The sequence below is a fragment of the Perna viridis genome, chromosome 2, assembly GCF_037379345.1.
Source record: "Perna viridis isolate PV_CMFRI_1.1 ecotype Kerala chromosome 2, ASM3737934v1, whole genome shotgun sequence".
In the NCBI taxonomy this organism is placed as follows: domain Eukaryota; kingdom Metazoa; phylum Mollusca; class Bivalvia; order Mytilida; family Mytilidae; genus Perna; species Perna viridis.
In genome coordinates this window covers 20,724,336-20,947,550 of record NC_142446.1, presented here as the reverse complement: position 1 = coordinate 20,947,550, position 223,215 = coordinate 20,724,336, and the positions used below count along the sequence as shown (strand labels likewise).

General features: G+C 32.6%; 8 protein-coding genes and 3 long non-coding RNA genes across 18 annotated transcripts; 4 read left to right on the top strand and 7 right to left on the bottom strand.

Annotated features, from left to right (window-relative positions):
• Positions 1 to 8,826: 8,826 nt before the first annotated feature.
• LOC148624020 (uncharacterized) lies at positions 8,827 to 11,361 on the bottom strand. The gene is made up of 3 exons (XR_015920165.1): positions 11,257 to 11,361; positions 10,298 to 10,515; positions 8,827 to 9,133 (listed from the first exon to the last, which is right to left on the bottom strand). It is a non-coding gene; the product is annotated as an uncharacterized LOC148624020 (long non-coding RNA).
• A 9,562-nt stretch (positions 11,362 to 20,923) lies between these two features.
• LOC148624019 (uncharacterized) lies at positions 20,924 to 33,857 on the bottom strand. Its single transcript, XM_088566430.1, has 13 exons — positions 33,618 to 33,857; positions 31,184 to 31,550; positions 30,376 to 30,548; positions 27,965 to 28,072; positions 27,531 to 27,624; positions 26,594 to 26,643; positions 26,236 to 26,317; positions 24,819 to 24,904; positions 24,271 to 24,465; positions 23,248 to 23,343; positions 22,344 to 22,619; positions 21,956 to 22,041; positions 20,924 to 21,239 (listed from the first exon to the last, which is right to left on the bottom strand). Exons 1-13 carry the CDS (start codon positions 33,648 to 33,650, stop codon positions 21,197 to 21,199), a joined length of 1,689 nt encoding a protein of 562 aa, XP_088422556.1. The 5' UTR covers positions 33,651 to 33,857; the 3' UTR covers positions 20,924 to 21,196.
• Positions 33,858 to 41,877: 8,020 nt separating this feature from the next.
• Positions 41,878 to 51,448, top strand: LOC148624018 (uncharacterized). Its single transcript, XM_088566429.1, has 3 exons — positions 41,878 to 42,129; positions 44,144 to 44,251; positions 47,741 to 51,448. Exons 1-3 carry the CDS (start codon positions 41,947 to 41,949, stop codon positions 48,242 to 48,244), a joined length of 795 nt encoding a protein of 264 aa, XP_088422555.1. The 5' UTR covers positions 41,878 to 41,946; the 3' UTR covers positions 48,245 to 51,448.
• Positions 51,449 to 52,165: 717 nt separating this feature from the next.
• LOC148624017 (disheveled-associated activator of morphogenesis 2-like) lies at positions 52,166 to 95,587 on the bottom strand. Of its 5 annotated transcripts, none has more exons than XM_088566424.1 (27): positions 95,441 to 95,587; positions 89,855 to 90,021; positions 83,599 to 83,688; positions 82,998 to 83,048; positions 82,029 to 82,117; positions 79,920 to 80,055; positions 78,882 to 79,079; positions 78,321 to 78,431; positions 77,128 to 77,231; positions 76,373 to 76,439; positions 75,998 to 76,115; positions 71,913 to 72,048; positions 69,639 to 69,765; positions 67,600 to 67,710; positions 67,234 to 67,405; positions 66,595 to 66,710; positions 66,083 to 66,127; positions 64,512 to 64,757; positions 63,553 to 63,659; positions 63,146 to 63,234; positions 62,577 to 62,791; positions 62,302 to 62,363; positions 60,884 to 60,944; positions 59,593 to 59,724; positions 58,156 to 58,326; positions 56,852 to 56,921; positions 52,166 to 56,194 (listed from the first exon to the last, which is right to left on the bottom strand). In XM_088566424.1, the coding sequence occupies exons 2-27, from the start codon at positions 90,002 to 90,004 to the stop codon at positions 56,028 to 56,030; spliced, it is 3,141 nt and encodes a 1,046-aa protein (XP_088422550.1). In that variant the 5' UTR covers positions 90,005 to 90,021; positions 95,441 to 95,587; the 3' UTR covers positions 52,166 to 56,027. The 5 variants fall into 5 exon arrangements, with proteins under 5 accessions (XP_088422550.1, XP_088422553.1, XP_088422551.1 ...); XM_088566427.1 differs by having other exon boundaries at positions 95,414 to 95,577; XM_088566425.1 differs by lacking the exon at positions 95,441 to 95,587 and adding an exon at positions 95,160 to 95,407.
• Positions 95,588 to 101,082: 5,495 nt separating this feature from the next.
• LOC148624016 (kinesin-like protein KIF6) lies at positions 101,083 to 126,443 on the top strand. Its single transcript, XM_088566423.1, has 21 exons — positions 101,083 to 101,277; positions 105,464 to 105,573; positions 106,378 to 106,452; positions 107,458 to 107,500; positions 108,651 to 108,755; positions 110,036 to 110,145; positions 110,828 to 110,957; positions 111,302 to 111,420; positions 113,315 to 113,402; positions 114,951 to 115,094; positions 115,815 to 116,005; positions 116,516 to 116,621; positions 116,856 to 117,003; positions 117,410 to 117,628; positions 120,167 to 120,325; positions 121,158 to 121,208; positions 123,274 to 123,352; positions 123,694 to 123,829; positions 124,194 to 124,432; positions 125,495 to 125,589; positions 126,105 to 126,443. Exons 1-21 carry the CDS (start codon positions 101,218 to 101,220, stop codon positions 126,119 to 126,121), a joined length of 2,424 nt encoding a protein of 807 aa, XP_088422549.1. The 5' UTR covers positions 101,083 to 101,217; the 3' UTR covers positions 126,122 to 126,443.
• Positions 126,444 to 129,551: 3,108 nt separating this feature from the next.
• LOC148624014 (GTP-binding protein 2-like) lies at positions 129,552 to 159,201 on the top strand. Its single transcript, XM_088566415.1, has 12 exons — positions 129,552 to 129,775; positions 137,535 to 137,561; positions 138,232 to 138,416; positions 140,162 to 140,273; positions 141,542 to 141,739; positions 143,188 to 143,362; positions 145,906 to 146,122; positions 147,302 to 147,437; positions 149,169 to 149,227; positions 150,024 to 150,195; positions 151,468 to 151,632; positions 154,242 to 159,201. The coding sequence occupies exons 1-12, from the start codon at positions 129,704 to 129,706 to the stop codon at positions 154,452 to 154,454; spliced, it is 1,731 nt and encodes a 576-aa protein (XP_088422541.1). The 5' UTR covers positions 129,552 to 129,703; the 3' UTR covers positions 154,455 to 159,201.
• Positions 129,972 to 132,225, bottom strand: LOC148624015 (uncharacterized). The gene has a single exon (XM_088566406.1). It carries the CDS (start codon positions 132,080 to 132,082, stop codon positions 130,787 to 130,789), a length of 1,296 nt encoding a protein of 431 aa, XP_088422532.1. The 5' UTR covers positions 132,083 to 132,225; the 3' UTR covers positions 129,972 to 130,786.
• A 4,957-nt stretch (positions 159,202 to 164,158) lies between the features above and the next one.
• On the bottom strand, positions 164,159 to 177,867 carry LOC148624013 (uncharacterized). The gene is made up of 3 exons (XR_015919596.1): positions 177,753 to 177,867; positions 175,002 to 175,095; positions 164,159 to 165,122 (listed from the first exon to the last, which is right to left on the bottom strand). It is a non-coding gene; the product is annotated as an uncharacterized LOC148624013 (long non-coding RNA).
• On the top strand, positions 167,163 to 197,778 carry LOC148624012 (serine/threonine-protein phosphatase PP1-beta catalytic subunit). Its single transcript, XM_088566421.1, has 8 exons — positions 167,163 to 167,233; positions 179,005 to 179,136; positions 183,971 to 184,201; positions 188,244 to 188,348; positions 193,050 to 193,121; positions 193,923 to 194,074; positions 194,785 to 194,919; positions 195,581 to 197,778. The coding sequence occupies exons 1-8, from the start codon at positions 167,182 to 167,184 to the stop codon at positions 195,683 to 195,685; spliced, it is 984 nt and encodes a 327-aa protein (XP_088422547.1). The 5' UTR covers positions 167,163 to 167,181; the 3' UTR covers positions 195,686 to 197,778.
• A 3,395-nt stretch (positions 197,779 to 201,173) lies between these two features.
• On the bottom strand, positions 201,174 to 211,987 carry LOC148624011 (galectin-4-like). 4 transcript variants are annotated; one of them, XM_088566419.1, is made up of 13 exons: positions 211,765 to 211,987; positions 208,548 to 208,636; positions 207,963 to 208,290; positions 206,938 to 207,023; positions 206,513 to 206,714; positions 205,320 to 205,439; positions 204,924 to 205,012; positions 204,238 to 204,442; positions 203,774 to 203,893; positions 203,360 to 203,448; positions 202,613 to 202,817; positions 202,314 to 202,426; positions 201,174 to 201,425 (listed from the first exon to the last, which is right to left on the bottom strand). In XM_088566419.1, coding segments are annotated over exons 1-13 (1,671 nt in total). In that variant the 5' UTR covers positions 211,789 to 211,987; the 3' UTR covers positions 201,174 to 201,424. The 4 variants fall into 4 exon arrangements, with proteins under 4 accessions (XP_088422545.1, XP_088422543.1, XP_088422546.1 ...); XM_088566417.1 differs by lacking the exon at positions 211,765 to 211,987 and adding an exon at positions 211,570 to 211,662; XM_088566420.1 differs by lacking the exon at positions 201,174 to 201,425 and having other exon boundaries at positions 202,313 to 202,426; positions 211,765 to 211,925.
• Positions 211,988 to 214,491: 2,504 nt separating this feature from the next.
• Positions 214,492 to 217,990, bottom strand: LOC148624010 (uncharacterized). The gene is made up of 2 exons (XR_015919598.1): positions 217,398 to 217,990; positions 214,492 to 216,055 (listed from the first exon to the last, which is right to left on the bottom strand). It is a non-coding gene; the product is annotated as an uncharacterized LOC148624010 (long non-coding RNA).
• Positions 217,991 to 223,215: the final 5,225 nt, after the last annotated feature.

Genomic DNA, 223,215 nt, shown 5'->3' with positions numbered 1-223,215 from the left:
GACTCTACTTATACACAATACTATAGACTTAAGGTCAAAAACAGGTATGTTTACAGAATATCTTGATATTTTTCGGCAGATCTCAGGATGGTTTTCGTTTTTAGTCGCATTATATGGGAATTGAATAAGTAAATGTTGTGGCACAAACATAACTGAAAAGATTTCTTCAACATTTCGTCAGCAGGAATAAGATTTTACAAATCTTGGAAAAATTAAAAATAAGATTCTCCCACCTGCTCCATTTTTTTTAGTTGCTGGTGGATGAGAATCTACAAATTAATTTGATGTGACCTTAGCCTTTTTCCTGATAAAACAATAGTCAGGCTGGATATCTGGTAGTGGGAGTAAGCCCCTGTGATCTAAAAAAAATTGTTTGTAATTTGGATCTCTACACACGTAGTGTATAACAGTTGTATGTTATGTAAGTCTCTGCACTACAGTACTGGTCAGAGTCTAAGTAGACCTCGCCATTTACAAGACAGAAACAATTCTCGCCAATCTGCTCACCAAAACTTTATTCCACAATAATAATTGTCGTATTATAGCTCATTTTATTAACGGAAAATATCAGCAATCTGTAAGACATTTTGTCTTAAAATTTGGGAATAAACTTGTTGCACCTTAGAGGACGAAATATCGGTTGACGAAAATATACTTGTCGGCGATAACTGCTTTTTTATACACTATCTCATAAAAGGATACTAAAAATTCTTCTCTCCATGGGTTCTAACATATACAAAGATGTTATTAGAGTATATTGTAGGTACCAAAATGAGAAGAAATCTCGTATTTTTTTCAAACTATCCAACATTTTGATCAATGTGTTCGGTATTGCTCTGTTGACAAATCGTATGACATTTCCGGTCTGAATAAAGGAATGATTTCTTTACGCACGTCTCCGTCGATGCTTAATGATAACAAGTATCAGCTTTTCAAAAAAGCTACTCGTCTCTTAGCGTTAAAATAGAATACGTGAATGTCCTTAAATGTTATATTTTTCTCATTGAAAAATTATAGAAGATATAAATTTTTAAATATATACGGTAAATAATTTTCGATAAAAAAATCAAACTTTTAAGGGCTGTAATGTTTCAAAACATTTTGGATTTTGATGTAATTTTGCAGATGGGTAGACTTTTCAATGTTCTACATTATGGCTCCTTATATTGATTATCTATCTTAGTTTAAGAGCTGCAGCTCTATCAAACTTTATGAATTTTGATGAAATTTTACAGGAAGGTAGAGCTTAGGATGTTCTACATTAATGCTTCTTACATTGATTATCTATCTTGATGCTGACAGACTCCCAAAGATATATTCCCACAACTCATTACATCATCCTATGGTACATAGTTTCTTAGAAATTGACTGACATAAAACGTAACCAAAGTCAATCATGCATGATCAAACTTTCTTCTATGTTTACGACAAAATCATTCATGCACGAAAAGCCCGCGAAAATAAACGGGAATACACGATAGATAATGTAGTGAATATCAAATAACATTGATAGTATCAAAACTTTCTTTAAATTATTGTTACATATCAATACCATATTGAATGTATATCGTAACTCTTTTTTTTTAATTTGGTCGTTGCCACTATTTATGCATTTTACCGATTCTTCTGATTTAAGACTGGTTTAGCTACAATAATGATAACATACCGTAAGCGCATACGGTTCTACGTATTGATTTAAGAGTGTGTTATGTTGTCAGCCAATCACAAATAATCGGCGCTTCACTTCTGCGTTATTTGAGATTTTTATCCAATGAGATGATGGTTTTCAATTTCTTCGTGCATGTTATCTGCTTCCAATTCTTTATAATCGTCTCCACGGAGACGATTAATAACATAAACAATTAGAATTATTACGAAATCGCTGAATTTTTATCTTGTGAAAGGCTAAGGGTGCACTATACAGTTACATTCAGGCGCACTGTTTCGCACACCAAGTTACCCCGGTCAAATTTTGTAAAACTTAAAATTAAAAGTTAAAATTTGGTGGATATATTGTTTAAATGTAGTTAAGCATTTATACATAGACAGATGTAATATATGTAATGGTAAACAGGTGTAATTTAAATGAAGAATGGTATCCGGAACGTTTCAGTCCCCTACCGTATTAGCTTCTCTCCTCAGCATCAGATGGCTGATTTTCAAAATACCTTATTTCGCACGAACTTTTGGAACTAAAATTGTGAGAGAATGAATCGAAAAGGGTCTTATTATTTTTACCCTCTTTCCACCTACTCCATGCATACTTTCATCCTGTGGTAGTGTCTAAGTGCCTGATATTTTATAAAACATAGTAATTGGCTGTTAGTTTTGGAAAGGCACCCCTGAGTTGTACTAAAACTTAGTAATATTTTTTTTCAGTATGTCACCATGGCTACTGGATTTTATAACAATAATCACTACATTACTTATAAATGACTTGAACCTCCACACACCAAGGATTTCAAAAATATGCACTTTTTTATGACAAAACACTAGAAATTTCTGTGCGGACTGCCTCAAAACAGCTTTATTTCAACAAAATGAGACCAAATTTTCAGAAATGACCTAACTGTATTGTACTACCTAAACATTTTAAAAGTCCGAACCGGTGTCGTATAATTCTTGGTACGCTATAGTCCGGTTGATTTAGGTCCACTATGACATGAATGGACATTAATAACAAATTAAGGTACACACCGAAATGTGTAACCCGTACCCGTAGCCGTACCAACTTTTCTCCGTACCCAAATTTTATCCTTATCACACGGAAAGGGGGGGGTCATTTTTGTTAAACTTGGTACGAGGGCGCAGCTGGCGCTGAAAAAACACTCTAATCATATGTTTGCAAGAAAATCAGTTCCATTCATGTATTTTTGATTCTACTACTGTGTATCTTCTTTTTGAATTTAGAGAACATAAATAAAAACAAAGGTCTCCACCAGGTCAGTTGCAGTCGGCACATAATTGCTTAGTAATAAATTATACATATAAATTGTAAATGATGATTGGGATTTTTTAACGACATTGAATACCGATGACGGTCTCTCACGGTCGATGTTTACAAGTGATTAGTATTATAATAATTGGTGGGTCCCGGAGCGTATCCCCCACTCTAACTATTTGAAAGTACGTCAACGTGTAGAGTGATTTAAATTGTAGAAATTATGACCCATTGATACATAACTCAGAAATGATAGCCTATTGACATAGAAAAGTGGAATATTTATGACCCAATTACAAATTTCAACTCTAAAATAAAACAGACCCATTCCAGCGGCACGTCTGTATATACTGGTATATAGGAAGTGTCCCCTCTTGTGCTTTATCATAGACCTGTAATTAAATTTAATCACAGGTATGTGTCCTTATATCTAATTCATATATTTATTTATTCCTACAAACTAGTTTCATACTAAACTCAAGTAGACTCAACTATATTGTTCTGCTACAATTTCATTTCTTTTATTGAACAAAACAACTTTTGTCTATAAATTCACATCTACTTTTTATTTGATATCAAAACCTCACATAAAAGAGAATTATATCTCTTTTTTTCAAGGTTAGTCTTAATTGCCTTGTTGGTTACACGTACATATATATAAACCATCATTTGAAAGAAAATTGAATTAATAGTAATGGATAATCAGTTTTATCACATCCTTACAATTCATTGAAATGAAACATATAACACATGTGAAGATCAGTTTCGCAGTATCATAAATTAAATTGGTGATCCTATGGTCATATATATATATATAACTCTACGATCCTTAGAATCTTTTTTAGGGACTGAATTAAGTAGAGAAATTACCATGTTAGAAACAAAGGGATTTTATTTAAAAGGACCTAAAATACTACCATACTAACACTCCTTCTTGAGATAATTGATCATTTGATCAGGAAAATTTATAGCGCCTGAGTGATTATAATTTGTAGCGCCTGAGTGATTACAATTTGAAATGTACTCAGAATTAAAACCCTCACAACTCAATGGGAATCCATATTCCAAAAATTCTGAAACATCCCAATCCTGATAATGTACGTACATACGTCTGAAAAAAAAAATTAAGTTTTGAATAAACCGGTATTTACACCCCAAAACATTGGATAATTTAGAATTGAAAACTTTGTTATGAATGTTGATTAAAGTTTCGAGACCGTAATCTCCAAATATGTCAAGTAATACTTGTGAATTATCACAAAGATGACAACTATGTGTACAGTCAGTGAAAATAGAATTCAATTTATCTTTACCTAGTCGTAATTCATAATTAGGACAACCTGGATCAGACTCTGGGTGAGCTAACTGTTTATCATCCTTTAATAAACAAGATGCACAAAAGTGCTGTACCTGCCTGCTCACACCTTTAATATTTTTTGTATGCGACCCTGAAAAAGAACATCTTTTCTTTTGAAACTCAGAACAAAACCAAACTATTGGTTTCCCACTTACACCAGTTTTCCCTTTTTGAATTTTGGATCTAACTGAACTTGCTAATAAAGGTGTTTCTATAACAGACGGATCATCCCCCAAGTCATTCTGACCCGATTCAATGCGCCTTATCCAAGCTGCGTATGATTGTAAAAGAGCTTTCCAATCATACAGTTCATAATAATAAGACAATTTTTTAAGTAACTTTAAACGACCATCTTTCTCTAAAACATTTCTACATGAGGTAATTATCTCGAGTTAACCTGCTACAAATTGATTATGCTTTAAATCTTCAAATTTAATTGATTTGTTTGCATATTCTAACTGTAGTTTTGACTGTGGACATTCCTGGGGATATTTTGTCTTCTGTTTTGATGACAGCGACGATCCCGATTTGTTCTTCGACCTTCTCTCACCTTTATATATTTGTTTTTTGTGTTCATGTTTATAATCAACATCAATAGAATCATCTGAATCAGTCGTTACCGAACTAATATCACTGCCACCCGAATCGTCCGACTCATCTGAACAAGAATCGTTAAAATAAATTCAAAGACTTCAATTGTTTTTTTACTGACCCGCGTAATTTAGCACTTTTGCGAAAGACTTTTATAGTAACCTTATCTAAATGATTCGTACCTAATTTTTCTCTTCATTTCAGCCCTATCATCAACTGATCGTCTCTTAGACCTGAACTTATCTTTTCTGGTCTTTCCACCAACTGCACCTTTCTGCTCAACTATGCCTGATAAAGAGTCACGCTTATGCTCCTTTAACTGAAGCAATTCCGCCTTCTCTTTCTCGATAGTCGACAACAGCTTCCTTTTACGAATCTCCTTCTGTAGCGCCAAATTTTCGTTTCGCACACGAACTAATTCCGCCTCCAAATCCTCCGAACCACTACTTGCTTTCCACGCCTGCTCCTTATCAACAACATATTCAGTGTTAACTACCGACATCCTGCTATTTTTTGTCGGAGAAAAAGGTCCCAAGCTGGACACAAAAAGATCGTTCTCCTGGGGTATTTCGACACGCCCGTCTAAATCGCTGGCGACTTTCAAGCCTGTCTCATTGAATAATTTGTAATTAACCGGTACTAAAGCTCGTTAAGAATGGCGTTGTCCCAAAGACATCAAACTGACCTGCACATCTGCAATATTCGCCAAAATGACTGTGCTTACGCACGGACGTAACCGCTGCTGACGAATATCTAAAGTGTGCTCTATGAATAGCACAAACGCACAAACCAAGGTAATACTGCTCAAAGCAACCATTTAGACCATTAAATTTAGATGTGTCTAATCGTGCGATATCAACCGAAAGTGAATGAAAGTTCTGTAATTTTACCAAGAAAAAAAATAATCACGTGTGATCAATCAGAAACATATATACTAGGGATCTAATAACAAACTTCAAAGAGAGGTCGTAAAAATTCTAGAATTAAGAATTTTTAAATTATCAAAAATTTACCAATCCGGGAAATTTATGGAACAGTTGGTTTACTGAAACCCAAGGGACACTATCCCTATTAAATAAGTACTGAACCCCTTCGTAACTTTTATAAACTCAGTAGACACTAATTTTAGTGAAAGAAAAACAACCCAAGAAGGAAATCTAGTATACAAGCAAACGAGCAGTTGAGTGCTTCGTATACACTATCAGTTGATCCTCAATATCAGAAACTGTCTGTTAGTTTTTCTCCGTGATACTCCGTCTAACACAAAAATATGAGAAATTTTCCCAATAGGTTCCACCCATATCAGCGACATATGGATATCCTGCACACTCGTACCTGGGTGTAATACCTGAATTCCTAATAGTAATAAATCAAATCATTACATAAGACCCTGATAAAACACATGCACTTCGTGAGCAGCAGGCAACGACAAGGGCGACTGATAATAAGCAATGAAAAAGGAACAAATATCAGGGTCGGAAAAAAGAGAGTTGCCAGCCGGGGTTCCTCAGAAAAAAGGGCGTGCTAAGACATTAATTACAATTTTTACATATGAAAATGAAAAATTTCCAATAAAAAGGGGATGCCAACCCCTTGCACCCTCTCTGGATCCACCTCTGGATATGGTGAAAGGCAACAAATGCACCATCGTATAACCTTTATAAAAATAGTAAATACTTACAGAGATTACCAAAATGTCTTCAATCAGTATAAAAAACACCTTTAAGCAAGCTCTGAAAGTCCCCGACAACAAAAGTAATTAAATCCATGATAACAGAGTAAGGTCTGAAATGTGTAACCCGTACCCGTTGCAACTTTTACCCGTACCCAAATAATAACGTTTTGCTAAAATAGTCATTATTGTGGTATGTTGAGAACTGAAAATTGCATAAGAAGTGCAGAAGTCCGTATCAATTCATTTGTAGGTAGGGAAATGATATATATTTTTCTAATGTTTCTTGCTTGGTCGGTTTTCTAATTTCAAATGGTCTAAATGTGTAACTGGAAGTTACCGTACCAAAATAATAATAATTGACTATTTTACACTTTCCTGTCCGAATTTTACGTTTTTCTGAAAACATTGGGAGGTTAGGGAGTAATCAAAGGAACCAAGAATCTAGCGGAAATCAAAAGAATGCAATCCAGGCACAAAGACAAGACATGAAAAACAGACAAAAACAAGAAAGAACACACAGGAATTAAAACAATACACACAAAGGGACAAAAGTAAATGAGCAACTCGGACTGCACTAAAAAAACTGGGAGCATGGACCAGATGCACCGGTAGGGTAAGCGTCCTTTGCTTTTCAAGAAACACCCGCCGAGTTGCTCATGAAAAGTCAAGTCCGGGGTAGACGAAAGAGGAAAGGAAAACTATGGTCGACACGTTGAACAAATCAGTTTTCGTGGTTTAAATTTTAAACCTTCACTTGAGACTTTGGATAAGGAATTGAAAGATTTGATATTAATTTAATAAAGAAGTGATTGTGTTTGAATTCCGTACCGTACCTAGCGTCAATCCCCGTACCAGCAAAGAGTAGAGACGATCTTATACAGGATGAAAAGGAAACTTTTAAGTCTCATAAACAAAGCCTTCTGCGATTTTATTTATCGTCAATAACTATTTTGACAACATTATGATGTTCTAATGTCAAACATGCATTAACATTGTACAGGTACCAACAATACCGGACTTTGATTTTGGGAACGGGAATTTCGGGTTACAAATTTTAGTCCTTTTTAAAGCAGAAAACCGAATAAAAACATATCTGAAAAATGATTAATTCTTGCCTAGCCATCATGTCATTTTGTACATATGTACCAACTTCCAGCTGGAAATATCAAGTAATAATAAAGAAATTTGAAAAATAATATTTGGGTACGGGGAAAAGTTGGTACGGGTACGGGTTACACACTTTAGACCCTACTTGGAAACAGAACGATGACACTACTTCAAAGTAAACTAAAAAGTCAAACACATTAATGATCAACATCTGACTCTGGACAGGCGCATGTCTGCGGTGAGGTTAAACTAGACTTATAAGTCCTTAACCATCCCCTTAAATGTAAGGTCAAGGAAGACCTCGAAGTAATAAAAAAATATTCATGTAACCAAATTGTATAATAAATAAACCGATCAAAACTTAGTCCTGTTAAAGAATAACCACTTGTTTTAACGCAGTGTATATTTATACAGTCCGTTTATCAAGATATATTTTTGGATCTTCTTTTTTTCCTTTGTATTATTGCTTTTGGTATTCCTGGCTGTACACGTACGTTGATGTCCTAAAATTTCCTAACACTTGAATCACCATTTCTTACAAAATATGAATTCCACTGAGAATCATCCATATTCGATGAATTTTCAACGAAAGAATGGATCCACACCTTGAAATTTCGGTTTGGAGATGCATGTAGTAGAGAAGAGTCCTGTAGACTGGAGGAAGTTGAACAAAGACCTAATCTCAAGGAAGAAATGGGCAAAAAACTTTTCCTTGTTTGTGCTCACTTTGATGTAGAATTTTTTTGTAATAAATTTAAACCAAAATTTGTCCTTGTCATTGTTGTCTATATTACAATATGAGTTTAACTCCTCGAAATTGTGTACGTATTTACAGTAAATGATTACCTTCCTCTAGGAATTTTTCAAGGATAAAAACTTTTGTTGTAAAAATCACTATGCAGTTTAAAGATCATTTAACTAAAAACAACTTTGTAGCTCATAGATTTGAGCAATTTAAGAATGCAATTAAGTTGGGAAGTCAATGGTACAGAGATGTGGTGAATACAGAGAATATGACGCACTTTGAGTATAAATCCATTTTTTTCTCTCCAAAACAAAAAAAAGTTACTAGTGAACCCATACCCTATGATTACCACTTTTTTTTATGATGAATCACTATTGCTGAGTGTTTTATACCTGTCTGCCTTCAATAATGTATGTGGATTCCTTTCACCTTTTCTGCATGATTGTTTCACAAATATGTATAAGATTAAAATACAAGTAACTCTTATGTTTTGCAAATATATAAGTGCTAAAAAATCAGGCTTCATGTTTTTATATTTTCATTATTAAGAGATGTTGACGTGTACATTTACAGCTGCTTCATGCTACACATACATGTACCAGCAATTGAGAATCATGAACTTTGTTTCATGCTTAAACAGTGTCCCAGCATAGAAATGGTATGTTTTACTTTTGCTTTCTTCTCACTTTATCTAGTGAAACTTGTAAGTGATAACCACTGAAAAGAAATCAAGGAAAAAATCCTAACAGTGTCTGATATATGCAAAATGTTACAATGTAAATTCATGAAAATATACACGTATTTTAACCATATTATATGGAGAAACCTCCTCTTGTTGGGAAATATTGTTATATGTACATATAATTTCGTGCAAATCAGGCAAAAATAAGGGTTGGGTGGTTATAACAGTCCCAGGTTTTTACTGGTTTTTAAACCACCTGATCAATATTCACACAGTGATCAATACTGGTCGACTGAAAATTTGCAAACAATATTTCTGTCATTATTCATAGTTTTTGTCCTACTTAAAAAAAAAACAACGTTAATATAGTATATATCTACTATATTTCAGTGTTCTTAGATTTTATTCTTTTAATATCTCTATCAGCTGTATTAATTCAGAAAAAATAAACATTTCTTTCTATAAAATAATTCAAATTTATCTGAAATAACATAACAAACTTTACAAAAATGTACAGTGTATTTCATGAGCACATCTTTGTTTCAATAACTATTAATAACAAGTAACATACATGTAAGTAAGAGTAGAACAGGTTACTTTTCACCTGTCATTGTTAAAACAACATCCCCTCATAACCAGATAGATCATAAAGTGTGGTTTGAAGTGATGAGTTTAAAACAATAAATTAAAGTAATTTCATTTACCAGACAAAAAAACTTCTAAATACAGAAAATGGAAAGCTTGCTATGGATATTGCTTTAGGGCTTCTTTCATGTATGATTTTAACTACCTGCTGATTTTTAATGATGTTTGTACCACCCATTTCAAAATCTCTGGACCAATCCCTGATTGCTGATTTATCTATGAGAAATTAATGTCACATTGTTAAGTAGAAAACAAATTAGATACACGTATTACTATATTACAAATGTCATGATTTCATGTATGAAATCTTTGATACTGTACTGCATATGCCAGTAACCATAGTTAGAGTACATGCACATGTATTTTTGTGGTTTTCAGTGTAAATTTCTTGTTCACAGACATACAAATGTAAACTGCAAATATTGCTAAGAAATATGACTACTCTGTTCTACACTAGCAATAATAACAGTATACCTACCACCAGTTTTGAAGATATTAAATAACTGTGTACATACAAAGTATAGGAATAAATAATGTATACCTTTAACACTTACCTAGTACGTTGTACCTGTAAGAATGTCCATGAAAATCAGCTCTTAGAAAAGGTCTACTTTTGGTACACTAGTCTTGATAATTCCAACACATTTTCAATGCACTTTCATGGACACAGAATTTGTAACATAACTGTGTCTTTCTTGTGTCATGAAAATCCTGTTTCTTACTTGATGATCTGCATTCTAAAAAAATGTGTCTGGTATATCTTGACAATGTACTGAAAAAGAACCATATTGATAATCAGTTATGACTTACATGGATATAATACACATGTACATTGTGTTATTATTTCTTTAAATTCCATACTGAATAGTACATGCCAAAATCTGTATCACATGCAGTATCAACTGGAGACTCATATATCAACTCAAAGGCAACTGGCCCGCGGGGTGATATAGGTCGAGGGTTGATACTGCATATCAAACAGATTTTCATATCATGTTTATTCTTTCTTGTATTTTATCTATACAAAATGTACGTCAATTGTGTTCTGTGCAAGGTGTGATTATATGATATGCAATATATGTCTAGGGGTGTGATATAGGGTATGCCATATAGGTCTATGGGTGTGATTTAGAAATGCGTTATAGGTCCATGGGTGTGATATACAGTATGTAATATAGGTCTAGGCGTGTGATATAAGGTATGCAATATGTGTCTGTGGTGTGATATATAGGATACTTGAAATGGGGTTAGGGGTGTGATATACGGTATGCAATATACCGGTAGGTCTATGGGTGTGCGATATAAGTCTAGGGTGTGATATACAGAAGACAATAAACGTCTAGGGAGGTGATATAGAATGCAATATAGGTCTAGGGGTGTGATATACGGTATGTAATATAGGTCTAGGGGTGTGATACAGTATGAGATATATGTATGTCTATTTATCCTGCAATGAGGTTATTTGTTAAACGAATAAAGGTATACGGTTATTTTTTTTTTGCTGTATCCGTACATTAGCAGGTTATCGACTTTCTGACTCCTTCCACTCACGTGATCGGCGGAACTACTTTTTTCTGGTATGCGTAAATTAATCATGGCCGCCACCATAGATACGATATAAACAAATTACGACTACGTATCCGGTTAATCTTTTTTTTTTGCTGTTTTGTTTCGTTTTCACCTGAATGAAATAAAAGATTTTATGTAAACCAAATGATGATTTTTTTTTGTATTTTTTTTTCACCGTCATATATATGGCAAATCCAAAATCTCGTTCAGATTTGATTCATTATCAGTTTGCAGACGACTTCCCCTGTCATTTCAGTCATGTCGGACTCGGAGCCAGAGTGTTCGTCATAATTTAACATAAACTGGTCCCCACTTAAAGAAATCGAAACATTACAATGTGATAAAACTCTTGAAGAGACAAATGACCAGGAAACTGTTATGGTCTTGGATTTATTATTGCCTAAACCCCAAGATAATGAATCAGAGGAAAACTACATTATAGATCTGCCCACACAACTGACTCCTCTTCTTCAAAAATCTCAAACAAATATTTCAAATCCAAAAGAAACTAGTGCACAAATTTCACCCCTGAACTCTACTGCCATATACCAAACAGAAACAAGTCAGCTTCTGGAACAGGGTTATGTTGCTACAAGATTGAAGTCATCATTACAGAAGTTTTATGGTCGTTATCATGAACTCGTGGATCGTTATGGTGTATCCATCAGCACCATGAAAACTGATTTATTCAACGGGTCATAGTTTTCCTTCCCTCGTTTGTCTACCCCGGACTTGACTTTTTATGAGCAACTCGGCGGGTGTTTCTAGAAAAGCAGAGGACGCTTACCCTACCGGTGCACCTGGTCCATGCTCCCAGTTTTTAGTGGAGTCCGAGTTGCTCATTTACATTTGTTACTTTGTATGTATGATTTTAGTTACTTTATGTTCTTTGTTGTGTATGTCTGTTTTCCATGTCTGGTCTTTGTCCCTGGATTACATTCTTTTGATTACCGCTATAACCTTGGTTCCCTTGATTACTCTTCCACCTTCCTCGCGAAATTCAAAACTTTAATGTTCTTAAAATCGACTTAACAACATTCAAAATATTTGTATTTATTGTTCATTTTACTTATTTGTCTCTTGGAATTAAATAAATTTTGATATATTGCTTATTTTCTTCAAACAGCTTTGACGGATTATATGGTGCGGATTGAATTTCAATGTTTACTGAGTCATGCGCCACGCGTATTAATTTTGTTCTTCGAGTTTAAAGATCGGGGCTCCTCAGGGGATATGCATTTTAAAATTTTATTTTAAAAATGTACACACGCACAAAACTATTAATATAACAGGATAAAAACAATATAGGTACATTGTCGAAAATTATTGAAGATATGTGTATTCGGTTTGGAACGGGGGAAATAGCTCGGCGGAGCCTCGCATTTCCTACCCGTTCTGTCGCCTCATCACATATCTTCAATAATTTTCGACAATGTACCTATATTGTTTATGGGTGTGATATACAGTATGTGATACAGGTCTCGGGGTATGATATAAGTCTGTGGGCATGATATAGGATATGGGATAAAGGTCTATGGTCGGTGTGGAAGTTTCGATTTTAGGAACATATACAAGTGTACGTGTAATGTCATAGCTCATGTATCCACTCGCGTCCCAAGGACTTTACTTTATTTTACTGGCTACCTCTCCTTTTTGATGGTTCAAGATTATCTACTGAATGTAATGAATATGCCACATGACCTTCTTTCACCCTTACTGTTGAAAATCCGTCATTAGATGCTCCCGACATCTTCATTAAAAGGGTCAGATCGAGAGAAAAAAATGGCAAATCTCGATTGAGCTTTCCTCCCTGCGAGTGCGAATGTTCGGGTCAATTTGACAAAATAGTCCAGCTCTCTGTGCCAAAATTTAAATAGTTAATATCATATAAATTAATTTGAGATAAATACTGTAATCTGATCGGTTAAAATAATTTTGTTATTTCTCAATGGATACAAAACATATTGACACGCCCCTATTCAGTTAAATTCAGAGCTACTTTTCTCAGGATTAAATATAAAAATATGTTTTAAAATTAATTTATAAGAATTGGCTATGAATAAAATTTTGTCTCTTGAAAAATAATATAAATTTTCCATGTGTATATTTTGTTTATTGCACTTCCCGCAATAAACAATATGCACATGGAAAATTTATGTTATTTTTCAATAAACAAAATTTTTATCATAGCCAATTCTTAAATAATCATTGAAATCTTGCAGTTCTACACATATTAAATAGGCTTAATATCGTCATACGACCATATCCTACGTAAAGTAAACATCACATATTTGACATGGAGTAAGATCGGCGGCGGAGCGATATCTCAATGCAAACTTTGCAAGGAGAATAACCCGCGGAGTGTTATTTTAGTAGTTATATGTTGAAATGTCTACCCTGGTTACATAATTTGGATGCCGACGATCTCTAAGTCCAGTCCAGTCTATAAATAGACGTCCTTGACAAAAATGAACTAAAGCAACAACAACTCACTCAGTAATATATCCAATTCTCGTTCATGGAATGCCTCAATATACAACATGTAGTCAAAATGAGATATCCGATTAAAGTATTGGACAATACCATCAAAATTACCAGCGCGACTACAATTCCAGTGGACTGGATTTATAGTAGTAAGTCAAGTAATGAATAGGTATGAATACTACAGAAGAGTCTCTTGAAGAGCTTGAATCGCTCACCTGAAAAAGGAGCATATATTTATGAATGCCGTAAGTTCAACAGAATACCTAAGGCAATGTAAAATGTCTGAAATGTATTAAAAGTATTTTTAGAACCTAGCTCTGGAAGAATTTGGGCAGGTGTTCCTCTATGCCCTTTTACTCCACCATGTCTGAGGGGACATTAATGAGGTATACATTTGCTGAAAAAGAACATAAAACGAAGTTAAATCATGACTATACAACATTTTCATCACCACCATTCAACACAGGAGACCATGTTTACTATTTAAACCAAATATCGTTGAAATCAAAGCAAGTAAAAAAATTAGTGGAAAAACAGTGGCAGCCATTTTGAAAATGGCCACCCAGAACAAACCTTTCAATAACCATACCATTCAACTTGGAATATCATGTTTCCTCACGAAACCAGAAATCATTAAAATCCGAGCAACTGGTGAAAATGTAACAAAATGGAAGCCATTTTAAAAATCAATACTGCCAGTAAACCCAGAATATCATGTTTATAACTCCTTTACTTAAAAAATTAATTTATTATGATAATTATATGTAAACCTTTATTTTCATATAAAATTAATATTATAATCGTCTAGTCATAAAAGCTAATTACTGAATACATATTAAAAAAAACTCCATAGATAGTTATTAAAAATTAAGAGTATTATTTGCATTTTAGGGAACCAAGGAGTTAAATATAGAATAAATAGATATTGAGGGAACCATATGAATTTTTCAATTATCTTAAAAAATGAAAGAGTTATGATGATTTAATGTTGATGCCCCAATTGGATTTTTTTGCCACCCAAAAGCAAATCACAGATAAGTGATGACATCATGAAGAAATCTGTAGTTGAGGAAAAAGTAGCAAAAAAGGTACTTTGACCCATATGTTCTTTTATTGATAAGGGGACGACCATTAAATTCTTAGGGGGTGACAGATTTGGAAAATGAATAATCTGTCTCTGATTATTAAGGAAATAAATAATCTGGCCTCATCATACCAGAAAATAAAAAGTCTGACTTAGCAAATTGCTAGAAAATAAATATTCTGACCTTGGCTAGTGAATTGAAAAAAAAAATTCTGATCTTGGCTATGGTAAATTGAAAATATATATTCTGATCTCCACAAAACCTTTAATAAATTTGGCTCTCTACGCTCGCCATAGTTTCATAAATTAGAAAAGTATACATGTTTTAATACTCGACAAGTTTTATACAAAACCCTAATAGTTTACAATGGCAATATTAAATACATGTACATGTGCATAAATTACTTTACTGGTGTAGGATAACGTGTAGTAGTCCATGAGCTAAGAAAGTCCACTATGCACCCCCACTCATCAACTTCATTGTGATTTTTAAGTACCTTTATACCTTCCATTACCGAATCAATTTGTCGCCAAAGAATATTCTCGGATTCTTTTTCATTATAAGCCTATATTTGTACCCCACTAGGTCAAAAAGCCAAGATATTTGTGACTCAATTATTTGAGCGTCTAAGTCTTCCTGGGACAGCATGTATCATCATGTAGTCCAATGTCTCAACTTTACAATGGTACCAAGAAAGTTGCGGTAACACTTAGGGTTTTGAGGTTAAATAAAAAAATGTACCCCTACCACAGGGGAAAATCGCTCAAATTGACATATTTTTCCATGTCAAAACGCATAGAATATTTACGCTTCAGTAAAAAATGGCTAAGTTAGGTATGCTTCAGTTTATTTTTTTGGCGACAAAAAGATTCATTAATGAGAGACATAATGGTACCTGAAAATCATATTTAGGTTAATGAGTGGGGTGGCATGGGAGGTTATCTAAGCCCACTTACTACAGTTGAGTATTGCAATTGTAGATTTCATTCGTATACATAGATATGCGAATTTATCCCCTAAAAAGTCCCTCGCAACATTTCCCACTAAATTTGGGGCATATTTCAGGTCAAGGAATGCCACCTGTCGAACATAGTAGAGACTATACCTTGTATTATAGAGAATGAACTTCATTTAAGAATGTCTTTAATAATAAACATAGAAAGTAACACATGTTTTGATATAGAACCCAAACCACATACTTTGGAAACCCGGATATGCACATTTAAATTGTCATAGAAAAAAATAGGCTATTTTATGAGTAGGGAAAATAAATAATCTAGTCAAGATTATGACGAAAATAAATAACCTGATTTTCACCAGACTGGAAATAAAATTTTGACCTGAAAAAGTTTGCCAGCCCCACCCCCTAAGAATTGAATGGTCGTCCCTTAACGGCGCATGCTTTTCGACCGATGAAAAAAAAAATAAAGAGTAATCAAGGGAAACAAGATTCTAGCCGAAGTCAAAAGAATGTAATCCAGGGACAAAGCCAGACATGGAAAACAGACAGACACAACAAAGAACCTAAAGTAACTAAAATAATACGTATAAAGTAACAAAAGTAAATGAGCAACTCGGACTGCACTAAAAACTGGGAGCATGGACCAAGTGCACCAGTAGGATAAGCGTCCTCTACTTTTCTAGAAACACCCGCCGAGTTGCTACAATCACTTTGTGCAGGATACCCTATAAAAATAATTATGTCAACTTTCATTAAATGTTCGCATGGTTTCAGTGAAGATTTTCAAAGTTGTACAGGTGAAAAACGCAAAAAAAATGTTGCAGGGGTCATAACTCTTACATAGGGCGACGAATCTTTTTTGAAAATTTCGGCATAGGTCCATCTTTTGTTGGTGAACAATATTACAAATAATCAGAATTTTGCTAAATTAAGCGTTTTTTGTTGTTTGCAAAAAAGTACTTCGACTTTGACCCCACCGAAAAATCGTTTATATTGACAAATTTTTCCATGTCAAAACCCTACAGTATCCATGCTTCAATAAAGAATGGCTTATTTGGTATTTTCTGTTTAGTATTATCACAATTATTATTTCTGGGGTTCTTTTGATGAACTTTGGCGATTTGTGTAGTCAGAATTTACCCCAAAAAAATGCAAAAAATGGGATTTTTTATTTTTCCGTAAAAAGTCACACAAGTTCGACTTCTACAAGTTATTGATCAACTAAAACCGTCAAATTTGTTGTCTTTGGACAGATAATTTAGTTTTCTACATAAAAAACATGCGAATAGGAAAGTTGACATAATTGTTTTTATAGGGTATCCTGCACAAAGTCATTGTAGCAACTCAGCGGGTGTTTCTAGAAAAGAGGACGCTTAACCTACCGGTGCACCTGGTCCATGCTGCCAGTTTTTTAGTTCAGTCCGAGTTGCTCATTTACTTTTGTTACTTTGTATGTATTATTTTAGTTACTTTACGTTCTTTGTTGTGTTTGTCTGTTTTTCATTTCTGGTCTTTGCCCCTGGATTACATTCTTTTGATTACCGCTAGAACCTTGGTTCCCTTGACTATTCACTGACTCTAGCACACTCTTCACTGCGCAATGAAACCATTTCATTGTTGTAAGTTTTCACGCTTAAAAGAAGTTTCAGTAATTTTCACGAGTAAGCTGGTGTCACTTACATCAAAAATACTTGTTATTATGTTCCCCAAACGAGGTGAAGGACTATACTGTTTTGTTCGTTTCTATTCTTTTATTTTTTTTCTTCTTTCTCCCAAAATTTTCTTCGAGAGTCTTCTCAGAAGTGGCTAAATGGAATGGAACAAATTTTGCACACACTGACACCAGTTGAAGTTGTGCAATGTCATACTATGAAATCCAATATGGCCGCAATTTCAAAATTACCACCGCTTAAAGACGAAAAACAAAGTCATAATAAATAGGGGAAAATCATACAGACTTGATTTTGGGTTAACGAAATCGGTCACCACAAGAGATTTTGGTCGGCAATACTGCAATTTAAAAAATGGCCGCAGGTCGAAATTTTTGAAATTTAAAAAAAAATCGAAAAAAAGGGGAGTTGTTTTAAATGAAGACCTGAGACCAATGGAAATTTTCTGGGAATATATTCGTAAAACACATCCAGTACTAGTCTAATTAAATGTTGTTTTATTGGTGAAGTATTTTGGGACAATTAGTCAGCAACATCACCATCTTCAGGTTCAGTGATATCTTTATCAAAAGTGTTGATATTGTGAATTCAACATTTTGACATGAATATAAGACAGAGCAAGTCATCCCTTGCTCTTTGCTGACACATGTGCTTAAACACGCATTTTGCCCTTGCATTAACAAATAAGATCTCGAAGAAAGTCAGAAGCCATCCGACCTTCAAAGACTACAAGCATAAGAACTTACACCGTCTGGTAGGAAGGACTGATAAATCTTCATGATTGTAGCCATGTGAAGTCTTTTTCTCTCTGATTAAATATTGTTCTAAAATTTTGGTAAGGTTTTCAAATGCAAATTCATGTACCGAAGGTTCTGCTGACGCCTTTACCGTCAAATAGGCGTTAGACAAGCAGAATGATAATCAACATTACCAAGAGTAATCAAGGGAACCAAGGGTTATAGCGGTAATCAAAAGAATGTAATACAGGAACAAAGACCAGACATGGAAAACAGACATAAACGACAGAGAACATAAAGTAACTAAAATCATACATACTAAGTAACAAATGCAAATGAGCAACTCGGACTCTGGGAGCATGGACCAGGTGCACCGGTAGGCGTCGTATTATTAGAAATCCTGAACAGCATTTACTTATCATTTAACCTTAAAGTAGCCTCCTCAAGACCATTATGTCTCTCATCAGAAATCAGTTTGTTTAATGTTTTAGTTTTCCTCTTACATATGAAGCAATGATTATTACTAAGAGGAACAAAACTGCTCTCTAATGAATTGGCTAAAGATTCGAAAGAACTGGGGTTTCCACCGAAAGCAAGCTTTTGTTCGTTTATATTATTTGCATGGTGCCTTAATTCTCCAGTATTTGCTTAATGATGTATCCTTTGAAACGTGAGTGGTGGTACTGCACTATGTATGGCTCTGAAGACACATCGGACTCCTTAAAATCTACAAGAGCATACTACAAGGAATCTTTGCGTAAAGCAGATGAACGAAACAAACTATTACATCCAGGTTTTGATGCTTTTAAAAGTTTCTCATCAGGTTCGTCTTTACAAATAACATATTTGTCAAAATCAAACACAAAACGCTATTATTTCGCATCGGAAGGTGCGAATTTCAAAGAGGTATCAAAACGGCCCATCAATATTTATGTACTAATCAAACGCGCCCAATATATAAACACACCGGACAACAACAATAATAATCGCCGAATTACAACTAAAACAACCCGAAAAACAATACGTAACTATGAAAACAAATCAAGCGAATGAAAAATGTAAACACGTAGCGATTCTTCAACCAACTGACTTCTAACAGCAATGACAAAATCGCAAAATTTGACCTTGTAATAAAAATAAAATCGGATTCGGGAAAAGTATATATTTGGAATCGCATTATGACAAATCGCACCACTTTTATAAAATAATTTCACTTCATGAATTATTAAAAAACTCATTGTTTTATTTTAAACCACGCATTGTTGCTTTGCTTTCATCGAAAAAAATTTTTTTTAATTAATTGAAGCGAAGCGAAAAGGATTTAAAACAAATTCTGCACGTGTTACTTTCACAAATTCACGAGACGACAGTCCGATGTGTTTATTGACAGGTTTTGAATAATAATAAAAAAAGAACGATTACAAAATATAGACTTTTCATAAAGTCTTTGTCGAATCATGCGCGGGGGCGTTAGCTCATAGAGGGTGTTACACACGTATTTAAAATCCTAAAGGAACCACTTTTGAGACTTTACATTATAACATGATAGTTGAATAATCAATTGACTATCTAAAACAATACAATTCCATGTGACTTTGTGTAGGTAATTTAAATTTTTTAATTAGACGACTCTTTAAATCTCCGCCGCTCGGCTAAAAGTAAACGAGTGTAAATTAAATGAAGAAAGGTAACCGGAACGTTTCACTCCCCTGTCGTATTAGGTTCTCTCTTCAGCTTTTCAAAATAACTCGTTTCGCACGAACTTCAGGAACTAAAATTCATATAAGAAAAGAAAGAGTTATGAAATTTTTATAATGTCGATAGGGCATTACTACACGGTAATATCCCCTTCAGATTCTTTCATGAAATAAACACAATGGTTATTGTAAACAGTATTTTATTGTTGAGAAGTATAACGTTAACAAATAAATACAACTGGATGTAAAACAATGTTGGGTTTGGAAACCAAGTATTGCACACTTTTATAAGTTTTTCTCCCAAATGTTTGCTTCTGTAGAGGTACTTTAAAAAGTTGACAGCCCATAGAAAGTGATATCGCTTCAACATTGATAATTATGCCCTGGCCTGCGGCTCCAGACAAGAAATATCAATGTCCCTTCGGAGTCAATTTAGAATTATAATGCCGTCTTCATAAGCAACTATTGCATAAATATAAGAGGGCCAACATATTTTAGTGCATAGGTTTATAGTTTTCTTTTAGTTGTTGTCAAAGTTTTGTATATTCAATTCAATATCAGTTGGGGAACTAAGAAAGGCATGCAGGGCGTACGCCCTCCGTAAAAATTAGGAAATTTTTTTGAGTTTTTTTTGCATATTTTTTTTCTCTAATTCCACACAAAGAGTTCTTACTTCGTTTTGCTGGGTCATTAATTCTATTCATGCCCCCATCTAAATTCTCGGATCCACCCCTGAATATAAGGATCAAACAGAACGAAAGGATATTGTCCAACTATTTTGTCACATTGTAAGTGCTTTGTAAATAAAATTCTCTGTAAGGACCCCATGATTACATGATTAGGTTAAATAAAATTTTGCCTGCTAATGTATTCTCTATATACACACTTGTGACAAGAACTGTTATCTTTTACATCTTTAAACAAACGTAGTCTCCAAAGTTTAAGTAAAGTGGTGGCATATATTAACAAACAACAAATGATAAGAATGAACACTTTATACTATTTCAGATTAAAAAAATAACAAAATGTAAAACAAGCACTTCCTTGTGGACGGAATAAGACACTGAGGTGTGACAACAAACAAATGCATATGGTTAAATGCTCTATTTTGGCCCAGGTTTACTGAAACGTTTGGCATTACTAAGTTAGAATAAGTCATGTACTTAAGCAAGTTTATGTCCCACACTTAAAAATGTGAACTTTATTGAAAGTCATTAAGCTTTGTAAAATGACTTGAAAAGTTTTGAGATTTAGCTTTCAGGTTGTTGATTTTCTTGTTGCTTCAAGAAATCTCTGAAAGTAAAAAAAACATAACATTACTAAGTAAAAACATAACATTACTAAAAACCTTGCAAGAGAGCAAATAAGTGTTTCAAGTACATTGTCTGTCTCCTGTTTTAAATATAACCATATTTATCTACAATAAAACTTCACATCAAAGGAAAAGTTCGTAAGTCCAAATAAACATAAAGAATTAATGACTGACAAGTATTAAAATTTAAAAAAAAAGCCTTTAGTGATAGAATTAACCAATCAACATTCGTATTAGCCAGTAAGAGTATAGTTTATAACAGACAAAAAGAATTGCCAGGACCAGTGCCAAGGTTTGTAATTAAGTCCACTATTGATTACAATGATGACCCACCACAGTGTAACATATCCACATTGGCGAAGACATTAAATTCGGGTGTAATTTGTGCATCTCTTTCCCCACATTAATGCAAAAACGAGTACAGAATTATTAAATAAGCCGTCGTGTGCAATATTTAAATCATAATAACAATTTACCATTATAAAATCTGTATCCCTAAAAACAAGTATTGGTTAAATCCACTTGGTTAAATCGTTTTTGTTTCTCTTTGCTTTTATCATTTTAATAAATATTCTGATAAAAATTTGCCTGTATGAGTTTTCTTATCTTACCAACCACATTAAATAAAATAATAAAGTCAAATAATAGAAACGAAAGCAGTGTCATAAATTTCACATAGGCTTCTTATAAAACTTACCCAAAATATATTCTTCCGGACTGGTCATCAGCCAGCTTGTACACAGCTTCTTGAACTTTTGGTTTATCATATGGGACGGCAAGCTCCTTTAGAATGATAAATAGAGCATGTTTTTTTTCAGTCTGAATAAATCAGTAAAAGTCGGTAACACGTTTCACCGGAATTATAAAATATTAAGCCCTTGTCGAATGAGCACTGAGATGATATTATGCAACGTACCCGGTAAATATAATTTCATATTTGTAGTTTGGTATAACTACTTGTTGCAGAAATAAATATATGAAATAAAACATGGAATGATTAATACTAAAAAAAATACGAGTGTGTTTGGTCCTTAACATTTAGAGATATACAAAAATTACTGAAATTTGATAGTTTCCGTTTGTACCTCGATAGCGGCCATAAAATCCTCCGGGGAAACCATGAGGGTCTGTTCTGTGTCGTATCTCTTAAGAATATCTAGGAGGCGCATATCATTCACAACAATATGTTCTTGTAACACTAATATTGGCGCTGGTTTCTTCTTAGGATCAATGCCCATTTTCCCAATATCGTCTGCTGTGTTTCCAGTTCGTAAAACGGGTCCAAATGACACTTTAAAGTTAGGTTTTTTTAGTTTGATATCTTCACATATTCTTAAAAACTCATATTCAACAGGAACATCCTAAAAATGTTTTAAGATTTTTGAAAGCACAATTTGTAATTAAAATTGAATACAGTATGTATGCTGTATTCAAAGTTTACTGTTCTAAGACATGAATTATGTTATAATTCATTAAAAATGTAGTCTGGATATAATTGGTTGTAAAATTTGTAATGTTTTACAACTATCTAGTACAAAAAGTGCACAATATTTTGTTAACACATGAAGTATAAGAAGAGAAATTCTGATTAAGATTGACTGTCTGTAAAATCTCTTCTTTTTTTCAAATAGAATAATGTTGGCTTACATCAATTCTTCTTGGTAAATAATGAAGTAAAGGACTGCAAGTCTTATAAGATAACAGGCGCGTAGCTGAGGCCAAATTGAAGTGTAGGCAAAATTACGGCAGGGGGTCTGGGGCCCCCAGCAGGTCCAGGGGGCGAAGCCCCCCACGAAACTCCGCGGAGATAGCGTTTTAGAGCATCATTTATGCCTCTCCTGGATGTATTTTATCTCCAAAAAAAATATGGCAAAGTTAAGTGCAGGCAAAAGCTTTTTTGGGTAACAACAGCTTCGCGCCTGGATAATTTGACATTTTTTAAAGATGTATTACAGGTGGACTTTACAATGTTTCACTCTATAATCATACCGTCAAGTCAAGTTCTTCCATTTCACTGCTTTCTGATTCATTAACGACTTTAGCTAATGCTATAGCACCTGCTGTAGTTATAAGGTTATTTCCCATCTAAAACAAAAGAATGTAACATTGTTGTAGTTAATTGATGTGTGTCAGTCGTCTCCAAAAACCTACGAGTTATGGAAAATCATATTATTTTTTCCGAACACCCGGGCATTCTGCGATCTAGGAGGTGAAGGAAGCTGACGCTTCGTATATGCCATTGGGTAACTTACGTAGAACCTCGGAAGGCTAATTCAAAATCTGTTGCAATTTTTTCCTTTGTTTTGTTTTGTTTTTTGGGGGGGACAGCAAGAACAAACATAATTAGCAATTGTATAATACCAGGACGGTGTCGCCATTTTCGGTCAATAACTTGAGTATCTACAAGTGATTGGAACTGTAATAAATGTGCCAGAAAAATCAATACCACAAAAAGAGGATTAGGATTAAAATTAGGGGTTACGACCTAATACCAAGTCAGAAACCTACTTAATCACAATATAAATGTATTGTCATTGTTGTCCTAATTGAGCCGAGGTCGTATAGCAAGCGAGATGCCGTTGATCATTTTACTAATCATGGAATGCACCTTCTGCTGTTTATTAAGACTGTACTACATTCTCTTACAAAACCATTCCCATTATTAAATTATCTTCATTTATTATCGCCTCCTGGCATGCAGGGCCTTTTAAAATGTTGAGAAATAAGGAATGTCTTTTATGGAACAGTTAATCAATTATTTCATTAATGACAGGAAGCAACGAGTTGGACCTTAATCATTAAAAACCTTATCATAAAAGCAGAGTACTTTGTACTGATTAACCAATAATTCCATCTAACTAGAATCCATTCACCATTATGCTTTCTTCAACTTAAAAGCGCAAATTAAGCATCAGATTACTATATGCTTCAGTAACGTTAATTGCGATACCTGAAGATGGAATTGGATATGTAGATAAAAGAAAGCCTAACAGAGCAGAGAAAAATGAATACCCTCAATATGCGTAAGTTGTCATTGGAGAAAATAGATTTTGCTATCTTGACAGCGGCATCGGCATTGAGTCTGTTCCCACTTATATCAATCTCCATAACAGAGTTATTGGTTGCAAGTGCGTCCGCAATTGCCGCTCCACCCTCTGGACCAAATCCATTCCAACTCAGGTTTATTCTCTTCAATCCAACATTTTCCTGTTTAAATTACATTTCGTAATTCGAATTAGTCATAATATTAGTAAACAACGAGTTCACAGTAATCTGATTGTTTAATTAGGTACAATGTTCTAAATGCAACTATCTGGTCAAAATCTCCACTAAAACCCACTCGAACTATCTGGTCAAAAAGACCATTATAAAACGTATTAGTGTATAACATGATACTAAGTAAATGTATTTTAACGCAATTTTGAGATGCTTTTATTTAAATGTAAATCCATGTTCAAATTTAACTATCTAGATGATAATATGTAAATCAATGAAGTAACAGACAATTTTAATTTGGGATCCATCAATCAAAGAATTCATCAAAAGTTGGTATATTTTACCTTGATTCCATTCGCTACTGCTATGGCCCCTTTCTGTCGAAGATGGTTCCAGCTTAAATCGATCACGTCTAGGATATCATTTGCACCTATAAACAAATATCAGACAATCCTTTGCGGTGCTTTACATTTGTGGACTTTCCCACAACATTAGCCCACTATTGCATTATAAAGCGATCTTTTCCCCTTCATTTCATATGGACCCGTTCAGAGTTGTGCGTAGAGCGTTGAGTAATGTATTTAAAACAAACCATACATTAAAAACAAAACAATATGTAGATAAAGATTTAAAAAATAAAATCACGATGAAACATACTGCGGGTGTCTTAAAAATATGTCCGCTTGTTTAAACCGTTTTTTTTTGCAACTGCACTAGGAATTTGCTTCTGATGATCCGGGATTATCCTGTTTTTATCTTTTTGTCATAACTTATATCTAAGTGTTTTATATGATAGTTTGTTTTTACATTGCCGATGCAATTCACTTTACAAAGTGCGATTTTTTTCATGAAACATAGTTTACGCAATTGTAACGAATGAAGTAGGATGTAATTTCTTAAAATTACTGAAAGTGCGCAAATAGACTGCAATCATCTCGTAGTTTTAGATTGTATTCCAATTGCATACCCCCCCCCCCGTTTCTGTAGCATCATGGCTGATTACATTTATAGCATGTCAATAAAAATCATAAAAAAAGAAAAAAACTAGTAATAATCATTCGTTCGCATTGAGAAATTTTGACGAAACAAATTGTGATCCATGACATCATGGGTCCATGTGTATATGATTATGAAGGATGTATATGAACGCGTTTCACTTACTGGAATCTTTATATGAAAGAATAATCAAAGGAACCAAGGTTATAGCGGTAATCAAAATAATGTAATCTAGGGACAAAGACCAAACATGGAAAACAGACATACAGAAAAAAGAACATGATTGAAGTAACTAAAATCATACATACAAAGCAACAAAAGCAAATGAGCAACTCGGACTCAACTAAAACTGGGAACATGGACCAGGTGCACCGGCAGGGTAAGCATCCTCTGTTTTTCTGGAAAGACCGTCGAGTTGATGAACGCGTTTCACTTATTAGAATCTTCAAAGAGCCTTTTTTAGAAGTTTCGACCCTCACGCCAGCATAACACATTGTGAAATGTTTTGACGTAAAACGATTTTGCAAAAAAAAGCAGGAACAGCTCACCATTCCGTAGCACCTGAATTCAACCTTAAGTTTTCGTTGGGTTCATGCTTTTCGTTTTTCTGTGTTTACTTTTTAGTTCTTCGTGTTTGGTGTTACCGATGCTGCCGTCTCCGAAAATTTCCCCTCGTTAACTTATACAATAACCACAGACAATCGCACCTGTCGTGTCCGAGAATTTCCCCTCTTTAACTAAAACAATAACCACGGAAAATCTCACCTATAGCAGCCCCAAGAACTTCACCACCTTCCTCTCCAAAGAGGTTATGACTCAGATTAAGGTCCTTTAAATATTTGTTGCTCTACAAAATCGTATTTTAATAGTGTCATAAATGTTAAAACAGTATGGGTCAGGGAGGTTGAAACTTGTAAGAGAGACCATTAAAAATGTAAAAAAGAAATGTCTGGACAATGCTTGTCAAATATTTGTATGTCAATATAGGGATTAACTACTATTGGACACTTTAGGAATTTGTATATGTATATTAATTAAAACCATAAGTTTAAACAAAGACTTCTTTCAGAGACTAAATGATACTATCATACAATTGGAGAACGTCTCTTTAAAAAAAGCTTACATCTAGTGTACTTGCAAAGAAGGACGCATCCCCATCTACAAAACCATTCCCTGAAATGAAGAACAGACTATACCCTGTATTTCTATCATTACACGAAAATAAAGTAAGAGTCTTTTCGATACTGTACTGGCAGGTCTAGATATTTTGAAATGGAAGGTTCCTGAAAAAGGGGGGTTCTATGCTTTTATTATGTTGGCCCAAATTTTGCACGAAATAAAAAAATCAACTCTCGGAACCCCAGTGGACATGAAACTACCGCGAAACATAATTCATACACTAAACTGCATCAGCTACATAGAAAAAAATAAATAAAACCGAGCGCCACATTAATTGTGAGCGAGTAGTATGTTAATTTTGTCACACGACTTTTTGAGCGGTCCGTGCACAGGAGCGAGTTCCCACAATCGAATATGATATGTTTACTAGTATTAATCTGGTCAGGTTGCATATTTGATAGCGGAAGCAAGTCCCTGTTGTCGTACACTGGAAAGAGCTTCGCGGAATCTTAATGAGTAGATTCTAAGCAGCTACTAATGACACGATTTATAGGACTGCAGAGTAGATATAGCACGATAAGCATGCGTCGTAAATTAGAATGCGACTATAAATATGACTACTTATTAAATTATTGAATATTTAAAAAAAAAAGTATAAGCAAATTCATACCACGGATGATAAATTAAAACTTATGTATAATTAATTTTTACTGCGTACCACTGTTTATTGTGCGCATTTGTAATAGTACGTACTAACTGTTAATTGTATGCTAAACATGATATATCTAAATAAGTCGTTTACAATCTTTTTTCATGTGTCTAACTTGTCAAGCAATATGTAAATGTGATCGTGCTAATGTTTAATGTCTGTGATGAACAGTATATAAAAAAGTGACCAAGTATATAACTCAAAAAAACAAAAAAAAACCATTGAAACCTACCTGATAAATTTATTTTTCGAAGCCCTGCATTGATGTTCAGCATTCGACATATACTCTGTGCACCAACGGATCCGAGTTTATTATCAGCTAGACTCTATTGTAAGAAAGTATAATGTCATCAAATAATGTATATGGAGAAATGGGAATAAAATAAGTCATATACCTGTAATCAAAATTCAAGTTTCAAACATTCCAGAAACAGGAAGTTGATTTGTTTGAGGCAGAAATCAAATCCTATGACCCGATATACCAAACTGCAGCTTCTGTCAATATATCAAGTAGGGGTGATAAGTAGTTGCAGAGAAAACTGTAATGAAAAGGGGCGGATGGACGGACACCATCATCACTATGTACCATCCGCTTACAAAGCGGGGATATAGTGACTAACTATATCTTCACAAGGGGTATAAATGCCTTCATAGAATAGTTTTTACCAGTTCCGTGATGTACTCGTTTTCTTCGAGCATCCTCGCCATAGCTTCGCCACCTTCGCCTTCTATCCAGTTTCCATCTAGGTTTAGTTTTTCCAAAGAAATGTTGTCCTGAAACGAAAAATAAATATGTTTATATTTAAGAGACTATTATGTTATTTTTTTTTATTTTTTAAGAATTCATTATAGACTTGAAAATTATGGCGTACAAAACTCCTCTGCCAAGACAGTTTTATTTCTTTCTGACACACGGACCAGCGCCACAAAAGTAAACGAGTAATTTCTTTATATCAAAGACTAAAGTCTTCGAAGTCGCTAATCGTCAATTATTCACGGTCACTGATTTTGGCCCATGCTCCCAGTTTTTAGTGGAATCCGAGTTTCTCATTTGCTTTTGTTACGTTGTATGTATGCTTTTAGTTACTTATGTTCTCTGTTGTGTATGTCTGTTTTCCATGTCTGGTCTTTGTCCCTGGATTACATTCTTTTGATTACTGCTGTAACCTTGGTTCCATTGATTACTCAAGGTACAAATGCTATATGCTCTAAAATCGGGAGACTTTCGCTAAAATCTCGGTTCTTTTGATATTATTACTTACTCTGTCGTAACCGTTATAGATATCGGTGTCCTGATAATGTATATGACTTTTATATAATCAATTGTAACGAACGCCTGTGTTTGAATCGGAAACTGTGTAATATTACATAAATTCGATGCTAACCGATCTTTTTATCTTTTAATGTAAAATTCCCGTTCTAACACAAGCAAAAAACACGCACAGACATGTACGTGTATGATATGTTTTAAAAAAAGGTACATTGTAGCGATCTTTGGGTCGCTTATAATATGACAGGGAACCAGTTTATGAACCAGATTAAGCACCTGGCAATTACAATGAATGTTCATAAATGTCGAGGCGTGCTAATGTGTATGACCTACATAGTTTTGTAGCTAGCCACAGTGCCTGAATCGGAAACTGGGTAAGGTTCAACGCTAACTGATCATTTCATGTAAACTTCCCGTCCTCATACAAGCAAGAAACACACGAAGAACACACGTGTATGATATTCAAGAGGAACATTTTTATCTCGTTTGAAGCTAGAACAATGACGCTGTGGCGGTGAACACGGCGAAGATCTGCTGGATTATGTGGCGTATAACTACAAATTAATGCAAATCATATGCGAATATTAAATACAGAAATTTCGAGTTCAAGAAGTCGCCAACACTATTAGCGACTTAAAAAGATAGCCGACGCACTAAAATTTTGTTCCTTTTACTTAATACTTTTCTACATTTCATTCAAGAAAATAACACATGGCACGCAATTTCGATATAGTTTTTTTTTCGAACGCCACTAAGTTATCTGTATTTGGCCAATCGGTAAACATAATTGCGATCAGGTGACTTGCGTTTCCATAGAAGAGAGTCTTTAAAGTCAAAGGTTAAAAAGCGAAACTATACCGACTGCGTCGGAAAAATATTTAAGCCTGATAATATTTTTAATTGCTATAGTAACAAAAGCTATGAAATTTATGATGTCACAAACTGACTTGAGTACTTTTTTCAAGTTGCATGGCGCTGGGACAGGAGAGCATTTGATGTGTTTATCTCTGGATCCATGAAAATGTGCTTTAACCTTTTTGATTGTGAACTAGCTATTTATAACTTAATGTGTGTTTATGTGTGTTGTAGGCTTGTTATTTCTATCTGATTTCGTTCCAATTCTTCTTTATTCTTTGTTAGTCTTCTGGTTATCTACATATACTTGATTTTCTTTCCTACAGATTATTATTTTAGTTTGATGTTTGTACATTTAATATATGTTGCAAACTACAAGGGTATTAAGGTATGTAGAGTCAGTTGCTCCAGTAATTTCACTTCACTTTTTTCACTTATCGTATATTTAATTTGAAGTTCTACTGACACTATAAATTATGAGACCATGCAAAAGGTGAGTACCAGATAAAATATTTTTAGTACCAACTATTGCCATATATTCACCACGAATTCTGTCCACAAAGGGCTTTATCAGATACTTCAAGTTGATAACAACAAGTAGTTTGCTTTACATATAACACTATTATGTATCCTGTACAAACAAGGAGTAGGTCTATAAAGCCATACAATCATACTTATCATTCCAGTTTATTTTGACTACAAAATTTAAAGGCAAATGGTTGACGAGACAAATAAAAATGTTTTACAACAATGTCAAGTGAATGCAAACATCAACCAACTGGAAAAGGTCACTATTTCCGTATTTAAATCACAGTCGAAATGGCCTACTTTTTATGTGCTCACTATTATACCTCTTTCTGCGTCACTAACTTCTATAGGCTAATTCAATCAAATAAGGGAAATATTTATTTTTTAACATTATTATTACTTTAGAATAATAAAGTATACATACTCTTAAAACAAGAGCTATGGCTTTAGCTGCCGTTGGATTAAGGCCATGATACCTCATTGTAATCTCATTGTCGACAATATGTCGAACAAAATAAGATATTGGAACAATTCCGTACTGTTGACAGATCTTAAGGTAATTGCTTTTCCCGGTTGTGTCATGGTAAAATGTTTCTTCTGTGCAAAAAGAAAAACAATTAAAATGAAGTGAAAGAATGTCTTCAAGTTACATTTAGGCGTTGTTTGAAGTAAATCCAATAAGCAAACATGAAATATTCATGAACAATTGTCGGGACTTTTAAACCTTAAGATGACAAGTTCGATATACCTAACTTTGATATTACTAAAAACAATGTAACTGGGAATGTTCAAATTTTCGAAAGAAAACTAATTACACTGTTATCTGATACAATGGTAGTAATACATGTCTTCAGACTGAAAAGTCATTATGTTCAAACGATTAGTTAAGCTAACTGGTGCTTACTACATTTTTGCGTTAAACAGTTTAAGCTCTTCAGAACCGAACAAAGCTTAATTAGATCAATATTTGAATAAATAATTTCGCCGATGATGGATCAAGTAAATAACTGCTACAGTCGGTATATTTGAGACCAAATGTTTGAACACAAAGACAGGCGGATCTAATTAAAGGGGGCGCTCCATTTATGCTCAAAATATAAAAACTCACTGAAGCGGACCCACTCATATGCTAGTAAGCGCCACCTTTTTGGCATTGACTTGTTACTTTCTAATTTAGGACTAAAATCTAAATTTTCTGGACATATTTTCCAATACAAATCAAACAGACTCACCATCTATTTCTAAATCCGTATCATAGTCCTCTTCGGTATATTGTGGTTTATTTGTTTCATGGAGAACAATATCTACTTCATCATCACTTTCAACGTCACTTGCTTCTTCGCTTTCCTTTAACTCAGTAATTAGAATATCTTTTGAATCCTCCTGATAATCAGTTTCTTGAGGAAACTCGAGAGGCGTTTCTGGTTTATCTAATTCACGTGCGGGTGTTCTTAGTAAGACGGCACGTGACAAGTTTTGTGAAGGAACGCGTCCATTCGTAGTTGGAGTAAATGTATCTCTAGGACTTATATTGTTGTTATTGTGGTCATCCTCTATCTCTTCGACTTCTTCTGCCACAGATTCCAATGGAACATAAAGCTGTTATGTAAAAAATAGAGACAAGCGTTAAATGTTTGTATTTAACGCTTATAGTGCAAATAACTTAAACTTTTTTGGAGTCGGTGCTGGATGTGTCCAAATTTTGCACACACATTCTCGAAAAGACTAAACCTACAAAAGCAGGCTTACGGTATCACATTAAATTCAATTTTGTCGAATTTGGTGTAAGGTGTTGGGCGCCGAATGGGAATTGATCTTTTTGTAATCAAAATCAATTTTGTGTACACAAAATTGAATTTCGTCACAACAAAATCATTTTTGTCGTACAAAACTATGTTACACAGACTTGTTTATGATCACTTCAATTTTGTAATGACGAAATTCATTTTTTGAGACAATTCAATTTTGTGAGACAAAATTCAATTCTGTGTCACAAAAGTCATTTCTGAGTCACACTATTCAATTCTGTGTGATAAAATTCAATATTGTGTCACGAAAGTCAATTTTGTATGCAAATTGCTTTACAGAATCTTTTGGATATGTAAATGAATTCAAAATGTGCAGCATCATGTACACATGTATTACAAACTTATAGCATTCACTGCAATACAGTGGACAAGGTACGAATGTGCACGGTTATACTAAAACACGTAAGTGAAAGAAATATCGGATATCGTAGTCGTATAACCCACTGTATCACTTAATCTTGAATCTAAAGATAGATTATTTGAGCGTTTGTAAACGAAAGTAAGACACGTACTATGTCGGTTTTTCATCTCGCCCGACCTGTTCCACTCAACCGAATTTCTTGTGACGTACATCAATAGAATCGGAATGAAATAAGGAATCTATCAGAATCAGGCAAAAAAAATCGTGAGAGATAGTGGAACAAAATAATCTTTCGCCGACTTTGACGGATTAACAAATTTAACCGCACAACACATTTCTAATGTGATTTTCTTGGCTAATCTGACGATTCATTTCTTTTTCCAGCAAAATTTGGGACAAATACATTAATACAAATTATCTTGTCAAATTTTAACGAATTTGGTTGCGATTAAAGGGTCGGGCAAAAGTATTTTATAGTTGCGTTAAAAGATGTCCGGAAATGATCAAGTGATTCACCAGGAGCAATCCCAATAAATCGAAAGTAGAAAAATCGAGTATTTTAAAAACTGTTTATCAAACAAATCTCATTGAAAACGTATAATAGCAATTTTAGTCATTTCAAAACAGTTTTACTGTAGAATGCAACTTAAAAGATTTGTTTTTAATTTCACTTAAAGCGCCCTTCACCTCCTGAGTTGCTCGAACTAATCGGAAACCAGCGGTTGCTATATCCAATGAAAACCTTCTCACAAAGTCGTGATGAGACTCAATTTATTTGCATATTCAAAGAATTCTGTAAACTAATTTGCATACAAAATTTACTTCTGTGACAAAATTGACTTTTGTCTCGCAAAATTGAGAATTTGTAGTATGTTACAAATTTTGGCAATTTGAATTCATTTTTTGTGGAACAAAATTGAATTTTGAGTACAAAACCACAAGAGTCCCATTCGGCGCCCCGTAGTATGATATTCATATAACTATATGTATAATGGGAATTAAATGGATGGAAATGTGTTCTGAAGACTCACTGACCAACATGGACACACACAAAAACAAAAAAAAACCAAATAAAATAAAAATCGGAAGAAAAATTCGTGTGACGGCAGGATCGAAAGTTTTATTGTAATGTCTGGCTTAATCTACCCTAGAATATAATTTAATCTTCTAAACAAATAAATGTGGATTGCTTTCAAGATACACAAAAAGGGACTGGAAACATTTAGGTCACGATCAGATTATACAATGTTGTTTCCTATAGATTTGATAATCAGGAATGCGATTTAGTCTGGAAAATGAAAGGAGTCCTAACCCCGGTCCTAACACACACTTAATCAGAAGATTATTATGAATTAAATACTCATCGGTGAAATATTCTAATTAACTATTCTTAATTAAATTAATTAAGCAGTTAATCAAGTGTTCATATGACCCTACAGACGAGACCGTCTAATGACCCGTTACTAAGCATAACTATCGAACAACTATATAGCTTACCTGTTGAGGTGTTTCCGCAGTCTCTGTTTCCATGTCAGTCCCCCCTTTTTATAATTCTATGTATTATTCCATCTTAAACAAACACATGTATCTAAAATCATTTTCTATACCCCGTTCTAATGGTAGACCGTCAACTGCCAGCTGTTAGCGTAAACAAACTTTCATCGGTATGTTTTGCATATGATCGATTCATTCAATTAAATGGCAATGGTTGACAGCGACAGGTTTGATCAAGTTTGATAACGTGCCTCTATACATTTAAATTACTAACGGTATAATCCTTTCAAAATCTATAATTATGATAGATCTCGTCATACAATAATTCAAAAGGTTGTTATAAGTTTGTGTATTTAAAAAGTTTTGTGTCTGGGCAGTTGAACTGCATTAAAAGTCCAGGAGGGGACGATTATTGGATTTAAGAATCGTCGACACACAAAAACAAGAGGCTCCCAGGAGCCTGAATCGTCCACCTGGTTGAATTTTGCCTTTAAAAGGCAATAAATTTCACAAGAAGTTGTCCAACAATTTTGGCTCAAGAAGTCTTTGGTAGGGCTTATCATAAGGATCATTTCAACAATTGAAAGTTTCTTCAAATCTATCAGTTTTCAAGATATTGACTGAAAACTTTTAAAAAAAGTCACTTTTCTCCTTTCAAGGGCAATAACTCTTACAAGGACTCAACTGACAACGTTTATCTCTGAAGATTTTTGTAGTCCTAAGAATAAGGACCATTTCAGCTAGTGAACGAATTTGGCTAAACCTTACGGTTTTGGAGATATTGGCTAAAAACTACTGTCTGACCTCCACACTGTATGTTCTATTTTTAGTAACGGCTGCCATGTTTTTTGACGGATCAAAAATCCCCACATCAGTTCTATGCAGGATACACCAAGGAACATTCGTACCAAGTTTGGTTCCAATTGATCAAATAATGTCAGAGGAAATTTTGAAAGAATTAACATTTTTAACGGTTTTGGAGATACATGCAAAAATCTGCTGTCTGACCCCTATGTTCTATTTTTAGTAACGGTGGCCATGTTTTCGACAAATCAAAAATCCCCACATCAGTTCTAACACGAAAATTTGACCACAGATAGATCTTGTCATGCTGAACACTTTTACCTAGTAAGAGTTTGGCTAAACCTTACGGTTTATTTTAGATATAAGTGAACAACTTCTGACCGACCTCTATGTTCTACTTTTAGTAACGGCGGCCACGTGTTTCGATGGATCATGAACACCCACATCAGTTCTATGCAGAATTATACCATAAGAAACATTCATATCAGGTTTGGTTCTAATTGGTTTAGTGGTTTCAGTGGAGAAAAGTTCTGAAAAAATACTAACGACGACAGACGCCAACTGATGGCAATGCCTCACATGGCCCTTTAATTGGACCAGGTGAGCTAAAAAGTCAATTAAATCATAGTACACAACAGGTCAAAAGTAAAAAATTCTTATCTGCAAAGTTTTGTGTTCTGCAATCTCTCATGACTAGAGATCACACACACCAAAAAAAAGAAAAAAAAAGTAGTATCTTTAAAAAAAAAAAGACAGCACACGCAGTAAAATTTTGCTCTTTTTACTTACAATTTTCTACATTTCATTCAGGAAACAGCACATGGCGCGCAATTTCAATTTTCGATATAGTTTTTTTGAATGCTACTAAGTTAATAGTATTTGGCCAATCGTGAAACAGAATTGCGTTCTGGTGACTTGTGCTTCCATGGAAGAACGTTTTTAAGGTCAAAAGGCAAAAAACGAAACTATACCGAATGCGTCGAAAAAATACTCAAAAACATACTTTTAAAACAAAACTTTTTGATCCCGTTTGTATTGTCATCCTATAATACTATATGGACACCCTTTATATCTTGTGCTTGTTTATACTTTCATTCATAACACACCTTGACACATGGTACGTACAGTTTTACGGTCTGTGTTTATTTGAGTTGTTATTTTCAAATACTGTATCACTTCAGGTTGTTTTCTTCTACATCCTGTTTTTTTCTCTATGTTGTAGAGCTTCAGTTTCGTGAAACTCTGTTTTAGTACTTTATTTGAAATTAATATGTTTTTCGTGATACGGGCAAGACAAAATATATATATGGAAATGAAAACAACGCCATAAAAATCATGGAATAAAGAAACCAAACACGTCAGCACACGAGAATGCTGGTTTAAGGAAACGAAGAAAGGTTAAAGAAGGGACAAGGATGTCTCACAAAGGTATTGCATGGTAACTCCCATGGTGTCATCAAATCGGTAGATTCCTTAACATCATCACATGTTAACAGGATCACAGAGATCTTCCAAAAATTTGGCCGCGCCGGAAATGAAACTAAACGTAAGCAATGCCAGAAATAGAATAAGAAAGTACCGCGGCATTCGTTAAAAATGCATAAAGAAATCTAGTTTATCAGTTTATTGTGATACAAGGTGCTTTACCTCATCCTCACATTTTATGTTGTAACCATCAAGATTGAATGTTGTATTTCTCCTCTTCTAAAGAGGAAATGACATTTTCTAAAGATTCACCGAATTTGGATAGGGTATTATCATCGGCATAGTTGTAGGGGTAACATTTTTGACAAAGAGAAAAGTATCTTATTGAAGATATTGAACAGACCTCAAAGGCCATGGACACATAACAAAAGCAATGTCAGAAACATAATAAGAAAGTACCGCGGCATTCATCGCCACTCAACAAAGCCTTTACCATGATCAATGAGCGAATGCTCCCCAAACGCAACAATACCAGAACAAATAGTAAGAACAAACGCCACGGACGGAGAGGAATCGACATCTTGAGGAGCCATATACTATGCCCACGAGATCGACTGTGTACTTAATATCAGACATTGCTGGCGACGGAAAGAGCCACATTGAATTTGAATTCGTATAGTCTATAGGTATTGAACTTATTCTAAGCATCAGAAAATGGTCCATATTAACCACCGTCAATGAAAGAAAGTGTTTACTCCAATGACTTTACAAAAAACATTGATAAGATTTCATGTAACTGTGATGATTTTATGAAACTTGGCGATTTAAATTATGATATGTTAAACATAGAAAAGAGTACACCCTTAAGCGACTTACCAGATACATTTGATCTAACTATCCATATCAAAGAACCTACATGTTTTTGTAAAGGTGCAACCTCAAGTTTAGTAGGTACATGTAGCTATTACAAGTAGACCTTTGGCAATACATGTAAGTGATGTCCATAATCTTATAGCCTTCCAGTTTAAAATTGAACTCTCACCTAAAGTTAGAACAAGTTAATTTAAAAAAAGTTACAAACAATTTGATATTGATTAATTTTAAAGGACTTTGAGCAGTCAGATATAGAAAAAATAGACTATACAAATGTTAACAAAGCTTATGATGAGTTTAACAACAACTTTAAGGATGTATACAATAAGCATGTTCCATTAAAAAGGAGAAATATTGTAGGAGCAACATCTCCATTTATGAATCGAAAATTCGATTTTTTAAGAAGTACATGATACATAATGTGTCTAAATATAAAGAGACTCTAAGTCATGGAAAAGTTATAAAGTATAGAGAAATTAAGTAAACAAAACCAAAAGAGAGCCTGTAAAAGACATCTTATAGAAAGATGCGTATGTGGTCCCAAAAGTAAAGATTTTTGGAAACAAACCAGGAAGATATCAGTGGTGAGTTTTATTGAATTCATTATTAATGTATTCAAAGGCATCGGTAATGGAGAAATTCAACTAGACGAAAACCATCCAAGCATTACTAAAATCAAAGAAACAACAATCAAGAGGCTTTAACACAGAATAAATGTGAAAAGGGCTACTGGATATGATGAAATTTCACCTAAAATCTTGAAAATAGCTGCACCAATAGTAAAACAGTTTATCATAAACCTGATAAACAAGAGCTTTGAAACATGTTTTCCTTACAAATTAAAAATAGCGCAAGTAGTTCCAAAACAAAAGAAAAACAGCATCCTAGATAAATGAAACTAGACCAGTTAATGTATTACTGACCATCTCAAAACTTTTTGAAAGAGCTTTTGAATCTCAAATATGTGATTTAACCAGATTCAACATTTTTTGTCTGCTTTTAGACCTGGCTATATGTGTTAAGATATTGAAGACTGTCGTAAATCCTTAGATAAAAATAAGTTCACGGCTAATATATTGATGGATCCGCAAAAGGCTTTTGACTTCTTACCATATGACCTGCTCCTGTTGAAATAGGAAAGCTATGCTTTGTCCGAAAATGTCTCTCTTTATTAAACAGTTATCTCAAATATAGGATGTGGGAGTATTGGTTCATTTTGCAGTCCTTTTTGGATATTTATAAAGGGGTTCCCCAGGGTTCAGTTTTGGGACCTATTCTTTTTAATATCTTGGTTAATGATATTTTAGACTTTGTTTCAAAAAGTGAATTATATAACTATACCTATGATAATACACTATCATATAGCAGTAGTGACCTACAAAATGTTGTAAACGCTTTAGAGCAGGAGAGCAGTATTTTGATCAAGTGGTTCTCTAATAATCATATCAAGACAAATTTCAAGCTGTTGCAATTGGCAGTAAGACTCAGAAATAAAACATTTCTTTTAATTTAGATGGCAACGACATCCTCTGCAAGGACGATGTTAAATTTTAATTGGTGTAACTATTGATTTTAAGTTAAATTTGAATAGCAATATCTCAAATATATGTAAAAACTAGAAGACCTGTTTATCACAGGGGCCCCGACTCATTTGTTAGTAGTGATTTTTTTAGTAAATTAAAAGGGTCTGTCAGACACTAATGATGCCCCCGCTCACTAGATTAGCCAAATTAAGAACATATTTATTTTTGTATGAAGACATGGTTTGCAGATTCAGAAATCCTTCCAAAAAATTGTGATACTCATGGTCTGTTCGTTCAGCTCAATTCTTCCAAGACTTGCAATGACAAACTGTTCCAGTACCGTAACTCGAAAAATTTGGGGATCAATTTGGGGATCAGAAATTCCTAAATATATGCATATCTACATATTGTATCCTGGCCACGTAGTGTCATGAAATTCTGTTTGGTAGTGTCAAGACTAGTTGCGATGAGAAAAAGAGGACCGATGGACGGACTAACGGACACATAAAAAATGTTAATACCCCCATTACAAATCCCTAACTGTTGCTGGGGATATATTTCTGACAAAAGTTACTAAATCTAAATATCACCCAGTTCCGTAATATTCCGAAGTCCAATTTTCACCCAGTTCCATAATATTTCATGAAAATCAAGATCATATGACCTTGCAAACCATCATTATGTGTAGAAACATCCTGCAAAAATATTTTAGATGAGGAGATAGCCGGCCAAGCCATAGAGCCCTATTTCTGAGTAAAATGAGTGTGTAACTATCACCAATTTCTGTAACATTTCACGAAAATCAAAATCCTTCGGCCCTGCACACCTTCATCATGTGTAAAAATATCCTGTAAACTATTTTAGATGTAGTTCAAAAACTGTACGAGGAGATAGCCGGACAAGCCATGATCCATACATTTCTGAGTAAAATGACTAAGTGTAACTATCACCAATTTCCTTAATATTTCACGAAAATCAAAATCATTTGCCCTGCACACCTTCATCATGTGTAGAAATACCCTGTAAAATATTTTAGATTAGTTCAAAAACTGTACGAGGAAATAGCCGGACAAGCAATAATTATATGTAATCCGGTAGGACGGACAGGGGTAAATTAATATGCCCTCCCCCCGACAGTTTGTCGCGGGGGCATAAAAAGAATCACAACAGTTAAATGTTTTTTTTAAATAAAGATAATTGGACATAATCTCATGAAATTTGATTAGTTAACAATTTATTATTCTTTCATACTTGCAATTTTTTTTATAACTGTCATTTAGTCTGTCATTTTTCCAATGAGAGTAGCAAAAAAAAAAAAAAAAGAGAAAAAAAGTCAAGAAAGGACTTAGCGGTTTATTTTATAAGGATGACAGCAGTTCAAATGAGGAACTATTGATTAAGTCTAAGATGCCATCTTTAAAGTTAGACCGTTTTTAGATGTTTATGTATATAAAATCATTGACACACTTACTCCTTTATACCTACATGACATGATTACCATTTGAGAAAGTTCTTACTCTTTTAGATATAAAAAAAAGGTAAATGTACCAAGAATAAACACAACCAGGTATTGCCTGCACTTTGTCAGATATGGGCAACTGTGGAACCAACTTCCAAATGAATTAGGAAGGGAAATGAAACTAAATCAGCTTAAAAGTCTAATAAATAAGTGAGAGGGGATGTCCATGTACCTGACTTATCCGGCTGACAGATGCAGGATGTTTCTTCTATTTTTTGTTGTTGCCATGTTTCTCTTAGCTGCCTCATCCTGAGTTTTGATTAACTTTTAGTTGAGTGCTTTTTATTCATGTTTGCATTACTTTTAGTTCAGAGCTTATACCAGCTTTAGACCGGATACCAGTTAAGCATTTTTTTGTTATATTCAAGAAACTGTTTGTAATTTTTTAACCCAAAAGCTTTGACCAGCTGATGTTATGATATAATGTCTTAATAGCGAGATTGTAGAGACTCCACTCGGTGTGTCCGCCAGACCTGAGATGGCGACTTATAGAGGGAGGTCTGGTTTACATTTATAGTCGCTGCAAAAACCATTCATTCGCCTCACGGTTGAAAGGTTGTTATCGATATAGAAGAATGTATATATTGTTTTCAGTTTTGCCAAAAGTTACGTGTTCAAAAGATAGTAAATTCCTTCCAGTGCAGTAGCTGTATATGTGTACAGGTCTAACAATTTTATCTGTACATGGTTGACATTGGCCCGTCACATTTTGTTTAGATTTAGATGAAATCTCTGCTCTTACCAGGGTATCTCTTAATTAGACTCCCTAAGTCTATGGAATGCAAAACAAACAAAAAACAAAAAAAAAAAAAAAACAGGTGTCTCGGGAAAGACTTTGCCAGAGATTTCAATGGTTTCCTAGTTCGAATGAAGTAGCTGGAAGAGGTTCATATTAAAAACCATTGTGTAGAAACGCTCTGAAGTGAAATAAAGCCGACGAATTCGAGATCAAAATGTACCAGGTCGAGATGTACCAGATCGAGATTGATGAACTTTCGAATTATTGTGCGACAGAAACTATTTCAATGTTATAGTCAATATTAAAGTTAAGTGTTATCACTAACGTTCTTCACAAGTTGACCCTTGCGAATTCATATGTAATTCCATTTGAAAAATATCGAAGTGCAGTAAGGGAGCGACCAATTGATTTTGATGTGGGGGGTAAAACTTGAAATGAAAAGGTAGGACGATGATGTATGGGTAAATTAACTGGATAAAATAAAAAGGTAGGATACAAGTGGTAGAAAAAAAAACTCAGGAATGATCTGGTTTGTTTAAAAATCCTGGACAGCCTTTAGAGTGGAAAATTTTTTAAAAATACGGCAAGAAATTCCACTGAAAAAAATCCAGAGCACAAAATTTGATCCTAGCTCTCCCAGAAATAAAATAATTACTCCCTAATCAAGCCGGGTTTTAGTTTTCGTTTCGAGCAAAGCGAAGCTAGAAGAGACGGAAAAGAACGATAAATCAAGAGACAAAACTAATCTTTATCAGCTAAATAAGGAGTGATCAGGAACATAAATACATGTACCACAGCACAGGGGCTTGCTCCCACTATCAAAAATATGCAGTCCGACTAATTTATAACACGAAAAGGCTGCTCCCAGATTTAGGGGTGCCTCGCTTCAACTCGCTGTTTTTTTTTCAAATGAAATCGAACATATTACATATAAGGATTACGGTAATTCTTTAGCCGAATTGGTTTTGTTGCATTATTTCGTTTTATTTTAAATTGAAATTTTTGGAGAAACTAAATTTTGCAGCTCACTCCAGTGATAATTGTAGGACACAATTAAAAAGTCCCATTTTAAAAGTATTTTTTGTAGGTTTAATATATAAATACTTAATGCACACTTCTTAGAGACATTTCATCAATTCTTGTCGCTATTGGTTTTTCTTTTGTCGTTTTCTTATGGCTTCCTGATGTTTCTTATCCCTTCTTGACGTTTCTTGTCTCTAATTGGCGAGACCTCATGCACTCCGCTTTCCACTTTTATGTACTTATGAAAAAAATGACTTCTAAAGAGTTAATTTGTATATTTCTATGGAATAATTTAACATTGGACCAGGGGCATACAATACAGTTCGTATTGTTTATAGTCATACTCACTTTTGGCACGCTGTAACGTTAGCGCTCAAAGCAGGGAGAATTCTTAGAACCCCCTCGTAATTTGTCCTTTATTCAAATATGAGCGTCACGGGCAGCAACCCTGTGATAGAACTGTGCGATGAACCTTTAGACTTGTCTAGCCGACAGCATCGAAGGAACATTAAGCAATCACTAAAAACTCTCATTGAGACACGAAGGCTTGCAGAAGGCAAGGATTTGATAAGCGTATCATTCGACAGACAAGAATCCATTAGCCATCAGGTGGGTCCCGGAACGGACACGAAATGTGTCGGCCGGATTTCGTTTAATGGTTTGGAAGTATATATTAAACTAGAATATTAGATCAAGGAGTGTAATATAAAGCTAGATAGAAGTTGTTGCCTCGATTATCTGTTTAACCTGGATCGATTCGCGATTAAAACAATAAAGATTTAGTACATTCTGGTACGAGAGTCTTTTTATATACTGTCTTACAGATGTGTAATTCAGTAGTATTTTAATGAAAATAAATCAATATTTTTTGTACAATGTTAAGTATGTATTTTTTATGAAACATGAATGTATGATTTATTTCAATAATATGTTTAAAAGTAATTCAAAAGATGGTTTCATTTTTACTGCTGAGTGGCTCAAAAAAGAATTGCATAACTTCCTACCGATTTGTCTGAACCCTTGGAGGTCAAAGTTGAAATGTTTCTCAGCTTGTTATGATACAATATACATTTGTATTTAAACCAACAAGATATTTGTCAATCAGTTTCAAATTTATAATACCGGTCAATTAGGTAATTTAATTGATTAAAGAGTAATCAAAGGACCAAGATTCTAGCGGAAATCCAAAAGAATGTAATCCAGGTACAAAGACCAGGCATGGAAAGCAGACAAACACGACAAAGAACATAAAGTAACTAAAATGATACATACAAAGTAACAAAAGTAAATGAGCAACTCAGACTCCACTGAAAACTGGGAGCATGGACTAGGTGCACCGGTTGGGTAAGCTTCCTCTGTTTTTCTAGGAACGTAAAAAGTCAAGTACAGGTAGAGGAAAGAAGAAAAGAAAACTATGATACTTTAACAAATCAGTTTTCATGGTTTAGATGGATACACCGTAACAATCCACAAGTTCATGATGACGACCATAAAACTTCTGTAGTGATGACTTCAATCTTGTAGCAACATAACCCTGTTCCAAAAGCCTAATTGTAAGAAGTCTAGTGCGATACAAAAATTCTATGTAGTTACGACAAGCTCTAGCATAACATATAAGTTGTGATTTGAAAACTCCATACGCAGATGCTGAAGGGATGTTGCCACAGATGAAAGAAAAGTTGACAGTCATCACATTTGTCGTAAAGTTTGGTAAATAGTTTTCTTTTACCATGGATCTCTAAATGTAGGTTAAGATATTAGGCTGACTTCAGTGTCTGTAGTATCCTTTGTCTCAAGTTCTTTGGGGTAGATGTGATGCATCAAATCCCCGAAACTAGGATTGTTTAATGATAATACATCATTTATATAGCAGAAACTGAGATTAAAAGATCTAGCTAAAGGATGTTCTTTCTTTCTGATCAGATGGGCTATAAAGTCAGCCTCATAAGAGTGAAGGAATAGGTCAGCAAGTACAGGAGCACAATTTGTTCCCATTGGAATGCCGACCATTTGTTGAAAAACACCTCCACCACACTATTGTTAACCAGTGTCAAACTCGATTCAGTCTAATCAGGGCAAAACATTCTCCCAAGTCAAGGTTTTGAGTCCACTTACTCCCTTAAATGTTTGAGGGAGTGAAGATGGACGTAATTCCCTGACTAATGAAATAGACATCATGATGGTGATGGAGAAAAATATAATAAGCCTGAATAGTCGACTCACTCCATATAAATGAGTCCTTATATCCTAAAGATATCAAGCAGGGAGTTAGTAATAGAATTAAATACATGTTTTAAGAGAAATAGTAAAATATTTTTATTTTCCTGTCAAGGGCCCTCACAGGTTGCAGTTTAAAACAATTATTGCAATTTTATCATTTACATGAAAACAATTGGACAAATTTTCAAGCATATGACATTTAACCAATGGCCGGTGACCTATGGCTACATTCAGCAATGGTGTTCTAATTGATTTGAAATAGGCTATTTGAGGCCCAGGGCTACTCAGTTTCCTAAGAGCTTTTTTTTGTGTTTATATCTGATGTGAAGATACATTTATGTACCTATAATCTTGCATAATTTCATTTTAAATGTTAAGATTTTATAAGAAAAAAATTTTGCAGCTCACTCCAGAGGAACTGCAGCGACAAAATGATAGGAAAGAGCAGAACAGGAAGGCAGCTCACAGATGTCGTCAGAAAAAAAAACATAGACTGCAGTTTTATTTTATGGTAATCTACATTTTGTATATTATACTAGGTGTCTGTACTGGTAAAAAGGCTGTGCTTCCTTAAGACAGTGCCTATTTCAAAAGTTCTTATTGAATGCCCAGATTTATTACTTCCATGAGAGTGAGAAATATCTTCCTTTTTTTTTACCCACTGCTTTGAAAAGCAGTAACTAAGATATATAGTAATCATGCCATCCATCACTCTGTAAGTCTGTCCATCCCCAGTATCATCTGCAACTCATCACAAACTGCTTAATGAAATTCAATGAAACATCAATAATTCTCTATCACATGATATATACAGTTGTATGCCCCCTATTTTGCATTTCCATATAAAGGGAATATAAGGGGCCAAAGTGGACCAGGCTCCAAAAATAAACTTTCTATATGCTGCAAAAAAATTGCAATTGTATAATGTCAGTGATCTTCAGAAATTACGATCTTTTTTCCAACCGAAATCGTCCCTTTCATTTTTCAAACACCATACATTCAAGGTGTTAAACTAGGGGCAGGTAGACTGCTAAGCCTTACAACTTTACAACTGAAGCCAATCAAAGGTAAATTTGACATTGATTGCCAGTAGCCTATGGATATACAGTTAATCCATTTAATACTAATTTAGACACCCAACAAATCAATTACACTGGGAGGTGTCAATCAGATGTAAATATCTATTGAGCCAATCAAAATTGACTATGGACAATGGAAACTCTACCCTGCTATGTGCACATAACTGAAATACAAAGTTGAAGACATGACAGTTTGCTAAAATCGTAGCTGAATAACCTGATAAAAGAATGTTTCCTATTCACAAAACAATGTTTATTTCCATTAGGTAGTGTCTAAAACACTTTGAAGTGCTATAATTGACAAAAGAAAATGGCTGGCTTTTGTTTCCACTTATCTAATTGTCATGTGACTTTTTGAACAGGAAAATTGTAAATATATAGAAAGGAAAATCCCCCTAGTTTAAAAATTGCACACCAGGTAATGAAATGTATTTGATGATAGAGAAAAATGTAATGAGCTTGAATAGTTGACTCACTCAATATCAATGAGTCCTGATATCCTGATATTTCAAGCAGGGAGTTAAAAATATAAGATACATGTATTAACAGAAATAGTGAAATATATTTATTTTCCTGTCTAGGACCCTCATAGGTTGCAGTTTTCAACAATTATTGCTGTTTTATAATTTATATGAAAACAGTTGGACCAAATGATTCATGTAGATTGCTAAAAAATTAATCTGGCTTTTAATCAATGGGTTGAAGAGAATGCAGATTTAAAATTAATATTGAAAATTTATACATGTAAATTAAAAATCAAATTTTTGTTCAGCAAAAGTAAATAGGATCACTAAGTACACAGTAGGTCAATGTGTATAAATGTGTTTCTCATCTGAAGCAGTACTGTTATTATAGGGGTTAAATTTTGGCAAAAAGGGTAATGTAAAAGTGACTCCGGGCTAAAACCATGTAATGGTATGGCACTGTTTTCAGTGTTGTTGTCATTTTATGTAGACACTTGGTTTTCGTGCAGTAACATGAATTATAAGTCGTCCGTTCATCCAGATTACACATGATTTTGGCTTGTCCGGCTATCTCCTCGTACAGTTTTTGAACTACATCTAAAATATTTTACAGGATATTTCTACACATGATGAAGGTGTGCAGGGCCAAAGGATTTTGATTTTTGTGAAATATTATGGAAATTGGTGATAGTTACACTTAGTCATTTTACTCAGAAATATATGGATCATGGTTTGTCCAGCTATCTCCTTGTACAGTTTTTGAACTACATCTACAGTATATTTCTACACATGATGAAGGTGTACAGGGTCAAAGGATTTTGATTTTCATGAAATATTATGGAACTGGGTGATAGTTATACTTAGTCATTTTCATCAGAAATAGGGCTATATGGCTTGTCCGACTATCTTCTCCTGTAGTTTTTGAACTACATCTAAAATATTTTTTTGCAAGCTGTTTCTACACATAATGATGGTGTGCAAAGTCATAGGATCTTGATTTTTGTGGTATATTACGCAACTGGGTTCTAGTTGGACTTAGTAATTTTTGTCAGAAAGATAACCCAAGCAACGAAGTCAGGGATTTGTTATTGGGGGTATTACCATTTTTTGTGTGTCTGTCAGTCCTTCCATCAGTCCTCTTTTTCTCATCACAAGTATTTTTGCATTGCTTAGCCTAACATACCAAATATCTACTGCATCAACCAACAGAACGTAACCTTTCTGAATCTGCAAACCATATCATCATACAAAAATAAACATGTTCTTAATTTGGCAAATCTAGCGAGCAGGGGCATCACTAGTGTCTTACTGACACATTTGATTTACTGAAAAAAAAATCACTACTAACAAATGATGTGGGGGGCTCCTGTGACAAACAGGGCTTCTAGTTTTGATCTCTAGTAAATACAATAAAAAACATGAGTAAAACTGAATAAATCTCAGATAAATTATACTACAAGGTACCATACCACAAAAGGAAGACTGGGATTGATTTTTGGGATTGTGATTTGTGCCAAGTAAGAAATGGGGACTACTCAGGGGCCTGAGACAAGAATTTAGTCTGATTTCTGAATTATAACTTTCAGGAGTAAAATGACTTGCTTTACCCTCTAAAGAAGGTTGGAGGTTTTGACCCATTGCATGTACACTGTGAAGGCTATTGAAGCCAAATAAGGTTCATTATAATCACAAGTGGAAGGTCAGGGCTCCCCTGAATGGTCAATTCAGTGAAAAAAAAAAAGGATTCCCCCATTTTTGGCCATAGTTTGGCCTAAAACTGGACGTAGTTAATACTTAGTAATAGTGGTGAGAGACATCACTCTCATGTAGATTCCAGGCTAAGTAAAGCACTATAGATAATTTCTGCTGTATGAAGGGGCCAAGAAATTAGCACTACCCCTAAATAAAATCTCTCTTTTTTTGGCCACTGTTAACTCATGACCTCTTTTTCAACTCTCAAGTCATTATTTTTTAACAAACTTTATATAAGTTAGTCTCATTTCAAAGCACATTCACTCTGCTTGCAGATGGAAACAAACTGTGCTCTTCAATATTAAAAATAAGACGGACAGAACCCATTAAACAGAAACAAAGTGAACAGAGTTGAACATGCCATGGTAGTATCATGCCTTGCGGGATGAATCTTATTATTCTAGTTTATGAGTGGAAAGCAGGAATTGAGTGAAAATATGTTGAATGGCTGAGTAGAAGAAAAACAGAATTTTAAAGGAGTGAATTTCAAGACTATGTCTGCAATGTTCCATATTGCAAACCAACTACAAATATGAAACCATTGAAAGAGTCAAAAGCTGTTTTTAAATTTTCTCACAACAAAAGTTATTGAATTCACAGTAAATTTATCTTGTGTACTTTTCCTAAATACATTTATGTGCATTATCTGTCGGTTCGGGAAGTCTTAATTATATGATAACTAAATTACATTTGATATGCTTGTAGGAAAAAGAAAGGTTGAAAATTAGGCAGCATGAACTGCAAGAGACATTACAAAAACTTGAAGAAGAAAAGGCAGAACTTCTACAAACTTTACGGACTGGAGGAACAGTTAGTAATGAACTGACTGCATTTGATAAGAATGAAGAGAAATGTCTTTGTCATCAACAGAACAATGAGGTTGTTGATGATGGTGAAAATGAAGACTATATTAGTAATCAAAACACCTCAAATTATGTGCCTGGTTGTCCTTTACATGATGTGCTTACTAGTAATTCATCTGATTTAAAAAATGATGAGCATGTTAAAATTCTGAACTATTACACAGAAACAAGTGCCAGTAACGATAGCTGCTCCAACTCTGACATGTTTGTGATAGGTAAAAATAGAAATTCCAATAATATCTTAGAAGATAGCAGCAGTGATACTTCTGATTCTGAGGACTATTTATTTATCTATGAAAGTGAAACTGATTCAAGTGACATATTTAGTAATAGTCAATCATCCTAGCATATGTTTTGAGTTTTATTTCAAATGGTGGAGTAAGGTTTTAGATTGTGTCCACCTTTAATATACTGGTAATGACATATAGTATTATAAAATATAAACTGTGTAAAAAATTCAAACTATTTTGTATTGTTTAAATTGTGTCCCAGTTTAAACAATAATGCGAGCTTTATGAAGTGCATGAAGCCTAATTATTTTAAGTTATTTCTCAGGAAATATAGTATTATTCTGAAATAGGGCATGTCTTTAGATACACATTACTTTTTTCATTTAGAAAAGGGAATTAAATTCCATGATTTTTTACTCTTTGTGTGACTGCAAAAAATTTGCCGTTGTATAATGGTATTGCACTGTCGTTATCTGTAGACACTTATTTTTCGTGCGATATTTTGAATATAAGTTGGTCTATCTTCATAGAATTTTATAACAAGGTTTTAAACCACAAAAGAAAGGTTGGTTGTCATGACCCAAAAAGGGGCCAAAATAAGCATTACTGGTAGATAGAATGTAACTATGTAATTTCAAATGAAGCTTAGGAATGTCTGTGATATTGTTCCAACATATTCTATACCACAATGGTCAAACATTTTAATTTTTGGGGTTTTGACTTGAACATGTGGGAAATTAGGGACAAAACATTGGGCCTGAAACATGCATTTTCCTGATGTCAAGTCAAAAACTTGACTATTAGTTTATAGATCTCTTTGAAATTGTGTTACAAGGTGTCATACCACCAAAGGAAGAGGGGGTTAAGACTTTAAACTTTTTGGAATTAGATTCCTTATGTCTAGACAATAACGACTGGGATTGATTACTGGGGATGTGAGTTGAGCCAAATAAGAATGAAGGGCCAGAAACAAGTATTTATTTCTGATTTCTGGATAATAACTTTGAGTGAAAGGGAATGGGTTGCTTTGAAATTTTTACCACAAAGTGTCATACTGCCAGAGGAAGTTGTAATTCATTTATGAGGTCTTGACTGGAACCATTTAAGAATAATGCCAAAAAATGACCATTTTGACTCTATTAAATTCTAATCCTATGTCAAATATCTAATCATAATCAAAATTCAAAGCTGTATCAAGCCATACATTTTAGGGTTTAGGCTCTGTGGTCGTATCAAGCCACATGAGGCATTTTATTTTAAAATGTTTTGCTGTCTTGAGAGGCTGAAAGGTGTATTTTTATTTTGATGTATACTGACTTTGTATCGCTATCTTCATTGTTTGATACGTTTTATGTAGAGGTTGCATGGAAGATGCTTCATTTTTGTTTGTAAGCTGAAGATTTCATGTAACATATTTTATTGTTGTTTTTTTTATTGTGAAGTATGCCTATATATTTATGTATGTCTGTTAAAGTTGTGACCAGAGAAATTTTAAGATTTGTAGAATGGACACTATATACCATAGTAGTTTAGAAGTAATTAAATCTACCTGAAATCCATTTGATTAGAAGTGTGTGTTCAAACAAAGTTCCATATGAACTAATGCCATTACTTTGCATCTGTCATTGTTCATAAAAATTTCACAAAAATATTTTCACTAAAACCATTACCCTAATGTTGCTCTTTTTTTGTCATGATCGTCTTTGGATTAAGTATTTTTAAACTTATATTTGGTAGATATAAATCTGTAGATATAAATAGAACACGTGAACCAATGCCCTATTTCAGTTTGAATCTCTAGATAAGAGAACTAGAGAAAAACGGGAACCATTTTTCAGATACACCATCTTAAATTTTTAAAAAGATAAAAAGTTGTAGGGCAACTATTTTTTTATCAATTGTCATTTTCTGTCAAAATTATTTACTTCCTTACTTTTGGGCATGACTCTTGACATTAAGAGTAAGACTACAATTTTGGGAGGGGGTTTTCTTTTCTTTTTTTTTTTACTAACTTTCAATCACAAATACTGAATTTAGTAGTGCATTAAACATATATTTACCAGTTTAAGTCATTCACTGCTCACCATACCAATCAAAATTTAAGCATTTGCTATTCAAGTTCCTCTGGTTAGCATTAAATGAAGACCTGAAGGATGACTTTAATTGTAGACAATTTAACTGAAACTTACTTTCTGAAATTTTTAAATTGGTTAACTATCTTCCAGTCTTCCACTACAGTGTACATGTTTGACCCACCAGGGCTTGAGTTTGATCCATGAAATCGTCAATAAATCTACTAAAATTTTGTTTTTAACTATTTTTTTATATTTTACTATCTGTTATACTAAAAATCACTCAAACTTGGTGATATTCACACTTTTTTGTTTTTAACTCAGAATGATGCATGGAATGCAATAAACGTAGAACTGTTCAACTTTAGACCATACTAATGCCATGTTTGGGAATGTCTCTGTCCAATAAAATAATGTTCACAAGTGATCAACCTCTGTATGGATTTGTGCATATCATCAAAAGTTTTTGTTTCTTCTGGTCTAAGATAGAATTAATAATAATGTAGCTTATTGGAAACTGTTCTGTTTATTGTTTTTCTTTGTGAAAAATGTGCATCACAAATTAACCAAGCTTTTCTGTAGATTGTATTGTTGAATCAGATATTCCATTTTAATTTGGTTCTTAGATTGTAGGAAACTACAATGAGCTTTGTCTCATGCATTTGACCCACTTTGTCCACTAAAGTAGCAATTGTTAATTGACACAAACTACAAACTATATATATATATATATACTTTATTCCAGAAAAAGTGTAACTCATACATCCACTGTGCCATTTATAAATGCTCACAACACAGGCAGCCACATTTAGCTTGCTTCCAGATAGATACTGCCTCAGATGTGCTTTGTGGAAGTCCTTTATGTTACATTTGTATTTTGTTCCACTTACCATATTCGTAAATTTCCCTCCATTGAAATTAATAGTAATATGTATGCTTTGCCAATCAAACTACTTGAGAAATACATGTGTGTGTGTGTGTGTGTGTGTGTGTGTATATATATATATACATATATTATTATTATTATTCTGAATGATGTTGCTATTTTTTAATTAACAGATCAAGTTAAAAAAAATGCAGTTTAATTATAGAATACTGGTAGTTTATTTTTTTTTCTGTGATACAAGTTTATATATTTCTAATGCATTCAAGAAAAAGTTGGAATTTAAAAAGTGGCAACTGGGATAAATTCATCAGTGGAATTATGCAGTTCATGCATTGTGTTACAATAAAGACATTCTTATTGACCATGTGCCTTCACTTTGTATCTATCTGCCATTAACTTTTATTAACAGTTTGCTATTAATACATGAAAACTCCTGGACTGATTTAATCCAAATTTGTCTGGAATGATGGATTGGAGAGCCTCTACAAAAAGTCTGATTGACCATTTAAAGATTAACTCCTCTAAAAACACAGGTGCCAATGCTATGAAACTTGATAGGGTTGTTGCCCTGAACGTCTCTACAAACCAACTTCTTCTTCTGTGGAACATGTGGAGGCTGTGGCCATTCCACTCTATGGGAAACGTATTTTGGCAACTTTGTTAACTTATCAAGGTTTAGAAAACTTGGTAAGAAAAATGCAAGGCGAGGCCTTTATAAATGATTTACTTTGTTTTTATTGATCAGCATGACCAACTAATTTCAAATATTTTCATATGATTGATACTTGAATTCTTACTTAACATTTTGCTCTGATTAGCTACAGAAAATTTGCAGATAACATTATGGGTACCTCTGAATTTCAATATAGCATCTTGCATTTAGAAATTATAACATCACATTTGTATTGGACCCTTTGGGAAGTTCTTTTTGGATAGCATCCTAGTAAAAAATATAGCATCAGGGCAATGTGATGCTATACGGCCCTGGGGAGACAGCTGTACAATGCTTAATACTGTTCATGTAGACCTTACTCTTTTGATTTTTAATTCCATGAGTATTACACACATAAGTAGGAAAACACGAGATTACAAAATTTATTGTTACAAAATTAACAAAAGAAAACTTTAACACAAATATGTAAATATATAAATTATATAAAATAAATGCTGTATAAATAGTACAAAATAACAAAAACTGTACCACAGACACACAAATTCAGATTGCAAAAGGTTTGGTTCCATTGCCAACATAACTCATTGCACTATCACTAATATCAAAGTGGTAAATAATAATTTTTTTAACTGTTTTTCAGAGAAAAAAAATGACATTGCAACTAGTCACAATTATTTTTGAAGTTTTAATATTGTAATAATAAAAGGACAGGAGATATTGCAAAAAATTATTTAAACATTCAACTCAAATGTAAATTAAAAAAGGCATGCAACAATTCTGAACTTTCAGTCCCCAGAGTAGGAAATACAGGGTATGTAAGTCTCATCATGCAACTCCATGATTTCATGAGAATGGGTCCTAGTCTACTAATTCAAAAGCATGGAGATTTGTCATCAAGAGAGCCCTGAATTTAGTGTAAGGGCAAAACATTTTTTGTGTAAAAAATACCAATAAAAAATGACAAACATCAATTTCTACATGATATAAGTGTTAAGAAAAAACATTAAATAGAAGATTTTGCATTGTTATACAATGTTTTTGAGATCCTGTAAGTAAACAATAAAATGCAGATCGTTCTTTGGTTTTCTGTATGTTCTGCACTGGTAATTCCAGTAAAGAAAATGAAACTACAACTAGACTTACATACCCTATTGCATGTAGAGTTGAAAATGTTTCTGTAATGGCTAGCAATACAATGAATATTAGTCGCTGATCATTCTACTCAAGGACAATTGAACTACATTAAAACATGAAGTTCTATAGTGCTAGATATACCCCTCTCATAATATAAGATCCCAATCAATGGTTGTTATTGTTTTCCCCTCTGCTGGAGTTTTTGTCTCTATGTAACCTTCTCAGTTTCTATTATCAATTCATTTAAGTGAAGTGGCAAACAAAATTACAAATCATTCCTGTCAGGCAGAGCCAATATTTATGGCTCAGATATCATACCTCTCTGACAGCAATTAATATTGCATACAACAAATCACTCTGTAAAGTGAAGCTGCAAACAAATTTAAAATCTCTGGTCAGCCAGCAAAGATTTTTTGGAAGAACATTTTCACTATCATTAACATGCACTGAAAAGTTAAAGTAATAATTAACAGAAAGTTGATATCAGACAGACACCAAAATTGCTTTAAACAGGTCCCAACTTTATGAATCTACAAACCAAATTTGAAATATATTCAGTAAGCTGAGATATTGAGACAGAATGACAAATGAAATGATTCTTATTTACCATTCACCATTGAGTGGGGATATACAAATGAATTTTTTCAAGTTTGTTCACAGTTCACACATTGGTTATAACAATAAAGAACATGGGTTATTTGGTGGCAAGAATAATTGAACACGTGGAGAAATAGATAACAGAACATAGAAGTAATATAATACAAAACTACCAATCTGCATTAAGCAAGCTCATTAAAAAACGATTTTTTTTTTAGTTCCCCTTACTACAGTAATAGACAAATTTATTAACAATTCTTAATAACTGTTGAATGATAATGTACTATTAAGTAAATAATTGTGTCCTTAAATGTGAACTCCAGAGTTCACACCACTGGTAACTGAGTTTAAAGATTACACTAGAGGATTTTTTCCCTAACTATTGTGAAAATGTATATTGAATTATTATGAGACCATTGTTGCATTGAAGCAGGGAGTAGCTGAGAATCAGTGATCACACTCAGCAGTGATTGTCAAATAATGAAAAAAAATTACTTAAAAGGTATAACAAAGTAGCTATATATTGCAGTGTATTGGAAATCAAGAGCCCAAAAGAAAAGAAAAATGAATTTAGATGTGCTATGAAAAGTCAACTTTCATTGATTGGAGTCAATGGACATAATACTAGACTACTCAGTAAAGGAGGAGGATTTCTGTGGTTAGAGGTATTAGAATGGATACTCAAAACTACACATTCTACAATAACCTGTATAAATACTATACAAATAAAACAACTGTATTATGATCAATAAATAAATATTGATGTACACATGATGAAGGTTTGTATTCTGTCATTGTGTAAACTGATATATTTTTCTTCCATTGCTCTTCATGAACCAGTTGAAGTTTAAATGTATAATCAACATGCATATAAATATATTCAGCAGGAAATGCACTTCCTTGATTTGTATAAGAATGGAAAGAATTCGGTCAATTTTCAAATAAATTGAGGAAAAAAGTATACAGGTACACACACATTACTGCTAAATTGTAGATTAACATATAATTAGAAATGAGGAAGTTTACAAACAGAATACCCTAACTCCATGATAAATCTGCATATTGGATTATCCCCCTTTACAGTTATTGGACTTCATGACCACCTATATATGTCTCCTATAAAATTTCATTAAAATACCCTGAACATCTATTTATCAATTAAGTTGCACTTAATAGGTTTTAACATGTAAAACCCTTGAGTATATCTCTTTCAAGGCACTGAAACATTTCAAAGAAATTTTATGAAAATCTGTTGATCAATTTAGGAGGAGTTGTGCTTACAATTGTGTACAGACAAAGCAGGGTGATTCAAATACACTCCCCAAACTCTGTAGGGGTACAAAAACAATGATCTTGTATATGACGTTTTGTTAGTCATTACTTTAAAAATATGGTACAGACTTGATAAAAAAATGTGAAGCGAAATTTAAAAAAAAGTTGTGACAGGTACGATAGTTTCACATATACCCTTAGATGCAAATTATGTGGAAGATATAAAATTAATTGAAACAGTAAACAAATAATATTGCTATTGGAAAAAAAGGTGCATAAATAAAAATAATATCACTAGCAAATACAACAACCTATGAACAATATTGGTGCATAATAAATAAATAATACTGTGTATTTTCTGTCATGGCTCCTCCAGTGAATTACAGAATGTAAAGGATTTAACTTCTAATAAAATGGCTATAATCACAACACTTGGCACTGGATAAACACAACATTATTTTGCAGGTGTCTTGAATATAAAAATAGAGGGAAAAATCCATTCAAATCATAAAAAAAGCTTTTAATTTGTGAATATGAAAAGTTCTGTTATCATGTAACTGACATGCATAATCAGTCTCATAAGAATGATGCCATTTAAAAAAAATATTTAATGACACCAAACACATGCAATCAAAAGCAACTCACTCTTGAGATAAAGTTCCAAAAAAATCTTCAACTACAAAAGATTAAATTACTTAGTAACAAGCAGATTGTAGAACACAGTAGCATTAAGATAATTAATTTCCAAGTAAAAAAATAATCAGAATCCATTTTGAAAATAATTCAAAATTAATATTTATATGTTACATGGAAATACCACTTTGAATATATAAATTGGCCTATCTTTATACTTATACCATGATAAAAAAAACATAATAATGATATAACGATCTATATACTTCTCTCAAACTTTGTTTGTGAGGGTACAACTACAATGTACAAAAAATGTATAATTGTAAGTATTTTTTTTTGTTTAAATATACCTTACATAGAGTTTTAATTAATTCTTGGTGAACTAAAATAATTTCAAAGGATGTCAAAAAAAGCACCTTTTGTTTGTTCTAACCAGTTTTACATTGCAACAAAATTGAAACCCTAAGGGATAAGATTAAGGTGGGAATGTTAAAATGACATAATATAATCATTTAGGAAAATGAACAATTAATTGATACTGTATCTATTATGTCTATTGTAAACAATAGAAACAACTTCAAAGTTCATAATTATAGCACTATTCATTAAAATATAATTATAATATGACAATATTATTCAGTTAAAATGGCCCTGGCAGTTTTTAAAACTCCTGATTCCCTCTCCCTGGAGTGTTCTCTCTGTGGGGTTACAGCCCTCTTCCTATTTCTCCTCATTCGAGACAAATCTTCACCAAATACATCACCTGTTCTCAATGCTGATATTAATTCATCAAATTCTCCTACAAAAAATAAAATCGTTTCTATTAATAAAGAACTAAAAGATAGTGAGCTCAAATAGCTTACATGCTTAAAACCTGTGATTATCTCCCTTTCAATGCATCTAGCAACAACTATTTGACTATACAATATCATATGAAGTTTCAATAACTTCATCTTAACAGTACAGAAGGACTTGTACTTTTGAAGTAGATTGATGGGTGGACTTCATGATTCAAACATACCCTAAAACTTCTGAGTGTAACATAATTTCTATTGAAATATAATGTTTCTAGGAAATAACATGATCATGCTGAACTTATATAAAGGAAGAAGTATTAAGTTTCTTCTAATTAAGAATATTTTTTTTTATATATATGGAGTTGCCAATAAAGTTGATAAATGCCAGTTAAGTCTACATTAGACTCAATTTTGTGTTTCTGGTTTCCTGACCCTACTTACATTTCCAATGCTGGCCCTAAATATAAAATTGCAGATTAAAACAGATCTTTTGGTTGTTCCAAGTTACTATTTCTCCAATTGTTGCATGACCATTTGGAAAGAAACAAAAAAAATTAAATATTTTTGTGAAATAATTTTTTTACCTATCTACCCTACCTGTTTTTTTTTGGAGGGGGAGGAGTAATAGGAAACACACAAATAATTCATTTTGGCCTTACCTTTGGCAGAGGATTTGCCACTGACACTTTCTCCTTTCTTTAACCTGGACTTTTCTCTTTCCTTTTTCATCTACAGTATTTGTACATAAATTTTAGACTACCGGTAAATTATAACTGACTGTACTGTAAATTCAGTAGATATCACAATTTTGTCAATTTAGACACAAATTCTAATTAAATTGCAGTTTTGAAAGCAAGTGTCCGGAATTTGACAGCCCATGTTGGTCATTTTATCAAACTTTAGCAGACATTTGTCTTTTACATGCTCAGATAAAGAATAACAAAAAAACAACTTTTTTGTAGTAATTTAAAGATAAATATTGGAATTAGCCTTATTTCATCACATACTCTGTCTCTTACAAAATATCTGAATAATGAATGAGTTCGGTTTCGACCACATGTGGACGTTCTAACATGTAAACAAAACATAGTATCTCTCAGATGTTTTCAACACATCGGCAAACAGCCAAAAACTTCTGAGAGATGAAAAAAAAACTGTTGATTATTTATAAAAGAAAATTGCGAATACATTTTGTATATTGATTTGTTTGTTGATGTCTGTGTTCAAAAGATTCAAGCGATAAATTAATAATTATAGACTGATTTGTAGTTTCAGCACCATGTGCTTTCATTACCACAGAAAGATCGGTGGGAAAATCATTGAATTGTCTTTTTCCTTATTATATCAAGTAATAAATGTATGAAAATTCTCGGAGTCACTTCAATTAATTCGTATAGACAATGGGCTGCACGTGTACTGTTAATTTAATTTTGCAATCAACTAATCAGTTACAGGTAAATCACAGTCACAGGTGGCTGCACATCAGCTTATATTGACACACACCTGTCAATTAATTTCCAATTAACAATTAGGAGACAGGTAGAAAGGATGTTTATACACTAATAAATCAATGCAGACCATAATTTTTAAGGGTTGACAAATTTTGATGTCTGATATTGAAAGATGGTCGTCTGTCATTCACAAAGTTTGTTGGTCAATGACTAGCATTTTTGACCATTTCCGAACCCATGATCGAAAGACTTCACTGTCACTTCAGGCTTCTAGAAGCTAAAGGTAAGTGATAAAATCAAACATACAGCATCAATGAAAATTTCTTAACAACGAAGATAACTAGAAAAATTTATAAATTCAGGATCGAAGCTCTACTTTTAAATATTTTATCAGTGCAAATTAGTGCAAATTGTATTATAACAACGAAGTAAAATTTTGAAAAGTTTTCAGTGTAAAATTCATTGAAATAAATTGAAGTCATGTTTTATTAGCTTTTAGAACTAAATAATACCTGTTCCTCAAGCTTAGCACGTCTTTCTTCTTCCTCCTTCTGTTGCCTTATTCTTTCATTTTCTACTTTTGCTTCATTCAATGAATTGATAAACGTGTCTATGATACCGAAGAATTCATCAGGTTTTGAATCATCAGGTTTGTCTCCGAAACATTTCACTGCTTCTTTGAACTGTAATTATTAGAAATGGTCCCCAATGATTCAATTATAAGTGACAGCTCAAGATTGCAACAAAGAAGAAGAGACGTACATATAAGCTTATGTCTTCTAATTATCAGAAACGAAATATTGCAGTATTTGTTATACATTTACCGTAACCTGTATAACTACCATAGAGTGTTAAGTTTTGTTCTAAATTTAAATTTTGAAGTGTAGTTTAAAGCAATGAACCCAAAAGACTGACTTGCATTTAATTTTTTACTTCTAGTAACTAAAATGTATAGTTATTAGAATAATATAACAGGGCTAGACAATAACGCTTGTCTGATTATCTGATTGCCCGATACCAGAGTAAAAAAATGGTAGGACAGGTAAAATTCAAAATAGTTTCCCCGACGGGACAAGTAAAATTATTTTGTATAAAAATATCAAATTCATCTTTTATGATATGTAAACAAAGACAAGCTAACTAATAAGCAAACAAGAAGAACAGAATTGAAAGAATCAATAAATATATCATTTATAACTTGTAACCAATAATTCAAAACTGGTTCTTAGTCAAATAAAACAATGTACATAGAACACATCAATAATTGTAAACCAGTCTCATCCATCTAAATCAGCGGTGTGCTTGATAGACAGGGATTTAATTGTTAAAAATAAAATGATAACATGATTGAGACAGAAAATAAACAATGGCAGACACATGTAACAAAGGTCAACAATGATTTAACAAATTTAGACAGAGATGTCAGAAAAATAAAATTTGGTTCTAATTTATTATTAAATCTATTTAATCAAAGTTGATTTTTTTTGGAGGGGGGGGGGCATGTTCCATTTTCATTTGGACAAGTAAGTTTTGGTATGTACTTGTCCTATGGGACAAGTTAAAAAAAGTTATTGTCAAGGCCTATATTTTTGGTTGTAGAAGTATAACTAAACTTGTTATTGTGAAGAGATATTTAAAAATATCTAAGTTTGATGCACAAAAGGTTTTTGTTGATAAGGTTGTTGTCTTTTACACTTTATACAACTACCTTCTTAACTTTTGAATCAGAGTTATTAATTCAAAAGGACACATGAGAAGATTTACAGTAGTTTTTAAATATCAAATATTAAATAATTAGAAAAATATTCAGTATACAAAACTCAGATCTCTAAAGGTATGAAAATTCATTTTTAAAATACCTAAGATACAATACACTAAGAAGTTCAGATGGGAATTCCTTCAATGTATTCTGCCAAAATGTAATGGGTTTCTAGATGTAAGAAATATACCTTGCTGATCATTTCAATATAGGCTTCCTCTATCTCAGAAAAATTGTAGGAAGCTACAGCTACAAAGTCTGTCATCACACTAACAAACTTCATACTCCTGCCAAGAGACTGCTTCTCAAAGACAACAATTTCCTGAAAAATGGAAATTTTTTATTTAATTTAATAGGGACTGAGTGTCTGTGACATCCTACATACATAGATTCTCTGTCAATACATGAATGGCTCAAATCCTTCTGTGAGAAGCGACATATGCATTTAGAATGTGCTTGTTTTAACTTTTAACACAGATACACATCAAGTGTTATAGGAAGTCTTGCATAATCCTGTTGGTCAAGATATCAGCTATACATGTATAACAATATCACTGTGAATTTTCAGTTAAGTTAAATGTTAAATGTTATTTGAGTACAAATAGCTCCCTCCCTCATAGGCAAAGCCTAAAATCATATTATTTGAAATTCATGATCAAACATATTTTGACTTTTGGTACTTATTTCAATAGAGCTGTTGCATGAATATTGGGTAATATTGTCTTGAAGTAAAATATGCAAGCTAATATGTCATTCTGATGAAAATACAGAACAGGAGTGGAATCATTTGAAAAAGAATGTGATAAAGTGAATATAATTATATTCAGCAGTTACAGAATAGTTGTGGATGGGAAGATTGCCCCCTTGGTTGACAAAATATTACATCAGGAACACCTAAAAGACATCATGTGATAAAGAATTCGTGTAAGTTTTATTGAATTCCATTATTTCATTCAGTGGTTTCAGAGGAGTTGTGGATGGAAACTGAGAACAGACCAACAGATAGACACTATAATCACTATATACCTCCTGCATTGTGGGGTTTAAAAATATAGAAAACAATTCATTGTTGACACTTCACAGTTATCATAATGATACCAAACACATTTTGCCGAAAAAGCATATCTATTTGAACATAATCTGACTAACAACAGGTAGAATATGACACTGCTATAGTATTCCGACAATTTGCTTCAAGTTTTTATAAAACTTATCTCTGTCATTATTATTGTTGACTTTAAGAAAAATAGCTAGTTTATTTTCATCAATATGTTGTGTTTATCACCACAAATAATGAACAAAAATAACATCTATTTTCATCATTACTTTATAAAAGATCATGGCATCTGAACAGTTGATGGTAAGTGCATTTATTTCATATCTCAAAATCTCCTATGTTTCTGCATCAATATGCACAATTTACCCACTTTTCATTCTCTGGAGAGGCATAATGTAACAAGCATAAAATCATATTTACTTACCTTCTCAATCTCGGACAGACCTGACTTCAGCACACTCATGTCTTTGTCTAATTCTACCAAACTGAATAAAAGATAATAAAACCAACCTTCGATAAACCCTGTCACATGTTACTTCTGTATTAATCAGATGTGATGAAACATTTTTACGTAATTTACTTTAAGAAGTAACACTTTTTGTTTGGATAAAAAAAATAATGATTGAATTGTTAATCTTTGATGCTACATTTAATTATAAGGAGAAACTGTTATATGTTTTCAGTCTTTTGAAATAACCCCAATGCCTGTGGTGCAGGTTATTTGATGTTATTTTTTCATTGACAGAAAAAGTATAACAGTCATTCCTTAAATGCATGATATGACTTGAAAAGTCTTACATCTTATTTCTCTGATTGTTTCCGGAAGATTATACCTCGTACAAGGTGATGATTAATGTTCTTTTTTTTTTTTTTTTTAATTTTAGAAAACAATTTTCAACAATTATGCTATTAAAAAAATTAGAGATTAAACAAGCATGGTTTTACTATGAAGGATCTGTTGTTCAAGTTTTAAACATGGAGCCTCTTTAAATTCCTGTATACTAGAAAAACGACGAACAAAGCTCGCTTGATGATACCCCCACTTCCTGCTAGATACCATACAGGATACCTCATAAGTGATTTAAGCAGTCAGATACAAAGTTAGAGGAGTACAATGGAAACAAAGAATAAAAGAATCTGTGAAAGTTACATCAACTTCCGATCAGCAGTTTCAGAGGAGTTGCCGATTAGAACAGGATGAACAAACAAACTCACAAACACCATAGTCACTATATACCTCCCGCTTTTCAAGTGAAGTGGTATAAAAACTAGAGCCTGAATTGCTCACCTGTCTCGATAAGCAATATTCTATTACTATAAAAGTAGTTCTAATAGGTCTAGTAGTGTGAGAGGAGAAGGTTTTTGAAAGAAATAACATTAAATTTAGCCAAAATAAGGACAACAACTACAACAATGTTTAACAGATTTAATCAATTAGACTACTTATAGATCTCACCATTCCAATAACACTTTTACCCGTGGGAGAATTTGGCTGAACCTAACAATGTGAAAAAACTTCTGTCTGACCCCTATGTTCTATTTTTAGTAATGGCAGCCATGTTTTTCGTAGTGTATCAAAAATCCCCACATCAGTTCTATACAGAACACCCTAAGAAACACTCATACCAAGTTTGGATCTACGTGTAATTGGTCTGGTAGTGTTAGAGGAGAAGTTTTTTGAAAAATTGTTAATAATGACGCTGGAAGATGACAACTGATGCCAAGTGATGGCAATAGCTCACATGGTCTTTTAGGCCAGGCGAGCTAACAACATTTCAAGAAAAAGACCTAGCAGATAACATTTTGTTAGGTTATAATGACAATCAATAAAAGGATACTCACTTGACTTTAGAAGCCAATTTGACATCTGGAAGCTCACTCTCCAATGGCATTATTTTGGGAAACTGAAAGCAAATCGAAATCCATTTAATACCATACAAATTCATAACAAATCTGATATTAAGTTGATTTCATGTTACAATATTACAACTGGATAATGCATTATCTTACTGAAATAGCAATACAGTTTATTAGGAAAAATGTTCTATGTCTTAATCAAACATGAAATTATTGCAGACAAACATTAGACACAAAGAAATCTGGACTAATTATGATACCTTCTTCTCCAATGTGTCAACAAGGTAGTGAAGGAGTGTGACATTTCTATCCACACTAGATTTGGTATCAATCATGTTGTTTACACTGATAAGTTTGAAACCAGTAGCATTTCCTCGTTGTCCTCGGTTCATGAAGTTACCGAGGGCCAAAATGATCTCTAAAAGCTGCTTAAATTTAGAACTCTTCATCATGGAGGAGGAAGAGTCTATCACAGCTGTAAAAAGGAAAGCAAGAACCACCTAACACAAATATCTAAGAATCAAATAAATAAAAAAATGAATATGAATAGCATTGTCTAATACTCTTACAATATAAACATATCTATACTAAACACTGTATAAAATAATTAACAGTATAAATATCAAACAAGTGTTTTCAGAATAGCAAAAAAATATTAAATATAAACACTGTTACAAAACAAACAAAGCAACTTTTAACCTCATGCTTAAGTCATAATAGAGTATGAACCTGATGGTGCTATATACACATTGTTATATCTTAAGTCTGTTAATTATGAAATAAGAACTACAATAACTTGAAAATAACTTGTAGACAATAATTTACATACCATTTACTTTTGGCCTTATATCAGCAAGTCTCTCTGGATATTTTTTCTTGAAATAAAGAGCTTTCAGTATGGATTCATAATGGAAAACACTGAAAATTATACACACATATATTTAAATACATGGATACAAAATCACCATGCATATGTAAGTCAATGACAATGTCCTTGTCTGATTCAGAATAATCCAGAACAGGGTTTAGGGAAATTTTAAGAAACTAAAGTGTGATGGCTGAAGAGATAGACAATTGACAATTCAATCATTATACATCTTGCTTTATTAAAGGGGCCAAATATATTAATTCATTACTTGAAAAACTAATGCAATTTCATAATGGTAACATTAACCAAAGGTTTATTTAAAATGAGTGTCTCAGTTCATCAAGCCAAGCATTAAATCATAAACTTACCGACTTGCTTCAAACAAAAACCTGTCCGCCCTTGCCATATTATCTATCTCTTGAGAATGCTCATTCAATATTTGGATTTCTTCTGAAGTTGGCACAAATTTTAAAAGCTATAATATATCAAAAATAGTATTGTTTACAAAAGACTGCTTAAATAACTGCAGATTATAACCAAAGCACAAAGAAACTAGCATTCATATTAATTATAGCAAGAGCACAAAGAAATGATGATACCATAAAAATCGTATTATAAATGCTTTAATAAGAAATTACAGTATACAGACTTAGGATTGATTAACTAGTCACCAAAAGTGAACACATTCTTTCTATAAAAGAAGCATTTATGATTCTGACAACAATAACAACTTACATACTGTAGTACATTAATGATCACCATGAATTTCATCATATCTATTACTTAAGATTGTACAAGTTATAAATTTTAATATGTAACTTACTTCTCCTTAAAAAGTACCAGTCCTTTTATTTATATTGAAAGAGTTCTTTCCCCTTAGAGTGTACCTGATCTATCACCATAGATTGTAAGTGTTCTATCACGATAGATTATACCGGTCCTTTCATCTTTGATTGTACCTTTTCTATCACCTTAGATTGAAGTAGTTCTATCCCCTTAGATTGAGAGTTCTGTCACCTTAGATTGTACCAGTCCTTTCACCATAGATTGTACCTGTTATATCACCACATATGGTACCTTTCTATCATCTATAGAGTACCTGTTCTATCACAATAGATTGTACAAATTATACCACCTATATCGTACCTGTTCTATCATCATAACTTGTACCAATCATCACCTGTACTGTACCTGTTCTATCACCTTAGTTTGTACCAATCATCATCTATACTGTACCTGTTCTATCACCATAGTTTGTACCAATCATTACCTATATAGTACCTGGTCTATTACCATAGTTGTACCAATCATATCACCTATATTGTACCTGTTCTAGCATGTCTTTAGGTAGATCCTCTCTACTGTCCATTGTAGTCACTGCCTTTATTACTTCCTCATTTGTTAATTTCAATTTAGACAACAATATAGTACAATTTTGAGCACGTCTTCCATCTATCACAGTTAGTTCTTTTTGTTTACTGGTTTTGTTTGTTTGCTCCTCACCATCAATAATCTGCTTTTGATAAGCAGAAAATGTCTTTTCAAAATTCACTAAGTCCAGTTTTGAGTAAACCTGAAAAAAAAAATGAATGCAAAAAAATTGGCATTTTAAAACCAATTTTATATATTTTTAAAAATTCACATTTATGTAAAAACTAACAATTATGAAGACCAGTCCCAAAATTGTAAATGACTCTTAAAAATTCAATGCTTTGCAAGAAGACAGCTCGATACTACTGTGGATCCAGGCTTTAGCCAGGAATTTTAAAACTTAAATTAATTCACTTGTGCACTAACCAAAATTGTACTTGTCAACACTGTTATAAATGAATTCCTGGGAATATCTGCCAGGGTGTCTGGAGAATGCTGAAGGTCCCCAAAGAGTCAAGGGAAAAGCTTTTGCTAGAGAAGGAAAAAGCATCCGTGCTGAAAACCATTTTAGAGTTTAAAAATGTTACTTATTTTGAATTAATTAATTCAATTCTATAGTTGGGGGTCCCAGACGATGCATATATGCTTCTATCACAACAAGCAACTGATTTAAACAGATTAAGATATCAATTCATTTTTAGATAATTAAATTTCAGTAGTAAAATATGCTACCAAACTGAATTAAAAAAAATTGTCTTTTAACTCATGGACAAATTTTTTTATGATCTTATTTTCCTCAAGTTGATAGAGAATTCAAATAAGGAATATCTGCCTTGTTGTTTTCTATTTGAAATAACCCTAATGCCAGCGGTCCACACTTGAAATTTACCTGCTTGAAATTGACTAAAATAGAAGTAGCCTCCTTTCGGCCCATAATTCCTAATGGCTTCCAGTCACAACCCCCCAAAATCAAACTCAAACTTCCTTTAAGGAAATGGCATCTTGTCTTATAATTTCATTGAGATCCATTCAATAATAGTCAAATTATTATCTGGACATCTGGAAAATTCTTTATTTATGTCCCTCATTCTGAAATGGTTCAAGTCTTAACACCCAAATTAATCCAAAACTACTATCATACAAGTTATAGCATACAAATCAAATGTCTACAGACAATGATGACACAGATGACTACAGCACCATACCATTAAACGACTGCAAATTACTTGTGGTCATATAAAAATCAAGGCAAACCATCCTAAAGTGGTAGGAAAGTTTGCAATAAAAATTTAAACAGATCCATCATATTACACTTAAGTACCGGTAATGGCATTAAAACAAGTGTCTCAAGAAAACACGGACATACCGTCATATACAATTCCAAACTGCAGTGTTTGTGTTTGTGTCAGAACCCTACCTAATTCTTATATCTTTGTGTTTGTATCAGAACCCTACCTAATTCTTATATCTTTGTGTTTGTATCAGAACCCTACCTAATTCTTATATCTTTATATAAACATAACATACCTTTTCAGGTTGAAGACGTTTCCAAATTGTACCAGTCAAAGCCATCTATAAATAAGAACAAAACAACTACTATTGTGAACTAACTCAAGGATATCTAATTGAAATACCTAATCATAGTAGTGGATCCAAAAAGAGGGTGGAGGGGAAGTACCCCCCCCCCTCCCAAAAAAAAAGGGTTTTTTGCCTTTCTTTGTTCCGAGTTTAGTTCTATTTAAGCCCCAAACTTGAAATTCTTGATCCCTGATATCACATTGTACTGTCCTTTTTGCAAGTGGAATTTCAAAACAAAAACAAACATGATCATTACTCAGTGATGAAAACTGGTCAGTTTGGCTTATGTGGGTTTACACTAGAAGTCATGTAATGTTTAGTTAACACTGCCTTATTTAAGTAGTGTATGCGACCTGTTTTAATTATCTCTCTTTGAAATGGCAACCTTCATTCTGACTGGTTTACCAGTACATTGCCTCAATGAATTAAAAATAAAGTATAAAAAAATGACAATAACTTACATCTGGAATTTTATCCCAGTTAAGTGATTTCATTGGTTTCTTTGGTTTAGGATTGTTACTGGTTACTGTGCTACCTAACATCATCCCTGGAGCTGGCGGAGGAGGAGGAGGTGCACCTACCATTATAAATATATTCAATCATTTATACAGCTTACCTCATAATAAAAAGGTTATATTGACAACTTCCTACCTACAAACTAGAGTAAGTGGCATATCATTGTGTGCTGCAAAATATGGAATGCAAATATACTTGTCATTTAAGGAGTAAAGCCCGGAACACCTAAATAGACCTCGATAAAAAGAAATTTTAAAATGTAGATCTTTTATATTCTTCTTTGAACTACTTTAAAATATGACTTCTGTAGATCAATATATAACATTTTGACAATTCTGTTAGTTTGGTTTAATGACAGGGAAATAAAAACTTATCAAAAACTAATTTTTACTAAAAAACTGTTTTTGATACTGTTATTCTACTAAAACTCCTCACCCATTACTTCCTTAAGACTTGAAAGTGACAAACATTGGTCACTTTATATATTAAAAGTAAAAAGGTAAACTGACTAAAAATCTTAAGTGCTGATTATTTATCGGAGCATAGAAACAACTTTATACTGTGGTGTGAAATGTGTATTTTACCTGGTGCAGGTGGAGGGGGAGGTGCCATTGGTGGGGGTGGTGGGGCTGGAGCAGATGATTTATAATAGGTATCAGCTGATGAAGTAGATATCCCTACTTTAGCATCATCAGGAATACTACAGGAATTAATCACCAGATCTGAAATCCCACTGCCCTGTGGTTTGGCTGCTAACTACAAAGTAGTATATTAAAATTGTTTTGTATTCTGTAGAAAAAAAAAACATTATATTAATTAATTTTAGCAAAACAATCTCATGTTTTTTTTTTGTTTGTTTAAATGCAAAATGTCTTTCAGAAAGATTAACAAATACAGAAGTGCAAAAGTCTGTATTTTTTTCATAATAAAAGGTGTTAAGATGGTCATACCTGAGCCTTCAAAGTTTCGATTTCCAAGTTAAGTTTATCTATCACTTGTTTTAGATCTGACTGGCTGTCTAGTTTGGCTCTCATTCTAGTGACAGTAGCGGCTAACTCATCCTATAAAATAAAAGACTTATCAATTTTTAGATGAAGAATTTATTGTTTAAATTGTAACTTGAATAAGTAGCAAAATTAATCAAGTGAAAATAGTAGCATACACTGTCATTGTCAAAGATCATATGTGAAATAAAACTGTAACCATAAATTTGCATTTCCCACAAGGTTTATAAATAGTTTTTTCTTTAATGTTTTAACTGAATGATAATCTTTAATACTGGTTTAAGAAATATGACCTGTAGATCAAAAGTTTAACAATATCCAACATCTCGCACATTTACAAATATTGTTTCATTTCACTTTTTTTCATAAATGTTTAAACCTGCCATAAAATTAAGTTGCAATAACATTTAGTAACTATATTAACATTATCATTAGTATTTATCCTACATTGTAATTATACTCAAATAAAACCCTTTCAGCATAGGAAAATAACTTTCCAAAAAAGACACTGTTTACCAATTTGAATTTTCCCAACAACTTTAATAGGTAAAAATTACTGCCTTTCACTTCCATTAAATTAATCAAAAATATTAATGAAATGAAAAATTTGACTAATAAGAATATTAAATGGAACATGCTCAACACATTTAATGTACTTGACACATTTTGCAACACTAAATTTCATAAATGCAAAGTTCCTATTTAACATCTTTCAAGGTAAAAAAAAAGAAGAAAACTTAATCGTTAGTATATTTGAGGTAAAAATAGAACATAGTAAAGCTGAATAATTGCCTGAAACATTTAATTGATTTTGAAAGAGATTCTGATTAATATAAAATAAATTATTTTATGTTATGTAGTGGTCAGAATTTGTAGGGAAGTTCCCCAGTGACATGAATTATGTTAGTCCTGAAGGATCAAAACCTGACAAGACAAGAAATGTCTCCATAGGACAATGAAGCCCCTGCAAATACTAAAATCCATTTCAACACTGAAACTGAATGAAGCATTATAAAGGACAAATATCTCATAGGCACATAACAATCAATCAAACTAAGTCTTTGTCTGAATTTATTTGCTTTTTCACAAATTCAAATCATTCCCATGCTCAAATTTAAGCCATGAAGTATTACAAAACCCTAAAAGCCATCCCAATCGTTCAGGCAAATAAGAGTTGAAAAGTTTACACATGGTATAATCCATCAAGATGCAACCCCAAATCAAACCCAAATCATTCAGTGATGGGATGCTGAAATTTTCACTAACAAAAATACAGTTCACTACAAAAGCAACAAAACTTTTCCCCGCAAACAGGAAGATTACACACACCCATCAAGGTGAAGCTGAACAGGAAGATTACACACACCCATCTAGGTGAAGCTACACAGAAAGATTACACACACCCATCAAGGTGAAGCTGAACAGGAAGATTACACACACCAACTAAGGTGAAGCTGCACAGGAAGATTACACACACCCATCAAACTGAAGCTGAACAGAAAGATTACACACACCCATCAAGGTGAAGCTGCACACCAAATTTTAAATTGTTCCTTTAAAGTGTTGCTGCAATATTTGCAAAGAAAAATTTACAAAACCCAAAACAAAAAGCTGTAAACTTGTTCTGGCAAACAGGAAGTTGATGTGCAACCCCAAAAAAACATCCACATAGTAATATCCATCAACTTGAGGCTGCATACCAAATTCTAAATAGTACCTATGCTGAGATTTTTGTGACAAAAAAAATGTTAAAAACTTAAAAACAAAGCAACAAAACCACTGCACGATTTTAATGCACAAGAAAGAAGAAAAGCTTACGCAATGTAGAAATAAAAAATACCAAGCTGCACACTGAACTCTAAATTTTTCCAAATAAAGGTTGTTGAGATTTTTCTATGAAAATTAATGGAATAGATATGCACATGTGTGAACTACAGTAAAACAACTGATATTATCAATTAGTTACAAAAAGAGTTTTAAATCACCTTTTCTTCATTTTTGATATCACATTCATGTTCTTTCTTTGCCAGTTTACCTTCCATCTCTTCATTCTGTTTTGACAGATCTTTTAATTTTTGCTGTAGACTTTGTATATCTGTCTCACTAGTCATTCTTTAAAAGATGTATAAAAAAGCATAAAAAACATATCCCTGAAATCAAATGGAGCATTTTTTCTATAACCAATGTAAAGGAAATTTTTGTCAAAATATTGTCAATTACTGTGAAAGTCTTTTAAATCATGGATACCAATTTTTGTGGATTAGGGAAGAAACACAAGTTTGTGAATTATTGAATTTGTGGTTTTGAAGTCTTCAGAATACACACCAATGGAAATCTCCTTTTCGTTGGCCACCAAATTTTGTGGTATGGCCTACCCATGAAAACCACAAAAATTAGCACCCTACAAACAATATTACGTTCACAGTAGAACAAAATTATCATGAACTGCACATACAACATAGCATTACACAGTCCTAAACTATTGCAAAATAAAAGTAACTAAAAACAAGAGGCTCCCAGGAGCCTGAATTCCTCACCTGGTTAAATTTTGTCTTTCAATGGCAATAAATTTAACAAGAAGTTGTCAAACAATTTTAACTCAAAAAGATTTTGGTAGGACTTATCATCAGGACCATTACATGGCTTAACAAATTACATGAAAATATGACCACAAATAGATCTCATCATGCTGAACACTTTTACCCTATGTCAGAATTTGGCCAAACCTAATGGTTTTGGAGATATATGCGAAAAACTACATCCTGACCCCTATGTTCTATTTTTAGTAATGGCGGCCATTTTTTTTTGACAAATCAAAAAAAAAATTTAAACACAATTTTGTGCAAGATATCCCAAGGAACATTCATACAAAATTTGGTTCTAATTTGTCAAGTAGTGTCAGAGGAGAAGATTTGAGGAGAACATTTTTATTCCATCAGAATTTGGCTAAACCCAAAGGTTTTGGAGATATATGTGAAAAACTACTGTCTGAGCCCTATGATCTATTTTTAGTAACAGTGGCCGTATTTTTTGACAGATCAAAAATCTAAACACACCTTTTGTGAAAGATAGCCTATGAAACATGTGTGCAAAGTTTCATATAAATCTGCTCAGCAGTTTCAGAGGAAAAGATTTTTGAAAAATTGTGAATGGATGCATGGATCCGGAAATGGTAAAAAATGCCAGTCATCGACCGACAAATTTTGCAAATGACCGATGACAATTTTCCAATATTGGACATAAAAAAATTTTCAACCCTTATAAAATACAGTCTGCATGGTTTTATTAGTGTATAAACATCCTGTCTATCAGTCTCCTAATTGTTTATTGGAAATTAATTGACAGGTATGTGTCAATTTTAGCCGATGTGCAGCCACCCGTGACTGTGATTAACCTGTAACTGATTAGTTGATTGCATAATTGAACTAACGGTACACGTGCAGCCCCATTGCCTATATAAATTAATTGAAGTACCTAGGAGAATCTTCATACATTTATTAATTAATAAAAAAGATTGACAAGTCCACCATTTTCCTGCCGATCTTTCAAAGGTAACTAAAGCACATGGAACTGAAACTTCGAATCAGTCGTAGATGTAGTTTGTAATTATTAATTCATCGATTGAATCATTTTAACACAGAAGTTAACAGACCTTTTAAATAAATAGGCAAAATGTGTTCACATGGCCCTTGGCCAGGCGAGCTAAAAATAACAGGCAGTAGGAAAGTTCGAATGCCTATCTAAAGGAAACTTGCAAACTTAGTGTCAGCTTGATATCTACTAGCATTAAAGGAAAAAAAATAAATTTGTATGAAATTTATGACGCTAAAAGCCAATTAAATTTTGTTTGTTATCATTGGTTTAGATATCATTGAAATGGAACCAAACTTCCATTTGTAATCTATCCCTACTCATTCACATAACATAAAAGAAATCATCAATATGATTTCTTAACAACAATCTCAAATATTTTTGAAAAGAGACAGCAAATGTTTTATATACATTATAAAAAAAAATGACTATTGGACATTTGCTCAATTTTTCAATTTCTCAGTCAATGACCAGTATTTTTTACTATTATTGAAGCTTTAATTATTTGACTTTTAAGTTAAAAGCATTCAATCTCCTTTACAATAAGGTCAACATATTAAAAGATAAATGATATTTTCTCATAAATTTCAATTGTAATTCAAAATGTAATTCTTTATCGAGGGGCCAACATGGGTTCTAATGACTAACTTTCCTTTAATGCTACTTACTGCCTGACCAAGTTTTTAACATTCATTTCTACTGGTCCTACATCTGGATCCTTGCCATTTTTCTGTTGTAGCACCACCTGTTGTACAATCTGGTCTATCACCTTCCACAGTCCAACAATATTTACATCATTACCGACTAAAAATTGAAATATATATATTAACATGAAGTTGCCATGTATCCCCTCACTCATACAACAACCCAAAGAAACACATACTTGATATTTGACAGCAATCAAAGTCTATTACAACATATGCCCCATCTTTATAAAGCCACATTTGATATCAATCTGTCCAGTGGTAACTGAGGTTTTTTTAAGAAAATTTTCTCTACTGAAAAAAGCAAAAAAGCTAACAGCAGGGGTGAATCCAGGATTTGAGTTTGGGGGAGGTGGGGGGGCATTAATTGAATTAAATGCCATGCAAAGCAAAGTAAAAAATATTGTGGGGTGAAACTTGTGAATTTTTCTTCTTACCAATTTAGGGCCCGCCAGTCCTTGAATCCATGCCTGAACAGAAAGTTGATACTGTACAGCAACTAAAATCATGACATGCTCATCTATATAAAGCCACATACCTTATTAGAAACAAATCCACTGGGAGTCAAAATAAATCCGACAAGATTCAGATGGACAGACAGACATTTCGTGGATTCCAATATACCAACCACTCATTGAATGGGGATGTAATGAAGAGGAAACTTCACCGTGTAATTAAACTTAGGTCTCACTAACCACATCTAAAGTTTCCATTACTTTCCATGTTAAACAAGAGGCTCCCAGGAGCCTGAATCGCTCACCTGGTTGAATTTTCCCTTTCAAGGACAATAAATTAAACAAGAAGTTGTCCAACAATTTGGACTCAAGAAAACTTTGATAGGACTTATCATAAGGATCATGTCAGTAAATGAAAGTCTAAATCTATCATAGTATTCAAGACATTGGCTGAAAACTGTAAAAAAAAATTTTCCCCTGTCAAGGGCAATAACTCTTATAAGAAGGCGTCTGACAAATTTTATGCCTGAAGACTTGTGCAGTCCTAAAAATAAGGATCATTTCTGCAATTGAAAGGATTTGGCTAAGCCTAATGGTTTTGGAGATATATAACTACTGTCTGACCACTATGTTCTATTTTTAGTAACAGTGGCCATGTTTTTCGATGGATCAAAAAAACCCACTTCAATTCTATGCAGGATACTCCAAGGAACACTTATACCGAGTTTTGTTTCAACTGGTAAAATAGTGTCAGAGGAAAAATAGCAAAAAACTTTGAAAAAGGGCAATAACTCCAACATGGCTTAGGTCTCACTAACCACTTCCAGGTCAAATGGCCACCCCCTAAGTAGTACCAAAAAGACACTGAAGCTTGACATTTGCATTGAAAGTGCATTATTTGGGTGTATTATGATTAAAAGTAGTCAAAATAAAGCTGAGAATGTGTACTTTAAAATCATATATGTAATTAACTACAAAAGTGTATGAATATTGTTTACATGTGTGAGTAATTTGCCTCCATGCTGTCAGTTAGCAGAAAAGGTAAAAATGTGGATTTTCAGTATTATTTATTGAAGTAAATTTTGTGAAGAATTTCCACAATTATCGTACCATTAGCATAATGATTTTGGAAGCCTTATTTTCCAAGCTTCGCAACGGTATGCAACTTTAAGATGTCATTTGTCCAGGGAATTCACAATGAAACTTTGAAAATTACTTTTTTAACATGTAAAGTAATGGAAACGTTAGATGTGGTTAGTGAGATCTTAATAAATTAAAATTAAAATTTGAACGCAGATAGATCTCATCATGCTGAACACTTTTACCCCGTCAGAATTTAACTAGGCCTAACCGTTTTGGCAACATATGCGAAAAACTATTGTCTGACTCTATGTTCTATTTTTTAGAAATGGCAGCCATGTTTTTTTGACAAATGAAAAATCCCATAATCGGTTCTATGCAAGATACCCCAACGAGCATTCTTACCAAGTTGGTTCCAATTGGTCGATTAGTTTAAGAGGAGAAGAGTTTTGAATAATTGCTAACGATGACAACGACAATGGACGACGACGGACGCCAAATGATGGCAATAGCTCACATGGCCTTCAGCAAGGTGAGCTCAAAAGGAATTTTCATAATTTCACTGTGAATTCCAAGGACAGATTACATCTTAAAGTTACATACCATTGAGACTTGGAAAATAAGGCTTTCAAAATCATTATGCTAATGGTACGAAAATCTTAGAAATTCTTCAAAAAATTTACATGAAAATCCTCATTTTTACCTTTCCTGCTAACTGACAGCATAGAGGCAAATTACTTACACATGTAAACAATATTCATTTACTTTTGTAGTAAATTACAAATGTAATTCTAAAGTACATATTCTCCGCTTTATTTTGACTACTTTTGATAAGAATACACACAAATTATGCACTTACAATGCATCAATCGAAGTTCAGTGTGTTTTTGGTACAACATAGAGGGTGGCCATTTGACCCAGAATTGGTGAGACATTACATTGAGTTGTTGTTCATGTTGCTACAGTTTACAGTAGCATACTGTGAAATTTATTATAGATACATTTAGTAATATGTATTCAAGTTTATGAGCAAAAAATATCTACACCTGAACCTGTTCTACATGCTCATTAATAATAGAATTTCCTTACTGTGAAAGTACTTTAATTTGTGGGTGTCAATTTTCGTGGTTTGGAGGGAAATGACTAGTTCTTATACATGTATTCTTGATTTCATAGATTTGAGAACTACATTATACAAACAAATGGGACATTTCCTTTCTGTTGGGAACACAATTTCACGGTTTACAAAACCACAAAAACAAATTGCTTAGAGCCGTTTAACCTACAATTTACAAAGAAATAATTTTTTATGCTATTAAGCCATTAACTAGAAATTCTTAGACCTCAAGAATAGATAACCCCTTCCCCTGAATTCACTTACTTGACCCTCCCCTTTCAGAGATGGCTAATTATTTTCAAACCATTCTTATATTTTACATGAACATCTACATATAATGCCTAACTTTCCTCTGAAATTTCATTGAAATTTAATCAGCAGTTTGGGGTAGTGGTGTTAAAATTTATAAAATCCTCAAATTGAATTATCTCCCTTAGCAGACAATCAAATATAATTATCTTTCTTCAAGCAAATTTACAAATATGAAACCTAACTTTACTTAAAAGTTAATCAAAATCCATTTATCAGTTTTGAAAGGTGTGATTACAAGATAATAAGATGTGGATTATCTCCCTTCACTGGCATCCCATGATAGAACTTTAACCTTCTTTCATGTACATAAAAAAAATGACAAACCTTCCTCTAAAATCATTAAAATCAACCAAGCCGTGTAAGAGAAATCACAATTACATGATGCTAACAAAATATCATATTGTCTAAGCACCGTAGAATGAATTTACCATGACCGTAACTAAACAAGAGGCTCTAAAGAACAACATTCTATTTTTGTAAAAATCACCGTAATTTTTCTTGGATAAAAATTTCTCATACCTAAGGAACAACCATATTAGAGGAGAAGATTTTTGAAAGAAATAACATTAAAAAGAGCAAGAAAAACATCGAAAAAGGGCAATAACTCAAACATTGCTTAACAGATTTACACAAAAATCACCGAAAGATTTCATCATCATGTTAAACACTTTTACCTTGTCAGGACTTGGCTAAACCTGACAATTTTGGAGATATATGCTAAATACTTCTGTCTGACATTTATGTTTTTCTTTTTAGTAATGAAGGCCATGTTTTTTTGACAGATCACAAATACCCACATCAGTCCTATGCAGAACACCCTAAGGAGAACATTTATACCAAGTTTGGTTCAAATTGGTACAGTAGTGTCACAGGAGAAGAGTTTTGAAAATTTCTTAAAGACGACAACAAAGGACACAGAAGACAACGGATGCCAAGTGATGGCAATAGCTCACATGGCCCTTTTGGCCAGGTGTGCTAAAAAGATTAATAAATTACTAAATATTTCAATTTTTTTTTAAGTAGATAGGCTATGATAGATAAGAAAATCAGCCCTGATTACAAACCACATATCTATTCTTACTTACAGGGAAGTAAAATCAAATGCTGCATGATGGACATAAAGTTTGGGTAAGCAGTACTCATTGTCAGCTTTTTTCTCAATACATCGAACATACTGTAAGCACTCTTAGTGTCTACATGGGTCTGAAAGTAATAGGATATAAAACCATTTCATTTCTGTAGATTCATTGAAAAAATGTGAACCTGTTCTCATAACATTTTATAAAGCAAAATCAGAAATTTCTTTAAAGATCACCATGTGTTAAACCCTTTCAGGAATCTTCTAAAATCAATATAAATTTAATGAAATTCTTGACACATTTTTAGAGAGTAACCACTAAAGAAACAAAGTCTATTGATATTTTTGTTGTATGAATACCTAGCCGAATTGCAATACATACATTTTCAAACCTTGAAGCTAACTGTTTCTCATCTGCACTTCTAGTCATTTCAAAGAAATCTAAATGTCTGAAAAAGAGATGAACCAAATTGATAGTAAGAGTAAGCAATAAGCAATCTAATACTATGGTTAAGTATTAAATTCAAGTATTCAATGTAAGGCCATACAAAAAAATGCCTAGGTTCTCAGGCCACTTTTAAAAAAAATTGATATGGAGGGGAGACTTTTCATTCTTTTTTATCAGAAGCAAGTTTTCTTTTTTTTTTTTGAGAAATTTCATCGCATAGAACACTTCTGTAAACGTACAGGATGTTGAGAAGTTAAATAAAACACTCCATGGCATTAAAACTTTACTGAATTATGAGATGTGGCAAGAAATAAAAGCCATCTCTCTGCCATGAGACAAAGATTCATTTTTACTGATCAATGTTAAATAACAGCCTCATTCACATCATACTTTTTACATTTCTGTCAAGCATGCAAATGATTCCATAACAAATCAAAAGTCGATTCTGGACTGGATATGAAAATTTCCGGAACAGATTCAAAATTTCCGGATTTTACAGTAATAAAAGGCGCAGATGTGGGAGGGTTTTTAAGGAAGCAGCGTTGCCTGAGAACCTAGCATATTTTTTTTTAGCCTAAAAGAATAATATAAACGTGTCTTATTTATATTGTGTAACTCTATCATATAACTTTTAAAAACTGAGCAATTTTAAGAAACCAGACTATGATCTGAAAAGTAGCAGTATTTACCTATCTAATGTAGCATTTCCATGTCCCCTCATTTTCTCTATCACTGGCTGGATACCAAGCATAAGAAATTCATATCGAAGATGAAGTCGAAATTCTAAACTTTCCTATAATATGGATATTTATTGGTTAAAAGCAATATCATCTACAATTTGTTTAATTATGAAAACAACAGAACAATTATTGTTTCTTCTAACTCCTATGATAAGAATATAATTCAGAGGATCTAGAAGTGATATCTTCATTCAATTTGTCATTTCATTTTCCAAATTAAACAGTGAATAGTGTACTATAAAGAGTTGTGTATAGTCCATATATATGTACTATCTATATCCCCAGTTTAACCTTGAGATTGAAGGGAATAGTTTAAACATTTGACATCTTTTATTGAAGAATAATCAACTCATCAGTTGTAATTAGCCATGTGATACTGCATGTATACAACATTTTAACACATTCATTTTCATATCTTTGTAAGATGCAAGTTATAAAAAGGAACATTTGCATATGAAACAATTTCCCATTCAATTATTTTTTTTTATCACACTTTAATTTGCAAGAATTTCCATATCAAAAGTCAAAGTATGGTTTTGAAAAATGTGATACAAAGTTAATGTTTTCTTAAGAAGACAAAGATAGTAGGTTATGTTGGCAGTGGACATGAAAAAAATGTAATATTCTTGAATTTTTGATTGGGTAAATGATATAAATGAAAGGACAACAGCATGGGGATTTAATAGGTGCCTTTCAATGTCAGCTTTATCAAAATTAACGTCTAGTAAGATTTTGATTAAAAATTTATGGTATTTTTTTCACTTTTTACAAAATTACATGCATGTTTGTGTATAATCAACATCCCTATCTCCCATTACTCATTGCCAGGCCAAAAAAGTGTGGCCTATACTCAGTTTTTTTAGGGTATTCAGATCTCCCTCAAAACTACCACTTTATGTCTTATTACATGTAAGTATAACTTAACATAGTTTTAACTAATAACTTCAAATCATTCACTCTTATCAGCATGTTTTCTTACGACATTTATGTGTACCATATTATCACTCACATCAAACCTCGCTAGACATCGTTATTTTGAGAAAAAAAAAAAGAAAAGTAGAAGGTAATCAATGAGATTGTTTGCTTTTGTCTCGGCTCATGACTTTCTACAACCAACAAAGCAGGTATAATCTATACTGTACCTGTCCTGGACCATATCTTAGAGCAGCATTGATGAAGGACATTATTGCTGTTTTTAGATTCACTTCCTCTCTGTACTTCCCTGTACTTCTTTCAAGGTCAAATATCAAACTCTATAAATATAGCACAGAACATTTAAAAATCAACAATGGAAATCAAAATATGATCTGTAAAGAATTACTAACACAACTTTTTACAGAATTAAATAAGAGATTGATAATAGTGAAAACAAACTAAGGTCTGTTTCAGCTGACTTCTCAAATCTTTTTATTCTGGATTTTATTGTTATTATTTGTGACCATGTCACAGAAATCAAAATAAGGATTAATGTTCACAATTCTCCTACACAGAGGAATATTCACCAGGATAGCAGACCAGTGACTCATGATAAAACTGTAAGAGGTGGTGTTGCGTTAACAATGATTTTTGGAATGTCTAGTGTGTTAGATCAGCAAAGGAAATAGTGACTTTCAATGCATTAGATCTACAGAAAAGATTTGTACATTGAGGGCATCAGATCTGCTAAGGAAATTAGGATGCTCAAGATCAATAGTGATTCAGACCTGAAATCTGGTTCTTTCAGCAGCATATTTCTGGTAATGTAACATAGCCTCTAAAACTTTCTTATGTCCACCAGGAACTAGACACATGGCACCAAGGATTTCAAATACAGCAGTCTTCGTCCTGACATTTTCTGTTGATAAACTCTGTGCTATTATGTTCACACTGTCAGGGTAGGCAAACACATGAGCTCTCCCTTGCTACAATTAAATGCATAAAGTCACCAAGTAAGTACAAATACAACAAATTACAGTCAAACCTTGTTAAGTCGGAGGGACCAGGCAAAAATGTTCAAGTTACTCAAGGTTTGAGTCATCCAAGGTCAAGTATAATCCAGAAATGTATTGTTCAGTGATTGTTTCTGCTTTTTTAATGATTTAAACATATTGTATTGCTTGATCATACATGTATACATTTTCTTCATTTTATCTGTGTACTTCATGGTGTCTTCTTTATCGTTTTGGGAGATGATTTTTATGTGTTGCGTATTCAGATTTACATAGTCATAAAAATACATCGGTTAATATCATCTATTTTGCATGTAATTAAATGATGAGATCGAAGAAAGTTTACCACCACTTTTTTTTATCATTATCAAAATATCAAATTTTGAAATGTGATTTTTCAAATTCGTTATTATTACTACACATGCCTTTTTGTATTAAATCAGGCCATAAAGGTTTCAACAAGTATTTACATAAGCCATGCTAAAGCAAACTTCAGTCATCATTTGTAATAAAGCAATCAGTTTTCCTACCAATTAATTCAGATATCAAAGTAAACCTTGAAGACCTATGGAGGGGACTGACTGACAAACTTGAGTTATCCAAGATTTTGATTCATCAAAGTTCGAGCCATCAGAGGTAAAATTGTATTGAAATAAGAGAAATTTTGAATTTTTGCTGGGACTGTCAAATTAGTTCGAGTTATCAGAGTTTTTCGACTCATCAAAGTTTGACTGAACATCAGATTTTTTCATTTTAATATCCAAATAGCAATAAAAGTACACTTTATTAAACTGTGATGAAAATGGGACTTACTGAATTGTTCATTAGAGCTTTGATACATCCTATAACAGAAGTATGTATACTGCTCTCCATTGTTGTATAATCCATACTCTTTAGAAAGTTGAGTAAACATTCTAAACCCTCTTTTTCCAGGAATCTTGTTACAAAACTGAAAATATAGAAATAAAAAGCTCTGAAACTGTTTAGTGTGATGGAAAAGAGAGGATCTAGGTATTCATATTTCTATTACCTTGATGGAAATAATAAAATAGCTGTAATAAGATACATATGAGCAGCTGAAAACTAGCAATTTTAAATAAAGAGCTGTGCCATGAGCGCATGATACACCAGTCGGATGAGCACAAGAACAGAAAAACCACCAAGCCTTTTTATGAACAAGAGGCTCCCAGGAGCCTGAATCACTCAACTTGTTGAATTTTGCCTTTCAAAAGACATTAAATATTACAAGAAGTTGTCCAACAATTTTGACTCAAGAAGTCTTTGGTTGGACATATTATAAGGATCATTTCAACCATTGAACGTTTCTTTTAATCTATCCATAGTTTTCAAGATATTGACTGTAAACTTATAAAAAAAAAAGTTGTCATTTTTCCCCTTTCAAGGTCAATAACTCTTACAAGGAGTTGCCTGACAACTTTTATCCCTGAAGACTTATGTAGTCCTAATAATAAGGTTCTTATCAGCTATTGAAAGAATTTGGCTAAAACTAATGGTTTTGGAGATTTATGCGAAAAACTACTGTCTGACCCCTATGTTCTATTTTTAGTAACAGCGGCCATTGTTTTCAACAGATAAAAAATTCCCACATCAGTTCTATGCACGAAACCCCAAGAAACATTCATACCAAGTTTGGTTCCTATTGGTCAAGTAGTGTCAGAGTAAAAGATTTTTGAAAGAAATAACATTAAAAATAGCAAAAAATGTTGAAAAGGGCAATAACTCCAACATGGCTTAACGGATTAGAACGAAAATTTGACCAAGGAACATTCGTAGTTTTGTATTATTGTTAACAATGACGATGATGGATGCCAAGTGATAGCAATAGCTCACATGGCCTATGACCAGGAGAGCTAAAAAGTGACAAAAATCACACAATGAAAAAGAAATTTTATAGTAAATGTAAGGGAACCTGTGAACAGAATACAAAGATTATCTCAAAGTTTCCTGGCATTTCTTGAAGGCGTTTATTAGTAAGGGCATGAAAGCAGAAAAACCACCAAGCCTTTTTATGACAAAGTGACAAAAATCACAACATGAAGAACAAATTTTATAGAAAATGAAAAGGAACCTGTGACCATAGATATAAAAATTATCCTGGTATTTTCTGAAAGTGCTTTTCAGTAAGAGCACACAAACAGAAAAACCACCAAGACTTTTAATGAAAAAGTGCCAAAAATCAAAGTGAAATCAAAATTTTACAGAAAGCCAAAAGGAAGCCTGTGATTATAAATACAAAAAATATCCTTAAGTTGTGTGGCATTAACTGAAAGTGTTTTTTCAGTAAGAGGGCAAAAACAGAAAACCACCCCCTTTTTTTTAATGCAAAAAGTCCAATCACTAAAAAACTAAATGTTCAAAATTAATATAAAATTAAAGGGAGCTTTCTTCTATCAATATAAAAAATTGACCAAATTTAATTTAGATTTAAATGGCTTAAAGCATTTTGGAGTCATTATATGAAATGTTGATAGTCAGACGGACAGATGGATGGACAGTGGTATACAATAATACGTCCTGTCACAATTGACAGGCCTATAAAAATTTATCCAGAAACATTATAGGACTAATGTACACCTAGTTTTAAACAACAATTTTGTCATATAAGGAAAAGAAAGTGATATACATGTACAAGTCTGTATTCATAAAATGCTTTTTTTTAAATTCTGTAATAGATCCTTTTTTCAACAAACTATTAAAGACAAATTTTCCGAGCGTTTTATTTTCGCTAATTTCTTGAGTAAGAAAAAAACATGAAAATTAGTCACTGCAAAAATGTCCTCTAACTATGAAATTCACATTGTACAGAATGTTACTTTCAGAAATAAATAGTAATGATATTGAATTGATATCATGAAATGTTAAAATAAGTTGGTTAACAGTAGTCTACAGAGTTCAACAAACCTCATGGGCTGTGTCCGTAAGGCTGTTTTAAGACTCTCTACAATCTGAAGTCCTTGGTCTTCCTGGAAGTTATCAAAACTTACTCGTGTCTACAATAACACAAGAAAGCAAAGTCATATATATTTACAAACTAGGTAAGATTGCAAAATTGGGAGTTTACATCAAAAACTTACATTTGAATTTGAATTTTTTACTTCTATAAATTCACATTTAAAAAATTGCTTACTTGTAAAATTTTGACTATAATTTGTGATGTTATAGAACTACAATAATACATGTTATGTGTCAATAAGTCGACAAAAAATATTAAGTATATACAATGTAGGAATTCATAGTCTCTCCTTCATCAACCTAACCCACATTACAAAATAAAACCATCTATCAATCCTGATTAAAACAAGAATAAGGGATAACACTGCACCAGCACCCCAACCCATGATGTTTAACTTCTCTGACATCATATTAACAATTATAAGAATAAGCTTTGGAATAACATTATAAAGATTTCTAAATTATTTCACAAGAACATCTTGTTATAAAATAATCACTGACGTGTTATCATTTTATTTGGCAACTGCACAATCAATAAAAAGAGAAGAACAATTGTAACAAAAATTTGACATGAAACTGGAATCAGCAGTCTAAAAAAAGATAAATAAAATCACTGTTCATAGTATGAAATACTGCTTAAATTAGATACTTGAGATTCTACAAATAATCATCTAACCCCTTCTTTCTCTGTCATCTTATTAACTTAAGTGTTAAAAACAGAGCCTGTTTAAAAGAGTATGTCAAGAGCAGAACAATAAAAAAAGTTAAAATTCAAAATTACTGTGACTCACTAAATACTATATTGTATTACTTTTTCATCAGGGACCATTCTATTGATGTCTGTCAAAATACTGAAATATTTTGTGATTGTTTGGGCTGATGAATCTGAGAATAAAGTACTTTTTTTCAAATACTTACATCAGAAAGATTCTTGATTTTGTCAATATAGGAATCTGGCAATTCTCTGTCCTAAAATTAAAAAAAAAATCATTTTTCTTACCAGTATCATAACTGTGACACTGTTTTGTTTCTCCTTAAAAATAAATATCACACAGTGACTTTATTTCATTCACTAACGTATTTTCTAAGGTGATCAAATATTGCACTCAGACACGGATATCTATAAAGTGAACCCATTGAAAATTTACTTAAACAGAAGAATACTTTTTTTCAAATTACCACAAAATCACAATTGAATGAAATTGGTCTCAATAAAAAATTACTGTAAACGTATTAAGTTTTGCTGTTGCTGATTTTTTTCTAAAATTCTGTCAAGTGAACATATTTGCAGGCATCAATTTTTGCAGTTTCAAAAAAAATAATTATCATTGTATAATGTTAAAAATCAATTTCATGTGTATTAATTTTCACAGTTTTCTGTCCATTGCGACAATAGATAAAAAAGTACACGTTGAAAATTAACACGTTTACAGTATTTGTAAAAAACAAAATTAAAGACATTAAAGCCATCACTTAGCTTATTATTAAAAAATGATAAATACCATGTTTGACATATTACCTGAATCTTACTACAGTACAGCTGCCATTTCTTATCTGGTGGTAAATTAAATAGAGCATCTCTGTGGGCTTCATCAACATCCAACTCGGCCTATAATACATTATAAATCAGATCGGTACTCTCTTTGGCATGATTTTCTAAATAAGCTCTGATGTTTCTGAGAATAAGACTATATATTTCACAAATACAAGCCAATCTAATACAAATATGATGGAATACCCACAATCATGTCTGTGTTAAGACTTCAGCACTTATAATTTTGCTCAAGGAGAAAAAAATCAAAGATAAAAAGTAATACTAAATGCCCTTCAAGCAATAGACAATATTTGAGATGATGTATTTTTTTTCTGGCCATGGACAAAAGCAAATTTCTGATAGGCTAGAAAAGTTTAGGCAAGACAAATCAAAATATATAGGTGCACCCTATAATACGAAAAAAAAGCCTAGCTGAAGCAAGTGATACAACTGTTTCCTTTTTTACATAGCCCAGTAACTCAGAAATGAAAAAAATCAAACCAATAAATAACAAAGAAGCTTTCTCCTGTCAAGAACATCCTTCTACTACTGTTGTTATACCTCAAAGCTAGGGATATCAACCTCCAGACATGACTATATGAGTATACTGAAGATGTCAATTTGTACTTGTATTTTTCCAGCATTTTTAGTCATACCATTGTGGAAGTGCTTTTGTGCATACAATTTTATGGAAAGACATAAACTAGTGCCTCTAAAGAGCCTGAATGGCTCACCTGAAAAATTTCAAACATGTGGTCATATCATTTGATCGTCCTGTGAAAAAAAAAAGTAAATCATTTAAAGAGATCCCTGTATTTACATCATTCTTTCTACTTACAAAGCCTTCTGAGGAGCACAAAAAGTGAATCTTTTGTTGAGGGCATTGAGTGCAACAACAGTAATATGTTTCAAAACATTGGGAATTATGTATTGTGAAAGTATTTTAATTCGTGGATGCCAATTTTCGTTGGATTTGGACAGAAAAACAAATTCTTTGATTCCTGAATTAATGGTTTTGAGGATTTCAGTATACACATCAATGGAAACCTCCTTTTTGTTGGGAACCAAATTTCATCGTTTGGCCAACCCATGAAAACCATGAAAATTGGTATCCCACCAATAATAGTACTTTCACAGCAAATTAAGGAAGTTGATCTTTGAAAATAAGCTAATCAGAAGCTTATAGATAGCCTCTTGCAGTTATCTTGTTTATTCAAACAGAACCAAAATAAATCACAAATAGATGTCTTCTCTTTCATTATTTTTCTAAGTTTGAATACCACTACCACTGGCTCAGAATTAATCATCAGAATTTAAAGCCAAAAAGTATTTTCCCAAAGTGTTTCAACCTGATTGAGGTAATCATTCCACAAAAAATCTTCAATTTATACTAACTGATGAACAAGCCATATCACGATGTACTATAACAGATCTATACTAGAAAAACTGCACAAGCCTAGGTTGGAAACCAAAATTTTCTGTGGTAACAATTTTGCTAATTGGCATTGTTTGATTATTCATAGAACATTTTTGGATTTCACAAGTGGTCTGTATTATTTCACTGCACATATCAACAAAGGAAAGAAAAGGTTTGTTCCTGTGAGAAATGCCCTGTTTTTTCTGGTATATGTAATATTTTATATCAGTTGTAAGAAACAGATGCTAGGCAATTCATTTGATAATAACCTGCAAAGTTGTAATCAATGAAAGTAAATGGCAGCAGAGGAGAAATGCTAGTGCTTCTTTTCCCAGCTAATTATTCCTTCAACTTAATAATTACAAACATGCAAAATCGCAAAAATAGAAGAAATGAAATTGAATTCCCACACACTAATTAATGACAGAATTCTCATGGGTATGACAGAATTCTCAGCTGTCAGTTCAGCAAATAAATTCTTTAAATTGTTAAGTAACAGTTCCAGATAAAACAGATGGAAATCTTATAAACTTTCAAAAGGATTTCAATAATAAACTGGTATTTTATTTTTTATAAAACTTGTTCTACCAACCTTCACTCGTTCATTAATAACTACTGAATATTTAATTTAGATAAATATTTCTCTAATGTTTCTAAGGAATTATAGCTCTAGGTACAACCAAACCAAGTAGTGATATCTTCAGATAAACTTCAATGAAATATTGTAAGAACATACAATAATAATAAATCAATATTAATGTTTTTACAATAATCATTTGTGTATCAAAAATTTGACCTTGTTACCTACTAAACAAAAGACATAGTAGTTGGTGATCTAACAGCCTGTGGTTACATTGGTACATGGATTATTACACCAGATTAACCCCTAATAACAAATGTCATCATGTACTATGAACAGACCTTGTGTCAAATATATTCATAAAAAAATGTGTCATATGGTCATAAAAGTTTGACCTTGTCTCTGATACATAGAAGGACTCTTGAAAATACATGTGATCAATCACAACAACATCACAGCTTTTACCTCATTTTAAATTTGCTAACAGATTTTTAGATCAGGGTGGATCACAACAAACTTTTCACATACTAGGGTATTTGTAAACAAAAAATTTAAACTATTTTACAAGTAAAGAAAAGTTTACCTGAGATACCTATCTCAAATCACTCAGGTCAGGTATGATATGTACCATGTGTCCACATCAATCTAACATCAATTATTAGCTGGGTGGTAGAATTTCACCATAAAACAAAAATCATTTATACATAGATACATAGAAGTTTTGAATATGAAAAAAAAAATCGTAGGCAACTAAAAATAATGGAATGTTTTCCATGATTTTATCACTTAAAAGAGCTCTGGGATCAAAGTGTGAAAAAACCATACACTGCAATGTCATAAAAGAAGCCTGAAAGAACACAATTATAGTGTATCTCTTGCTTTTGCAATCTTCAATATTCTATGATATTTAGCATCAGAAGTTCAGAAAAGAGTTGTCCATTAAAACAGAACAACCGAAATCTGGCACTGACCTTAAATGGTCCAATATATCAGAAAGATTTTTTTATACCTCACCAGGTGTCTGAGAATTCTGACAAAATTAACCACAAAAAAGAAGCATCATATTAGGAAGCTGTAAAGAGTCTTAATTTCATCCTTCAAAACCACCTTACTTAGACATGAGTATCTTATTTCCTTCTCTACATTACTTTGAATAAGTAGACTTCCTACACATTAAGTAGATGTAGTTTCCGACACAATGACTCTTGTAGGAGCTTATTGGAAGACATGGTTTATCTTTCATTCATTAAATCTTAAAAAAGAATTAAACTAAATGAAATACATACAAAACAATAGAATTACATGTACTGAAAAAACTAAGATTACCTCCACACTTACGACATTTATGTTTGAATGTACATCCTAGAATTTCATTTTATCCTAAACTTTTAAGATACCAAAATAAATCAAATCAGGTGTTCATAATAAAATGGACAAAAGCAGTTTAATCCTAAAGTTCACCAAATCTAATTGAGTCAACAACAATGACTGAGTAAGACTAAAGGAAACCTAAAATTCATTCAGATCAAAGATTAAAAGAACAGGTGCACAATTACTTTATAATTATTACCTTAAGTGAAAGTTTTATAAAATATTATCATCAAGCTGCTTAGGAGGGGTTGTGGATATGAAATGGAAACATCTACCATCTATTTGAGATTATATCCAACTCCATGTTATGCTAATGGAAACCCCAAATTAATTGGGAATAAGAAAATTAAAATATTAGGTACACAATAGCATTACCTTCTAAATTTCATAGAATACATATCCATGGGTTTACAGTACCTGAACCGATCCATACAACAAAAATTGCAATCAGTTTCCAGTCAGTCATTGATCCGTCGAACTGATCCATTAAACTGGTGATCACATCACATGACCATAGAGCGGTCAATGTATTTTACGGTTTTTGTTGTTTTCTTTGTCAAGTTTACACATATTTACATAATGTAATAGATTTAAACATTAATTTATGCGTTTATTTCACATTTTTTAAAATTTTATACAGACTTAATGTCATTTTACACAACAAAACTGTAATCAGATGGGTCACCGGTCATCGGTCATCAATCCATCAGCGATCAATCTGTCAACAGTCAATGATCCATCAAATTGTTGCCCGGATCGGTTCAAGGACTGTAGGTACCAGTATCGTATTGCATATCCATGAGCAGGTGTACGTCAAAACATGGATGCTATAAAAATATAGTGCATTTTCTTTCTGCCTCTCTACAAACTAATATTTTGTCAAAAGATATGAACAATGACTTATAAAATAGAGCAAACATCACACTGTAAGATGAAGAACTTTTTTAAAAGAAAATCTAACATAATATCATAAAAATGTTCCACTAAAAAGGTTGGTTTGGTGAGTGCAAAACGAAAGTGAAAGTAGGGAAAATGGCTATTTATAGTTCGAGACTACTTTTCTGTCCGATCTTCGTGGACTCACCCTATTTTCTTTGCGGGAAATTATTTTTTCACATGTCCTTAGAAATGCTACATAAGTGAAAGTTTTATTGAATCAATTTACATATTTTTTAAAAAATCCTAAAAATATGCACTTCACTATAGAAGTCTATGGGAAAATTAATACGATACTGAGACCTGTAATGAGGAGTCATCAATACTAAATTGTCTCCCCTACCCCCATCTGAGTAAATAACAAAGTACAATGTTATGCCTAAAGAAACACCAAAGTCATTCATATAAAATCAAAATAGATCAATAGCATTACTTCATGATAAATCATTATGTCTATCAAATCTAAAAAATCTATCAAGGAGTTAAAGAAGAGAAAACTACCAGTAGTGCTATTCTAGAAATTTCATTTACCAGGTAATATTGCTGAAAATAAAGGTTTGTTCTCACTAAAACAAAGCAAATTGGAATATCTGTTCCTGAACAAGCATACCTTTTCAATCTTTGATTTATAGACTCGAGAAGTTAAGTGCATTCTAAAAAAACTGCAAAAAATGACAAACACTTATAAATTACTAAAGAAGAAAGTACAGGCCCCATTGCCACAAAATTTGAAAAATGACTTAAATCTGAAAACATTTCTGAACTGTTAGTGATGTCATCAATTTCAAAGACTTTGATTGGAAATTAAGGATATTCTCAAACTAAGGTATTTGGGGGAAGGCAAAAAAGGAAAAATAGGAACACCTTTCCTTCATTAATTTCTTACAACATCAAATAAAAAAAAAATTCCCATAATGAATCAGTTGTCGCTAATACTATTTCCTTGACAAACAATTTATCTCATGTTCAAATAATAATTTATGAAGTATTTTCATGTATCTTTTTCTTTTTTTTCAGGTAAGATACCATTCAAAGTGAAATGTTTCTGTCAAAGTTGTCAACCTTCCTTTCATAAAAATGTCAAACATAGAATCAGTGTATACTTAAGTCACTGTGTAAACATTTCTCTTCAAATATTTTAGACCTAAAGAAATGAAAGATTATGAAATAAACACTTTCCTTTCATTATGAGGCATTGTTAAGATTCAGATTTTATTGTACACTCAGACAGTACAGGACTGTAACAAGAGGCAGTCAACTATAACATACAATACAACATGTATGGTGAACATGACAGAAGTGTAACAAACATATATACAAGTAACATTCTAACACAATGGATAAAAAGTACTGCCTGCAATATATGTGTAAGGTATAATCGATGTGCACAGGGGAGAACTGAGTTCCGTAATGTCGATTCAAGAAAAAAGTTTGCCAATGTTGTCCATAAATAAGGCAATGTTTTTTAGAACGGTATCATTACATAACAACAACATGCCTTGCATCTTCGACAGAGGCGGATTCTAGGTTGGTATAAGTTTCACATGCAGTTAAGGGTTACATTACGGCTTAATAACATTAAGAGATTTAAGACAGCATCTCTCAATACTTTTTTATGATCATTCTTGAAGATCAATAAAATGTTCTATCCTGTTGATCTATCCATGATGATGTCAATAAAGAAAATATACACCCATATTATAAATTAAAAGTTCAAAATCCTCCTAGCTATCTTTTTTTTACAACAGATAGAAAGATTATCTGATTTTCATAACAATATGATTATCTTCCAAGATAAGAATCATTACCTATGTACTGGTATACAAACCTCCAATAGAACATCTGTATCAAAACAGCTAAACAGCTGGTGTGATGAAATAAAAATCACAGCACATTTTCCATTTCAGATAAGCAGAAAAATTAAAGCAAAATATTACCACTATCTCAGAAAACTTTGAATCTATTTCATTTTCATCATCCGGCATGGGAATATCTATCTGTATTGGTTGGGCTACATCCTCAAGTCTTGTGATTTCTGGTGGTCTCCCACTTAAACAACAACACCAACTGCTCTGTTTAGAACTCATCTGTTGTTATCTGGATCCTGAAAAACCAAAACTTTTTAATAAAGCATTCCACAAACAAGTGCATAAAGTTTAGTCTTTTATAAGATACATGTATATAAAACAGAACAAAACACAAAAAACTCTTGATCAACCAATGAAAACAAATATTAAACACATTTCTTTTAAGATACATTGTAATTTTATTGACAATTAAAACATACAGAAGTAAGACATCTGTGTTTGCCATGATTTTTTTTAAATTACCATGTGATAAAGGTTATCAATGATACATCCAAAGTTGAAAGAAATCCAACAAAAAATGAATGTGCTATTAAGGCCACAATGTATTAAACTCTTCACATAATGGTTTTGTGAGGTTTTTAAAATAATACAGGTCTTTTCAATAATCAAGAGACCCTCCCTTTAGTGTTAACTGCTGGGTAGCATATCTGAAACTTAAAATACTTCCACTTTGGCGAGAATGAAACAAATTTTCCTCATGGAGGTGTACCAGTATATTAAGCATAGCTATTGACTACCTCACAGTTAACATGAAATGTAGTAGCAGTCGTAATATCAAATACAAATCTAACAAATTAATACATGTTTAGTTTTCTGTTTTGTGGGAACTTTATTTAGTGCAAACATCAACATAAACAAAAGCATTGAAGTTTTATAAATATTCTAACAGAACGTTTTGATCAATCTTACCTGTCTATGAAATAACTTCATGAAATATACAAAAATATCTGGCATGAAAAGAGTTAACCAAGGCAACTATGAATATAAAGCACAGAACATTTGTTTTAAGTGGTCTGTAACAGCTAGATTTACTTCAAAGGTTATAAATATAACAAGAACATATTCTGTGCACTTGAGATTAGCAGGGGGTTCTTATCCTGCAATAACCTGCACACCTGATAAGTAATCATACACTGACCATTATATACTTCTCAGCCATAACTTACAGGTTTTATGGCATGGCATAAAACATAAAATAAATTTACCCCTCAACATTGTTGGAAGTAAAAATTTACCAAAGTTATAAACAATGAATACACTTTATCCCTACTCCATAAAATATTCAAATTAAAATGGTAACTAATCAAGATACCTGATCTTCAAACTTAGTGGCATCAAACCATACTTTTATCTATTTTTAGTATATATATAATCCAGTCATGCAATCCATTCCAAACCATTTTTCAAAAATGTCATACTTTACATGATATTCACAGCATCACCATGTAACCTACCAGATATGTAGGAACACAGAGCTGACTAAAAGGTGAGATTAATACAGAATTTATTGCAGTATTTGCACACAAAAAAAATAGATAACAAAATATAAAGTTACAGTAGGAGTAGCAGTAGGTATGTAACAGGATACAGGTACTCTGATGACTTGTATATACATGTAAATTCCTGAAAGGGAGGATCTTAAACTGAGGAGAAAAGACATATTTGTTCTTCAATCCAAATTCTATAAAGTAAGTTATTTTTTGCTCTGTGTCTACTCTACATGTTTCACAGTGAATACTTCAAACAATTTATTAGACTAAATAATTAAAATATGTCTTTTTCATTTGAATGTTCAGTAACTCTTACTGCGAAAAAAAAATAAAATTATACAAACAAAAACAAAAAAATAAGTTAAAAAGATACTCTGGACACTTTTAATTGCTCACTTAAAATACCAGAATTCTTTTTGTTGCAGATTCAGGCAATTTGATCTGTAAAAGAAACATTGAAATCATTCAGATTGGAGACACATGTTATTGAAAAATTAAAAAAAAAAATACCAGTATTCATACATAGAGACCTGCAGCAAGTCTATTAACATACTAATAAGTCTGTATCAAACTTATAAGTTTCATATCTTTAATCAATTGTACATGTACATGTACTATTATACATCATGGGAAGCCATTAGTGAAATAGAAAAGATAAAGTCTAATCCAACAGAGACTTAAAAGGCAGACTATCACTCAAGATAATTTCAGTTATTAACCATCATCTTTTGGTCTTTCAAGGAGTTATTGTAGAACTTCGACCCATCTAAGACTTTTATCACAAGGACTATTTTATCAATTAAAGTTTATATCCATTACGGTTTTAAAGACTGAAGACATAACTAAATGCTTTGCAAGGAGCTGATTGACATGACTACAGAGGTCAAATCCTGAAAATTTGGGACAAGCAAGGACACACCATTCAAGCTTAATATAGCTCTGGATTTGGATTGCAATTTTAACTTTTAACACAAAATATGAATATAACCAGAAGCAAAGAGACCTTTTTAGGCACCTAATGCTTCAAGTCAAAGATTCAAGACTTCCTTTGGGCGTATGTCACCTTGTGGTACAATTTCAGAGATCGATAGACTTTTAATCCAGACATCATGAATATGCTGATTTCTAGTGTTTTTGGTCTCTAATTCCTAAATAGTTCATATCACCAGTCCATCCATTAAAATCAATACTAGCCTTCCTTTTGTGATATAGCACCTTGTGTTACAATTACAAAAAGATCAATTCACTTATACTCATAATAGACTAGAAATCAAGTAAATGCTTGGTCCAGGCACCTCATCCCTAAATGGTTTGTCATAAAGCTAAAAAATCAGCCCCAGCCCTTCTTCAATGGCATGGCACCTAGTGGTAAAATTTCAAAATGATCCATCACTTTTATTCTAATTATTGTGTGGACATCAGGGAATTGCTTGCTTCTGGTCCTTAATTCCTAAACCAATCAATCATTTCCAGCTTTCCATTTTTTGTAGGACATCTTGTAGTACAATTTCATAGAGAATTATAGACTTACACTCATGTTTTTTGTTTAAACACCAAATGTCTTCAGATACAAGTCATCTTTTGTGGTCCAATAAAGCAACAGCAAAACCCTTTCCCAAGTTTTCATTTAAGGATTACTAGTGAAGCTGATCTTCAACTTGCCAATAGTCTTAAAAAAAATAAACCGGATGAAGTTATCTTCTAATCTAATTAATCAAACAATTCAAGACATTTATCTTGTCATTATTATTGATAAATGAATTATCAGTGTAGACCTTAATGAGTAGTAATTCCTCTTCAATACATCACCTTTGCAAGACCCTTAGTAGTTTCCTCATATTTGACTAAGGGTAACAGGTGGTTGATATAATTTATATCATGCTACATAACTAATTACTAAGGATTCCAGAACCATAACATTTAGAATTATAATCAATGGAAGATAGTTTCTATATATACTCTGTAATCAGTGGGAAACACTAAATAATATTTGAGCAAAACCCTAGGTTCGTGTAAAGAGCAAGCAAAGTTCAAAGATAACATTTTTTTTCTCAAATTGAGTGTCTGTGAAATTTAACATACTGTTGGTATTTATAACAGTCATATCTCCATCCTGATGTCATTTTGATCGAAAGAGTTATTTTTAAAAGGCAAAATATGGCATATCGATAAGAAAAGATCTTTTTAGAGAGTAAAATAAACTAGAACTCACAAAAAAAATATATGTACCCCCACTAAAAATGGCATCAAATGCTTAAGTCCTTCAGTTGGATATTTCCTTTGGAGTCCTCAAACAATAATACATGTATGCGTATTTGTACATAAAAAGCAAAACTATCATATGAAATCTTGTATACCAGTAAATCCTTTGTGGTTTTGGAACATGTAAAATCCCTTGGATAATCTCCTTTGGACTAATTGGACAAGAATAGTATTTGTTCATGCACATCTATACTTGAAGCCCAACATATTTACATGTATGAAATTTCATTGAAATATTTTGAAAGGTTTAGGAAGAATTGTGGGCAGAGTGATCACTTTATATTACATGTACCTAAAATTTGTTGGGAGGGAATATAAATGACTCCAATGATTTCATTTGATCTATTGTGAAAATTTTAAACAGTTTGGTATGATTTTTATGCAAGTCCTTCCAAAATGGCAAATAAAAAGATGATTTAAATATACAATTTTACCAAGTTTTTCTTTTGCTCTCACCTCCATACTTGAAGAGGTGAGAGGTCAAGTCTATTTTTTTTTATTCCTTTTGACAAACAGTGGCATCCCAGATCTTCAGTAAGAACTTATTTATTTAAGAGTTTTTAGTCAATAGCCAGTTTGATCATTATTTTTAAACATTGAGAAGTTTGCAATCAAGGCAATTTTGTTAGCTAATTGTGAAGTCAATGATGCCCTTCGGTTTTTAATCTGGCAAAGATTTGGACTGGGATAATAAACATTTTAGAATAGATTCTTGCTCTTTCCTTCATTTCAATAATTGTCTATTGTCATAAAGTCATCATGATGAACATTTTTTCTTGCACATTTGGGGTTTTTTTTTCAACAAAAAATCGAGTTCAAAAGCAAATAATACAACAGAGCCATGCAATCTAATTTACAAGTCTTGTTAGCCTTTCTTGTGATTGTTTTAAAAGTCTGTACTGAAACACAATTATAATTTTAGATTGGTCATACATGTACATTGTAGATTCTGGCTTTAAGATACAATGTACACATGTACTTGAATTCACTCCTTATTCTCCAAGCCTTTGTAATAATCATTTGCATAAATAGGTCAGTTGAAAAATAGTTCAATTTATATCTACATTGTTAGTAAAAATAAAGTAGGCAAACATCCTTAATGTTTCAGTTATCAGGTCCCTTTAAAACAAGACAAACCTTAAGTTATCAAACACTAATTTAGAAGATAATATCAGCAATATAAACTCAACATACATGTACATGTAAAATGAAACTTAAATTGTGATGACTTCTTGGAATATTTTACAACTACATTGTATAATAGCCACATACACATGTACCCAGGACCTTGTTGTGTAAAATAAGAATGATAAATAATTTCTTACCCTAAACTATAATATTTTTTTAAAAATATGCCATGAAAAAACCTTGTAAAATTCAATAAGTCCATGATAGTTTGCACTATGACACATATTTACATTATGACAATTCATATACAGGAGTTGAGTGATGTTATTTAAAGCATGGGGTGGCCTAATGATCCTTCATAAAGATAAAAGAGTTAAAACTCTAATGTTCACAATTATTTTATTTTGTGCAGACCAAAATAATCAGTTATCATTGTAGAGGAACCAGAGAAACGTGCTTCATATTGATGAAAAGAGTAAGTGTTACTGACAAACCTTCTACAGAATTTTCACCAAAAATCCACAAAAAGAATTTGACTTCCAAAATAATTAGGCCTATAGTGTATCCACAATGACTTAGGCCTTAGTCGGTTTAACGGAATTGGTAGAAAAATCGGTTTATTCTAAATAATCCTCTGTCTAACAAATTCCGTTGTCTCATTAATGCTAACATATGATTAGCATTAATATGAATGTGAATGTCAACAATGCCAAAATCGATCACCAACTGCTATGCTCCATTTCATTACCTTTACAAACAGAAAAAGCAAATTTACCGTCAAAAGGTTCTGATAAACTTCATTCGATAACGAACAGGATGCGAGATAAGCATCTTACAACGAGATTAAGTGCATGTGGTAGTGGTAGTTGTGGCCATCTGTCAAACTTGTTAGTATCTTACGTATGAAAAATCTAGAGATGTACTGAATGGTATTCCGAATTAATTTCCCGCGAAAGCTGTATATTTGACTAATAGTTGAAAGTTTGAAAATGTGTACCATGGACGCCTCTACATTAAGCTGAAAAATTACCCCCTCTAGTCTTTCTAAAAAAATTCAACCCTACAGTGTTGTACCCAGAAGGTCACAGCAATACTTGAAATACTTTTAATTTTCCACACACACACAAAAAAAGTGCCCGGGCCCTCTTCATTTTCTACATAAATATGACCCCTTTAATAGCCAAATAATGAAATGATCCCCCCTAAGAAACGAAGAGCCCCCCCCCCCACCTCCCCCACCGGTAAACAAATGATAAGTCCCTTCTGCTTTTGTGAAAAATTGGGACAAAATGAGAAAATGTGAGGACTTCCTCTTAATTCATTTAAGGGTGGGAACCCCTTTTTATCGGGATTTGCCACTACAATCTCAAATATCATGGGGGTTAAGACAGGCGGTATATCATATGTACTGGTAAACCGACAAACGAAACGCGATGAGGGTGCACTATACAGTTACATTAAGGCGCACTGTTTCGCACACCAAGTTACCCCCGACAAATTTTGTAAAACTTAAAACTAAAAGTTGAAATTTGGTGGATATATTATTTAAATGTAGATAAGCATTTATACATAGACAGATGTAATATATGTTATGGTAAACAAGTGTAATTTAAATGAAAATTTGTATCCGGAACGTTTCAGGTCCCTGCCGTATTAGGTTCTCTCCTCAGTATCAGATGGCTGAATTTCAAAATACCTTATTTCGCACGAACTTTAGGGACTAAAATTGTGAGAGAATGAATCGAAAAGGGTCTTATTATTTTTACCTTTTTTCCAACTACTCCATGCATGCTTTCATCCTGTGGTAGTATCTAAGTGCCTGATATTTTATAAAACATAGTATTTGGCTGTTTGTTTTTGAAAGACACCCCTGATTTGTACTAAAACCCAGTAATATTTTTTTCAGTAAGTTACCATGGCTACTGGATTTTATAAGAATAATCACTAAATTACTTATAAATGACTTGAACCTGCACACACCAAGGATTTAATACATATGCACTTTTTTATGACAAAACACTAGAAATTTCTGTGAGGACTGCCTCAAAACAGCTTAATTTCAACAAAATGAGACCAAATTTTCAGAAATGACCTAACTGTATTGTACTACCTGAAACAAAACGGAATGTAAACAAAATCGTACAAAATCTGTTAAGATAACGAAACGAAACGAAATGAACATAGATACAATCTGTAAAATCAGAAAACAAACACGACGAAAAAAAAAACAAAAAAAACAAGAAAAAACGAAATCTATGAAAATCCAACAATACTATAATAAAACGAAATCAAATTGGCGCGAAGCCAAAGTAAGGGAATCAAGCAAGTCGAAGAACTCAATCGTTTTCAAATTCGGAGGTACAGTGGCGGATCAAGGTCATTAAAGGGGCCACTGACTTAAAAAGGGCAAATTTCAGTGATTTCAAGTGATAATACAATTTACCAACATTTCCCAGTATAAGAGGACAGTTCTTCCTCAAAACATAAAAAAAAATGACATATGTTTTCGAGTTTGACTTGTTATAAAGTCAAAAATTCGACTTTTATATACTATGAACAAAACTGACTTAATGAACTGGGAATTTTGACTTTTTATAAACATCAATTGAATTATTGTGTCGCAACTTGATACCTTGACTATAAAAGGAAAAGCATTGATGTTACTGTGCGCAATCAACACGCAGACGTACTCCCAAATAGAGTAGGGAAACGCTCTCGGACCCATACAATTATTTAACCATATCTTAACTTGCCATCAATTTATGCATAGTCGTATCGTCATAATGCCATAAACCATGCCGGCATTGAACATGTGTAGCAGGGAGTGTAATAAAAAGTTCTGAGTGCAGGCCAACTTTCACGCACTTTAAGTTTGATTTTTTTCGAGAAATATTCTGATTCATTTGTTTTTAGATACCATGCCATATAGTTAAGTACTACCCTTTATTCTCCGATATTTCAAACAGATGGTATGTTATAGGTAATTATAGTATATTCGATGTCTGTACAGTTTATCTGTCTTACCGTAATCAGAACAGCTAGGTACTCCTTAAAAAAATTAGTATAACTTTTTTATTGGTTTGTAGTCTGTTTATAATTATTTTACAACACTCGTACTTGAATAGCTCTATGTACATAAATATTTAACTTATTAAAAATATATTGATGGTGTCTGTAACAATATAGTGATTCACCACAACATTAGATCAAGGTGCGAGAATTACCTGAAACACCTCTTAATTTACGTCAAGTTGTACATCTGTGTATCCCCTGCAGCCAAGTTGTTATAGTACATAATGTAGTCATCATAAAATTGACATAGGTCATTCATGATTGATAAAGCGACATAAAACATGCATCAAATAGAAGTTTCCAGTTACCAGGTCTGCATGCAAGTGGTGGATCCATTGGGTTTATTTTGTGTAAAAAAAAACACACCATGTGATTTAAGTGGCTTTGAAACATGTCATGTTAGAGTTAAAGGTGACATGTCACTTATGACAGACTATACAATAAAATACAGTAAAATAAAATACAGAAAACACATCTTCACAAACATACATATGCACGTTTTGCTTCTTTTTCACACACCTTTAATGCATATATATGTACTTATCATTTTTTTTTGTACTTTTAGACCAGTATTCACGGAAACTCCATAATAATTTTGTAATTCAAAATAAAAATACAACAAACTTAACTCTGAAATATGTTTCATTGGAAAATAACATAAACAGGTGTAGTTTCTTCTTTCATGCCACACAATCAGACAAGTGTCTTTATGTACACCACTTTTTCATAATAATGACAGAATATTTTGACAAGTCATAGAATTCAGTGTCAAGATTTTTTCCCATTTCAGTAACTTTTCTTGAGGTTTGACAGATACCTAATTTACACGACATTAGTTAATAAATTTCAGCCTAACAGTTATAATATGTACTAACATTTAACTTCTGTTTTACAACATGCTTTTTCTTTCATCCGGATATATATATGTATATAGTGAATTTCTCGAAACACGGAAAGTTCTTTAACATGCATTGCCCTCCTTCTCCTTTTAAAAATAATTTCAAAGTGCATGAGTAATTAAGGTTAACAACGAAATACTGAATATCAATCAGCAGAACATAGTTGGCTACACTCTTAATAATTGGTTTTGCACACACGCTTTAATATACACCAATGAAAGCTTTAAAACTTGTCTGGATCTAGGCTCTCTCGTTCTCAAGTGTATAGACAAACTGTCTAGACAAACAGACAACACAAACCGTATACAGGCACGTTTAGTACTAGTGTACAGAACACCGATATCCATACAGCACACCTTCGTTGGATCAACGTTACTGCCCAACTTTAACCATGAAATGTAGTTCAATCACGTTAGAAAAAGAACGGGTATAGTGAAAGGTAACAAATGCACCCTTGTACAATAGTAAATACTATCAAAGATCATCAAAAGGTCCTCAATAAGTGTAAACACGCCTCTATATTAAGAAGCCTTTGAAAGCCCCGACAACAAAGTCCAATGTTTGCTTCACGTATGCCCAACATTATGGTCCGTCGATGGTTTTCTCAAAGATTTCAAAACAAAATTATATTATTTGTTACAACTTAAATAGTAGTCTTCGTAAGAATCATGTAAATTCTGTAATATGTGATAGACCCACCAAAAAGGTTACACATATTTATTTTTGTTTTTAAATTACTATGTGATAAAATGTATAATCATTCATTCTAATCTGTCTGCTTTTAGGAAATAATCCACATTGAACAATCATGCGAACTGTGATTCATGGTTAGAAAGCCTACATATTTCTATTTTTTCAGTATATCAGTTTGTTCAAAATGTTATACTAAATAGAAAAAAAAACATATAGCTTTCCATATAACTCTTGTTCTTAGGAGATATGTTTTTTTATAAATGTACTGTAAAACTCAAAATTAAGTGCGATAACTCTGTAAATGACATTAAAATACAATAGAAACTGTTTTATTTTCAATGTAAATCTTATATCCTAAGAACAGATAGAATGGAATAATTAATTATTCATATTATTATATAGACCCATCAAACAACTTAATAACAAAAATAAAAATGTGTAGCCTTTTTTGGTGGTGTATCACACAGTTAAAAAATTGCATGATTCTCACAAAGACTGCTACTTTTATTTTAAATTATGTCACAGAATGCTTATGGTAATAACTCATCAGCACGGATCCACCCAGACCAGCTTACTATATACTATACATAGTTCTTCTTAAGAAAGATTATATTCCAACAATGAGTGTATCAGGTATTGAAAATTGCATTTCATTTGAGGTGAGAAGTACGAAATTTTAGCGTCAATAACGGCGACCAATTACATTTGTTCTGATAGGAATTATCTCCCTTTCCCCAGAAATATTTGTAATTGGGTCGTTTCTTTGATACAGGAAAATAGTATATTACATAAATATATAGGCAATAGACAATAGACAATTTCATTTTCCCAAACACACTTACAGTAAATGGTTATAGCATGAACAAAAACAGTACAATGGAATATACGTTACATTATAAACTAAATTTATGACCATGGTGCTACATTGGTGTAAATCAGATAGAAATAGATTAATTTATAATAGTTTTAACTTTGACGTTATATATTAATATAATTTCTGTTAAATTAAATTGACCTTCGATTCCAACATTCATTCATGAGTTTGATATTTATTTTTACTATTTCTATAGAACTACTGTTTAATGTATATGCTATATATCTTGGTATGAGATGAGGTTTTGATGAAGAAATTAAATTATGGTTGTCCAATTTGATTTTATATTGATTTCTATGTGGTGTGTAGTGGGTGCACACCGAGAAGAAATGATATATTTATCCTCGATGTCCCCACTATCACATGATTTACAAGTACGTTTTTATTTCTCTCTACATTTTTGTGCCAACCCATTTCTAGTTCTAGTGCATGTGAACTCAAACGAAATTTACTGATGATAGAACTATATATACACGGTAAAATTTACAAATACAAATACAAATACAAATATTTATGCGTTCAAACACATTTACAATAAATGGTTATGACACAATACACAAATCAAAACATACAAAAAATGACAGTTCTAGTAATAACCATATTGAAAATCTGGAGTGGCGGTGCCTTAAACTAATACTTTATTTAAATGACAAGGCTAATTTTATTTATATATTCAGTTAAGGCTTTTAGGATAATCAGACAGTTACTGTTCAATATTAAACCGATATCCTTCTTCAGCATAAAACGAACTATATATATATTGCGCGCTAGGTATATATCTACTCAGCGCAAAAGATAAAGTACACTAATAAAGTGCCAAACAAATATGTGACGGGTTGGTCATTTCATTTAAACGAATTATAGTGGAACAATGCATTCAGTGCTGTACTCGTATGTTTAAAGATGGCGTCGTATTGTGGAAACCGACAACTCCCCTGAAACCGACTAGTGCGATAATTAATATAATAGATTTGAAAATAAGAATATTGGCAAGTGCTGAAATTGGTAACCAAAATGGTCAAACAAACCATCCAGATTTTTGGTAGGATAAAACCAACTCGATCAAAAGCAGGGGTACGAAAGAAAATAGTGATACTTTCCTTAAGTTGAGTTACCCATTGACTTGAGTGCATTAGTTTTTGCCTGCACTCCCTTTGAGTGCCAAGGATCGACTGCGATGTTATTCACAAGAACACATGTTGTCAAAGTACTTTGTTTCCGTGTTGTTTTTAATTGTTAACGTTAGTCCAAATTTTCTCTGACCCTGCAACCCTCCTCTTTTTTATTTGGATATTGATATGTCGGGTTGGGGTCAGAACGATGTGCCATACAAAAAGTTGGAGATTTTGTGGTACCGCGGAGTATCGCCCTTCAACTGCTTGTAACAACTTTCAAGTTGAAATTGTGCATGTCACACCTACCTAGTTCGATTCCAGAATCATTTTCCTATATGCTGATACCAAATTTGCCACAAAAATTACATTTATTATTGAAGTTTTGAGAGCTTTCCACGAGAGACCCTGTTTTGTTGACATTTTGAACCGTAATAGAGAGTAGGCGGAGCTTGTTACCTTTGGAACGGAACGGAGCAGAAATGATTTTTAAAACTGGAATCTAACAGAATATTTCAAAATTCAGCTAAAAAATTACGTGTCCGCTACCCTTCCGTTCGAAGAGGGTCAGAGGATATTCGGACTATGTTAACATCAAGTCATTGTTGTCTATATATAGGGCAGTGCCAGAGACGGACAATTGACAGTATAACAATTATTTTCCAAATGTAGTTACCTCTAGCACTGTAAACATATTAAACAAGAAAAAAAAACATAAAAAGAATTTTTCATTTAATAATCATTTCATCTTCCTCATATGGTCACATTAGTTATTGTAATTCGTCTTAGTTTTTATATTCATATTACGGTTAACGTTTTTTTTTTTAGTGAACTAAATTTTGCTGTGGTTAAAAAGACATAGAACCCATAAAATTCATTTTTAACACTATAAAATGCAAATTATCTCTTGAAACTGCAAAATTTGATACTCACAAATAGGTTTACTTGACAGAATTCAAAAAAGTAGGAATACGCTTACAGGTCTCAGTATCGTCTTAATATTTCCATAGACTTCTATAGTGAAGTGCATATTTTTTAGGATTTAAAAAAAAATTGTAAATTGATTCAATAAAATTTTCACTTATGTAGCATTTCTAAGGACATTTGAAAAAATAATTTCCCTCAAAAAAAGTAGGGTGAGTCCACCAAGATTGGACAGAAAAGTAGTCTTGAACTATAAATAGCCTTTTTCTCTACTTTCACTTTTGTTTTGCACTCATCAAACCAGCCTTTTCAGTGCAATATTTTTGTTATAATGTTAGATTCTCTTAACAGAAAGTTTGTCATCTTATAGTGTTATGTTTGCTCTATTTTATAAGTCATTGTTCATATCTTTGACAAAATATTAGTATGTGAAGAGGCAAAAAAGAAAATGCACTATAGTATTATACCCTCCTTGTTTTAATGTACACCTGCTCAGGGATATGCACTGCGATGCTGGTACCTGCAGTACACTGTTTGGAACAAGAGAAGGCCTTTTTTATGCGAGATTTGTGATATTTGATGGTTTATTTTTTTGCTGTTATTTTTTTGCTGTTGTTTTTTTTTAACTTTGTTGTAGTTGTTTTTTTAAGTTTGTTTTGTTAATGATTTTTTTGGTTTTTTTTTTTGTTGGGTTATAGTGTTGTAGGAACTTTGTATTAATAAAATCAATCAGTGCAGTGGGGTTGTAATTGGGGTTGTTTCTGGCAGGTACTTTTTCTACAGTCAACAAGAAGGTATTTTAAATATTTTTGTATCAATTTCTCGAGAAGATCTGCCTAAATGATGGAGTACTTTGAGAAACGTATTTGCTATTCCAATATTCTTTTATTGAACTCTTTCTTTTGTTTAATCTCATGTTAAATACCACAGCCAAAACGCCTTAAACTCTGAAATTGTCAATTTTTCCACTTTTGTCCGCTATAACTTTCTAGAATATTGTCCAGTCTGTAATCATGTCCAAGTCCATAGGTCTGAAGCATGCCTGAAAGAACACATATTTACTATTCTTTAGAATCTTTAAAAAATGATGGCGTTTACAAGTAGTTTTTGGTTCAGTTGCTAATAATCATGCCTTATTACTTTGAGCTCATAATGCAAGCACTTATTGTTATTATTTTTTTTTCAAATTCAAATCTTTATTGCCATTAAATATATTTATATATTGTAACATACAAAGCAGTTTAATTTGCAGACATTAATGCATGTGAAAAAAAGACAAGTTAGATATTTCACACTCATCTTCTTTTGAAAAAACACAGAACCAAAGTGGTAGACCCTCCATTTCTTCAGCGTTTCTGAGTTTATTTGAGTTATGACGTCACTTACATTGTGAAGTTATTGAAGCTTAAATACAAATGTGGGCTGATCTTTGGCACTCAAAGGAAAGCATAACAAGATTGGCCAAATAGGCTCTACAGCATATAGGAGGTTAATGATGAATACTGGTAGTGTACATGGCAATGGCATTAAGTGCTATCGAAGTCTGATGCATAAAGTATTAGTTTTCCTTTTTGACAAATTAGATTCATGTCATTTATAATTTTGCCAAGTTTGTTTAGAATTTTTTCATCAGTATGACAGGAACTACTTGTCACAGAGTAGTTCTTGCCATTTTCAAGACAGAAACAGTTCTGGCCACTCTGGTTACCAAAATTTTATTCCAAAATGAAAATTGATGTATGGTAGCTCATTTTTGAAAGAAAAATATTAGCAATCTGTTAGACGATTTGTCTTAAATTTTGGGCATGAACTTGTTTTGCAGGAGAGGATGAAAAATAGGTTGGTGTCCCGAGATCTACTGCTTGATCGGTAGTGGGAGACAGCAACGGACATTCCAAATATTTGTCAAATTATTGGAAGAAAAGTTGGGGTTTGGCATAGATTGCAGGGTTTTTATCGAGATTCTTCCTATCAGTGGTAGTTTTTTTGTAGAAAATATTAGATAATTGTATGAATTCACAATGCATTAAGTTTAAGACTGAGGAGGGATGGACTTTTAATTAGGAAATGGATCCACTTGGGACAGGTCCACTAGGAGAAGGATGGACATATAATCAGTAAATAACATAGATGTCTTTTAAACGTTTTGTCTAGCCAGCATTTTTATTATTTCTGAAGCCTCAATGGATGGGGATTTAGTGTTTTGCTTGGACAGAAGTTTTTCAAGTGTCAGTATGATGAATTTTTAGGCAAGTTTTGCTTGCTTAATATTTATACTGTCTTAATCTTTGTTTTGCTTGTTCACCTTTATTCCTCCAGCAATGCTAGAGGTTGTCTTGCAAGCTATTTTGTGACTGTGCCATCCTGACTAGCTGGGATATTCCAACCTCTTACATTGTAGTATACCTCCCTGAGATGCATTAACCACAATGGCCAAAGTTAAGGCCTTCCTAAATTTAACCAGGTTAGGAATGATTCATGACTGACATAAGTTAGGGTTAAATCTCCATTTGGGGTTCATCCCCTTAATTCTGTTTTCCGAACATCCAGGAATTTTGAGATATAGGAGGTGAAGCATGGTGACATTTTACAAGTGCTGTTGGTTAACTGAAATAGTTAATAATTCAATATCTGTTGCAGCTATCTTCTTTATTTATAAGAAAAATCTACTCTTTAACAATCTTTTGAACAGATAAACCAGAGCATTGTAGATGAGAAATGAGTAAAGCTGGTTCTTAAATGTATAGATTTGTCTGAAAATTCATCATGCGGACACTTGAGAACTATTGTCAAAGCAAAACACTACATCACAATCTATTGAAGCTTTAGAAATTGTCAAAAAGCCTCTAAACAAAACATACCAAAGACATCAATGTTATTTAATCGCAACTACCTGGACATTTAAAAAAAAGCTTCCAGTTGAAGAGATTATGGTAAAACCCTGCTTTCCATGGGGAACCTGGAACTGTTTGACTGATAATTTTACAAATATCTGAAATGTTCATGGCAAGCTCCAATTGATGAAAATATCCTAATCAAACTCAGCAATAATGATAAATAACATGAAGTCTACTTCATGTCTTTATGCTTCACTTGCACTTAAGGCCAATGCCTTCCTCATATTATGATATAAAATTTAATGTTAAATGTTTAGTTTTCATCATAATCATACATTAACATCCTAAGTGAAAGTTGTTCAATGCCTATTACTTTAATTGTTTTAGCTGTATGAAATAGATGAAGATGAAGAGAGTCACCCCAGACTGACCATCACTGTCCCTAGAGATCTTGCTGATGGATTTATCAACAATAAAAAAGAACATTATAAATTTAGGTAAGGGATAATTTCTGTATTACCCTTGGGTTTTCTGTATATAAGCATTTCAAAAAGATCTGCAACTAAGGGATTGCAAAATATCTAAGATGAAATGAAAGATTCTTTTTGTTACATTATATAAATTGTGGAATTTCAACTGACTGTATAGATTTTGTAGGGCCCATTAAGTTTTGAAAATGACGTTCTTGAATTATGAGTTTAATTAAGTTAATGATGCGTGTATATAAATCAATATAGATTCGTATAATGAAGCTTTAGATAAGGGGATTGGAGCCTTCCTCTGGCAGGTAGATTTAGGTAGAGAGCTGGAGCCTTCCTCTGTAAAGTAGATTTAGGTAGAGGGTTGGAGCCTTCCTCTAACAGGTAGATTTAAGTAGGGGCTTAGAGCCTCCCTCTCTCAGGTAGAATTAGGTAGAAAGTTGGAGCCTTTCTCTGTCAAGTAGATTTAGGTAGAGGGTTGGAGTCTTCCTCTCACAGGTAGATTTAAGTAGGGGTTTGGAGCCTTCCTCTGCCAGGAAGAATTAGGTGGAGAGTTGGAGCCTTCCTCTGTGAGGTAGATTTAGGTAGAGGGCTGGAGCCTTCCTCTGTCAGGAAATTTTAGATACCAAGGTTTAGCTTCACTTGTTATTTGACATCAGCTTACTGTGCAAGGGTTCTGGCTTTTATTTCCTGACCAGTATTGTAGTGAAAATTTTTAAATGCTGAATTGTTTCATAGCCATTAATGCTGTCAAGGAACATTATTGATTGGTTTAAACTTGACTTCTCTCCAGTGATATTAACTGTTATAATTGTTTATTAGGTTTCAGAAAGTGTTTGACCAGTCAGCTCAACAAGATGAGGTATTTGATGCTGTTGCAAAACCAGTGGCAGATAAGTAAGGCACACTTTGATTGACAACTTCATGGTCTCAACTTCATAACTAACATTATTCTGTTTGTATACTTATAGTTCAGAACTATTGCATGCAGTAATTATTTCTGATTTAAAACTTTTCATCACTGTATGATTTTTTTGTTGTTTTTATTTAATTAAAATGTATTTTAAGAAAAAAAATTATCATCAGTTATGTAATGGAATGTGAGTTTTGGTCTTTTTTATAATTTAATTTTAGTATTAAAAAAAAGTTTGATGACATCACAGTCAGAAAGCTTGTTCTGAAATTAAGTTATTGCAAATTAATCTCAGTCATGTTTTTTGCAATGATAACTACACCACAGTAACATAAGCATCAATTAAAAAAAATCAGTAGTTGCCTTTTTAATAAAAATAATGTATGTAGATACTGTGCTCAAATGAGCATGGTTGGTATTTTCACTTGGTTAAGCTTAATAAGTATATTAGTTACTGCACTGAGTTTCAAATTTAAGTGTTTAAATGTTTCTCTGGCAGACAGAAGAAAATTAAGTCAATGAATTGAAGTTTGAAGCTGTTTAGAAAGTTTCAAAAACTGGTGGGCCGGGTTACTTATCTTGCAAGTATAAAGATGGTTGTAAAAATTAAAAATGCAAGTGCTAAAAGCAAAATGTCATGTGTAATACTCATTGTCTTGGCTCTAATAAGTATTTTTTAAAACTTTTAATTTATTAAGCCAAAACTGAAATTTTTTGTAAAACTTTGTGAACATGTTCTCTTCCATATTAAAATAAGTTTGTGTTCATACTTTGTACAAGTTATAAGTAATTTTTCATTGATTTTGTACAAATTGTACAAATTATGATTTGTATGAAATTACAAACTGAAAATACTAATTTAATTTGAACAAAATTTTCTTACAATAATAATGTGTACAAAATTACAACTTGTACACAACATTTACATATAGATATACATTGTGTGACTGCTTACGTATCTAGTTTTATTAAGTTTATTATTTTTTCAGTGTTATGTTGGGATACAATGGAACAATATTTGCATATGGACAGGTAGGCATATCCTAGTTATTTCTTCCTATCAGAGTCATTAATGTTACTTATGTTATTTATCCTCATATCAAAAGGAAAATTCAATTTTAAGGTTCAATTCAACAAGATTCAATAGTATATACTTCTTCATTTTAAGGTAACATTTGCAGTTTCCAATAGCCTCTGGCTCTTGATTTATGAATGGCAAATCCCCAAACAAGCCATAATTCTAACTTATCAGTATCACTGAGTAACCACAGGGTTAATTTGATAATGTGTAATAAGAATTTAGCTATAATCCCTAATTAATAATATTCCTGTTTTAGTCATAATTCTAAGTTGATAGTATTCATGAGCAAGTCATTACAGGTAAAACAGTAAACCCCCTCCTATGGAATAAGGGTATACTATTGTAATACCTAACTTAATTATAATTCTAGTTTTTATTATAACTAATATGTGCCAGATTTTCTACCAGTGATCAACTGTCAGCAGATTTTGTTACATTAGAAATAAGCCTAAGGCTTGCACAGGAATACTATCAATTTAGAAATATAACTTGCTAAGGAACATTATTAAATAAGAATTATGAATTCGTGTTCCTTTTATACTATCAAATAAACTATGACTTGCTTATGAATATTATTAGATTTGAATTATGTAAATCACAGGATGTTGAAATTTTATTCCAAGCTTCACTTAGGTATACTGCATTGTGAAATGCGTTTTTCGAACTCCTATGATATCTACTTTCTGTTTGTCAAAAAATCTTGAATTTCCCTTATACAGTGGTAATAAAGTTTCTGTCACATTTTTCTCTACTACTATCAACCATAGTTTGCTGATATATTGTAAAAAGCATCCTATAGGGATGTTGTATGAACTTGTATCAGGGGATTTGTTTTCATACTTGTATGAAATCAATATCAGGTTTCCAAAAAAAAATTTTTGTTCCTTATACAGTGTTAATATACTAGCTTTTTGTCATATTTTTCTCAGCTAATTTTAATCACAGGTTGATGATGTATTGTACTAAGTTTCCTATAGGGATGTTCATAGTATTGTAGGATGCTATTGTTTACTCATATGACAACTACTTCCTGTTTGCCAAAAAGCATGAATTTTCCTTATATCATGATAGAAAGCAGATTTCTTGTTTTATTTACTTTAGACTGGTAGTGGTAAAACATTTACCATTACTGGAGGCGCTGAAAGATACTCAGATAGAGGAATTATTCCCAGGGCTTTGTCTTACCTATATGAACAGTTTGAAAAGGTAAATGAAAATATTGACATTATGGGTTGATGGTATGTAAAATAATAATAGGATGGTTGGTTGGAGAGCATACATATTTATACATATATGAAAAAAATATTTATATGTTTCTTAATTAGTGAAATTAAGTATTTCAAAATATCAACTCAAGCCTTGGTGAGTTTATTATAATGTTGAAATAAAATTAATGTTTTGCATTATTCAAGTTACATGAGCTATATAATCATTTTATCAATGAATCCTTTGGAATATTTGGTTGTTTGACATTCAGTATCAGCCATGGCAAAAATTCTAGGGATCTTGCATTTATAGAGTCTATGAAGTGATATTGCAAGTATCTAGTCTTCTGAGATGTAGATAAAATAACCAAGTCATGGTGAAAACAGGGCAGTCATTGGTGCTCAAGGGTCCAAATTTACTTTCAAAAGTGAAAGGTCCTGGACTTTTTTATATCCTAAATGAAAGGTCCACAAGAAGTCCTTAATAAGAGTGAAATGAAAACTTGAAAGGTCAAGGACATATGTAAATGGTCCTGCGTATGAAATTGAGAGTCCTGAACTTTGGACCAGCACTAATTTGAACTCCTGGTGCTGTATTACATTCAAGTGTGTATTAATATCTTAATAGCTGGTCTTTTCAGCACTTGTGGTTATAATTTAGATATTCACACTGCAGTCAAATGTCCTATTATCCTTTTATTATTTTTATAAACAAATATTTCATTGTATTAGAAAGTTGTTTGATTAGATTACAATAATAACTATAAACTTCCTAGACAGATGGAGACTTAAGCTTATGACTGCTGAAAATATAAGAAATGTTATGTTCAGATTGTAAAAAAATTGTTCTTCCATCATCTCATGGATATAATTTTACCATATGAAAGTGAAGTCTTCAATAATTTTTGATGATTTCTTTGTTATATTTTAATACTAAAATGAAATCACAAGAATTAACTGTTTATTTTTTTGTTCATTTGAAATAACGTTAATGTCAATGTTACACAATTTTATCACTATTTTTATTATTTATTTTATCATGCAGGTAAATAAACTTCTACCACATGATTGAGGTTATTTCTCCATAGCCTAAAAACATAAAAATCCACAAAATTCAGTCTGCATAAATACTGAGTTTTATTATCAATGCTTGCTAGGTACAAAATTATTAGTAGCTCAAGAAAAAAATGATGACCATGGACTCTTGTATGATTTCAAATTTTGACAAAAGTTTCATTGAGTTCCTTTTGATAAATCTGTTTTGATTCATTAATGTTACAGGATAGTAATAGATCATTTACACTACATGTATCATACCTTGAAATTTACAATGATGCTGGATATGACTTATTGGATCCTAAACATGAGGCTTCTAAACTAGAAGATCTGCCGTATGTATGCTTATTATTACTTTAGAATAAAGTTATATGTGTTGTCTTGTTTTACTATTATTTAGACTATATGTAATAAATACATTTTGTTGTAGCTATTTCAAATTTAATCAAAGACTCAAATCTTCAAAGTTGCTTATAGTTGAGGAATTATTTAATGGAAGAAATATCATACTCTTCTGAAATATAAACAATGTATACTAAAAGATGATACATTTGTAACATTGATGAATACACTATATGAATTTAAATAGATACTGTTCATTTGGCCTTTTAACATGTATGATGTTAGCCATTCTACCAGTAATATACAGGGTCTTCTCTAAATTAACTAAATTGTACTGTACAATCATTTACAATGAAACAGTGACTTAGAATTTTCCGATATTCTTTTGCCAGTTTTGGGCGACACACAGAACTAAATTTCCAATTAAATTAACTTTTACTGCAGTATATATAACCAAATTAGCCATTACATTATGACTGTGTATTGTACTGGACGTCATGGATCTTACACTCCTTGTTAAGTAGGAAAACATAAAAACACTCTACATTGTCTACTTCATATATTTCATATGTAAATTGTATTTTTATTGTACCGTATATTTGTAGAAGTCAATTTAACTCTTTTTGTCATAGAAAAAGTATTTATCCTGTTAATTTTTTTGATATTTTTTTTTAGTAAAGTGAGTTTGATGGAGGATACTGACCAGAATATTCATTTGAAAAACTTATCTGTACATCCAGCTAACAATGAGGAAGAAGCACTAAATCTTCTTTTCCTTGGAGATACTAACAGAATGATAGCTGAGGTATACTAGGATTTCATTGGGGAAACCCAATTAGCTTGAAATATTGTATAATACAAGTGATTTTTTTTAATTACAAATTATAGGAAGCAAACTGTCTCCCCTTTTACCTATTGTAATTTAATTTTTTGTAGATTAAGTCCATAAAGAAACTTATTTTTTTAGTTTTATGGGATATTGAAAAAAGGCAGAGTGATGCTGAATGCATGTAAGATTTTTACTTTCTATCAATAAAACTTATTTCCCTAAACAAAAACAAAAAAAATCAAACTTTGAACCTTGTCACAATTTGTAAATTCCTAATTTTTTAACTTATTTCTGTTACCAGTGAGCTGCTTTCATTTTAGACACCAATGAACCAGGCTTCTACCAGATCCCATTGTGTCTTTACTATACATCTCACATCTAGAGAGTCAGGCTCAGCAACAATAAGAAGATCTAAACTACACCTGGTTGATCTTGCAGGGTATGTGTCATTGGAAAATCTACCTTCTTTTGTTTGTTCCTTCTGTGTTTAAACAATTTAAACATTAGCTTGAACTATAAATATAGGCATACTACGAACAAAGTCTCCTTGATAATCAATTTCTTAGTCTTAAATAAAGAATTTGCCAATTGTTATTAAAAAAGTTAAATATTATTTTTTATTGAATACATATAGCTTTCATAATGAGTGATCTTAAAATATCGAAACATATCAACTCAAATAATTAATTTCAACATCATAATAAGCAGGTCTATGCAAGTCTGTTATGTTGTTTAATTAAGTGAGTTGATATCTTGTAATGTTCAAATTTCATGAGTTATAAAATCCTTTTCTCTGTAATTCTGCAGAATACTTGACTGCTTGACTTATGGCAACTGCCATGTCAGAAACTGTCAAATATCTTTCTATGATATTACCTGAAGAACAAGTTTGAAATCATTATAAAGTTACATTCAAATAATCAGATTCTATAGACAAGGCAAGATGATTTTTAATAGGTTTTTCTACCCAGAAAGTATGTTAGTTAAAGTAGATCAAAATAGAGCCAACCTGATATTTCTGGCCAATTCATAACTTGACATTTTTGAGTTCTCTTTTTTTTCGCCTTTACCGACAGTATTAATAATATAAATTTAGTTTAGCTTTACATTACAGTAAAAAACTTGGTTTTGAGTTCTGGAAAATTCCTGATTTCTAATGTGATTAAAAAACTGGTAAAAAGGCTTTTTGTATAATTGTTATAAGACATGTTAATATGTTCTTTTTGGTTTTTTTTGTTGGTATTTCATAACAAAAATATTTTTCAGTTTTGTCCTAGACCCTTTTTGGGATCCAGACAAAAGCCACCAGATAAAAGCCTCACAGAAATTAATTTATCAACTATGAATAACATTTCTATTAATACTGAAAGTGTAGAAATTTAAAATTTAATTTTTTTGTAACTTATAAGAAGTGAACTGATAGAAAAGTGTATAAATACTGGAATTGTAAAATTTAAACATTTATTTCATTTTGAAAGTTTATTGTACTCTAAGTTTTAAAGTTTAGATGAATGGTATAATCAATTAGTTTAAATGTATTTTGATCTTTTCATGATGTTCATAATTGCTTATTTAACTATAATAAGAACTTTCAATTAGTTTGAAATTGAAGTCAGTCAGGAAGTATTTAATTGAAACCATTTAATTTTTTGCTTTCATTTCGATAGAAATCAATTTTGAGTTGTCTGTTGATATTTATTTTTGTTAATAAAAAAATAAAAAATCCCCCCCCCCACAAAAGAAAACAACCAAACAAAAATATATATTTTTACATTAACATTAAGCTTATTATGAGATGGGGCTTTTGTCTGGGGTTGGGGGGGCTTATGTCATAGAACCATAATAGAGAAGAAACAGTCAAACTGTGAGAAAAAGCGACAGTCTCCTGGATGTCAATCAACAAAGAGAAATTTCCAAAATAAGAGATCATACCTATTACAAAGAAACATCTTTTTGCTCATTTTGAAAAAAGAATAGGTCTAATTTTGATCACCAAACTTGATAATTCAAAAACTAATTTATTAACTACTTACTGCGAATTTAAAAAATATATTTTTTATGACAAATTTGCCAAATGAGCAAAAAGATGTTTCTTTGTAATATGTATGATCTTTTATTTTGGAAATTTCTCCATGTTGATTGATTGTCTTTTTCTCACTGTTTCTTCTCTATTAAATCTGTGGAAACATTTAATTATTTTTCTCAACAGTATAATGAGAATATGTATGGTGTATATGTCAGTGAGACAGCAACTTCCACCGGGATGAAAATGTCAGCCCAAGGCCAGTAACATTCTCCTTCCTATTATGTTTGACTTATTGTTTTAATGACAGGTCAGAGAGAGTGTCTAAGACAGGTGTGAAAGGTGTCTTACTGAATGAGGCTAAATACATCAACTTATCTCTACATTTCTTGGAACAGGTATGTTACACATTATTCAGCTTACACTATGCATGTAAAATATGACCAAAGGGAGCTTATTGCACGGGGTATAATGTTTTGACCTGTCTGTTAGTCCATTTTCTGTTTTCCAGACTTTTTTTTAACGCTTGCAGACACTGACATGATTTTTGGTATATAAGTTCACAATGATAAGTTACAGGTCAAGTTTAACTTTTGTTTCGTTCTGATGATTTAACTGAAGTTATGGGCCTTGAACTTTAATAGCAAAATTCATGGAAATAACAGTTTTTCGGACGTTTTTTCTAAACGTTTGCAGATATTGACATGATTTTTGGTAGTTAAGTTCATCATGATAAGTTACAGGTCAAATTAAACTTTCGTTCTGCTCCGATGATTTTTTCCAAAAATTTTGGGCCTTGTACTTAGCAAAATTCACAAAAATAACCATTTGCCAGACTTTTTTTCTAAACTCTTGCAGATATTAACATGGTTTTTAGTATATACATTTACCATGATAAGTTACAGGATAAATTGTGTTTGGTTCTGCCCTGGTGGTTTTTACCGAAATTACCGGCCTTAAACTTAGCTAAATTCACAGATTATGACATGATTTTGGGTATATAAGTTCTCCATGATAACTTATGGGTCGAGTGTTATTTTGTTCCACTACAATGATATTTACTTTGGATTAATTAAAACTTAAAGAAATCACCGTCTGGAGTTTGAAACTACCATTCTGAGTAACAGAATTCAGTTAGAAGATAAAGAAAAAATCATTTTCAAAAATCTTTTTTAAACTTTATTTTGTTGCAACCTTTTTTAATGCCTGAAAAAACACTCCAATTCCTTTTTTATTGGGGTCCTTTAACAACATGGGGACGTGTGGGGTATTTGAGCATGCTTAAAGGTTCCTTAATTTCTTCTGAGTTCTTCATCAGTATACTGAACAAAAATATTTTAGCCACAACTTTGGGTTAAGGGCTTTAGGTTAAGTAATTTATCAAATTTAGTAGATTCAGTGAACACTTTTCCAGCACCTAATGCTTTTTAATTTTTAGCTGATTTATGATATGTTTGTTCCTTTTGATAGGTAACAGATCAAGTTGATTATTTTATCAAAGTTTAAATTCAGATCAGATCTGAGATATGGTCCTATTTTTGTCCTATTTGCAGCCATTAGGGACATACTGGTAATGGCTGTATACAATATGCTCAAAATTCTTTGTGACTGAATATAAAATACGTAAAGTAGAGAAAATTGGTAGTCACCACTTCTCTGTCAACTGTACAGAATAAAGGAGACTCTTGGCTGGTGTATGAATGACATGTCTTTCCTTGCTAGCTAAATTATTAAAGATCTGGTTTAGAGTGTCCAAATTCTGCAATGCTATGTTGGCTCAGTTGATGTCATTTTTGTTCTGAAATGCAAAAATGCAAAAAAATATCTACAAGTGGACATTAAACTAAAATGAATCCATCAATCAGTTAATATCTTGTGAATACTAATAGATACATCCACAGATAATGTTATGGTGAATTGCCACTTGAGTGAATATAATTTTTCAGGTTATCATAGCTTTATCAGACAAGAATCGTCAGCACATTCCATATAGAAACTCTATGATGACATCAGTATTACGTGACAGTTTAGGTGGTAACTGTATGACCACTATGATTGCCACTTGTTCTGTTGAAAAGAAGAATGTAGATGTAAGTTTTACCTTGTGTTTTATGTCACTACTTTTGTTATAGCTCTGTTCTATAGTAGTATAACAGCTATTTCAGTATTTATATAAAAATAGATTAAGATTTTGTTGAACAGAAATATGTAATAATCACAGATTTCCCTTATACTGTCTTTTTGGACAGCAGTAATTTGAAACAACAAAAACAATTTTCTGTGGACATATTATATTTTTTTGTATTTTAATTTATTATATTGTAAAATGTTGTGTAAAAGGTTAGAGGGATTTATGATAGAAAGAGGAAGCTGTAAAGTGAGTTAGTGCATCTAGTAATGCAAATCACATGCAATATCCTCTTAATTGAACTCATTCAGAAATATTTTGTAGATGCACAATTAAGAAATGTAATCATTGGTGAAATACACTAATGAAATAAAAATTACATTGTTAATTGTTCAGGTAACATTTGGTAGGTACTGTATATTAATTTGGCCTCATTCTCATTATGAAGAAGTTCAACTTGCAGAATTTGCACTGCAGTTTAGTATTTCTTCTCCCTTTTTGAATGAACATTGAAGGTTTAGTTTTGTTGCATATGTAAAGAATAGAGTTCAAAACATAAAATTTTGTGATACTCAACACTTGTTTCATATTACTTTAACTCTAGAATAATTATATTAGAAAAGTTTGAAAAAATAGACATTAGGGACTTTTTTTGGTAAATAAGTTATTTGTTTCTTGCCAGGAATCAATATCGACTTGTAGATTTGCCCAGAGAGTAGCTATGATAAGGAATGATGTGATGGTTAATGAAGAACTTGATCCCAAGTTATTGATAGCCAGGCTAAAAAGGGAAGTACAACAACTAAAGGAAGAACTGGCTATGGCTACAGGAGAACAAAGGACTGACAATTTGTCTGAAGAAGACATCAGCAGGTTATATTGATTTACTATACACAATCAGTTTAGGGTACATGAAAATAAATTATACCTTAGCTTAAAGAAATCTGTTGCCTATGTTTGTACTAAGACTCGGTCAGAATAAGCCAGAGATACCAGTGTAAAAGAAAACTTGAGAAAATTCCATGTAACAGGACATATGACCTCTATGAGAACAAATTATTTGATTATAAACCAAAGCATAAAGATTGACTTTTCTTCTTCGATAAATGATTGGTTCTACATTTATTGATGTCAAAGTACATGATTTAAAATTAAGTTTTATTTGGTATACTGAAACTATTTTTATTCCTACATACAAATTTCCATGTGACATTCATGCATATTTTACAATGTAAGTGAATTTATCATATGCAGATTTTGTTTTTTTTTGTTGATAAATTGTTGTGTTTTTGTTACTATTTCGATAAAAAATGGTTTATAATAAATGAATCTTTTTGTGTAAAGTCATTCCTACTTAAATATAGGGTTATCCTTGTGTTTAAGGTGCAAGTATGCTGTAGATAACTATTTGGAAGACAAAGATCCAGATTCTGCTCTTGATATTGGTGCTGATATGAGAAAGATTCAGTATTGTTACTCTCTTCTGAAGGTTTGTCAAGATAAATTATACTGTAAACATTTGTTATACCTTTTCCCACATGATTCATTAGGAAAATAGGCTGATACTAGTACATACCCATACAAGAATATGAACAAATATTTGCATTTGAGTGAGTTTCATAGTCCTACCATTTCAGAGCTAAATAAGCAGTACAAGCTAAGGTTATTTTCTTCTGATAAATCTTATGTTGAATCCAATGAATACATTTGTTTGTAATTATAGGAAATGGTTTTAGAGAAGCCAAAAGTGGTAGAAGTTGAAGCTCCAAAGTCACCGTCTTACCAACCAATGAATGAGGACACTGGTCCATACAGAGATTCAGAAAATAGTCGGTTAAAGGAACTTGTCTTACAAAGAGACAATGAAATCAGTATCCTTATATTATTGATTTGTTATAATTTGAGGAAGTTTTCTTTTCTGTAGATGTTCTTCTACCCCTGTTCAAATAGAGGTATATGATGTGTTTTATCTCTCTCTTTGTGATAATTAATGTACTGTCTTGTTTATACTTTCAGGATATTAATTGTGACTGCCATTGTGAAGTAATACTAACAGTACTTGTGCTGTTTATGACACACTGATACTTGTTACTTCATTTTGTGCACTGAATTGAAGTTATAGATGAATGCAGTTTTACATTATACATGTAATTTTTGTTTTAAGTTGGTAATGTAGGGATATCTCACTATAATCACTAAAATAACTTTCTCTTTGGACTTAGGTAGTAAGAATCTTTTTTTTTTCATATGATATGAAGAACTTAACAAATAACACAGACATTCTGGTTGGAATGTTAAAGAAAGAAAAGAAACGTTCAGCGGATGCAATGGCAGAGTTGGAGAGTTTTGGAAGGATGAAGTCTTTTGAGGACAACAGTAGACCTTCTAGTGGCCGTAGAAGTAGAGGAAATAGAAATAATACAGCTGAAAGTATTATGGCTAGTAAACGGAATAGCAGTAGTTCTAGTCTAGATGAACAGACTAAGACCAAAATATGTAAGTGCTTTGTTTAGAGTTATTTAATGATAAAAAGTTTTTGGCTTACCTGCTGTGAAAATAATTTTTGCTTTAAAGCAAGCTTATTATACCCTATGCTACAAAGTTATGGATGGTTTAATATTTTTGACATTTGTCTTTCATTTATCATTCAGTTGTCGCCCTGATGAGGCCTTCATTTTTAGCTCACCTGGCCAAAGGCCATGTAAGCTATTGCCATTACTAGACATCGTTCATCCTTTGTCGTTAACAATTTTTCCAAAATCTTCTCCTCTGACACTACTTGACAAACCGGAACCAAATTTGTTATGAATGTTCCTTGTGGTATGGTGCATAAAACTGATGTTTGGATTTTTGATCCTTCAATAAACATGGCCATCATTTCCAAAAATAGAACATGGGGGTCAGACAGTAGTTTTTTGCCAATTTCTCCAAAACCATTAGGTTTAGCCAAATTCTGACATAGGGTAGAAGTGTTCAGCATGGTAAGATTTATCTGCTCTTAATTTTATTTTATCTGTTAAGCCATTTTGGAGTTTTTGCCCTTTTTCGACACATTTTTGCAATCTTTAATGTTATTTCTTTAAAAAATCTTTTCCAATTAGAATAGAATCAAACTTGGTTTGAATGTCTTTAAGGTATTCTGAATAGAACTGATGTGTAGATTTTTTTTGTCGAAAAACATGGGCATAGTGACTAAAAATAGAGGTAAGACATAAGTTTTTTCATATATATCTCCAAAACTGTTAGGTTTAGCCAAAGTCTATTATTTGCCGAAAAGGCTTACAAAAGTCTGCATTGGATCAAAGATGTTGGACTTATTTTAACTCACCTGGCCAAAGGCCATGTGAGCTATTGCCATCACTTGGCATCCGTCGTCGTTAACAATTATACAAAACTCTTCTCCTCTGAAACTACTTGACTAATTAGAACCAAACTTGGTATGAATCTTCCTTGGGGTATCCTGCATAGAATTGAGGTGGGGATTCTTGATTTGTTAAAAAACATGGCCACCGTTACTAAAAATAGAACATAGGGGTCAGACAGTAGTTTTTCGCATATATATCTTAAACCGTTAGGTTTAGCTGAATATTGAAGTGGGTAAAAGTATTTAGCATGATGAGATCTATCTCTGGTCAAATTTTGGTTTTAATCTGTTTAGCCATGTCGGAGTTGTTGCCCTTTTTCAACGATTTTTACTATTTTTAATGTTATTTCTTTCCAAAATCTTCTCCTCTGACACTATTTGACAAATTGAAACCAAACTAGGTATGAATGTTCCTTGGGGTATCCTGCATTGAACTGTCGTGGGGATTTATGATTGGTCAAAGAACATGGCCGCCGTTACTAAAAATAGAACATAGGGGTCAGACAGTAGTTTTTTGCATACATCTCCTAAACTGTTTGGTTTAGCTGAATTCTGAATGAGTTAAAGTGTTCGGCATGATGAGATCTATCTTGGTCAAATTTTGGTTTTAATTCTTAAGCCATGTTGGAGTTATTGCCCTTTTTCAAAGACTTCTTTAGTCAAAATTGTTGGACAATTTCTTCTTTAATTTATTGCCTTTGAAGGCAAAATTGAAGAAGGTGAGCGATTCAGGCTCCTGGGAGCCTCTTGTTTACAGTTTTTAGCCAATATCTTGAAAACTATGATAGATAGAAAGAAACTTTCAATTGCTGAAATGATTCTTATGATAAGGCCTACATAAGTCTGCATTGGATCAAAGATGTCAGACGACTTCTTGTTAGAGTTATTGTCCTTGACAGGTGAAAAATTATGTTTTTTGGCAGTTTTTATCAAATATCTTGAAAACTGTAATAGGTAGGAAGAAACTTTCAATTGATGAATTGATACTTATGATATGTCAAAATTATTGAACAACTTTTTGTAAGAGTTATTGCCCTTGAAAGGCAAAATGAATCCAGGTGAGCAATTCAGCCTCCTAGGAGCCTTGTGTTCTGATAATTTATTTAACAGTAATGGTACCATACTTCAAACACAAAAGGGGGTGGTTGTTTCGTGTTGCTGTGCACCTGATGTAATTAATGAGATTTGTTTACAGAACAAGTTTTTTTTTTATTGTAAACAGAACTTTTTTGTTTGTATTTCAGAAATACAATACAAACAGTATATACCTTAGTTCTTAGTCTTGTCATAAAATCAATTAGTAGATGTAATTAAGAAGTGATACTGCTTTGTCGTTTTAATTAGTTTGTTGTTAATACTTAATGTCAAGAAACTATACAACACCTGTTCATGAATTGGAACTGAAAATTGTTGTAGTTTCAAATGAATTATTGTTGGTGCATAAAACCTGTGAGACAAGGAAGAACATGTAAGCAGTTGTCTTTTTTTTCTCCTGCGATATCCTGATCTTGGTTTTTTAAAGGTTTATCATTGTTTATAGTAAACTACAACCAATATTTCACTTAATGTTAAAAACAATTTTTAAAACTAGTTTGGGTAATTTTGTATGACCTTAAATGGTTATACATTGATATAAATGTAAACTTATTTTGATGTGAATGTTATTGCAGTGGGAGATATGTCTACTGGAAGACAGGAAGCCTTTGAGATATTCAAAAGAGATTACCCACAGAATCCAATGATAGAGGAAAATAAAGATGCATTAAAGCAGAAATACGTTGAAGCCAAAAAGTTAGGAGAAATTGTCAATAAATCAAGAGCAAAAATTAGTAAGTTAGTAATGAGAACTATACTTTTATCTTATTCTTTCTAACTGGTCAATAATTAGGACATTACTCATTGGTTTATGTTAGTTTTTGTTACAACTAAACAAGATAAAACCATGAAAGTTTGAAGGAAGTAGCTTACAAGACATTTTGGGGGAGGGGGAAATGTTCTCTGAAAACTACATTTCATGAACATAACATATTAATAAATGTACAATTTTAAAAGAAATCTACATTTTTCTATGGGTCCATCAGGCATTTAACACATGCATTTTTCTTCACAACAATACTGGTGTCTTCTGCGGGGAAACCAAACAGTATTTTGTCTGAGCAGATTCTTTTAACAAAGTTTAGATATTTCATTGTTTGTTCTAAGAAATTTGATTTATGCATATGCTTAATCATTTATGTATATGCTAAAGTTGAAATTTGCCTTTGATTAATTATTTATGCATATGCAAAATTCAAATTTTGCATATGCATAAATGGTGGGTGCTTTAATATTTTAGCATATGGAAAATTTGATTTATGCATATGCATATGTATTTAACCATAGGCATAATTAGAATTTTGCATATGCAAAGATATTAAAGCACATGCTTTAAAAAATTAGAATATACAGAATTTGATTTTAGCGTATGCATAATTATTTAAGCATAATTATACAGATAATATTTACACCATACAGCCTTACAGAGCATTTACAGATATATCTTATATCTATCAATCTTATTTAGTTGTATGTTATATAATTTAAACAGGAACAAGAATAATCAGTTAGATAATGTTCTTATATATTGACATGTAGATGGAAACTTACTTCTTCTTTTTACAGATCATGTAAAGTCTCAGATAGAGCAATACAGAATGCAGCTGGCTATGAGAGGTGTGTAGAAGTTTCATTACACTTAGTCACAATGAAATTTAAAGTTAATCATAGTTTCACTAGGCAAATTACAGTGTTCTCCCCAGGCCCTTGAAGCACTATCCAGTTTGAGCGCTGCGCTATTGACCTCTGTATAGTGCTATCTTGCCACCAGCACTGTGCTATGAAGTTTAATATGGGGATTAAAAATTAATAATGACAGGAAACGTGTGTGCCTCCAAGGTCATTTATGGCATCCTACAAGGTAATTAGCTCAACAGATAGCAGTAAACACACTATAGTCTGCATGACAGCACAGGTGTATGAAGCCAATCATAATTACGACATTGCCGACAAAATTCTTAATCAGTCACCCCACCTGGCCACAAATTAATTTTAAAGAAGGTGTCAATCAGATACAAATATCTATGAACTGAACCAAAACTTGACTATAGTAACTCAACCCTGGCGAAAAGCATGTTGCTATTTATAAATGCAAAGTTGAATGTTGCACAATCACAAGATGTTTTCAACATTTAGAAACTGATTTACCTTATAAAAGAAGGTATTTAATTCTCAAACATTATTTATTCCATCAGATACTTCCACTTTATTCTTTGAAAAGAAAAAGGGAAATGGCCGGCCTTTGTTTACATTGCTATGTTGTTGTGTATCATCCGCACGTTTTTGGTGGGAAAATCGGTTAAGAAATAGATTGTAAAATTCCACAAGTCTAAAAATAGTACCACAGGTGTGATGAAAGTTCTGTTGTGAAAACTTAATTTTAACATAATAGTAATAAAACAAAACAAAACAACTAGTGTGTCAACCTTAAACAACAAGAATAAGATTTATGCTTTTGACTTTCTGAAATTTTGGCAACATGAATTTTAAGATCAGAGTAGTCTAGTACATGTACCTGGTAGATAATTCTAAATCTATAAATATATTGAATGTTAGAAAGACTAGAAAAAAAACTTTAATAGAGAATGCTCTTATTCAAGTTAATATCTTATTCATAAAAGGCCCCAAAACAAATAGAAAATTGTAATTTCCAATGGGTCTGCTGTCAGCAAAAATTTGCAGGTAAAACATCAATGAAGAAACCTGGGTGTGCATGAATAAGGTGAAATGTTTGTGAAGAATTACTTGCAATATTTGTTTAAAACATAACAAATGAAAAAAAAATATTAAATTTATTATTACTGCAATGGTAAAATATTTACCTATGAATAATTCATACAAACATAAACAGTACATTATACATAAAATATGAAGTGGCACCTTAAGACGACTTTAAGACAAGGGACCAACTAATGTCGTGACACACATGCTGAATACTGTGCTATCCAAAAATCCAGGGGAGAACACTGCAAATTACCAGAATTTGTTTCTATTACATTTATATACAAAAAAATATTTGTTTATATCAGAATTGTTGTACAGCATGCACAGCTTGTCAAGTAAAGGTTAACAGTACAAAATGGACTTGTACAATCCCCATTGATATTGGACCTGTAAGAATATATGCTTCAAAGTCATGAATGATGTCATTATAACTAAAAAGGCAATACATTTTTAGGCCTTTTCTATACAATAACAGGGTTATTGCATTAATATTAGGAGAAAACATCCCTTGCAGTATTTATTTTGTACCTAAAAACAATATAGAATGCATATTTTTTTTTGTACTATTAGGATCAATATTCCCCCAAAATTCATGCAATAACCCTGTATTTAGTATTACTCTATGCTTATATCATTACTGCATAGTTTTATAGAAACTGTCTTAAAGGCTTGTGATTTACAAATCAGTTATATAGAATAACTAGCTAGTTTAAATTGATGTGTAAATAAGGTTCCCTGAAGTGCCCTGCCCTCTGTAACAAATCATGTCTCTGCTGTAACTATTTTGTCTTCCAAATTGGACTTTTGATATTATATTGGTGACCTTTAACCTTGAGGTCCCCTACATTTTTAAAACAACACAGCATTGGCAATCGTGCCTTATTTTTGCTTTCTTTATGTGGCCTTAGACTAGTAGATCTTTGGAATAACTTGTTCATTTGGTATTGTTTGATCATAGGTCTAGTAGATCATGAGGAGGCAGAACCTGATGATGAAGAACAGGGCATGAGGAATGAAATGGAAGATGAAAAACAAAGGTAGGTTTACTGGTAGACAACTTGTGATAACAAGAAAAAATATGAACTGCTCTTATTTGGTTTAGCTTTTTTTTTTTATTAGACACATTTAAACAGATTTTTTCAAATAATATAAGAATCTGAATCTGATGCTGATATATTTTTTTTATTTCTTTTCCTAGTATGACCTGCTGATGGCTTAAGTCACAAATTAAAGTGGTATATGTTTTATTACGTTTGGGGAGAAGAAGATTTCTTTTTATTGAGAAAAGTAGAAACATCAAAAACTATTGTGTAGCTAATTAGCAAGCTAATGCAACAAATCCTGAACTTGGGATAAAGTTTTTGTTACATTTGAATAGATACAAGGAATGTTTTACGAGGTTAAGAACTTTGAAGACAGAAATAGAGCATTTACAACATCTTCTAGAGAAGTCAAAGGTCAAACTGATGAAAGACTTTGAAATGTGGTGGGCTGAACAAGTAAATTTACAACAGGTGAATTTAAAAGAAAACTATATATAATATATAATATAGAATAAGTGTCTCCTTCTGGGAGGGGATGTTTTAATTATTTCTACACTCAATCTTCAGTGAGTTTATTTTAAGCAAAAAATGTAATTAGTATTGACAGTGGAAAAATAATTCAGATCAAGATTTTAAATCAGGAGAATTGGTATTCTAGTTATATTTGTAATATGAATTTGAAAAAATACCTTCCATTAGATATAACAATGTGAATTATTTTTGTTATGAGCTGCAATGAAAGAGGAAAAAATTATATTTTTCCAAATTAATTTGAACATTTCTTTCATCCAAAATATTAAATGTTATTTTTTATTTGTATGTAACTGATTATCAGGGACAGAAAAATCAGTACAAGATGGAGGAGCAAAAGTCGGCATGGAGAACACCAACACCAAACAAGTCTTCACCAAATGGTGTATCACAGCAGTACACAGAATACAGAAAACCTTTTGATCCTGCTCAGAGGAGTCTGTATGAAACTAATAGCAGAAAAGTGAATAATTTAGGAGATGCAGAACCAAGGAAACAGTATGATACAGGACAGAAAAAACCTCCTGATCTCCAAAAACCTAGGTAACTTACAACTTTCTACTTCATATAGGCATAAAATACAGGTCTTAGAAAGAGTCTGGCAATAGTAATATAATCTGAAACATGCAATTTAATAACCTATCAATCAAATAAGGCATTGATACTCATACAAAATTCAGTGTGACTGTTGCATTGTTGCATGAAGTGAGCTGTTTAGATGTGGAAACAGACATCATACCTCCAAAGGTCCAAGATCGAATCCAATAGATATGCAACACAACCAATATAAATCAACCAAACCAAATGAATGCCTGGAATTTATATCTTTCTGATCTTTGGTTAGTTCCATTCATCATGAGATACAATGTTTCCAGTCTCTTCATGCAACAATGCAACAATAATACTGAATATTTATAGGTTTTATAGTTTTAAGTACTGATATGGACAACTTATTGGTCTTTACCTTTTTGAACAAATTTAGATTTTTTTCCCCAAAAGAATGTTAAATAATTTCAAAAACTGTTAGAGTTATCTTTATTAGTAACTCTTGACATTATTAGTCTCCCTTGCAACAAAAGTAGTAAAAGGTGAGATTTAGGTATTGTTTTTCTGGCTTTAGCATCCATGTTGGGATTATAATGATAAGTGTTCTGATTACATTAGTTTTATATGAACAACTTGTGCTTGTTTGTTCATATTTGGTATGCAGTTGCATTAGCATCAATATATCACAATGCCATTTTCTGCAGACACCCCCATAGTCACGGTCTATTTTCTTAAAAATTTCATGTTGATGAGTTTAATGTTAAGTTTTCTGATTTCTGTACATTGTATTCCATCATATCAATTTACGTTGATGTAAATTGTATACTCTTTCTGTATAGTTTTGGTAATTCATTTTTGTGGTAAAACTGTTCCATCAATCTCAGCATTTTCATTACACATTTTTGTAAGCCTAGTTATTACATTACCCTTTTCTCACTTTCAAACACAAACTTACTTCTCAATTTTAGTTATATACTTTTTAGATTTAATTATGTTTTAAACTATATTAAGAAGAACTGAGAAATAGGAAGCATCTTTTAAATTCAGTGCTTCTTTCAGATCTGAGACAGGAGGTTTACCATTGACAGGGGATGCCAAAGCTGATGCTGATATCATGGCATTTGTCAGAGCAAGACAGAACATTCTACGTCAAGGTATGGCATTCAGAATTGTAGGATTTTGAAACACTTATAGTTCACTGAACTTAAGTTTGGTAAAGCTTTTGAAAATAAATATATTGTTCTTGTAGAGTTTAAAATGAGAGCCTATGAAAGTTTATTTTGAAACATTTTGTTGTAGACCAACATTACATGAATTACATGCCTTATCATTAAGGATGCATTTTTAAAGTTTAACTGGGGTTTTCACATTCCTAGATATTCTGTTTCAGAAATTCTGAATGCAACTAGACAGAAATAAAAGAAAATCAATAATTTCCTTAAAATGATAGAAGAAAATTGAAAATTTCAGGAATCAAGTTTTTCTTTATTTTCATATTTCTTAAAGTAAGTTTTTTATTTCTTGGTGTTTAGTTTTGTTCAGAATTTTTTTTTAAGTTATCATACTTATTATTTCAAAATTTTTGACTGAAATGCTCGAAATTGCTGTTTGAAATGTGTAGATGAACATTTTTTATGAATCTGCACTATTTTGTTATTATTTGTTTCAGCACAAGGAAAAAGCTGATACCAAGCTGCCAGATATGTGATTGCTATTATTTTGGTGCTTTATACATCTTACCCATGATGTATACATGTTAATTCTTTGCTAGAGAATTGCATCAGTGAAGCACATATCATCAATAAGACAGTGTCAGGGAACCTCAGAGTCCATTATTTGAATGGACAGTTCTGAAGCCAGTCGTTCATAAAAACAGAGAGAACCAACTATTCATGCTTAGCAAATATAGTTCTATTTATATTCTGATAAAATGTACTTCATTACTTATATGTCATATTCTTGGTTGTGCATTTATAAACAATAGCACAATAAAATACATGATAATGATCGTTACTGTTTCTCTATTTGGTAGAAATTATTTTTTTTATTATACACCCACTCAACGAGTGGGTGGTCTGCTGGAAACACCTTGTCCATCCTTATTTCCATCAGTTTGTACAAATTTTGTTGCAAATATCTGGGTTCCCAGTGGATGGATGGATTTTAATTTGGTTAGTGGCTTTATATAGATGGAGCATACTTTGTAAGCAATTTTGGGAGCTGTCCAATATCCACTTCCTGTTCAAAGAACAGACTTTTAAAACTATTTTAAGAATGATTTTTTTTTTCAAACTAAAATTAGTTAATTATATAGCTAAAGCAGAATTTATGGCAGCAGAAATCCAATCATTGACCTGAATAAAAAAACATCTGGTTGCTTACATCTTGCTGATGAAAGCCAGATTACTTACTTTGTATGGCCTTAAAAAGTTTGCAGTTGTATGATACTAATGTTGTCATGGACCTTAGACATATTGTGTCTGCACAGTAACTTGAATAAAAGTGAAAGGATCTCTCACAATTAAGGTTTCATATTACAAAAAATAAAATGCTGTGACCCTTATCTTTGGGGGGAAAGGGGCCAAAAGGAGAAAACTTTATCTTAGCATGTTTTTTTAACCATTTCATCTGGACCATGTGTTCAGTTTGTTTTTCTCAAATTTAGTATTTGCTCATTAGAGAGGGTAAAATGATTATGTTAGGTATTTCAATATCCACAGGTAGATGATGAACTTGTTTACAATTGCCAAGGTTATCTATTTTTATTTGGATGAGCAACTGATACATTCTTAGATTTTTTACACTTTACTGGGTTTCTCAAATATCTGTCTGTTTGTTGAAGTACAAATGACAAAATGGTTTTAAGCTCATCTGGACCAAAGATACATGAAAGCTAATGTCATCACATTGTTTAGACAGCCTTACAGCTGTTGTCATGACATCACCATTTCATTGTATATGTATTAATATTTAAAAAAAAGTATCCTCTGAAACCATAAAACAAAGTCACTTGATCAAAATTATGTTTCCCTATTGGCCAAAATCAAAATGTACTAATAACTGTATAGAAAATTGAAATTGTACCTCATGTGTTATTATTTTATAATTGAATATATAGAAATTATAAGTAAAAGGAACATAATTTTACTGCGTTGGCTATCATTATTTAAAAGATAGTACTTGTTTAGCAAATAGGGGGTACAGCTACATATTTTGATTTCAATGTATTCATACCAAACAAATTAAAAAACTATAGTGTGGGTTAAAAATTGCTTAAAGTATGTTTATACTCATTGATTTATAGAGATTATTGTCCTATAGCAGATGATCCTACATTATGCTTGTCTGACACGCTGAACCAATGAAAAAAAATGGCTAAGTTTAACAGTTAAAAATTCATATTAAAAATTTGTCCATAATTTAACAAGTGTAACACTTTAATATTGTTTTGATACTTTATGAGTTTCATATTACATGCATCAATCCATAAATTTTGTAAAGGGGAGGTATTCCAGATTAATATCTACTCTTTTTGCCAAAATTTGGATTTTTGCACAAAATTAACATAATACCAATCTGCCACTAAAACAACATCTCTTTAAGGAAGTCATAACCATAAAATTAATAATTCAATACATGTATGACAGAATGTTTTTTTTAATTATTGCTGCTTATAATTTAGCTACTTTTTCAAAAACAATTGAATAGACATTTTAAACTTTAAAATCTGCAATATTACATAAATATTGGTTCAAAATAGGATAACTTCAAGTTCTAAGAATACTTTCAATCTGAATCAGAAAATGTGTCACCAGCATTTAATCACAATTCAAATTCAGATCTACATAAATATTGAATATTGTATCCTTGCTAAAGCCAACACAGTTCTTTGTGATGTCAACGTTTACCTGTGATTTGGTTGGCAAAAAATCCACTGAGTGGCATGGGACATCAACTTTAAATCATCATAACTTTTTTCATTTTTTAAGATAATTGAAAATTCTTTTGATTCCCTAAACGGTGAATAAAAACCTTGATACCCATGGAATTTTTAAACAAGGACTCAGTAATTGGACTATATATGCATCAAATTTTAATAATAATTTCATATGGAAGTAAAGATTTACTTATAAATATTATATATCTATTTTTCCTGTAAAAGATCTATAGAAGAGTTCTTCGTGATGTCATCACTTACTTGTGATTTGGTTTTGGTTGGCAAAAAATCCATTGAGTGGCATAGGGTATCAACTTTAAATCATCATAACTTTTTCATTTTTAAAGATAATTGAAAAATTCTTTTGGTTCCCAACATTGCAAATAAAATTCTTTTTATCCATGGAATTTTTAAATAAATATTCAGTAATTAGACTATATGTATATAAGATTTTAATTATAATTTTATACAAATATAGAGGTTTACATATAAACATTACTATAAATTTATTTTTTCAAATAAAACAGTTATAAATTCACATACAAAATATAAATTATTTTATCTAAATAAAACATTTTACAGAACCAAAATTGGATATAAAATAACAAAGTTTTGAAAATTGGGATTCTAATAATGAAATTGTCAATTGTTTATTTAGTTGTTAATTTGCCAACCAATTTGACACTTAATGATATGCAAATTAGTGAATATGACATCACTAATAAGATTGGCGAACTCTCCTATAAATTCACTTTCAAATTATGAATCATTTAATTGCAATAGAATATTTTACAGAACCGAAATAACAAATTTATTAAGTTTTGAAAATTGGGATTGTTATCAAGAAATTTTCAATCCTTGATTTATTTTGTTTAGTTGTTAATTTGCCAACCGATTTGAAACTTAATGATATGCAAATGAGTGAATATGACATCACTAATGAGATTGGCGAACTCTCCCCTTCTTATACAATAGAGCTAACATTTGATTTGAATTGATTTTGTTTAAAATCATCGATTATATTCCAGGGACCCGTGTTGTCTGCTTCAAAATGTAAAATAAAAACAACAAAACAACAACAGGATTTAGAAATACAAGGAGATCCTAATCCAAGGGCATATGCTAAAATTAAATGGCTAAAAATAGAAAGATACGTGTAAATTGAAATAATCGTTCCGTATTTGTCTCTGTGATTACGTTGCCACAGCTGATGCAAGATGGCGCACAAAAGTGAAATATCAGCTTTTATCAAGTAAATAACGACCGATTTGTTGCACAGTGATGTAAATTTACCTAACTGTATCAAGCAAATGCAAAACAACATTCAATAAATGGAAATGAGTAAAATGGATCAACAGGGACCAGGATTAGACACTGGGACACTCAATTCCTTACCACCAGAGGTTTGTTATTGTTTTGATTCATTCTTTCACTTCATTTGAATTCAGCACAGTGTCAGTGACCTGCTATTCTTAAATTATTTTTGTTAGAACTTGTTAAATTAGTTTCACTACTTTTGGGGTGTTTGATATCATTGTGTGAAAGTGACTACAATACATACTGGTATATTGCACTGTCAGGAAGTTCTGGAAGTAACACGAATCACCGGAATGCCCCGTAATCACCGAAATGCCCCTACAAATCACCGGAATGCCCATTGAAATCACCGAAATGCCCCTTCAAATGACTTTACATGATGAATTTCATAAAGATTAATGCTTAAAATTTTCATAAATGCATAATTCCTACCATAATTAAATATTTTAAAGTGTTGTTTCTCGAAGCGTCAATTAGTTCAAAGAGCGATAACTCGCATTGGAGATAAAGACTATGTTGCGCAATCTCTAGTAATTACCAGTAATCAGGTGGAAACTCAATATGATTTATACTTCATAGACTTTAATTGATAACTAAATGCTGAAATTAGTTCATAATATTTTTTTATTGGTACACAGTCAATAATATGTCAGCAAAGCAGATAGCAAATTCTTACAAAACACAGAATATATGAAGCTACTATTAAAAAAATGTAAGGATTAACACATCATAAAAATATAAATGATAATAAGCATGTAAAATCATTCAGCAACTATTTAAGAAGCGTCTCAGGCATATGACATATAGCTACTATTTTAAATCACATAACATGATTAAAATTCATCTGATTGATAATAAAGACGATAATATAATATATAATATAATACAAACAAACAAAAAGAAAAAACAATCACGATGACAAGATGTGTGGCAGAAAAAAACCTATTCCCAATAAACTGAAAAAAATAATTTAGATGTCCATGCGAAGAGGTTTAATAGTAACAGTGGAGTCCTACCCATTTCTGGGCATCTCAACAACAAGATACGGCGTACGCACTGTTAATATCAAACAGCTGAACATTCACTTAGCTGAACATTTACTTTGTTTTCGTTTTTTTGAATGTCTTTGTCCTCTCGTTAATTTTTCGTTTGTGCTGACCAATCTTTTTGCCTAGTGACCTGGGCTGAACTACAGTCATTTTACCGTCCGTAGAAGTAACAGTCATTTTGTCTTTGGGAATAAATTGTCTTAAACGCTTGTAGTGTCTGTCACGCTCCTCTGTCGTTTTTGATACCCAAACAGTCCTTGTCACCCCAAAGTGTTCGTAGGTCTTTGCAAGCCTAAACTGTCCTGTGCCAACGATTGCCTTCCTAATGTCTTTAAATTGGGCCTCTATGAGAGTTGTCAGGATGTTGACAAGGTCTAAGAGGGGTTTCGATTTCCAATTTATAGCTTGCTTTAAGATGTGATTGAGAGATTCTGAATTATTGTTAGTCCATGCGTTTTCTACTAACCCGGTACATAATGGTTTGTTGACTTTTTCTTTCAAATTTGATTTCAATTTGTTTTGAAAGTACCTGTGAAATTTGCCTGACAACTCTCTAGATGCGTCTTCTATGTCATCAGATTTTGCGTCGAAGCAGATACTATCGTCAGCATTAATTAGTCCGTCATTTCCAAAAATCATGTCTAAGATCCTTTGCCTATCGGCCTTGTCAACGCAGTCATCAATCAGCTTCTGCTTTGTATTTTGATATAGATGACGTTTGCAGAGCAGATGTGTAGATTCGGGAAATGCTGTGATAACTGCGTTCACAAGGGCTTGTTCTTCGTCTGACCCAAAAACAAGATTTGATTTGTCTGTCCCTGCTAGTTTTGTACGAAGATGATTGAAGAAATTGCTATATGATTCAAAGTCGCTATTGTCATGTATAAATAATGGGCCTAGAAAAATTGGTGCATCCCCCGTATTGTCAGAAACTACGCTAACTTGCTTGTAGCATGTGGCTGTTACGTGCATATCACACAGATTGAAGGTCTTATCAATTCCTAAAATTGATTGGCCTGTACAACACAAGTTTTTAATGTCCGTCATCTGTTCGTCTGTATACAAGATAAGGCATGGTGCCTTACCCTGATCCCTAACAATTGATTTCACGATTGATGTGCCATTTGCAACTAATTTGTCAATCTCGCTTATGTGGTCAGCTATATTTCGCCTATTAACCACATGTCCGTCCTCATTCCGTCTGTCTTTCTTTGAGTCGTTTAATTTTTTGTCATAAACCTGTCGTTTGCTTGTTGGCCCACTTAATTCGTCGTATTTAATGGAGAGTTTGTTATAAACCTCGGTTGGTTTGCCGTTTTTAAGTAAATCGGACATTTCGTTCATAACAAAGGCGGGCGTTCGGACATACTCTGTTTTTCTTTTAGAATTTCCATGTGGGGCCAAACCAGGAAAATTGCCTAAATACTCGACTACTGCAATATCGTTTGAATTCTCGCCGTTTAACCATGAAACCCTTTTTTTGTAGGAGGAGTTATATGCGATGTGTTCATATACGTGTATTTAACGCGGTACTACAAGTTCTCACATAAGAATGGAAAAAGAAAAATTGAAATCATTTCTAAAAGGAAGGCCTGGTACAATCCATTATACTTATTCTAAGTTCAACATATGAATATTAAATATTTAAAAAGTAAAGAACGTTTTCAGGTTTCTATTTCCATTATAATGTCAGGAAATGTAGAATTGCTTTCAATTTTTCAATTGTCCTTTTTTACAAAAAATAAATAAATTATTATTTGTTATACAATTGATTTGCAAATAATTTATTAAACAGATAAAAACTTGCATCGTTTTCTGTATGTAATCGGTTATTATGCAGAGTACATTCATGTTTCAATAAGCGAGAGTTATCTTTCTTTGATGCTAATATTTATTTCTTTCAATAAAAAATCTTCGTGTAAAAATATCAAAATTTTATTATGTAGATATACCTCATAACATCTCATAGAATCAATATTTATAAAATTTTAATAGTTTTACAACAAAATAAGGGGCATTTCGGTGGCATTCCGGTGATTTGTAGGGGCATTTCGGTGATTTCGGGGCATTCCGGTGATTCGTAGTACCGCTGGTAAACAGCTGTTTTCTTGGTTACTGTAAAATGCAACCAGTGTCATTAAGTCTTAAACAAAATCTTTCAGTTTTCTAGTGTTCCTTTGCTGTGAAAGATCTTATGCTGATCATCTAAAATGAATTTACAACATGATGATGATGGTAGATGATGGAAACCAAACATATATTCATTTCAAAACTATCACCACCATATTTGATAACTACATTGCACTTGGTTATGGATAGAAGATAGGGATAAGGACTGGTTCTGTGACCAGCACCTTGAATCCCTCTTTTGTATTGGCTGAAGTGTATTGCATTGGTAATTTATTCCATTATGTAATTGTGTGGAGAATAAACAAGTATTTGTACATTTAGCAGTCTTTTGAGGTCAGAATGTACTTAAATATGTATGGATTGCTGTGTTTTGTTCTACTGTCTGATGGAATGAGTAAATTTAATGTTGGTACTGCTACAAAGTTATGAATAGTTTTATAAAGGAAAACCTGTCTACATATGTTCATTGTATATCTGACTTAAGGGATACAGATTTGTATTTGACAGTATGTCTGTTGCTGAACTTGTGTTGTGATACCGAAAGGCCATGTGAGCTACAATGTATTGCCATCACGTGGCATCTGTTGTCCATCATCGTTATCAATTTTTCAAAACTCTTTTCCTCTGACACTACTTGACCAATTAAAAACAAGCTTGGTTTGATTGTTCCTTTGGGTATTCTGCATATAACTGATGTGGGGTTTTTGATCAGTTGAAAAATATGGCTGCTGTTACTAAAAGTAGAACAAAGGGGTCAGTCCAAATTTGTTCTCAAATTTCTCCGAAACTGTTAGGTTTAAGCCAAATTCTTTCAATTGTCAAATGATCCTTATTATAAGGCCTACAAAAGTCTGCAGGGGTAAATATTGTCAGATGACTGGTTGTTAGAGTTATTGCCCATGAAGGTGAAAAATGATGTTTTTCAAATTTTGAAATGATCATTGCAGGCTGCAAAAGTCTGCAGAAGATTGAAGTTGTCAGACTCCTTGTTAGAGTTATTGCTCTTGAAAGGCAAAAAATCATGTTTGTAGCAGTTTTCAGCCAATATCTTGAAAACTACAGTTGTTTTATAATACATGTAGATGTTGATAGAAAGAAACTTTCAATTGTCGAAATGATCATTATGATAAGGCCTACAAAGTCTGTAGAGGATCCAAGTTGTCATATTCTTTGTTAGAGTTATTGCTCTTAAATGGCAAAAAAATGATTTAGCAGCTTTCAGCCAATATCTTGAAAACTATAGTAGACAGAAAGAATTTTTCTGTTGTTGAAATGATCCTTATGATAAGTCCTACCAAAGTCTTTCTTGAGGACAACACCTTGAAAGACCAAAATTTAACCAGGTTAGCGATTTAGCTCCTTAGAGTCTCTTGTTCTATTTGTGCTATTTGCTGTTTTTGATGATGGTCCCAAATGATTGAACAATATTCTAATTTTGGTCATCATACATGTTAGATCTTTGAATGCATGTGCTTTAACTTTTTCTGATGATATATGTATATGTATTTTGAGTTTTCTTCTGAGGAAGCATAAAAGAATAATTTGCTTTTTTAAGTTGCTTTGTTCATATGCTTATCTCATTTTAAATTTGATTGTAGAGTAATTCTTCAATATTTTGTGGAGTCAACTTTTTCCAGAGAATGTCTGTGAAGTTTATAGGTACATAATGTATATGCTTTTGAGTGACACTGAGAACATTACATTTGTCAGGGTGAAAATACATGCCAGTGGAGTTCAAGTCTTCCTGTAGCTTTTGACTATCTTCAGGTTTTTTTTTATTTCTTTATACATTTAGATTATGCTGTCATCTGGGAATAATCTTAGTTTATTGTATTGCATGTATTCAGATAAGTCATTGATATAAATTGGAAATAATGTGAGGCCAAGTACAGTGCCTTGAGGGACTCCTGGTGTTACTTAATGTTCATCCCTCAAGGACTACATTTTGTGTTTTGTTGTTTAAGAAATCTTTTATCCAATTTGAAGCATTGAAATTAATTCCATAGTCACTGATTATATAGAGAAGATGTTGGTGTAAGACTTTGTCGAATGCCTTGGCTAAATCCATTTTAATAATACCTGTTTGAATGTTGTTGTTTGAGGCTTTCGACAGTTCTTAAATAAATGAAATTAGTTGTGTTTCACATGAACAGGATGCTCTGAAACCATGCTGACAGTCATGGAGAATGTTGTTATCTGCAAGGTGTTCCGTGACGTTACTGGTAATTACTTGCTCTAATAGCTTACAAGAAATGCATGTCAATAATATAGGCCTCTTGTTTATTGGGTCATGTTTGTCACCCTTTTTAAATGCTGGACATACACTGGGGTAATACCAGTGATCTGGTATTTTGCCTGTATCTGATGACTTTTTGAACGGTAGAGTTAATATAGTATTGGAGTGATTGATGTTTCACATTGTTTAAAAATTCTAGCATGTATTTGGTCTGGCCCTGTTGCTTTGTGAATGTTTATGTTTTTCAGCAATTTTTCAATACCTGTATTTGTTATATTCATGTGTGGCATCTGTAGATAATTCCTAGAAGGTTTATGTGGAATTGGATCATCCGTTAAAGGGGTAAATGCATTTTGGAATTATTCATTTAAGATGTTTGCTTTAGATTTTTAGTCTGATGTTAGAATACCATTTTTTCTTAAAGAATAATCAAGAGAACTAAAATTCTAGCAGAAATCTAAAGAATGTAATCCAGGGACAAAGACCAGACATGGAAAACAGACATACACAACAAATAACATAAAATAACCGAATCTTACATACAAAGTAACAAAGGTAAATGAGCAACTCGAACTCCACTTTAAAATGGGAGCATGGACCAGGTGCACCGGTAGGGTAAGCATCCTCTGCTTTTCTAGAAACACTGCTGAGTTGCGAAAGGGAAGGATATTGGAGCTTTCTGATTTTTGAGTTTTTATATATGAGAAAATATTTTTTGGAACAAGTTTTGATGTAACTGGATTTTTATCTTCAATTGGGATGTCATATATCATGTTTTTGACATATTTCCAGTTGGCCTGTCTTTTTCTCATTTTTGGATATCACATTTTATTTTTTTAAAGAAATTTAGAATGTGTTGTTCTTTTAATTTGTATTTATGATATTTCTTGTTATATCTTTTCATGTCTCTTTTTAAGCTGTTTGATACCCATGGAAATTTTTTACTATTCCTAAGCATTTTCTGTGGTATGTTATCAGAGATGCTTTTTTGTAGCCTTTGTTTGAAAGTATACCATAACTCATTGATGTTCATTGCACCTATCTTTTCAGTTAACTCCTGATGGATTTTGTTAATATCCCCTTCAATATTTGACCAGTTTGCTTTTCTATAACTGAATATTTTTCTAGGTGATGATTAGCATCTTTAATGATACGTTTGTAATACATATTCTAATTGGACAATGTCATGGTTAACCTCACCTTAGGTGGGTATGGTTTCAAGAACTGATGGATAGTTTGTGATTATTAAATCTAGATTTTTTTTGAAATTTCCAGTAGGTTTATCAACAACTTGTTTTAAGCCATGGTCATTTATAATACCTATTAATTACTGGTGTAGTTTTTGGTTTGGTTTTTCTGGAATGATACTTAGATTTTTTGTTTGTTGGGGTTTAACGTCCGAGCAGCAATATTTCAGCTATATTCAGACGAATGATACTTTGAGACACCCAGTTCATGTGGCCTAAATTAGAATTGCCACCAATTATAACAACTGATTTGGAGTTAGAATTTATTCTATCAAGTAACTCATTAAGTGGGTCAAGTGAGACATCATTGTCTGGTAGAAGACAGTATGGTAAATTGCTTGTACTTTTTTGGGCAATAGGTGATGAGCTGGCTTTTGGTTTACCAGGGCTGCTAATTTGACTGATGTTGCTCATGACTGAGAATAAATTTGATGATGATATTGAAAATTCTGTGAGGAAACCAAAACAATGTTGCTGTTAGAAGTACATGTATATATTACATTTATATGGTTTTATATACTTTTTTCCTATAGAGTATATAGTACAATACATGTATTAATGATAAATAAGGTGAACTAAAACATTGTAAATAATGCACTTGGGAATAGTCATCTTATGAATGCCCTTAGTCCAGATAAAATTATGGAATGATGTAATTGATCACATTCAAGATCAGCATACTGTATCTTGGTTCTATTTTGGATATATGTACATGTAATTTCTTTTGGCCTATATTTTGACCTCTACTAAGCATCATTTGTATTGAATTGTCTCAAAGAAACTACATAATAATTTTGTTCATCTTTCCATTAATTTTTTCTTCATTTGTGTTACATGTATCTACTAAACTGACAATAAGAAGTAGATAAACCTTTAATATTTTTGTATGAGGCAGAAGTAATCTGTAAGACAATTTTAAGCTATAGAGGCCTAATGTATTTCACTTATAATAAGTTGTTTGTCATCCTTGGTCCTTGTAAATTTGTGACAACTTGAATGAGGGCTGAGTTGTTCCATAGTTTTGAAATCTGTATTTACAAAGCAGATCACTTCCTGTCAGACTGGAATTTTGACTTTTCCTCTGCATTAAGAAAAAATCCTAAAACATATGTATACTTGTATTTTAAAAATTGAAAAAAATTAAACCACTAATTTTTATGTCCTCTTTTGAATTATATTATAGGTTGAAGAGGGAAACATAGAGTATAAGGTAAGAAACTATTTTTTAGAGATGTGCACGAAGTAGGCATTGTTTAACCGAATCAGATTTTCTTTTATAATGTACTGAAAGTAAATATCAAAATAATATCATGGTTACACTAAGTTGTTTTAATTTATTTTTAACAAAACACCAGTATTCTATTGGTATTTTTAGGACAAGTTTTGATGATTTTCGTATATTTTTTTCAGTCTGCTACCAATTGAAGTTGTCAGATACTCACTTCAGTTCTAGATTCTGTGTGTCTGCTCATTCCATTTCCTTTATTGTCCAGACTTTTTTGATGTCCTTTCAGATACTGACTCGATACTCAATATATGCCATAATATGGCTTTGACCAGATGAGTTGCAGATTGAGTTCAAATTGTGATCTGGTGAAATGATTTTTGGCAGCTTTTAAATACAGTCCTTATACTTACAATGTAATATTTTGATAAAATGTATCATTATGCTTGAAATTTATTGCTGTTGACAAGTACATGTATAAGACTGAGATGGCTCTTGAAGTTGTACCCTAGTATATTTTTGACACAGTTAGAATAGAGGACTTATACTTTCATTTTGCAGCTGGTATGAGGCTATATATTGCTATTTGCAATACGCAGAAAATCTTGTTTAGCAATGCATTCATGTTACACTTGTAATATTTTTTTTATTGTAGTTGAAGCTTGTCAATCCATCTGAGTCTCGAATAGAACATTTGATTACTCAGATGAAATGGAGGCTTGAAGAAGGAGAAGGGGAAGCTATATATGAGATAGGGGTTGAAGATAATGGTCTCTTAGTAGGGCTAAGTAAATCTGACATGGATGCCTCAATGCAAACCCTGCAAACTATGGCTGTAAGGTGAGTTTAAATATCATATCGATGATATCACTGTAATGCACAAAGTTTTAACATAGGTCACCAAGGTAAAAGCATGTCTATTTTCCCTTGGACTCTGTCCATCTGTTTTTCAAGTGGGCACTTACTTGGTGTAAAATTATTCAAAATTTGCATAATATTTATATACATATTGGACATATGCATTTTCTATTGTGGAGAAAATTACCAAATTTGTCCTTACATTTTTAGTTAGCCATCTTTTCCACTTTATGTTATAAAAACTACCAGTATTACCCAAGCTTTGCACAGTGTCTACATGTATATAATATTGAAGATGTGCACCTCCTTTTATGGAGACATTTATAAATATTTTTTCTTTATATTTTCAAACTTATAAATGTTGATCTTATATACCAATTTTTTGTAACTTTATGTTGTAGATGGCACTTACTCTGTATATTCTTTTTGGAGGTTGTTAATTGAACCATTTGGGTAGGGCAAAGGGGGGGCCACTATGATTTTGGTAATTTTTTTGTCAGAATCTTGTCAAACATTACAATATATATATATGTACATGTATCAAGAGTTGTATCAAGTTTGATTTCTGTTTTTGCCATATTTGTCCCAACTGTTCAGGCTTTCAGTTTCTTTGTATAAGATTTGGTGCATCAATTTTATTGTCAGTTTGCATTCTAACATGGAAGAGGTGTTAAACATACAAATCTGGAAGTGATTGATTTTTACAGAATTCTTTTGGGCATACCACTCTCTGGTATGGTGTATTTGAATGTGCTCACTAAGGTTTTTATTTTTATATCTCCCACTTGCACTTGCAAAATGAGGGGTAAATAATGATAGGGGTGTCAGTGACCATTTTGTCCCTCCTTCCTTCCGTTTGTACTTTCTTTTAAACATGGGGAGACCCATCTCATATCGGTTACTCCTCCTATAAGACTGAATGGAATTAAATGAAAATTTCACAGAATCTTTATAACATATTCCCATTGTGCACATCCACAAAGGGCCAGAAACAAGTATTTTTTTATGATTTCTTGACAATGTCTTGTTTATTTCTTGTCTGATTTTGATTATACCTCATAAAAATAACTGCCTGCATTTTTCAATCATATTTCAGATACCAGTATCTCTTACTGTTTTTAAGTTATAACGGGCTAAAGAGGATCACACCACCAAAATTGGAATTGTTTAATTTTTGGTTGGAATTTGAAATTATTCTTTTTTATTGGATTTTATGTAAAAATCTCAGCTTAAATACAAGAGCTTTAAGAAGTATGCTTACCATATTAACAATATCATTTACTAATTTTGAGGTAATGAGGTACAAAGTGATCCATGAATACACTTGGAAGAAGACCTTTATACATATACTAAATTGAATTCCAAAATATTGTGCAATAGTGGGTCACGATGAGTTGTTGTGTTCATAATGAACTGTAAGTCCCTATGTTTTGTGTGTCAAAACTAATATTGAGTCCAAACTTCCCTCAACAGAGTTCAACAGGCTGCAGTTGTATCTTGCTGTGCTCAGCAAAGCTTTTTATTTTAGTTCTGTTTACATTCATTGTATAATAATAGAACATATTGAAACTCAATTGAAGCCAAATAGTTCAGCTGTAAATAATGCTTTATATTTTTAATATTGTGATAAGTTTGTTTTTAATGGATTCCCTCTAAATCTAATAAATCCTGTAATGTTTAACACAAGGAATCAAGTTTTTTATCTTTAATTGCGTATTGTGTTTAAGGTTAGGAGCCTCAACAACAATATTAAGGGAGAGAACAGTTGAAACAGACGATGCAGAGAATCCTAGACATGCATTGGAAGTTTTGGTCAGAAAAGTTCCTGAAGATCAACAGGTAATATTTCAAAAGAAAAGTTTTTAAAAAAAAAACTCCATTTTATATCATATGACAACTCCTTATCACAGTATTGCACTTGGAAAACAATAAGTGAATGCACTTTCAGCTATTATTTTAAAATAAAGATAGACAAAATGAAACATTCTATTGATGAAATGATCCTAATGGATCAAAGTTAGACAACAACGTCTTACAGGAGTTTTTGATCTTTTTGGAACTGCAAGTTCAGAGGTGAGTGAATCTCTATTTTAACCAAACTTAACACACACCATGCTGAATTGTTTGAAAAAAATGTTGGGATTTCGATATTTTGCAAACTTATGCAAATTAGTTGCATCATGGTGCTGATGCTGATTGTTTTATATAAGTTAAAGGTAGGTGGTCATGGGATGAGGAGGCGGTGGGAGGGTGAGTGGGCATGCATGGAAAAATGGGTCTGTTGCCTGAAAATGGTCATTTTTGGTGATTTTTTGTTATTTTTCACCAGATGTGGTGCTTACCAGGGTTAAAACAGTGTCCAAACTGCAATTTTCCCAAAGCTTGTTGCCAATGATGGTAATTTAAGCCAAAAATTGTTCATTACAGTCATAAATGGAAGGCCAGGGGTCTCCAGAGGGGACATTCATGAGAAAAAATTAGGCTTTTTTGCAAATTTCGGCCTCAGATAGGCCTAAAACCGGAAGTGGTTAGTATATTGGGTTGACATCATGTGAGTGATGAGAGACATCATTGTTCTATAGAAACCAGATGAAATGAAACACTATGGATCCATTCTGTTGTTGTTACAGGCCAGGAATTGAGTCCTACCCCTAAGAAAATAAACTTTTTGTGGCCTTCTTAACACATGACCTCTTGTTCAGCTGTCAAGTCCTTTTTTTTTTTTTTCAAACTCTGTATATAATAGCCTCATTTCAAAGCACATTCACTCTGTTTGCACTTGAAATCCAATTGTGGTTTCCAAAGTTAAAAATAAAATTGCCAGAACCCAAAGATTGGGAAACAGTCCATGACCATATATATGTGGTTCCTGCATGGTAAGGGTTAATAAGTGTATTGTTGAAACTTGTCTCAGGGAGAAGAGTTTATTATACTGTCTCTATTTAATCTCATATGTAAAGTTATATTTACTTAGATTTAAATTTAGCAACCAATGAAAAAGTGTAACTTATTATTATTAGTATGAAAGTGAGTTTTCAATGATGATTCAAAATTTCATTTGCATTGTTATCTTTCAGGGTTGTTGTTAAAACAATTTTTATTTTCAGTTCATAGATTTGCGATTAGCTGTTCTTGGGAATGTTGATGCAGGGAAAAGTACATTACTTGGTGTATTAACTCAGGGTGAACTAGATAATGGAAGAGGTCAGGCCAGATTAAATCTATTCCGTCACTTACATGAGATACAGTCGGGGAGAACATCCAGTATAAGTCATGAAATTTTAGGTTTTAATGGAAAAGGGGAAGTAAGTTATCATTATACTTCCATGGTTATCAACACAATAATACTCTTATTACTATAGCAGATGTTATTTTATTTTCTATTCAAGTTTAATTAAAGGAGGATATTACCTATTAATCTAACTACTACTGACCTATTTCTTTAACCTATTTCTTTAACTAGACTTTCAATTTTCTAACATGGGGTTATTATATGAATGCAAACATTTTGCAGTTGTATGATATCAAGACTGGAATTGATTTTGGGGTTGTGACATGAACTGTTCAGGAATTACTGACCAAAAAGTGGCTGGAAACAAGCAATTTCATTATATCCAAACAAAAACTTGAGACTGCGTGAATGGATCTCTTTTAAACTATATCACAATATGTAATTTCACGGAAGAAAGGCTGGGATTGATTTTGGGGGTTGTGTCTTGAATCATTTAGGAATTACTTAATGGCAAAAAACAACCTTTTTCATGATGTCCAGACAATAACCTGATTAACTGTGAAACTGTCTCTTTGAAATTGCACCACAAGGTGTCATACCACAAGAGAGAGGATGGTATTTTGGGGGCTGTGACTCAAACAGTTTAGAGGCCAAAAACAAGCATTTTCCTTATGTACAGATAATAACTTGAGTGAAAGTAAATGAATCTCTTTGAAATTGTACTAAAGGTACAATACACAAAAAGGAAGGCCGTGATTGATTTTGGGTATTGTGCTTATTTTGGAATAAAAGGCCATAAAGGGACCTTTTGTGATTCTGGTCAAATTCTTTGCCTGTGTCAAATATTGAATCACAATCAAAGTTCAGAGCTGTATCAGGCTGTGCCCTGCAAAGCATTTTATTCATGTTTGATACTAAACTTGTTTCTAAATAAAGACAAATCAGTATCCAGCAGAAGCAGCTGTATATACTAGAGCTTATAAATAATTTATAGACATTTTATTTAAACCATCAAGATACCACAGGACATTGATAGCTCAATTTGACTGTTTTGTATCAGTATGGTACTGTGACTCAACATTCAATTCATTTTATCTTCAAACCCACTTCTTTTTCCTGCTAAAAATGTGAGGACTAACACATTCTTTTACCAACCTTTGAACCACAAATTGACAAACACCTTAAAATAACTTTGACAATAACATTTATTGGTATTTGTGAGAATCAATTTCTAAAAAATTGAAGCATTTGGTATTTGTGAATTGAAGGATAGAAGGAAGGATTAATTGGGATTGGAAATGGACTGATTTTTTGTAACAAATTTAGGGAGGGAAGTGATTATTGTTTCCCCTGTCCATCCACACCACAGTAAAAGCAATCACAATCTGGGCAGATTTTCTTTAGCCCGTAATTATTTTAACTATATGTAAACTTGAGATTTTATAAAAGACACAAGCAATCATATTTATAATAAAAAAAACAAGTTCACTTCTATCCTGACTTTCTTATGTTTTTTTACAGATATTAAATTACAGTGACTCTAGAACAGTAGAAGAAATTTGTGAGAATTCCACAAAGCTTATAACATTGATAGACTTAGCAGGACATCATAAATATCTTAAAACAACAATATTTGGATTAACGGGTTATGCTCCTGATTTTGCCATGTTAGTTGTCAGTGCTAATACTGGATTAGGTAACCAATTATTTATCGTGCAGCTAGATACTTTAAAACAATTAAATACTTCAGTACAGAGAGATAGATATATGTATAAATATAACTACAATAAGTACAAAAACTTCCATTCATGGGGGACCAGACATTGTAGTCAAGAACATTAAAACCCCCCTCACTCACAATAACTTATACATTTCTGTGAAGAGAGATGTAAATATAAATAAGTTAGCCGTGAGATACTGATCAATTTTGTGTAATTCTTAAAAACTTATACAATGTATTCAAAACAGCTGTAACGGAGCAATCATGAAATTTCAACATAATTGGTTGAGTATAATAAAAGGTTTTGACAGTTTCTTTTTGTCAGAATGTACAGATTGACATGTCAAAGTATTAGGATTTCATTCCCAACATCTTTCTTAAATATGAAGGATGTTTCTGGCTTTATCTTGCCATGGACTAGTTGATACGCAGTGTCCATAATATCAACTTGACCTACCAGCTGTGTAGATAATTAAGGGCTTTTGGAGAATTTTCCACAACTTAATTCTCTAATTTTTTAAGGTTAAAAGATTAAAAGATTTTGGTGGTTGTGGTATTTTGATAAAACTGGATATTTTTTCGTAACAAATTTTGATGAGGGTTGTTTTTAACTCTTTTGTATACACCTGTCTACTTAGACATTTTAGTTTGATTCATCTTTCTCATGTAATAATGGAGTAATGAGGTATTTGGTGGCAAAAGGGAAGAGATCTGAAACTTGTATCTCTTTTTTCAACTCACCTGGCTATAGGCCATGTCAACTATTGCCATCACTTGGTATCTGTTGTTATCATCATTATCTGTCGTGCTCTAAACTCTTCTTCTCTGAAACTACAGGACCAATAAGAACCAAACTTGGTATAAATGTTCCTTGGGATGCTATGCATAAAACTGGTGTGGTTTTTTTTTTTTATCATGGCTGCCTTTACTAAAATTTTAACATAGGAGTTAGACATGCATCTCCGAAACCGTTAGGTTTAGCTAAATTCTTTCCTTATGATAAGGCCTACAAAAGTCTGATGTTGGAGTTATTGCCCTTGAAAGGTGAAAAATGGTGTTTTCAGTAGTTTTCAGCCAGTATCTTGAAAACTATAATAGATAGAAAGAAAATGATCCCATTGATATGTCCTTCCCAAGTCTTCTTTTGAGTCAAAATTGTTGGACAACTCTTTATTAGAGTGATTCAGGCTCCTAGGAGCCTCTTGTTTTTCTTATTATTAGTCAAAACACTGTAAGAAGCAATAGTCTTTCATAAAATTGCTATTGTTTCTAAGAACTAAACAAAGAAGCCATAAAGTTCTTTAAATTTAAATCTTGAACATTAGATGTTTAATTCTAACTGAGGATAAGATTGCTCTGAATGCATATTTCTTATTACTTTTCACAAGTAGTTAATCAGTTAATATCTTTTGAAGTTGTTTTTTTTTTTCAGTTCACCTGGCCCAAAGGGCCTAGTGAGCTATTGCCATCACTTGGCGTCCATCATTGTTGTTGTCGTCCATGTATGTTGTTTACAATTTTTCAAAACATTTCTCCACAGACACAATGTGCCCAATTAGAACAAAACTTGATATGAATGTTCCTTAGGGTGTTTTGCATAAAAGTGATCTGTGTTCTCCCCAGGCCTTAAAAGTGCTGGGCTATACAACACTATCAATGTCAGTATTGTGCTATCTTGCTACAAGTGCTGTGCTATAAGATTTGTTAATTTGTGTATTGTGGTGATTAAAAACCAATTTGGTAGAAACTGATGTGGGGATTTTTGATCTGTTGAAAAATATGGCCACTGTTACTAAAAAAAGAACATGGGGGTTAGACAGTAGTTTTTCACATATATCACCAAAACTGTTAGATTTAAGCAAATTTGACTAGGGTTAAATATTTGGCATGATGAGATCTTTCTGTGGTGAAATTTTCATGTAAATCTCTTTAATCATGTTGGAGTTATTGCCCTTTTTGACATCTTTTTGTTATTTGTAATTTTATTTTTGTTTATTTTCTCCTCAGAAACTACTAGACAGAATTCAATGAAAATTGATATGATTGTTCTTTAGGTATGAACATTAGGAATTTTTATACAAGAAAAATACATGGGCATTTTTACAAAAATAGAATGTTGCTTATTGAGCCAGGTGAGGGATTCAGGCTCTTTAGAGCCTCTAGTTGTTGACTTTTCAGCCTATATCTAATATTTACAGATAATTTAGTCACAGAATGTCAGAAATCTTTGCAGTTTTTTATAATTCTGAAAATAATAAACCAATTAAGAACTATATTCAGGTCTGAAATGATATAGTTCCATTGACAAAGATTTCAATGCTACCATCCTTTTTTTTTAGAACTTGTGAGAACTCTAAATTCACCATCTTTTATTTCTTCTTGAACTAGCTAAATACTGATAGAATCTAGTTCTTTATTAATTTTTAAAGTCAGAGATAAAGATCACACTAGAACATAATTTCCAGACTCAAAATTTGATAGATTTTTGCAAGTTATTTTGAGTATTATATTTTTTTCAGCTGGTACAACAAAAGAACACTTAGGATTTACTTTAGCACTAAAAGTTCCTGTGTTTGTAGTGGTAACAAAGATAGATAAATGTAGACGTTTTATACTAGAGAGAACTGTTAGTCAGTTAGAAAAAATTCTCAAATCTCCAGGATGTAAAAAAGTCCCTTTAAGAATCAAATCTGAGGATGATGCTATTACGGCAGCTACTAATTTTGAATCTGATACGTAAGTGTCATTAAATACTTTAGTACTTGGTAGTAAACATTGATATGGGTATTTTACATTAATGATAAAAAGATATGAAATACATTTTGTACTTCCACTGCCTTCAATGTTTTATGAATGAAATTAGTGAGGGTAAAGAAAGTTTGGATGATGGTAAAGAAAGGTTTCTGTGAAAGTGTCATACAAAATAAACAGCAAAATTACTGAACACTAATTCGATCCATACCCAAGTCTAAATTAAATCTGACAAAATAGATATGACACTACCATAGTAGCTGATACTGCAATTGGATTTCAAATGAAGTGGTGGATTAAATCTAGATTTTACAGCATGCCAAACTTTCCTCTTCCATTGCAGATCTAATATACAAGTGGTGATCAAATAGGATTTGCATGTTACAGTGTCATAATCAGTAAATCAGTTGTCACATTAGTTCAAAAAATAATACTCAAAATGTAGTCATTACTTATTGTTTTAGAAGAAACTGAGTATTTTTCAACCAGGAACTGATATGTGAAAAAGAATTTGACAAGAGTACTTATGAGGCACATTTCCTCTTACCCCTTATTCAGGATTGTTTGTTTGTTTGTTTGTTGGGGTTTAACGTCCGAGCAGCAATATTTCTGCTATATTCAGATGATGAACATGAAATTGATGATAAAATGAACATGAAATGATGATGAAATGAAAAAGGGATAGGACACAAGGACAATGGGGTCGACACATTTTGATTGCCACTGGAAATGGGGAGAGGTGGGTAGGGTCGGGCAATTTAGCCTCCTGTGGCGGAGCCCTATGGTTCCTACTAATGGAGAATACCACAGTAGGGTTCTTTAATGTGTGAGGAATGTGGCATCTTTCCCAACACGGTGCACCACTATGGTTTGCGGTCAGGTTTTCCGTATTATAGCCTGACAACCCCAGCATGTAACACGCCAGGGGTACCCCATTCCACCACCTGGGGCACACATCCCAGTTGCTCTAGCCCCCGGCTAGGGTTCTGAGCACTATTTAGTCGCCTTTTATGACAAGCTTAGCGCTGCTGCAGGCAGGAGTCTGTTATGCAGATATTTATGGCGTTCAAAGAAAATCAATATGAATATTAACATGTGGAAATGAAAAATTGAATTGTCTGAATTATTACTAATACTACTCAATCTTTTACATTTATTTTGTAGAATTACACCAATTTTTACAGTTTCTAGTGTAACTGGCAAAAACCTGGATTTGTTGACAAAGTTCCTTAATGTTCTTCCCCCAATGAAAAATGATAAAGAGAGGGAAAAATTAAAACAGCACCATACACAGTATCAGGTAAATTCTTAAACAATTTCAGCTGTACAAGAGAGGATTTCAGCCCATTAAAGGGATTTCTTGGTAAACATTTTAGAAAGAAAAACAACCAAATGGAGCCTAGATCTATATTTTATTGTATTTCCTAGTTTTTCTGTATTGCCACAGTTGGCAAGACTAGGCTTGCTACATCAACCTTGGTTGTCATTGTCCACTTTTAGAGTTTAATTTGTTTCAACAAATTTTACAGGAGTTATGGGATTTTTACCATCTTTTGAACATTGACACAGTAGGTAGATTTTCTGAAACCACTGTAAGGATTTTGTTAAGATTTTATACAATTGTTAGATACCATATGTAGTTTATTGCTTCACCATTTTGTTTAGAGTTATGGGATTTTGACTGCTTTTTTGTGTACAATTTTTATGAAAAATTTTATGAAAATTTTATGAATGCAACTTCTCTGAAACTGCTGGAGGGATTTGTTCAAATTTTGTGTGTTTGTTAAACACAATATGTAGTTAATTTTATCCTGCAATGAGGTTATTTGTTCAGCGAATAAAGGTATACGGTTATTTTTTTGCTGTATCCGTACATTAGCAGGTTATCGACTTTCTGGCTCCTCCCACTCACATGATCTGCAGAACTACTTTTTTCTGGTATGCATAAATTAATAATGGCCGCCACCATAGATACGATATAAACAAATTGCGATTGTGTATCCGGTTAATCTTTTTTTCACTGTTTAGTTTTGTTTTTACTTTTTTTAGCTGATTGAAATAAAAGATTTTATGTAAACCAAATAATGATTTTGTTTGTATTTTTTTCACCGTCATATATATGGCAAATCCCAAATCTCGTTCAGATTTGATTCATTATCAGTTTGCAAACGACTTCCCCTGTCATTTCAGTCATGTCGGACTCAGAGCCAGAGTGTCCGTCACAATTTAACATAAACTGGTCCCCACTTAAAGAAATTGAAGCATTACGATATGATAAAACTCTTGAAGAGACAAATGACCAGGAAACTGTTATGGTCTTGGATTTATTACTGCCTAAACCCCAAGATAATGAATCAGAGAAACACTACATTATAGATCTGCCCATACAACTGCCTCCTCTTCTTCAAAAATCTCAAACAAATATTTCAAATCCCAAAGAAACTAGTGCACAAATTTCACCCCTGAACTCTACTGCCATATACCAAACAGAAACAAGTCAGCTTCCACCTTCCTCGCGAAATTCAAAACTTTAATGTTCTTAAAATCGACCTTACAACATTCAAAATATTTGTATTTATTGTTCATTGTACTTATTTGTCTCCTGGAATTAAATGAATTTTGATACATTGCTTATTTTCTTCAAACAGCTTTGACAGATTATATGGTGCAGATTGAATTGCAATGTTTACTGAGTCATGCGCCATGCCTATTAATTTTTTTCTTCTGCTTTAACGATCGGGGCTCCTCAGGGGATATGCATTTTAAAATTTCATTTTAAAAATGTACACACGCAGAAAATATTAATATAACAGGATAAAAACAATATAGGTACATTGTTGAAAATAATTGAAGATATGTGATGAGGCGACGGAACGGGTTGGAAATGCGAGGCTCTGCCGAGCTATTTCCCCTGTTCCAAGCCGAATACACATATACACACACACACACACACACAAACTCACACATACATATACACTGTACATATTATATATGTGTATTGTAATTTAAAGTTCTACCTTTTTCTTTCTAGATTGATTGTTTGTTTTCTGTACCAGGGGTAGGAACTGTTGTTGGTGGAACTATTCATAGGTCAGATCATACATTACATTTTTTGTCTATATATTTTATATTTTTTTTTTTCACAGATGATGTTTTCTTAAACATATTTTAGAATTTCTATTTAAGGATATGTCACCTATTATTGAGACTTAATGTTGACATTTTTTTTTAATAAGATTTGATATAGATTATGTAGAATTTTTTCTCTATTTCACAAACTACATTTGTATTTCTTGTCTATAGAGTTACTGTGAAAAATTATGAAAAGACTATTTGTCATATTTTATAAAGAAAATTTTGGGTCACTATTTTCTATTACATTTCCACATCATAATTTCCAACCAATTATCTCCTCCTTGAAGGTGGCTTTTTAAAATAAATACCTTATGTAGTTTGTATTTAAGTGTGAGTTCCCGTAAGAATCAGACAAATTGGGAAAATTCAGAAACACACATGTCAAAACCCCACCAATCTGACCATATAATTTCACTCCAGGATGCTTTCTCTATTTGAAAGGACCATTATTTGATCTCTGCTTCACTAGATTAGCTCAGACTTTATTATTTTTCAATAGAATGGTAGAAAAAAAATGAGGGTTTTTTTTGGCAGAGTTATATAACCAGGGAATGTTCATTTTCATTGAATTTCAATGAAATCATAATTCAATTTACCGAAGTGATATTGAAAATCTTGTCTTTTTCCTTGATTCTGATGGTGCATTTTGTCAAATTAAAATCTCAAAATGGTGGGGTTTTTTATACAATTTTTCAACCATTGCCAAATTCTTAGAGACTGACACTGAATTTTTACTATCCTTTTATAACAGAGGTTCAATCAAAGAAGGAGAAGAGTTGCAGTTAGGGCCTCTTGATGATGGCACTTTCACTAAAGTACGTGTTAAATCAGTCCACAGGAATCGTTTGCCATGTCGATTGATACAAGCTGGACAAACAGCTACTGTAGCACTGAATGATGTAAGGAGAGAGGACCTGCGAAAGGTAAGTTAACATGTTATTGTTATATGTAGTACATGTAGTAGAATTTATTCCTGTTCATTAACACCAGAAAAATTACATGTTCTTTCATTCAACAACTGTTATTAGTTACTGTTTAGCTTCTGTTCATCCAACTTCATCTGCCTCTGTCTTTTTGGGGTTTTGATCCTTCGGGATCAAAATACCTTAGGTTGCCAGTCTATCACTGGAACTTCCCTACTATTTCTGAATACTACACAAAAATAAAGTCCAAATGTAATTCCTTTTATATCATTCAATACCTCTTTTATAACCATTAAATATGCTTCTTGCAATTATTCAGGTCAATAATATTCTATTATTTCTACTAATAGAATTGAGATATAGACTTCATATCAACTGTAGATTTGAGCCTTGATTTGAGGAACTCCTTTTTAGCCTTGAAAGATATTTAGTAACACATTTGCATATAGAAAATTTAGTTCTTTAGTTTTTTAGTTCAGTAATGTGTTAAGCATTTTCAATTTAACATACTTATAAGTCTTATTCTCCATCTTTTCATTAATAGTTTACCTTTAATAAACAGAGAAAGAAGAGCAGTGATTGTAACCAAGTAAATACGTGGGAAAATTCAAATTAATAAAGATGTCAAGTTTTTGGAAATATTATGTTCATCAAGGAAATTTTTTTCTTAAGCTGAAATTGATTTTATTTGAGTATAATAAATTATCTGTTGCTGTAGTTTTTTAATGTTCAAGCAAATGAAATGGGCAGTTTTAACAATTTAAGGAAAAGGTGAAATGAAACAAAATTTGTATTTGTGTGTGAAGTTGGATCAGAAGTATGGTTTGACATTCATATAAATACATTTTTGTATTAGGAAAAATAACAGTTCTTGATATTAAATATCAAAAATGCAAATTTATGTGTGATCACAATTTTATTTTTCATCATGTAATTTTCGAAATTTTGTTCATTCTACAATTTTCACCAGAATCAAAAACCTCCAGTGCAGACAGCACTTTGATTAATGAAAAATGTTGAATCTTTCTACTTTTACTTGGTAAAAGTCACCAGAGTAACTTTCTAAGACAGTTTTAGGACTAAATACCACAAAACTTTAAAAATTCTTAATTTAGTGAATATTCATTATAACATCCATTGTAACTCAAATCAAAATCTTTGAATGATGATGTCGCATACAGTCAGAACTTGCTTGGACTTAAGTAATAATTCAAGTTTTATGTTGCTGGGGCCAGGACTGATGTCTTTATATCATGTTAATGCATATTTCAGGGTATGGTATTACTTGGACCTGAAGTACAGCCATCTGTATGCTATGCCTTTGAAGCAGATGTTTTTTTATTATTCCATTCAAGCCAAATAACTAAAGGGTTTGAAACTACCATGTACATAGGAAGTGTTTGTCAAACATGTAGAATTGAGAAGATTTACAATAAGGTACGTTTAATTGTCTTCTTATAAAATCTGTTATGATAAAAATCCAAAAAATAATGCCTTAGTGACTAGTTGGTGATTGTGCCACTTGACTTTACTTCTGAATACAAATGGTTTCCCCAAGCAAAATTATCTCAAAGTCATGCAAAGTTACCAAAAATCACAGTTTGTTCCTGCTTTTGTGGTTCCCATTAGGTTTATTTTCTTACCAAATCAAGAAAAGGATATACTTTTGAAAAAGAGTAACAAAATTATTGCTAGTATCTGTTTCATTTTTATATATCCGCAAAAAATTTGCAGTCTTATTTTGGTATGGTGCTGTTGTTATCATGGTTGTTAGCATTGTTATTGTTCTTAATGTTGTCTGCATACGTAAACACTTTTATTTTTCATGGGAAAAAACTTAAATATTAGTTGTTTGATCATTTTAGAATTTAATTACACGGTTTCATACCAATAAAGGAAGGTTGGTATTGATTTTGGGGGTTATGGCCCAAACTGTTTAAGAATAAAAGGCCAAAAGAGCCAAAAACAAGCATTCCTGTAGACACTTGGTTTATGTGGGATAACTTGAAAATTGGTTGATCACAATAAAATTTTATAACAAGGTTCCAAACTGCAAAAAGAAGTTTTGTATTGATTTTTGGAGTTTGGGTACAGAACTGCTTAAGATTTATAGGCCAAAAAGGGACCAAAAACAAGCATTTCAAAGAATTTACTTATATAACTTCAATAAAAGCATAGGAATGTCTATGATGTCATTTCACAATATTCTATACCACAACAATCAGACTTTGAATGATTTTAGGGGTTATCACTTAACCATTTAAGAAATTATGGGCCAAAAAGGGGGCTTCCTGATTTCCAGACAATTACATGATTATTAGTGAATAGATCTCTTTGAAATTGTATTATAATGTGCCACCAAAGGAAGACTGGGATTGATTTTTTTTTGTGGTTAAGACATTAACTTTTTAAATAAGGGCCTGAAAGGACCTGAATCTGACATTTTCCTTGTATCGAGACAATAACTTTCAGGGGTTGAAATTTAAGAAGTTTTTCCGCTAGCTAAATTTAGCAAGTTATGAAAATTTACATTTACTCTAAGTTTCTTGTGTTATTTCTAGACTTTTACTATAATACATATTGAATTTAATTTAATTTTTAATTTAATATTTAATTTCTACTTGCAAAATTGAATTTTAACGCTTAGGTCTCACTAACCACTTCTAACGTTTCCATTACTTTACATGTTAAAAAACTAATTTTCAAAGTCTCACCGTGAATTCCCAGGACAAATGTCATCTTAAAGTTGCATACCGTTGCGAAGCTTGGAAAGTAAGGCTTCCAAAATCATTATGCTAATGGTACAATGATAGTAGAAATTCTTCACAAAATTTACTTGCATAAATAATACTGAAAATCCACATTTTTACCTGTTCTGCTAACTGACAGCATGGAGGCAAATTACTCATACATGTAAACAATATTCATACACTTTTGTAGTTAATTACATATATGATTTTAAAGTACACATTCTCAGCTTCATTTTGACTACTTTTAATCATAATACACACAAATAATGCACTTACAATGCATATGTCTAGGTTCAGTGTGTTTTTGGTACTACATAGGGGGGTGGCCATTTGACCCGGAAGTGGTTAGTGAGACCTTACATTTATCTAGTATTTCCCCTTTAATTCGATCACTGACTTTAGTAAAAGTGTGTTAGTAGTAATGGATCTCATATAAATTTTACTGCAATGTGACATACCACAAAAAGGAAGAGTGGAATTGAATTATGGGGTTAAGACATGAGCCAATTAAGAATAAGATGCCACATAGAGGCCAAAAACAAATACTTTGTCTGACTTTTGGATGATAACTAGTTTACTTTAAAGTTATATAACAAGGTGCCATATCCTGGAAGGAAGGTTGGGATTGATTTTTGAGATTTTGAGTGGAATCATTTCGGGACAAGGGGCTAAAAAGTTATCACATTGAGTCCAGTCAAATTCTAATCCTGTATCAAATATCTAATAGTAATCAAAATTCAAATCTGTATCAAGTTTGAATGGTGTGTCCATATTTGGCACAACTGTTCAGGGTTCAACCTCTGAGGTCGTATCAAGCTGCACCCTCCAAAGCATTTTAGTTAATATGTATTATTTATTGTTTTATGGTTTAAAAACAAGGTATTATTTTAATTTTGAATTATTTTGGATTTAAGAAAATAAGTTAAAAAAAAAATATTTATAAAACTTACCCTACTTAGGGGGTAAGTCATGCTGTCATGACTAAGGGGGGTTAGTAAGTTTTCCTTGCCTTTTGTTATCCAACTAAACTTACCCCTTAGCCATGCTGGCATGACTAACCCCCTTAGTAAGGTTTAGTTTTACAAATGATTTTTTTTTGTCATTTTCTAAATTCCAAAATAATTCCAAATTCAAATAATGCCTTGTTTAAAAGATAATAATGTTTAGAATGAAAACAGTAAATGCAGTTCACATTGCCATATAGATCCATTGAATTAATTTAATACATGTAGTATACAAACTGTATATTGATCATATTCAAGAAATAATTACAAAAAGTTTTCAAATGTATTCCAGGATTCAATACGAACAAGTGAGAAGGCTCAAGTAATGTTCAGATTTGTGAAACAACCTGAACATATAAGAGTTGGATGTCGGCTACTATTTCGACAAGGTGTTACTAAAGGAATGGGAGAAGTTATTAAGGTCTATTCAATATTTGATTCAGAATCAAGTGCTTCTGGGTCAGACAATGACAATGGAATGCCTATGGATGTACAGGATAGATGATATTAGCTTTCTTTTAAAGATTTTAAAATGTCTGCTTAAAAATGCCATAAAGTTTGATGCAAATCAAATTAATAGAAAATAATGGAAAAACCACTTTAAAGAACTTAAGTCATGTTATACCAAACTACACAAAACCACCTACTGGTATCCATTATTTTTTTATGTTTCATGCAGTGAACTATACAACCAGATCATAAAGACTTCCATTATAAGTTCACTGGGCCACTGTTTTTTAATTTGTTGGTTTATGTGTCTACCCACTCAGTTTTCCAGCTGACAGGAAACAAATTGGAATTTCTGTTTTCCTTTAATAGTTTTATTGAAGCCCATTATAGGAAATAAACAATTTCTAAATTGTAACATATCATAGACAATGATTGATTAGTGTTTATTTTCAGATGACAGATAGACTATAAAATATTCTAACAACTGTAGTGGTTCCAAATTGACCAATTAGGATATGTTATAGCTATTATATTTAATCAATGGTGGTAAAAATATAACTCACTACATTAATTATGCTTACAAAAAATACATATAGAATCTTGTTACTGAAATTGGCATGTCTCCTATACAGTCTGTGATACAATACTAGTTTTAATTGGTTGTTTTAACCTGTATATATGTTTGTTATGTTTTGTTTTGAATAATGTTTTACAAATTATTGTTTTTTTATGCGACCACAAAAATTTTGGTGGTATAATAATATGGCACTGTCATCGTTGGCATTTGTGTCTATAGACACTTGGTTTTTATAGGACAGCAAAAAAATTGTGGTCGTTTATTGGTACGGCACTGTTGATGTCATCATCTTCATCATCCATAAACACTTGGTTTATGTGCAATAACTAGAGTATAAGTTAATTGATCTTTATGGAAATTTTTTAACAAGGTATCAAATCACAAAAGCAAGATTGGTACTGATTTTGGGGGTTTTCGCCACAATAGTTTTAAAATTAAGTAAGTTAGTAATAATAACTTTACAACCAACAGGATTCGAAAACACAAAAGGAGGATTGATATTGATTTTTGGGGGTATGGATAAAAAATTTAGGAATAAAGGGACCTGTAAGGAGTCGAAACAATGAATTTCCTGAAAAAACTAAGGGTATGGATGTCTTTATGAAATTGTACCTCAAGATGCCAAACCACAAAAGGATATTTGGTATTGATGTTCTAAGTTGACTAGGCTGTGACTAGAATAAGAGGCCAGAAACAATCATTTTCCTAATGTCTTTACAATAAACTGTGTAAATGTGTATGGATCTCTACAAAGTTGGCATTAGATTCAACACCACAAAAGAGAAGTTTTCATGCATATAAAGAATAATAACCCTTCCCTTTTAGAAGAAAAGGACAAAAAGGGGTCAGAAATAAGCATTTTCTTCAACTTAGTAAAAATTGCTTATTTCCTATTTCATAATATAATTTATTAAGTTATTACATCACTTTCTTTATTGTCAGACATTTACCAGTAATCACTGTCTGATTTTGAGAGTTGTATCAAGTCTGAATGTTGTGTCCATACTTGTCCCAACTGTAAAAAGTTATAACTCTGCAGCTGTATCAAGCTGTGTCCTGTGTTTTATTTCACTCTGTATTTTTGTTAAATATTTTTTAAATCATTAATAGATTTATTAGGGTTAAATGATTGAAAAGATATCATCTGTAACTTTTAAATGATGAGCTTCCATTCTGAATAATGTTCATTAAAGATTGAATTTTTTCTATTTTTATCAATATATTTCCTTGCATTGGGTTTTAAAATGGTAAACCATTTAATATATAACTATGTCTATTTTCTGTTTATTCAACCAAAACAGAGAGCATAAAAGAGTCATGGTTATACTTTATCAAACCTTTATTCTCTAGTTAATGTATGATGCTTATTATAATATTTTTCCTTGTATTTTTTTTCTTTTTCAATCTAATCAAAATTAGACTTATCAGTTGTTCCATTCTGTCACTGCATATACATATGACAGGTCTAATTTTAATTAGATTGTTATATTTTTACTGTATGTCATGATTTGTGTATTGATGTGAGAGGTGAAAAGATTTTTACTTTGAAATAGATATAAGCTTAGATAAAAAAAATACATTAAGTTTTGTGTTGTTAACAGGTGGGTTTTGACTCCAATACAAATGAAGCGAAAAGAATTGGAGCAAAAGGAAACATGATAAATATCAGTAATGCCATATTTAGATTTGGTGTGGAAATAACATTATAACATTTCAGGTTTATTTTTACTTTGTTGTTGTTCATAAAAAAAAGTCAATTATACCAATCAAAAATTTGTGCTAGGTATTTTTTTATCACCAACACGTGTGTAGGTTCTAATTTTTCATTTAGAAAACTAAAAATTTTCTGGTTCTATTTTCTCAGGAAGATTTTAGATTTTAGTATTATCAAAGTTAAGCACACATAATAGAAGGAATTTCATAAAAATAGCAATGTTTCATTACAGGATATTAAAGAATGATATAATGATTTTACTGAATAGGAAGATTTTTTTTATAATCTGGACCCATGTGTTTGAGGTTTGTTTCAGACTTTTCTTTACATGTTACTGTTGATATGCCTAATCAGGTTTATTCACATACTTGTAACATTGAATTTTTTGTGCTTTTTGTCTTTTTGGGGTTTTTTTTGGTGTGTTATATGCCTTTTTCTTAAATTGAGATATACTGAGTCAGCGTTTTTGTATGTAATTAGGTACTCTAAATGGCAATGTAAATATCTTGTTAGTGTGTATAGCATTCCATCTGAGTTTCTGAATGAATGTCAACCAAAAATAATTTCATGAAACCATTGTTTATGTTACTTTATGTTTACAACTCCTTGTTAGAAAGCAACAAACCAACAGTGCTGTTTTTTAGTTAGATCTAATGTTTTGTCATGATTTGAGAGTTATGGCCTGTTCTTTTACAAGGAAAAAAATGATGAGGTTTTTAGGTTTAGATCAACTTTCTCAATTATTTTGTTTTTCATTTTTTATAAAAAGAAAATTGTTAAAATAAGCTACCTGTATATGCTTATTGATTTTTAAAATAATTAATGAGTATTTTTAGCATCAATTTAGGAATCCCTCATTGAAAGATCAAAGCATCAATTAGAAAATGTTGAAATGTATAAATATGAGAAGGATGAGAAAACTCCTCTACTAGAATAACAAGATCTTGATAATTACCTCTGTCGTTGATAGATTACAATATTCTCGTCAGCTATTCCAAACTTTTGCCTAATTTCAATTTTGATATGTACCGGTAGTCTTGGTACTTAGGTGGCTTGTTTTTCAGTAATTTCAGAATGTATAACAAATTATAGTAGGTAAATAATGCAACAGTTTTACTATTGCCTATTTACCTCTGTCACCAATGGTAAAAATATATTTTGTAGTTGCTTTACTCCATCTATCTGTCATGCTTAGTGGTATATCCCCTGTGTAAGCTGTAACTGCGACTGCTTTTCTCCATCCATCTGTCATGCTTAGTGGTATGTCCCCTGTGTAAGCTGTAACTATGGCTGCTTTACTCCATCTGTCATGCTTAGTGATATATCCTTTGTGTAAGCTGCAACTACAGCTATATTGAACCTATCTGAAAACTGAAACCTCCTTTTTTTAAGTCTCCTACCACCGAAAGCCAAAGAGGTCTATATTTTTATTTACTATCATGAGCAACTGGGCAGGTGTTTCTAGAAAACCAGAGATTGCTTACCTTTCTGGTGCACCTGGTCCATGCTCCCAGTTTTTAGTGGAGTCTGAGTTGCTCATTTTCTGTTGTTACTTTGTATGTATTATTTTAGTTACTTTATGTTCTTGTTGTGTTTGTCTGTTTTCCATGTCTGGTCTTTGTCCTTGGATTACATTCTTTTGATTTTCACTAGAATCTTGGTTCCCTTGATTACTCTATCATATTGATTGGACAAATCTTTTAAACTGTTTACTTAGTATTTGGTACATAGTTATATTTATATAAGTTACAGTTGTTCCATTTGAATTATTTTGCAGAGTAACAGCCCCTGAAACCTATTTATTTTGATCAAATTTTCAGTATTCCATACTTTTTTTGGTCATCCTGTATATTGACTGTGTATTTGGTATATAACTACTTAAGATTAGTTAGTTTTAAATTCAAATTTTGTTCCTGTTGTATGATTTTTGGCTTAGTAATCCTTTCAACTATTTTTGTCACTGTAGTCAGGCCTTTTATTTTCATTATGCAGCCAGTAATGGACTATGTAGTACTATTTACAATACTCTGAGAATCTTGTTACATGTTGAACTTTCAGCAACGTGCATAATATGCAGTGCAGTCATGTTTAATCTATATTTATAACTGTATTCAATAGTTCTCAAACTTTGAATAGTGTTTAATTTTGCATTTGGTATGAAATTCAGGAATGAAAGGGTTTAATAACATGTAATGTGACTTTTGTCTCAGTCAAACACTGTCACTCCACACTCCATTTAAGGAGAGTGACAGGTCGTATTCTTGTTAATGTTACAACCAGGAACATCTGTCCCATTGAGGTACTAGTATTTCTTTTTTTTTTCAAATGCACAAACACCTACACACACTTTTCTGTGTTAAATATCCTCAGACAGAGAGGGTTGTAATTATAGACAGGAAACTATGCAAAATTTATTTTCAGAATTATAAACTGTTCATGTAATTAAGACGAAGTGAGAGTATTTTTTGTTGTTTTAGTGTATTCAAATAAATTATTTTGTTAAGAGTGTTACATGAGTTATTTTTTTATAATCTGTATATTCCTCCAGTCTAAACCCCTAACAGTTGCCAAAAAATAAGTTGGTATACATGTATAATGGTATAGTTTTCATAAAACTAGCTATACTGGGCAATGAAAAATCTGGTACTTACCACAATAATTGGAGACTGCATTTAAAATTTAAATAGTCCATTGAAAGGTTTATATCCTATATTATGATAAGGTAGTTCTTCTTCTTTTTTCTTTATTAAAACCTGCATTGTGATACATGTATTGTTATAAAAAGGGAGAGAAAATGGAGGCATGTATTGATGAGAACCTTGAAAATAAAACTAGAAAAAAAAAAGATAAATTATGCATAGCTTTAATGTTTTAAATGTGTCCTTTGGAATCAAGTTACTGTATGGAGAGTTATTTGTATGGTTAATTTCTATTCATTTGCTATCAACTGCATGTAAAGGGACTTAAATGGTAGAATTTGGGGTTTTGGGGGTTTTTGATCCTTCAGAATCAAATAACCTTATGTGGCCAGTCTATCACTGGAACTTCCCTACTATTCCTGTTCCTTTTGCATCATTCAATATCTCTTTCATAATCAGTTAATATGTGTCTTGCATGATTCAGCTGAACAATATTCTATTTTTTCTGCAAATAAATTAAGATTTAGTGTTCATATCAACTGAAGATTTGAGGGATTTCTTTTTTGGCCTTGAAAGATATTTAGTAATAAATTTGCATTCAGAAAATTCAAATTGATAAAAGAGTCTAGTTTTTGAAAGTCTTAAGTCCATCAAGGAAATTATTTTCTCCAGCTGAAATTGATTTTATTTGAGTATAATTAAATTGTATGATAAATACTCTGTTAATATAGTCTTTGAATGTAAATGTTCATTATCTTTTGGACAGGTCTAAGTATTTGGGAAAAAGGTGAAATGGAACAAAATTTGTAAATGTGTGTGAGGTTGGATCAGTAGTATGAATTGACAGTCGTTTATACATATTGGGGAAAAAAGCAGTTCTTAATAATATGTAAAATGAAAATGAAAATGTATTATCAAAGTTTTATTTTACATCAGGTAATCTTTGAAATTTTGTTCATGCTACAATTTCACAAGAACCGAAAAACTCCAGTGCTAACAGCACTTTGATTTATTTTTAGGATTAAAGTACCATATGTCACTGGCAAATCTCATGAACTCCCCAGTATTTCTGAATGCTACACTAAAATACAGTCCAAATATAATTCTTTTACATCATTCAATACCATATAACCAGTAAATGTGTTTCTGGTATATATTCAGCTCATTAAAATTCTGGGTTTTTTTCTGCAAATAAAATTAAGATCTAGTCTTCAAATCAACTGAAGATTTGAGGGATCTATTTGGAAAGATGTTATAAATGTAATAGATAATAATATAGATTTGATAAATTGCATTTGGGAATTCAGCTTGCTCTAAGTATAGAAACATTATACCAGTATGTGTTAAGCATGTTGCATTTTATACACATAGTAGTCAAATTTTCATCTATTCATTAATATCTTGTGGTTGAAACTAAAGTGAAGGAAATTATGTTTGGACAAAAAATGTAGAAATGATGGCTTTTTAATTTAGTTTTTCAGCAAAACTTAGTCTCATGAGTTGTCTGCAACTCCTCAGAACTTGCAGGATTATAATGAAACTTAATGGGGTGTTAGATAACATATTGGTATGTGCATATCGTCAGGAATTTATGTTTAGACAAAAATTGTAGAAGTAACAGCTATTTGAACTTATGCATTTTTCAGCAAAACTTGGCTGATGTGTTGTCTGCAACTCTTCTTAAACAACTTGCAGGATTGTAATGAAACTCAAAAATTGTAGAAGTGATGGCTGTTTAAACTTAGGCATTTTTCAGCAAAACTTGTCTCATGTCTTGCAGGAATAGTATGAAACTAAATGGGGTATTTAATTACTGTATTGGGATGTGCATATTGTCAGGAATTTATGTATAAAGTAGATTTGCCTTCATATTCTGACATTTTTGTTAACAAAAAAATAGTACTGATTGATTATGGTTTGGAGCTGGGTGTTTTAGAAATGACAGACAAGTTGTGTGTAAAAAGTGCTTAGTATCCAATATGAAATATGTGTCCACATTGGTCCCACATGTACAGGGTTCAACAGGCTGTGGGATGTTAGTTCCGTTCAAGGCAATGTGTAGTTGCAAATTAATATCTGGGCAAGTTTAAAATTTGGAAAGAATAATCAAGGGAACCAAGATTCTAGTGGAAATCAAAAGTATGTAATCCAGGGACAAAGACCAGACATGGAAAAACAGACAAACACAACAAAGAACACAAAGTAACTAAAATAATATATACAATGTAACAAAAGTAAGTGAGCAACTCGGACTCCACTAAAAACTGGAAGCATGGACCAGGTGCACCAGTAGGGTAAACATCCTCTGCTTTTCTGACGATCCATGTGTTTATAATGATGACCATAAAACTTCTGTAGTGATGACTTCAATCTTGTAGCAACATAACCCTGTTCCAGAAGCCTAATTGTAAGTAGTCTAGTGTGATACAAAGTCTTGAGTTGTTACTTTTTATATCTCAGAAATCAGTACTAAAGATTGACATTCAATTAATATACATAATAAAAAAAACACAAAAAAAACATTCTAAATAATATTTTAAATACAAATGTATGACTACTGTTTTATTTTAAATCATATAATCTTTGAAACTTTGTTAATGTTACAATTTTCACATACTAGTAAATAAAAGACCTCCAGTGCTAAAAGTAATTTGATTACCATATGCACTGTGTGTGTCTGTTTTCCATATCTGGTCTTTGTCCCTGGATTGCATTTTTTGATTACCGCTATGGCCTTGGTTCCCTTGATTACTGTTTAAAACAATGCTTTCGGTTTAACAACTTTTGAAATTTTGAAAAAAAAAACAAAAACAAGAGTACCCAAAATAAGCAATTCTTGGGTCTTTAAATGTGCTATTCATACCTTTTTTTTAGACCTATAATTGATGAAGGTATACTAAATTTGAATTAGAAAAAGGGGAAGGGTAGTTTAAGTTTTTGAACAAAATGATTTTGATAGGTATTATATTATGCTACTGCAGGATAAAAGTCATAAGTATGAACAAAATCGGTCAAATTTCCATACAGATAAATTACTGTTACTCTGTATTACACGTAGTTCAGCATTTTTTCACACAAAAGCATATGTTAGTTAATGGTCAGGATTTGGCAAACAAATTTTAGATGGTATACCTTGTCTGTCTACAAAAAGATATGATCCCTACCCACCATCTTAGTACGCACCAGGTTGCCCTTTGATTGAGTGCTGTGTGACTGCACATATTCTGGATAATCTTTATATTAGTAATAAATATCTTACTTTAAATCGAAAAAATAATGCAAATGACAAACATTAGAAACATGCAGATTGGGTGCTTTCATCAAAGCCTTACAGTGTCTTTTTTCTTTCTTTCTTGCAATATGAATATCAGTGGTGAATCCAGAGGGGGTGCAGGGGGCTCCCACGTTTTATATGCAAATTTGTTATTTTCATGTGTAAAATTGACAAAAAAAATGGCAAATAATGTCCTAGCACCCACCCTTTTCTGAGGAACCTTGGCTAATAACTATGACGTTGTACAAATCAGTTTTCATGGTGCAAATGGATACACCCTTAACAGTAACGATCTACAAGTTCATGACAACAACCATAAAACTTTTGTAGTGATGACTTCAATCTTGTAGCAACATAACCCTGTTCCAGAAGCCTAATTATAAGAAGTCTATATAATACGATACAAAAAATCTGTGTTGTTACGGTAAGTTCTAGCATAACAAATGAGTTGTTATATGAAAACTCCATATGCAGATGCTGAACAGATGTTGCCACAGATGAAAGTAAAGTTGACAATATGAAATGAAATGTCATCACATTTGTTGTATAGTTTAATCAATAATATTCACTTGCCACAGATGAAAGGAAAGTTGACAATACAGAATGAATGTCATCACGTTTGTCGTATAGTTTAATCAATAGTATTCATTTCCACAGATGAAAAGAAAGTTGACAATACGGAATGACATGTCATCATGTTTGTCGTATAGTCAATAGTATTCATTTACTATTGCCAAGTATAGGTCAAGGTATGAGGCTTACTTCACATTTTCTATAGTATCTTTTATCTCTAGTTCTTTGGGATAGATACAATGTATAAAATCCCTGAAACTAGGATTGTCTAACGATAATATGTCATCTATATAATGGAAACTGAGATTAAAGGATCTAGCTAAACCATGTTCCTTCTTTTGGATCAGATCAGCTTTAAAATCAGCCTCATAAAAGTGAAGGAATAGGTCAGCAAGTAGAGGAGCACAATTTTTTCCCATTAGAATGCCAACTCTTTGTTGAAAAATGCGTTAAAAATGTTAATGAATATTTATTCACTTGTTATTTCAAAAGTCTTCCATTTCTTGATACACTCCAGAAGAGAGTGTAAATGGTTGTATTATCAACTGGGTCCTGCATACTTATGAACAGAAAAAAAAAAATTTCTTGACAGGATCACTTGTGTCAGATTAGACAAGTTCTGATGTTCAAGTGTCAGATTACTGTGTGATTTTTTTGTTTTACGAATATCAACGATCTCTCTGCTTTTCTTTCTACTGGCATCTCACATTTTTAAATGGGAAATTACATTTTAGACTTAGTACAAATTGCTTGCAATGATTCCTGTCAACTTTGTAATTCCTGAACTTTAAATTGTATAGGAAATCATTGTAAAGTTCTCTGACAACTGCTACGACAGGATGCCTTTAAAAATCCTTAATCTTGGTGTAAATGGGAATTTCAGCCCGCGGTTGTTAGCAGATGAAGTTAATGATGTTAATAATTACAGGGCTGACAAAAATTATGAAAAGATTTAGGTGTTTGAATTCATGTTTCAAATCAGTCAACAAATCAAATAAGCTTTATTTTAAGTCGGCAAGTTCATAACAACAATACAATATAAGCTCTTAGGAGCTTTTATAACTGATATAAGGTACATTAATAGCTATACAGTGCATGCATACATGTAATATACATTGACAATGAAACATTTTACAGAACCAAAATTGGATATAATATAACAAAGTTATAAAGTTTTGAAAATTGGGATTCTAATCATGAAATTGTCAATTGTTTATTTAGTTGTTTATTTGCCAACCAATTTAACACATAATGATATGCAAATTAGTGAATATGACATCACTAATGAGATTGGTGAACTCTCCCAATTTTGGTTCTGTAAATTGTTTCATTTAGATAAAATAATTCATGTTATGTATGTGAATTTATAACTGTTTCACTTGAAAAAATAAATTTGTAGTGATATTTATATGTAAACCCCTATATTTGTATAAAATTATAATTAAAATCTTATGTACAAATAGTCTAATTACTGAATATTTATTTTAAAATTCCATGGATAAAAAGAATTTTATTTGCGATGTTGGGAAACAAAAGAATTTTTCAATTATCTTTAAAAATGAAAAAGTTATGATGATTTAAAGTTGATACTCTATGCCACTCAATGGATTTTTTGCCAACCAAAACCAAATCACAGGTAAGTGATGATATCACGAAGAATTCCCCTATAAGACAAACAGTTATAATAAGACAGACACATACAGCACACCGACATATGTAGCAATTTTGAAAAGAGTAAATCAAGTAACGAAACTAAACGCAAAACAGGCAGTCAACAAAACAAAAATATGGTTTCAGGGTTGCTGCTCCAGGCATGGATTAACAGTCGCTACAAGCAACACAAGAACATGTTTTCCCCTTCCAGCTTGAAATCAGCTGCGTACCTGAATGACTGTTTCCCATACCTTGTTGTTTTAACATGTGGTATCTGTAATAAGTTGCTGTATCTGAAATTGTACGAATGATTTTGTTTACATATTAAATCAGATATAATACAGGTGGAGCCTGATCATATAATATTTTAAAAGTTCCTAATGCCATTACTCTAATACGTCTTATGTAGCAAAGATCATAAGAGGGGTTATTTTCTTTATATTAGTCAATGAGCAAAAGTGTCAAGAAAGAGGGCAAAAATTAAAATTTGACAATATGAATGTGTGAAAAATAGTTAATCTACTTAATTTACATAGGTTTCTGTCAATTCTTTTGAAAAATATTAAGTTGTTGTACAACTTTCTTGCAGATAGATTTAATATGGTTGTCCAATTTTAACATAAAATCTATATCTACACCTAAAAGTTTTACAGTATATTCACAGGATATATTAATATCACCAATATTAAAAGTTGGTGCTCTATCTGCAGCCTTTCTTCTTACAGCTATTGCTTGGAACTTTTTTTGGTTTGCTTATATACAATTGAAATGGAACCAATCTATTAAAATTTTGCTCTTTGATTATAAAGTATTTACAAGTTCATTATAGTTATTAGAAGCATAAGATAATATGTTGTCATCTGCATAATTATACAAATTTCCTTTATCAATAAAGTAAAAAATATCATTGATAAATACATTAAAAAGTAAAGGTCCCAATAGTGAGCCTTGGGTATGCCTTTATCAATATCTGCCCAATGGCTTACAATACCACCTGTCTTTACTTGCTGTTTTCTACTAGAAAGGTATGACAACATTAAATTACAGGCTTTCCCAGACAGGCCATAGGATGACTGTTTACAAATCAATATATCATGGGTGAGAAAGCCAAATGCTTTTTATAGGTCCATAAGAATAGCAGCCAAATAGTTACTTTGTTCCAAAGAAAGTTTCCAGTCTTCCAAAAGTTTAAGTAGTGTTTTTTGCCTTGTACATGTGGATAATGTTTCAACTTTCTCATATTACCAAGAGTAATTAATCAAGTGAACCAAGACCAAAGACCAAACATGGAAAACAAACACAACAAAGAACATAAATTAACATACAGAAGTAAATGAGCAACTCAGAATTGTAAAATTGAATTATCCACATGTACAAGGCACAGCGAGAGATATTTTCGATCAGAAAAAAAATCCATTTTCAAAATGACAATACCATAATAACATTTAAAAAAAATAAACATCATTTTTAATAGTAAGCTTTCTTGCATTCTGAAGATTTCTTGTAATTTCATATCTCAATGCTTTGAGATAAGAAAAACAAAATGAAAAATGCAGGCGCGGATCCAAGGACTGGCGTGCCGGGCGTACGCCCCTAAATCGGTAAGAAAAACAATTTTTACCACAAGTTTCACCCAATAATATTTTTTGCCTTGCTTTGCACGGCTTTTAATTCAATCCACGACCCCCCCCCCCCACCCCCACACACACAACTGAAATCCTGGATCTGCCCCTGATTAATGATCTGTTATTTTATTTCAATCTATATAATAGACACCCTAAATAATAGATTGTTTCATTTGATGGGTAAAGTAATATCTTTCATGTCTATGCATTATTTGTGTGTATGTTCAGGGGCGTAGCTGCCTATACGCAAATACGCAGTTGCGTACTTTCGGATAAAGTAACAAAAATAAAAACACGCATTTTAAAGATGAAATAAAGGTTAGTTATCACATATGCATACCATGAACGTAGTAAATGCTCTGAAAAACTGGCTCCAAAATCGTTAAAATTCAGGAGTTTCCCTCAGGGCTTTGCCTTGCCGGACTCACTGGGGGCCTTGAGCGAAATATCTTTATTAGCTTTTCACCGACAAGATTATTCAATTTTCCCGCTTTTTTTAAAGCGACATCTAATGGTAGGAATGTAAACTGTAAAGCAGAAACAAGGGGAGTAACGCTGACACTTTTTCATGAATTCCAGCTCTTGCTGAGGCCATTGTCAGAAATCGTGAAATCAACAAAGTCTTGGTCAAGACTTTATAAATAACGTACATAAATTAACTATTTTCCAAACAACGCTCTTCAACGAGGTGCTGGCGAAAAAATTTTTAGTGACGTCACAAGAAATCATGGCGGAAACAGAACTGAATGTTGACAGTCTAATATCTCGATTGCTAGAAGGTTAAAAATTATGTTATTTGCATTATTTTTACTTAACGTTGTTATTTAATATCCTATTACATAGGGACATTTTTCCTCGTAAATTTCAAAAATGTAGACACCAGCAGAAAAAAATGATAGTAAACAAATCGAAAACTTCCGTCATGTCAGTAAAACTTTTACTATTTTGAGTTATATTACTGTTATTATTATATATTTTATGAAGAACATCGTAAGACGTTTCCGGTGTCATTTAAACTGAGAAGAGATGGAGTAAAACTAATTGTAAAAAAAATATTCAACAGAAATTACATGAACAGTCCGCCGGAAGACCTGGGCCCATGGCATATATTATATATGCTGGGGTCTCACTGTATGATGGTAGTAAACTGCTATCTGTACTAAGGAAAAACAGTCTTTTGGAAAGTGGATTTTTATTTTGTCTGAAGTTAGTACAAAATCGAATCTTTCATTGCATTAAAACTTTTTCTGATGCAGCATATTTAACACTCAGTAATTGCTTGCATAAAGGTAGGCAAATTTCTAAGCCTAATAAAAATTTTCCGTTTAGGTGTATTGAAAAGAAAATTCTCAAAAGTAATTTTTCGTCAAAAACCTTGCAATGGTAATGTGTAGGGATGCACTTCCAACAACTTTTCAATGGATCATGATAACTTATAAATCCTTATTTCGTATAGGAGAGTTCGCCAATCTCATTAGTGATGTCATATTCACTAATTTGCATATCATTAAGTGTCAAATTGGTTGGCAAATAAACAAATAAATAAACAATTGACTGCATGATTAGAATCCCAGTTTTCAAAACTTTATAGCTTTGTTATTTTATATCCAGTTTTGGTTCTGTAAAATGTTTCATTTAGATAAAAGAATTCATATTTTGTATGTGAATTTATAAATTTTTTACTTGAAAAATGATATTTATGTTTAAACCTCTATTTTCAAATAAAATTATTTTTAAAAAATTATGCTCAAATAGTTTGATTACTGAATATTTATTTATAAATCGCATGGATAAAAAGAGTTGTATTTGCAGTGTAGGAAATCAAAAAAATTTTTCAATTACCTTAAAAAACGAAAAAGTTATGATGATTTAAAGTTAATGCCCCACGCCACTCAATGGATTTTTTGCCAACCAAAAATAAATCATAGGTAAGTGATGACATCACAAAGAACTCTCCTATTCATTCAGTTTGAAAGCAATTTTCTGAACATCAAATAGTTCGAAAATGACCAAAAACATAGACCTGTAATTAAAGTTTTGCAACTAACCAAAATCTCACATTAACATCTAGAGGGAAATGATATCACGTACTTACTTAATCGACAATGACAACTTGACATTAAATAATAATAACTAAAAAGTATTTTGAGTATACATTCAGTTTCACATTTACATGTATCTAAATGTTCGTACCAATTTTTCTTTCTACTAAAACAAACAAAAAAAGAAGTATTGAAGACAAGTTACTTATCCCTGATTTATATGAAAATGAAATTAATAATTTTCTTATTGACCTATATTTGTATCACAAGTTTTTTTGTTTTTAAAGAAAATTGAATAAAATCTTTAGTTTCCTGTTTTTAGCTCACATTTGGCCATGTGAGCTATTCCCATCACTTGACCTCTGTGGTCATTTGCTGTGAACGATTTTTCAAAACTCTTCTCCTCTGACACTACTCAACTGATTGGAATTAAAATTGGTATGTATGTATATTTCTTAGGGTATCTTGCATAGAACTGATGTGGGGATTTTTGATCTGTAGAAAAACATGGCCACCATTACTAAAAATAGAACATAGGGGTCAGACAGTAGTTTTTCGCATATATCTCCAAAACAGTTAGGTTAAGCCCAATTCTGACTGGGTAAAAGTGTTCATGCATGATGAGATCTATCTGCTGTCAAATTTTCATTTTAATCTGTTCAGCCATGTTGGAGTTATTGCCCTTCTTCAACGTTTTTTGCTATTTTTAATGTTATTTCTTTCAAAAATCTTCTCCTCTGACACTACTTGACCAATTGGAACCAAACTTGGTATGAATGTTCCTTAGGGTATCCTGCATAGAACTGGGGTGGGGATTTCTGATCTGTTGAAAAGCATGGCCACCGTTACTAAAAATGGAACCTAGGGGTCAGGCAATAGTTTTTCGCATATATCTCCAAATAACAGTTAGGTTTAGCCCATTTTGAAGGGGTAAAAGTGTTCAGCATGATGAGATCTATCTGCGGTCCAATTTTCATTTTAATCTATTAAGCCATGGAGTTATTGCCCTTTTTAGCTCACCTGGCCGAAGGCCATGTGAGCTATTGCCATCACTTGGCGTCCGTTATTGTCGTCAACAATTTTTCAAAACTCTTCTTTTCTGAAACTACTTGACCAATTGGAACCAAACTTGGTATGAATATTCCTTGGGGTATCCTGCATAGAAATGATGTGGGGATTTTTTATCCGTCGAAAAACATGGCTGCCGTTACTAAAAATTGAACATAGGGGTCAGACAATAGTTTTTTCCATATATCTCCAAAAGGTTAGGTTTAGCCCATTCTGAAAGGGATAAAAGTGTTCAGCATGATGAGGTCTATCGGCAGTCAACTTTCTATTTTAATCTATTAAGCCTTGTTGCAGTTATTGCCTTTTTTCCAAGTTTTTTGCTATTTTTAATGTTATTTCTTTAAAAAATCTTCTCCTCTGACACTATTTTACCAATTGAAACAAAACTGTATATTTGTTTGTTTTGTTTGTTGGGGTTTAACGTCTGAGCAGCAATATTTCAGCTATATTCAGACGATGAACATGAAATGGATGACAAAATGACCATGAAATGATGATGAAATGAAAAGGGGATGGGACACAAGGACAATGGGGTCGACAAATTTTGATTGCCACTGGAAATAGGGAGAGGTGGGTAGGGTCGGGCAATTAAGCCTCCTGTGGCGGAGCCCTATGGTTCCTACTCTGGGAGAATACCACAGTAGGGTTCTTTAATGTGTGAGGAATGTGGCATCTTTCCCAACACGGTGCACCACTATGGTTTGCAGTCAGGTTTTCCGTATTATAGCCTGACAACCCCAGCATGTAACACGCCAGGGGTACCCCATTCCACCACCTGGGGCACACATCCCAGTTGCTCTGTGGGCAGAGCGCCCTAGCTCCCGGCTAGGGTTCTGAGCACTGTTTAGTCGCCTTTTACGACAAGCTTAGTGCTGCTGCAGGCCTATTCTTTTAACACCTGGACCTGCACGGGTCAAACTCTGTATAAGTGTTCCTTGGGGTTTCCTGCATAGAATTGTGGTGGGGTTTTTTGATCCGTCGAAAAACATGGCCACTGTTACTAAAAATAGAACATAGGGGTCAGACAGTAGTTTTTTCCATATATCTCCAAAACCAATAGGTTTAGCCAAATTCTTTCAATAGCTAAAATGATCCTTATTTTTAGGACTACAAAAGTCTTCAGGCATAACATTTGTCAGATGCTTTCTTATACGAGTTATTGCCCTTGACAGGGGTAAATGTTTTGTTTTTTTTTTTTTTTTTTTTTTTACAGATTTCAGCCAATGTCTTGAAAACTATGATAGATTTAGACTCATTTACTGAAATGATCCTTATGATACATCCTATCAAAGTTTTCTTGAGTGAAAATTGTTGGACAACTTCTTGTTTAATTTATTGCCCTTGAAAGGCAAAATTGAACCAGGTGAGCGATTCAGACTCCTGGGAGCCTCTTGTCAGAAAATATTTTATCAACAATAGATTCTTCAGTTTTATTCACTATAGCAACCACCAGTTTTAATTAATGTCATTTTTCATCCCTAGCCACAAGTGCGAAACTAAACGAAACTGTGGAGTGCTGGCTAAGTCATTTTGGAGTTACTGCCCTTTTTCAACATTTTTTTTTGGTACTATTTTTGATGCTATTTCTTTCAGATATCTTCTCCTCTGACACTACTTGGCCAGTTGGAATCAAATTTGGTATGAATTTTCCTAAGGGTATTTTTCATAGAACCGTTGCAAGGATTTTTGATACATGGAAAAACATGGCTGCTGTTACTTAAAATAGAACAAATGGGTCAGTCAGAAGTTTTTTTTATCTCCAAAACCATTAGGTTTAGCCAAATTCTTTCAATTGCTGGAATGATCCATATTTTAAGGCCAACAAAAGTCTTCAGGAATCAAAGTTTTGTGACAACTCCATGTAAGAGTTATTGCCCTTGAAAGGTGAAAAATGATTTTTACAGCTTTCAGCCAATATCTTGAAAACTTTGACAGGTAGAATCCACCTTTCAGTTGCTGAAATGATCCTTATGATAAGGCCTACAAAAAATTGTGGGGACCAAAATTTTCAGACGACTGTTTATTAGAGTTAATGGCTTTAAAAGGCAAAAAATTTTGTCTTAAGCAGTTTTCAGCCAATATTAGAAAACTACACATGTATAATAGATAGAATGAAATTTTTCAATTGATATAAGTTATCTTTATGATAAGTCCTACCGAAGTCTTCTTCGAGTCAAAGTTGTTGGACAGCTTTTTCTTTGAGTTATTTCCCTTGAAAGGTAAAAATTTAACCAGGAGAGTGATTCAGGCTCCTGGGAGCTACTTGTTTATCAACTCGCCATTCAGACCAGTACAATAATGATCTTACTAGCCAATTAGAGATTCTACCAGTCAAAGTTGGTGAGTGAAGTTGCTATATTTTCTAGAAACAAAAATGACAGAATGTAAACAATTTGTTGTAAATGAAATTGCAGAAAACGGTCTCATTTACATGGTACTTGGAACAAAGAGATTCAACACAACATTTTAAGATTGTTGCTTGTATTGTGAGAGAAGTTTTATCCATTATCATGTTTGCCATGCTAGTTTGCCCTTGAACTCACTAAACAGACAAGTGTAGGCAGATCAGAACTTGCCAAAAACTACCTCTGCTCACATTTGGTGAGTTGGCAAGTGGTGGTTTTCCACACTGCTTGCTAAAAACCCTCCAAATGAAGGAATTACTCCTACTTGCATGACTTGTTACCAACCTGTTAAATACTTATTTTACAGTTTCTACACCTTCACATGTGATGTGCATTTAATTTTCTTATGTTTCATATTTGAACAGTAATTTCATCTGACATGTCAAAGATTTAAGCAATATCATACCAACCACAACAATCATATTTGTCCATGAAGTCTTCAGTCTTGGTGTGTCAATAATAAGCTTTGAACATGATATTGATACTCTTGATCTACATTTATCCAGAGACAGGATATTTGAGTTAAAAAATGCTATGGATTGAGTGGGGCCCAGGAAAATACAAGAAAATTTGAAAATTCCAACAGAATTGTCTGTGTGAACTAATCTAATAGTGCTGCTAAAAACAGTGGTTAAATTTTTTGTACACCAAACCCTGGGCTTTTTAGGTGTGAAACACAACTAGCCCACCAGGACCATCCACTAGCCGATAGCTGCATGGACATTTGCACTAACTCAAAGTGTATTGTATTTTGCATTGTTGAATGGTCTCCCTGTCATTATTTTCCTGTTTTGCTGTGTTCATGTTTGTTATGCAAAAATTATGGTCTGACAAACTTTATGGTCTCATTCCAGGGCTCACACTACTGGGCACTTTGTGGGAAATAGTCGCCCTTCATACACTCACTTCACTCTCAGACGAAACCAAAAGCGAAGTGAAGTCACCCTTTCATTTTCAGACATTGCCCATGATTGGGACTGTACTCCGTCTTTAATCTCCCAGTAGCGTGAGACCTTCTTTTTCTGAAATTAATACATATGACCCGGAGGTGGGGTAAACAACAAATGAACTGAGTTAAAAGTCCTAAATGTTAACCTTTTTCCACTGAACCAAATCACAACTTATTGTCAAAATTGATTAATAAAAAAAAATCCCATGTAATTTTGGCTTATTTTCTACTAATTAGAGGCAAAACTTCAGCAAATAAGTTTCCAGTAAAAATATGAAAAAAATGTGGAAGGTACCTGCTACCAAAGTTGGAACTGTATTTGTATACAATGAAAACCAAGGGGATTAAATTGTGTTCTCGTACCTATTGGACTAGTAAATGTTCTCACTTTGAATGAAAACTGCTCTCATGTCAAGACGAACCTTTTTTGACTTCAACTATAAAGTTTCATCATGATTAGTTGAAAAATATAAAAGTTATAGCAAATTTAGTATCAGTGGTATATTGCATGACTCGCATGTCCAATGGTTGAAGGATATTAAGGCCCCCCCCCAAATATGTTCATTATTTTTTTAAATGCAATATTTTTGTGATTTTTTTACATTAGATGCATCATATTATGTGTATTTGATGCAATGAAGTTCAATTTACTCAAGTTTTAGCTGCTTTAAGGCCAAAAATTGTGTATTTATACATGCGGCCAAGGTCAATGCACTTTTACACCATGTATAGGGGTACACTTATAAAAACTCATTTTATTATGCTGACAGTGACTTAAATTGATCAATTTCAAACTTAAAGTGGTCTACATATATCAAATGTACATTAAAAACAATAAGAAGTGGTTTTAAAGATAAAGTAGATCATTTTAAACCAGACTTGTACAGAGCTTGTTCGAGTGTGATTATGTCCGATTTTCAAAATTAGCCTTTATTTGGGCGTTGCATGATAAAAAAAAAACTGAAACAAATGTAAATTAATGTAAATAATGTAAGGTTCTAAGCTTATTGGGTACATAAGCAGACATTCAGTTGTATTTTTCCAGTTTTTCTACAAAAATTGTCTGTTTTGAAAACTTCAGTCTATGCAGTACTCTAAAATTAGCAGTTTTTTGAGACATCACAAGGTATATACAAGTAGTGACTTACACTAGATGCATGAATGTATGAGGTCTTTTTTACATTCTTAATATTGTTTACTAGTAAATACAGAAGATTCTGACCAATAAAACACATATCTGTGATTTTATAGATCCTAAGACAAGGCTGTGAAAATCTCAGATTTTGCCATATTTCATTAACTGGTTACATAAAAATACAATAAATAAATAAATAGATTTCTGCCTTACTCGTGTTCATAGAGTATGTTTTTTGCCGATTTGATGTTCCTAGTGTACAGTCAGAGGAGAAAAACTCAAAGCTGTGCAATATTTTCCTCGCTGGTCTATATTTCATACCTAGCACCCTACAAACCATATTTTTTATTTAAATTTCAGAAAATATAGAGTAAAGGGCCAAAAAAAACATGAATACTTGAAAATAAACCTCAAATTACCCCAGAAAACACTAGCAAATAACATTTCTGATACCCAGCCCACCTCCTTATTAGGCACGAGACCACAATTAATTTTCAAGTGCATTTCAATATACACATTGGAGCAGATTTTAAAAATTCCACTGGTGTAAACATTTCAGAACAAAATGAAAATTCCAAAAGAATGTCACTGCCTGAAATTTTCTATTCCAGTACTACTAAAAAAGAGTTCAATAGGACAATGCACTGCAAGAAGCTTTGCCTTACTCAATCATATATTAATTTTGCTGAAATAAATTTGGTAAGGGGTAGAAGTATAGATTAGAAATTTAATTTCATGAATATATGATACTGTCAATCACTCAGTCAGTAGGCAGATTTCATTTTGTACAAAATATTTAGTTACTTACATATGCAGCTTAAAGAAAAAGTAACATTCATCTCAATAAAAGAAAATGAATATATGAAAATGCTTGCTTATATTAAGTGCATGTAAGTAACATATAACACATATGATTAAAAAAAAAGCATTAGTAAATGATGCACGTACCCATTCCACTTCTCCCTAGTGTCTCTCTGAAAGAAAAGTCACTTCTCCCTGTTTATCTCAAGTAGCAGGCTGATATATGTCGTACAAAGTGTAACTGAAAGAAAAAGTAACACTTACAAAATAAAACATACAAGGCTGAAAATATAGAAAATCATGGAGTTTTTCCAAAACTTAAGACCGGGTACTTAATTAAATGTTGAAATTTGATGGATATATTGTTTAAATGTAGTTAAGCATTTATACATAGAAAGATGTAATATATGAAATGGTTAACATGTGTAATTTAAATGAAGAGTGGTATCCTAAATGTTTCAGTTCCCTCCCATATCTCTCTTCAGCATCAGTTGGCTGATTTTCAAAATACCTTATTGGAACTAAAATTGTGAGAAAATGAATTGAAAAGTGTTACTATTTTTACTCTTTTTCCACCTTCATGCATGCTTTCATCCTGTGCTAGTTTCCAAGTGCCTGATATTTTATAAAACATAGTATTTGGCTGTTAGTTTTGGAAAGGCATTTCTGATTTGTACTAGTATTCAGAATATTTTGTTCAGTACATTACCATGGCTACTGGATTTTATAACAATCATCACTAAATTACTAAGAAATACTTGAACCTCCACACACCAAGGATTAGAAATTATGTATTTTTTTATAACAAAACACTTAAAATTTCTGTGTGGACTGCCTTAAAACAGCTTTATTTCAAAAATATGAGACAAAATTTTCAGAAATGACCTAATTGTATAGTACTACCTGATGGCAAGTTCTCATGAACCCTTCATCTTAAAAATAGGGTTTTCACCATAGAAACCACAATTTCTTGTGTAGGTTAATGTGCACTGAGTAAGAAAATGTAACTTGTGTTAAGAAATGTATTTGTTAAGTGTAAATATTCCTTAGCAACCAAATTTGCTGAATTTATATTATTTCAAATGCAATGTCATGGAAGAACCAGTTATAAGTAAAAAATGTTACATCTTTGGCTCATGATAAATAAAATGGATAACCAAACAAACTGAACAAAGTATTGCTATGCAGAAAAGAAATTCCAAACAAGCCTTTTCGTACTGGGTCTTAAGTTTTGGATTTTCTATACTTTCAGCCTCGTATGCTATTTTTTGAGTAAGAAAACCAATGATGAGATTAAAAAATCTAATAAATAGTGTTTTCAGTGCCCAGAGTGTGAAAAATATATGGTCTGAATGTGTTTTCTCATGTTTGCCATGTATACAACCTTTTTCATTATATGAATGCATGTAGCTAAATACAAGGCAGAATTACCCTCAATCTGGTGGAGCAGACCAAGTATTAGATTGGCTCTAGAATCAATATCATATGTAAAATTTTAATATTTCTGGTATCTTTGAATTCCATACAATTAGAACTTTCCAAAAATCACAAGACATACACAACTTAAAAAGTCTCCCGCTCCTTAAGGGTGCACTATACAGTTACATTAAAGCGCATTTTTGAATTATGCCCATATGCTTAACATGCTTAATTAACTTCCTCTACTTGTCCTTGACTAGTGTTTCTCTGTCAGAAAGAGAAGTTGACAGTAGCTTCAGTCAATATTTGAAACTACCATAAGGTACCATACTACAATTAGAAGTGTTTGCTAGGCTGGGATTGATTTGGGAGATAGTGGATTGAACCATTTTAGGCATTTAGGAATTACTGGTAAGAACCAGAAACAAGCATTTTTCTGATGTCTGAAATTATATGAGTGAAAATTTAATTGATATCTTTGAAATTGTACAATAAGCAGAGGTGGGATAATTGTATTTGTAATCATTAATCAGCTGTAATTGATTGCATTTCTTCAAGTAATCATTGTAATCGTTAATCAGACGAAAATCTGATTACATGTAATTTAATTTAATCAATTACTTTTCAAAATATCCTGTAATTCTGATTACTTTATGATTACATCATGATTATAATAGAAATATTATAGCCTCCAATGGTATCTTAGACCTAGCAGAATCATATTTCAACCTGTTGGACACAAATTTTACCGGACTGGCTGCTAAAAGTACCGGTCGCGTCTGACAGTCTGACGAATTTCGCCATGACTGGTATCAATAGATAATGCATTATGTCAACAACAGTAAAATGATTGTTAATCATACAATGCTTCTTTGTGTAAATTTTTCATTTGTGTTTTTTTTTCTTCTTTTTTTGTGAAGATATTACAAAGTGTTAAGTTAATAGCAACAAGTTAAAAAAATCTAATTACTCTAATGAAAAAATCATCTGCTGCATTAGACTTTTCAGCATTGGAGGGAAAATATTCCCAACTGACTTAAATTGAAAACATTTCAAAGATTGATGATGATCAAGTGCAATTGTTCTTAGAAATTCAAGTGAAACTCACAAATTGTTATGTTGGACTTATATATATTTGATAGATCTATGTGGTTTAACAAATTGGTGAAGGTTGACGTTCTACAATACTTTTAGAAATGAAATTACTTGTTATATTTAAAGAATTTAAGGCCTTATGAAGAATACAAATAACATAAACAAAATGTTCCAAACCTTTCAATTAATTCATAGTGCAAATTCATTGTATTCAGATGTAATCATGATTACTCATCATTGTAATCATTAATTTAATTTAATCATACATTTGACAAAGTAATTGTATTTTGATCAATTACACTTTAAGTAATCAGACCTATCTCTGACCATAAGGGGCCAAACTCAGTCAGCAAAATTAGCAGTAGACCTATAGATATCGCTTACCATATGAGAAATCACTTTGGTTTATTTCACTTTCTATTAAAATAGACTGATTGTCTGTATATGCAAAATAAATTTCCTGTCGGTTTACAATAGTTGTTACGTTACAGGACTGATTTACAATCAGTAAATTAGAAATTCCATATCTATTAATAAGTAGTAGATATTCATCAATTCATTGATTCATACTGAGGTTTTGCACTTAACCAAGTCCGGTTTCCAATTATTTATTACATTCTACTTGTATCAGTCTTTACAATTGATTAATATGTAAGTAAAAAAAAACAGGTTGTAATAAAACAGGCATGACTGGAATTCTTAGATGTTGTATGAAACAAAGGGACTATGCCTGGCATGCTATGGCCAGTTATCAACAAAAAGACCAATATTTAGAATCAATGATATTTTGGGAGAAAAATCAAAAGTTTGTCAGCGATTCGACTGTAGGCAGAGAATGATTGTTGTTTGTTTAAAAACAACATTATGAATGTACGCTGTGTGCCATGTTCTACACCAGTGACAAAATACAAAAATTAAAAGAAAATGCTAAATTATGGGTAATTTATGTACATTTGTATATATAAGAATATAAATTATTAGACAAACTTCTGCATCTGTAGATTCGTTGAATTTTCATATTTTCAAGAAAAAAAAATCAACAACTTTTTGCATTGAAGATAGTGCCAGAAATTGCCCAGGATGCAGGATTTCGCACCATTTACCTATAGTACCCACGTACTCCCTGCCATACATGATAAATGAAATCTATTTTTAAAAAAAAGAAAAAAAACAAACAAAACAGTTGTATATTTTAGCTAAAATTTATTTTCTGTGACTGCATGCTATCGAAGGAAGGCTAGGATTGGTTTGTTGTGACTTGAACCATTAAGGACCAGCAACAAGCATTTACCTGATATCAGGATAATATCATGAGTATAAATTTAAAGAGCAATGTGAAATTTTACCACAAGATGCTAAAACCACTAAAGGAAGAGGCTAGGATTTATTTTGCAGTGTATGTGGTGACTTGAGCTGGTCAGGAATTTTGGGCCAAAAAAAGGCACTATGATTCTGGTAAAAAAGATTAAGAGCTGCATTAAGCTTGGATGTTGTGTTTATACTTGCACAAATTGTTCTGAGTTTGACCTGTGTGGTCATATCAAGCTGTGCCCTGCAAAGCAATATTATTTTAATTGTGGGCTAATGTTGTTTTCTCAGAAGATATTTCAATGATAAATATAATTTTTTTTTTCAGTGAGAGGATGTCGCCCAGGGAAGTCTGTTCATATGACAGAAGCAGAAGTACGTGGTCTTTGCTTGAAATCTAGAGAAATATTCCTCAGTCAACCTATTTTATTAGAACTAGAAGCACCTCTTAAGATTTGTGGTAAGTGAAACTAGTGTTTTTGTGTAGTCATTCAGATGAATGTACATGTGAGAGAGTACAGTTCTGACAGTTTTGAATGTCAGTAAATGACTTTTCCAAAACTTTGGCATTCCTTACTCTAGTAGCTGTTTTTAGCTCACCTGACCCAATAGGCCATGTGAACTATTGCAATCACTTGGTGTCTGTAGTAATATAACCACATGTAGATGTGCATACTGTCAGGAATTTATGTTTAGACAAAAATTGTAGAAATAACAGCTGTTGACTTAAGCATTTTCAAGCAAAACTTGGTCTCATGCATTGTTCACAACTCCTCCTCAAACACTTACAGAATTATTATGAAACGTAATTGGGTGTTAGATTATTATATTAGAATATGCATATTGTCAGGAATTTTTATTTGGACAAAAATTTTAGAAATGACAGCTGTTTGAATTTAGGCATTTTTCAGCAAAACTTGGTCTGATGCATTATCCTTAAACTCCTTCATAACGACTTCCAGGATTATAATGAAACTCAATGTAGTGTTAAATAACCATATTGGGATGTGAATATTATCACAAATTTATGTTTGCTCAAAAATTGTGGAAGTGACAGCTGTTTAAAATCAGGCATTTTTTCAGCAAAACTTGTCTCATATGTTGTACTCAACTCCTCCTCAACATCTTGCTGGATTAGTATGTAAATAAATGGGTGTTTAATTACCATATTGGGATGTGCATATTGTCAGGAATTTATATATCAAGTAGATTTGCCTTCATATTCTGTCATTTTGTTGTCAACAACAAATAAATAGGACTGATTGAGGTTTTGCGCTTTTAGGGTGTTCAATTTCATAGTCTGTAATTTCTCTTTTTTGATATAAATCCAAAATATTTCACTTCCTTTTATGTGTAAACATGTGGAACAAATAAATAACACCATTTGAATTTATTCAAACTTACTCAGAATGAAAACTAATCAGTCTGGTGTTGTAAAATTATATTGCAAAGAAAATAAAAGTGTGTTTTCACAACAATATCTTTATTGTTCTGACAGCTTATCGTAATCCTCCTGACAGGTTGTTTATTTACCTAATTACGAAGAAGTACTTCTGTAATCTGTGATATGTTAATCTGTTGGCATTGTGATCAAAATTTAATTAACTTTAAATTGTCGTTTTATCTTCAAGTATGTAGGCAGATGGCTATATGCGAGTTTGGCAATATTTAGTAGGGCATTAAATCGAGATTTAGCTGTGTAGGAATCGCCTTGTCTGTCCGTGGGTCCATATATCTTGTACTTGTGCAACTCCTCCAACACTATTCGCTGGTGAAATTCCATAGGAAGTTTAGGCAAAATATTTTTGTTGAAACAGTTTCAACATCAGGGGTCTCGAACTTTACTGTTTGGAAATTGATTTTCAGTCTTCTTATTTAACAATTGATGTGTCCATCCTTTCTAGATGCAGTTTAAGACATTACTCATTTTTCATTGAAAACCCATGGGTGCCCTTGAGCTGAAAATTTTCTTCCTGGTGGGAGTTGTTTTCTCTTTGACATATTCATCTATCCATTCTTGTTTTATTCATTTTAACTGTCAACAAAAGGCTATTTTTATAGAATGGAGGAATTACTTTTTAGCTCATCTGGCCCACAGGGCCATGCAAGCTTTTGCCATCACTTGGCATCTGTTGTAGCCATCTGTCAACAATTTTCCAAAAATCTTTTCCTCTGAAACTTTGCACAGATATTCCATAGGGTGTCTTGCACCAAAGATGTGTTAAGATTTTTTTATCCTTTGAAAAACGTGGCTGCCATTGCTATTTTTAGAGCACAGGGGTCAAGTTAAGAATTTCTACATATATCTCAAAAACTAAACGAGATATTTGAAAATAAATACATGTATGACTTTCCTTCTTCAGCTTGAACAGCTCTACTAATGTCTCCATTGGGTCAAAATTGTTTGATAACTTTTTGTTAGAGTTATTGCCCTTGAAAGGTGAAAATTAACGGTTTTTGCAGTTTTCAGTTGATATCTTTATTATTAACTATAAAAGAATAAGATAGAAAAAAAAACTTCCAGTTGATTGAAGGATCCTACAGGTTACAGACCACCAATTCAACCAATGAGCATTTGGAACGTACGCAAAAATAGTCCTACGCAGAAATTACCCCTGTTCCTCATAGTGCTGTGAAAAAAGTTCTCATCTTATTTAAAAAATTTAAACAGTTTCTGAAAGGAAAAACATTTCTGTACATTTTATAGGTGCATTTTGCTTCTTGTGATGTGAAGCCTAATCTCCATAATGATTTTTAAATATACCCCTATCTTGTGAAAACACTGGGATTTCCCATGCTATTTATAGACCCTTCACTTCCGGTGACCAGTACTGCACTGCAAGTCTGCTAACCCCACATGCCATTCTGAGGATTGTGAGCTGACATATGTAGAATCATGCTGATATATAGTCCTCTGCAGGTTAAAGTTAAGGTAAAGTCCAGAGAAGCCATTGAATATTGTGAAATTAGCATAGAAGCCTATGGGAAGTGGAATTAGTGGTTTTTAGCCTTAATAAGATCAAGCCATGGCAAAATGAAAAGTTTCTTGAAATAGCTTTAAACTACTTGAAGATCTTGTTAACTTTGCCATGAGAGGAATACACTACAAAAATCCTTCAAAATATGCATTTTTTTAAGTTATAGGTCCAAATTATGGAAAATTGGTCCTTTTGGCTGATTTTTATGTCCTATCTTGTAAAAAGTGTAGAAAATTTAGTAAAAATATCAAATATTAAACTTTGAGGGCTATATTTACCTAAATATGGTGGTAATAAGCACTTGAAATCAAGTTTTGTGTAGATTTGAGCAAAAATTAGGTTAGAAATGAGGAAAAACTCACTTTCATTACTGCGGTTAAGGCCATATAAGCATTCCCCTATGGCAACATGGAAAATCCATTATTGAGCACTTTTTTTGCTTTAGGTGCCCTTTACTGGTCATGTTTTAATGTGAAAACACTGTATTTACAATTTTAAAGCCAAAGATATCACCTTTTATGAAAATTTAAAGATTTAGGATTTTTGACATGTGATCAAGAAAAAGGGGGAGGCATGTCAGAAATAAATTTTTAAAAATAGACCAGTTTCTCAGAAAATGATTACTTTTAAAACTATTTCTTCATTAATATTGTTAAAAAACAAGTTGTGATTGATATTTTTTATTTGAAAAGTCAGAAAAAGTTCTTTGCAAATATTTAATGCATTTAAATATGGTAGAATATTGTCACTTTTTTGCTCGCACAACTTGGTTGCCCTATATTTAAAAATCAAATATTTAAAAAAGTGCTTGTCACATTTCACTGAAACTTTGCAAATGCATTCAGTATGTGTGTAGGAAGATACCTGTATAGTTATTTATTTTTTCTAAGACAAAAAGTGACTCTTTAGGTTACAGACCACCAATTCAACCAATGAGCATTTGGAACGTACGCAAAAATAGTCCTACGCAGAAATTACCCCTGTTCCTCATAGTGCTGTGAAAAAAGTTCTCATCTTATTTAAAAAATTTAAACAGTTTCTGAAAGGAAAAACATTTCTGTACATTTTATAGGTGCATTTTGCTTCTTGTGATGTGAAGCCTAATCTCCATAATGATTTTTAAATATACCCCTATCTTGTGAAAACACTGGGATTTCCCATGCTATTTATAGACCCTTCACTTCCGGTGACCAGTACTGCACTGCAAGTCTGCTAACCCCACATGCCATTCTGAGGATTGTGAGCTGACATATGTAGAATCATGCTGATATATAGTCCTCTGCAGGTTAAAGTTAAGGTAAAGTCCAGAGAAGCCATTGAATATTGTGAAATTAGCATAGAAGCCTATGTGAAGTGGAATTAGTGGTTTTTAGCCTACAGAAGTCTCTTTGATGGAAGTTGTCACATGACTCCTTTTTGGAGTTATTGACTTTGAAAGGCATAAAATGGCAATTTTTCGCCAATGTTAGATAAAAATATAACTTTTATTTGATGAAATAATTCTTGTTATCAAGCCTACTTAAGTCCAATGGGTCATCAAAGTTGTAGGACATCTCCTTGTTAGCGTTGTTGCCCTTAAAGGTCAAAAATTGAACTACATGAGCGATTCAGGCTCCTGAAAGCCTCTAGTTAAAACCAGATGTCTCCAGCTTCATACACTTGCTGCCATCAGCACTGAGTGCTAAAAAGTTTTACTAAATACTAAGTACTTTAAATTTGTGTGGCATCACACAGGCACTCTTGCTTATTGAATTATCAGGAGGTTACCTGTACAAAAATGCATTAAAGTTATGTAAGTACATCTATATGTACCTCTTAACCATTCAATGGATTTGATATAGTATTATAGGAAAGCTATGTAGTAGGAATTGAGCATGCAGGAGGTTTACAGATTACATGTACATCTTAAAGCTAAACCTCATAAGGGTAACTCTTTTTAAATTGCTAAATATATCTTAATGAAATGAATAATAACACACTTGAAATCCGAGTGTAACCACTCTGGTATAGGGAATTGTTATAAAAAAATCTCATCAGCTTTTGTTAATTCAATTTCAAGTGAACAATTACAGAAATATTAACACAATGCATTTGATCTTAAGTGTAACAAAAATATCATTGCAAAATATTTGCTTGGTGTGTATACAGTTACTTGTATTGTTCACATGTACATGTATATCTTTTATTAAAGTAATTATCTTATTCTCTTTACCTCTATTATTGCAGTTGGTAAGAAGTATTTATGTAGTTTATTTACGCGATGTAGTTTTGATATTCATTAAATTTTATACCTGTGAACTCTTATTTACTTTTCAGGTGACATCCATGGACAATATACAGATTTGTTACGATTGTTTGAATATGGAGGATTTCCCCCAGAGTCGAATTATCTTTTCTTAGGAGATTATGTAGACAGAGGAAAGCAGTCTCTTGAAACCATTTGTTTACTGCTTGCTTATAAAATCAAATACCCAGAGAACTTTTTTCTATTACGAGGAAACCATGAATGTGCTAGTATCAACAGAATATATGGTTTTTATGATGAATGTAGGTATTTTCTTGTATGTGTTACACATATTTTGGGTCCCAAATTGTGGATAAAGAAGCTCTTTAGTTTTCACTTTATCTGTATGTTGTCAACATATTTTTTTAAATCTTCAAAAAAATATAAAGTGGTGAATAGATATTTCATGCATTTGCCAATGTAGGTGTGCAGCTTTGTCTTGATTAGTTTTAATATGCTTAATCCTCCTTCTTATTTGCAGGTCAACTTCATTTTGCTTGAACAATATAATACTTTTTAGGATGTCTGTCCTATAAATTTTGTTGCAAAAATCAAAACAACCCTCATGTAAATGATTGGAAATTGAGTATCCTGCTTTTTAGGTTCACCAAGGTAGTTTCTTGCTTGTATAAGCATTTCACTTATCTACTTTCTGTTTGTTAGAACAATATTGTTACCTATTTTTTAGTAATTATAAATTTTTGTTGCAAAAGTTACAGCAACCCTTCTTAGGAAATTGGGTGTGCAGCTTCAGCTTGATGGGTAGTATCATGTGTAAGCTTTCTATCTCTGCTGCTCTGTCATCTTTTTGAACAATTTTGTTTCTTTTTTTAGATTTCTATTTTGTTTAGAGTTTCATAATTTCATGTTGCAAAAAATCTGTTGCCCTTAATGCAATCGAATCATTTGAAATTTGTTATGCAACTTTCTCCCTTCAAACAAAATTGAATGATAGCTTACACAAAGTGATTTTGGCAGGGACATTTATGTCCAGTTTGTTTAATTTGTAGTCCACCATAGAAAACTTTCAGGAAAAGTGACTTAAGGTTAGCTTTCCAACCATCTGTCTGTCAGTCCAGCTAATCAGTTTTTCATACTTTTATTGGTCATGCTTTGATATATTCATGGTATTTAGTACATGTTTCACTTTTGGCTAGTTTCAGGTCAGTTTTTATTTTAATCTTTTTCCATAAGTTTTTTCTGAGTTGTGGCCCATTGACCTAGAAACCAGAGCATGAAGATTCCCATTTCCTGTTACCTAGAAAAAGTAAATTTTGCCCAAGAAAGTCATGCTGTAATTGCTACTACCCATCTGGAGGGATTTTGTGGATAAAAACGTTCTTTGCTGTCTCTCAATATTGTTACTGGATAAAAACATTTTAAAGCAGTTCAGAAGTAATGCTTTCCTAAAGCAGTCATTATCTGCAATGGTATATTGTTATAGATAATACCTTTATCATTTCATATACAGTGTTTTACAGGGTTACACTTGCTGTTGATGCATGGGCCTCTACAATAATGGGTATGCTCAGAATGCTGGATTTTGCATGCCCCCTTACTTCCCTAACAAGTTCAGTCCATGAATCACATGGGGTAGTGAAATTACTTTATGGAAAGTGAATTATCTTTTTTTCACTTACCAATAGGAAAGTTAGGTTTGAACAGAATCTTCACACTCTGTTTGAAACTCTGTTTCTGCAGTTTTTTTTTATCATGCTTGCAGATATTTATTTGATATTGGATACATTTTATTGATTTACAATGATAAGTTATAGATCAAGATTAAATTTGTTCCAGTTCGATATACACAGGCAAATATTTTTCATGTGAAGTTCATGTTAATCGAGCTTCACATGAAATTAACGTGATTTTCATGTGAAATTCACTTAATACAACTTTCATGCTGTCAATTCACGTGAATTTCATGTGAAGACTTGATTCACCTGAATTTAACGTGAAATTTATCACTAAGTTTATTTGCTCAATTCAGGTGAAAATCATGTGAAATAATTTTTCCTGTTTATTTTATACAACATTAAAAAAAAATTGCTGTTGTTTAATGGCATCAATTTGTCATTGTTATCATCTGACATAGATACTGTATTTTCCGTACTATAAGTAGATGAGGAGTATAATTCGAATTGCCTAATTTTGACCAAAATCAACAAAAAACATAGATAAGTCGAGGGTCAGCCATTTGCATTTATATCCTAGGTGTCAGCGGAGGTCAGAGTTGAGCAGTTTGTTTTCAACAGCATATTATTCCAGCGATGTTACTATGTATAATATTTCTGAATTAAATTAATAATTGTTTTTGCTAAAGTGTACTTTTTGAATTCAATTATTTTTATTGAATGGCGTGTCAATGGCTCTGAAGCCTTAGATCATCAGGTGTACGAAATCGTTAACATGTCAAACGTGGGCACCCGTGTATGAAATAAGTGGGAAATTTGTTTGATGAATTGGTCATAATTATGAGTGGTAGTTAATAAACAATATTACCTGGTATTATGTAATACAGTTTTTAAAAAAATGTTACCTGCAAATTTGGTTGCAATTAGCCATTTAGATAACACCTTAACTAATTATGATTTAAGCCATCTGCGAATGTGTCATGACGTACCATAAATGGGTATAAATTTGCATATCAAAGGACCAATAACTCCATAACACTCGATAATGTCTTTCCAGTTAAGGTCTCAGTCTTGTATTTTTTGCCCGTAGGCTTCTATTGTATACTTTAAATTTTCATGATTTAAAAAAAAAATAGACAAGGAGTTTCAATCTAACTTTTGACCATGTTTTTCTGTTAAGGAAATGTCAAAAATAATTTTTAGGTCCATTTTAGAAAAAAAAAGCATGAACTTTGGTACACCAGAACAGATCAAACTAAAAATGGACTTTTTCTACTTTCACTTTTATTTTGAGTTCGTAAAATAGACCCCTTTCCTGAAGCATTATTTTTCATGAAAATACTGTTTTTCCTCAAAAACAAGTTTTTTTTGTCATAGCTTGATATTTACCCTGTACTTTTGATGAAAAATGATAATCATTTGCCAAGAAACAAAAATAGGAAAAGGCAATAAGACAGTGCACTGTATTTTTAGCCTCCATGTTTTGACGTACACCCACTCAGGAATATGTAATACAAGACTGATACCTTAAGAAGAGTTTCGCTAACGTATCTTATAGAGTTTGTTTGTATATTTTAACAGTTTCAAAGTTTTTATTAATGTCGTTGTATTTATTCATAAAGAATAGTGGCAATGATTTTGAATTAATGCAATCAAAAGTGAACTAAACAAATCTAATGAAATGCATTTTAGATGAGCATATTTTCTTGAAAAATCCTTATATAAGTCGAAGTGGACGATAAGTCGAGGCTGACACTTTGCTAAAAAAAAATGTCGACTTAAAGTGCGGAAAATATGGTACTTCTTGTTTGGGCAATAAGTATGAGTATATATCGTTATGAAATTATACCACAAGGTGCCATAAAATAAAACGAAGTCTAGGATTGATTTTGTAGGTTGTGACATGAACCATTTTGGAATTAGGGACCAGAAACAAGCATTTTCTTGATGTCTGGACAATAACTTGATTTATCGAGGTAGATGTCTTTGAAATTGTACGGCAAAGTGTTATATCACAAAAGGATAGCTGAAATTGATTTTAGGGGTTATGCCTCAACCTATTGGGAACAATAACTTGACTATAAATGAATGGACCTTTTGAAATTTTAGTACAAGTTGCTATACCACAAAAGGATCACTTTGATTGATTTTGGTTGTAGTGACTTTAACTGACGAGGAATGAGAGGCCAAAAAGGGGCCATAAACAAGAATTTTCCTGATATACTATAATAACTTGAGTAAAAATGAATGGAGTTTTTTGAAATTGTATTAAAGGTGCCATACATGTACCTCCATAGGAAGACTTGGACTGATATTGGGGTATGTGCTTATTTAGGAATAAGAGGCCACTGCGATTCTGGTCAAATTTTTATCTTGTGTAAAATATGTAATTGCAATCAAAATTCAGAGTTGTATCTTGCTTGAATGATGTGTCCATAAATGCCCGAAATTGTTCACAGTCTGACTTCTGCAGTTGTATTTATCTGAATCTGCAAAGCATTTATTTGCTGAGATGTGGCCCTTTTGACTTCAAAAAATCAGTTTTCTGTACTCTTTTATGCATGAAGTATTCATTCAGTTTTAAATTTGTGTTGCCACGCATTACTCTCAGAATGCTTTTTTCTATAACCTAATGTATATCCCTGCTTTTTAGCATTATTTTCTTTTGAAGGTAAAAGAAGATTTACAGTAAAATTATGGAAAACATTTACAGATTGTTTTAACTGTCTACCCATCGCAGCAATTATAGATGAGAAAATATTTTGTTGTCATGGAGGTAATTTACTTAAGCCTTTTGAAGTCTTCTACATTCTGTGTTAGTGCAACTCCTATAATGCTTAAAGTATTTTGATGAAATTTTTTATGAAGGTTGGACATCATGTGTAGATGTACTCAAAGGAATAACATTATTTTCAGAAGACTCCAAAATGAGATAATCCAATTTTAGTGCAAGGGACTTTGATGAAAATTTTTATGAAGATCAGGCATCTTACGTAGATATGCTTGAAGAAATGTAAATATTGTTGGGAGATTATCTAACTTAAGGGTTGAATGATCGCTAAGTATTTCAGTTGTCACTATTTTTAGCCCACCTGTATCGAAAGTTAGAATGTTTCCAATGTTGTGAAACTTGGTTGTTTACATCAGTGCCCTGTGTGTAGTTATGTTGGCTCAGCAGGTCATTGCTCCAACTAAAAATTACTGTTAAGAACCTTTGAGGAAATATTTTGGCCTATGCTTCTGCTAATAACCAACTTGGCTGAAATGTAAAAGGAAGGATTTATTTTTAATAGATTGAATTTTGGTTTCACTTTTTTAACAAGATGACTGCCAGAGGCTGCTTTTTAAGCTTCCAGTTGGCCATTTTCAAAGATAATTTTTTTTTCTGAAGCCACAGGTGCCAATATGTTTTAACTTGACATCCTTTTTGACCTTTATGAGCTCAATTTAAGGATGGAATATTTTTAAAAAGGACCTTTTAAAATTGTTCTTTTTATGCCCCCACGACAAACTGTGGGGGGGGGGAGCACATTAATTTACCCTTGTTCGTCAGTTCGTCCGTTTGTCCGTTCGTCCTTTGTGCCATCCGTCCAGATTACATATGATCATGGCTTGTCCGGCTATCTCTTTGTACAGTTTTTGAACTACATCTAAAATATTTTACAGGATATTTCTATACATGATGAAGGTGTGCAGGGCCAAAGGATTTTGATTTTCATGAAATATTACAGAAATTGGTGGTAGTTATACTTAGTCATTTTCATCAGAAATAGGGCTATATGGCTTGTCCGGCCGTCTTCTCCTGTAGTTTTTGAATTACATCTAAAATATTTTACGGAATATTTTTACACATGATGAAGGTGTGCAGGGCCAAATGATTTTGATTTTTTGTGAAATATTATGGAAATTGGTGATAGTTACACTTAGTCGTTTTCATCAGAAATATATGGATCATGGCTTGTCCGGCTATCTCCTCGTAGTTTTTTAACTACTTATAAAATATTTTACAGAATATTTATACATGATGAAGGTGTGCAGGGTCAAAGGATTTTGATTTTCGTGAAATATTACAGAAATTGCTGATAGTAAGACAGTCATTTTCATCAGAAATATGGCTTGTCCAGCTATCTCCTCCTGTAGTTTTTGAACTACATCTAAATATTTTTTGCAGGATGTTTCTACACATAGTGATGGTGTGCAAGGTCATAGGATCTTAATTTTCATGAAATATGGAACTGGGTGATTGATGGACTTAGTCATTTTTTGTCAGAAATATTCCCCAAGCAACAAAGTTAGGGTTTTGTTATTGGGGATATTAATATTTTTTATGTGTCTGTCAGTCCCTTCATCAGTCCACTTTTTCTCATGGCAACTAGTCAGACACTACCGAACAGAATTTCATGACATTATATGGCCAGGATACAATATGTGGATATGCATATATTACTGGTAAGGAAATATTGATCCCCAAATTTTTCGAGTTATGGTGCTGGTATAGTTTATCATTGCAAGTCTTGGAAGGATTTCTGAATCAGTAAACCTTGTCTTTCTACAAAAATAAACATGTTCTTAATTTGGCAAATCTAGCAAGCAGGGGCATCATATGTGTCTTACACATTTGATTTACTAGAAAAAATCACTACAGGTACTAACAGAGGATGCGGGGGCTCCTGTGACAAACAGGGCTTCTAGTTCTCTCCGTGTTAAATAACATAGTCATCAGATTACAAATTTTAACAATATAAACCGTAGGAATGTTTATGATAATGTTTCACAAATATCCTGTAACACAATGGTCAGAATTGGATTGAATTTTGGGGTAGACTTGAACTTTTCAGATATTGGGGGCCAGAATTTGGGGCTTTGGCCGAAGTGGACTTAAGATTTGCACTCTGTCTTTCCATCTGTCAGTATGGGAAAAAATTGAAGTTTTCAGCAGTTTTTTTTTCCCACACTGACACTTGCAGATATTGAGCTGATTTTTGGTATGTGAGGCAACCTTGATGAGTTACAGATCAAGTTTACATTTCGTTCTGCTCTGCTAATTTTTTCCCCCACAACATTTCGCACAGGGACATGGAAATACCGGGCGGCCGTACATCTGAGTTTTCCACATTTTTTTTTTATGCTGGTACCAAATAAGTTTGTTTTTGGTATGTGGCCTTACGGAAATTTAAGTTTTCTGCTTGCATTTATTGAGTTGATTTTTGGTATGTGAGTCTACCTTGATAAGTTACAGATCAAGTTTACATTTTATTCCACTTAGCTGATTTTTGTTCTGATTATTGGTCTTGAATTTACTGCAATTTAAGTTTTCCTCACTTTTTTTCTAAACACTTGCAGATATTGTGCTGAATTTTTGTATGCGAGTCAGTCTAGCTAATTTTCAAGTTACCAACTTTCAGTTTTATGCGCTATACCAAAATTTCAGTTTTACATGCTTTTTTCTATAGATTTACGATATTGAGTTTTTTTTTTTGTTTTTTTGGACAAATCTGTCAACTGTTTGAAACCTAATCTGTCCATTTGTCTATGCATAAAACTTTGCAGATCTGCATCTGTTAAATGGATTTGAACATCCATCTTGTCTTTGTCCATATCCCTTCTTCTGTTCAAAACCAAGGTCATTTCCTCAGTTTGTCATTTATACTTGATGATCCAAGGTAGTATTTAGGTCAGTGATATAAACAGCCAGTATGGGACTATAGTATTGTTTTTCATTACTCTCAGAATGCTTGTTTCTTAAGGTTTTTATGTTTAAAGGGGCTAATAGGGTCCACACCCCAAACAAGAGGTCCCCAGGAGCCCCAAGGGCAATAACTGTTAATAAGGACTTTCCAACAATTTCGACTCAAGAAACTCTTTGGTAGGACTTATCATAAGGATCATTTCATCATTGCAAGTTTCATTCTATTTATTATAGTTTTCAAGATATTGGCTGAAAACTGCTAAAAACATATTTTTTTCTTTTCAAGGGCAATAACTCGAACAAGGAGTGTTCCAGCAAGTTTGATCCCTGCAAACTTTCATAGGTCATATCATAAGGATCATAACTCTTACAAGGAGTCATCTGACAACTTTGATCCCTGCAGACTTTTTCAGGCCATAGAATTAGAATCATTTCAGAAATAAAAAGTACTTGGCTAAACCTAGTTGTATTAGAGATATGTGCAAAAAACTACTGTATGACAGCAGTCATATTTTCCCACAAAAATCCCCACATCAGTTCTATGCAGGATACCTCAAGGAACATTCATACCCACTTTGGTTCCAGTTGATGAAGTAGTTTTAGAGGAGAAGATTTTTGAAAGAAATAACATTAGAAATAGTAAAAAATGTAGAAAAGAGGCAATAACTCCGTTATAGCTATCCAGATTAACAAGGAAATATGACCACAGATAGGTCTCATCATGTTGAACACTTTTACCCCATCAGAATTTGGCTAATTTGGTAAACTTAATGGTTTTCGAGATATATGTGAAAAACTTCTGTCTGACCCCTTTGTTCTATTTTTAGTAACAGTGGTCATGTTTTTCGACAAATCAGAAGTCCCAACATCAGTTCTATGCAAGATACCCTAAGGAACATTCATACCAAGTTTAGTTCCAAATGGTCATGTAGTGTCAGAGGAGAAGAGTTTCAAAAAAATGTTAATGACGATGGACGCCAAGTGATGGCAAATGGACTTTTTCATTTTCGGTGCAATTTTGAAATGTCTTTTTTCATTACATTCCATATGAAAATCATGTCCTCAATACAAGAGCTTTAAGAAGAATGGTCACCAAATTAACCCTGTCATTTACTATTTTTGAGATATAATAATGTATAAAGTGGTTCATGAAATGATGAATGCACCCTGAAGTGGACCTTTATACTTTAATTGAATTACAAAATATTGTGCAATATTGGGTCCAAATGAGTTGTGTCCATAATGAACTGTAACTCTTATGTTTAGTGTTGTAAAAAACTAATACATGTATTGTGTCCACACTTGCCTCAAGTGAACAGAGTTTTAACTGGCTGTGGTCATATCTTTCTGCACTAGTCCAAGCATTTTATTTCATCACTATTCTGTATAGGAATTTTTATTGGTTCTTGTGGATACAAAAATACCAGTCATGTTTAATGCAAATTTCAATATGCTGTACACACTGAGAGGTTCTTTATGTACAATACAAGAACTGAAGCCAGTGTGTTGTAGGTTTATCGGAGTGTGCAATACTGCAAATTTGGTAAAGATGATAAATAAAATCTGATGTATTTAAGGGTCAGACAAGTCCGACTAGAGGGTTGGTGGCAGTGGCATCAACCCAGTGGTTATTCAATACCAAATTTATGGCTCAGGTGCATGATCCAGACTTCTTCTTGCATTTTTCAGAGTATCTTTTATCTGATTTACTCATCAGATTGGATTTCCATGTCTAAAGAGTACTTGTAATACTTTAAATTAAACTAAATAATGATTTCACGATTTTAGGACTTTCACCAGATTTACAGTCAATGGAACAAATCAGAAGAATAATGAGACCAACAGATGTCCCGGACACAGGTAAAGTCAGAAAATCAGATTGAACTACATTTTTTATCATTCCTTAATTTAAAAGTGTTTTGAGATATTGATTTAACACAGGTTCCTCTTGGTTGAATATTTTTTATGTCTACACTTGAGCCAAAAAATCTTTTTGCAATTGAACACACTCATACATACTAGAAGATGTTTATTCCTGTCACCTTCAGGTACAAAAAGGAAGTTTAAATCTTGACAAAAAGTTAAATTATTAACATGGTATACTCAAATACCCTTAATTTCAGCTTTCAAAAGTATTATTTATCTAAAGTCACAAACCAGTATTTTGTCTTTTATTTATAATCAATTCCAGTTATTTTAAATACCAATCATTTTGAAATTATCTTCTTAGAAAGAATGACTGTATCAGATACATTTCTTCACAAGCTGATGTTATCCAACAGATGTCTTTACATAGCAGAAGGTTAATGATTGTGCAACATTAAATTATCAGTGTTAACATACTGGATAATTGAGTATGGCCAATTGAACGATTAAATCACAAAATCTTGGTAGCCTGAGATCAATTTAGGGATTACTTTATGATTGAAATAATTGTTGGTTTACTCATAACAGGTTATATAAACAAACTTCTAATTGGACTAGTGCTGTTGCTTGAATATGTAGAATTTTTATATTCAATATATATATTTTTTTCTAACCTCTGATGGAGCACACTAGCAGAAAGTACTTAAGATTATATCATCAATTATATCTAGATAAGTTCCATATTAGGATTCAATTTTTGGTGATAAGTGTGTGGTTATATGACTTTTTTTACAGGATTACTGTGTGACCTGTTATGGTCAGATCCAGACAAAGATGTACAGGGATGGGGTGAGAATGATAGAGGTGTTTCGTTTACATTTGGTGCAGATGTTGTCAGTAAATTTCTCAACAGACATGATTTAGATCTTATATGTAGAGCACATCAGGTAAATTATGTACAGTCAAACCTGTCTTAGGGATCACCTGTTTTAAGCAGTAACCTGTCTTAAAACACTATATGATTATAATATCCCTATGTAGTGCACCATGTGTAAATAACATGAATAAAGACTGCCTGTCTTGTGTGACCAAAATTTGTCATTCCCTTTGAAGGTCACTTATGTCAGGTTTGAATGTATACCGTCAGTACCACTTAAACAAAGAAAAACAATTGTGCCTATTTTGGTTATTTTCAAGATTTTGCATACATCTTTCACATGAACCTAGCAAATCAAGAATGATTACTCTTGCAAATTGCCAAATTCATCTACTAGTAAAATCAACCAGTATATCATATTATAGTGCAACAACAGAACAAGTAAGACTGATTATATAGTCTTTAATTATTTCTAAATAAAAAATAAAAGTAAACTTTTGTAAAGACTATTAAAACTTAAATTGTATTGATAGTCAAGGTGTTCAGCTAATGAATTGGCTCCTTCATTGACAAATAGGTTACTTTAAAATTCCAAGCATAATCAGAATTATTTCAGTCATTATTGTGGATTGATATCTCGTTTCTTAGAATATATAACATAATAATATCAGGACTGCAATGTTTGTTCAGTATGAATAGGGACAGATTGAGGATATCTTAGTGCTTTGTATTTTGTCTTGGATTTTACAATTAATTTCTGTTCTTCAAATAATATCACAGGTGGTAGAAGATGGCTATGAGTTCTTCGCTAAAAGACAGCTAGTTACTTTATTCTCTGCACCTAATTATTGTGGGGAATTCGATAATGCTGGTGGAATGATGTCAGTAGATGAAACTCTCATGTGCTCATTTCAGGTACAGTAACAAGAACATAGATTAAGTATTTCATATTCATTCCTGCTGTTTTGATTTTTTGTTCGATTCAATGTTACATCTCAGATTTATTTAACTTATGCTATAGATCTTAGGATTTACTTAATATTCATAATGAAAGCAACATAAAAAACTGTTTAAATCTTTTGTGTTTTATGCCACCTTAACTTAAAGTCAGGACAGGGCTAAAAATAAGCAGTAGCTAGATTTTGAGCTGAGCTACCAAACTTATGGGTAAAATTTGGTTGAACATATAGAAATATTAAACAAAAATATGGTCTAGTCTACTAGCTTGTACTTCCTAATTTTTACCTCTGCTGAGGGGGTGGGCATAATAATTTACATTTATCTGTAATGTGTCCACCCTTCTGGATGTTAGTTTATGATTTGTCCAGCTTTTCAGATTTTATGCATATAATGGAGATGTTTAGAGCTAAAGTTTATAAAAATATTAAAATATCACTTTAATTTTCTATACATATGTATGCCCTATTTTTGATGGAGGACATTTTATAACTGGTATCATTTGTGTGTTCTAGTTTAATATATTATACAATTATCCTTGAAATGTTATTATATGTTGTTATGTTATAACTGAGGATGTTTTAATGAGTCATTCAGTATTTAACAATTATTTATCTAGATATTGAAGCCATCAGAAAAAAAAGCTAAATACCAATATGGTGGATTGAATTCAGGTCGACCCGTGACACCACCTAGAGGTCCTCAAGCTCAAAAGAAGAAATGATAATCGTACACAATGAGTTGCAGCTTGCTTATGACAGAGACATGTATTTACATATCAGGATTAAGCTTGTTTACTGTTCTAATTTGGCAAATATAGGAAATCCAATCCTGAATAACAAGATCTATATTTTTAAAAAAAAAATGATATTAAAAGATACCTTTATAGGTGTTATTCAGTTACAACTACAGGGTCACGTCTGAATGCTCACATTTATTAGAAAAATAATTATAAGAAAAATAGGAGAAAAAAGTTTACTACTTAAATGACCTGTTGAAGGATATCAAATAACATTGATTTAGGTTTGAAATAAAAGTTCTGTAAAGAGAGTACAGAAAGAGGTAAAAAAGATGTCAATAAATCTTCACTATTGTTATTTTGTTATTTTCTGAACCACAGTAGACTTAGCTCTGGATTTGTCTTTCCTGCAGTCAAAAATGCATAATGTTTGATTCATTGCACATGACACAATAACGTGTGAGAACATGTTTGTATTTTGAACAGCTAGATAAGCTGGTAGGAATGAAACCTTGTGAAAAGTTGTGACAAAATGTATTATCAACCAATGTTGATAGACATTACCTTTGTTAAAACAGGGATATATATATATTTTTTTAGTTTATGAAATATATTTGGTATGCTTCACTTGTAGTGTCAGTTGTTTTGTTTCTTTACTTTAATTGACCTTTATGACAAATGATCATTATTTACTTTCACACCTCGAAGGTGTCAACTTTCAAAGCATATTGTGTTTGGTGAAAATAGGTTGAAATTCAGAAAATATTTATCAAAACTATTTTTTGGCTTTTTGAGTTAAAAACAATGCCATAGAAATTAGAAGTTAACTGTTCTTATTAACTCTTATTGATTTTTTATAGCACCTGTTTCCTGATCTGTCATTGTATATCCCAAAGAGCATTGTATATATGCATCCCAGCATTTTGATGTGATTAGATATAGAATAAGTTATCATTGTATTCCAAGAGTTTTGTATGGTTTTTGTGGGTTAGTAATAATATAATGTTCTGTGAAATTCTTTTATTTAAATTATTGACACTTTACCTTTTACTGCTGCTGTAGATTTTATTTTAAAAAAAAACTTTAGCATACCAAAGAATAAGAACCCCTGCTTTTTATACCAACACAAAATATGTATGGTGATGTGATGGTATGGCACTGTCATTGGCCCTGTCATCATCTATTCCCACTTGTTTAGCAATATTTTCAGTAGAAATGTAGGGTTCAAGGAAAGACCAAAAACATTTTCTTGTATATGGACAATGAATTAAGTGAATGAGTATGAATCTCTCAATTCTATCCCACAACAAGAAGATTCAGATTTATTTTTTGGGTTATAACTAACAGGAATTAGTGGCTGAAAGAAGATTAAAAAAGAGAACATATGCGAAAACTTCATTGCAAAATTTGAAAGTTCTTTTTCTACTTTAATTCTGGTCAGAAACTTAAGATGTGTCTATACTTGCCATAACCTTTTAAAGAATCAATCTCTTTCTTGTATCAAGATGACCATACACATCAATTTACCTATTAAGTAAGGCTTAAACAACTTCTTTAAAATAGGAATACACAATTTTTAATTTCAGTCCATCTAATATTAAAAGTAAGTCCAAGAATATGTTTAGTAAATGAAAATAATTTGTTATTATTTATGCCTTTAGTTGTGTAGATAACCTTGTCAGTACAAATCTAATAATTTAATCGTTACCGATGTTTTAGATCATTATCTATGCAAGAAATTCATGATGTAAATAGTACATTGTTATACATGGAACCCTTCTGAGATATGCTTATCTTAATATAAAACCTTACTCATCTTCACTTTACTACTTCTTGTATCCATGTACATTTTTCTGTCTTTGTAAGATCAGGTGGAAAATTGTCGAAGTAATGCTGTGGAGTAAAACATATTTTTTTTTAAGAAAAATTGTTGTACAGCAAACAGCAAATAAAATAGAGCTATTTGTCATCTATGCATAAAAATAATATCTTTTGTTACTGTTGTCGTAATGTTTTATTTGTTAAGTAAATTATTTATACCTACGCTATATGACATTTGAATAAAATGTAAATAAAAATTTGTTTGTTCATTACTTGATCTTAACCTGTACATAGATGACACAGGACCTTTGAAAAAAGAAAGTTAATGACAAATTTGATGATTTCAACTCCCCTCTTTTAGGGATAATTAACATCTTGATTCTGTGGATTGTGTATTTCATAGTTGATCATTGTCCTGCATGTATTTTGTACACAAATTTTCTTGGGAGGGTACAGATATTGTCAAATAAGCTTCAAAGACAGGGTGTGTTAAGCCTTCATATATCATCACTATTTTCAGTCTTGTGGTCATCATCAAAACTTGATTAACTGATGTAAAGTTTCAATTTCACAGATGAGACCAAATATCTTCAGTCAGAAATAACATCTTACCCATTTGATAACTCAAATCAGTTGACACTTGCAGGATTTCACAATGTGACGGATGTCACTGGGCACAATATGCTTACCATTCTTCACTTCTGTTTTTTTTGTGGGAATTCATATTGCAAATGTTTTATGTTGTCAAGTTTTTCTTTTCTGCAGTTTTGATAGTTGTATTTTATTCTGTTCTCTATATTGTGTATGTGGATCTCAGTTTCTCTTTTTTAGCTCACCTGGCCATAGGCCATGTGAACTATTGCCATCACTTGGCGTCTGTCGTCGTCATCATCGTTAACAATTCTTCAAACATCTTCTACTGAAAGGATTTGAATGAAACTTAATATGCTTGTTTTTAGAGTATCCTACACAAAATGACTGTTTCGATTTTTGATCAGTTAAAAAACATGGCCGTTGTTACAAAAAATAGAACACTGGGGTCAGACGGCAGTTTTTTGCATATATCTCCAAAACCCATAGGTTAAACCGAATTCTGACTCGGATAAAAGCATTCAGCATGATGAGATCTATCTGTGGTCAAATTTTGGTTGACCCATGTTGGAGTTATTGCCCTTTTTGTACTTTTGTGCTGTTTTTGATGTTATTACTTTCAAGAATCTTCTCCTCAGAAAATACTAAACAGAATTCAATGAAAATTGGTATTATTGTTTCTTAGGGTATCCTTAACAAAATGACTGTTTGGATTTTTGATCTGTTAAAGCTGCATTAGCTGCCAAATTTGTTCAGTTTTGATTCTACTGAATTTTGCTGATTCAAGTTTGTAGTAATGCAGTTGAAACAATAAATGTTGATAATACCTACAGCATATTGTGAAAACAATGTTTTTTAATCAGAGAAGATCAATAGCTCTGATCTAATTATTTTTCACCATTACTTCCAAAGATTGCCGACTGGGCATTTGCCTGGGTTAAAAATACTTTAACCTTGGTAAAAAAAATAACAGTAACGGATACAAATAAGCACGTGTCTTGTTTCATTTTATTTCATCTATTTCTTGACTACTTTTCAAATAAATGATGACCATATTGGAGCCACATTATATCTCAATATGTAAATTTCAAAAAGATCCTTATATTATATTCGAACTTTTTACTTTTACGGCTTGAGTCCTTGTGAATAACCACTTTCGCTTTGCAACCAGATTTGTTATTAGAGAAGCGACCCTTAGAGCACATGCACGGATGAAGGTCACCAGAAGTTGCATGCATACGAATGTATCTAGGTCAATTTTTTGTCTTGCAAGACAAATATATAGACACCTATTTCATGTATTTAATGCATTTTATTTGTGGATATCAAATGAAATTATACAGGAAAAGTCCTTTTTAGTAGAAATAATTCAAAATGAAGGTATATTTCAACAGAAACAAAAATTTATGAAAATGACAGCTAATGCAGCTTTAAAAAACATGGCTGCTGTTACTAAAAATTGAACATAGGGGTCAGAGTAGTTTTTTTGCATATATCTCCAAAACAGTTAGGTTTAGCCAATATCTTTCAATTGCTGAAATGATCCTTATTATTAGACCTACAAGAGTCTTCCAGGGATCAAAGTTGTCAGACGACTCCATGTAAGAGTTATTGCCCTTGAGAGGTGAAAAATGACTTTTTTTCATTTTTTTTAGCCAATATCTTGAAAACTATGATAGATAGAATGAAACTTTCAATTGCTGAAATGATTCTTATTATAAGGCCTACAAAAGTCTCCAGTAATCAAAATAAAAAAAATCATGTTTTTAGCAGTTTTGAGCCAATATCTTGAAAACTATAATAGATAGAATGAAACTTTCATTTGATGAAATGATCCTTATGATAAGTCCTACCAAAGAGTTTGAGGAGTCAAAATTATTGGACAGGTCTCACTAACCACTTCCGGGTCAAATGGCCACTCCCCTATGTAGTACCAAAAAAACACTGAACCTAGACATATGCATTGTAAGTGCATTATTTGTGTGTATTATGACTAAAAGTAGTCAAAATAAAGTTGAGAATGTGTACTTTAAAATCATATATGTAATTAACTACAAAAGTGTATGAGTATTGTTTACATGTGTGAATAATTTGCCTCCATGCTGTCAGTTAGCAGAAAAGGTAAAAATGTGGATTTTCAGTATTATTTATTCAAGTAAATTTTGTGAAGATTTTCTACAATCATCGCACCATTAGTATAATGATTTTGGAAACCTTATTTTCCAAGCTTTGCAAGGGTATGCAACTTTAAGATGTCATTTGTCCTGGGAATTCACAGTGAAACTTTGAAAATTACTTTTTTAACATGTAAAGTAATGGAAACATTAGAAGTGGTTAGTGAGACCACAACTTCTTGTTAGAGTTATTGCCCTTGAAACTGAAAGGCAAAAATTTAACCAGGTGAGTGATTCAGGCTCCTAGGAGCCACTTGTTATATTTTGGCCATGTGTTCAGACTCTAATGTTATTGAAATGTCCTTATGTTCAGATGCTTTGGTACTTTTTGTTGATATTCATATTTTGAGAGATTTAATTGGTCCAGTGAGGTTCATGGTTGGACTTTTTCTATGATTTTGCAGGATCAAATTCGGCTAGTATCTAATAGAGAGAAACTGTGAGCAGGGTAAAATATGCAAGATCACTGGATCATCAAAGCTATGACTTGTCATCACAATTGTAACACTCATAGGAATGCTTGGAATGAAATTTGTGGTTGTGACTTCAGAACATGTATGGTTTGAATTGAAATAGATTGCTTTGCAGTTTTACCCCAAGGCACCCAAATGAAGGCTGGGATTGATTTTTGAGGTTGTGAGTTTATCTGTTTCATAGGAATGAGGAATATAAAAGGAGCCTCATTCTGGGAAGTTTTTTATCCTGTGTTGAAGGTTAAAGTGCAATCCAAATACAAAGCTGCATTACACTTGAAAGTTTATTCCATACTTGTCCCATATGTTCAGGGTTGATCTCTGTGATCAAATCAAGCAGCATTCTGCAAAGCATCTATTTTTTCATACATGACTAGCAGTGTAAGCTTTGATCGTTGATATAAACAAGTAAAAGAAAAACAATAAATATTTTATTAAATATAAAACAGTAGTATAAATAAGCAATAAGCGGAACAACAAAGTATATGACATTGACATAACCTTGAATTGGCTATTTAGTAAATGAAGTAATCTATAAAGCAATTTTTCCCACTTCTTTTTGTAAAATTTTGAAGATTTGAATGCTAGTCTACTCAGTCCCAGTATCACATTTTGTAGTATTTCTATGATTGTCTTCAAACTAGATATATCTGGCAGTAAAGAAATCTACAATAAACAATAAATGTCTTTAAATGGCTAACAAAAAATATACAAAAGCAGTTCATATTTTCATGTCGGAGACTGGTCAGATTTTGTTATACAAATGTCTGTCTAACGTCATAACTTGAGAATGCTTTGTTTTATACTTTAAACTTTACACAATTGTTTGTTGTAGTAGTCTTGTGGTCTGTGAATTCAATATTTAGTTTTTATAGTTTCTACTTAGTTTTAATAAAGGGGAGGGTAAAGATTTTACATGTCACAACATATCTTGAAAGCATCTGGTTGTATTTACTTCATACTTTGCACATTTGTTGGTTACATATGTATAATTGTTTGAAAATCTCTATACTTTTAGATGAGATTTCAATTCTTTCACTAATGTTATTGAATATTAATTCTCTAATAGAGGGTGATTTTTCACATGCTGCACTATGTCTTGTAAACACCATATTATAATTACTTTAAACTATACAGAGTTGCTAGTTATGAAGAACTGAAGATCTGTATAGTGAGTATTTACAACGTCAAATTTTTGTTTAAGAGATATGGAAGTTTTCTTGAACGAGTGTATTTTTTACATGTTGTACTGTATCTTAAACATGCTTTATCTGAACTACTTCAAACTTCAAAGAGAAGTTTATTATAAATGACATGTATGGTTTATATGTGTTGACCTGCCATGAATCATTTTTCACTGAAATATGCTATGTCTAGAAGAATGCATTGTCTCCTCTAATCATGTTTTCATTTAAGATTACCGGTATTTGTAATTTCTCCATTCCTCTGTATTAAATTACTTCATACTTAAACACATAAGATCTTCATGTTTATCTGCAGACCAAAATACATATAAATATGAGTTTTAATGAATTTATCAATAAGGAGACTTACTATAAGAATTCTGGCTCATAAAACTCGGCATGCCCTGTCAATTTGAGATGACAGACAGAATCCAATGGTAGTCTGTGATTATAGTCAATGTAGTGTTCCCCATTTACAAATGTCTACAAATAAAAAACTCCATTTAATACAGTTTTTTTTTTAACCTTCCAAAAAATAATAACAAAACAGTCATAAAGCATAAGGTTAATGTATTAGTATTTATTTCTTACTACATGTATGAAGTTCTGTAGAAATAGATAACTGTTTAAGGATTATGATAAATTAGCAAGACAGGTAAAGTAACCTACTCTGAATCTGTCTGCTTGGATATTTATAGCAATTTCACAGGTTTCTTTCTTCTCGAATGGAAAACTTGGTTGTTCTCGTTCCTCCTCCTGCCACTCTCCACCAGAGAATGTGTTTCTGATGGAACAGTTTTCCTGCAGACGTGGATTGAAATGATATGCTATATCACAATCGTCATCTTCACCACAACAGAAGTTCACTGCAAAGCTGAAAGAAAATGGTCATATCCACTTAAAATTCTGTCACTTGACAATATTCAGGATAGAATATTAGGCAAGTGGGAAATAATGATAAAGGCAGCTTTAGGAAGCTTACCCTGAAACGAAAAACTTACATTTTGTATGTTGGTTTTACCTAAACTTTTGCAATTTGGCTATTACCCAAAATTGCATTTCATGAGGACAGAGGGTCACTTTTGGCATGCTGGAAAAATATATTACAACATATTAAAATATTATGAAGGTATCATGAAATCTGTCAAGACTGACACTTCAATATTTTTGTATGATTTTACATTTTTTGTTGGTCTTATAAACTGCCAATTTCAGTGTTTAAATATATGTCCTGCAATTAGTGGAGCTTAATTTCTGATCCAAAGGTAGAACAAATGGTAATAGCAATTTGCTTCTTTACAACATCTTTAATATTGTCGATTTTAGATTAGTTGATAAATAATGTTTCATATTCAATCCATTCTATAAAGTAAATAATTAGCATAAACTGCTGTAAGTCACAGGAAAATAACATACCCTTCAGACCCTTTCTTTGGGATGGCCTTTACTACAACCCATCCACCCTCTCTCAGACCAAATGGAAGTCTCTCAATAACAGGTTTCTCCTTCAATGAATAATAATAAATAGTATGATTGATACAGTGGTAGTTACTGGGAGGATCAAGAAATTCAAAATGGGGGTTTCTAACCCAGAATTTTATCCCTAAAAAAATTGCACAAAATTATTTTTTTCCAACACAAGAAGGGTTCAAACCCCCACCCCCACCTTTGAATCCAACACTGGATAATACAAAGTATGGTTGATACAGTGACTTAAAACCAAGTATTTCCTTTTATCATGTGTTATTAACACATTTATACAACTAGGAAGACAAAAAATTAAATTTAATTTTATCCCAAATGAAGTAATCCTTGTAAATTAACACATACCAATTTTCGTTCCAGTTTGACTTGGTAGATGAATGCCTCTCCTTTGACCATGACTCCTTTTATATCCTCTACATTTCCTCTAGCATCAAATTTCATCCACTTGTTACCATTCACATAGACCTACAGGAAAGATGGATACAAAATCTTTAACATTCACATGGAAGCTTATTATAGAGAGAATGAAGATGAAACATCATTCAATTTTTTTATTTAGTGTAGGGATAAAGTGATAAAAAACTTGTTGAGAAATGATTAAATCAAAATGTAAGTATCACATTTCAGTATATATTTATGACCCTGTTATATGTTAAGTTCTGGTATAAAGACCCAAGTTGTAGTCAAGAGCCATTGCAGAATCTGAAGGCCATTATGGTAAGCTTCAATGGACACTGTTTAGCATTTTGTAACAAATTTGCAAATCTCGTGATAATCTCTTTAGTTAGTAAATAAAGCATAATATTCACCTTAAATTTGTTTCTTTTTGTAACAATTTTAATTTCGAATGGTTTTCTTTCAGCAATAACAGATGGAATATCAGCCCTCTCCTCCTCTCCCCAGTCACCACCATTACATGTATTCATGACCACCTGCCCTTCACTTATCCTTGGATTAAAGTGCATGGCTATGTCTGAGTCGGCATCAGTACCATTCATAAAGTTGATTGAAAACCTGAAGTAAGTAAAACAATACACTGTGACAACAATTGGTAGATTATAGGAAAGAATATCATCGAAAAAAGGCAACAATATGAAAATATGAAGCGGGGAATAGAAAGAATGATTAAGATATGAGATTTTTTTATAAGGTAGTGACCAAAATAAAACTGTGTCTTTTTTTTCTGAAGAGACTGACATTCTAAATGCCTTTTTTTATGTAATTCTATAAATATACAGCACTTTCACAGTGAAACTGTAGCATTATTATTTGTCAAATTTTGAAAAAAATAATACTTTAATCGTACATGAACTGCCTTTTTTATGAATTCCTACCCATCATCACGAATCAGTAAAAATACTTTAAATATTATTCACATTTAAGAAGTAAATTCCTCAGTTAAGATGGCTCCAGTTTGAATATGTGTAATCCTTTGATCTGTTCCATTCATTTGATAAGACAAACCATTTAGTTTCATTTAATCTGATGTACTTACACATCTCCTCCTGGTCTCATAAATCCTCTGAATACCATAACATCACCTTTCTCCATTCCAGATGGAATTGACTTAACAAAATCATCATCCTGAAAATAAGTCAACCATGTCAGAGGTTGAAATTCTAGCTGTTCTTCCATCCAATGACATCAAATCAGAAAATATCTTGCCAACCCAGTAATATATAGCATCTCTTGTGGTGGGTCACTTTATATCTTCAAAAAGTTCAATTTTCTTATACAAAAATAAAATTGCTCTCCTATCATAAATTACTCGCCAAGTATTCCCCCAGTATCATATGCTTTATTTCTGGATGGGATACTTACAAGCCTCATGAAATATGAAGTAATTGACTAATGAGCCTTGATATGAAATAGTTATACCAAAGCAACCTACCAATGGTTCTAAATATTCTACATCTTTGATATCCATATTTCCTTGGACATGGAAATGAGAGACATCAGACAATCCACATCTATGACTGAAGTCGGTGAAGTACTCATCATTAACATACACCTGTATAATGATAAAATTATTTTTGACTAAATACTTGTTTTGTATCATTGTAATTTATATCAATGTATATCATTATGTATAGAAATAAATTAATGACTGACTGAGGGTTTTTTTTTTATCGTCCTTGACTATCCTGTCCGGTCTTCACGGACGGGAAAAATTAATGACTGAGCCTGTGAATGTATATTGGGGTATTGCCCATTGATAGTATAACACATCAAAGTGGTGTTGGAGAGTATCGCCTACTGATTGTATAACCAGTCAAAGTGGTGTTGTATAGTATCGCCCACTGATAGTATAACCCGTCAAAATGGTGTTGGATAGTATCGCCAACTGATAGTATAACCAGTCAATGTGGTGTTGTATAGTATCGCCCACTGATAGTATAACCCGTCAAAATGGTGTTGTATAGTATCGCCCAGAGACAGCATAACCCGTCAAAGTGGTGTTGGATAGTACCGCTCACTGATAGCATAACCCGTCAAAACACCCTAAAACGTACTCCTGTTGTTTAGATAGTATATAACTCGTCAAAGAGGAGCCCCTATGGTCTGCCTATTTTGCCAAAAAAATATGACAGGTCCGGAACCTCTCCCTTAAATGCGCTACTGCCTTATAATTTAGTAATCTTACACACTACACCATAATGGGAGTTTTTATTTCACATGTAATTAAATGTGCAAAGGCTTTAATTGTGCAAGACGTTTTTTTTTTTCTTTTAACAGAATACAATTCTACCGAGAAATATTGTCTTTCCTCTTGCCATGATAAACGAAATCATTAAGATTTTAGTAAGAGAATTTGTATTTAAGCGCGAAGAATGATGAACATAAGCTAAAATATTGTTTTAAGCTGCTTTTTCATAGCAGAAAATATTTATTTCATAAACAAGTAAATGCCGACACCACTTATTGTAAATCCTAACGCCCCAATATAAATATTAAGTACTCCAACCGATTTGTCATGTAACTGTTTAAAATACATGTGACTTGTATACTTTATCTACGCGGATGTCATGCGATTATTAATCTAGGAAATTTTAAACCGCACACAATGTCAGGAAGATGACTTACTAGATATTTGTCTTCTGTACAGACGAAAAGTGCATCAAAGTACTGTCCTGGGTTAAATGGAAAATCTGCTTCATAGTCTCTTTCTTCGTCTCCCCATCCACCAAGATTAGCATTTCTGATTACAACACCCTCATTGGGACGTGGGTTGAAATGAAAGGCACACGTCTCGTTTTCGCAATCACAACCGAAGTTAATGCTGAACCTAAAGTTTGCAGACATTGGTATAGTTATTTGATATTTGTAGGGATCTCCCACACAACTTAAATCGTATTCATCTTAAGATTAGAGAAGTTCAAATACCGTAGTCTTGAAAGGTAATTTATTTACATGTTGGTTTGTTTTCCTGCATTTTTTAAACTAAAACTATGATTTATTCTATTTATTTTGATTCGACCGTACAAATGCACCAAAGTTCAAAAACTCACGGTTCGTTGTCCATGCCAGCTCCTCTAACTCTCACTGCCTTGCCAACCTGCATGTTACCGGGCATTTCTGTGCGATATGGCAAAGACTGCAATATAAGTAAAGGAGTGTTGAGAAATGCTTGTTTTATTGATATATATTACAGTCTTTCATCATTTTTATTTTTTCCATTTGATTTTTTTATGGGGAAGTTCTAGAAATGGACCAAATTAGTAATAAATAAAAAAACAGGCCAATAGACTTTATTGTGAAATGTCTAGGAGAAGCAAATAGATCCCGTTGGAAATTTTAGTGATTAATAAATACAGGACCTGCGTCGCCGTTACATATTGTGTCTTCCATATGTATATAAACACTAAGCAATTTAACAAAATCAGTCATGGTGGTTTACAAATTTCCTTTAGCAAATATCAACCTACTAAAGATAGCATATACTGCTGAAAAGGAATGGCTAATTCAACATGCTAAAATGTATGTAAAAAAAACAATCAAATGTATTCATAATAGGAGGTGCACACCTTCAATATGTATACACAGTGCAAGTTTGAATAATATTGGTTTGATAATTTACACAGTGTAGACCGTCTACAACATAGAGTAACAAAAAATAAATAAATAAGTTTAACATGCTCAAAATGTAAAAAAATATATCAAATTTCCCCCTTAATAGGAGGTGCACATCTTCAATATACATGTGAACACTGTGTAAAGTTCGAATGATATTGGTTAAATACAATTTGAGTTACGGGTCACACAAAATAGGTACCCCCAGAGCTTGACGGGGGCGTCAAACTCAGGGGGCACCTACTATGATCAAAAGTCGGAATATTTAACATATATAATCCAATATCTTTTTAGGGCCCAAAAATATGTTTTCTTTGCATGTCTATGTATATCAGGGCTCTTCGTGGTGAAATATTTTGTCTTTTCGCTGATGAACTATGACCTACGGTCAGTAATTCTACAAGAAGACCTGTTTTCAATAGACCTTTTAATAAGAACTAAACGAACACGAGATTCCACTTACGTATCTGTCAATAAATGTAATGTCGTAGTACTCGGCGCCATCTGTTAGGTGTAAATAATGTACGTTCTCCAGTCCAACACGATATGAGTAATTGATATATGGCTTTCCATTCACATAGGTTCTAAACTCATCACCGGTGACTTCAATACGAAGGATAAATGATCTTCCATCATCAAACGGAAAATGAGGCTGGTCTTTTTCTTCGTCCTGCCAGTCACCTCCAGTGCACGAGTTTCTGATAACTTCGCCTTGTGATGGTCTTGGATTGAAGTGAAAAGCAATATCTCCACCTTGGGGGTCAGAATCTTGTTGGAGGTTTATTGCAAACCTGTTTAAGTACAATAATTTTGTATACTTATCACAACTTCATTTGTTCTTATTGAGAAAATCATTTTAACTTACAAATTTTAATAAATACTTAATATATATCTACTGGATGTCTCTAGTTACTAAAGTAGCCTATACATACACAACTTTCGTGGGGGATATAGAAAATTTCACATAACTAATGAAATGCATGGGTTTTGAAATCAAGTACACGTTCAATAAAGCATACCATTTTTACTTTTTATACAATATACATACGCTTCCGTTCCCCAAGTGACTCGGCCTCGCATGATAAACTGTTTTCCTGGGTGAAGTCCATTTGGGATGTAGAACGAGGAAGGAGTGTACTATGAAATATAAAGATAAATATAACATGTATTATTATTTAAAAGAGTAATCAAGGGAACCAAGGTTATAGCGGTAATGAAAAGAATGTAATCCAGGGACAAAGACCAGACATGAAAAACAGACATACACAACAAAGAACATAAAGTAACTAAAATCATACATACAAAGTAACAAAAGTAAATGAGCAACTCGGGCTCCACTAAAAACTGGGAGCATGGACCAGGTGCACCGGTAGGGTAAGCGTCCTCTGCTTTTCTAGAAACACACGCCAAGTTGCTCATAAAAAGTCAAGTCCGGGGTAGACAAACGAGGAAAGGAAAACTATGACCCGTTGAATAAATCAGTTTTCATGGTGCTGATGGATACACCATAACGATCCACGAGTTCATGATAACGGCCATAAAACTTCTGTAGTGATGACTTCAATCTTGTAGCAACGTAACTCTGTTCCAGAAGCCTATTTGTTAGAGTTCTAGCGCGATACAAAAAGTCTGTGTAGTTTCGGCAAGCTCTGGGATAACGTATGAGTTGTGATATGAACACTCCATACGCAGGAGCCGAAAGGATGTTGCCACAGATGAAAGGGAAGTTGACAATTCTGAATGAAAAGTCATCACGTTTGTCGTAAAGTTTGGTCAATAGTTTTCCTTTACCATCGATTTCTAAGTGTAGGTCAAGATATGAGGCTGACTTCACAGTGTCTGTAGTATCCTTTATCTCAAGTTCTTTGAGGTAGATGCGATGTATCAAATCCCCGAAATTAGGATTGTTTAAAGATAATACGTCATCTATATAGCGGAAACTGAGATTGAAGGATCTAGCCAAACGATATTCTTTCTTTCTGATCAGATCAGCTATAAAATCAGCCTCATAAGAGTGAAGGAATAGGTCAGCAAGTAAAGGAGCACAATTTGTTCCCATTGGAACGTCGACCGTTTGTTGAAAAACACGTCCACCACACTGGACAAATATGTTGTCAATTAAAAATTCCAGCATTTTGTAAACATCTTCCTCTGTATATTTGGAAGATAATTTGGAATTAATTCTTACAAAGTATGAGGAATCTCTACCAAGAACTATATATTTGTATCTAGGTGTACCATCTTTTTTGGAAAAACAAGGATGTATAATGTTTTTAAGTCGGGATTTTAACTGAGTATGGGGAATAGAAGTATACAGTGTTGAAAAATCATAGATTTTAATGCTATTATATTCAGATAATAGTCTTGAACTGATTGTCTCCAAAAGATCTTTCGAATTTTTCAGGATCCACATTGAATCAATACCACTACGGGAGTAACAAGTGTTGTAGTAGGACTGTAGACCCTCTTTGACAGTTGTGAGTATAGAAATTAAGTTTTGAAAGTGGTTTGGTGGTACATTTTGCAGATCCAGCTATGAAACGTTGTTTGTATGGATTCTTGTGAAGTTTAGGAATCCAGTACATGGACGGTAAATCACAATCATCGACCTTGGTAGAGAGACCAAACGAGGATAGCACAGATTTATGTTTTTTTACAATCTCTTCTTTGGAGAGAGTGGTAGCAGTATAGGTCTTATCACTGCTATTATTTTCTACGTCTACCTCTGATAATAAACATTGGATATAAAACGTTTTGCAGACAAAAAGAATGTTGTTTTGGGCTTTGTCTGCCGGTACGACAACATATTTGTCATGTATAGTAGACAATGTTTTTGCTACATCGGGGTCTTTGAAAACTGATGTAGCCTTGGCACTCATTGACCTACTTAAAACTTTCATTCGTTTCAAAATTAAAGACCTCACGGCCTTTAACCACTCTGACAGAGAATCAATGTCTTCTTGTTCTCGTTTTATCCATTTTCTTGCATAGTCCTCGACGGCATCTATAAGAACTTTAAAGTTATAATTCCAATTTATGGAGCGTGGTTCACGGTACTTGGGACCTTTAGAAAGGATATTACGCAGAGATTCGTTTTCGATAATTGTTGATGTACTTGCAGGGAAATCAATGAGCTCCCTACAACCAAGTCGCTGACCACATGCAGTATGGCAACCGACTGCGCAAATTTTGCATTGGTATTGGGTCTTTTTTAAGCAAAGCATTGACTAGATACTGCTATTTGATCTAAGACTAGACATTTTCTGCCGAAATGATTATTTATGTCTTATGCTGAGCAAGCATGGATTACCTTTTTTTATAACCAACTTTATTTTATCAATGAATTGGTTGTGTGACACATTGATAACAACCTAAAATATGAGCGATATGAAGACCGCATATTCTATGTCTGATAACAGGATTAAATAAATTTCAAATTTATTGGTTCAGTATTGATCTAAACACGAATGTGAAATATTTAGACAATAAAAATATTTGGGTCGTTCAGTTTTATATGGGGTGGGATAGATTTCCTTTGATGGACGCCTACTCATCGTCTGATAATGCTAAAGTGTACAATCATTGCACTGAATGAAATGATTTGAACTTAATAAACAATCATGCATGTAAAAACATGACAATCACACTTTACTTTCCATCTTTCTTATGGTATTTTCACAATTTAAACTATATCACAGGTAATAATCTGAAACACCCACAATATAGCTTAGGAGTGTTCATGATAAAACAGGACAATATGTATATCTAAGAAATACTTTATACCAATATTCAGGATATCTGGGTTTGGGAAAAAGGGAGTTCCAGGCTATTATTTGCCCAGTTCTGCCAAAATTTTGCACGACATTTTTTTCAACAAAAGGTGGAGCGTGTGTCCAACGCCCGGAACCATTCTGGATCCGCTACCGACACGTACCTTCAGTGCGGATGACATTAATTAGTCAATCTTCATTCGTTACTGCATCCATTATTTCATTTAATTCTGAACAACAAAACATAGAATGAACTTATTATATGATAGTGCTCGTATCACCAAATTTTATATGGCCTACCGGGTAAATTTCTACGGTTTTCCTCCATGACATTGTCTCATTTGACAGTTCATTTTACGTACAACACAATATCTGTCAGCTTGTAACAGTCAACCAGTGATAACTTGTTTTTACAGTCATAAATACGTTCAGTCGACAACAATATTAAACGTATAACATGTATATCGAACAATGAATAAGAAACATTATACGTACCACTCGATTGACCATGTACGACATCTTGAAGGCAAATATCCAACTACACGTCTGTTATCAAAGAATTGTACGTCCGCTGTAAGGAGGTTGATCGGGGTGAGCTGATCGAACAGAGTGGGAGTTAGTTTGTAAGATACTTATATTTATCAAGGGGAAAAACTGTTATCTTTCAGTTACCTGTGGTCACCACTAGGATATTGTTCAACGTTCAGTTATTTGGCAAACGTCATTATTAGCAGTATAATTACATGGATTACCCTACAAGTCATATGCAGCACGAGTATACATTAGCTGTCGGTTAAAAGAGCATAATATCATTTGACGAGATTATTACAAAATAAATAAATTAACAAAGTACACAGGCGTTGAAATCTTGATAAGCCCCTTCACCGCGCATTTTTTTGTCGTTGCTAAAGTTTCAAGTAGCAGTCTGCAAGAATCATGCAAATTCTGTAAAATGTGATACGCCTCAAAAGAAGGCTTCATATTTTTATTTTTGTTATTAAATTGATTTATAAGTCTGTATGATGAAATATATAATTATTCTAATCTGTCTGCTCTTAGGAGATAACACACATTGAAAATCCAACAGCTTCTATTGTATTTAGTGTCATTTACAGAGTTATTTCCCTTAATTTTGAATTCTACAGTGCATTCTATTTAATTTTCTTCTCCTATGAACAAGGTTTATATGGAAAGCCACATGTCACTTTCGATTTACTATGACATTTAAACAAATATCAAAAATAAAAATATGTCGACTTTCCAACCATGAATCAGTAAGAAAACTATGACTGTTCATGTGGTAATCGTTACACCGGACTACATCTATATATTGGGGAAAAGGGACTGTGATTTTTTTTTTGGATTACAGGGACGTTACGCACGCTATTGCATCATATGCGGTAACGTCGGAATTCGACGTTTGGGGACACTTTCCGTTTCGTGCTTGCTCGCTTATTGAAACACGTGTACAGTATAGTGAACTAATACACTAATTATATGATTGGTAGCAATTGAAACATCTTAAACATTTCTTAGAAAATCGAAAAGAATAATTAAATGGATGTGTGGACACAGACTGGTATTGCCCGAAGGGCAAGTATGGACGCAGACTGGTATTGCCTTAAGAACAAATTTGAACTTACATACGTTTTGTCTTGAACGTGTTTGCATTGTCTAAAAAAACTCCTCCATTTATTGATATCAATAATTGAATTATGCACATGTTGATAAATATCCATTAACATATGTTACTAAATATCTACTGAAATCAACAAATGGAGAACAAATTCCACAACGGCTTGTTATAACCATAAGGCAAATCATATATATATATATATATGTGCATGTTACAATGCTTCTTCGTTGATGGTGTACTTGCATGGATGTGTTGAACTTGCTATGTCATGTTAAGGATTGACCTTTTGACTTTATATAGGTTAGCTTGGTAAAATTCTGGACTTTCAGTCCAGTGTGGTATCTGTCAGTTACATGGATGGCCCTAATTTTAAAATGGTAGGGGCCATAAATTCAAAATTAAATAGGAGCATTCCTTTATAGTAGTTAGTAAAATCATGTCAAAATTTCATAACAATTGATCAATCATAACATTTAAATCATCGCACGAAAACCAAGTGAATATGGACGACGACGACATGGACGCCGCTGACGAAGACGCCGCTGTCAGCACCATACCAATACACGACCGCAATTTTTTGCGGTGACACTATTATATTAAATATATATAGCCTAGCTGGCCGAGTGGTCTAGGGCGCTGGACTTCGTGTAGGCGGTGTTGCCATAGATGTCACGGCGGTACGAGTTCGAGTCCCGCGGAGGGAACGACCAAACATTTGCATCGCAAATTTGACAGTTCTAACATCGTTGGGAATTTTTCAGACCTTTCAATACGTTTACATATCTTCCCTGTATCAATTTGCCGATGGAGCAGTGTAGCGAATAGAGTCGTCACATTCTGAGACATATATATATACATATATATATATCCAAATTCGGGGTTTGGATGCTCCATTTTCAATTCCCTAAACAGTCTGTCACATACTCTTCCTTAAGACCAAATTAGTTGTGTGTGATTTGCTAAGAATTTACATCTATAAGGTCTTTGTTTTTATATTAGTCCTAGAGTCCTAGTTAAACAGTTCTCTGGCAAAAGATATTAAAATTGCATAATAGAAAAATTTCTCACTGACAGTCATGTACTCAACAGAAAACATTCGAAATTCTTATGAAAAAAAAACTACAATACCGAAGGACTTTAAGGCTAAATCCATCGATACTGGCTCCTCACAGTTAACACTTTAAAATCAATGTTTCAACTAAATTAAGTGTATCAAACAATTTTATCAACTTCTAAATAGTGATATGCATTTTAGTCTCAAAAAAATTGTCCTTGGACAAAAACTGTATACTATAGTACTTGTTTTGCAGCTGTATAAAATATACTCAGAGGCAGTGCCAGTATCATAACGTGTATGTCCATTCAACACTTCACAACACTGTCAGTAACTTTTCTTTAGAATCTCTATTTAATCTTCTTCACAATTTAACAAAACTTAGTTATTTTTACGTGTGTAGTATTAATTTCTTAATACTTAATAAAACCATCATCCTTTTAACAGTGATTCATCCATATTTGTCTATCTGCAAATATAAGAAAAAGAGTAGATATTTATTTTTACGACTATGCAAAAATGATCAAAAATGTTGTTTTTTTTACATTGTTGTATATCAATGCCTGCTTTTGTTGATTGAGTGTATGTTGTTACTCGTACATCTATAATCATATACAGTAAATCTAACTGTGTAATTCAAAATCAATGTCTATTCAATATTCTAAGGAAAACACCATCTGGCATCACTATATTTTAAAGAACATTGCATGTACAATGTAATGTAACTTACATACACATGTGTGTACAATATCATGATAAAGGAAAGGAGATTATTACAACCTCATTTCTATTTCCTAAACTATTTCCCCACTTATTATGCTAAAGCTCAAATGTTGAAAATCAAATTTTACCATTTCCAACGCAGAAATAATAATGAGGGAGAGTCTCGAGTAATACAAATACATGCACATATATACAGAAACCTGAAAAATAATCAACATGTTTGTCGAGTTAAGATTTTATTCGTGTTTATACATGTATTTAAGTGTTTTGATTTCAAAAGCCAGTTAACCCTTTATGTACTTTTGTACATGTATAAAACGTATTAGATTTAACAAATGTAGACTTCACGGGCCCGTCGTACAGTTCATAAACTATTTACACACAATGACATGTACATAAAGTCATGATGTAATGGTTTTCTATAAATCTAATATTAAACAAAAAATGGTAAGTAAACTTTAAGTATAATAAAAGATTTTATATGGAGCTCCTCGGGAATGTACTTACATGTACATGTACACTATACTTTTAAGTGTACATAACCTCTTTAAGTTTAATGTAGAGTCTTTGAAACTTCATGTTACAGTAATAGGCAGCTAATTGGACTACCCCAACTTTAAAGTTTCCCAAATGCCATGTTTTTGCAACAAAACGTCGAAAAGTCCATATGCGTGATATATGCCTATGTATATAGAACATTAACTCCTAAAAGATATGTTACAGGAAGGTCCTATTTAACCTTGGACCACCAAGTTTTCCTCCAGCAAAATGTGAAGAATTATGGACCATATTCAGCTTGTGTTCTTAATAAAATGCAATTTGAGCATTTTTCGAACTCGTATCTCTGTGACATCTATGGCAACACCGCTTGCACAAAGTCCAACGCCCTAGACCACTCGGCCAGCTAGGCTATATAGCTTTCGCTGGTGGGGCCATTCCTCCTCGTAGGATTAATCTAGGGCTGTAACTTAGTACACGATGTATGGGAATACGGGACAACTCATCTAGGTGCTGTTATGTAAAATAGAGGATCAAATTAACGACACAGTCACAACAAACCAATATTATACAAACGTCTCAGAATGTGACGAATGCAGGCGTTGTTGCCATAGATGTCACAGCGGTACGAGTTCGAGTTCTATGGAGGGAACGACCAAAAATTTGCTTCGCAAATTTGACAGTTCTAACCTCGTTGGGAATTTTTCCGACCTTTCTATACTTACGTTATCTTTCCTGTATCAATTTGATCCGATGGAGCAGTGTAGCGATTTGTATATGTATAAACTACTCCTACAATAAAAGAGGTTGGAATTCCGTTCCTCCATACCCAAACCCAAGTAAGAAAATAGCTCACCAGAAAACCTCTAGAACTGCTGGAATAATAAATATAACATCCATTTAGGCCTAAAAAATGTTTCTGGTCACCCTACCGACCCTCCTTCAGACCCCCTACCCAACAGATTGTGATTTTGAAAAACAAATTTAAAAGTCTGTCGATTGTTTTTTCAGAAAAAAAAATATAGCCAAAGATGTTCTTTTTTTTTATCCTAGATGGAAAACCGAAGAATCAGAATACTGGTTGTTTATATTTAGAATCGAATGTAAACACACATTACGCGAGTGTGCTCTTGGTCGTGGATAATCCCTTTTGGGATTAGGCACTAAGATATTTTTGCGTCGCTAATATTGTTAGCGACTTCTTAACTCGTAATTTGAGTTCTTGATATTCGAATATGATTTGCATAAATATATAGTTATACGCCACGTTATGCTGCAGATCCTCGCCTTGTTTTCCGCCATATCGTCATAGTTCTAGCTTCATACGAGAACTAAAGTATCACACACGTGTGTTCTACTTGTGTTTCTTGCTTGTACGAGAACTGGAAGTTTACATGAAATGGTCGGTTAACTCTGAACATTACCCAGTTTCCGATACTGGGGCTCGTTACAAGACTATATAGGTCATATACATTAGCACGCCCCGATATTTATAAATGTTCATTGCCGGCTGTTTAACCTGGTTCCCAAACTGGTTCCCAAACTGGTTCCCTGGTCCATATCATAAGCGACCCAAAGTTTGCTACAACTTACCTTTTCAAAAACATATCATACACATGCATATGCGCGTGTTCTGTTTGTATTAGAACACAGGCGTTCGTTACAATTGATTATATAAAGGTCATTTATAATATTATCAGGACACCGATATCTATAAACTATTGCCAGTTGTTTAATCTTGTTCCGGCTGATTGAAAACATTCGCGTCATAACGGTTACGAAAGAGTACGCGATAATATCGAGGGAACCAAGATTTTAGCGGAAATCACCCGTTTTTGTGAGCATATCACATTTGTACCATTTCGGATGTTGTTCCAAAATCAGTGACGGTGAATGTTTGACAATTAGCGACTTTGAAGACTTCAGTCTTTGATTTTGTTTTGAGCACCACCGTCAAATAGAAAAAAATATCTTGGGCGCCGAATCCAAAAGGGATTAGGTCGTGGACTAAGTTTATTACATGTTTAGTCTTTGCATATTTAATTTTCATTGTATTCTGAGTTGGGTGTCGCTATGACTTATTTTATTTCAAAAATTTCAAATAAAAATTAATCCCTACCTACTGACCCTACAAAATTTTAAAATGGTGATCGGAAACATAACATGTTTTTTTTTCGGCCTTGGAAATGTTTGGAATGCACCAATAAATTGACTTACCTATCTGTCTTACATGTACTGGAAAGTGTTGATTTTATCCCAAAAAGTATTTTGCTGGATCAAAGAATCACAAAAACTGTAGGCTCTACCATCTATAGGGTCCAGATCACAAATTGGATCACTTGGTCACGGATCAACATTAAACAACGTGATAATGCATTTAATGAATTTAATGAATGAACTTGGTCACATGACAACTAATTTCCCCTAATACACCATGACCCACATTCACGGGTATGACTATATCCGGGACTGTGAAAACGCTTCGATGCTTTACATCGTCCGTGAGAGACCCCAAATGATAACCAAGAGCGTTAAGTAGACTCCAGCTAAGAATCATGCAAAATGTGATTCATGGTTAAAAAGCCTACATATTTTTATTTTTGATATTTTGTTTGAATTGCCATAGTAAACAGAAATTAACATTCAGTTTTTCATATAACCCGTGTTCATAAGAGTTAAAAATTATACAGAATGCACTGTAAATTTCTAAATAAAGGGAGATAACTCCGCAAATGACACTCAAATACAATAGAATCTATTGGACTTTCGATGTTGATTATCTCCTAAGAGCAGGCATATTTGAATGGATAATTACATATTTCATGGTATAGACCCATAAAACAACTTAATTACAAAAATAAAAATATGTAGCCTTTTTTTTCAGGTGTATCACATTTTTCAGATTTTGCATCATTCTTACAAAGATAGCTACTTAAGAAATCCCTCAGTCCGACATGCATTACAAATACCACACATGGGTGCAAACCGGATCTAACAGTAGTGAGTATATATTTGTAAGCACGAAAACGAAAATAAAACCAAGTATAGGAACAGTCAGCTGATGGTAGGGGTCACTCATATGACGCAAATGATTGGCTAACAACGTGTTACGAAAGATTTTTTATGGTTTATTTCTACAAGGACAGTCGAATTATCTGCTCAAAGCAACGATGTCTTAGCTTTATAATGCACGAAATGAAGGGTGTAACGGATATACGGAAAGTGATATGTGTTTTCAACTTTATTGTTATAGTGTTATTTAATAAGACAAAATGAAGTTATTTTTAGTCTTTTTATACTCCATCGATTTCAGTTTGTTTTTACTCTTTCAGTTGCATGTTCTATGCTATTAATTGCAAAGACGAGATTAAGTATCCGGTTCAGGTTATCTAAAGCGGAAAATAATTCCATTGTATTCCCCCTTTCCCCCGATCGACGAAAAACGTTCGAAACGTTAAAAAAGTAAAAATTTGACAAATCGCTAGACATGTGATTTGTTCGAATTTTATCCGTTTTAAACTGTTTAAATAGTGAAAAATGAAATGTGTATTCCTTAGTGCATGTACTATTATAAGGTATCAAGTTATCATTACTTCATAGAAGAAATTGCCAGTTGAATGTAGAAATAGGTTGGCGCGTGAAATTTTCTCCAAAATGCGAAAATATTGGTTTCAGATATTTCTCCGGACATCTTCAAAAAGCTTTCTTGTTTGTACTGAAAATTTTATCAAATGCCGAAGTAGAATTGCTGAAAGTATGTACATTGATAGGAAATATAAATCAGAAAGGAATATTGTGTAAATGAATACTTACATGATTACTGAACACTTTTCAGGACCATTTACAAACACATTCATTACACCTCACAGGCGAAATTTTGACCTTTTTACGGGTTTTGGACAAGTTTAATTGAATTCGTGGTTAGATCCATATAATCAGAAAAAAATTACTAAAATGCTGTTTTGGGGTTTTATATCCTTATAATATACACTCCCTGACACAATACAGTCCATATGGAATTCCTTTCATATCGAATGACAATCATTATCTTTTCAAAATCAGGGAATATGTAATATGCAATTATCTGGCTTAATAATTCTCTATCATTACTGCTACGTGGTTGCGCTCCGCGAAGCTCTTAAATGAAAGTCGATCTCTTATATATATATTTATAGGCGAGGTTTTACGTTATTGTACCCACGTCAATCTGGAACAGTTAGTAATATTTAATCTAAGTGTCAATTCATATGGCTCGCCAACTTAACCAAAACCCCATTATCAAAGGGACAACACCAATATCTATGGGTTTTTCTGTTTACAGAGCGGCTTGTGGTGTCAGTATCGTCTTAATTTTCCCATAGACTTCTATAGTGAAGTGCATATTTTTCGGATTTAAAAAAAATGTAAATTGATTCAATAAAACTTTTACTTATGTAGCATTTCTAAGGACATGTGAAAAAATAATTTCCCGCAAAGAAAATAGGGTGAGTCCACGAAGATCGGGCAGAAAAGTAGTCTTGAACTATAAATAGCCATTTTCTCTATTTTCACTTTCGTTTTGCACTCATCATTCCAACCTTTTCAGTGGAACATTTTTGTGTTATTATGTTAGATTTTCTTTTTAAAAAGTTTGTCATCTTATAGTGTGATGTTTGCTCTATTTTATAAGTCATTGTTCATATCTTTTGACAAAACATTAGTTTGTAGAGAGGCAAAAAGAAAATGCACTATATTTTTATAGCATCCTTGTTTTGACGAAGCAAGCGATATTGAACACTAATTCAGCAAACCGAATATACTTAACACGTGTTTTGATGCCAGTCCGTGACATATGAAATAATTCCGCTATCTATGAATTCGCTTCGGTATCCTATAGTTAGCACTTGCTAACCCATAGATAACGCAAAATTCGTAAATTAATTTTACGTGAATTAATTAGAATTATTTATATCAGTGAAAAATCTGTAATTGCAATTGGATAAAACCTTTTCACGTAGTATTAATTATTCTGTAGTAAAAAGTTTTACCAGTCAGTACCATGATGTGATCATGCCCAGTTACTAGTTTAGATTTGCATCCCCTTATTCTAACACATTCGTGATCAAGCTGTTGTCAATGTAAATATGGCAAGTTGCACGTCTGCTCCTGACGCAGAAACACGATTTGCACCGCTTTTTTTAAATAACTTGATTTCTGTAAAGTTTAACATGGCAAAACATTAATTTAATTTTAAGTCCATAGATAGTGGAATTTAATTATCGACCACATGTGATATTGTGAGTAACGGTCTGTTAAACCATAAATAACAAGCTCCACGCAGCGGCAGACGTTCGTTTGCTCTATTACTAACCGCTGCAGACAGACCTTTCGAAATTCCCGGACGTAATTCAAATCATAACGACAATTTGAAATGGAGACAAGGTAGAGGAGTAGTAGAATTGGGACGTGTGGCAGATATGCTGTTCTAAAGGGTGAAAAAAAAAAACAATAATTCTCCTCTGTGTTTGCGTAATAGACCATTTTGTGGTAAACCTGTGAGCATGCTCAACATACAGTTCCGCGAGGTAAGGCTGGGTAGAACAAAAGAGTTTTCCTTGCGAAAGTGTATATTGAGCATGCTCTAAGCATGCTCATCGGCTACCCCAACGTTAGCACAAAAGGGTCTATTGCAAATCAAAGAAAAGATATGGTCTTGGGAGTATCTTTATGTACGATGTGAAAATTGCCCTCATACCTTCCATCTACGGGAACATTATGTGGATGGAGGGTTACGTTATCGTAATTAATCGGAGATGTAAACACAAAATTGAGTCTGGTTATGAAATTAATCTAGAAAGCATTACTTTGTTCTTTGCATAAGTTTTACACTGTATCTATGTATTCTCATATTTAAAAAGAGGGTGCAGGTGTGTATATGAAATATATCAGATACGTAATAAACGAGTTTTCGGGGATTCATTTTCTTTATGCATATGTTATGTCTTTTCTGGTGTACACCAATACTAAATGTACATCATTTATCATTTTATTAGTAACTTTAGAAATAAAGTGAACCTATAAGAAAAATTATGTTCATGTTGAGCATATCTGAGATACAACTCTTATTCCAGTCTGCCCCTTCTTTTCTCTCTTCCCGGATGCAAAATTTCAGAAAAATTCTAGTACGCGATATTTACGTATCTCCTACCTTAATGTAGCTGTATAGTGCACTCTAGACAATCGGATAACGTCGCGTAAATTATTCAATTTCTCCCGACTTTGCAAGATTGTTGCATTTTCTGAGAGGGCTGGCTGCTCAAAACATCAGGAAGTTCAAACATCAGACGCAGTGCGGAACTTGATATATAACGGCCCGTGAAACCATAGATAATGGTATTATCCGGGAGGGTCTAGAACGCGGAAGGGTTTTTGATACTTTCAAGATAATATCTTAAAAGTACTATACCTAGATTCAAAATCTGAATGGATTCTGAAACGTATTTATAGTATCTATTAACTCAGACGAAGAAAATTTCGTCCTTGATCTTAATTTCATTAAAATTCATAAGCTCCGGTCACTAATCATTTATAAATTCTGAAAGACAATTTTATTTCCTATCTAATGATAAAAAATTTATTTTATAGAATAATTTCTGAAAACCACAATCTTGACCGGAAGGGTGCCTTGTCTTGTCAGAGTATGGTGCTGGCAAAATTTTTACTGTGTCCTAAAATTTTACAAATTTTAGAAAAAAAAAAGTTAAAAACAATTAATATATTTAGAAAAAAAAAAACATTGAAATTCTCTTTCAGATGGTATCAATATTTTCTGTATGAAGTATTGGTGAAAATCATAACCATGACCGGAAGGATACAATTTCTGCTTCCGAAATCCTTATTCCGACTACAAACCTAACCTTACCTTACCTCAGGATCAAAACCACCTTCAAAGAGGAACCGTAATACTTAATTGCTTTCAACGGGTGCTGGTGCTCTTCATTATTTATTTAACATCCATCACCATCAATTTGACTATGCACATTTGTACATTTATACAGTAAAATCCCATCATCATGTGAACTAGTGTAAAAGCGCAATCTACATCAGTTAGAAAATGCAATTATATATATATTTGCCACATTCTATGACCTAGTCTATTAAAACGGTTGACCAATAGTTCTTCCGAATTCGTTAAAAGGATAAGTGTCTCTTATTTAAAAGTCCATAGGTTTTAAAATATTTTACTTTCTAAAAGTGTATTATCGTTCATGAACTTATTATACATCCTCTTATTAGAAAATTAAAGTTAAAATTCTAAAAAGTAAAATTTTGAAAGATTTAAAATTCAGGAAATAAAATTTAAGATTAAATTAAATTGGAAGACCTCCGGTGTTGATCCCTTATATTCCTATTTCTTTGGTCTATGGTTCCTTTAATATTAATGTCCTTTTTAATATGGAGTCTGAACAACAATCTCCTCGCCAACCCTTCTATTTTAGAAGCACTGGTTGTGTTCTCTTTATTTCGTTTGATTATGGTTATGTTATGCAGAAGAATTTGTAATTTGCAAGTAGTATCTAATTCTTCATATCTGGTTGGATTTCTAAGCTCATTCTGCCATATCTCAGCAACTTCACTAAGGATGTCTATACTCTCGTTTTGCAGTTTCTCATACTGCGATATAAAACGTGGCAGATTTTCTTCTGCATTTCTACAGAGAAGGCAAGTAGGGTCTGTTTCATCACGATATAATTTGATACGTTTGAATTGGAGGATATATGTTCCAGTCACTATTCTTATCTAACGTTAATATCTAACGTTGATTGTATTATGTGCTTCAGTATCGGATGTATGTTTCCTTTTCTGATAGTTTCTATGCTGAGGAATGTTAAACCTTCATATAACTGCGCCAGGTCCACTATTCTTGTACTCTAGTAATCGGCTATTTTAGCGTCGATCATTGTGATCCATTTTGATTTTTTAATTGGATTGTATTTTAATGGGGTACATGGAGGTCGTACTGTCTGAGTAATTTGTTAACTACGATAAACCAGCT

Bases quoted from the DNA above. Each gene is read 5' to 3' on its own strand.
- LOC148624019 (XM_088566430.1), bottom strand. From the start codon at position 33,650: ATGGAAACAGAGACTGCGGAAACACCTCAACAG. The intron at 31,551-33,617 runs GTAAGCTATATA...TTTACATAACAG, and splicing joins CTGCGGAAACACCTCAACAG to CTTTATGTTCCATTGGAATC. The intron at 28,073-30,375 runs GTATGTATACTT...TTTTCGTTTCAG, and splicing joins CCATAGCTCTTGTTTTAAGA to GACAACATTTCTTTGGAAAA.
- LOC148624018 (XM_088566429.1), top strand. From the start codon at position 41,947: ATGAGCGTCACGGGCAGCAACCCTGTGATAGAACTGTGCGATGAACCT. The intron at 42,130-44,143 runs GTGGGTCCCGGA...AAAATTTTGCAG, and splicing joins AAGAATCCATTAGCCATCAG to CTCACTCCAGAGGAACTGCA. The intron at 44,252-47,740 runs GTAATCTACATT...ATATGCTTGTAG, and splicing joins GACTGCAGTTTTATTTTATG to GAAAAAGAAAGGTTGAAAAT.
- LOC148624017 (XM_088566424.1), bottom strand. From the start codon at position 90,004: ATGAGTTCTAAACAGAGCAGTTGGTGTTGTTGTTTAAGTGGGAGACCA. The intron at 76,440-77,127 runs GTAAATACTGCT...TCTCTTTTTCAG, and splicing joins GGAAATGCTACATTAGATAG to ACATTTAGATTTCTTTGAAA. The intron at 62,364-62,576 runs GTATCATAATTA...ATTTGCTTTCAG, and splicing joins TTGACACATTGGAGAAGAAG to TTTCCCAAAATAATGCCATT.
- LOC148624016 (XM_088566423.1), top strand. From the start codon at position 101,218: ATGGTCAAACAAACCATCCAGATTTTTGGTAGGATAAAACCAACTCGA. The intron at 107,501-108,650 runs GTAGGCATATCC...TATTTACTTTAG, and splicing joins CAATATTTGCATATGGACAG to ACTGGTAGTGGTAAAACATT. The intron at 124,433-125,494 runs GTAACTTACAAC...TGCTTCTTTCAG, and splicing joins CCTGATCTCCAAAAACCTAG to ATCTGAGACAGGAGGTTTAC.
- LOC148624014 (XM_088566415.1), top strand. From the start codon at position 129,704: ATGGAAATGAGTAAAATGGATCAACAGGGACCAGGATTAGACACTGGG. The intron at 129,776-137,534 runs GTTTGTTATTGT...ATTATATTATAG, and splicing joins TCAATTCCTTACCACCAGAG to GTTGAAGAGGGAAACATAGA. The intron at 146,123-147,301 runs GTAAGTGTCATT...TTTATTTTGTAG, and splicing joins ACTAATTTTGAATCTGATAC to AATTACACCAATTTTTACAG.
- LOC148624015 (XM_088566406.1), bottom strand. From the start codon at position 132,082: ATGAACGAAATGTCCGATTTACTTAAAAACGGCAAACCAACCGAGGTT.
- LOC148624012 (XM_088566421.1), top strand. From the start codon at position 167,182: ATGGCGGAAACAGAACTGAATGTTGACAGTCTAATATCTCGATTGCTA. The intron at 167,234-179,004 runs GTTAAAAATTAT...TTTTTTTTTCAG, and splicing joins AATATCTCGATTGCTAGAAG to TGAGAGGATGTCGCCCAGGG. The intron at 194,920-195,580 runs GTACAGTAACAA...TTATTTATCTAG, and splicing joins CTCTCATGTGCTCATTTCAG to ATATTGAAGCCATCAGAAAA.
- LOC148624011 (XM_088566417.1), bottom strand. From the start codon at position 211,602: ATGTCATGGAGGAAAACCGTAGAAATTTACCCG. The intron at 204,443-204,923 runs GTAAGTACATCA...TACTTACTTCAG, and splicing joins ATGAGACCAGGAGGAGATGT to GTTTTCAATCAACTTTATGA. The intron at 202,427-202,612 runs GTAGGTTACTTT...TTTTATTTGTAG, and splicing joins TCCAAGCAGACAGATTCAGA to ACATTTGTAAATGGGGAACA.